Source organism: Mercenaria mercenaria, chromosome 4 (assembly GCF_021730395.1).
Source record: "Mercenaria mercenaria strain notata chromosome 4, MADL_Memer_1, whole genome shotgun sequence".
Classification (NCBI taxonomy): domain Eukaryota; kingdom Metazoa; phylum Mollusca; class Bivalvia; order Venerida; family Veneridae; genus Mercenaria; species Mercenaria mercenaria.
The window spans coordinates 19541788-19830145 of record NC_069364.1 but is presented as its reverse complement, the minus strand read 5'-3'; the positions used below and the strand labels follow the sequence as shown (position 1 = coordinate 19830145).

At 35.4% G+C, this 288358-nt stretch overlaps 2 protein-coding genes and 1 non-coding gene across 41 annotated transcripts in view; 1 reads left to right on the top strand and 2 right to left on the bottom strand.

Moving 5' to 3' along the window:
• The window catches only part of LOC128556235 (androglobin-like), a 156811-nt gene extending 60244 nt beyond the window's left edge, over window positions 1-96567 (bottom strand). For 17 of the 37 annotated variants that reach the window (XM_053540619.1, XM_053540628.1, XM_053540618.1 and 14 more), the window contains exons 1-13: window positions 31041-31381; window positions 24756-24849; window positions 20109-20123; window positions 18668-18814; window positions 18048-18125; window positions 16839-17063; window positions 15975-16114; window positions 15286-15375; window positions 12981-13172; window positions 8741-8870; window positions 7879-8008; window positions 7381-7440; window positions 6286-6369 (exon numbers count right to left, since the gene is read on the bottom strand). In XM_053540619.1, coding sequence (XP_053396594.1) covers window positions 6286-6369; window positions 7381-7440; window positions 7879-8008; window positions 8741-8870; window positions 12981-13172; window positions 15286-15375; window positions 15975-16114; window positions 16839-17063; window positions 18048-18125; window positions 18668-18814; window positions 20109-20123; window positions 24756-24849; window positions 31041-31366 — 1711 coding nt within the window. In that variant the 5' untranslated portion in view covers window positions 31367-31381. Of the gene's footprint in view, window positions 1-2996; window positions 3060-5015; window positions 5079-6285; window positions 6370-7380; window positions 7441-7878; window positions 8009-8740; window positions 8871-12980; window positions 13173-15285; window positions 15376-15974; window positions 16115-16838; window positions 17064-18047; window positions 18126-18667; window positions 18815-20108; window positions 20124-24755; window positions 24850-29086; window positions 29256-31040; window positions 31382-41917; window positions 42282-48967; window positions 49404-54296; window positions 54421-85295; window positions 85492-87752; window positions 87852-88068; window positions 88096-93348; window positions 93417-94640; window positions 94757-96513 lie in introns of those variants that run through there. The other 20 variants (XM_053540620.1, XM_053540653.1, XM_053540638.1 and 17 more) reach the window with 19 other exon arrangements.
• Window positions 44889-44961, top strand: Trnav-cac (transfer RNA valine (anticodon CAC)). The gene has a single exon. It is a non-coding gene; the product is annotated as a tRNA-Val (tRNA).
• A 19824-nt stretch (window positions 96568-116391) lies between the features above and the next one.
• Window positions 116392-287113, bottom strand: LOC128556234 (cGMP-inhibited 3',5'-cyclic phosphodiesterase 3A-like). Of its 3 annotated transcripts, none has more exons than XM_053540615.1 (14): window positions 286226-287113; window positions 147582-147842; window positions 146129-146731; window positions 144502-144579; window positions 142875-143204; window positions 138839-138950; window positions 133580-133708; window positions 127289-127476; window positions 123182-123385; window positions 121320-121481; window positions 120821-120998; window positions 120120-120191; window positions 118630-118781; window positions 116392-116834 (listed from the first exon to the last, which is right to left on the bottom strand). In XM_053540615.1, the coding sequence occupies exons 1-14, from the start codon at window positions 287054-287056 to the stop codon at window positions 116640-116642; spliced, it is 3495 nt and encodes a 1164-aa protein (XP_053396590.1). In that variant the 5' UTR covers window positions 287057-287113; the 3' UTR covers window positions 116392-116639. The 3 variants fall into 3 exon arrangements, with proteins under 3 accessions (XP_053396590.1, XP_053396592.1, XP_053396591.1); XM_053540617.1 differs by lacking the exon at window positions 286226-287113 and adding an exon at window positions 173837-174378; XM_053540616.1 differs by lacking the exon at window positions 144502-144579.
• Window positions 287114-288358: the final 1245 nt, after the last annotated feature.

Genomic DNA, 288358 nt, shown 5'->3' with positions numbered 1-288358 from the left:
TATATTAACCATTATCTTTGTGAAGCAAAATTCTCAAGAATATTTCAGTACGGCTACTGACAACTATGTAACCCAAATATATAATGGCAAAATTAATTAACCAATGATAACTATGATCCTTAGCATACCTGTAGCAAAAGTTCATTAATTAACAAAATGGATTTTTCATTCAATATTTCTTTATAACACACTGGTCAGACAAAACAAATGGTACCCAGTTCCTGTTACAATAACATGCCTGGTTCAGCTAGATCAACAGCAAGTTCAACAACAACAAAATATTCTGTATCATTATAGAAGTATCTTTCACATTATTAAACTGATAAACACTTTCTATTCATGTCTATGTTACTGTTAAAATACACTACTGTTTTAACTGAAGCAAAGTATCATACAGTTTGCCCAGTAAGCAGTGTGTAAACAGAGAAGAGCTTAACTGTAAGTCTGTAAATTACAGATGTCACATTACAGATGTCACAACCTAAAACTACTGAAGTTATTACAAATTTGTGTCATGAAAACCTTTCTATCAGATCGTTTGTTTATAATGATAATGGTGTTTTTTTAAAATGTTTTTAGTATTTTCTACTTGGGGAAGTAATGAATTTATGATTGGAAGTCCGAGAAATCAGCAGTTGTTGTTTGAAAATTGGACCAGATTCGGTTTATTACGTGCTGACCGTATCGCCAGTGTAATACTTTAATAAGTGTCTGTTGATTTTATCACGAGTGATCAAGTCACCAAACACTTCAATAACATAATGCGGTGACACTAGCTTAGTGAGATTATCTCCTGTTGCCATTCTGCATATTTCATACTATTACAGCAGCTTCAAGCTGTGATCGTATCTTGTTATACATATATATGAACTGTTCTAAACATTTCCATTGTGAAACAAAACACCACTATGAAGCCAAAGGTGAATTAATGACCAGAAAGCAAGTTATGTAGAGATAAGATAACAATTTACTAAAGCTCTGATACAAACTGAAAGTAAGCAGTCAGAAAACACACAGAGAAACTGACACAACCACAACTAATATATCACCTAAAGACAAGTGAAACAAATTTCTGTACCAAAGAAAATAAGTCGCACCATGAGAAAACAAACATAGTGCAATTTCAACCAGCATGGATCCAGACCAGCCTGCACATCCGCACAGTCTGGTTAGGATCCATACTGTTCGCTAATCGTTTCTCTAATTGCAATAGGCTTTGAAAACAAACAGAATGGATCCTGACCAGACTGCGCAGATGACCAGGCTGGTCTGGATATATGCTGGTCGCAAATGCACTACGTTGGTTTTCTCATGGTGTGGCTCATTTAATTCTCATACATAGCATGATTATTACTATAAATAGCCACCAAGATGAAAAGGACCATAACGCATCTGGCTGAATTTTATGAAAAAGAAAAATTTATTGGTAATTTAAAAACTACTGCAATAAAAGAATAATGTAATCCTGACCTACCAGATCATTATTTTTGTGACTCTGTAATGTCATGAAGTAGGTATATGCATACATGAAACGTTTCATTCTTTATTCAAATAAGCATCGGAGGTGTCAAAGTTCATGATTTTCACTCAATTAAGCTTTCAAAATTTATTTGTACGTCTAAGTTTGTAGTAATTAACACCAAGATGCTAAGAATTTTGTATAGAAATTAAGTACAGATATGTGCACACAAACTACTGAAATCATAACCCGTTTATTATTTTTGAATGCCTGTTCTAAATAAAGCATCAGTCTGCAAGTTGATCCTTTTCAAAGTGACAAGACACATAATATTGTAGTCTTTGTTATTTGTTAAAAGTTATCACTTGCTGTTCAACAAAAAACATAAAAAAATAATCAAAATAAAATCATAAACTAATAATCACTATTTCAACATTCTAAAATATACTAAAACTAGAGCTGTCACAGAAGTGACGAATTATACCTCCACAATATGGCCTTGTCACAGAGCTAAGCCAATGTCAAAGCCGAACTTGCTTTACCTTTGACCTACTGCCCTCAAAATCATTAGGGGTCCTCTGCTGGTCATAATCATCCTCCCTATGAAGTTTCATGATTCTCGGTCCAAGCTACTCAAGTTATTGTCTGGAAAAAGTTTAAATGTTCTGGGTCACCCTGACCTTTGACCTTTGAACTTAAAATCAACAGGGTCATCTGCTGGTCATGAGCAACCTCCCTATTAAGTTTTATGATCCTTAGTCTAAGGCCCAAGCATTCTGAAGTTATTGTCCAAAAACTGTTTAAATGTTCCGGGTCAATGTAACCTTGACCTGTACCTTACTGACCTCAAAATCATTAGGGGTCATCTACTGATCATGACCAAACTTCCTATCAATTTTCATGATCCTAGGCCCAAGCGTTCTCAAGTTATCATCCGGAAACGGTTTGTTTCGTGTCATTGTGACCTTGACCTTTGACCTAGTGACCTCAAAGTCGAACTTGACCTGTATTTTATCATGTTACACCTGTGTACAAAGATTTTATTATCCTAGGCTCAAGCATTCTCAAGTTATAAACTGGAAACCATGTAACTGTTCAGGGTCACTGTGACCTTGACTTTTGACCTACTGACCTCAAAGTTGAATTTGACCTGTATTTTTCTGATGTTACACCTGCGTACCAAAGATTATTTAAATAGGTCAAGCCTTTCATGAGTTATTGTCCAGAAACCATGAAAACCAACAGACCAACAGACAGACAGACCAACAAGTTCACCCCTATATAGCCCCCCCCCCCCCACCCAAACATTGTTTTGTGGGGATATAAATATGCTAGATAATAAAAAAATGTAAATTTTCATCAGAATGAACATATAATTTGTCAATATCAGATTCTGATTAAATTCAGTTCAATAAAATGGAAAACAAAAATTCTATAGTAGTAAAATAAAAAACTATATAAAATTTCTGCAGGGTAAAATGAAGGCAAAGGAATCTGTTTGTAATAAAATCCATATCCCACTCTACACAAACGATACCTCCGTACAAATCACTCCTACTTTGTATAGACATACGACTTGAACCCCGGGTTCTAGATTCTTCTGAAAACATAACCATGCTAGTCAGTAAACTATCTTAAAACAACAATTGCTGGTTCCTGTTCCATGTTCTGGCCTACCACACGGACCGGTTACCACACCACCATGCTGACCCTGCTGCTTAAACTATAAGTATGCCAGTCACTTGATGAGTCATTCAAATCCTGTTGAGAAAATTTGTATCAGTTTTTACATAAACAATCAAATGTCTGAAAGAACTGAAAATTAGCATGTAAGCATAATCTGATATAGACATCAAGCACAATGCAAACATTTACCCCTCTATTTATAACTCACAAAAGTTACTGACTTTATGACACATCAGTTTTAAAATAATTCCTTTGGACAGTTTTGGGATCAATTAACACATTAGAGTATAAAACCCTTCTAACAACATAATTACTCACAGCACTGAAGTGACACACATCTCAAAATGTGCATGTTATAACAGACCTAACTCCGAGGTTATAAATTTGAATTTCGTGACCAGTCTCCAAACAGAATGTAACATTATCATTCTCAATAACAACTGATCAGATGTTGAATTTTTATAGACTGGTTTCTCAACAACCAATCAGATGCTGGATTTTTATAGACTGGTTTCTCAACAACCAATCAAGTTTTGGATTTTTATAGACTAGTTTCTCAATAACCTATCAGACGCTGGATTTTTATAGACTGGTGTCTCAACAACCAATCAGATGATGGATTTTATAGACTGGTTTCTCAACAACCAATCAGATTTTGGATTTTTATAGACTGGTTTCTCAACAACCAATCAGATTTTGGATTTTTTATAGACTGGTTTCCAAACTCAGCTTTATAACCTCTGACTAATTTTATCTTGTAACCAAAAATAATATGAGAAGAAAAAATTCCATACATGAATAAAATAATAGTAACAAACAAAATTACAGGAGCAGTATATAGGTGCATACAAAATACATTTTGATACATGTCACGCCTATTTGCAATGCATTCATAAATACAGCTAGGAAATTCACTCTATTCATATGTAGGGGTGTATGCTTATTCATGTAACATAAATAAAAGTATGTCTGCATGCATTTCTTGGTAAAATGTTGTATAATAAATAGATGAATGTAAAATCAGCAATAAGAAATGAGCTGCGCCATGAGAAAACCAACATAGTGCATTTGCAACCAGCATGGATCCAGACCAGCCTGCGCATTCATGCAATCTGGTCAGGATCCATGCTGTTTGCTTTTCAAGCCTATTGCAATTAGAGAAACTGTTACTGAACAGCATGGATCCTGACCAGACTGGCGGATACGCAGGCTGGTCTGGATCCATGCTGGTCGCAAAGCCACTATGTTGAGTTTCTCATGATGCGGCTCAAATTATCTCTGTCGATATGTCTTTTTTTTTCTAACAATTTTCTAACAATTTTCTAACCATAACTTTTGTAGTATTTCACATGTTGGCTTTTTCATACAAAAATAAGCAAGATATTGTGTGTTTGCCTTCACAGTAACAGACAAATTTACTACAAGACACTTACCATTACAACAGAACACCAATATACATAATCATCTATTTCACTTTCTATTTTATAAACTTTTTTTCCTAATTAACTTCACCTAATCCATTCCCCAAAGAAAAAAGAAATCATGTATGCCCTCTTTAAAGCTATGCTTCTCTAAACTCCTTAATGTTATGCCTAACCTATAAAAATAAAAAATTATCTGCTACATCGTACGCTTACAACCTTAAGCAAATGATTTTTTTTTTTTAAATTGTTTGTTGTTTTAGTTGGAAGAAACGGATTTAAGTGAACTTTAGAAGAATTTCATTCTTTATTCTAGTTTACTAAATAACCCAAAGAATTGTGAAGAATCTAAGGAAAGATAATAGCATAAAAGTGAAGAGAATATATGAATATATATCATATGATAAATAACTGTTCAGCGCAAACCTCTCTACATGTATTTTACATACCAAAAGTATCGGTTGACGCAAATGTACGATTGCTTAACCGACTACTGGCACCGCGCTTGTCTCCTGCAAAATTAGTTCAGCAACAAATAACTAACTTCTTAAACTTTATCCTGCTATATTTCTAAAATAGACTGGTCCATCATTCAATTTGGGCAATACTATTTATGATTCGAAGGGGTGTTCACTGAAAATTTACTGACTAAAAAGCGACAGTGCAGACCACGGATATGCAGGCTGATCTTGGTCTGCACTGGTCACAAAGGCAGAATCACTTGCCACCAGCAGGCTGAAGGTTAAGGATGAATTCATTACTGGAGTATTTGTTCTTTAATCATTTCACATGTCTTTATAACAAACAGCTCCAAAGACCATTTCCTTCCAAACAGCACGAGTAAGGTTAAAGTGAAACACTGGACAATAGTTTTGTACGATAAAATGTTATTTCTGGACAAGTACCCATTCTAAAAAGTATACTGGACAAGCCGGAATCATTTTTCAGATGGGTACAAGCTCAAAAATGCCTAGTATTACCAAGCAAATTCTACTTATTCTACAGTTAAAAACGAATTCATATAAATGGACACACAATTTCATCTATAAAATGTTTACAGAAACATCATAACAAACATGTACACATGTTGAATTTCATGCAGATACTTTCATTGGGAAATGATTTTTATTAAGATAACATGGGAATTCAATCCAGGTCACTGCATCATCCAATATGCAATATATTGTAGCAAATACATAAATATATTTGATGGTCTTGAGGTACATATGTGAATCGCTGATTGGAGGAGAAAAATAGGTTTATAGAGTATATTATGATAACTTGAACATCTGCGGCTATGCACAAACTCTGCTATTATTTATAGGTCTAGTAGTAAAACAATTCTATATTATAATTTAGTATAGCATTCGTACAATAGCAATTATTACTTGGTATATCAAGGTTCGGCTATTTATGTGGCTAAACATACAGTTATATGTACACATCATTACATTGACCCATTTATTATTCAAAGTATTCTTTATTTACAAATAATAAATTTTTACACAGAATTCCTTTCATTTTGTTTTCATTTCAGCAGAAAAGCCTTGCATTATGTATCAATTAAGGATAAATACTTGGTGACAATCTAACATCGAAAATCTAAGACTGGTTTAAAAACATTTTGCTAAAAAGCAGGATTTGCATTTCTCCGCCATAAAGCGCATGACATGCACAAGAAGCACAACGCATTACTATACTGTGTTTTCATTTCCTTACCAAAATCGACATCAAGTCGACTGCTCATGGTTTTACGACTAGAGCCGAGACGGCTCTGTCCTCGCTTAGAGCCAAATTCTATGTCTGCAACAACATTAGGTAAATGAAGCATAACTTAAAGAGGAAGTTGAAGGGTATTTATGTTGATATTTACGTAGATCTTTTAAAACGTTTTCACGGACAGGGAAAAATAACTTTAGATGCAAGAAACTTTAAAGAAGAAGCAACACTGCTGTATCAGGGTTTGTCAAAGAATAAAATTTTAGCCGCGCCATGAGAAAACCAACGTAGTGCATTTGCGACCAGCATGGATCCAGACCAGCCTGCGCATCCGCACAGTCTGGTCAGGATCCATGCTGTTCGCTTTCAAAGCCTATTGGTATTAGAGAAACTGTTAGTGAACAGCATGGATTCTGGCCAGAATGCGCGGATGCGCAGGCTGGTCTGGATCCATGCTGGTCGCAAATGTACTATGTTGGTTTTCTCATGGCGCAGCTCAAATGTTTTTCAAAAATTATAAATAATTGAAATAAGGTACAAAGGAATTACAACAGAGCTTGGGGGTGACAAGTTTCAACTTTTCAACTTAAAATTCTGTTGAAATTAAGTGTAAAACAATCTACATGTAAAGCAATTGAAGGCATTTAATAAACTTGTGATATTGTAATGGTGCATTTTTGGTATCAAAAAATGACTTCTAGTGTTGTGAAAACACCAGATCTCACCCATGTCAAGAAACACCAATGATGGTGATTTCTCCAATTTACTGTCGCTTTCTACAGTTAGGCAAAAAACACTGAACAATCCTTTTCTACTGATAGGCAAAATTTACTGGATTCAGCAGTTAAATTATATTAAGATATACTGAAACGGCAATGAAAAGTCCTAAAATTAAAAGACTGCTTCTCCTTAGAAAACTGAACTTTACTCTCAATATAATGCTATGAACTAGATTTCAACTTTCACTATCCTTTTATCCCAAGAAAAGAGCTATCAAGAGCATACCTGTTTAGTAATTAAACAAAATCCATTTAGTAGCACTGCAAACAAATTTCTGCCTTTTCTATTGTAAAGAATCAAGAGAAGACAACTTACTTTCTCCTTTTTTGTCCTTGTCCTTATCTCCCTTCTTATCTTTACCATCTTTTCCCTTTTCTGTAAGAGAAGTGTAACCAAATGAAAGCTAAATATAACCGGTAAATAAGGACCGAAAAATGTACAAAACAAGAGATGTTACAAGTAATCTACACAGTGACACGCATACTAATCATGCTTAACATTTGTGTAAAGTTCCCTTGAAAAATTTGAAAGATACAGTTGAGGCACGATGTGTTTTGACTGGACAAGCTTACAATAATTACAGACTGATTATGAAAATATTAAAATATTTCTTCCTTCTTGGGAATAAAATGAAGTTACCGAACTTTAATCTTTCGTTTCTCAATTAAACACAAGATGATTCTTTTTGACTTAGCATAAAAAATGAAAATAATTCACCACTATTACTTGAAACAAATTGTAGATTCCTTATTTACACTTTGAATAGTTTGAAATATATAGAAAAAGTCTATGCCCTACTAAAAAGCATTTTACCTTTTTCCTTTGCATCTTTGGCCCCCTTTTCCTTTCCACCATCTTTTCCAGCTGGCTTTCCATCTGGTTTATCTACCTTTCCATCCTTACTTGCAGAATCTTTATCGGATTTCTCTTCCTTTGTTCCATCCTGTACAGTAAGAAGATAAAAGAAAGACTTGTAAAGTTTGGTTAACTTTAATGCTATTTTCAACAGTATTTCTGTCATGATTGTCAACCTTACCACTGTTCCTGCATTCTGTAATTGACAACTTTCCCACATGAATCAGAGGTGGAGGACAATTGACTTTATACACAATGCCCTCTCACAAATTGTCCCATAGACCATATGATTCACCCAACATGCCTGCTTCATAGTCTTGCACTCTACCTATAGAGCTAATAAGTGGACAATATGTAACAAAGTTTTTTGTTTTTATTTTTTGGTTTAATGCATTTTTTTCAGAAGTATTTCAGTAACGTAACAATTGGCAGTTAATCTAAGCAGTGTTCCTGGATTCTGTACCAGTACAAACCTGTTCCGTTCAAGTAAATGCCAACTTCCCCACATGAATCAGACTGGTTGAGAACGTATGATTTTAGACACAATGTCTTCTATCAAATTGTAACGGAGAACATATGCCTCGACTGAGGACCGAACACACTACCCCTTGATCCATAGATCTGCAATCTACCTATCGAGTTAAGCCGGAAGGCATTTTTTTACATGAAACTACTAATATACCGATATATTTTTTTCAACTGGAGGGGATTTAGTTTAAGAAATTCACAACAATTTTCTTAGAATAATTGTTCTGTGTACTGCAATACATTTCAAGTATAATCATGACATTGCAGGAAGTATGTTAATTATTTGACTTACCACTGATGCCGTTTCATCTTTTTTGGCTTTCTCTTCTTCCATCAACGCTTTCTGCCATTCCTGCAGGGGTAGTCTAAACTCTGGCAATACTCCTTTCAACAACTCCCATACCTCACTGATATGACCATACCTACAGTAAAACTATTGTGTTACATCCTTCCCCAACCAAATACAAAATATAAACTAAGTTTTTTCCTAAACTTTGCATTATAAGAAACTTGTAGCTGTAGGAAGAGATTTAAAAATAGCAGTCATGTGTGTATGCAGTTCTCATTACCACCAGGTAAGAAGAAAGAAAATAGGGGCATGCAGACAATATAAAATGCCCAGCTAACCAAAGAATTGCATCAACTCTTCAAACAGAAGGTAAAGAAAAAAAATTGAAACTTTTTATATTAATAATAACAGCTTCATAAGCACAATGCGAAATAAAATTTAAAGATCCATCACCATGCAAAAAACAAAGCATCTAACATATATACAGTCTAACAACATTCAATTGAACTCCTGTGGCTCATGGGAATTTGTTTGAGCAATTAGTAGAATGACTGAATAGGGAAAAGTGCAGATCATGGTCAGATTGCACGGATGTGTAGGCTGATCATGATCTACACTGGTCGCAAAGGCAGAACCAATTTCTTTCCAGCATGATAAGGGTAAAAGGATGCAGTTTAAGCATAATTCATACATTTCTGAAATTGAAGGTAAACAATTTGTGCATACGCAATAATATTTTCATAGACGTTCTCAATAGTATACTATTTATTAATAATCGTTCATCTGTGTTTTTAGTAATAAATTAAAGATTGATTTATTTATTTGGGTTTTACTGTGCACCAACACAGTATAGGTTATATGGCACTGAACAGGACTACAAATTTTGGTTTCACATCTCATTTACATCAAAATAACAAGAGGACCATGATGGTCCTGAAACGCTCACCTGTCCCAACATGACCCAGTTTTGAACTGAGTATGACGTCGTTTTTTTTCTATTATTTGACATAGTGACCTAGTTTTTGAGCTCATGTGACCCAGTTTTGAATCTGACCTAGATATCATCAAGATAAACATTCAGACCAACTTTCATACAGATCCCATGAAAAATATGGCCTCTAGAGAGGTCACAAGGTTTTTTCATTATTTGACCTACTGACCTAGTTATTGATGGCACGTGACCCAGTTTCAAACTTGACCTAGATATCATCAAGATGAACATTCTGACCAATTTTCATGAAGATCCACTCAAAAGTATGGCCTCTAGAGAGGTCACAAGCTTTTTCTATTTTTATACCTAATGACCTAGTTTTTGACCGCAGCTGACCCAGTTTCGAAATTGATCTAGATATCATCAAGATGAACATTCAGACCAACTTTCATACAGATCCCATGAAAATATGGCCTCTAGAGAGGTCACAATGTTTTTTCATTATTTGACCTACTGACCTAGTTATTGATGGCACATGACCCAGTTTCGAACCTGACCTAGACATCATCAAGATGAACATTCTGACCAATTTTCATGAAGATCCATTCAAAAGTATGGCCTCTAGAGAGGTCACAAGGTTTTTCTATTATTTGACCTACTGACCTAGTTTTTGAAAGCACGTGACCCAGTTTCAAACTTGACCTAGATATCACCAAGATGAACATTCTGACCAATTTTCACGAAGATCATGTGAAAAATATGGCCTCTAGAGAGGTCACAAGGTTTTTCTATTTTTAGATCTACTGACCTAGTTTTTGACCGCACGTGACCCAGTTTCAAACTTGGCCTAGATATCATCAAGATGAACATTCTGACCAACTTTCATAAAGATCCCATGAAAAATATGGCTTCTAGAGAGGTCACAAGGTTTTTTTATTATTTGACCTACTGACCTAGTTATTGATGGCACGTGACCCAGTTTCAAACTTGACCTAGATATCATCAAGGTGAACATTCTGACCAATTTTCATGAAGATCCATTCAAAAGTATGACCTCTACAGAGGTCACAAGGTTTTTCTATTTTTAGACCTAATGACCTAGTTTTTGCCCGCAGCTGACCCAGTTTCGAACTTGACCTAGATATCATCAAGATGAATATTCAGACCAACTTTCATACAGATCCCATGAAAAATATGGCCTCTAGAGAGGTCACAAGGTTTTTCTATTATTTGACCTACTGACTTAGTTTTTGAAGGCACGTGACCCAGTTTCGAACTTGACCTAGATATCATCAAGATGAACATTCTGACTAATTTTCATGAAGATCATGTAAAAAATATGGCCTCTAGAGAGGTCACAAGGTTTTTCTATTTTTAGACCTACTGACCTAGTTTTTGACCGCACGTGACCCAGTTTCGAACTTGACCTAGATATCATCAAGATGAACATTCTGACCAACTTTCATAAAGATCCCATGAAAAATGTGACCTCTAGAGAGGTCACAAGCAAAAGTTTACGCACGGACGGACGCACAGACGCACGGACGGACGACGGACGACGGACACTGCACGATCACAAAAGCTCACACTGTCACTTTGTGACATGTGAGCTAAAAACATGAGGTATGGAATAAAAATTTGCATACCTGCTGGAATCACAGAGTTACAGCAAAACCAAGTGTTAAGACCCTATTAGTCGCCTCTTACGATCATGCAAGGGTAAGGCAGTGGTTCCAATTCTTTTCATACATAGATCATCCCAGAACCACATGGGGAATAAATTAAAGAAGTTGAGAAGAAAAACACCAGTATGGTAAGAGAATATACCCAAATTAAAGATACTTTAATCTTCTCTTAATCACCGCTAATTCCACAAAATGTAAAAGGTTTGCACAATTGAAATGTGCAAACTGACTGTCAATAATGGAGATTCAACGTATGAGCGAAAAAGAATTCCAGCCACCAGTGTTCGAGCTATCCAAGGTCAAACAATATGTATCATACAGTGGTTTTGCCAAGACTGGTTCTGGAGTTCAAGCAACTTTACAGAGGTATTAGCATGATCATTGTTTAAGTTGGACTGTACATACATCAAAGAAAATTTACACCATACAAATGTTTAGTAAATGAACTTCAAGCTTTAATTCAAGACAAATCTCGATAGTGAATCATAAAAGCAAGAAAATATTCTACACTGCAGTTTACCCAACACCAAATATCATGGGAAACTGAAAGAACTAGCAGCTAAAGCATCTGCTTTTTAGTGCTTATTTATGCGACTTCAAAAAAATGAAGCAACAAACTGAAGAAAAGTAAAGCAACACTTCTGAAAACATAATTTTAAAACTTAGCAGTGAAAAAGCGGCAATGCATAAACAAGATATTAGCAAAAGCATGCTCCTTTCAAATACAGTAAAACAAAGACTGTTTAGTCACAAAGGGGTGTGCCAAATGCTAGATTTATCTAGGATTTCAAGCAATTCAAGTCTAGAAGATAGCAGGAGTACAGCTGGGGACCTTGCAAACTGCTTGAGTGAGCCTGTGTGCTTGAGCCATAGAAGCTCGAGTGAGCAGTGTTTTTCTGTATATGAATATCTCAGACAAAGCATGACTGTTACCATCTAATTAGCCCATTACTGTCAATCACAAGCAAGTTTCTGGGTACAGAATTGTTGCAAAGTGTCAGATTATTTCAAGCTTTAATTTTTTTAAGCAAACTTTTCTCTAAAAACAAAGAATAAAATCAAATCAAGTACAGACCAAAGTTGTTTGTCATGCGGTCAGAATGCTTTTAAGTTAAAAGAATAGTGTTACTACAGTAGCTGCAAAGCACTGAACAAAAACAACACTGCAAAAAACAAAAAAAAAGCACTAGTAAACTAAAAATACAGCCCATAACCAAAGCAACAGAAACCATTCTCTTTAATGTCTGTCATACATGCAATTAAAGTTGAAGTGCTGTTAACAACTGACAAATCCTACCTCTATAGTTAAACCTGTACTTAAAACCATCTAAGATCAGAGACCACCTGACTTCAAAATCCAAAGAACATTGGTTTCAGTTCTGATTTAAATATCTACACAGTATTTTAACCACTTAAGGGCACATTCTCACTAGACCAAGTGGTCCTTTTTTACCATATAGAATTGGCTAATTTTATTTCAACTTTTTTCAGTGATATTCAGTCTTATAGACAACCAAAGTAGAAAAACATTTTTTTATGTTCAGTTGTTAACAACACTCGGTATTTGTTGAATCTCTCTATTCAAACATAAAACATAAACAAAAACAGTCACAGCAGTTCTCCTTGCCTGACGTCGTCATTAACTCCAATCTTTTTATGTGGTTTCATGGCCGAGTTCTCACGACTTGGCTGATTGCTCATTGAGATGAACTTATCAAGAACTTGGCCTGCAGAGACCAACGGGGAGGCCCGCCCAGAGTTGGGCTTCTTCAGCTGTGATTTTGATTGGTTAGTACCCTGATCTTCAAGGAGAAAACCCCTGCACAAATGTCAATACAGTAATGTGATATTCAAAAAAGATGTTAGTGAGAGGAATATTATAATAAATACAGATACTTTGATCTAGGATAAATACTGGATTAATCAAAAAGAAGTTTTGTTTATTTTTACTCTATAAACAGGTTTTTCTTTTTAACAACTGACCACGCAAAATTCAATTTTTGTTGAAATTTTTCAAGCAAAGTACAAATTTTCTTAAGAAACGAAAGCAAAATATTCTGTGCTCTTTGTAACTTCTTTTTGATGCCAACAAGTTAGCAGTAATTTGAAGAAATGAGTATGGTTAGATATCAGGTGTTTTGATAACAAAATTTGGTGTGAATTAGTCGCATAGACTTAGCAAATCAATAGTGACTCTCAAGCCATAAAAAAACAGGGTTTTTGATAAATATATCAAAAATTAAAGAATAGTATCAAAATAATCAAAAGCATTCTTTACAATAAAGGTTAAACAAGAGCACCGCCTTGCGGGTGCTGACGCTCATCTGATTTTTTTTGTATAATAGAAATATTGTCCTACCCATGATTTTCTAAGTCTAAAAAGGGCCATCACTCTTGCAAAAAGCAGGACAGAGTTATGTTTCTTGATGTACAGTGTCCACTTATGATGGTGAAAAACTGTTGCAAGTTTTAAAGCAATAGCTTTGATAGTTTATGAGAAAAGTTGACTTAAACATAATATTCAACCAAGAAAATGATTTTTCTAAGTCCAAAAAGGGCAATAATTATTGCAAAAAGCAGGATGGAGTTATGTTGCTTGCTGTACAGGGTCAGCTTATGATGGTGAACAAGAGTTGCAAGTTTTAAAGCAATAGCTTCGATAGTTTAAGAGAAAAAGTTGACCTAAACATAAAACTTAACCAAGAAATCTGATATTTTCTAAGTCCAAAAGGGGCCATAAATCTTGCAAAAAGCAGGATGGAGTTATGTTTCTTGCTGTACAGGGTCAGCTTATGATGGTGAACAAGTGTTGCAAGTTTTAAAGCAATAGCTTTGATAGTTTAGGATAAAAGCTGACCTAAACATAAAACTTAACCAAGAAAACTGATTTTCTAAGTCCAAAAGGGGCAATAATTCTTGCAAAAAGCAAGATGGAGTTATGTTTCTTGATGTACAGGGTCAGCTTATGATGGTGAACAAGTATTCCAAGTTTCAAAGCAATAGCTTTGATAGTTTAGGAGAAAAGTTGACCTAAACATAAAACTTAACCAAGAAATCTGATATTTTCTAAGTACAAAAGGGGCCATAAATCTTGCAAAAAGCAAGATGGAGTTATGTTTCTTGCTATACAGGGTCAGCTTATGATAGTGAACAAGTATTCCAAGTTTCAAAGCAATAGCTTTGATAGTTTAGGAGAAAAGCTGACCTAAACATAAAACTTAACCAGGCAACGCCGACGCCGACGCCGACAACCGCTCAAGTGATGACAATAACTCATCATTTTTTTTCAAAAAATCAGATGAGCTAAAAAATAGACAACATCTACATGCCATGCATACATAAGAGTATAAATTCAATTCTACTGAGATCTGGATTGATGTCTCTGGAATTTCAGTACAAGTTGTGGATCTTGAAATCTCACAATATCATACAAGAAATTTGGGTTTAAAGTGATATTTCAGCAGTATTTCAATTAATACAAATAGCCATTCAACCTAAAGTGTTCCGTGATTTCTGTACTAGAATTTATATCGCCATGGAGATAATTCATCTTGACTGAGGATCTAATACAATATTTTCTAACGACTGGTGAACCAAAACTGGCAAGTTTATGTTATTTTGTAGCACTTTCTTTTAGGTATTAACCATTATAACTTTGAAAAATACTTACTTCAAATTTCCGAGATACTGTTATATACCAGCTAAAAATGCATACATGCAGGTCTATGGGGAAACTTGTGCAATGAACTTCAATGTGGAATGTTAAACTGCATATTGCTGAAGTCATCAATTATTCAGTGTTTTATACATCTATCATACTAATTGCTGAAATACACCCCTAGCTAGAGCACTGCTAGCCAGAATGTTCCAATGTACAAAGGAATGATTACTTTATAGCCAGCTAATGTACAAACTGAAACTCTGTCACTTACTGTAGCGGTATTGCTTCAGGTAACCAGCCAGTCAGGCAGCTAACGATGCTCACATCCCCAAACTCACAGTTAGGGTTACCACCAGTGTAACTGAAACAAACAAGATTAGTTGTTCATAACAAACATTTTCACCATTTTACAGCAGTATTTCAGTAAGATAACAGTTGTCACTCAGCATGCCTCCTAGAGTTCCTGTATTCCTTAACAGTACTAAACAGGTCCCTTGCATACCGGTATATATGACAACTTCTAACTATTATTCAGAAAGGCTGCAGAACTGAACAGGCATATTAACTGTTTCAGTCATATTTTCCTTGCCAAAAAAATAACTAAGATCATAAAGTATAATATTCTTATGCTTTGTTAGCAGGCAGTCTGAAAACAGGCATATCATTCCTATCATTATACATTTTCTGTACTGACTAGTAATATACAGCAAAATAGAGTACAAGTAAAGCCTGTTTTAAAATACCTTGAGAATGAAATAACACTGATTGAAATTCATAGTACTGCTCTAGTGTGAACAATCTCAAGATTGTTTGTTTTAATTAGTACATGCCACAGCAACACAATTTAAGTAATACATGTGTATATCTAGTATCAAGCTTTAATGAGGGAAACACATAGGTCCCCATGCAACTGTGTAATACCTGTTGTTTTGTAACACATCAAGTAAGGTATATACATACTCAAGAGAAGCCACTTTGATGAGTGCTTTAGTAAGCAACATTGGCCAGACCTCATGTTGCATCGTGGTACATGGCAGCATTAGACGATCATTCTCATCAAATGGTAATGTGTCATCCACAATCACCTTTCTCCAACAGCCCTGAAAACCAAGCAATTCATTATTCTACACTTAAAATATATTTTCTAATAGCTGTAGAAAGGAACTGGACGTGACCTTAGCCTTGATGATACTAAGCCAAACATGGATCAAGACAGTCGCCATCAAATAACGAGTAATAAATCCGTGTAGACCAGAGTAGATTCATCAAAGGTCTATGAAAAATTGTTACACTCTGAAACATGTTTTAAAGTTTATATAAAAATATCAGCATTCCAACTGATAAACATCCCTAGTTTATACGACAATCTTGTAAACAAATTGAGCAAAGAAAGTAAAAAGACCCATTATTTGCATTAAAATCAGCACCCAATCCCCTCCCCCCCCCCCCCCCCAAAAAAAAACCACTAGTTGTTTTGCTTTTTTGTCTTAATGTCAATTCACACATTTGCTTTCAATGTAGGAAATGTACTCTAATAGCACAGTTTACAACAAAAAATTTAAGCTAGCTATTTCGACTGGTTCCATACATGGCTTATGCATACATCTTTGCTAGGCTTCAAGCAAGGTGAAGTCGGAGACCTAAAACCCACGGCCACTGAGATCCCTAATGAATATCTACTTGGAGCTTGAGGAAGGTAAATTGGCCAAGAAACTTTCTTTTACAACTTGACACTTAGCTATATTAGGGTTTGGTGTTAACTACTGTAACTTATCAATGTGACAACAGAAAGTTACAACAGTTCTGAACAAAAAAGTTGTTTACCATCCAGTATAATCTGACAGCATATTTTCCATATGGGTTGTAAGGTGGAATGTGAGGCCCCTTCTGGACCTTGTTCATTGTGTAGATATGTTCCCATGGCTTCCAGGTATGTGACACCTCCTCATACGGAACTCCAGGATCTGCCGGCATCTGATCCTGAGGTGGATTCTTCACGGCACAGATTTCCCACAATGCCATGATCTGACTGATAATATAGCGCATCAGCTGAAAAAAAAATGAACAAAGACTGACCTTTTGAATTTTCCATGCTGAAAAAGTACATACTTGTGCTTAAAATACCAAAAATCATTTTAGTGCTTTTTCAAAAATAACAAAAGCAATGCGTATATTTTAAAGAATATCAGTTCAGGTCAGTGTCTCTGACTGTTATACATTTTAAGTCGAAGTTTATTTAAATAAGGAAATAAGTAATTGCAATAATGAAGGAATAGTTTTAAATGTTACATGACTGTACATATACTAAAACCAACGCTTTGGAAATTTCAAGTGTCTCCATTTTAGACTAGTTCTTAACATTTCAAACAGGTCAATGTTCGGATTAACACTCTGGTAATTGGTCCACAAAAAGCATGTGTTGCAACCGTGTTTACACTGTATATCCTTTGATGCTTGCAGCTAGCTGACTTCAATGTTTTAACTGTATTTGATTGGAAATAACTGCTTTGGATTTCGCTCTTTAGCCAACTTTTGAGTCAATGAATGTCTTTATTACTTGACTTTGTACAACTGTGTCATGCAATGGCAATCTGTTAATGTTTTAAAAATCTGAAAGGCCAATTAATTAGAGGAACCATCTGTATAAATTTGATCTGTTTAACTTTACTTACAAATTATATAATGGATAAAATTTCAATTATTTGTCTGAAACACAACACAATAAAAACGAAATAATGTACAAGATCACTTTCTTCTACCATTGCCCACCGTGATTTCTTATATTTTTCTCTTTGCTTAAACATGTGACAAGGTTCTAGGGAAAAATGCGCCTCAGCAATTTTTGCTTTGCCAGAATTTCTCAGAATATCAGCAAAGTTTGAACAATGTATCAATCAGATATAACACGCACTGACTTTAATCACTGTTTGATTATTAATGCATAAAACATTCATGTCTTTATTTTATTGTTGGGGGTGGGGTAATGCCGACTGAAGTGGAGTAATTTCATCAAAGCTGACGATGTTAACATACCTCACTTTCATGTAGATGTTCATTGTTTGTGATCAGATCATATGATGTCATTCCATCTGGATCAATTATAACTGGTGTCTGCAAGAACAAAATCAAACACATTCTCATCTCAAATCTTGTTTTTTTCTCAGGCAGCTGGAAAATTTTCTAGTTTTACTGGCACAGAAATATCCTACAAACTTAAGGCTCCAGTTTTCAGCAAGCCAATCAGATGCCCTTCCCACATGCGTGAATGTTAGTGTCTGTGCTAATGCTGATATATTCCAGAAGAAGATATCACTTTCAAAGTTCTCGAACACTTTAGCAATTAAAATTTTATACTATGTGAAACTTAACTACAAACCTAAATACCAGCTTATGCTTCTAAATAACCTAGACATCATGTCATGAAATACATGATGATATATGAAAACAAAATTCATTTTCCTTTTGACTCAAAGCAACTGTCATACTTATTTCAATCTTCTCAAAAAATGTTAGAATTAATTAAACAGCACAAAGATGGAGATCTTGGTTACAAATAAATTATTCCTAGTTAGTAGTTACATATATAGCGAGATAACTGACTGCAAAAACAGTATAAATGTCATCTTTTTTTGTGAAGTTCTCTGCCAACCTACCTTTTCTGTGATGTAATCTTGTGGTCTTTTCCAGTGGTCCACTCTCATTCCTGGTGGCATTTCAATCTTCCCTTCCGGATCGTCAAACGAATGTGAGACGACCGGAGATTTTCCTTTGTCTTTTTCTTTGCCTTTATGGGCCATGTCCTACAACAGAGAAGGGAAACAGTTGACTATATTTCTGTTCATGCAAACTGGACAACACTACATTTAATTATATATGTCACAGCTGCAAAAAGTTTTGTATTTTGAAGTGAATGATTTTCTCAAAACATAAAAATAGTAAAACACTGTGATACTGTAAAACTTGTTAAAAACTTGAGATGTTAATTGCCAAGTTATAATGGGATAACCTTACCTGCATATTTAAGACTGTCCATCTTCAATTGGACATCCCATATTATTCAAAGGGTTTCACGAAATACTGACTGAATAGCGGACATGCGACCTGACAACTGCAGGTTGCAGGCTGACTGGTACTGCACGGGTCGAAAGCAATCACTGCGCACAGCTAAGTAAATTCATGGAACTGACTCATAAAAAAATCCACAAAATTTAGTCCTCTATGAGTACTGGTTATTTTGCAACGTAGTTTACTCTACCAAGTTTCATCTTACTCTAAAAAGCTCACACTCTAAATAACACCAAGACAGTTCTTTGAAAATGTGTACATAACAAACCTTCCTGTGACAATTCAATAAATATTCTTCAAACTTGCAGGTAGCAATATTCTGGAAACTCTTTGAACCAGAACCCCTTAAAAATGGATTCTGGATTGTGACCGTCTTCAATAAGTTTATTCTATTGAATTTAACACCCACACCCCACCCCCAAACTGAACTTTTCCTTTGGTCCCGAGGCTGCTCCATTTCTTGGGATTCTGGTTCCAGTATACTGGGATATGTAACATGTTATGTAAACAGTTTCTCTACGGCTTTTGACAACCAAAATTACCCTACTGTCTTAAGTAACAAGGTGCTTACCCATTCAACAAGACAGTGAACAGAATCCAAAACAAAAATAGAACATTTTGAAAAGAAAATAAAAAAAACATTCCCACAAAGACTAACTGTCAGACCCCAATGATTAAACTGCAAGACAGTGCATAATTCAGAAATTTTCCCAATCCAATTAGACTAGCTCCTAGACTATGATATATGTCATTTTTCTTTAATTTTTATTTTTAAAATTGTAATTGTATCGAAACTATATACTTTGTCCACTAGCACAATCTTAGAATCAGTTCTTCGAGAAAATCTCTATAATATTCTGGAACTTGTCACTATTACATGAAATAAAAGAAAAAACATCTGAAATTCCAAGACAACTTATTTAACATCAGTCTAGTAGCCAGTCTATCAATGCATAGCTCCAAAACTGGAAAAGTGATTTTTCCCCACTGCACGCCTATAAATAACATATAAATGTGAGTTTATCATACCTGTTGACTGACTCCCTAAATGATTAACATTTTAACAATCTTTTATAAAACAAAAAGTCTGATAGGCTATCCACCTGATTATTTATATTTTATTAAAAAAAAAAAACTGTTTGTAAATTTCAAAAAAAACAAGGCTGCATTCATAAACCTTGATGCCTGGTGGCATCTTGTGACACAAAACCTAAGTCAAACAGGTCAGGCAACTGAGTCAGTGTGTTTGAGATGAGGAATGGTCACAGGTTACATCTGATTTTATCAATACTTCTTGTAAGCGGTATTGATGCTAGACGAAACGGTCCATTTGTTAACCAAGAATGGCCCATATAAGCACCGTAGTCCAAATGAGGTCAAGGTCAAGTCAAACTGAGGTCAGGTGATGTCTGAAGATGAGGAATGGTCACAGGTTACATCTGCATTATTATCAAGTCATTCTAGTAAGGGGTATTGATGCTAGACGAAACGGTCCCATTTGGTTAACCTCGTACGGACGAACAAACGGACGGACGGACAGGACAATCACTATATGCCTCTCGCATCAGTAGATGCCGGGGGCATAAAAACCCTTGAAAATCAATAACCTGCAAGTAACAAAACATTACACCCACATTTCACTGTTGTTTTTTTCAGGCATTCAACTAAAGAGGCCTCTAGATGGATCGGAACAAAAAACACAACATCATAAAGTAACATTAAAACTATTTTAACAACATTACTCCCTTACCGCTGGTGTCACCTGAAGTTTTAAAGTAGTTCTGTATATACTATAGAGCTATATAATCATCCTGTATTAATATATCTGATTTAGTTTTAAATTTTGAAATAACTCGCAATTCTTTCCAAAAAATCTAAATATGAATATAATGTATCTTTATTTCTTGAAGAGATGTACATATATAAGACTCTTGCTTTTCAATCAAACATTTCTTTCTAATTAAATAAATTTTTTCTATGGAAGAACACGAGCTGTCACTATTAGTGACAAATGCCCCCGGAGTGTGCCTATGAATGCTACAGTTGTCTGCACAAAATGTGCCAGAATAGTTTAGGTATGAATCATTTTGTGACCTTGACCCTGACCCAAGAAACCCGGCTCATAAACATGACACACCTACTCAATATGGTTAACATTTGTGTCAAATTATTTTCAAATCCCTTGATAAATGGCAGAGTTATGGACCAGACAAGAAACAGACCATGATAACCTTTGACTTCTAAGTGTGACCTTGACCTTGGAGCTTAGGTGTCTGGGTACTGCGCATGACACGTCATCTCATTATAGGGAACATTTAAGCAAAGTAATTTTAAAACCCCTTCATCGATGGCAGAGTATAATATGGACCGGAAACGAAACAGTTCCTGTTAACCTTTGACTTCTAAGTGTGACCTTGACCTTAGAGCTAGGGGTCTGGGTCTCGCACATAACGCATCATCTCATTATGGTAAACATTTGTGCCAAGTTAATTCAAAATCCCCTCATGGATGGCAGAGTTATGGACACGAAACAGACCCTGTTAACCTTTGACCTCAAAGTGTGACCTTGACCTGGGAGCTAGGGATCAGGGTCTTAAGCATGACATGTCACCTCGTTATGGTGCACATTTATGCCAAGTTATTTCAAAATCCCTTCATGGACAGCAGAGTCACAGCCCAGACAAGAATTTACACGGACCCACGCACACATTATGTAAGTGATTTTAATATGCAGGCATAAAAGGAATAAGTTTATGTGTACCAACAAAAAAGGAGCCATTTTTCATTATAGTCAAAAAATATTGAAGACCTTTTTTCACAACACCTATTCGGACATCTATTCAGGAGGGAGTCGATAGTGTGATAGTGTTATAATCGGAAAGACAACTCTCAGTCCAGATCCATTCATATAATCCTTGTGTTATTGATTTCTTTGAAAATGTTGCATTATTATCGAAATCTGATACAAGCTAATGAGGTAATTAGCTCACACTGTCTAATTAATCAAGCTGGAAGAAATTCAAATCTGTAATGTTAGGGATACATCATTAGAGTGTCTAAATTATTCCGCAGAAGAATTTCATCAATTTTCAATTAGTGCAATTTTAAAAAAACTTAGTCTAAGACATGATTAATTTCATTTATTGACAGATTGCATATCTGACAACAACAGCAAATAACCATTTTTATTTATTACTTTGCACCAATGATTAAAAGAAAAAAGTTTAACAAAATGAGATTCATTTCCTGCAAAAATTTTCCATGCAGCATTTTCAACTAAGTACTGTGAAATCAGTATTATTCATGGGGATACTGTAAAATCATTTAATTTCGTGGACATGAAATTTCGTGGTTTTGGTCAAAACAGCAATTTCGTGGGGATATGAATTCATGGATTTCAACCTTTGAACATAAAATGAATGGGAATTTTACTTGTTCATTGAGATTAAATTTCGTGGATTCACTCAATCATGAAAATCAGTTCCCCACAAATATTAATGATTTCACAGTAAATTAAATCCTAATTAACACACAAACTTCCTACTCCTTTTATCTTGAATAATTTTAAATTTCACCAAATTTTCAAGTCCCAAAGAAATAGCAATAACATATAAAACTACAAAATCTCAAGCCCATAAATTTTAATGTTTACTGAATGGTTCATGGAGCAGGAGACTACCCCATCTTGAATAACCTGTGCTTTTGTTGTTATCCCTTTTCTCATGTACAAAAAATTTGGAGCAAGGGCATCAAATTTCTCACTTTCTGGTATACAGAAAAAATATATTCAAAAATACAAAACAAAAACAAGAGGGTCATGGTGACCCTAATTTGCTCACCTGTTAAAGGTGGTCAATCACTTCTGAGCAACATTTTCCAACATTTTTCAGTTTTCATATATTCTGTTAGAGATTAATTTAAGGAACAAAATGACCCATTACATAGAATTAGATTTCGAACAAATCCATTAGTTGACAAAAATCTGATTAACCACCTTTAATCTTGGCCTTGGAATCATCAAGATAAACATACTGACCAAGTTTCATGAAGATATGGTCATAAATGTGGCCTCTACAGTGTTAACAAGCTTTTCCTTTGATTTGAGTGGTGGCCTAGTTTTTGACCCCACATGACCCAGTTTTGAACCTGGCATAGGAATCATCAAGATAAATATTCTGACCAAGTTTCAAAAAGATAGGGTCGTAAGTGTGGCCTCTACAGCGTTAACAAGTTTTTCCTTTGATTTGACCAGATGACCTAGATTTTGACCCCAACCCTATGACACAGTTTTAAACTTGGCAAAGGAATCATTAAGATAAACATTCTGACCAAGATAGGGTCATAAATGTGGCCTCTAGGGTGTTAACAAGTTTTTCCTTCTGTTTGAGTGGGTGACCTAGTTTTTGATGCCACATGACCCAGTTTCTAACCTGGCCTAGAGATCATCCAGACAAACATTCTGTGCAAGTTTGTGTCATATCAATGCATAAATGAAACCTCTGTATGACTGAAATGGCCAAAATAGAAAATTTTGACCCTTTCAGGGGCAGTAACTGTAGAACCCATGATGGAGTCTAGCCGGTTTTCGAAAGGAACCGAGATCTAATTGTGTGTGTATGTGGTTAAAATTGAATGTAAAATGTCACTTCTATCATGTTCACAAGGTAAAAATTAACAAATTTTGACTCTTTCTGGGATCAATCCGGGGCCTTAACTCCAGAACTTATGATTGGATCTGACGGATTAAGCATGGAATCCAATATCTATTGTTAAAGATATTTTGCAAGTCTGTATCAAATCAAACCCTAAATGAAGTCTCTATATGGCTGCAAAAGCCAAAATAGCAAACGTTGGCCCTTTAAGCGGCCAAAACCCTGGAACCCATGATGGCATCTGGCCAGTTTTAGAAAGGAACCGTGATATTATGCCAAAACAAGTTGTGTGCGAGTTTGATTAAAACTGATTGCAAAATGGGGTCTCTATCATGTCCACAAGCCAAAATAGCAAATTTTGGACCTTTAAGGAATCATAACTGTTGAACACATGATGGGATCTGGCCAATTTTTGAAAGGAACTGAGATATACCAATACAAGTTGCATACAAGTTTGATTAAAATCTATTGCGAAATGTGGTCTCTATCGTGTTCACAAGAAATTGTGGACGAATGGATGACAGACGAAGGGCGATCACAAAATCTCACCTTGTCACTATGTGACAAGTGAGCTAAAAACGCTTCCTCTTTTGCTACAGCACTAAACTCATGAAACAATCCATTAACAAGTATGGAAAGACAATTTTCCACAACTTTTCCTCTTTGGCAGATTATATATTTCTATCACAGCTGGTGTAGGTATGACTTCAAACTTTTCCTATGGCCAAAAATGTTCATCTCTCTTAGCACATTAATTTTGCACTAACAAAACATGGCAGGCAAAAAGACAAAATTAGTTCATCGACTATACTTCCAAAAAAAGCTTTGTATCTGATGTTCTAGAGCATTGTTATTTTTAAATAATTTATAAAGTACCAAGGTTCAATTTTTCATGTAATAAAATAATCATATCATCATAGTCTCTATTTACAGCAGACTTCAGCGTTACAATTTTCCAGACTTGCAACATTAGAAAACTAAAAACTGCTCAAGTCAGATAAATTTCAAAATACTTAAAAATTACCCATTTTTCTGCATTAACATCGGCATCGTTCCACTCTGGCCAGATCACAAGTTTTGGTCTTTTATCTGTGGCACTCTGGGCTATAGACGCAGCTCTGGAAATAGAAGAAAACTTTTGGTTTAAAAGTGAAATTTTCAAGCTGTAATGTACAACCATACTATATATATAATTATGTATAACAACACAATCCTCCTCACCCAGCTTGCAGTGTAGGTTATAGCCATTCCTGTGATCACAGTACTGTGAAATCATTAATATTCGTGGGGGATTAATTTTTGTGGATTTTGTGGTTGAGTCAATCCACGAAACTTAATCCCAACGAACGTGTAAAATTCCCATTCATTTTATGTTCAAAATTTGAAATCCATGAATTCATATCCCCATGAAATTGCTGTCTTGACAAAAACCACGAAATTTCATGCCCACGAAATTAAATGATTTTACAGTATACCCAAAGGATAACACCGGCATCTTCAGCAATCAAATGTAAAATATTATGGGAGTGTCCAGGAAGGTTTAGTCTAATGGGAAAACTGGACAATAATCGCTTATAATATCTGTTTAATACTGTTACTTTTTTGGTCATAAGAACAGCGTACTGATCACTTTATTTCGTACTTTTTTCTTTATGCTTTTGATTTTTTAGTTTCATAAACAAATGCCAAGTTGCCGTCTTCAAACTATAACTTAAAAATAATTAAATATAATTATTTACAATATCCAATACAATGTTCCATTAAATTTTAATATTTTTATCCTAAAGAAATGTTGTGTTTTTTTCTTCTAAAAACAAACTGCTTACCTAGCTGCTGTTGTAAGAGTTATAAATTTCATACTCCCAGAACAAAGTTCTTTTTAGCTTTAAATGCATTTGTGTTTCATTCTATTTGTATGATTTGCCAACGGCCAATGGAAGGCCTTCGATTTAACTATCGATTTTAACACCATCACTTAAGCATCATACAAGACAGATACACAAATAAAGAAAATAAATTGGTCCTTGAAAATTTATCACCCAACAGCATCAATTCTCTTCAAGCACAAATGACCGCAATTGCTTATTATTTTCTCTGCTAATGGTGCATCTCATATTGATTTTACATAGTAACTGTAATCATTCTGTGATATTTATGTATTGGTTATACATGATGTACAAGTTACTGAAACAACTGTTTATAGAGATTTTTTTTTAATTATTGTGTGAACTACTCAATCATGAGCATCTTAGATCTATTCAATTTTATTATCAATATTTTTTTTTGTTCAAAAGCCATCAAAACTGGTACATTGTTACAGATCAGAAATAATATATGAGCCGTGCCATGAGAAAACCAACATAGTGGGTTTGCGACCAGCATGGATCCAGACCAGACTGCACATCCGCGCAGTCTGGTCAGGATCCATGCTGTTCGCTTTCAAAGTCTATTGAAATTAGAGAAACTGTTACCGAACAGCATGGATCCTGACCAGACTGCGCGGATGCGCAGGCTGGTCTGGATCCATGCTGGTCGCAAACCCACTATGTTGGTTTTTTCATGGCACAGCTCATATACTGATTCATGTTTTGCTAGACAAGAGAAATTAAAATGTCAACATATGAAACATAAAATTATATTCTAAGGTGTTTTTTTACACTATTGTGGGAATGGGACCAGGGCTTTTACAATTGGGAAAAATGCACTGTAAAACATCCATATTGGGACTTTTTTTAATTTCATGATTACTTAACAAACAATACTTTTTAAGCAAGTTTTATGATAAAATATAATGAAATTATCAATATTTATTCATTGAAAACAAAAAGAAATTCTACAAGCAAACATGTATCTTTTGAGCTTGATATTTCAACATAATTTTATAGACATGACTTGTGTTGTGCGTTTCATTATCACTTAGATCATCAATGTCTGAATCTGTCATGTATACAGATTCCAGCCACTGACGTTGTTACTGTTAATTTTTCTATATTTGTACTTTCGGTTTCACTTTGGCAAGATGAAGCTGTTGAAGGTGTGGTAATTTGACTTGCAGACGAATCTTTAGTTTTAAAGTCTGTATATCGAACAAAACATCGATTTTTGGCATATATTTCACGTCTTTTTAATTGATTTTCATAGCGTAATACTTACTTTTTTAGATGGCATGTTTACCATCAATAGACACTTACATTATCATGCCTTTCAATGATGCGGTTTATGGGGAAGTATTTACAATTTAATGTAATACCATAATATCAGCACTGACATAACGAATTTTTGACCCCAATAATTTTATTGTCATATCATGCATAATTGAAAACTTTCAGGCCTTTTTTTTTGCCAACTTTCAGAAAATTGGGAATTTTAGAGATAAAACTGGGAAAAACACATACTATTTTTCATTGGGACTGGGACCAAACTTTAGCCGCAAATCGACTAAAAACAAGAGCTGTCACTATTAGTGACAAATGCCCTCGAAGCGTGCCCAAGAATGCTATAGTTGTCTGTGCAAAATATGCCAGCATAGTTTTGGTATTAATCATTTTGTGACCTTGACCTCGACCTGAGAGACCTGGGTCATAAGCGCGGCACACTTTCTTAATATGGTTAACATTTGTGTCAAATTATTTTCGAATCCCTTGATAAATGGCAGAGTTATGGACCAGACAAGAAACAAGATAGCAATACCATCTACTATAATAACCAGTATTCAAATCTTTGACAAAATTATGAGGAAGGAATTATGGAAGCAAGAGCTCCCAAAAGCAGGGCAATATATGCCCAAAGTTCTAGATCTGTGGAGGCAGCAACAGAAAAAAAATGTGTGTGGAAATGGGGATGTAATGTGGCAGTGGGTTAGAGATTGGAGTTTTATGTGGCAGCAGTACTAGTGATGGAAAACTAAGGCACAAGAAACTGACAGTGATTCTTTTTTTCCCTTTTGTTGAAAGGGGGAGGGGAACAAATGGAACAAGAACTGTCTTACTACAGCACACTACTACTTGGAAGCTTTTCCACCTAATACTACCTTACATCCAAAAGCTCTAGAAAAAATTTCTAAGTCAAAAAGTGATATATAAAATGTAATTAAAAGCCAGATCGTGATATGAAACTTGCCACGTGACCTCAGCCCTTGATGCCAAAGACAAATAAAGAACCTGTAAAAAAATCTTAGTTAAAAGGGGCATAATTATGACAAAATAAAAACTAGAGTTATGTAACTTGCCAAGTGAGGTCAGCTCACAATGCCAAAGACAAGTGTGAAGATAGAAAGCATCAGGCCAAGTAGTTTTTGAAAAACCTGCTTACATACAAAACTAAATTTTTATACAAAATTCAAAGTTAAAATGGGGCATAATTTTGACAAAATAAATAATAAGAGTTATGAAATTCTTCCTGTGAGGTCATGTCATGATGCATTAAATATATGTATGAAGTTTGATAGCAAAAAGGCCAAATAGTTTTAGAGAAACCTGCAGCATGCTTGTATGCAGAACTTCTGTAATGTATAATAGTTTGTCTAGTATTTATTTGGGTTTTACGGTGCACCAACACAGTATAGCTTATATGGCGCCAAACACGACTACAAATTTTGATTTCACATCTCATTTACATCAAAATAAAAACATGAGGTATGGAATCAAAATTTGCATACCTGCTGGAATCACAGAGTTACAGCAAAACCAAGTGTTAAGACCCTATTATTCGCCTCTTATGATCATGCAAGGGTAAGGAAGTGGTTCCAATTCTTTTCATACACAGATCGTCCCAGAACCACATGGGGCTAGTTTGTATAGATATAAGTTCAGTTTTTTAAAATATTTTGCCCTCTATTCCATCTGGAATCCACCTAAATCTTTATACTGACTCACACAAAAAGTATAGATTGATTCCATGTTAAAAATCCTCTGGATTTTACAGAAAATCAGGGCAGATCTTTTCCTACACGAAGTACGAGAAGTTTCAATCCAGGCTCGCATTTTTTTTGTCTGAGTATTAAAAAAATACAAACTGACTGAATTTTTCTGTTATTCCCCGACATTGAAATATTCAATATATAATGTCACCAGGCCTTGATACTTGCTGCATGCACCTGGTTCGAAATATATTTGGTACGAAATGGATTTTATTCATGCTCCGTATTCGTACCTACTGCGAAGATATCAGATATTGTAAAGGATGTATTCATACCAAGTTTTTGTTCAGAAGTCATTTACATCAGGAGCTTTATTACCAATATGGTATGAAACGTTAGAATATCATAATCGAAACAAAAATAAAACCAGCGGCCATGTTGTTTCTAATGACACTTTGCCATTTCCGTCTTCAGGTAATATTTGACGATGAACTTACTCTCTTGGGGTGGCTGAACTGACTCTATTTGTTGACGCATTTTTCTTGGTTCCCTTGGAAGCCATTGTCTAAGCTTAAACTTCCAAAACAACCAGAAAATAGATTAAACTTCAACGCTATTTACACTATATGGTTGCCACGCGGGGTCGGATAGGTTCAGTACGCATGCGAATTGTTCTCGTTCCGGTCATTTGACAGAACGCGGGGAAACAATGCGCAATTATTTAAAAATCGTAATTGAGAATGAACACTCTTTTCCAAGTTTCTTAATATCCAAAGAAACCTTCTAACGACATAGTTAAACATATCATAGTTTATAAATCCCGTTATCAAGCATTACACTATTTACATAATACCTGGCTGGCGGATTATTTTCTATGTAAAGACGGCAATTCAATAATTTTTCACATTGTACACTTGATCGATAGATTAGCTTGGTATAAAAGATTAAGTTTAAGGACATGTAGTACTTTTTATTATTTTGACAATTTAGACATAATTTTGATGGGAGGGGGTATTACATTTCAAACATTAAAATAACAAAACTACTCCAGCCAAAATCCAGACATATTCCAAAATTAACACCCGGGCTTTGAATTAAGGCCCCCTTTTAATTATATAATATGAATCTAATTCTTTGGAATCAATCCAGGCAACGACCTGTAACTGGCAACGGGTCTCAAAATTCAAATTTCGCTGGGCCTACGATTGATTAAGCAGCGCAGCGTAAACAAATAAAAATGAATAAAACAAAACAAAACAAAACATGTAGTACTTTAATACATCATGATCGTAAAATGAAAATGTGCGTCCATTTCAGAAGAAAAAATATATTCTAATAGTTTACTTTACATATAACATGATCTGTAGAGCTGTCGGTCGGGGACCCCGTCGCACCTGTTACGGGGAATTCCAAATACAGGCAATTTTCATATAGTTTGATATACAATTGTGCAACTACAATCAATCTAAAATGCGGGTCTCTTTAAACATTTTGCAGCTGATGAAAAAATAATACTATGGCAAAACATAGAAAACAGTTAATTTGTATTATATTTCTGGATATCAAAATTAGCCGTAGACGAGTAGGTCTACTCCCCCCAAATAATAAAAGAATATATATAAGATAGAACATTCTATATTGACTCTACTTTTTTTTTTGCTCCGTAAATAATACACGTAGGCCTAGTATAATATTTGTGATAAAAACAATTTATATTAAGCAAAAAGAATTAGATAGGGGATACTCCGAACCAAATTAGGCCTACTTTTGGCTGTGTTGATCTATTTTTACCAGGGAATTGTTGTCTCCATGTAGATACCAAATATTGACTTATTCATAACATCTCAATTCTTCTTTAACACTCTTAATTATTAACAAATTCTTTTCCATTCATTTGAAAATGTCTTTGTCTCGACTATAAAGTCGCATTTTATAACATTACTATGTTAAAACAATGATCATGACCTAATCATGTATCCTGTTTACATATACATAGTGCAGCGTAGCATTACACTGTACTGTACTGTACTGCACAGCGCCTACAGCCAACAGTACAGTGTAGTACACGACTACTTTATCCACTGCACTGCACTGTATGGTATTGCATAGAGCATATAGCCACTGAATTGCACTGCGCTGCACTGTACTGTATAGCGCCTATAGCAAATCAAAGAAGTATAAAATACATATATAGCTCTTTGAGCAACTGTACGACTTTAAAGTACTAAACAATGACACTGAAAAGAATTCCGTCACTTCTGTCTCACCTTGCATATGAATATAGCGTGTATTTGGTGGGAAATAATAATACAACAGTTTCAGCTGATGTTCAGTAATGGTTCCAACGGGGTTCGAACACGGCGAAAAACCCGTGTCTCTTCGGCCAACAACATCACATTTGCCGAATAAGCATAAAACTAACAGTAAATATAACATCTTATAATTATTCACCTGTCTCGATCGTAGCCGGGATTAATTTCTGACGGAGTAGCGGTGTCATCACGGTTGATACTGATAATAGACCCGGTGCGAGTCTCGCGTGGCCACTTGGCCAGGGTGATAAAGATATCCTCCGGATGATCGGGAATTGACGGGTATATCTTTTCTGTCTTATAATACACGTCGCCCTCTTTAAGCTCTGTTAGTGCCGCCAGGCGGCTATTTCCCAAGTTACCCAGTGTTCCATCCTTTAACGACACTCGTTTTGCTTTACTTTGATCAGCGAGCGAACCTCGCCTAAGTCCTGTGACACTTGCATGCGATGGACGCCGGTTCATTATTTTTTAATGTTTTTAAATTGTGTTTATTTCCAGTTTATATATTTTTTTAAAAATCAGTGCACGGTTACACATTTGTAAATCACCAAATCTGATGTCCTTTGATACGTATTAAACTGTCAGTAACTCTCAGTTTGCGATAATGAACTTGTTTTCATTTTGTATACAACTGTATTAATTAAACAGTTATTCTCATTCAAAAGAAGAACTTACAAGGAGTATACATCTAAATGCAAATGCCTTGTTATCCATGTACTATAAAATTTCTGTGAATGCCGTATTAAACACTAAACACCAGGTTCTATTTCAACTTTTGATACGGAAATTGACTATGCAAATATTAAACAATGTAAATAATTTTTTGTAAATAACATGAACAATCAGAGATACAAATCAATCGATGCGTCCACATTATAAATTCTTATTTCTTTCATGAACGCAATATATAATGCAAAAGTAAGTCAACATGATTCCGAACTGTATCGCCAGGACGTGAAACTTTCGATTTCTGAATGTTTGTCAAGCAGCGGGAAACAAACAGCCGTCCAATCTGAGTGTTCTGAAAAACCAGTCTAAAATGTTTGAGTCTAAGCTCAGTCTAAGCTGACCAAGGGGATTGATGTATTCGGAGACTGCCGTCGCACAACTACCAACATTTGGTCCTACAAATCCGGAATATAACCAGTGTTGTATGACCCTTATAAGTATGTTTAGAATTTCAGGTTAGTGTATTTTCCCTAATCATCAAAAAGTACATCTGAATCGCCAACTCTTTTAATCCAAAATTAATCCCTTATCTGAAAGTTAGTCCCCTTTTTTTTCATGCATTTACTGGTACAGCAACTCCACAATACTCAGTTACGTTTAAGAACACTATATAGTGCAACTAAAATTGTCTGTAAACACTGTTTCAACATTATCACTTTCGGTGTCCGAATTTACAAGTTTTATCTTTGATTATCCACAATTTTCATAATATTTCCATAAATCTTTAGATCAATAAGTCAATCCTTAAGATAGGAGAAGCCCAATGTCCGAAATTGGATGAAAGTTGTTTAGATATACAAGTATTCAAGTTTTCAAGAGCTTATTAAATAAAACATGGGTGACAGATAGAACCCCGCGAACGTCTTAAGTTAACTAGTGCCATTTAATAACTTTCAAAATCAGACGTAGGTCTTTACATTCTGTAATAATTGTCTAAATAAACGCCCTTAAAGACAGTGATTGTAGGGATTTACAGATATATACAGAATAAGCAGTAGAGTATAACTCAACTGATCAAATACATATCAAAACAACTAAGGAATATGAGCCGCGCCATGAGAAAACCAACATAGTGGGTCTGCGACCAGCATGGATCCAGACCAGCTTGCGCATCCACGCAGTCTGGTCAGGATCCATGCTGTTCGCTTTCAAAGCCTATTGCAATTAGAAAAACTGTTAGCGAACAGCATGGATCCTGACCAGACTGCGCGGATGCGTAGTCTGGTCTGGATCCATGCTGGTCGCAACGCACTATGTTGGTTTTCTCATGGCGCGGCTGAATTATGAAAACAACTATAAGGAATATTATGCTGGGTTTAGAGTCAAGGCCATATTGCGACTTTCTCAGGGGGGTTTTATGACGGAAGAAGAGTCCAGGTCTCAGGCTTCTCCAGGCATTATTTCAGGCATGTGCGGGCACCTGAGCAGGGCTACTAGACCTTCCAAGCCATAAAAGAAATTGAGTTGCAAGAAAACTAGTAAATGTAGGGCCTACATATATTTGCATTTTCCATTATATAAAAGACGAGAACGTAAAAATCATGCTAAACATTGTCTATCGGAAGTATGTTCAGTTACTTGGTTCAAATACGAGACAACCTTCTCGCGGTGACACTGCCTCTCTTCAGAAACGATTTTTATAACAACTTTACTATCGCTTTCCATACGTAGTCAGCTTAAAAACGAATATATCTAAAATAGTTGGAAGATATAATTATGTTTCCGTATATAGAGAAAAATACCTTCACAGAATACGCAAAACCTGATGGTTCCTTACACTACGACACGCATTTGTTTAAAATACATATGCTTTTTTGTAAAAAATATGTAGATATTAGGCCTACATGCTAGCAAACTGAATGGGGGAGACAGAGCGTGCTTACACGAGTATATACGGTACAGGTAAAAGCAGTATCAATACCTGCCATGAGGGAACGTTAGTTTTTTATTTGTGACAAGAGGTCAGCTTTATATTAAAACATTCACATAATGATACTTTATATAAAGTTCTATTAAGTACAAGTCCTTGTATATTTCAATAGTTTAATTTAAATGAATAACTGAAAGCCCGAAAATTCATTCTATAGAGAAAATGAAATGTTTAGAAATATATTAAAGAAAGTAATATATATTGACGTATTTTGTTACATTAGAAATAAAGATGTCTTTGTATTTAGACTTGATTACACGAAATAACGAAAACAAGCTTTACATTTGAAGATGTGTACGTGTACGTGTGCGTGTGCGCTTACATGAAGACTACCACCCAACACAAACCCGCCCCTTCTCATAGTAAGTGTGAAAGATTACCTGTTAACCTCATTATATAACAATATGTGATATGGTTTTACAGTGCTTTTAATAGAATAAGTTCACAATCAAGGTAAACAAACTGGATGTGTCTTTAAACTTCGCGTTATTATTATACTCTACATGCATGGTATAGCGCAGTTCTAGGCCTCTTATGGGAGAAAACTGATACTGAATCAATCGCGAGATTTTAGTAGATTATCTCCCTTCCCTGGTGTATATAGAAAGAAAAGATTGGTTACCTTGATTGGCACCTCTGCATTCCTGATACCGGCCGCGAGCTCGATCTCTCGGAACCACCACTTCCGATTCGAACTTTCGTGTTACTCCTGCTTAGTGGTCGTTTTGACCCCGCCGGTGACACAGAACTTAACATTTTTAAGCGTAAATATGTTATACTGTTGATAAGTCAGTACAGTAAATAATTAACGCCGCTAAGCTGTTTCCATTATCCTAAGGAATGTCCTAAAATTTCCATTAAAAGAATCACCAGAGAAAAATCAGTAAAAAACAACACTGGATTGAAATAAAACCACTTTCTAGAGATATATAAACCGAAGCATTTGTATTTCTGGATCAAAACGATAATTTTTTCGACCTTAAAATCAATTTTCCCACCCAGCAGAACGCTATAAAATCCATGTTAAAAGCAAAACAAACCAGTTATTTAATGGTTAGAAAACTCGTTTTCCTCTTAACCCAGACCATAAACCGCCCAGCTTCCGACAATACTTGTTTTTCAATGGTAAATTTATGTAAAATGTTGTCACCACATGCCGTGCATGGCTTCCTTTATCGACTGTCACAATTTCCTCGCCATAATGAATCAATGAAAACTAAAATACATGTAGGCACGTGTTGCGTAATGCACACTTGACTCGAGCTTTTGAATATTATTCTCCTTTATCAGAGGACCAACCCAGTTCTGACGCTTTCCACCGGGGATTGTAAATCACGGAAGACGTCAAATCTGCTGTTATATGTGACAGGCTCGATACCTGTTCAAAACAGCTTCACATATCTATTCTTAAAAAGTTCTGATTTTTGTTTTTACACTGGTTGCACAGGCAATTTATATGTGTTAATTGTTATTCCAATGCGTGTACGACAAAACTGCAGCATGAATATCACAGACAAATTATTCCTTTAAAATTTATCATATCATTCTCTTGAAATGTTTACGGAAAACAGCAACAACAATAATAACAACAACCACTAAACTACGACATTCTGGGGATACCCGGGCACTTGATATCGTAGATTCAATCCGAAAATCACAATTATTCGTTCAGCAAACACTTAACAATTGTAACTGAAGTGTTATCAAGGGCTAGCTAATATTTGATGGTTTTATTAAAAATGCAAACATGACAACAATGCGAATGGGGACATAAAAAGTTTAACGCCGCTACAATATAAGCAATAGAGGCTAGGTTTAACTCATTGTCATTCATAATCAAACACAAATACCCCCACTCTATTCAATATAAAGCAACTTCTTAATGTCCATTTTCTGGTTAATATCCCGTTCTTTGAACTAAATGGCCATCGTCAAAGTGGCGATAAAAGCTGCAATTAATCTTTATCTCATTTTCTTTTGAAGTAAGTTTTCAAGGAAAATTTAATGTGAATCACAAAAAAAAAATTTTTTTTTCAATTTTTTTCAGCAAAAACCGTTATGAATACATATCTTTGCACTTTTCTTGTCGTTGGATTAGATTCGGGTGTATACCGATACCTACTGATACAGTTTAAAGACACCCTACGGCTCGTTTCCAACATGCATACTTTTTCTGTTCTCAAGTACAGCTGTATACAGTACACTGTTGGACACCTTAAAAGTAAAGCTCTTTTGAAACTCATTAAGCCTTTCTTTTCTAAACTGTATGTAAGAACGATATTTCTGACACTTCAAAAAAATAATAATACACTGAAAGTATTTTGAAAGACAATGATGAAATCCTTCAAAAATAACCGTTAATTCAAATCAAAGATATTTTTTTTAAAAGTCACGGATAGGACCTCCCAAATATCTATGTAAAATTGTAACTGTCCCCTTAAAGAAGCTCCTTCATCACTTTTCTCCAACATTTAAGAGAAATTACCACCATAGAAATATAATACACATGCCTATCACCTTTCGTCCGCGTCGGTCCTCTTTAGAACGTAACATAACAGGACATATGTCTTTACCAAAATGGCACAAATCAGCCACCATACATATAAAATTCTTTCTTACATTCTTTTGCAGAGGAAGAAGATAACAGTGAAGTATTCTAGTATCTGAGGGGGTTATGACTGTGTTCATGAGAAGCCCTCTGGATTTTATTTTTATTTGTTTATAGTATATTACAAGTGGAAATCTGAGATTTCAAAAGCCCTAATGCCTTTGTTTATAACGTTGCTGCCACAATTGTTTTTTGTTGTAAACATGAAAATCTATATCAATTTCTTGTTAAATCTTTTTTTCTGTTTTCCTCATACAAATGTATATGCAAAGGTTTGAATATTGATTAACAGAGTAGAAAGTATTATTCAGCCCATTTTTAATTACCTCCCTTTATGATCAAAATGCATAAGTCCATGAGCGATATTGAAAGCATCACTTTTACAACCATGTAAATATGATAAGTTGCTTTATCTGTTTTGACATAAGATTAAAAGCCTTATGGAACTTCAAAATATCGACAGTGATAGTCAAATCAAGATGCAGCCTGAGAATCCAAGATGGCCGCCAAATTTCTCCAAATATTTGCCAATGCCTTTTTATCACATTTCATAAAATGTCCCTTTCTAAACAGATTTTATCCTGTAACAGGTTTGAAATACTATCTATAAAATTGAGGTGGACAAGAGAGGATGCGAAAGGTCCCACCGGATATCGCTAATTTGGCATGGCGCATGCTTAATTTGCTGAATCTTGTCTGAATTGCATGCTCTTACCGAGAGTCAGACACAGAAGAAAAATTGGGTCCATGAACGACATTCATGTCTCGGCTCAACTAAACATATATCGAATTCACTTTAAAGATTTGCAAATATCGGACTCGCTACGTAACGATGCAAATATCGGATATGTAACGGTTTCCTAGCAATATGCATATATCTGCAACGATATATAACCATCAGTCTACTAAGTTAACGAAGACTGATATCGGACTCACTACTGATACATAAGTACCTGTTCAACAACGATGTGCATATACCGGACTCATTACCGATATCAAAGTATCGGGTTCACTAACGATATACTAAATATACTAAAATATATGGATGCACTTGCCTTAAACTGTCCATGGTGTTCAAACTTTTTCTGCGGCTCTTACTTGAAGGACTCCGGATCTTAAAGTCCTCCGCCGACGTGATACTTACACGTGGCGTACATGACAAACGTCGTGCCCTACTCGACATTTTTTTGGTATCTTGTTACCCTAAAGTAAACTTTTCCACATTCTAAGTATCCGATTATATTATTTTAATTGTCAGCAAAATTAAATTGTCTATCACATGTTCACATATCATACTTAAATGGAAAAAAACACACAAAAAAAACAACATTACAATAAAAAGTGATTCAACACGCCAATAGGAACCATTTTGTGAAAACGACGTTTTGTTTAGAAAAGATAGTAGAATGTTGTGAGTATGGTCAATTATAATTATGTTTACAGGTCCTTATTTCGATTTTACTAAAGCATATTCAAATGCATTAATGTAAACTAACGCAGTTTTCTGAAACGGAAAATATATATCCAATGATTCTGCATAATCCCACACACCAAGAAAGTCTATTAGATGGTCACTTTAACATATGTTTCAATTTACATCACACATATATTATACAAAATATCCATCCCAACGACCGAAAAGGCAAAACAACCATTTCAGTTATTCTTACTTTGAGACTAACCGACTTGATTAACGGATTAAAATTTAATCGTTTCTTAAATCTCCTTGATATTAATATAATATCATGTAGGACCATTTTAGGAGGAATTATGTTATTAGATTGCCTTTAAGCCTTTGATAAGAATAACTCAAAGAGAAAAGTCAAATGCTCCTTTAAGTCGTAATTGAAATTTCATTGAAAGTCATGTAGCATTAGGTTTGATAGGGTCACTTTATTATACTGTATATGTACTAAAATTAATTACATGTATATACCTTTTACCCGGTAACAGACTTTTTGTAAAACGTGTTCAATATTGTCTGTGATTACCTCCCTTTTAGAGTAAATTTATTGGGCTCGTAAAGTCATAAAATATAATTTAAGTATTAAGAATATTACAACGTCTGTACATGTGCAAAATTTATTTATTAAAAAGATTAGAGTCATAACCTGTTTAAAGTTATGTAGTGTTTACTCAGTATATACAAATTATTCCACATTTTATAGACAAGAAAGATTGTGTCATATAAATTACCCGAATAAGCCCCATTTTACAACAAAATCCGCTAAACTACTTTGCAGATTGCTCATTGTCCCAGACAGTTCAAATTCCACCGGGTCCGCATCACTTGGAGGTTCAAAACAAAGACCCCCTTTTGGACACACTCTAAAACTTGGTTAAAAGACGTACTATCAGAGAATCTTCCAGAAAGACCCTGGGTAGCCACAACACATTCATATATCAAGTAAGGGCTGTGTTTAGTTTCGCACCCACCACCTCAAACCCATTTCTTCCAAACTTTGGAAGATTTAAGTGGAACTTCACTCTAAACAACCCGTCTAAGCGGATTATATCAGTATAGAAATTAATAAATGATAAAGAATGATAAGTTTCAAGATCGATACTGTTTATTGAAGGTATTAATTCAAAATTTGACAATCAGACCGCGAGTGATTTAAGATGTTAGTTCATACTGACACATTTCCGAAAGAAACTATGTGATCAATACCCGAGTCTCTTTTTATGTTTGTGTCCAGTTCAACTTTCTGTTTTGAGGTGTGTTTTTAGGGGTGTGTGGGGGGGGGGGGGGGGGGGGGGGTTGCGGGGTTGTGTGTGTACAGGCTTTGTGTTACAACTGTTAAACTATTAATTTTTTAATACGCCCATTCTAAAGAGAAGCGGGACTTGTTACGTTAGAGCGCAGTGTGTCCGTGCGTCAACTTTTCCAGTTTACACAATGACTAAGTATCACCTGTGGGATATTCCTACAGGATGTACAGTAGTAAATAAATGTGCTATATGTCCTATATAAAATTAACAATCTTCTGAGAGATGTAACACATAGCCAGGTCCATTTAAAAAAAGAATTACTAGCCTTGTGTTCTTAAATGACCTATAAACCACCACAAAACACCAAGAAAAGTAGGGGTCATGTATCTTCTAAGACAGATTTTATTTTTGGTCTGGCATGTCAACACTATGGAATATCTTCCAAACTGACAGCTAAAATTTGGGTATGAACAAATGAGTAATACGGTTTGTTTACATTTCTACAAATGCAAAACTTTTCATTGAAAATACTACCAAAATGTCAAGTATAGGTCCATAATGAAATAAGAACAGGAACTGGCTTACATAAAGTATGAAAAATGCCATTTTAACTGGGAAAAAATGAGGATTTTTTTCTTCTCGCCATTAGCCCGGAAGTGCTGCATGATTACCTATTTAGTACTATCTGACCTACAGTTTCTGGCACCGTCGCTCAAACATGGGTAAACAGGATAAAGGTCACAAGGACCATAGTTAACTTCTGTTCTTTTGGGTTTCGGGACTATCAGTCAGGAAGTATAACAGCTACAGCTTTCAAACTTGATATAATGACTTGAGCACCACTACAAGACAGTCCCTACACCGTAATTACTTCCGACAGTCCCTACACCGTAATTACTTCCGACAGTCCCTACACCGTAATTACTTCCGACAGTCCCTACACCGTAATTACTTCCCTTTCATTATTTTTTATATGCATTTTCAAACTTATATTATCTTTATTAAAGATAAGTGTTACATTTACTTCCCCTTCACATCTCATGAACTTGATATTCACATAACAGAACCGTGTATCTTCCAAAAATGACGCCCTTTTACTTTTTATTTTATAGAGGGCCCGGGGTCATTTTCTGAATACATATGGTTCTATTGAATGATTATGGTCCAGTGTTCACGTGAAAAAACAACAACATTTTTTTCTCTCTTTTTGCTATCTTAAAAAAAATAAAATTGTATTAAAACGGAACACTACATAATAATACAATTTCAAATCCATACAGTAATCATTTTCAATACTTATTGGATAAATACATGAGAGGTTCATCATAGGAAACAGTGACTGAATTCGAGATACGTCGATAACAACAGATTAGATATAGCCTTCTTGCATTTTAGTATGGGCGATAAAAGGAAATAACTACGTTATCCAGGATACTAATGAATTTCAAGTTTTATCCCCCTTTAATCGACACTACATTCCTCGGTGTAATGGCATTTTACCAATTTATATAAAGTTTTATGACTTGGACACAGATTTATGCCACACCAAACACATGTCAATGCGTTCCCAGGAAAAATGAACTTGGCTTTTACCCTTTTATCTATCAAAAGTGCACCGTCATGCACTTTTCACTTATCGATGCAGTACAAACAGAAATCAAAGTCCTGAAAGGATTGACAGCCAGTGCTTATTGAGTGACACCTGAAGAATCAACATTTCATTGTGCATAGACCGGTCATGATTTGAACAATGTTGGTAGAGTTCCACCAAACACTGATACATGCTCTGTGCATTTTGGTTCAAGACAAGAAGATTTTTAAAGATTTTTTCCCTATACAACTCCATGTAAAACTAATTTTGCCCCAGGGTGGGGCCAATTTCAACACTAACTAACCCTAACCATAACCCAAACCCTAAAGCGGAGTGATTCCGAATATTTCGAGTGTGAATATAAAGTTCATAATTATTCTAGAATCCGTTGCTGCTTGTTTTTGTTGTTTAAAACAGTAGTTCTAATTTGCACACACACTCACACAATACCAATGAAAATACATATGAAAAAATATATGGGACTATTTTTTTACATGTCCAGAATATTTGTGTGATGCGGTCACATAGAAAACTCAAACGATTGGTAGTTGATTTAGAGCTATAGCCAGTTGCTAAAGCACTGGCTAAAAACGTCTTTGGATTAGTTTGACAGCTTCTGTATTGGAAAAATAAAATGTTCTGTTAAACTGTTAAATGCATCATGTGTATTTCAACTTCGTTTTTAGCTCGACTATTCGAAGAATAGTCTAGCTATCCTACTCGCACTGGCGTCGGCGTCGACGTCGGCGTCACACTTTGGTTAAAGTTTTGCATGCAAGTACCTATGGCTTTTAAAGGCATTTAGCTTTGAAACTTATTTTTTCTTTTTCTATGTCAATTACCAACTCTTTTGGACTTAGAAAATCCTGGTTAAAGTTTTACATGCAAGTTAATATCTCCAAACCTAATGCAGATATTGAATTGAAACTTCACATGTGTCTTCGGGGTTATAAAACTAGTTGACAGCATCAAGTCCCATAACTCTGACCTGCACTTTGGCCACATTATGCCCCCTTTTGGACTTAGAAAATCCTGGTTAAAGTTTTACGTGCAAGTACATACAACTATTACTTAAAGGCATATAGATTTGAAACTTATTTTTTTCTTTTTCTAGATCAATTACCAACCTCACTGGGTCAAGTCCCATAACTCTGACATGTATTTTGGGCAAATTATGCCCCCTTTTGGACTTAGAAAATTCGGGTTAAAGTTTTGCATGCAAGTTACTATCTCCAAAACTAATGCAGACACTGGATTGAAACTCTATAAATATTTTAACATTTAGGGTAATATTTTCCTGCTTCTGGGACAATAATTCGAATAGTCGAGCATTGGCTGTCTTACGGACAGCTCTTGTTTTAATTACTGCAATTGAGAAATCCCCATTAAGGCATGTGCTTCCTTTTACATAAACCTATTTATACAGCTGATTTTTAAACATACCTTTTTCCCTGACTGCTTACCGACAGTGTTGACATTGGTCGGTCTTCCGGTATTTTACCGACCCGACGGTTGACCATAACTTTGCTGCTCATTGTGAAAACACAACTTACTCCGAACACAAAATAATTCCACTTGAGAACTCACAAACACGATATTCTCAATTAAAACACTGTGAACAATTTTTAGCTATACATTTATAATTGATTTATACATGTTCTAATAAAAATATCAATAATGAGTTGACACGTTTTTATCTAAACTTCATAAATCCTTTTTCGCATAATAAATCCAAATAAAATTTGTTAGAATGCAACTTTTTTAACTGTTCTGTTGCTACAGTTCATTTCACGAAGTCAATAAACTTGTAAGAGATCATAAAACCTATTTTATTGTAAAAAATCCCAATTCACAAAACAAGATCTGACAAATCTGACATAATAGTTCACACCTTATATGTATACAATAATTGTTAGTTTCTATGTTATTACCTAATAACAGCATTGAAAACTGAAGATTTTTATAACCAACGTATAGAAATCCGTCAAAACTAATCCACTAATCTTCTTAACCAAAACTTACATTATTAAGATATAGTGATAAAAATTCTCTGTCATTGAAGAATTATACCTATTATATATGTATGTAAAGAAATATACAGCTTATAAGACCAAGGTCATCTACTGAACTTCGATTGTATACAGGATTAATATAATTGCCCCCGTTAAAATATTTAGTGCTAAAATTATAATGTCCTCTTCTAAAATTTCACTTAATTTATTTCATGTCAACCTATCACTTCCTTATTCAATGTAATTTATCAACAACAACAACAACAACATTACCTTTATTAAACTCAAATCACAAAGTGACACAAGAGTATACAGTAAAACAATACATTATATGTGAAAAATGTGACATGGTGTAGAAGCTACAGAAAAGACAAAATTTACATTGACTTGAGATATAAGATACAATATATTATAGAAAAATAGAAAAAAAAAACTGAAAAAGAACTAAAAAGCGGATTTTATTCAAGGAAATGAGGGGGAATGTATACTTTGACCTATTTTTTTAAAACATATTTGATGCACACGCGATCTAGAGAAACAGACTATAATTTTGGATTTTCCAAACAATTCTATTTAAATAATCTATTTTGATTGGTCGTTATGTCACGTGCAGTCAGAAACAATGAGTATTCATACTAGTACAAGTCGAACATCATTTAATTCATTAACACCTGAATTATAAGAGTCAAATGAGCCGTGCCATGAGAAAACCAACATAGTGGGTTTGCGACCAGCATGGATCCAGACCAGGCTGCGCATCCGCGCAGTCTGGTCAGGATCCATGCTGTTCGCTTTCAAAGACTATTGCAATTAGAGAAACTGTTAGCGAACAGCATGGATCCTAACCAGACTGCGCGGATGCACAGGCTGGTCTGGATCCATGCTGGTCGCAAACCCACTATGTTGGTTTTCTCATGGCGCGGCTCAAATCAAACATTAATTCATCTTAAGTTAAAATGTCCGCGTATACATACGCCCTACTCATAATTTGTTTACAAAAGAGATAAAAAAACAGTGTCAATTATGAATGTTAAAGTTGACTTTGCTGCATTGCGCTTGTAAGAATTGTAGAAAAATAATATATATAATTTTAATAGCATTTTGAAATGTAAATAATCAAAGAATTACATTAACATTAAGTCCATTCATAATTTTTCCGCTCCCTGTTGGCCGAGCGGTTACGCGCTCGGTTCCGGACTTTTTTGGCCCCGAGTTCGATTCCAAGGCCTGTAGTGTTTTTATTTGTTTCCTTTTCTACTTCATTTTATCACTTTTCAACTGCTTATAACTCATAAAATATATCAATTGATATCCATTTTGTTCACAAATGAAAATGTGTCATTTTAAATTTTAATGAAAATAATAAACAGTTATGTTTAGCTACTCCTTTTCTTTATATCTATTGTAGGCCCCTATTATATGTATACATTTTTATACATGTTGCTCTCGGACTCCTGTGAAAATTTAAAGTACGACCTGATGAGTTCGTTCGTTTTATAAACTTTATGGCAATTGCCAAAGAAAAAAAACTAAGTTAAAGGAACTGCCAAGTTTATACCAAAGTAAACACAAAATAATAATTTAGAGATTTCCAAAACTGACAAAATAATAAAGAGAAGTGAAGATGTTTTCGATGGATGCATGATTCGTTCGCTGCAAAATGATATCACCCATTTGCCCTTTGCCAACAAACAACCTTTTAATGTAACTTATTTTGTTTGATACTATGCCCCAACGATAACTTGATATTTACAAACATGACTAAATAATAAATGGAATAGGAAATTTAAATTTCTAACTGCTACAATCTAAATATTCTTATTTTGTACAATGACAATTAGTCAGGGTAAGCTATGTCCAGTTAACGATCTTTTGCGTTGAGTTGAAATCAACTCGCAGTCAATTTTATTTAATCATTCAAATTGTGACAAACGACAGAGAGTATCTAAGGGACATTAGATCAGAATAGTTTGTTATATAAAGATGAGTGATTAAATGCATGTACTAGCCATGCACTGAGATACTAATGTGATATAAAATATATACAAAACAAACCATAAAGAAAGAACAAATTAGGAAGCAAATGAAAACGATAGGAAAAAGCAAAATAAAACTATAGAAAACAAACAAACATCTGAAAAAACCTCATCAGGATTCAACCCAACACGTTCGCTAATCATTCTAGCTGCATTTACCACTGAGCTATGTTGCCACATACTGTGGAATTTAATGGAAAATACTAATATTTGCTTCAAGTATGTGCTGCATTATGATGTATTTCTAGTTATCATGAATTAGACTCGTCTGTTTGGGAATCACGTATCATGGGGATTATTTGCTAATTAAATACTAAATAGATACATAAAAGACAGCTATGACACTTTATTATAATGCTGCAAAGTGGTTCCGTAGTGTAGTGGTTATCACGCTCGCTTCACACGCGAGAGGTCCTGGGTTCGAGCCCCAGCGGAACCATTTATTCTTTTTTTTTTTAAATTTTCATTTAATTAGAAAGTACTTGAATACCGGTTAAGGTGCATTTAAAGCCAAGGTCACGGATATCATCGGTGAGTGTAGAAGGGCAAATGACATTTAAATAAATCAATATGATAGATGTCAAGCTAGCCAAAATGTAGGAAATTCAGTTAAACAGATTTAGAACAGTAAACCAAGAGTAGGAGTCCAGAAGACCAAAATGCGGCTTGATGTAAACTAGATCTAAGAGTTCCAGAAACCATTGTGGACCAGTAACAAGACGCATGACTTCAAGTAAACCAAAATGTAGGAGTTATAGTAATCCAAGATGCAGGTCTTCAAGTGAACCAAGATGCAGGAATTCCAGTAAACCAAGATGTAGGAGTTTAGTAACCAGAACATGACTTAAGTAACCAAAATGTAGGAGTTCAGTAACGGTGTTGGAGTTTCATATAGTAGAGGAGTTCAGTAAATAAGTGTAGGAGTTCAGTAAACCTAGATTAGATCCAGTGAACCTAGATTAGACTTAAGTAAACCAGATTTGACTTCTAGTAGATCAGTGCAGGATTCAAGTAGACCAAGATTAGGAGTTCAGTAACAATATGTAGGACTTCAGTGTAACAAGATTCAGGGGGGAGGTTGATGAATGGGTATTAGCTGATACACATGGTTCCAGTCACAAAGATTACAGGAGTTCAAATCGACCAAGATAAGGAGTCTGGTCAAAATGTACGTAGTTCAGTAAACCAAATACTGTAGTTCTAGTTAAACCAAGGTACAGTAGTCCCAGTAAACCAAATTACATTGTTCTAGTAAACCAGTACGAGTTACAGTAAACCAAGTTACAGAGTTCAGCAACAATGTAGGGGAGGGAGGGGATGGGGGGCGGTAGTTTTTATGACTATAATGGTTACCAGTACCAAAGATGCAGATCTCAGTAACCAAAGGTCACTAGAACAGATTGATGAGTGAATAAAAAAAGAGCCGAGGGTTCAGTAAACTGATACATAATGTTGATAAACAGAATGCTGTCGTTATATCATATTGCAAATGTGCTAATGAACTAGGGTATTCAGAAAGCCAGATGTAACGGCCTAAGACACAATGAAGCCAATGTCATGTTAGGAGATGAAGAAAGCTTAGTTAACACTCTTAATTACTATAAAGTTTTCCAAATTATAAGTATTTGGTAAAAACCACCCATAATATATGATGTATTCCGCCAGAAACTGCATTTTCAACAAAAGTACGAAAAGGTAAAAAGTCTGCTAAAGATCTTTGATTGATCTCGCCGCTTGGATCGATAGTATATTTTGTATTTGGCATTATTATATAATTACGATTGCTGATATGATATAGTTTATTTATAGGCAAGCATGCGCTTTTGTCTGTCTGCATATCTGCACTGTTAAGGAGTAAATATTTTCCATATAACTTATAGACTTTTGTTCCAATCACTCTTCGCGAGGACTTTTCTGTTTTCAAATCCCTACTGTCTCATACAATCTAAAAAGTACATACAATATATACATGGGTTTTCCGTGGTGAGATGGTAAGAGGAACGGACTTTGTATCACTCTCCCTTGACCGCTGTAGGGTCGGGGGAAAAATGAGAATACAGAAGAACCAAATACCATCAACTGATTTTGTAGAATGTCGGTGGTTTTGCCGAGAGGCCTGCGCTGTCGGAGGGACATCTGGGATTTTCTCGACTTTTAACAGCTGGACAGCCGCCATATGATTTCTTTTTCGATATAAATAACAAAACAAAAATGTCATTAACGTGTAATTTTTTAGAACATTAGAAAATAATTTGTATAAGGCACCCAGTAAGAGCCATAAGAGCATGCATCGAGTCTGTTTTCTTAGGTCCCGGGCAACCTCGTCCTTAATGCACTTTTTCTTCTCTTTCTCTCACACTTCGCTAAAGTTCTACGAGCCATATTTAGGAGAACTCGCGTCATAGCATCTTTCAATTATACGCGCAATTAGATGATAAATAAGATAATTGCCAACGTTAATTGACGATTCATTGATCTTTTGTTTTCATTTGATCAACGACTTGTAAAGATGCTAGATTGCAAGCCAATGGACCAATTTATCAAAATTGGATAGTTACGTGTTGTCAGTTTTTCTACAAAATTCAATATAATATTGTTCACAGTGACGCTCTAAACAAAGAAATTGTTCTTTTTTCTATTAATATCACGAAAGTAATTTTGCTTGTGAACAGTGTTTTCTCTTTTTGAGGTTTACTACTGCGTATCAGCTGTGTTAAGCTACAGAAGCAGTCAATATCATCACCAAAATCATTAAGTCCATAGGATTAATAAGTTACTGTTACCTTGGTACTAGTCTGTGTTCAGACCTAATGTTTTGTTCATAGGAGAGAACTCTTGAGACTATTCAAATTCTGTATAATTATGTCCCTTTTCTTCTCAAAACATTAGATAATCAGAGCCAGGACTGATGAAGTCAGAATTATTTACAGATTTTTTTTTCTAAAAAAAAAAAGACTATCTAGTCGGTAGCCAGACTATTACCTTGGATATAAAGCATGACAAACCTTGACCTAATCATGATACTTCTATTGTGTTATGTGCAAACTCGTCATTACGCGACTCGGTAAGTTACAACGTGACAGAAAACAAGAAAATGTGAGGTATTTGAATTTTGACCCGAGACTAACCTTGACATTGACCTATGAAAGTCTGATATTAAGTATGGCAACTGATATCGTGGATATTTAAACACGTTTTATCGAAACTGTCTGAAACATTTTGTTAAGTACACAAGGGTGAGATCATCTTCTAACGTTATATACTAACATTTTCTGTCTAATACTATTCCCTACAAGAGATAAATATATCATACATACTATGGACGCCCCGTGACTTAGACATATTTGAGCCGTGCCATGGGAAAACCAACATAGTGGCTTTGCGACCAGCATGGATCCAGACCAGCCTGCGCATCCGCGCAGTCTGGTCAGGATCCATGCTGTTCGCTAACAGTTTCTCCAATCCCAATAGGCTTTAAAAGCGAACAGCATGGATCCTGACCAGACTGCGCGGATGCGGTCGCAAAGCCACTATGTTGGTTTTCTCATGGCAGGGCTCATATTTGGTTTCACACCTTACAGAAAAGTCAGCGAAAATGAGCTTTTTAGCGGCCCGTGTAACCTTATATCCATCTGGGAAACATTTTGGCAAAGCACTTTAACATTACCACTCAAAATTCGCTTTTTTTTTCATAACTACCGTAAAATACTAGAATGACTGTTAACATAAAGTTTTGCATTAATTTGATATAAAACATTAAAAGATAAAAGTAAAAAAGGAAGGCCTATTTTTCCAGTTTCATGCGTATCCATGATATTTAGTCACTAGGAACCAGGAATTCTGTTTTATTATGTAACTTCATGAGCTGGCTTAAACTACACATCATTGTAAATAGTTCCATCTTCCATTTTAATCTATTTATAATGGATCAAAATGTTTGATGAACTATTTAGTTCGGAATTACTTAGAAATTTAACGGTTACGTAAAATTTTATGCACTGTTTTGAAATTTAAAGTCATTTTCTTTACAACGCTTTGGCTAGCATACTGTTTAGAGTATTTGAGGATTAAAACGGTTTATTCATAATTTATCTATATTTATTAACAACATCTACATAATTTTTGTGACATATCAAACTATACAATGATCATTAAGCTTTACCAAGATTTACGTACCTTTCTCAAAACATGCTACTAACGTAGCCTGCTGGCGGCCAGTGATTCTGCCTTTGCGAACAGTGCAGACCAAGATCAGCCTGCACATCCGTGCGGGATGTACAGGCTGATCTTGGTCTGCACTGTTCGCTATTCAGTCAGTATATTTTCATTGAACACCCCTTCAAATAATAAGTAGTACTACCCAAATTGAATGATGGACCAGTCCATTTTAGAAATTTAGCAAGGTAAAGGTTAAATCAAGATATATTTCTATGATCCATACTTACTTCATGATAGCGTTTTGTAGTTTGAACTTTGACTTGGACACACGTTTCCCGTCCGTTGAGTCATCTGACATATGTGCAAGATGGGCCAACTGCACAATTTTTCCAAACATATTCGAATCTCTCAGTATATATACTTTTCAAATGGATTAAACATTAATATAGTGCCTTAGTCAACAATGCTCATTTTGGTAAATGATTCCGTATTCAGTTTGTATTCCAACCAACGTAATTAAATTCATATTGCAAAGTCGGAAATTCATTCACGCAAAAATCATAATAATCTAAACCATAGCAAACTAAAGTTTATCCAAGCCCGGAGAAGCTCGAAAGCACCAATTATTAAATGTCCAACAAAAAATCTCAAATCCACGGCGCAAAGAACGTATCTGAGTCCAGGAAAGCACACAATGTTAATTTTTGAATGTCAAACAATTTTTTTCAAAACTCCAGTTAAATTCAAAATATCCGAATTGAAGAAACTCACAGCGCACGTCGCGTCAACAAGTCACTCCACATCATATACTGTATTGAATGAGACAGTTTCCGGTACATCAAATATCAACAGAGTTAACCAACTGTACTCAGATCATTCACGGGTATCATTGAGAAATTTCCATTTCAAGTCTTTGAACGCAATATTTATATACAGCCTTTTCAAATTTCAGTTCATTTTTTTTTACTTTTTCAAATAGATTTGTGTTGTTTCGTTTATACACCGGCTTAAAATCTGCTACACTCGGTAAACACCGTGATCTATGAAATATGAATTTCAATTAATGCCAAAATAGTTATTAATTTTTATAAGTAACACATACTTAATACCGACGAAATGTACAAACTTCAGTAACAAAAGAAGTCTTGATTTAGACTAGAACTAAATGACACAAAGGTTATAGAATTGAGATGCCTATAAAACATTATTATTAAAAGATCATTTACAAATTAAGTAGTTGTGAATATTAAATAGTTGCCCTTTCTTAATACAGTGTTAGTGCTTCTAAGGGCGAAACAATTTGCCCATTTTAGATACAATTATTTTTCTTCTTAATAAATAATTGAAATAATGATGGTATAGCATTTTGCCAGCGCCTTAATTACTTTTTATGGCGCTATTCAATAAATGTAAGGTGAATGACATGCATTGATATTTGTATTATGTTGTGTCACGTCTGACTAAACGACGTACTTATGGAGAAAATACAAAATAAAGTCACATTTGTTATTTAATCAATTTGCTCCCCCTACCTACAAAGAGGCTGTCCGTGCGTCCGTCTCGGATGTCCGTCTGCCTGCTGTCCGAATTCGTGTCGTGCCTAACTCAAAAAATATTCGATTGTTGTTCAGCATGATATAAAGTTGTGCAACTGGGGTTTTGCTTCGGACTTGACTAAGGCAGACCCGAGTTATGGCCCTTGACCAAGTCAAAATTATCCATAGACGGCCTTGTTTGTTTCGCAATTATCTCGAAAAGCACCTGAGGTTTCATTTTGGTTTTCATACAGCCATACAAGAGTCATAGCCCCTGACTTAGAAAAGGTTTAAAAGTTTGTGTCGCATGCATCTAAAAATGCATTAGAATTAGACCTAAAGCACCTTATAGGAATATTATTCAGCATGTGAAATTGTGCAGCTGTGGTTTTGTTTTGGATTTCACTCAGCTAGCCCAGACTTATGACCATTGACTTAGTAAAGAGTAATAGCCATTGACATAGGCAAATATTTATATATAATGGATTAAAAGTTTATGTAGCTCCCATTTCAAAAAATATCACAAATCACCGACCCTCCGCACCCAGTTAAATCATTTATTCACAATATCAAAACAAGTTACCGATTCAATACACCAAATCGAATCACCGATCCTCTGTACCTTCACAAATCAATAACTCTCGGAATCAAAGCAAACAACCGACCCACGACACCCAAAATACTGACTCTCTGCATCCAAACAAATCAATTACATTCCGAACCTAAATTAATCATTGACCTACTGGATCCAAACAAATTCCTGACCCTTCGAACTAATGCACATCACTGACCCAAAACATCAAAACATCCACACCAAAACAACTGACACCACTGACTTTAATCGAAAAGTAAATCGAAAAGTATATTATCCTATAGGTGTCAGATGCGATCGATACCTAGCTGAAGCAATGAAGATGGCAAATTGAAACATCGGTAGTGCGATGGCCGAAAAGTCGAAATGACGATAGCGAAAAGTTGAAACAACAAAAAGTTTTGTCAAAAAAACTCGGCGATGAAGAAATCGAACAACATCATCGTCGTAGTTTCCACTTTTCATTATCGTAGTGTCACTGTTTCTACTTGACCACAACGTATAACTACCTTTTTTTTTTCGGGTGTATTACCTGCAGCGAAGGGGTCTAACTGAACACACTAGTCCATTAATACTTCTATCAAGATCAAAATGTAAGATATAAAACACTTTAACAACTAAATGTGTGTCCACTGAACCCTTGTTACCCCACTTACTGACAATGTCACAATTTACTTGTTGAAAACGTAAGACTACGTAAACTTAGAGGAGGTAAGGGTGGAATGCGTAAATCCAAGATAAAACTTCATATACAGAAGAACATTCCTATAAAGTGTCATGACTCAAGGTCAAATACTTTTTGAGATACGTGTGACACTATCCTTTAGGTCTTTTATGTACATTTTTTCACAAATTCACGGACCATAACTCTGGTTTTACTGAGAAAAATCACATGCAAAATAACAATCCTATAATGTTTTATAGCTCTAGGTCAAATACGTTTTGATATATATGCGACACAAACTCAGCCTTTTTTTCTTACTTTTGATTGTCAAAAGCCATTATTCTGGCCCTTAACAAAACTTCATTTGCTGCATAACAATCATGTGATGTTTGATGACTGTAGGTCAAATACTTTTTGATATATATACGACGCAAATCTGGATGGACGGACGGACGGCCAAGGGTAAATCTAAATGCCCCCCCCCCCCCCCCCCCCCCCTTCAAAAACAACTAGAGAGAGCAAAAAATTTATTGTCTTGTCTATAAGTAACGTATTAACATCATCAAGTACACAATATTCAATCCAGGGCCGTTATTAAAATTTTTGGAAAAGTTGTATTCGCGATAAAAATGGTTTTCGCGTTATCGTATGAAGTGGACAAACAATGGGCAATCTATAGCGATGTGTGATGTCGTATATAATGGTTATGACATTATCAGACATACGAATATTAATATTTGCCACGGGCTCTTATACTGTGGCCAGGCAACAGCAGGTAACATCGGTCTCAAGTTCTACTGTAATCAAAAGTGAAATTAATCTCAGAATATTGTTTTTCTGGGGTTACACATTAAAGGAACTTTTAAAGGCTATGAAGAACAGTTTGAGCAACGCTTATGGGGTTTTCTTATATATAAATCTGAACAGATAAAAACTCTTTTAAAGTATACATTATGTTTTTACGAATAAAATTTGAGATGCTTTCATTTTTTTCCAAAAACTTTCCAAAGTTAGTCACGAATAAAAAGTTCTACAAAAGAAGATTATTTACAAGATATTGTTAAATAACTTTTATATACAGGAAGAAAGTAAGAAATGATCCACTGACAAATAAACAGGCAGGTCAGGCTGACGCGCGTCCTGCCTAAATAAGCTCTTATCAATGAACTCTGTATATCATTTAAACTTTTAAAGTATCTGAAAGAAATACATTTATCAATTAAAAAGGTCGCTTTAATAATGACAAAAACTTTTTGATATAGATCTAGTGTGGATTTATTATAATATATATCAAAGGAATTTTTAATTTTTTGGATACAACATATATATATTCAAATTCCTGTAATTTTACGCTTGAACCTCAGAACGCTATTAAAGAAATCGATGTACTAAATGATTAAGTTTTCAAAGAAGGCGTCGAAAAGGAATAAAGATAACTTGAAATGTATCGATAAACATTAAATCACTCCAGACCACGTAGAAGAGGTAATCAATATAGTATAAGCAGGCCTGTGGATATTTTAACATTTATTGGAGAGAGAGAGAGAGAGAGAGAGAGAGAGAGAGAGAGAGAGAGAGAGAGAGAGAGAGAGAGAGAGAGAGAGAGAGAGAGGGGTGTGTGTGGAAGAGAAGAGAGGGTTGGGATTACGGCTACAAGTTCTAAATGAGCTTTTAACCGACTACAGATTTTCTGTGTCTGTATTACATGTATGATATTGAACTGATATCGACACTGATACGTGTCAAAACGTGATATAGATGAGTAGAACCTTGAATAAAAACAAACACCTGGAAAAAACTCAACGAAGTCAATATTACTCTTAAACACTCTAAGTCTTACGCTTTTGTGTTATTAAGGTCTATATCAGCCGCGCCATGAGAAAATCAACATAGTGGGTTTGCGACCAGCATGGATCCAGATGCTGTTCGCTAACAGTTTCTCCAATTTCAATAGGTTTAAAAGCGAACAGCATGGATCCTGACCAGACATGCGCAGGCTGGTCTGGATCCATGCTGGTCGCAAACCCACTATGTTGGTTTTCTCATGGCACGGCTCATATATATATTTATTTCTTCCAAACTAAAGAGCACTTAAATGGAAATACAATATCATTAAGCAAATTATGAACACCCCCTCGAAACTGTCACCGAGAAATCGACCCGTTTATGACATACCAACCTCATGAGAACATACTTTTGTTCAATGTGAACATACATTTGTACAGTGCGAACATACTTTTTTTTTCAGTGTGAACATAACCATGATACCCAGTATGAACATACCCTTGCACAGTGTAAATAAAACGATATTCAGTCAGGTTTCTGTTATAAACTCAAACAGATCAGAAGTTAGAGAAACATGCGTATAACTTCGGGCTCGAAAAAAAAAACGAATTCAAGAACAATGGTACTCTTTGTCCATTCCAAGTGCATGTACACAATTTGGAATTACCATTGAGTCTTACACTTTTATAGTCAACACCACCGAAGGTCAATTATTGACGCAAAGAGACTGAAATACGCATTGGTCCTCATTCCTCAAAATCTGTTTTTTACACTATAGGGCTACCAGTTTCACATTAAAACATATCATATGATGTTTCCTTATGTGACTTATTCAAATGCTGTGGCAGAAAAATTGAAAGGGAGGCACAGGGGTGCGGGAGAAGAGCGTCGTGGATTCCACTTCCTGCAAGAACAGATCCTATAAAAGCCTCCAAACCCTTTACCCGTTACCATGGCTCCAGGAAGCACTTTTAGCGTATGTTGTTTGGCTACAACCGATATATGTAAAAACAAAAAAGGTGGAAAAAACGTATGCAAACCTTTTTCTCTGTGGTAAAAGAGGATGCAGACGATGGTGATCCGGAAGTGGTATTACCGTCATACGGCGCATGCTCGCGCGACTTTCAACGCGCATTGCACTCATTCCTTAATCCTGTTTATGCGAATACTTTCTCAGAAAAAAACTGTTTGTAGTCTATGATGAAACGGAAATTTCAGTAGTTTTACACATTTCCAAGTTTTCTTTTATACTATTAAACGTTTTGGTATTAGTTTATAAGTTAAAATGGAATTTGAACTAAAGAAAGATATAAAATCGAAAGGGATATATTATGTTAAATCATGGGTATATGTTTACATTGTCTTTACTTAAAGTCAATCTAGGATGAAATCATAACCAAAATTTTGTACTTCAGTCGCATTAAAATAGTTCACGGTTTGATCAGTAGTCAACGAAACATTACAAAAGCCAGGCTTCCTTTAAGATATTAAATAAACATTCAAAACTGATTAATACGTATAGATCTTTGTTTGTTTTAATAACCACTTTTAAAGATTTTGACCGAAAAACTCAGAAATCTGTGTCACCCCTGTGTGTTTTATTTTCATTTCAGATACTAAATGATGTCTTTATAGACTATGCATTTTTTGATCAGACACATATTGAATTATACGTATATAGGGAAATAAAACAAACCTTACAACTCTGTTTTATGTAAGCTTATTTATAATCGCCAGCGACTCTTCCAGAAGACTGTTCGGAGGATAGTGCAAGATACAGAAGACGCTCCAATTCTAGAAGCTTCCCTGGTTCTTTAGCGTGCCAGATGTAAAGTACCCATACACGGGACTCTTATCCCAGTGTTAGTAATTTTTAGTTGGAGGGACGGGGCCTCGAGTCTGCAGAAAGTGGATAATGTAACCATCAAATTTATAAAGAAAACCTTAGTAATCGTATGGATTTCTCACGGCCTTCCCCGAGAGCCTGTACAAAAAATGGCACGAAGTTCGTATATAATGTGAACACATACGCCGTAGCCCGTAGCCACCCATACGATGACCCCCAAAAAACGCAAGGAAAATCGTAGACTAATTTATCGCACGGCGCCCCGGTCAAATGTGAATTAGGCATAAAAGCACAATAAGTACCGTTTGGCGAAAGAAAGCATTCAATTTATCATTTTCGACTAACCAAATGCAGATTTTTGAGTTTGGATCTTTTTTACATATCATTTAGTCACTGATTTTAGTCAACCAAAGACTACCACCCTTTAAACACGGAAATTTTACTTTTTGGGAACTCTTCTTTATCAGCCAATGATAATAACTTTAAAATATTTTCAGAAGACTAGTATACTGTATTCAAAAGCTTATTAAGGGTACAAAGCGTTTTGATATATAATTGAAATATTAGAATACCTTTTGTGTCCAGATTTATCCAGATTTCAACAAACAACAAAAAAATCAACAAAGCAACGACCAACGTATTAGTGCTACATGAGTCCATTTTTTGCTATTATTATTTTGAGTATTGTTGGCAAACATACCCAACTTTTACCCAGACATTGTAAAATGTCAAGCATTACAATATATTGCTGCGAACACGACTTCTTATTATTGACTATTTAAATACTTCTTTTCAGTAAAACTGTTTTACCATGAGCAAAAATAAACATTTTATTAAAACAGTATTTGTTAACAAATAACAGAAAATCACCCAAAAGGTTCTCCAGAACAGAATTTTTATTTAAACCATCTACTTTGAGGGAAGGGAGAATAATATCGCTTTTCATTTGATATGGAACTTCCGCTTATTTCCCTTGTAACAAGAAAATTTAATTATATAAATTAACTGACATAATAGCGAATGCATACTTTTTACTGCTATGAAAACCCTTACGTTGTATGAATGCTTCCCTTCCGTTTCACGTGCGGTTGTGGTGGGTGAGCCTCTATGTGTTCTTTCGGGTCGACAGGCAATCCAGGTAAGTGGTTCGAAAACGATACCCGACGACCTTCCCGCCGGCGTGGCATGTCAGGTGTCAAGCAGGATTGAACACTATGTAATGACGAACTTGAATCTGACGGAGACGTATTCCGGCGGCGCGAAGCGTCGTAATGCAGAACATCGCGCTTTTTCGTCGGCGGCGTGAGCGAAGCTCTTCCATTCGATTGTAACTCCATATTTTTGTATTCATATAAGCACTTGTGACTATAAAGTAATGACTGATTTCAACATTGGTTACATGTTTAGAGATTTTTACAGTTTCTGTACGTAATGAAATGTTTTTGTCACCCGATAACAATTTTTATTGGAGAACATCGCTGTGAGTGTGAAACACTAATGTTACGGGTAGATAACTCTGCATTCACTTCTGAAAATTGGAATAATTCGATAATGTCCCGTTGTAACTTATAGCACATTTATATTATTGGACTCGACAATCTTCAGACTTAAACCTATTAGTATAATTCTCGTCTAAAATACATGTAAAATATTTCGAAAGGTTCCCGAAGTCGTGTTAGTCACAGACGATAAAAAGTTCAAAATGTGAAACGGAGAAGGGCCCCAAACACAAAAATCGTGTTCCTGACTAAAATGCAAGATAATTAAGTGCTATTTAATGAGTTGGTTACACAGTAAAACGGGGAGTAATTTAATTTCTAATTCATAAAATATTAACTTAAAGATACTGATTTGTTACTCTTAAAGATACTGATTTGTTACTCTTAAAGATACTGATTTATAACACAGATTTTACGAACGTTTTCAAATTTAAATATTGTGATATAAACCAATTCAAGGTGATCGAATACGCGTGACCGTATTCTAGTCGAAACCCATACTGTGGCATAAACTTTCATAAATGTAAGATTTTTCCTATTTTAAGAATATGCTATTGCGTTTTTTCGCATAAAAGAAAGCATGGAAAATATGCTCTATAAACTTTATTGGCAAACGTGAATTCACATATTTCATACTCAAATAATTCATTAAGTCTGACGATCAGCTTTTGTATATGTTTAACAACGGTAACCGTTACAATGGTGATCATTCAAGCGAAGTTTCGAATAATTAAACGCTCAGCATAACCAATGACTGCCATAGTGAATGACACGACATTATGTTACCTATAATAATTATTGCATTTACGTAATTTAGTCACCGAATAGAATTCCAAAATTAACAGTCATGAGGCCTACACAGTTTCTCTTCAGAAATAAGACTCCTTTGTCTTTCTGGCGTCAACAAGCTAAATAGCTGTAGTTCTTCCTATTTGATATATTAAGGAAACTAACCCGTAATAACATGTGAAGTTTCAATTAGTTGTAATGAGTAATAACACGGATATGAGCTTGCTGAGAATCGTTGACCAGGTATCTACAACCGACACCGACGCCGACGCCGACGCGGACGCCGGGTGTATAGCAACATACAATAAACTGTCGTCATGGTGAGCTTAAAAAAGGAGGGATTTAGTTGCATACCTGGCCGCTTAAAGCAAAACCTTTCTTTTAAAAGAACCTATTGGAAGCACGCTGCATAGCAAAAAAATGATCTCACGGGTGATAAAATGCGGAAGAAGTACTGTGAAAAAATGATTTATTTTCGCTATACTGGAGAACTGAACTTTTTCGTGAACTGGCCTTTTTTTTTCGAAAATAAATACTCATGAAAAAAAACTATTTCTTATTGTAACAATAAGTACAATATGCACAAACTTTGGCCATTTATCGCGAACATTTCTGTTTAAGAACAGATTGTTGGAAAGAGCAAACTTTTAGCCTCGGGTAACTACCTGATTTTACAGTAAGACCGTAGTTCAAGTAGAAAACAATTCTTAAGATTTTTCGGGCCTTATTTTAGAGAATGTGCTTGAATTAATAAAATCAACAAATCTTAACATTAGGAAAGCTTGTCTGAACACGAAAAAGACGTACTGGGTTATCATCTACATGTATTTTGCTTAATCCAGTGGGGTAACATTTCAATGTCAATCCAAAAAATAAATATTTGGTATTTCAACTAAAGTGTTGGGCAATAAAAAGTAGTTTCTTGATTAAATGAATGCAAATATTGATATTACGCCTTAACTACTGAACTGGCTTACATGCACTTATTTTTGAACGTTAAATGTCTTCGTTGTTGGATACTATTATATCACCAACATTTACGGAGATTACCGATTATACAAGAACCAAACAACAGTTTGGGTGTTTAAGACAGAATAGATAAACATTGCCAAATTTAGAGTGTTTTCAAATATTCAAGTTCAATTGAAAAATAAAAAAAAAAACGATTATGACATCACTCAGCTGATAACAATTACGATGTTTATATTTGACTAACAAATATGTGTTATTTTTCATAGCAATTAATGTTAAATGTCAAACAATGGAATATACATACAGGGACAATACACTTGCTTTATAGTAATATTGTATAACTATATAATAAAGTTAGCTTTTATATATGTATGGATGTGTTGTGTTATGAAAATGCAACAGAAGAATGAGGGACGGGAGACAGCAAGCAGGGAGTGAGAGGAGAGTGAGGAAGACGGGAAGCAGGGAGTGAGAGGAGAGGGGGGAGACGGGAAGCAGGGAGTGAGAGGAGTGGGGGGGGGAATCACGGGAGGTTGGGGGCGGGAGGGGGGGGAGGGGAGACGGCAAGCAGGGAGTGAGAGGAAATGGGGGAGATGGGAAGCAGGGAATGAGAGGAGGTGGGGAAGACGGGAAGCAGGGAGTGAGAGGAGAGTGGGGAAGACGGGAAGCAGGGAGTGAGAGGAGAGTGGGGAGACGGGGAAGAGAGTGAGAGGAGGGGAGGGGAGACGGGAAGCAGGGAGTGAGAGGAGGTGGGGAAGACGGGAAGCAGGGAGTGAGAGGAGGGGGAGGGGAGACGGGAAGTACGAGAGGTGGGGGGAGAGTACGAGAGGTGGGGGGGGGGAGACGGGAAGCAGGAAGTGAGAGGAGGAGGGAAAGAAGACGGAATCAGGGAATGAGAGGAGGTGGGGTGGGGGAGATCAAAAGAGACAACACTTCCGTCTATCAAAAACACGTACTGATGACATCTTATTCCGTTTTCACCATAGTGAAACATAAATGAGCCGCGTCATGGGAAAAACCAACACTGTGGCTTTGCGACCAGCATGGATCCAGACCAGCCTGATGCGCAGGCTGGTCTGGATCCATGCTGGTCGCAAAGCCATTATGTTGATTTTCTCATGGCACGGCTCAAATACTGATAACCTGTGCTATTATGGAACTACCGCAGCACCTTTGCTTATATACTAACAATAACAGATAAACACAAAGAGTAGTGTTTAAAGAGCAAATATACTGACACAGTGGATCTCAAAACTCTTAATGACATACTCAATTTTTTTTTTCATAATAACGTTAAAACGAAATGTTAATTCGTTAAATAAAATCTTATCGCTGCTACAGGACATGGAAGTCTGAAGAAATCAGTAAAAACTTTAATGAACACTTGCTTTTCAAACTGTCTGAATATTTTTTGGGAAAAAAATACATGTATATAATTAGCGTTGTCTTTATATTTCAAGTACATGAAAAGACATTGCCAGTCCCTACGGAAGGGGTTATACGCCAGTACAGGCACATTGCTTAACGATATAAGCATTTACATCCGTCTATAAATCCCGATCTTGACGTACCTAGACCATACCAAACGTTAGTCTTCTCTACCATAAGGACAATGTTTAAATCCCGTAACAGGCATTATTCATATATAAGTTTTGTAAAACGTCTACCGCAGTACAATATGCGGTGCTCTGATAGGTCCAGCGAACTGTCGTACTGTCGACCTTTGCGTGCAACAGCACGATAACACGACGCGACAGCTCGACAATCCAATATGACGGCAAGATATCAATATTGAGTTATCGCATCGTATTGTCGTGTTGGTACATTGTGTTGTTGTGCTATCGTATCGTGTTGTCGTGGTGTTGCAGTCTACAGTACGACCTAAATATCGCACAGTAACATCATATTCTTGTACTGTCGATGCACGACGACACGATGCGACAGCACGACATCATGATGCAACGCGACAGCATGACATCATGATGCGACAGAACGACAACACGATGCGACATCACGATGTTATACTAATCGACAGCACGACATTATGATGCGAAAGCACGACAACACGATGTTATACTATTTGGCAAAACGACATTATGATACTGTCGACCTTTGCGTGCGACCGCACGATAACATGATGCGACAGCTCGACGATCCAATATGACGCAAGATCCTTTATAAATTTATAAATCTGATATAATAATAATAATAATAATACCCCAGCACAACAGCACGATGCGACAGCACGATAATATACGAATCGACTGCACGACATCATGATGCGACAACACGATGCAAAAACTCGTTATTAATATTGTGTTGTCGCATCTTGTTATCGTATCCACAGGGCTCGACAGTACGACTATACCGCGGCCTTGACACGTGTTTACACTTGAATTGATTTTAAGTTAAATTGAACCCCTTCTTTCCTTAAGGCCACACACTTTCCACATTGTAGGTCTTTCATGAAACGCATAGAGATAACTCAATTATTTTTTAAAACCTAAACGATGGCAAATACCTGAATGTTGTCTTATCTAGAGAATCAACGTATAATCATTAATTTAATTCGAAGTTGTGGGTGGTTCAAAGTCCTTAATCCGCATGCTACAAGAAATCTTTTATGTATGCCTATTTCGTAAAACATATTCTTTGAATATACTCTCTCGGAAATATCAACATTTCCATCATATCTTATTTGTTAGCAACAACTTTCGAGTTTGTCCCCACGTTGGTAAATTCGCATTCATACAGAGAAACATTCTTCGAAGAGATATAAAGGAACTTACGACAGAATTGATGCAAGACCAAACTGTGCCTTTCCAAGCTTTTTGAACGCTAGCGACATCTTACGGTTCGCCCTTTCTAAGGTCTTATCCGAGTTGCCGTCCTGACTCTGTTGTAAGGCGTTCCTGGCAATATCCAGGATCCCGTTGCCTACCGACCCATCACTAGGCCTCCGGTCTGAATTCCTACTGTCCACCGATAGTGACATTCTTTTAATAGACTTCCAAGTCCCTTCTGCACTTTTCTCAGAGTTGTCCGTATTTCCCGCTTTCACGCCGGACAATCTTTTAAACATATTTTTCGCACTTGAAATACTTCCGGCGCTGCTTACGTTACTATCCCGACGAGATGTCGTCGACGGCGGCGTATCCGTTAAATCTTTATCTGGCAATGTCGTCGAACGGCTATTAGCTGCTAGTTTTGCCCAGGACATGTTTTTATGTTAACGATTACGTATCAATTTCTAGCAATCAAAGTTTAGAATTACCGTTGTTATGTGTCCGTCACTCAAACAGAAATTATATGGCCATCATGCAACTTCCTAGGCTTTCAATCAATTCCAATCTATCCTTATAATAATTTTACTCTTAGCTGCTTAAAATAATCAAATATCAATTGATGAAGAAACAAACTAACGTACAAAGCTGATAATTCCACCGCGCCATACAAAAGTATACTTTAATACACTTTCAATCAGTTCAAATCTATTGTTATAACATTATTACTCTTACATTAAAAGAAGTAATATACAATTTATGAAGAAATGCTAAGCCCTTGTGTTGAAAAATGCCTCCCTGTCCGCGCCGTACAAAAGTATACTTTGATATACTACTAATGATGATACCGCAATGCTAGAGAAACTTTTACAATTTCCGGAAATATATCATTTTCTATCAAATAATGTGAAACATTTTTCTGGTTTTGCCGGATATGGAAGGATACAATGTATGTTCACAAAAGTCACATGAATTGTACCTTAAAATGTTGCAGATGGGCATCGGTGTGCAATAAATCCATATCCCACTGCATAAAACAATATACTACGAAACATCACAACACCACACTATTATGTCCAAGTTTAGTGAAGGGAATACACGTCCATGGCGATTCCTTTGAAACCTAAAATCAGTATTCTAATTGAAAACTACATAGAAACACTTTAAAGCCACACATTTAGTTTTCGAGCCTACAAAAATCATTAGAGAAAAAGGCTCAAGTGTTTGTATCTTTACTCTAACAAAAGCCACAAGATTTGCTATTTTCAACTTATTGAAACTCAAGTGTTTCACCTCTTTCCGATTTTCAACCACTTAAATAAAGCACTGCCGAAGCTTAATGATATTTTCATTAGAACGTGCCCTTGCGATACCATTAAATGATTCCCCAGCTGTTTACATTGACCATTGACCACGAACATTTTAATTGTCGCTGTCATAAGCCGTATTGAGACATCATTTATACAAAAGGTGTCAATATTTTCGCTAGAATTGAAATATGTACGCCTTGTGTACACAGTACAAAACGTGGAAACAAATTAAGATAGATTTAACATCAAGGAAAAACAATTAATCCGTTTTTAAAGCACATTTTCAAATCAATGTTAAAATTTCACATCAATTAAGATCCCCGTATCAATGAATAGGGTCTGTATTAATGAATAGAATCAAAAGAATGCTTTTCATTTCAATATTTAAGCGCAAATGATTAAAGACAGAGAAAGGACTTGGTGCCATACCGTTGAAAAATTTCGTTTTCGTATCTTAAAAATTCCAACCTATTGAATTTAAAGTTTTTGAACACATGAAAGTAAAAAAAAATCAAAGGTCAAATCCCTTTCATTTTTTTTTTCAATAATTAAAATAGATATTGATCTTCAACCAAAACAAGAAAACCTTCAGCCCTATTCTGTTGATCCTAATTCGGACATTTTCAAAACTAATTGGCCAGCGACTAATCAATTGCTCTTAACGTAAATTGGACACACACAATAGATTGACGGCATCCAATTTATTGACACATGGGAGATTATATGACATTTAATAACTCATCTAGGGATATTTTGTTAACAGGGAAAGTGTTTCGTCGATAACAGACTTTAGAATCAATATTAGCTGGATAAATTGATGATTTTGAAAGTCAAGAATATTGTCTGTTTTTCATGCACAGAAAGATATAATAAGCAAAATAAACAAGAAATCATGCCGTTGAATGTACTGCGCATGATTATCGTTGAAATCATATTTAAAAGCGTTTAAGCAAATATTTCGAATTGACGAATTATCAGTTGTTCTCTATCACGTACATTTGTAGATATATGTACGTCAAATGGCGGTAGTATAGAACATACGTAAACTGCTATAATGTTCTTACAGACACTGAATATTGAATACTATTCTTTGACATGTTTAACTTTCATTGTTGTGACAGTACAAGATCCGCACCATGATTGAAATCACGTATTTAGTAAACCTGCTGGTACCCAGTACATAGTATGTATAATGACAGAAACAACAGTGAATACTACATAAAATGAAGGAGGACTGTATCCGGCAACATACATATTTATGCGTGACATAAAAAGTCTGCGATAAGGACATTATAATATGAAATAAGGCACTGCCTCAATCGGTATTCGATCCGACTCAAACTCATCCCATAAGATTTGAAAAGAACTGTCTAATGACAGCATCGATTCCGTATCATTTTAAAGGTAGATTTTGGAAAAAACATCACTGTCCATATTTGTACTGATGTGCAAGACATTGCGGTTCGGACAAGTTATGTGGACGCTTATTAACAACAAGGAAAAAGCGTATTCTTCCATAGGAAAAATTCGAAGTCAGACGCTCTGTGCAAGTGCCGGAAGAACACATTTTTTAATTCGATAGTATATATCTCATTCGGTATATCGCATGTTACCGTAGAGGGATCGATCCCGATTTTCGCCGCTTCGCGACGAAATCGGTAGGATCGATTCCCTATAACACAATATGTTAAAATGATCGGCGGAAATAAACGTTCTAAACAAACGTTACGGCGCTTTACATGTTTTGAGGCACCGTCAACGTATCGTCGGAAATTGAACACGGACGATGCGCTCCACATAGCTATACTGAACCACCATCAATTTAATTAATCTAAATATGAACATCGTGCTTCACATGTCTGTATTGAAGCACCGTCAACGTGATGTATTCAAACATGGACGATGCGCTTCGCATGTATGGTCTCGATAAAGGAATTTCGTAAAGAAATCTTAGTTTGCTAACATAAACCTTAAAACACAGTATATATCTACTTGATAAAAGCATGAAAAACCATAGTTTTCTTTGAATAAAGATTTATGCGTAAATATGGTAGCAAAACATAACAAGCGAATAAGCATCAAGGATCCAAAGAGGTCATTCACTGAGAGAAAACTAACAAGAGCATACCTATCAAAACGGCCTCTAAACACGTGATTTATATGCCGCATTATTACTAAATATCATATAAAGATAAAGGAAACTGTATGTACAAGATAAAATGCTCTTTTATCGTTGTCTTTTGTATCTTGTATTATGGTCTTCTAAAAGAAAAAGACCTCTGAAAGTCAACAACGACCTCTATATTACACAAAATTACGAATAGCAAGATCGAAGCAGACGACAAATCACCATGTCAATCTGAAATGCTATTTTGATAATTTTTCATCTGGCGTTGTCAAGAGATTTAATAAAGGCAAGCTTAACATCACTTTTTTGTAATCAGGAAGTCGATGTTATTGCTGTAAAGGCGGCTTGTAAAGGAGGAATAAATCACCGTGATGGTAGAAAATGATTGTAAAAAGGCTCAATTTGTCATGTCAAAAAAAATCTGAGTCCTTTTGAAACTGTTACTTTAGGAGTTCTGGAATTTCAAAATAGATGGTTACAATAAAGAAGACCCCTATCACGTGAATCTTACACTCAAGTTTATCTTAACAAAACGGATTTTAATATAGATACGGCTGGAACGCAACTTACTGAAAAGAGTTTCTTATAAAATTATATTTTGATGTCTTTAATGATACATCTTTTAATAACCGAAGACGTAGTAATGAACATAAAATTGAAGCAGTTTCAAAAGAATTTCTAAGTCAAGAGAAACGATATTTTCAGATTCTCGTCTGCTGTTATATGTACATGTCTTTTACAGACATTATTAAAGCATTTTACTTTAAATCTTATAAACATATATATCCTTAGTATGTCCCAAAAATCTGACAATTTCGAAATTATATATAATACATTCCGCCAATCTAGTATCTATTAAAACACTTACATAACCGACGATCTCCGGCGTCCCCGTGTCGGCGGCAACGGCAGATTATCCACTTGTAGGTGAATTTCACCGAAAGATCCTCTTTTTGATGAGACACTGCCCCGTCGGCTCGACGAATTCGGCACGGCTAAAGTATCACTCTCCGACGACCCACGTCGGCTACCCGGCATTTTTGTCTCACAAAAATCGCCTCATTACATAGGTTTTTATAAGTGTAAGTTTTAGTTCTATCTTATTACATGTATTCACAAAATAAACATTACATTTCAAAAAAAGATAGATCGCTTCCTCTGTCAATCGCATATAATATTTGTCTAAAACTTCATAAAGCTGAAGAGCAAAATCTTGTCTGGCAAACGGCAAACAGCCTGAATAAGCGGGGCTTACTTAGGCAAATCGTATCAAAAAAGATGTGACGAAAAGTGACAAGTTGATGCGATCAGAAACATTTTTTCTGGACAATGTGAGAAGGAAGTAAAGAGGTGTATATACGCGCGACATCTTATTTTTGAATAGGCCCGAGCATGCACACTTTTATAGCATATTGTCCATAACAAATCATTTCAAATGTTCCAGGCTTTACTCTTCGGGTTCGAGCCGAGATAAGAGCCTAGTACCCGTAAACCAAAGTTTGCTGATCCGAGTTCCGACGGGAGATCAGTACCATTGGAAATGTAGGAAACAAACATTTCGCGTGGTTAGTGTCTTTTGTGCACTTGTTCTAAAAGAACATTATTTAATCAAACAGTTTATCAACAGATCAATGACAGCTATACATTTTATAAAGTAATACTGAATTGTGTCCATGCAAATATCTTAATTAGAAACAACGTAATGTCAAATCTACGCATTGGTTAAAAAATGAAATTACTTTGGATTTAGAAAAACAATACATATAAGAAGATTATGTGCTGGTCAAAACGCAACATTTTACCATTGAGCAAAAGCTGACATGAAGTCTGAGATAACCAAAACGCAACATTTTACCATTGAGCAAAAGCTGACATGAAGTCTGAGATAACCAAAACGCAACATTTTACCATTGAGCAAAAGCTGACATGAAGTCTGAGATAACCAAAACGCAACATTTTACCATTGAGCAAAAGCTGACATGAAGTCTGAGATAACCAAAACGCAACATTTTACCATTGAGCAAAAGCTGACACTAGTGAAGTCTGAGATAACCAAAACGCAACATTTTACCATTGAGCATAGGCTGACATGAAGTCTGAGATAACCAAAACGCAACATTTTACCATTGAGCAAAAGCTGGCATGAAGTCTGAGATAACCAAAACGCAACATTTTACCATTGAGCAAAAGCTGACATGAAGTCTGAGATAACCAAAACGCAACATTTTACCATTGAGCATAGGCTGACATGAAGTCTGAGATAACCAAAACGCAACATTTTACCATTGAGCAAAAGCTGGCATGAAGTCTGAGATAACCAAAACGCAACATTTTACCATTGAGCAAAAGCTGACATGAAGTCTGAGATAACCAAAACGCAACATTTTACCATTGAGCAAAAGCTGACACTAGTGAAGTCTGAGATAACCAAAACGCAACATTTTACCATTGAGCAAAAGCTGACATGAAGTCTGAGATAACCAAAACGCAACATTTTACCATTGAGCAAAAGCTGACATGAAGTCTGAGATAACCAAAACGCAACATTTTGCCACTGAGCAAAAGCTGACATGAAGTTGGACTGGCCAAAACGCAACATTTTACCATTGAGCAAAAGCTGACACTAGTGAAGTCTGAGATAACCAAAACGCAACATTTTACCATTGAGCATAGGCTGACATGAAGTCTGAGATAACCAAAACGCAACATTTTACCATTGAGCAAAAGCTGGCATGAAGTCTGAGATAACCAAAACGCAACATTTTACCATTGAGCAAAAGCTGACATGAAGTCTGAGATAACCAAAACGCAACATTTTACCATTGAGCAAAAGCTGACTAGTGAAGTCTGAGATAACCAAAACGCAACATTTTACCATTGAGCATAGGCTGACATGAAGTCTGAGATAACCAAAACGCAACATTTTACCATTGAGCAAAAGCTGGCATGAAGTCTGAGATAACCAAAACGCAACATTTTACCATTGAGCAAAAGCTGACATGAAGTCTGAGATAACCAAAACGCAACATTTTACCATTGAGCAAAAGCTGACACTAGTGAAGTCTGAGATAACCAAAACGCAACATTTTACCATTGAGCAAAAGCTGACATGAAGTCTGAGATAACCAAAACGCAACATTTTACCATTGAGCAAAAGCTGACATGAAGTCTGAGATAACCAAAACGCAACATTTTGCCACTGAGCAAAAGCTGACATGAAGTTGGACTGGCCAAAACGCAACATTTTACCATTGAGCATAAGCTGACATTAAGTCTGAGATAACCAAAACGCAACATTTTGCCATTGAGCAAAAGCTGACATGAAGTTGGACTGGCCAAAACGCAACATTTTACCATTGAGCATAAGCTGACATTAAGTCTGAGATAACCAAAACGCAACATTTTGCCTCTGAGCAAAAGCTGACATGAAGTTGGACTGGCCAAAACGCAACATTTTACCATTGAGCATAAGCTGACATGAAGTCAGTGATGGCCGTAATACAACTAATCACCACTAAGCATATGCGAACACAAACGAAGAGATGGTCATGACAAAAATCTTACCATCCCTCATAAACTGACACAAAAAAAGGGATGGTCATAATGCAACATATATTAATATCCTACAAGAAGTTAATGACCATAATTTAATATTTTGCCTTTCTGGGGAAACTTACACGATCAATGACAATGAGATTAACTTAACATTCTGCATAAATTCTATATGTCAACATGTTGCTACCTTGCACAATCTTACATCATTTTATTGTATAGTGATATTTCAAATCTCACTTGTACTATTTGCTCATATCCTTGAAGCAGCCAACTTCAGCGACAATGACAGATCATTTGTCAACACCTAGACATATACATTCCTGGTTAGTTCCTGGTGGTTTTTTTCTTTTACTACTGTACACTCGCTCATATTTATGATCGTTTTATTTTCGCTAATATTCGCGAACAATGCCACTCGAAAATTCATTGTGTGTGTTGAGTTTATTTATAGTCGCCACCGGTTAATACCATATGGGCGACTGTTGCTGCAATTATTCCCTCCTCCTTCGTCACATCGTCTTTTCTTCACTCCCGTTATAGAACATCAATTATATTACATCGTAGTTATATGTCTTCATAGTTATGTGTCATCTATTATGTATGTCGTCGTGTTTCTGTGTCATCTGTTGTGTGATTCTTCTTAAGTGTTGTTGACAATGTTGTTATTAGGTCTACATTTTAAACGGTCTGATCTCCAGTCTAAAGGATCTCGCCACCACGTTGTACGTCGCCTCCACCAATTGGCTTGTCCGAAGTGCCGCATCCGGAAGCCTGGTTCAGATATCCCACCTTGTCGATGAACCAGCTGGAGTAAAACAATCAAACATCCCAGAGATGGTAATCCGGCATCGAGTCGGGGGCTCCGAGCCTCGTCGATGATCCAGCTGAGGTATCGGGATGGCGATCCCTCAGAGATGGTAATCCGGCATCGAGTTGGCCGGGATCAACCAGACCCGGCACCCCGGCTGCAGAAGAGAGGTCCAACACGATGGTAAGCAGACTAGACGATCCCCCTTTTAAGGCCACACTCCCTGGTTTTAGTCATGTGACGCTAACTAGATCAAGCGTTGACCTAGTTAGGGCGCTGACCCAGTTAGCGCCATATGTGCCCTCTCCGCGACGTGCACGCACCAAGGAGGTCGGAGAAGTCGAAAATTCATCATATTCTTGAATATTATATACCCTTCTCAAATGCGGTCATTTGATTGGTCAAAAGGGATGCACGCGCGGGTCCGCGAAAAGCGGCATTGACCTGCAAAAGTGATAATGACTTGTGATATCACTCTTTCTTATATGTATGAAATGTGGGCCAGTCAAATCAGTGCATTTGAGATGGACATAATATAACAATTATAGACTTACGTTTCGGTCAATATGTGTTTTTACGGACCTGCGTCCTCGGTCAATATCATTTTTACAGGTCCGCAAAAACATATACTGACCACAACATAAGTCAATAACTGTATAAAGATATATGATGGAATCAACTTTGCACCAAGATAGACCACGAAGAGGGCGAACACGAGAGGGTGGACACGTTTCTAAACACGGACAATAATATCTATAATAGAATCTAATTCTATTGGTAAATTACATCAACGGAATGAACAGATACATAAACAGGTTTTATGCAAATTATAGATATATAAAATTGATAAATTATGCAATAGTGATATTCACCAGCCATATCCGGATATTCTGAAAGGATATTGAAACAATAATTGCATAACAGATGTTGACAATCTCACTATGAAATCGGAATTTTATCAGATGTCAAATATAAAGAAGTACATAAATCGCTTCAAAGCTCAAATTAAGGGTTTTATAAAAAAAAAAAGTTGCTTTAAATAAACGCGTATTTGACACTTTAACATATTTTATATAGAAAATAGAAATAGAGGAAAAAGACGAAAAGATAGCTTTATTCTCGTCACATAAGCCTGACAAAGTAAAAATAAAATTCATTTTAAAAAAGCAATGCTGCATGTGGTGAATCGAAAGTTGAAATTGATAAACTGTTTGCACTTAAGGATTCCTATTTTTAGTGCTTTTGTTAACAAGCAAAATGTGTACATGCCCTTCTTATTTCTATTTAGAAAACCTGACCGCTATCGATTATCGACTGGGTGAATATTCTTCGATTTCTCTGATAATTGCCAAACAAAATATTTTTATTTAATACCATTTAATTTACTGCTCAAGTTCTAAAAGTTCATTGAATTGTCATATAGAAATCTTTATCTTATATTTTAAACGCAACAATGTATTACATAGACGAAGGAAATCATAAAACGCAACTCGGAGGTACACGAAGGCTACTGTAGAAGAGCGAAAAAAATCCCGTGTTGTCCAGATAATTCATCAGGATAACACATAAGCCCTCACAAAACAATAAAAGCGAGACAAGAAAGATGATCTCTAATGTTACTACAATTATTCATATGAAATCTGATGATATTTATAGATCGTACGGACGTTAAACCACTGCCCCAGATGAAAAATGGCTATTTATGGTGTTACTAATAGAAACAAAATTCTAAATTAATTCAAGCCACGACAACAACAAGTGTTATGACGTCATTTCATGTATTAACAGTAATACAAGACATGGTCAGTACAAAGGAAAAGCACAATATAAACATGAATTTAACACAAAATCAAAATCCAGGAACACATAGATAGATCATATTAGATATTACTAGCTCAATAGTGAATAAACAATGTCTGAAGAGTTAAGGATACTGCCCTATCATCTCAATGGATGATATAGAACCTTTCAATATACAATGTGATTTTATGTAACTGTAAAATATACTAAACGCATTGACAGACACATATACAAATAATAAAAATAAAAAATATTTAAAACAGAACGAAAAAAGCAGGGGCTGATCCAACAATGATGATGGGATTAAAGAATCTGGGTAAATTAATTCATACAACATGACGGGAATTGTGACTGAGATAGTTGGGAAAAGGGTAGAAGCAAAAGAAAAAAGTGAAAAACAAACCCAAAATGATGCCAGAGTGATGATAAGCAAAACGTATTGAGGGCAACCAATTAAGAAATGAATGATGACAAATCAAGGAACAAAGTCCGTAAGGCTGATTGATAAGTGACGTGATATAGCATCAACAATTGTTTAAATTGTAAAGAAAGGGCTTTCAGAAAGGGGATAGACAAGTAACTTCAAAGACCATACGGTGTTAATGGCATGTCTCTGGAGTGACGAAAAGGGAACAGACTCTAGCGTTGCTACAGAATAAAGACAATAACATGAATATTTCACCACTATGTTATTTATTGTAACGCTACCATTTTCATTATTTAGAGAATCTAAACTATGGAATTTATGTTGAAAAGCAAAATGTACCACATGGAAAATTGTAACAAAAATAACTGAAACACTTACAATTGTGAAGAGCGACGACGCCCTCTGTTATCCAACGGCAGTTGAAGACTACCGTCGAATGATCCCCTCATTAAACTATCACGACGGCTTAACGTCGAGGACACGTTAAGCGTATCAGCTTGTATCGATTCCCGACGACCAGCCATTTTCAAAAGAAATAACAAAAATATCTCCCAACTTCGAGTAAGTAGCGGCCTATGAACTGATGCAACTTAAAATTCCTTTTACTGATATTCTGATATTGTTCGAATAAAAACTATAATTGAATGAAATAATGAAGTTTTACTTTTTTGAATTTCAAATAATCATCAAAAACAATTTCATCTAGTTTGTCATTATTTCCCTTTCACGTCATCCATATTTGAAAAAAAAAAAATGGCATTATGTATGTCTCAATTTTCTGATATGGGAGTCAAATGAGTATCCACACAAAAGGATTCCAGACTTATCGCATTGTATATCCTATTGGTTAAAAGGTAAGTTCAGAACCATTAAGTATATATTTCAAACATGACTGAAACCCGATACATTTCCAAGTCTTATGTATGCATAAAATTATCCTGTGTTAGAAGAACACGTTAATTATTCATACATGAACAGAATTCACTTTTATATGGTTGTATAGAACCACTTTCAGTTTAAATTAATAATTGATCCCATGATAAATTGTTCTGTTATTTTCAGTTCTTTACATGATCACTAAACCATCTTCCCATAAACAATTTCCTTGCGATTTCCAGGTAACAAAACAATGGAAGAAGCATAAACTCATCACAGAAAATGACACAATATGAAACTAAAGCTTGATAGTACCCGTTTATGGGTTTTCAAGCTTACCATCAAATCTTATAATTGAGCCGTGCCATGAGAAAACCAACATAGTGGGTTTGCGACCAGCATGGATCCAGACCAGCCTGCGCATCCGCGCAGTCTGGTCAGACTCCATGCTGTTCGCTTTTTAAGCCTACTGCAATTAGAGGAACCGTTAGCGAACAGCATGGATCCTGACCAGACTACGCGGATGCGCAGGCTGGTCTGGATCCATGCTGGTCGCAAACCCACTATGTTGGTTTTCTCATGGCACGGCTCATATCTATACTGTAACAGAGGGAAATGTTATCAATGAATTAATCTAAGTATATTATCAAAACATAGAGACATTGAATGAGAAAATAAATACAAAACGTAGTGATATAAAATTAGACATATAAATCACATTACAAAATGTGACAGTGGTCTTGAGAAGTTAGTGTTGACAAACAATTTGCTATAAGTTATAGCAAAGGAGACAAAAAGAGTATATAGGAGGATTGAAAAGTTCACGATGGAATACGAACGTTTTAGCAATAGAAGATTTGTCAAAATGACAAACAGTACATATGATATAGCTTTCGAAGACTCATTTTGGTTTGATGTGTTCTTGAAAGCACATAATAACGATGACACTTATTGTCTTTAAATGTTCTTGGTAAAAGGTTTAAACCACATAATTAAAAGTAAAAATATAAGATGTACACCAGTCGCCCACTTCATACAAAGTGAACCGGTCGGTATCCAGTATACCGCACTATTTCCTTTTCTAATTAACACATTACTATACTTAACTTGAAACTTTCAGGAACCCTTTACCGCTGGGAAATGATTACATGAGGAATAAGTAAAACCCGCAAAAGGTATCTAATTTTTCCGACAGGTTACTCCTTTACTACGAACAAAATGCATTAGTTAGGGGGCGTCCCCAGAAAAAAATACCAAAAAAATGGATAGCAGCGTCAACACTCAGAGCCAATCAGAGGAGACGTAATCAATCCAAATAAGGAAGCTGTGCTGTATCAAGGAGTACCGTCAAAAAGATACTTTACAAATAACTAAAGAGTGTGCAAGCCCAACTTTTACCTTTCTCAATGTTATCTTGTGTTAATCTAAAAAGAATTCGACGAGTTTCATATAGCAAAGGAATAATATATATAAATTAAGAATAATAAGATAGAAGCCAGACGACAAATCAACGTGTCAATTTGAAATGTTATGTTGATAATTTTTCAACTAACGTTATCAAGATCTTAATAAAAAGAAATCTTTACACCTCTATTTGTAATCATACAAACGCTATTATTGCCATAAATGTGGGTTGTAAGAAACAGAATATAGCACAAATATAAGGTTCTGTGTTGTCTGATGTTCGGATGCATTATTTGCAACACGTTTTTCAGTAGATATCTTTAAATGATCTCATGTAAGGCAAAGCAAAATGCCTTGTTTAACAAAGGTTACTGGTTTCATCAATATATCAATATATCTTGCATATCTTATAAAAAATGTCAATTGCAACGGAGCTGGCTGATCATTTGTTTACCTTGTCAATTAAAAACTTCGGCCATTGATCTGGTAACAGAATGAATATTAAGTTTAGAAATAGAAAATATAACACCATGAAGTCAGTCTCTTGAAAATACCCCTAACTACTAGACCTTCACGTCAACCTCTTTAGAATATATTTCCTCTAAACATACATAAATATTTAGTTTAAACATATCTATTTCATAATTTACATTCATGCAAGACAACTGACATGTATACATACAATAAGAAAAGGATTAAAATGTTTAAAACATTCATAGCAAAACATTAATGCATTTTGTCTATTAGCAATAAATACTCTAAAAGTTTCTGCATAGTTTAACAAAAGCATAACGTTGCGATATGTAACAATCATTTCATGGCAGAACTACTTTTTGCACCAGGATAACGCTTACGAGTGAAAACATTTCTGCATTACTGTGCTCTTGTTTGCATGAATGTGCATGCATATGATAAATTATGCAATAATGGGTGCAACAGCACGTGCGGATAGTATTTTAACTGAAAGGATATTGAAACTATCTGTAATTGCATAACAGATGTTGGTAAAATCCCTAAGAAATCGGAATATTATCAGATGTCAAATAAAAAGAAGTACATCAAATATTTTGATAAATCTCTCTGGTTCAGTAAGTATAATACGGTATAATTTCCCCAATAATTGCCGAACGCACGATATTTTGATTTAATACCAAATAATGGCATCGCTCAAGTTTTAAAAGTCCATAAAGTTATTGATTAACTTTAAATAGCAAAGGATATAATACCTAAGTTTAAAAAAGTCACAAAGACTGGAGAGGCTACTTTTGTGCGAGTAAAAAGAAACAGAGACACATTAAGAATGTCATAGCAGAAGCGGTACCTTTCTCCTTAAAACCGAGTTAGGTAGAAGAGCATTTCTTGCTGGCTTCCTTCACAAACACTACACTGTCATGCAACAGGATGGTTTTAAATAATCGCACATTGTACTGATTTAACCGAATGTAATAAAGAATTTGATTCGATTAGTTTTAACTAATGTCTCGAATTTTTAAAGTCACTGATTTTAAATTACTAAACACTCACGTTATTACCTTGGTCAATAAAATTGAACAAATATTTTCACATATAAGAATCAGAATTTTCAACCCATGGGTTATATAGCCTGCTCAGCTGTGAGTGCAATTCAGGATGCATTCTTTTTAAAGTACATGTTGGTTGATTTAAGTTTTCAGACCGACGTTAATATCACAGCAATTTCAAAAGTAACTTTGCAAACACGAATCTTTATAAAAAAACAATCAACGCAAGATTTGTGAAGAAAGTATAATATTTTCAATGCACATAAATGAATCTACACCATTTTACCAGATGAGAAAAAGAATTACAGGAGGTGATAGTTATTTATTTTAAAAAGGTTAGGGTAGAAGCCCGGACACTGCAAGGCAGGAAAGGACAAATGGATGGTACAGTGTTATCAAGCCATGACAACAGTGTGTGATACCAGATCACTTCTACCGCTAAGCTCAACATAAATGGCCAGCAATTTTAAATTCCTTTCCAGTCATATAGTTACAGCTATCTATAAAAGTAATTGCACATACATGTATGTAAACTGGAAAGAATCTTTTTCAAATAAACACAAAGCATAACAATTACTCCTATTACTTTGTCAAATTTCCCTTTCACGATATTTGAACAGATTATCATTTCAGATGTCTCAGTTTTTAACATGGGAATCAAACAAATGTTCACATGAAAAATCAAGCAACAAACGGATCACACACTAATCACATTTTAATGTTAACGCTTAATTCAAGACCAAAGAATCCATCAAATATATTTTTCAGACATGACTGAAACTAGATACATTGTCCAAGTTAAATAACTAAAGTTGCCCTGAGTATTGTACGAGAAAAACTAATTCATTAATTACATGAGCAGAGTTGCCTTGAATTTTATATCGTATTACAGTAACACTTTCTGTTTTGATCTCTACATTTCAACAAATTTTAGTTCTTTACATGATCACTCAAATATCTTCTCCTCATGAACCATTTCCTCATAATTTACGAGCAACATAACAGTGGGAAAAAGCTAAAGAAATTGAAACAATATGAAATTAAAGTAGTATGATAACATTTTATGGGCTTTCGTGATTGCCAGTTAGTCTCAAATCTATACTGCAAAACAGAGAAATGTTATCAAAGGATTAATCTAAGTATATTGTCAAAACATAGATAATTGAATGAGAAAATAAGTAAGTAATACTGATACTAAATAAGACATAAATTGCGTAATAATATTACAGTAACTATATGTGCGCATAAGACGCACAAGAATCAAATAATTGTAAGATAGACAAGAGGGCAGATATTGGATACAAAGGGTGGCAACAGACTTTAAAAAGGTTCAAATTCAATGTGAACTAAGCTCTAGCAACTTGAACGTAACACGTAAATCAATAACAAACTTAAAACACGCAAGTCATTTTTGCAAGAAGACTTATTTTGCATTTTGCTTAGAATATTACACGGGGAAAGACCTCTATAGACTTCTTGAAACTGTATAATGATGATGGACCTTAATGTCATTAGATCCTCTTGGTGAACATTTCATTTATAAGACGAAGCAAATCAATTGTTATGATCATTCCAAAAAGGTTCAGGTATACAATGTAATTGCTCATGATAAGTAAACACCTATATGGTTTGAAAAGGTATAAAATAATAACAACACATTGAATATGAGGCCACAATAATTTTAATACATTTTTATACCAACATATTTGTAAATCGTGTCACACCTCTTATAATGTAATTATTCAGACAGAACCGCAAGCAAGTGATATTTTATAGATGCAAGGTCTGGTTTTGAAATTAAGGCTAGACATATCTCAAATGGATTAAAAATGTACGAACAATATTACCATTGGGTTTCGTGATATATAACAGGACATTAACAGCATGAGATCCTGATAGTTATATTTTTTTCTCTTGAACATCTAGGTCTTATGGTATTAGACACAGTGGTAACATCAAACGTAAATCAGGTTTGACTTTAGTCTGATGTATTTATGTAAGCCGTTTTCGAAAGCCCATCTTGGCAACTTTTGCGGAATATTGTAAGTAATTTTAATGAGAGGCTTTCATGTGTAAAACACCCATACAGGGGACTCTTCTCTTATCATAAATTCGACACCTGGTTTCGTAGTAAGACAATGTTACCAGTGGATACTACCATTTAATACCCTCTCAGTCTTGAAGACACTATTCTATCTCGTCTCTCCGGATTAAGTCAGACCAATTGTCGAGAGAAGCCCTTGAGCTCATCCTATTCTACAACAGCTTTGCTCATTCAATTTATCCGGCATATTTCAAGACGAACGTGTTTTTGTTTCCTTCCCATTTTTTTAAACAATTCTGAAACTCCGACGATTTGTTACAAATATAAACTCTTATAAGATATGACACTTTAATTGTAATGAAATGTTTTCGGACTTTGATTTACTGTGGAATTGCTAGATTGCAATAACTTCTGAAGTTGGTCATACCGTCCTTTGTAATTCTGATATTGTTAAAAATATAAGTGTTTACAATTTATTTCTAAACGTCCCAAGTATAGAACACCTTTAGGTATAGATATCGTTGTCTATTGTGGTCTGATTTTTGAATCGTTAAAATCCTGTTATGGCAAATGGTGCCGTGGAGTAAAGGTAGATTCTAATGTTCGTGACATTGGCTGCTAGAAAATGAGCCGTTTTCAAGGTCATTTGTACTCGTATGCCACTCAACAAACTTATTACTTTCATAAAAAGCGACCTCCTTGATTGTGAGATAATGGGACATGCTGGACACCCCATGATTATTACCTTTTAAATCCCTCAAGTGACGAATTGGTTTGATAACACTCCACTGCCATGCTTCGTCGTGCCCTTAATGGTGTTCCTGCAGTTACCCTATATTCTGCAAAGCCACTGAGTACATAAGTCCACGGTTCTTTGGGTTTTAATCCATATATTTGTACATACGCATTTTTGTGTTTCACAATGTTACGGAGTAATACTAGTTATACTGTAATATAGATACATAGCAGGGGTAAACAAGTGCCCCTTGGTGCCAGCGAACTAGTTTAAACTCCCTAGTGGTGGTTTTGCCACTGACCGTTCCGAGACTGTGCAAACTTGCTGTGACCTTTCTCATGTATGTTTTTGTATGGTCGTTCGTATGTTTATACGTAAACCAATTGCTCAGTTTGTGTGCACGTGTATACATTTACACGTTCCCATATTTCCATGTGGAGTGACGCGGGTGGCTGTGTTCTTTAGTGCTACCAAAAGTATTTCTTAACGTTCTAAGTAGAAAATAAACGTACGTATTTTTTCGCGTCATCTGATTTTGAAGCATACACACCTGCGCTCCACGAACCTCAGTCAACAAGCCCGTTCAAAATATACTGTGTTTTACCGTTCTAATCGATCCTTAACTTGAAGCGTACCGTCAAGAAATGTTATGATGTTTGATACACACTTACGACGTGGAGACAAGAGTGAAACTTAAACAGTTTATACTAGATTTAATAAAGCATTTAACCAGTCGATCAATTATAGCAATGCAATTATAATCGCACTACATGAGACAGCTGAAAATGTTTTATTCCAATACAAAACATACGATCAAACATACGTACTTTGTGAAAATATTTTTAAACATAAACTGCTTTAGATGTAGAAAAAGAACTAGTACAAGACGACTAAATGCTCAGAAGTCCTAGGTCCATTTAGGTTAAATCTGCAGTCTAACAGTGATGGTACAATTGTGCTACGATAGACGAATATAATAATGTCTTTTCACCTTACATAAGCTGTAATTTAAAGGTTGACCACAACGCGACATCAAGCAACAAAACATATGAGCCGCACCATGAGAAAACCAACATAGTGCATTTGCGACCAGCATAGATCCAGACCAGACTGCGCATCCAGGATCCACACTGTTCGCTAACGGTTTCTCTAATTGCAATAGGCTTTGAAAGCGAACAACATGGATCCTGACCAGACTGCGCGGATGCAAATGCACTATGTTAGTTTTCTCATTGTGCGGCTCAAATACTTTGTAGAAAAAGTAGAAAGAAAGAAATTTACGTTCCTGTGTTAGTTTACGAACATGACACAAAATCTTGCAAAATTGATAAAAAAAGAACTTACATGATGGCGATTTTTTTTTTTGCTTCATTTTTATTGGGTTTAACGTCACACCAACACAAGTATAAGTCATTTGGTGACATTCTCGTTTTTCATTACGGAAAAAGACCCCATAAGCCCTTTCATGCATTATATCGGGTACGAGCGGGTAAAATCACCAACCTTTCGTAAGCCATCTGGATAGCTTCCTCACATTTAAGAATTCTACACCTCAAGCGGGTTCTGGAACATGAAGCCAAGAGGGGCACGTGTTTCGAAGTAATTGACCTTAACCATACGTCAACAGAGGAGAGAATCTCTTATTATATTGCATTTAGACATAACCTTAACGCAACAAATCTTACAAAAAAAGGCAACCATAACTCACCGTCCGTCATAATTGAGCCGCGCCATGAGAAAACCAACATAGTGGCTTTGCGACCAGCATGGATCCAGACCAGCCTTCGCAGTCTGGTCAGGATCCATACTGTTCACTATCGGTTTCTCTAATTGCAATTGGCTTTGAAAGCGAACACCAGATGCGCAGCCTGGTCTGGATCCATGCTGGTCGCAAAGCCACTATGTTGGTTTTCACATGGCGCGGCTCATATAAAATTACACGCTGACGATATTACATTACAAAACTTACCTTACACCTCTCCGTTTTGTCTTGAATTTAAGACCTTCACGTCAACACATTTAGTGTAGATTTCCTCAGTTGTACAACAATGTTTAAAACATTAATAGCAAAAACATAAATGTTGGTATACTTCTTATTACAATAAACAATAATACGTCACTACACATATGATATACTTCATGAAAACATTACAAGAAATAACATATATGACAGAATTAGATTTGCAACAGGATAGCGCTTATCAGAGACAGGATTCTGAACATGGACGAAGATATCATATACACAGCGGAAAACCTCTTTGATGGACATATACAGCAAAAATTCTGGATTTCATCATGATAAAAGGCGTGTCAAAATTCTGATTGCCTTTAATTCCTTTTTTCGATTTTCACGATTAATGTTTTGTTAATAAAAAAGAGTTCGGTCTGGAAAGAAATTTCTGTTTCCGGAATAGAGGGGTTCCGGGTTAAAGGGATATTTTCCTTATGAAACAAGAAGGCCAAATTTAGGGACCTCAAAATTCTGTCAGTTCGGAGGGGTTTCCGGAATTCAGGGGTTCCGGTATAGAGGGGTTTCACTTCTAATGGTATAATACCCCAGTCACACATACGGCGCAGATAGCTACGTCTAGCTACGGATAGAAACGTAGTTATCCGGATCGATCGATTACTACTTTAAGGTACCGTGCTCAGGTACGGATCAATACGGATTACTACGTTGCCGTGGTTATCCGTGCCGTAGGTGTGACTGTGGTATAACACACCCTATTACCTGATGTCCACCACGCCGAGGGATGCGGCTGCCACAGAGGTCAGAAATCAATAACGATGAGTAGTGGTGCTAGTCTTTTGAGCCGTATTTTTTCATTTCGACTTTCCATTAAATATTCTGGAGCAAGCATACGTGTAAATGCCTTAACATATTATATAATTAATCCTGGTCGCCAACTATACGAAATAAAGAAGTATTCAGCTGTTTAAATTGGACGTTTATTAAAATTGATGCGAAAATCATATTCAAAGGCCCAATTCGAAGTGTTTACAAAATATTTTGATCGAATTTACCTCACACGTCAAACGACCAATCATCTGGGGATAATCCTGGCAAGTTTCAAGTCTGTCAGTACGTCTACACCGACGTTATGACCCTCCAATGGGACACGGGTACAGTCACATATGATAAACTTTACCGCAGAGGGCATTTTTAAGTGATGCCCATCCCACCGAGGAGTCAAAATGTAGGATACCGTTTACGGCAGAGGGGAATTTGGTATAAAAACGTCTATTTTGGCTGTTTGTTTCGCTTTTAAGTCTTGGGAGGTCATGGAATTATTTGCAGTATGCATTGTTTATATACTGATGTTTAATAAATGGGCGATTTTCAATGGCGGACACCGCTGTAACGCAGTGTTAATCAGTCTAGATTGTATTTCTATCTATCTCCGACATTGCATACTATCTGCTACATGTATAGATTGGTTCTGCTGCTGTAAATGTTCATTTTGTAAATTCATTTTTGCTTCAATTTCTTTTATGAGAATTGTTTTAAAAAAGCTAAGACACTGATTTGCAGCTTACGCTAGAGTGATTGACCATTTAAGTACATGGAACTGGAATAAGATGAAAACATTTGGAATGCTGGATATAGGACAGAAAATATATACCGACGTGATTCCAAATGAAGGTGAAATATTCATTTCTAGTGACCAGCGTGTGGGCATGTATCGAAGTTACAGGGCAAAATATCAAAATTGAATACATCTTTAAAGTTTTCAAGAGAGATCGATCAGAATGAAATCTTCATTTCAGATAGTAACTCGGTAATAACAGATGGTTTAGTTATTTCTATTGCATTGTGATAGATCTCTCTTGACGTGACAATTAACTAAATGGTCAATCACTCCAGTGTTAACTTCAAAATCATTGTTACAGTAATAACACGTGTATGCCTTCATCTTTGGTTCTGAAAATGAATACAAAATAAATTGTTTAGAACATTTCTGTAAACGATTCATGAATAACAGCTTTATTTAGAACCGATCACTTGACTTATGCCACTGACAACAAATATATTCAAATTTTCTAGCCTAACGGATCTTTTTTGTAGAACTATGTTACTATCAGTGGCCTCTTAGTATGAAAGCTTGATAATGCAAAACAATTTGATATTTAATATTAACATATATTCAACACTGAAACCAGCAAGAACGTAAGTACCAGGACTTAGGATTTCATTGCTGGCAGCAAATATCTGTATATTATGATAAAAAAGAAACAAAAATGATTTGATATTTAATATTAACATATATTCAACACTGAAACCAGCAGGAACGCAAGTACCAGGACTTAGGCTTTCATTGCTGGCAGCAAATATCTGTATATTATGATAAAAAAAGAAACAAAAATGATTTTACAAAACGAAGACTTTCAGTGGTAAAACAACTCTATACATGTACAGTATCAGATTGTATGCAATGTATATACAATCTAGACTGATTGCAAAACGATTTATCATTTAATATAAATCGTAAATTCAACACTGAATCCAGCAAGAACGCAATTACCGATACCATCAGGACTTACGATATCATTATTTCTGTATATTTCATTATAAAAGAAATTGAAACAAAATTGAGTTTACAAAACGAAGACTTATAGTAGCAAAACAACGTCGGAGATAGATAGACGTTCAATCTAGACTGATAAACACCGTGTTACAGCGGTGTCCGCCATTGAAAATCGCCCATTATTAAACATAAGTATAAACAATGCATACTGCAAATAATTCCATGACCTCCCAGGTATCAAAAGCAAAACAAACCGCCAAAATTGACATTTTTACACAAAATTTCCCTCTGTCGTAAACGATATCCTATATTTTGACTCCTCGGTGGGATGGGCATCATTTAAAAATGCCCTCTGCGGTAAAGTTTATCATACGTAAATGTACCCGAGTCCCTTTGGAGGGTCATAACGTCGGTGTAGACGTAATGACAGACTTGAAACTTGCCAGGATTATCCTCAGATGTTTGTTCGTTTGACGTGTGAGGTAAACCCGATCAAAATATTTTGTAAACACTTCGAATTGGGCCGTTGAATATGATTTTCGCATCAATTTTAATAAACGTCCAATTTAAACAGCTGAAGACTTCTTTATTTCGCAAAGTTGGCGACCAGGATTAATCATATAATATGTTTAGGCATTTACACATATGCCTGCACCAGAATATTTTCATGGAAAGTCGAAATGAAAAAATACAGCGCAAAAAACTAACACCACTATTCACCGTTATTGATTTCCTACCTCTGTGGCAGCCGCATCCCTCGGCGTGGTGGACATCAGGTAATAGGGTGTGTATAAAAGATACACTTTTGCGCTAATGTTTGCCTGATCATGCATACATATGATAAATTACGCAATAATGTGCGCATTACACATCTGCGAAATGTCTTTTAGCTGACAGATATTGACACTATCTGTAGTTTATAGGAAATCGGGACTTTTACCAGATGACACATTGAATATTTTGATAAATCACTTTGGTTCAGTTGATATAAGACGGTGTGATTTCACCGGTAATTGGCAAACACAGAATATTTGAGCTGTGCCATGAGAAAACCAACATAGTGGGTTTGCGACCAGCATGGATCCAGACCACCCTGCGCATCCGCGCAGTCTGGTCAGGATCCATGCTGTTCGCTTTCAAACCTAATCGAATTAGAGAAACTAATAGCGAACAGCATGGATCCTGACCAGACTGCGCGGATGCGTAGGCTGGTCTGGATCCATGCTGGTCGCAAACCCACTATGTTGGTTTTCCCATGGCAGGGCTCATTTTGATTTGATACCAAATAATGACATCGCTCAAGATTTGAAAGAGTCATTTAATGATTAATTGATTTTTAAACGCCACAATATATAATAGAGACGTTAAAGGGAAATACAAAAGGCAGGAGGGGTGGTGGGGGTGGGGGCTGGGGGTAAAAAAAAGGCTTCTTTTCCGCACGAAACTAACTATTGAAATAAAACTCTCTACTTTTCAATGTCAAAAAATCAAGTGCGAAAGAATCATTCACTTTGAGTATTAAGTTGAACTTAAGAATGCCATTGTAGAAAGTGTGTTGTTTTAAATATCGAATTCGTATACACAGGTGCAGTCAGCAATCACAATTTCTGTCAGCTACTCCATATTATACTGGGTCAATTCTAAATACCTTCCTACACTAAGAGTAATTTGATTTGATCTTATTTGATTTGATTTTTCTCTAGGGTTTGAATGGTCAAAGCCTCCGTTTTGATATTGCTCGTCCCTTATAAATTTACTAAGTATTGATCGAATTCTTCACAGGAAGAGGATTTCATATAAAAATACCATTTTCACATTAGTTAACAAAATGAGCTACATATGGTGATATTCCAAGCATAATTCAAACCATATCAGTATTGTGGGTTACAACATCACTTCCACAACTAAACGTCATTGCCAGAAGGATCAGGGGGTTAACAATAAAATCTGTCTAAAGATTAAATGACAGCATCATTACAAATAAAATCGAAATGGAGAACAATCATAAAACCACGGAGGTTTTTTAGAGCTACTACTTCTTCTTATAACCAGAGAGATACTTCCAAGGTACTACTGCCAGATAAACCACTGATGTAGTTCCGAGGTACTACTTCCGCATAAAAGCACGGATGTTGGTTCGAGGTACTACTTTCACATAAAACTGCGGAGTTAGTTCAGAGTTACTATTTCCACATAAAACCACAGTGGTAATATCGATGTACATCTTCCACATAAAACTACGTACCGACTTACCGTGGTTTCCCAGACCAAAGCAGTTTTCTCCGATAAAACCAATCTGATCACCTCGGCCTTTATTTACCGGAGAATACGGAAATGCCCGATGTTGCGATAAAACGAGAAAAGACGACCGTCTTAACAACAACGGCTGTACCATAAAGTCGGAAACGAGTAAATATTACTATAGAACAGACTCAAAACATCAACATTATGCACATAAAAAACAAGGTCAAGACAGAGCGAAAACCAGTAGAACACATCAACATGAGATGATGCCCGAAACAGAAGAAAGTGTTGTCAATGATATCAACAGAGGCAAGAAGAACGCTGGCGGAATATGCTTATGAGAGACGAAATTTTGAAAAACGATAGGTATTATCCATGGGGGTATGAGGACAGAGTAAAAACTTTATATTAGAAAAAGGCAGTTCTTAACAGACACAACGAATAGAGCTAAAAATGATAGCGACAAGAGAGAAGGCAGTAAAACATATTACGAGATGAGGTCAGAGTGAAGCGTCAAAGCCCATGGCAGATTTACTAAAACAGGAATGATATAGGTTAGTGACAAGAAGACAACTTCATAATATTGAGGTACTAATGAAGACATGACGTCGCTAGAGTGACAACAGGGGAAGATACTCTAACATTACTTAGAAATAAAAATTGGGCAGGACACTAAAGGAAAATTGATAGAATGTAAATGGAGGTCATAAATGTTGAAAATGCAAATGTTACTGAATGGCAAATTAAAACAAAATCTAACTAAAGAACTTACAGTTGTGAAGAGCGGCGACGACCTCTGTTATCCACCGGCAGTTGAAGACTACCGTCGAATGATCCTCTCATTACACTACCTCGACGGCTTACCGTCGGAGAAACATTAAGAGTATCGACTTGTATCGATTCCCGACGACCCGCCATTTTCAAAATATCAAATTAAACAAAAATAATGAAAATACTTCCAAGCTATTTTAAGAACCGTGAAGTCTTATTTTCTCCAATTTAATTGTTGCACATCACTATAATGGGCCCCATATGATTTTTACCTTCTTTCTTTAAGATATCCTTCCTTACACAGATGCAATAATTTTTCACAGTAATAAACGTATATAAAAAGTAACTTAAGCAAAACAGAGAACTTTAACTTTCTTTCTAAATTTCAAATTATAGCCAAGTACAACAATTCCTTCTGCTTCTTTGTCATATTTCACTTTCATATCTTCACTAAATTTAAAACGATTATCATTTAAGATGTCTCAATTTTCTAATATAGGAGTCAAATAAATGTCCACTTGAAATCCAACCACAAAAGGATTTCGCACTAATCACATTTTAATGGATAAAAGGTTAGTTCAAGATTGAAGAATCCTTCATCAAATATATTTTTCAAACATGACTGAAACTCGATACTTTGTCCAAGTCTTATTTATGCATATAAGCTAAAGTTGTCCTGAATATCGTATGAGAAAATCACGTTAAGTATTCATTAATACATGAATAGAATCGGCGTGAATTTCATATCATATTACAGTAACACTTTCAGTTTTAATTAATAATTGATCCCAGCACTTCAATCTATTTTTAGTGTTTTATATGATCACCTAACCATCTTCCCATGAACCATTTCCTTGCAATTTCCGGGCAACAAAACAACGAAAGAGGCGTAAAGCCCTCAAAGAAAATGACACAATATGAAACCAAAGCTAAATGATACCAATTTATGTGTTTTCCTCATTGCCATTAAATCTCAAATCTAGACTGCAGCACAGGGTATTTGTTATCAACGGATGAAATATTGAATGAGAAGATAAATTAGAAACGTATTGATACAACGTTAGACATATGAATTACATGTCAACATAGGACAGTTGCTGCAAGATAAGTGTTGGTATAAAAATGGTAACAGAGGCAATAGGATACGAATTGGAATACCAAGAATATATTTTTTTGAAAATCACTATTTTCCGACGAGACCGCTTAGATCTATATAAGTTCATAGATAAATTCAAACTTAGTCGCTAGTAGGTATGTCCAAATGGGAAAAACTTGCAAAGTACATGCAGCATGGACTAGACTTTATTGAGAGTAACATATGGGGACGAGCTTCTAAAGCCGTAATGCATCTCTTTAAATGTCTTGCTGAAAGTTTGTTTTTGCACAAGTATATTCACTTTCATTTTTATTCATTATATCTAAACGTTCGGTATGATAAGTAAATAATTCAGCAAATACACAGACTACGTATCATTAAAAGATAAATTATTCAGCACTACCTCAAACAATGGTTCTTATTGAAGATTATTTGATAATGCAGTTTTAATGTTTGGTAAGGTTTACTCTAAGTCAATAAACCACTTCTTTTATATCATGATTGACAACGAATGAATCAAAGTCTTCTCCTACTTGCTTATTACAAAGGAAGAAAAAGGAAACCTTTGATCAATTTCTTTTCATTTTAACGACTCGTAGTATATAATCATGTACCATAAGTGTATTATATTCTCAACTCTCTAGTCCTGACACTGTCATGAGATTATCATTATGCTATTGTGTATTTCTTATTAATTTTCTAACACGAAGACAGTAGTGAACATTATTTAAATATTTTGTATTTTTATACATTTTTCTAACTTTTGTAAGACCAATATTAAAGTTTTCCCCCACTCCCTAATAAACCGACAAAGTAACCGGACTGTTTTCCAAGTTTCACCATCAAAAGAAAAACAGGACCAAACGAAGGGCATACCATGTCCAAAGTCGGTACAGTTTGACCTTGAGGGAAAATCCAAAAGGTAAAATATCTAAAACATGGATCTTCAAATTGCTGATGGGTCTGACCGAATTTTGGACTAGACACCGCAGCTTGAGTCGTTGATAACCTCTTCTATTATACAGGTGTTTGATCTTGAATTCGCACGGTGGTCAGCGTTTCAGGTTACATCTGAGGTAAGAGGTCCGAGCTCGTATTCCTAAACTGTTCCAGCCTAAACATCAGATTTGGACTTTAAATGTTTTTTTTTTTTTTCTTTTTGCTATGACTGTGCTTGAATGTGCAATTTCCAGCAACATTAAGCTCAGCAAAAATCAGTGGTATAAAATGAAAATATAAAAAAGTTCTTGCAAATTGAATATTTTGCGTTACTAGGTGTTGATGAATACGGATCAAGCCTCTGATCGGTTTCTTATGATTCTTCTCAACCGTTGCGATTATAATGTAAGAAATAAAACTTACATTTTTGACTTCGTGGTCATCATCACCATCATTTTGGAGAATTTATCTCCCTTTGTTTCCGAAGCAGCGCTTGATGCTCGTCCGTGGTCGTCATCGTTACTGAAATATATACCAATATACTGCGTCAATGTAAGGTGAAGCTCTTTGACTGCAATATTTTACCATACTGAGATAAATGGAAGATAACCCATATGGGTATTGGTAAATTCATTTACAGATTTAATTTTCTTTTAGTCAGAGGTTATGGATTACTAAGTCAAGGTATCTGATAAAAAGACACAATAAGAAATTTGTAAAATGCATTTATTTGACTTACTCTTGCTGTTTAGAAGCAGCCGTTTGTCTGAAATAGAAAAGTAGAGAAAATATATACCATTATGTTTCAATGAATTTAAAATGCCTGAGTCAAATCAAATAATGTCATAATTTATATTGGCTTATATGCTAACGCTCCAAAATAAGCATGGCGCACCGGCCTTCCATAGTCATTTACCGAGCTATCAAGTTTTTAATTGTCCCTCCCTTACAACAGACAGTCATTAAAACTGTCCTTATTTCAAGTTGCGCATGTCGCCAATTCTCACTGTTTCAAGATAATGCTAGTCATTTGATGCTAAAGTAATTATTGATTTATGGAAATGCTTTACTTTAATGTGTGCAGTGGCTGTTTAGCAAATAGCATCGGAACAATTAAGTCCACTTGTGTAGCTATTTGTCACTTTTGCATGATAGACCTTGTATAACAGATTCGTGATGTTATTTTTTTTCACAGCTCTGCTATACCTAAACAAAACTATGGAAGCGTCCTGGTGCCAGCAGAGAGATTTAAATTTGTCATACGTGCGACTTAATATCTCCTACGTAGGAGTTAGTATCTCCTACGTAGGAGTTAGTATCTTCTACGTAGGACTTAATATCTCCTACGTAGGACATAGTATCTCCTACGTAGGACTTAGTATCTCCTACGTAGGACATAGTATCTCCTACGTAGTACTTAATATCTCCTACGTAGTACTTAATATCTCCTACGTAGGACATAGTATCTCCTACGTAGTACTTAATATCTCCTACGTAGTACTTAATATCTCCTACGTAGGACATAGTATCTCCTACGTAGTACTTAATATCTCCTACGTAGTACTTAATATCTCCTACGTAGGACATAGTATCTCCTACGTAGTACTTAATATCTCCTACGTAGGACATAGTATCTCCTACGTAGTACTTAATATCTCCTACGTAGGACATAGTATCTCCTACGTAGGACTTAGTATCTGCTACGTAGGAGTTAGCAACTCGTACGTATGTCACTGACTAAAAGACTCAAGCATGCGCAGTGGAACAATATACTCGTGTGTACTATTATTTAGTAAGGATTATCTGATTATCTGATACCTGTAGATTACATATTTGTAAATATTTAAACATCTCCCTTCTTTCAATGTCTCACACAAACTTCGTAAGTATGAATTAAAGACACATTTGACCAAGTTCTGAATTTGTCAGATGAAGTAGTCAATAAATTTGTTTTAATAGATATTTTTGAACATTTTATTTTGTTGTTGTTGTTTCTTATTGTTTTTCTTTGTTGTTGTTTTTTTTTTGTATTTTTGGGGGGACTATGTAGTTTGGGTATAGTCACACTGCGCTACCCACAAGGTGCACTTCTAGGCATTGCTCCAGGCATGGGCAGACATCAGGTTACAGCCGCCGACATTCCATAAGCCAACCGGGCAGTATATGTGCATGAAGAATTGAAACATGTCATGTGAGGTTTCGAACCTTTACCATTCGGCTATGGAGGCCTCTCTTGAAATTATGTAGAGAGTTCAAAAGTATGATTAAAGTATATCATGAAAGTTACTAAATATAATTACCGCAAGTTATTGTTTTGACCGATTGTGTGATTTGATTGATAAACTTTCTCTCAATAAAGGCACTGACCTACAAATTTTGGCTAAAAATGGTCTTTCTTTAAAATTGAAGTTCGGTCATACATACTATGGACATTAAAATTCGAGTTTTTATTTCTAAACTATCCTTAATCTACTCAATCAAGGAAAAAGATGCCAGGGGCCGGGAATCGAACCCGGGCCGCCACGGCAATGAAATTTTCCTGCTGTCTTTAACAATATACACCACGGATGAAATATGTATACACTGACCCTTGAATGTAGATATTTAATAATTAGGCAGTTTACCTCAGTAAAACGTTACAAACGCTTTTCAATTTCCAGTGTAAAAGGTAGCTAAGACAGCTAGTTCTCATGTGTTTCAATAACATATAATCTGTCAGTAATTAATTCAAAGCTTTCTTAAGCAGTATAAGCATTAATTTCTTGATACTGGTACCTAAAATTTCTCCTTTTTCTGTTGTCGTATGATCGCAAGGACAGTGCCTTTAATAATCAATATTTATTAGGTGTTATCATCATTTGAGCTGCGCCATGAGAAAACCAACATAGTGGCTTTGCGACCAGCGTGGATCCAGACCAGCCTGAGCATCCGCGCAGTCTTGTCAGGATCCACGCCGTTCGATTTTAAAGCCTATTGCAATTAGAGAGACCATTAGTGAACAGCATGGATCCTGACCAGACTGTGCGGATGCACTGGCTGGTCTGGATCTATGTTGGTCACAAAGCCACTAAGTTGGTTTTCTCATGGCACGGCTCAATTTTTTTTTCTACATTCAGGTCAAGCATTAACTAGTTAAAGGAAATTACTGTAACTGCATCTAAAGCATGATTTAACATGATAATAAACTATTGATACTTTTTTGTTTCAAACACTCATTTCTACTTTATTTGCATATTAAAGATGATACATTTATGAAGTTTATTAAGGTATAAAGTTCATTAACACCTCTCCCATTCATCTGGTAATAAAAGGTACTCATTGGCAAGCACTTCATTATACAGACTGTGAAGGTCATAAAGGATATTCTATGATCCAGGGCACTGGAGTAAATCAAGGGTTATGTTACATCATGAACACATTTGCAATGATCTCTAATGAGATGGTGATTATTATAGCTGGGATGAAAACTGCCTAGCTCAGATCGCATTTGTCCAGTCGTTGGAGTCAGAGGTAAGAGGTATTAATTTTATTTTCAGAAAGTGGTATCAGAGAGGAAAGTGATTTACATTTAATGACTCTAACGACTGATGCGAGTCTATAGTGTTCCGAAAAGCTAATGTCAAATCAACTTGTGGTCCGACGGTTTTGCTTTCTTTTACATGGTGTGTGTATCTTCTATATAATGTATATGTTGTGAAAAAGGGGAAGAATAGAATAGTATTTAAATAAAGTGAAGCATTTTTTGACAGTAAAATCTTTTAATTACCGAATATCACGGAATTTGTAGGTTTCAGTCTTTAAATCTGGTTATCCTTTGTTTTGTTAAGTGTATGCCTAGAGAGAAGAAATTAAGGACGAGTAACTTGGTAAACATGATTTATTCCCCTTTATCGCTCTTCACAGTAGAGGCTATTTTTTTTAATATAAGAGCTAATTTCATGCGAAATAACATTTACAATTTTGTTTGATCAGAGTGACTAGATAAAAGAATAATTGACTAGTTGAAACTAACGAAATGTTATAGAACATTGATAATCATGTCAAGCAATCAGGTCTATATGAATTCATTCTTTGTTATTGGTTAGAAACAGTGGTTAAGAGATAATTTCACTGATTGCAATGAAAAGTTATTTATTTAAGCACCTTCTCGAGACAACACATAAAATACAAGAATGTAAATAGTTTAGAAAATAAATCAAATATTGCAATAAATGCCTTTTATCAGCAAGGAATTAAAAAGTCAACCAGCAATGTTCAATTAACACATGTACCGGAAACAGAACGCTGTAGCGCCCCAAAATAGGAACCCTTTCGTATGAGTTACTAAGTCCTACGTAGGAGATACTATGTCCTACGTAGGAGATACTAAGTCCTACGTAGGAGATAATAACTCCTACGTAGTACTTAATATCTCCTACGTAGGAGATACTAAGTCCTACGTAGGAGATACTAAGTACTACGTAGGAGATATTAAGCCCTACGTAGGAGATACTAAGTCCTACGTAGGAGATACTATGTCCTACGTAGGAGATATTAAGTACTACGTAGGAGATACTATGTCCTACGTAGGAGATACTAAGTCCTACGTAGGAGATACTATGTCCTACGTAGGAGATACTAACTCCTACGTAGGAGATAGTAAGTCGTACGTAAGATAAATTTAAATCTCTCTGCTGGCACCAGGACGCTTCCATACAAAACCAAGCCTCATGTCAAACAAAAAGATTATATGTCATAAAATCCTACGAAATACGAGTATAAATGTTGTGAAAATGTCAATTTTGCAGTGGGATATGTTTTAGTCCTGCTGCCATTTTGTTTTCCCGTTGGAGGTATTGCGTTGATTCATCTACCATTTTGCTACTTTCAGCGGTTAAACTATATGGGACTGTTATCGAATTTAAACTAATTAATTTTATTTGATTTAACTGTTCTCAGATCATATTTAATGGTTCCCATTCAATCTGAATACCACATTTTTCAAAATTTCCCACGGTAGTTTTATCCATTTTAGATGTTCTCAGTTTGTCCTTTAGAAATTTTCTGCCGTGGGAATTTACTTCTGTTTTGACCCCTCTGAAGAAGCAAGGCGTGGCCGCAGTGCCTATATTTAATAAAATATTATCCTTATAATTCAGAATAAGGTAGACCCTCTTTATCACCTCAATTTTAACAGAATTTGTTGATATATACTAAACCGATGTTAAACGCAACCCTTACATAGCTCTAAATAACTTCTGTTTTAGGCTTAGGTTTTGATTCAGAATTTCTAAAAAATGTTGCAAGATATATAGTCTCAAAAATTTGACAATGATTACATTATAAAGAAACATTTAATTTACTTCATAAGACACACACTTAAAAAATGAAAGTCACAAAATGACATAAAATTCGTCAAAATAAGAACTGATCAAAATAGCGAATATGTTTTATAAAACTGATTTTATTGTATTCTCCATTGCCTATTGAAACTTTTTTTGAGATCAAAACAGCTTATACGCGTGTTAGTTAACATTGAGTTTCGGGCTTAACCCAAAAAGCTCTCCTTCACGTTGTTTCGTTATCATTTTCGGAAACAAGCCACATATTTTGACCAAAATAACATGTTTTTTTATGTTAAACTCAAATCAAACTTAAGAACCTGTTTACTTTGAAAATTCTATTATTGTTTTCTTTTTCGTAATATCACCCCTCAGTATGTGCCTTGAGATAAAAAAAAAAGTCGGCATCACCAATGTACAAGTCTAACGTTTTAAGAATCGACAGATTTTCATCATTTTTGACCTCATGTATCATATACAAATTTTCGCACACAGAAATTCCTGATTAATCTACTCCGTTCTCAAACATGAATGATTTCAAAAATAAACACCAGAAATAATAAGTAACATGTTAATGTTTATTGTTATATCAAAAATATACGTTCAAATATTCACATCACATTCTTAGTTGAACGTCAGAAAGTTCAGTATTTAAGGAGATAAGGTCAATGAGAATAATCGCAAAAAAAAAAACTTACTTTTTCATTACATTTCCTAGAAGTTTCTTGAAAGCGGCCATCTTCACACATAAAGTCTATTCTCTATTCTGTAAGGAAAAAAAAGCAAATATCTAGAAACTTTCTACTGAAAAATAGCCAATGGTCATCTTTCACAACATACACCTGGATCAGGACTCCCCCCCCCCCACTCCCCTCCCACGCCACCCCCACCCTACCATCTACCGCTCCTGCCAACTGTTAGCCGGTGTTATGAAAACGTTTTTACTTAATTCTGATATTTTCTACTCAAAACGGTTACACAAAATCGAAGAAACACTGAATTACTGAATCCCCCTAAGTTGGGACTTGTGGACGGTGCAAATCGCTAGCATTGTGTTCCCGAATAGACTATGATAATGTTTCTAGATCTCAGTTTAGCTTAGCTGGATATAGCAGTTCATAGTATTATCTATTACCTTGCTCATTCTTGCATGATTTATTTTAATATCTGTGCACACACCCCGGTTAGGGGTCATGTTCCTATGAATAGACTTGAAACTTGAAACTTGTACTAAGCGTAGGTTACTATCATAAACCGGGTTTTACAATTTAAGCATGTTTTTAAAATGTACCTTTTTTTTATATAATCAATTCTCTTTAAAAGTGAAAATTGGCATCAGTGAATTTCTAAAGGAAATACATTATGTATATATAAACATCATTAAGATTTTCTGGCTTAATAATAGTTGAGATATCGTCGGATATGAGCCGCGACATATATCAACCTTGGTAGCATCAAAGTATAATTTGTAATACCATTTGTGATTTTGTTGAATGCGGGTTATGGCCTTTGCCGTTTCCGTCGAATAACAGTCGAATGTGGCTTTTAACGTCGAATTCGGTGATATTGGTGCTTTTGATAAAAATTGAAATTTGAGTTTTCATTGAATATACATGTAATTTGTAACGTCGACTTCGGTGGAATTTGTTTTTGCTGCATTTGATGTATGCATTCAACTTCAACGTCATTAGTGTTTTCATCCAAGATGAAGTCTGCTTCTATAGCATTTCGATTTGATCAAGTATGATTTATGTCTGGAACTTCAGCGGTACCGATATAACTTGTCATGTCGGCTTCGATTGGGTTTCGTCGAATTTGATTTATGTCTTCAGTTTATGCGGATTCAGTGAGTTTTCGTCAAATTTTTTTTTGTAACGTCGGCTTCGATTTGTTGATAATGTTTTAGGTCTTCAGCTTTGTTGGCATTGACGCTTCCGTCGAGTACGATTTTTATGATATCAAAGAATTCACAAACGTGACTTCGTCTTACCTGATGAGTTATTTGCCGTCAGCGTCATCAATGTATCGGATTATTGTTCCGGTGATTTTCGACAGAGCATCCGTTCTTCTCATAGGCAGTTGAATAAAATCCACACATTGAAAAATTAAATTTTTAAGAAAACTAAATCCATCATCTCTAGAACACCTTTTTTTTTCAAACGATCAGATTGTTCATGTTGAATATAAAGGATGTTACGCTAACTAGTTTATTGAATTCCTAATAATTATAAACGTCTAAAGAAGTCGTGCAGACCTTAGATATCAAAATAATAAATTCTATTGATCTGTAAAAGAGTTTATCAGAATCATTGACTATGTGGGCTATATAATTACATGCTTTAAAGGACTACTTGTTAAATAAACATTAAACTTTTCAAATGAGCGATGGCCCCTTTTCTGAACTTGAAAGAAACTTGCTATAAAATCAATTTGCTCATACAAATTATTCGACAATGATGATTTATGAACACGTACATCCAACGAAATACCATTTTATGACATAAAAGAACAACGTAAAAATAAATAGAAATAGACATGCCATAGACATTTGTGTCACTAACAAATGACGCCAGTTCCATTATCTCCGCAGCGAAAAGTGAAGTTAGCTTTTTAAAAAGATTCAAATCTAATGTCACTACAGAAAAACCCATGCATATCGTCATTCCCTCTCTCTCCTCTCAATTGTTATACCTCTTCCCATTATTTTCTTTACGTAAAACGTGAACTGTGAACAAAATAGAACAACATTCTTTTAAATCTTATTGAAATACTGTTTACTTAGTCTAATTATTCATATTTAATAGTAATTATTTGGTGTTTAGTTAGAGTTTATGTTAAAATGAGCGGTAGTGGGGACGGGATATTGTACGAATACCGTTTTAAGAATTTGAAAAAAATGTAGCCAGGTTGTGAGTTCGAGTTGTGAAGCGTTTTTTTTTTTCGAGATGATTTCCATAAAGAAATGTCATTTTCCCTTACGTTAGGAAGTTGAAATGTCCTTGAAGAGATTATTTTGATACTGGTAAAAACTTAATGTGCATTTAATGGCTCGATATTCATGAAATACTGCTGAAAAACTGCATAAGACACCACAAAAACATGGGTAACATTGCACCTTCCAAAAATTCCTATAAAAGGGTGAGGTTATACCCTTTAAAATGTCAGTGGAAATGTAACATTGTGTTAGTCACCGGTCTATCAATCAATAAATCATTAATTACGAATTGTTTATTAATAGCCTCTTATACGGCAGTAAATGAACAATTGACAATGTAATGAAATTAATACGCAGTTATTTTTCAAGTTTAATCAAGCAAAATTTGTGTGGATAGATAATAATCTTTTATCAGCTGGAGATAAATAGATACTGTCACATAATTTGAACATTAATAAAGACACCGTTGATATATGTGGAATAAATTGCTTTATCCATCATTGTCGTCTTCGTTCGTCTATCAACAACAGAACTGTAAACACTCTAATTTTTTAAAGCAAAATTGTTTAGTAACAAGAGATATGCTTCCCCTCACCCTCCTTCAAACCTCCCGTGTATCATGATACATAAAATGTTATATTTCTTGAACAAACTTCATCAAATTTGCAAAAAAATGCAAAAATACGCGGGTAATACTAACAATTAACACTAAAAGTATGACTCTTAAATTAGTCAAAACTGCAGTATTTCATATTATTTAAACTTTAACGGCCACGTTTCTTGAGCAAATAAAATTTAATAGAGAAAGTATTGAAATAAAACATTTTTATCCCAAATCTGCCTGTCTCAAACTTTGAAAACAATGGCATCTAATTCCCTGTTAAATTTTTAACATTCACCATTTAATGAATAATAATCCAAACAATACCTTTGTGAACTTTTCTCTTGATAATCCTGTTTTTTTCTCAAACAGATATTCATAAAATTCTGTTTTTATCAATATTTGCGTATTGCGGCATTTTATATATCAAATTTGCAACATTAATACGCTAATCACGCATAAATTTCGGGTTATATACATATATCCAAGGCTAGGAACAATTTATTCATAATGAACTATTTATTGGGACTTATGAAATTAATACCCTTTGATAATCCCCCTAAGATGGTCAATGGATTAACGTTATGTTATAGGAATAAATATATTTTATAGTCCGCATAGTTCATATCAAAACAGTCAAACGTTAATGCTTGTTGACCACTATTTTGGGCTTAAATTACTAAATATTGTAAAACTAAGTTAATGCGTATTGTTACCCGCATCTGGCATGATTATACCCATGGTCATATATAACTGAACGTGGCGGGCCACACGTGGTTATTGTTTAACAAAGATCTAGTTCGTGACGCTAAAGGGGCCCAATACATGTATAATATATTCATACCAGTTGTCTGTCTAAAAAAAGCGTGTATTTCACTAATGAACGCGAAATCTGGATTCCACTCCCACCAGATACGGAAAAATATTCAGTCAGAAATGTACGGAATCCTGTTGGGGCTATTTATAATGTCGCCGTCGCGTTTGTGGGGTCGACACACGACAACGCGAAGTGGGATAGCGACATTACGAAGTGACACCCGACAATCGCAAACGACGGCGACAATCCCAAACGACAATGCTGCGATATCCGCTTTGAAATGTCGCCTTTCAAAAGCACGATATATCGCGATGTCACTTCGCGTTGTCGAGCGTCATATCGCAATGTCGCTATGTCACTTCGTAATGTTGCGATGTCTCTTCGGGTCAAAATCTAACAAAGTGTCATTATCAACTGAAATTCAGTATAAATTACAATAACAATAATTTAATAAATAGGACAGGTATCAGAAAATGATCAAACTTGTTATATGCGGTAGGGTGCTAGCCAAGACTAAGCTGACCCGACCCGGGGAGCCGTGAGAATTGCTTTAACGGTGTCATTGGACTCAGTGAAGGTAGTGCTTGGGTTTTCAGGACCGTCTTGACTGCTCTAACAAGCTCATATTTTGAGAATATTATCGGAATTTGACCTATGACCTTGACCCCTAGCCGACCGGGTTCGAACCTGACGTGGCCTCTTTTCTCTAGGTACTGACTTGTCCTTTGCAACAAGGTATAATTTATTAAAATCGGACATCAGGTTATGAAGATATGACTTCTCAGACAAGGACCACTCCTCTTTTTAATATATGTACATAGAATGCATATTTTCACGAAAACTGATACATTTTGAGACGGTCCTCCGACGAAACCGTTGTCGGTAAAAATATACAAGTTACATGTCCGTTTAGACAATGTTTGAATTTAATTTATAAAAGGTTATTTCCTTAAAATATCTTGTGTTTGGAACATTCTACAATTATTTGAAGTTAATGAAAAACACGGACATTTTCCGTACGGAAAAGTACGGAAATACAGCTTTTATCTTTATTTACGTACAAACAGATGTTGTCGTTTTTGTCATAGGCACCCGATTTTTTGGGCTACGCTCCTGCACCGCAGAGCGCGCGCGCGCCGACATATATCGTACCATGTCATGCACTGTAATTCAACCTACCATGTCATGCACTGTAATTCAACCTACCTATATAAAAGGTGAAAAGTCCACAAATCTCCCGTTTAAGAAATGGCATATTTTCTCCTGTTGGATCTACTTATGGTTTTTGTCACAAACATACAGGTTTTGTCATTTTCTATCAAAACAAGTTTTTATTTGCAGTTATTTAGATCTACCCACAATAAATATTTTATAAGCACTTTTTCTTTATTTTACTGCTAATATTTTATGCCAAAAATGACAAAGTTCAGCATATGTTCCCGACGGCGTGCCCGTTGGGGAAGAACATTGTTTTTAATATTCGATTAGGCAATACTACTTTCTTAAAAAATTTCTCATTGATACCTTACTTTTAACGCTTTTAATAATTTATAAAATGAAATTGATGAAATTCTTGAAAAAATGCGACCAAGATTAGCCGGTATTTATTCAAGTGAACACCGGTCGACGCACGGCAATGCGATATGACATCATGAAAATGTCGCTTCATATTGTCGAGTGTCACTTCGCGTGTCGTGTATCGTTTGGAATTGTCACGCGTCGACCCTCACCCAAATCCGCGACACGCGACATACGATATGACATTAGGAAAATGTCGCGCCGTGTTGTCGAGCGTCGTTTGAGATTATCGCATGTCGTTTGATAATGTTGCGGTCGCGTGTGCAGGGTCGACACACGACAACGCAAAGTGACATCGCGACATTACAAAGTGACATAGCGACAATGAGATATGACACTCGACAACGCGAAGTGACATCGCGATATATCATGCTTTTGAAAGGCGACATTTCAAAGTGGATATCGCGACATTGTCGTTTGGGATTGTCGCCGCCGTTTGCGATTGTCTGGTGTCACTTCGTAATGTCACTATGTCACGTCGCGTTGTCGTGTGTCGACACCACAAATGCGACGGCAACATTATAAATGGCCCCAACAGGATTCCGTAGAAATGCCGTAATAATGGCGTCTTGGCGATCAATGCGTCGGACAGGCCGCCGTTTCAGACGAGTTATTTATCTAAAATATGGTCAGTGCTATCAGCTTGTTTTCCAATCCATGTATTGACCTGTAAAAAATTGTTGTACATGTTATGTTTATGTTGCTTCAAAATAAAATATTGTTTAAACTAATGGTCAGTGTTGGCTAATACATAATAAAAGGGTCATTGAAAAAGCACCTTGATCTGTAGTGATGCATTCGGCTCTCGTGGATTCCTCCCGCTTGGTGAGACTCGGCGCATGCGCCTCGTGGGTTTTACCGATGCGTGTTCGAAACCTCACTTGGAGTGTAGAATTGTTCATGCAAGGAAACCATCCAGACGGTTTACAGAAGGATGTTGGCTTTACCCGGGTGCCCGCCAGTGCCTGAAATAATGCCCGGAGGGGCCCATTGGCCCTATGTTTACCATCAAAAGCTGGACAGTCGACACATGACCTGTAAATATGTCGGTGTGTCACTATTCTAACAAATACAAAAGCTGTTGGTGGTTCTTTTTCGTGGACGCATTGGTTAAGAGGGCTAAGACGCTTTCCTATGGAGAAGGCCCTTGGTTCGAATCCTGGCTACTCCCAATGCGATGTGTCCTTGGGCAAGGCACTTTATCATGATTGCCTCAGTCATCCCAGCTGTAAATGGGTACCAGCAAATTGCTGGGGGTAAGGTATAAATGGTTTCAACTGTAAAATAGGGTCACTCAAAAGCTCTACAGAGCTTATGTTAATTGTTTCACAAAGCGACGGTAAATAAAATTTGACTTTACTTTTACCTTTTTTACCTTTCTTCTGTGTTCTGGCCGCTATGACCTTGACTTTTAAATGGAGTGATCCAAAAACCAATGGGGACCATCTACTCTGCATGTCCAATCATCCTATGAAGTTTCAAGATTCTGGGTCAAGTGGTCCTCAAGTTATTGATCGGACCTTGACCTTTAACAAAGTGACCCCAAAATCAATAGGAGTCATCTACTCTGCATGTCCAATAACCCAATGAAGTTTCAACATTCTGGGTCGAGTGGTTCTCCAGTTATTGATCGGAAATGGTTTTCCATGTTCAAGCCCCTATGACCTTGGCCTTCGATGGAGTGACCCTAAAAACAATAGGTGTCGTCTACTCCATAAGATCTGCCATCCTATGAAGTTTGAAGGTTCTAGGTCAAATGGTTCTCCTGTTATTGATCAAAATGTAGTGTGACGGATGGATGGATGGACGGACAGACGAACGTACATGGCAAAAACATAAATATCTGATTTGGTCTGTAACTTGTAAATGGATGTACAGATTTTCAAATATTTTGTCACAAATGTTCACCATAACTAGACGATGAGTAGTGTGCAAGACACAGACGTGTCCCTTAAAAGTCAAGATCACAAGTTTAAACAGTTTGCTCCATATTGTCAGGTAAATAACTTTTGATTGGCAATCATTAACCATAACTAGATAAGTCTTACAACGCTAGGTCAAAGTTCATAGGTAGGAAATTTAACTTCTGGATGTATATTGGAGTACAAATTACTTGGCACAAACTTCACTATAACAAGACTATGTGTCTTGTACAAAACCCAGCTCCCTTGTCAAATTTCTTCTATATGATCAAATAACTTATCTAAGGTGTCAGGTGCAAATGTCTGACCCTTTGCTCAAGTGTCATGGTCAAACAGTTTAAATATTTTTGCGCTATTTGCCTTTTCCATACAGTGATGGGCGTCCAAGTAACTTGACATTCTCATACACTTTACTAAAGTTTAGCAAGGCTGATTTCTGAGCTAGGTGTCCCAGTTTTGTAGGTTAATTACAAATCATCTTGATGTGGTGAATGTGTGTGCCATTCTTAACACCAATACATGCATGATACTTTTTTCTATGGGAAGTTGTCAAACATTTTGAGATAAAAAGGAAGTCATATCTGACAAGAATTTTTAAACTTTACACTAAATACACAAAAGTATTGTTGACCAGATCTTCTGATGGCTGTGTATTTTACACACTCATTCCTTGTGGAGACACAGTGCCCAAACGGTACATCCAGGAAGTCTCTTTTAAAAGCCTTTTCCAAGGATTAGTTACTTTATCAATGGGCATAAAAGAGAAATCCTGGATTGGTGGAACTAGAAAATGAATTATCTTCATTAATATTTAAGCATTTTAAGCAGATAATTCATTTTCTAGTTCCACCAATTCATCTTGTTATAATGTTAGACATGATCTGTCAGGCAATTCAACTGATGTTATTTACTTAATAACATGTAATAAATGTTTTAAACAGTATGTTGGACAAACGCACCAGCAATGTTCACAAAGAATGAATAGTCATAGATTTGATATCAATCATTATCCAGAAACTACTACTAATGTTTCTGAACATTTTAATTCTCAAGGACATACTATCCAGGATTTCTCTTTTATGCCCATTGATAAAGTAACTAATCCTTGGAAAAGGCTTTTAAAAGAGACTTCCTGGATGTACCGTTTGGGCACTGTGTCTCCACAAGGAATGAATTCAAAAATTCTGTATGAATGCCTTTCTGAAATACTTGTTATATATGTATATTTTATTACTTGTATGTATTCCATAATCAGTTTTTACTGGTGCCTTTCCTTAATCATTGCACTTATACTGCATTTTTTCACCAGTTTTTATGTATCATACTATGATCCTGTTTATGATTTTTACGCCAAACTCTTTGTTTAATTTTGACGTTGTCGTCATCGACGTCGTTTGACGTTGACGTCACTTCCTTTGTTATGTTTATTTTGAACCCTGAAGAAGGCTGATGTAGCCGAAACGTTGGTTAAAAATAAAGTGACTTGTTTTTAAAAAGTTTTTGTAGTTTTGACTACTTTTAATACTTATATTTTACACACTGGAATACAGGAAAATACTTCCGTTGGTGGCGAAGTAGACGGGTGGCACAAACAACTCATTGCTGCCCGGCAGTTTTCTTTTGGACCATTTGAAACCCTGGATAACTATTTTCTTACGATTTCACACGAACAATGTTCTTCTGTACATCTATAATTTACCAACTTAGAGAGTCACTTAAGGATCACTTCAAGATCGGACTTGGAGGGGTTTCAGTTCAAGGTTTCAACAATAAGTGGTGGCCAGGCATTCAAAGTTGACAGACTGAAATCATATGAATTGAATACTCTTGGTAGAGGGTCACCCAAAGAACAGGAGAGTGAACTCAATCAAAATTGCACATGCAGATTTTTAAAGCTTTTCATTTCTGTTGCCAGGACAGTGAGCGTTGAGCACATGTAACTGGCTTCTTTAAAAGAATCACCCAATGAACTTTAAATCAAAACTGGCCGAGTGGTTGGCCAGTGGTAAAAGAAGACACGTCATAAGAAGCAACGGACTGACTGGATGGACTGGGTGTCAAATTCTAAACAAAAAATATTCACGAAAACGAAATATGGCCAAACTTTTATAAACAATATAGAACAAATCTGGAAACATTCATAATAATTTATTTTTTAACAGCAGTCTTCAATCAGTGAATGACTCTGTACTAGTACAATTGAGTAAAATCTAATATAACAGTATGAGAAATAAGAAAAAAAAACAAGCATCAACAGACAGAGAATTACATAAATCTGGACACACAAAATAGCTACATGTCATGGAGTAGAGAATATAATACATGTAAATCAAATACCAGTGTATCCGTCTGTTGTATAAAATAATATGTGGGTATATTTGACAGATATCCCTTTTTCCCTTATAAAAAATCTCTGGAATAGATGCAATTTGTGGCAGTAGTTTACCCATTATAAACAAAATTAAATATGGGTTAGCAAAAAGGTCATAACTGTATAAATGCTGTAAACTGCAATAGGCTTTGTTTCACCAAAATTAATGCTACATTTTCGGTTAAAAAACAATTTTAACAATTGCACATTACCAGAAATTTCTCAATCCCATGTCGATGTTTGAATTCTTTTAAAAACCGTTTTCTTTTGGCTGTAATATCAGTCTTGTTTTCAGAAAATTATGGGAATATTCATACATGTCAAATGTCACTTTATCAAGAACCAGTTGGCAAAGTGATGGTTTTTTTTTTTTGTGAAATGGTAATAGAATGAACTCAATTACTTCTCATAATTACCCAGAAATTATTGTAACCTATACATTTTCTTACTAGGTTTTGGCCAAGGACATAGACTGATGTCCTAGTTGTGGCTTAAGGCAGTTCTGCAATCTGACTAAAGTACTTGATCTTCTAAACGAAGATCTGAGAACGACCCATTCACATTCGTCTTCTGTATATTTTGGATTCCCAAGATTGCTATTTTTATTTTCGCAAATCTATTTTTGTTTGAACCAATCAGACAACTTGTTTGAATGTTAAAGAGTAAGAAAAATTTGCAGTTAATCCAGGGCTCGAACCCGGGACCTCTCGCATACAGAGCAAGTGCGCTACCGACTGAGCTAAACGGCTATCTGACATTTTTCTACATAAAGTTATTAATATCAAATACCAAGGCATTTTAAAGCTTGCAGAATGTTGTAAGAAAACTTTTGATTGGCTAGCGGAAGGGTTGTCAGAACGAGGCCATCAATAGGTCGCTGTCAGATCCTATGCGTAGCGTAATAGGAGATGTACTTTAGTCAGATTGGGCAGTTCTGCACCTTTATTGTACTAGAAGTTATTACTCGACAACCTAGACTGAAAACTGAAAACGACTTCATGAATGATTCTCCCCTCAAAACGTGCTTTAGATCCACTTTTTTCTTCAAAATCAAAAAAGTCAAGCAAATGACCTATCTGCTTATCGGCTGAAAATTCTAAAACACATCATCATACTTTGAAAAATCTGGGTTAAATTAAAAGCAACATAGTAGAACTTTTATCCAGACATGTCGAACTACCTTAAATCACACTGGTATTTGCTTTCCATAACATTGTACATATATAATGTCATTTTAACTGCAATATAAACCTTATCATATTACATATTATTAAGAAACAAGTAAAGGGACACAACTCCATTTCCAAAAACATAAAAAAGTACTTTCTTTAAAACATTGAGACCTACTGTAAATAAAAGTAATTAATTAAGGTGATGTATTCAGTCATAAATAGTATTTATAGATATCAACTTTAAATCAGACAGATTTCGGATTTTGCAGTACTGAAGGCATGCCCCTTTAAACATTTCATACAACAACCAATGAAATATGAGGTTTGGCAAAAACAAAAATACTGTTTTATAATTATGACCCTTAAAAACCTTAAATATCCAGACATTTACAGAATGTCTGAGCTAACTAGTAAAAGTGGTAATAACTTCAATATGATGGATGACAAAAATTCCACAAATAGCTCCACAGCCACAAAATAGGCTACTTTAATGCTTACTATTTACTTTAAGAAAATATACAGAAATTGTAGATTAAATTTTTTTAGGCCAAACAGTTGAAATACTTGTTGATTTCTACACTGAGATAACTAGATATTTTACCCTGTGATCTTTTGAATATATTTTTTTTTACCACAGTACAAAAAAGTGGCCAACTCCTAATTAAGGTCATTGCAGTTGGCCCCGGTTTTTGCTGTGAGGTGACAAACTGTTATGACAATTATAGTACTTGCTATACAGACTATGTCAGGTACAGATGTTATCAACATGATGTTATTCAAAATACCATGTAGCACAGAGATAAACTTCAGGCTAATCGTAACAGGCCACAAATGATATAATCAGTTTAAATCCTACAACTGCGCAGCTAAGCAAATACTCATTCAGTAGGAATTCACAAAGTCTAGCAATAAAATTACCTAGTAACACCTAGTAATGTTTTACTATAGATATACCTGATAACAGCACTATGTTATAAATAATGTATGACAAAGCCTGGCTATCTGACAATACAGTGTTATTACTATTTCAGACAAACCCTACTTATAGCACTATCCGACAAAGTATTACTATCACAAAACCTGACAAAACATATCTAATAACTTCCTGACAAAGCATTGTCATACCTGACAAAAAAACGTCTACCAAATTACTTGACAAAGTACTGTTTTTGTCATAAATGACAAAGCCTGGCAACAGTTCCTACTGATAAAGCATTGTTCTTGCCAAACATTACATAGCCTGGATACAACACTCTAAAACACATTGCCATTGTTATACATGTATTTCGCACAAGCTAACAAAGCATTTTTGTTACTGTTTCTGACAAAAAGCCTACTTATAGCATTCTCAGTTCTCTGACAAAATATTGTGTCACTAAACATGACAAAGCCTGGCTACAGCATTATCTGAAGAAGCAATGTTTTCATTTTACCTGACAAACCATATCAACAACATTACTGACATACTTGAAAAAGCATACCTACAGCACGTTCTGACAAAGCCTATCTACAGCACTATCTGACAAAGCATCTGACAAAGTCTGGCTACAGCACTATCTGCCAAAGCCTGTCTACAGCACATTCCAACAAAGCCTGTCTTAAACACTATCTGACAAGGCATAGTTACCACTATACCTGACAAAGTCTGGCTACAGCACTATTTGACAAAACCCTGTGAAGAATTAAAAGCACCATCTGATTAAGTCTGTTACAGTAGTTTTACCTGACAAAGGTGTTTTCACAAACTATATCTGACAAAGCACTGACAAAAGCCTGTCTAGAACAAAATCGTTCAGTTGTTAAATTTAACCAAGTGTTATTATTACAACAACTAATCTATTAAAGCACCATCTGACAAATATACCATATTGATGTCAACATCGGACAAGAGTCTTATAAAGCACTACATGTACCTGACAAATATACTTTATTAATGTCAATACCTGACAAGAATCTATTAAAACACTAGCTGACAAATATACATTGTTGATGCCTACACCTGACAAAGCCCAAACAGCTGTTCTACTGCCATCTAACTAACACTTTCAACATCACCTGACACAGTGTTGTATAGAAATTACTATCAAATAAGAAATATCTTTTCAAAACTCATTACACATACTGACTGTGTAATCAAAATGCGAGCTGTAAGAGAAATTACAGAATATGACTGCAGTTAAAAAAAATATGTCACAATTTCATAAAGATCTTTTCAAGTTTATAATCACAGTAACAAAAAGTATATAGTTGCTAATGCCCTTTGATACAATAATCACTGAAATACAGCACTATTAACTTGTTAATTGTTTGGAGATCTTAATAAAACAGCAACACTCTGCATTATTATTACAGTTTTTAATAAGTATAAGCAAAAAGTGTTTTTGTGATTTCCCCTTCAGAGTTTCTATTAATATAGCAAGAAGCAAAAATGATCATAGATAGAATTTAGCATCAGTAGTACTTTGTAACAAAGCATAGTATGGTATAGATTGTTATCACAAAACAGTAGGGTATAGTATTCTAAAGTTTTAAATCATACTGTAACAGGGGAACACATTCCTAAACTTGAGTCAGTTATTTCTGGTAAGACAGTATGGAGAAGCAGAATGATCTGATTTTATATTATGAAAAACAGTAAGGGGTAGCATTTTAGTACGAGTATCAATTCAGCAAAAAACACTATTGTAAAATGTTTAACCATTAACAAAATTTGTAAAAAACACTACAGTATATCATTTTATCATTAACAGATTCAGCAGAACATTGGTATAGCATTTTACCATTCATGAATATAAGCACACATGTTATGGTATGGTATGGCATTTTGATATTAAGAAACTCAAGATAACATTATCGGTAAAGAATTTTAATTTTATTCAATTCAGAAAAAAAAACACTATAATGGTATAGCATTTTATCATTAATCAATTCAGCAAAAACGCTTTGACACCAATTCAGCATTCAAAAATGTTCAGCATATCCCACAAACGTTGATAAACACTACAACAACAAGCAGCCACCTTTAACATTGATTCATAAACAAAAGGAACAATAGTTCATAAGAAGGAAAATTTGGTAATTAAAAGTACAAGGAATTCTAGATATTACCACTATCTACTTAAAGGTCCATTACTAAGGGAAAGTGAGTTGGCAATTTTTTTCATAGCCAGTGCATAGACTTCTGCAAGACACTAAATAATGAAGATTGGCAGGTCAAAATTTACAGAAGGTCTTTGAAACTCAAAGAAATGTATGTGTATTATGTTAAAATTTCAATGAATCGACAGAATGACCCCCCAGGTCTTTTTAACTTTCTTCATACTTCATAGAAAAATAATTGTACATATATTGCGATTTATTTCAAATTTCTACATACCAACTTTCATTTTCCAATAAAATGAAATAGTTTTTGTGCTTTTTAAAAGAAATTAAAATGTTCACTTTCCTTAGTATTGGACCTTTAACTTTTCTTAATAATGACTTCATTTATGTACAAACAGAAAACTTATGATCATTTATTTCAAGTCCAGTTATGGTAGAAGAAAATGAAAACATGATCTGCACATCTGTTTCTAATCAAATTTTAACCCTTACCGTGCAAAATTTCTAAAATGGACTGGTCCATCATTCAATTTGGGCAATACCATTTATTATTCAAAGGGGTATTCACTTTCACTGAAAATTTACTGACTGAACAGGGAACAGTGCAGACCATGATCAGCCTGCATGGATGATCTTGGTCTGCACTGATCACAAAGGCAGAATCACTTGCCGCCAGCAGGTTAAGGGTTAAAGAACTAGGCCAAGCAAAAAATCAACACCACAGATATTTTGTTCTAATCACTGAAATCTAAACTTTTTAAAAAACTTTATTCTATTTTCATTAAATCGTTATCACAATAAGAAGATAAACAAGTCCTCAAAAAAGTGAGCCTATTATAAATATACACTACTTCAATAGTATATAATTATATTCTCATTTTTTTGTATTACCCACATTTAGTGTAAATATTTATGTCATATCAGGTTACCTGTACACATTTTGGGTGAAAATTTGAGATAATCATCATTTTCCCAGAATTTGGCACAAGATATATATAGACAAACAAACAAAGAATTAAAAACCTGTACTTATGCTGAAAGTTCATGAAATTATTATTTTTTCATCAAGCGTCATGGATGCTGTCACACCATTCAAATCATTGATTTTTATATTAAAGATACCAATCCACCTATCTAAATTGTACCTTCTAACTATATATATTCTCTCGTGACTTTAGTGCATAAACTCAAGGGATGAATACTGTGAACAGTTTCAAGGCTCTGCACGACATCTGTTATTTTTGTTATAATTTTATGTTACTGCAATGTTTTGCAATCTTCTGCAAATAAACATCAAGGGTCAAGACAATGCATATCACCTCAGTTTTATGTTTATTTTATACTGACTGAAACAAATTCATACTTTATGGCAACAAACATTTATCACTATGTGAGCCTAAAAAAACCCTGATTTTCCACCAGTACCATTAACAGCTGAAAACTGTGTCTTACTATACATTCAGTAAAATGCCATGATTTTTTCAGTGGTATGATATTTATGAAGCATGGTAGCCTGACGTCTTTAATACTGCTACTTTGCAGAAATTATTTTGTCAGTTTACACAAACAGCCACTTTTATAAAATAGTGTTTTAAGTAAATTTTATGAGTGTTTTGTATTTGTCTCCCAAAATGTGTACAAGTACTTTAAAATAAACACCAACTGCAAAACTATGCAGCAAGAACTGTGTCACTGTTTAACCCTTAGCCTGCTGCAGGCGAATTTAACAGCCTTTGCAAACAGCTTGGAACCAGATCAGACGCCGATTAAATCGGCGTCTGATCAGGTTCCAAGCTGTTTGCTACTCTGACAATATTTCTTCCAATTTTGGAGCAAATTGAATGAACTTTACAATTTTAGCAGACGACATTTCCAGCAGACGACAATTTATCTAGCATGCTAAGGGTTAAAGAACTATTTTCTCTACAGTGGAATTGTAGGCCATACTGAAAATATACAAATAAATTCTATGCCATTTTTATTTGTATCACATTTATAAGAAAAAAGGGAGAAAAATAACTGTAACAAATACAATTTTATAATGAAGAGTTTCAGAAAGAATTCAGCCTGTGAAATTTTCAGATTTATGGTTAAAGGGAGATAACTCATTTCTCACTAAGATAGTGTTTATGTACAATTTCTGTTATTTTGCACTATAAATGTCAGCATAAAATGATATTTGGAAATGTCTTTAGAATAAAATACTTATTCATCTTCATCTTCTTCTTTTTCATAAAATATGCCTTGACCTCCCTTTAAAAAACATCAAAAATATAAAATCAGTGAAATAGGTAAAAAAAAAACAAGGCAGTCAGATATTTACTTCAAAAATATAGTATCAGATCCCTAAACTGGAGAAAATAAAGATCTTTACTTCAGAGATACAAATTCATTTCTCTTTTTTTTTAGAGGATACCGATACAGAATCAGACTCTAATTTTTACAGAGTTTCAAGATCTTTACTTCAGAAATACAAAATCAGACTCTAATTTTCAGAGTTTCAAGATCTTTACTTCAGAAATGTACAATCAAACTTTAATTTACAGAGTTTCAAGATCTTTACTTTAGAAATGCAGAATCAATCTCCAATTTACAAAGTTTCAAGACCTTTACTTCTGTGCACTTAACTTCAGAAATATAGAATCAGACTAATTTACAGAGTTTCGAGACCTTTACTTCAGAAATACAAGTTTCGAGATCTTTACTTCAGAAATATAGAATCAGCCTCTAATTTTTACAGAGTTCAAGACCTTTACTTCAGAAATATAGAATCAGCCTCTAATTTTTACAGTTTTGAGACCTTTACTTCAGAAATACGAAATCAGACTCTAATTTACAGAGTTTCGAGATCTTTACTTCAGAAATACGAAATCAGACTCTAATTTACAGAGTTTCGAGAGCTTTACTTCAGAAATACAGAATCAGTCTCTAATTTTTACAGAGTTTCGAGATCTTTACTTCAGAAATGCAGAATCAAACTTTAATTTACAAAGTTTCGACATCTTTACTTCAGAAATACAGAATGATGACTCTAATCTGCAAACTTCAAGATCTTTACTTCAGAAATACCAAATCACGAAATCAGCCACTTAATTATAAAGTCAATGACATGAACAAAAGTTATATAACCCTCTGAGAATGTTCCAGTAAGTTTAGAGTCTTCCAGCAAAAAAAAGAACCATCTGGTTAAAATGTTTCATAATTCTAGTTTTTTACCTTGCATTTTTAGTTAAGTAACGCATATATAAATATCATATATATTTTGTATTCATTTTGAAATAAATTTGATATGATGATCCATAAAAATGTATGGAAAAAAAAGAAAGTTAATAAATTTCAAATGTTATTCCGTCAGATGGTACTTTTAAAAGCAGCACTAAAAATTTAGATACAAGATTTAAATTTCTGTGTTACATTTTAAAACTTTTCCTGAATAAGTTAACATGGAAAAAGATATCATGAACAAAATAATACAAACACAAATACCATTTCAAGCCCAGCTTGATTAAGAAAACCATAAATATTGAAACAGACTATATTCACTCAGGGGAGGTAAAGACTTAGAGCAGAGGAATTTTAGTAAAATATTACCTCCCTTTACATTAGATTAAATAATTATTAAGAAAATAGTCTGTACATGTAATACATTTATATACAAATTGTTGAAATTCTAATGATACTAATTACAGTAAGAAATCGTTACAACAGGATGAAGTTATCAAAAATCTAAACAGTATAGACCATTAATTTTGTACATTTTAAAATATTTGAGCCATGCCATGAGAAAACCAACATAGTGGGTTTGTGACCAGCATGGATTCAGACCAGCCTGCGCATCTGCGCAGTCTGGTCAGGATCCATGCTGTTCGCTAACAGTTTCTCCAATTCCAATAGGCTTTAAAAGCGAACAGCATGGAGCCTGACCAGACTGCGCGGATGCGCAGGCTGGTCTGGATCCATGCTGGTCGCAAACCCACTATGTTGGTTTTCTCATGGCATGGCTCATTTAATCATTTCTTGAATGTAAGTTGTCTTCCCTATAAAAGAATATAGAGAAAAAACCCATGATTTGCAAAAACAACACAAAACAATTATATGGCAATGAAATAAATATCCAGCAATGTAGCATATACCACGTATTAAATGTCAGTGACATAATTTGTCATTTATTTGCTTTAACATGCAATAAACCAAATTATGTAAAGTTAAATATGGCACACAGTGTTTCTGGAAAACCAAAGAATTGTCTCTTCTTCAAGAAATAAGCCATACTTTATTTATACAAGTAATTTAAAATCTCAACAGATGACTGTCAAACACTTTTTATGTAACAATACAGTTTGGTTCATCCGAGAGGGGACTTAAAAAGAGGCATACCACAGAACCATAAACCTAGAGTTGTGCCCCTTTAAAAGTAACTGCAAGGAACTGTTATATGCGCTATAGGATCTATAAATCTGGTATTTCTCAATGTGGAGTACACTTATCAATGTTTTTCCCCTTGATAGTTTGAAAGACTCTGTTGGCCAACCAAAGAACACTGAAGACTTGTGATTTCAAACCTGTATCATTTTTATAAAATAATTTTAACCACTGCCTCTGATGTAACAATGCAAAGCAGAACAATTCGGCCTAAAAAAAGTCTTTGTTTCCGGTAACATGCTCAAAAAAGTTAAGGAAGGTAGGTCGGAATTTTTTTCTTTTTTTGGAACTTTTTTTATTAATCGAGACTTTTTGGAAATTATTTTTATGTCAAAAAATGAATACAAATAAGGGGGTTTAGAGCATCAGTAAGTTGATTTCTAACATCACTGACTATGTTTAAAGCATAAAAAGTGAAGTTTTGCATTTTTTGTTAAAAAGTTGAAAACAATATTCTCCAAAGCCATAAAAACATTTAGGGTCGGGCCAAAAATTTAGGGTAGGACGGGATACCGTACACAAACAATTTTTTTTTTATGCCTTATAAGCAAACCAAGACCTACATGTTCAAGAAACACCTGTAAACGTAATTTAGCCTTTCAATATGTACTGAGATATTCCATTATTTCATCAGACAGTTTGTAGCAGATGTTTATAACAATATACAGTCGAGTCCACTTAATACGAACTCGCTTGATACGAAGTTTCGGATTAAACGAATAAAGTCCGAATTCCCCGGCCAAGTCCTTCTATTTTCTTTGTAAAATTATTTCGGTAATAGCGAACTCGCTTCATACAAATAATCGGAAGAAACGAACACATTTTGGAAGTCCCAATAAGCTTAAATATTATACTTTCCATCTTTTGATACGAATTAATTTTAGAAGTCGGGGCCGTTATAAAATGTGTTGAAAATAATAATATGGTCAAGCATGTGTCGCGTGGTAATTAGACAATGAAGTAGTTCACACTTATTCACAAACAAACACTCGGTCTTTTGTGTAGCATGTCAATATAAAATAATTTAATCAATTAACAGGTCAAGATTTAAAGAGGTGTAAATAATTTTAAACACATTATTGACGTTCTAGTGTCGATACAGGTAGGCTGTGTCTTACAAAATATACAAACTTTTGTACCTCTTAGAATGCTTGTTATATAGTACAAGCTTCAATATTGGTGGTGGATATAATTTGGCGCTCTTGACCTCGACCGCACATTAAAATTTAAATTAATACAGTTTTACATGTTTAAGTATGACTTTTCTTGAGTAATTTCAATGTTATCTGAAAAACTATTAACTATTTTCATGTATCATAATATTGGAATCTATTCACCGATGATACCGGTGATACTGCTCAAATTGCTCGGACAAATTATCTGGTCATACATTCATTAATACGAATTTCTTTTGATACGAACATATTTCTTAGGTCCGGATGAGTTCGTATAAAGCGAGTTTGACTGTACAAAGATTAATCATACGCAGGCATTCAAAAACATGTACCACAATCTCAGTCTTTCTTCTGCTGGACCAGAGATACTGACCAATTAAGACACTCAACTCATTATTCCAAAAGATAACTTTCTTTAATGGAGCTCTAAAAGGATTATTTAGATCAAAGTTTTTGAACCAAAACAAAACAAAACTACGTGTCCCCATTCAAACCTCGCACACTAAGGTTTCAAATCATTCCGCACTACTAGTAAAGTAAACAATAAATTCAAATGTTGAAAGAATTTCGAAATTACTACACAGACTTTGCTGTAATGGACAATTAAAAACACTACTGAAGCTTGGGGCCCCAATTACAACACTTTTGCAGTCGCAGAGAAACACATTTATAACCGCATATCAAAATGGGTATTTTATTCGTAAGTAGCGATGTTCAAAATCAATTTATCTATGGATGGATTGTAACAGATAATGCCCCGAGAGTGTGCATTAATCCAAATAAGATGCTAAATATAACAGTTTCTATCAATATTTTTCAAAGGTCAACCTAACACTGGATTTGCTAAAACAAAAGGTAAAAAAAAAACAACACAAGGTAGACCCCATTCTGTTCATTCTTTCCAAGTACTGTCCAGTGGAGTGTAAAATTAACTACATTGTATATGCTGTATTATCATTTGTATTGCAATATTTTTTTTTTCTGCAACAGCAATAATATTACAAGAGCCTTTTCTACAATACCAATAGTATTGTAAGAGTTCCTTCAGTAATACCAATTGTTTTGCAAGATACATTCCACAATATCAATAATATAGCAGGAGTTCATCTTCAATATCAATAACGTTGCAAGAGTTCATCTGCAATATCAATAACGTTGCAAGAGTTCATCTGCAACATTAATAACGATGCAAGAGTTCATCTGCAACATCAATAACGATGCAAGAGTTCATCTGCAACATCAAATACGATGCAAGAGTTTATCCGCAGTATCAATACTGTTGCAAGAGTTCATCTGCAGCATCAATAATGTTGCAAGACTTTACCTGCAGTATCAATGATGTTGCAAGAGTTCATCTGCAATATCAATAATGTTTCAAGAATTCATTTGCAACATCAGTAACGATGCAAGACTTTACCTGCAATATCAATAATGTTGCAAGAGTTCATCTGCAATACCAATAATATTGCAAGAGTCGTCCAGCAGTATCAACAATATTGCTAGAGTCCTTTTGCAATTTAAGTAGCATTCCAACAGTCTTTCATGCAAAATCAATTACTCTGCAAGAGTCCTTTCTACAATATCAATAATATAGCAGTATCAGGCCTCAATACCGTAAAAGCATATATTTTCGCTGGGTCAAAATTTCGCAAATTTGATATCTAAAGCATGTTCGCGAGATTTAATATTCGCAAAATTGTTAAAATGGTATCCTACTCTACTTTGAATTTTATACATTGTAAACACTTACACGAGGATTAATTTTCCTTAATGCTCTACATCTTGCGAATTAAGAGAAAATTAATCCCTCGCGAAAGTTTCTGCTTTTACAGTAGTCACCTCTATATCAGCAGTCTTAACTTTAATATTGAACCTAAATATGCTTAACCTTTACCCTGCTAAATTTCTAAAATGGACTGGCCCATCATTTAATTTGGGCAGTACCACTTATTATTCAAAGGGATGTTCAATGAAAATTGCATGGATGTGCAGGCTGATCTTGGTCTGCACTGGTCGCAAAGATAGAATCACTTGCCACCAGCAGGCTAAAGGTTAAAAACTATTGATCTGCATGAAAACATGATGAAAAGTATGCAATTGCGATATGAAATTACCACTAAACAACTTACCCTATAATTCCACATGAATTCAAACAGCATTTCTGTTGCGATTTCAGTATGACATTTTGATGAAAAGAACTTTGCCATACAAAAAATTCAAACAATTTTAAAGCACAAAACAAGTGGCATAATTAAAGAATGTAGGTTGTGTATAAGCATCATAAAAAATGGTCTATATTTGGTATAATCAGCGAGCTAAGTTTTCAAAGACATTCTATACAACCACTGTACATAACAAAATATCACCATTATACATGTTTTTATCAATACAGGGTTGTGTAAAACAGCCACGCCCTGTCACGATTATTTTGAGCAAAAAATGAAACGGTAAAAAAAAGAGAAAAAAGTATTAAGAAATTGTAAAATGTAAAAAAAGAAATAACAGAAAAATTATTTGGCAATGCGAGCATTGTTATTTTCTATTTTCAGTCAGATCACTGTGCAGAAAAGCAGATATTTATAAAAAGTAAACTCAAATAAAAAACATTTTGTGAATAAAAATAAGTCCATTCTTATGAACTATGTGCCAATATATTAACATTATTTGTCAAATTTATACATTTTACCCCCTTTCACCATTATAATTCATTAATGCACACTTCTAACTTAGAAATGTCAAATGCATATAGATCTATGTCTATTCATGATTTCTTACTATTACAAAATTGTAAACTAACAAAAAGATCAACTAAATTTTATCAATTAGGCCTCTTGTTTCAATTAAAAAACACTTTCTAAAACCCTGAACTTTAACATTCAATACTTCAATACTGAACAAATAAAATCAACCAATAACATATAGGGTATGCAATTAAACTTCAGACTTTAAAATTGCTGGCTAATTTCTACTGTTCTTTTTTTCTTTCTAGAAATATTTTGTTTGATCACTGACCATTATTTTTTGTTTAAAATTTCATGCGTATAAGAATAACTGCATTCACAAAAGTGACTTATGAAAATCTGACAGTTATTGCAGCTATTCCGAAGTCATCATTTTGGCATGCTCTGAACAAAACTTGATTAAAAGTTACCACACCAATCTTGGTTCAAGTGAGTATATGATAATAACTTGTAATGTAAAAAAATACTGGCGTAAGAAATAATTCTATGATTATTACATTATTGCAGCAATAAGAGGTAATCTGTTCTGTCATTTTCCCTTGCTTCATGTAAAAAACAAAAGATCTATGTCAAAAAAAAAAAGGTTTTTAACAATACTCAATTACTGAACGATAATTATTTCCCTTTATTCACTTTTCTACCATGAATACATGTAAACTCTTGAAGACTTCTTGAATAGAAGACAGCTGTCGTTTGCTTTCCAATCCCAAGTTGGTATCTGCTTTCCAATCCTCACTTTAACATCTGCTGTCGACAGCAACTTTCAAAACGAAAAGCTGACGTCTGCTTTCAGTTCAGGGATGCATACACAACATCAGTCTTTAGCACAGAGAAGTACAAAAACTCTTCTTGCTGGAGGAATGGGTATATTTCTACCTTTAATCAGAAGAGTTTATTTTGTTTATTTTGTATCTTCATTTAGAAGAGTCCATTCCTGATTCCACTCTGGAATAAGGGAGTATTATCACATTCGTGGATTTTGTTAAGATTTGTCCTTTTTGTCAATAGTTTAACAGAATATATATGTACATGTATGAACACTCATGTCCATCTTTAACAAGAATATAAATAACTACTACCTACTAATGCTACAGAAAGATTGAAATCAACAGTTTTTAGCACTTTCGCACATTCCCTAATTACATCGAACTATTCACGTTTTATCCCCTGGCTGACTTTCAATGTCGTCTGCTGGTTCTGTCTTTACCTCAGTGGAGGATTCTGGGATACCAGATCTAGAATCTTCTGCCGAGGATTCTGGGATACGAGATGTTGGAGACATGGAATTAGGAGACTCTGATTCTTCCTTAATTGGTTCCATCTCAGATTTTTCATGGCACACCGACTCCTAAAATGCATATAAATATAGTGTTTGACATAGCTAAATAGGTCACTCATTTTACTTCTTTAAAAGAAATCTACTTGAAATGTCCAATGGACTAAAGTATGCACTAAAATGGAAATATTTCACACTTACCCTCTAAAGCAAAGCATATCTTTCAACTGAAGGGAGGTAATCAAAATACAAAATTTAAAAGATCAATTCCTAAAAATATCAATAATTGAATAGCCTAATACATGATCTTTTCTTTGCACAGTCCATCCATAAAATAGAACCAGTCTATCTATTTCAAGTGACCTTAACTATTGAATATATGAGCCGTGCCACGAGAAAATCAACATAGTGGCTTTGCGACCAGCATGGATCCAGACCAGCCTGCGCATCCGCACAGACTGGTCAGGATCCATGCTGTTTGCTAACAGTTTCTCTAATTGCAGTAGGCTTTGAAAGCGAACAGCATGGATCCTGACCAGACTGCGTGGATGCGCAGGCTGGTCTGGATCCAAACCGGTCGCAAAGCCACTATACTGGTTTTCTCATGGCACGGCTCAAATATATTTAGCCTTTTTGACAGAGCTTTTTGTTGGTCTTCTTCCTCAGATTTTTAAAGAGACTGTCCTTCAGAATTGACCAATAATATGACTGGTCTTCAAACTCAGTTTTATCATTTTCCACAGGCCATAAGTTTTGTATATTTTTCAGTTTTTCTGACAAAACTTTTTATTTTTCATCCCTTATTTTGGACAAATAACCTTGTAACCTTCCGCTATTTCTTCAAGTTTAAAAAATGAGCTGAGAGAACAGTCCCATAATGCAACAATGAAACAAAATGCCCCAAAAAAGGGTTTGGCTCAGAAACAACCATTCAGGTGCTGCATGGAGTTTTCTTATTTATTTATTTTGTTGGGTTTAACGTCACACCAAGACAATTATATGTCATATTGCGTCTTTCCAGCTTTGATGGTGAAGGAAGAACCCAGGTGCCAATTTGTGCATTACTTCATCACGAGCGGGCACCTGGGTAGAACCACCGACCTTCCAGAAGCCAGATGGATGGCTTCCTCACATGATGAACCCAATGCCCCGAATGAGGCTCGAACCAACATCGATGAGGGGCAAGTTATTTGAAGTAGAGATAGACCCTAAAATTTTCAATAATAGTAATACATTAAATTAAATCTAGGAATTGATTTCCAAGTCCTTGAAATAACCAAAAATGATTTCACAAATGTGAAGTTTATGATAGTTTTGTTAATATCAATAACAGAAGTTTTAATTTTTAATTTAAAGTTGTGATCCACAAAGAATGACAACTCTTGCCTTGGGCTAGTACTTATAAGCAGAGATATCTACTAGTTTACTTCCTTTGCAATTACACAATTGAATGGGAAATGAAAACTGTTTTAGACACAATATCATACTTTTTTGCACAACAAAAACATTAAGGATTTATTCATTTGTGTTTGATTTACCCCTCAAAACATGGTTCCTATGATTCTGTCAACTTGCACATGGTAAAAAATTAACTTTTAACAAGCCAATAATAAAATGAAGTACCAGTAAGTAACTAATAGTGCAGATAATACAGTTTTGCTTGTATCAAAATGTCACAACAGAAGCACTTTTGTAATACAGAACACCTGGTAGGATTACTAAAGGTGCAATAACATTGATCTCTATTTCCTATGCCTATTTGAAGTCAGCAACCTTAACCACTCGACCACAGAGGTCCCCATGGAGTTTTCAGACTGCAATTTATTACATACCTGAGAACTTAACAATTATTTTCAATTGGCCTTACCTGCTGTATAGTCTCTAGTTTTTCTGACAGAGCTTTCTGCTGTTCCTCCTCTTGTATTTTGGCCACCCACATTTCATGATTATCTTTCATATTCTTTGTCAATAAACAATTTATCGTTCTCGCTTTTTTCACTGGTTTGTTCATTAAGGTTCCTGTAAAATACACAGCAAAAAATCAAAAGTAGGCCAAGCAGATGCTAGGTAAATACATGCAACAAATTCATTTACAGTATGTCAACTACATCAAAATTGTTCTTTATACCATTTCTCATCATTAAGATTTTGTACGAGATATAGTTCTCACTGCAGTATGCAATACAGACAGGTTTTCTTTAAAGAAAACATCTATCCATGATAAAAGATTGAAATCTGTCGCTTTTCTAATGCTGACTAGACAGACAAAAGACAATACTCATAGCAGAAGAATGTAAGCATCCTCATTGGATATGGAGAAAGTGCTTATCAACATTCAGTGTTCTGAATTTGTGTGCAGTTCTGTTTGCAGTTAAAAAACTGATATGTTCTATATTTTCACACCACAGAGGCTTATTGAAATACATAATAAAACCCCTATATAAAGGCTATCCATATATAAATTTTCAACCTCTTACATGAGTATACATAATCATTGCTATCATAAATCAACACTTTATTCAATTATTCCCACTGGTTTCAGATTCTGCTCTTACTGCAAAACCTACAACATTCTCCAAACTAACGACAGAACACAGGATGTCCATTGATTATGGACAAGATACCAGATAAATAAAACAGAACTAATGACTGTTTGATATCTTCTTTACATGATTCATTTTTTAAGTCTAGCATAAGGCTTTAAACATCCACAACGTGGTGATAATAATTCACAATCAGAAGGCTAAGAACTCGGTATGGTTAACCAATCAGAGTTTTATGACTAGTTTAACAACTAGAATTAGAAGTAGTTTACCAACCAGTCATAACTAGTTTACCAACTGGTTTGATTACTAGTATATGAACTAGTCATTAACTGATCACCAACTGAAATCAATACAAGTTTACAAACCAGTCATAACTGGATCACCAACTGCAGTAATAACTAGTTTACCAACTGCAGTCATTACTTGTTTACCAACTGAAGTCAATTGTTTACCAACCAGTAATTTCTAGTTTTCCAGCTGGGTTCATAACTAGTTTACCAACTACGTTCATTACTAGTTTACCAACATGAGTCACAACTTGTTTGCCAAATGGACTCATAACTTGTTCACCAACTTGAGTGTTTACTTGTTTACCAACCAGTAAGTACTAATGTACCAACCAGTCTTTTCACATTTTCCAACTGGATTCATTACTAATTTACCAACAGCATTTCTCACTAATTTACCAACTAGGGTAACTGCTAGTTTACCAACCATAGTCTTAACCAGTTTACCAACTATCAGCATTTACCTATTTACTAAATATAGTAATCACTAGATAACCAAATGAAGTCATTACTGGTTAACTTACCACATTCAGTATCTGTCTCTGCTTCATCTTCAGTGTCTTTAATATTTTCACCTTTTTCTGTGTCCGAATCACCTGCAATTCAACATATTCACTTGATTTTTCAACAGAAGTAAGATAATTGAACTACTACTCAGATATATTCTATAACATCTAAAATCTTCATATCAAAACCAGTTTGAAAGGAGGTAAAACAATTTTCTAAAATTTTATATTCCAGTCTTTTTCTTCAAGTAAGTTTTGTACAGACAAACCTGGGTAAGCAGACCATGATTTGTCATATTTATTTGCAGTATCTCTTTATCAAAAGAATAAAACAATCTGCAAAATTTTAAATGGGAAATGAAGTTACAGGTCTGAAGTGTTAAGTGGTATAGTACATAGGTCGTGTTTAAAACAGCTCTGACTGATCAGGTAAGATTACAGAGCATTTTACTAGAGCTACTCAATAACTGTCAACTGTATTTCTATTCATTTTGCTGTGTTTCATAGACTTTTCCCAAGTACTTCAGTAATGTTCAGTGATCAGTTTACTACAGGTTCCTGGAATTTTTTTGTAAGTAAGTTGCTCTCCATAAAGTATAAATCTGGACAAAGAGAGTATGGATGTAAAACATTAAAAATATTCATGAAGAGAACACAAAGCCTCTGGCTTAGATGGGCAGTACCATTGAAAGGGAAAGTGAACAAAGCCAATAACAAACCTTCATTGTCACTGTCCTCGTCGACCCAGGTTCCTGGCAGTAGACCAGCAGTAACCAGTGAGTTACACAGTGGCGCCACCAGGTGGTTGATGAACGTTTCCTGTAGTTTGGGTAACTGTGGATTTCTTCTATCCATATAAGGAGATATTGGCATTCCTAATCTAGACTCTTCATCACCCTGTAATGAAACCATGTGTAAATAAATACTTTGTCAGTTTTATTACTTTTTTTTTTTTAAATTAATGTTGTTTTTTTTTTGCTTTAAGCTTATACGGCATATATCATGCTTAAATTCTCACAATGCTGGTGTAGTGCTCACAAGAATAACTCAGGGTTTTAATACAGTGTGTTAACTATGCAAAAACACATTCACAAATACCATATCTAGATATCGGCCTGAAAACTGATATCAGATATTAGTTATACCAAGGTACTTTGGCAACAATATCAATATTATATTTTCCCTTTGTTGGTTTTTGGCCTGATTATATCAAGTTACCTGTTCGTAGAATTCTTCTGCTATTCTGTAAGTCCAAGATGTATGTAGATCTTTAATTTTAGCTGGACCATTTATATCAGCGAGTTTGATCACCATCTGTGCGACCTGGAGTCTATCGGTTTCCACCGTCCAGTCTATACCTACAGCATGATCATCATTAACCTGGAAGTACACAGTCAGACACTGATTACCTGAGGCCGTAACAAGTGAGAAGAATGCTCTTGTTATTCAGGGCTTCTAGCAATCCAAACATTGAAATTAAATAAAGAAAATGGCCTTAGACTACAATCAAAGGCCTGAAGGGCCTGAGTCGGCTAATGATTGATGTACTGACAGTATAGTCTACCAGTTTCAGTTTGTTTTTAGTTTTTTTCTTAAAATTTCATAACACAGCTCGATATTTACCCAAAATATTATATCCGGATACGATTACACTTTTCTCCAGTTTCAACAATATATTTTACAAATTGTGATGATACGAAGACATTTAGCAGCAATTGGCAGTATCTGACATTGAAGTTTATGGTTAAATTACCTCTAATTTAAATCTTTTCATAAAAAAGTTGTTTCGTTTCGTGAAAGCAGCCAAACATAGACGATCTACATTTTCGATTTCAAAAACTACAAGAAAATACAATTTAATGTTTCGCCATTTGTTTTTTTCTCGAAAAATAAGAATTAAAATCATTTTTAATATCAGCAGTAACTAAACAAACCAGTAAGAGCTTCTTCTTCCGATAATTTATCCGTTTACTGACTGCAAAATTCAACCCACGCAAAGTTTATAGAAATCATACGATGCGTGTTTACGTTCAATGTGGGAGAATTAAGGCTGATAGGCTATGTTACCTAACGCATCCAGACGATTCAGATTTTGTTTTTAAAAAAGCATTGTGTGCTTTCCGTAATTTAATACACGTTTTTATACGCTTAGAAATTATTAGACATGCGTATTTGCATTATTTCTATACGTAATTTACGCTAATACGCATCTTATCTGGAGCCCTGTGGAACTATTTTTTGTCTTTCACTGGATGTTACCCAAGCTTTGTAAGCCTGTGCAATTCTTAAAATGCACATTTATGCTTAATGAGTTACATTCTAGTATTGCACAATTACAAGTCATAAATATGACAGATTACATCGTATATTGGTCATAGCAAAGGGAATTGACACAACTTAACTTCATTCATGCAGTGAACTGTTTGAAGTTTGAGAAATCTAATGGAACTACATCCCTTCTCGTGTTATTCGGTCCATTTAGAGAATCGCTGAACAGCAAGGACTCGTCAAAAGGCTTTCAGCCTTTAGCCGACTCAAAAAAGTTGCTCAAGTGAGCTTGCATGAGACATCATTGCTGGAACAAGTGGTATTAACATTAAATGATTACTGGAAATGACAGATCTATTCAAGGCATTATTTTTTGTTTACAATCTATGAGACCTTTGCAATAGAAAGGGCATCCTACATAAAACTTTTATTAGTGTTTATTCTTCTAATCACTTCTTTGTCCATTGGTACATCTTTACTTAATGTGAGATTCTTCCTTTTAAGAAGTGGCACATATAATGAGATTTTAATGTTTTATCACTGGCACTATAATTTCAATAGGTGATTTTATTTTACCAATTCAGACACTGATATCTGTTATTATAAAGGATGATAACCTATCATTACGAAAGAACAAACTGGTAGTTTCCAATAGACACTAAATAATTTTTTCCATTTTAACATTAAATTGTTTAACAAACATTTCAAAAAGATTCTCTTTAAAATTAATCAGAAGTCTTGAAATTTACTTCTACTGGTTTGTTTTCTTCCATTCTCACAGAAGTAAACCATTTATATGCACTCTGACTTACTTTGGCATTAAATTCTGCTAATATTTCAAAATGGCGTTTCAGATCGGTGGCGAGGATAGCTTCAATAACAAGGTAACGAAACCTCTTAAACTCGGCCTGATCGAGACCGGACAGGAAGTTAAAGTCGGTGCTAGACAGGAAAAGGTTCCAGGCTGCAGCGGCATGATGGTTCTCCAGAACTGAGCGATCATTGTATAATACAGCCTACAATATGAAAACATATATAACAGATTAACATTAAAAATAAGAATAAGATTGGGATCAAGTTTCAGTCACCAAAAGCAAAACGCAAATAACACAAGAAAACTCAGATATTAAGTACAGAAAGTGAAACCTAGCACTTTAAGTAAACATGTAAACAATGACTAAGTGCTAATTAAAACAAATATCAACAAGCAAATTCGATGAATTGGAATCCCCCGCCGAAAGGGTCAGAGTTGAGGAACGGCAAAAAAATATATCCAGCAAAAAGTTAAGAATGTTACCAAGAAGCAAATAATTTCATTAGTCAAAATCAAATTAAAAGAAAATGAATGGTTTGTTTGGGTGGGGGGTGGGGGTGGGGTGAGGATACAACAGTTTACATGTTGATTATAAATATTGATAGAAAACGAAAAATGAAAAAAAAAAAAAAAAAAAAAAAAATTGGGGGGGGGGGGGGGGGGGGGGGGGTGACCAGGTGTAGGTACACAACATCACATGTTTATAATAAATGTTCATGGAAAAGAATGAAAGAAGTTTAATGAAATTCTTCCAATTGGTTGGTTTGTTATGTACAGATCTGTGGATTTTTAAACAATTAAAGGGCAATGACTATATGGAAAATTGACCAATTGAAAAAAAACTTGAAGGGCATCATCGCAGTATCTTGGTTCATGTCTATTTCAAGTTTGATGAAATTCTTCCTGCTAGTTACTGAGAAATGGCTGCAGACGGACACTTTTTCATTAAATCAAGGGCAATAACTCTGAGGGAAATTGACCTATCAAAAAAAAAAAACTTGACGGGCATCAGCGCAGTATCTTGGTTCATGTCTATTTCAAATATGATGAAATTCTACCTGTTAGTTACTGAGAAATGGCTGCAGACGGACATTTTTTTATTAAATCAAGGGCATTAACTCTGAGGGAAATTGACCAATCAAAAAAAAACTTGACGGGCATCATCGCAGTATGTTGGTTCATGTTTATTTCAAGTTTCATGAAATTCTACCAAGTAGTTACTGAGAAATGGCTGCGGACGGACTGACTGACGGACGGACAACGCCATTTCAATACCCCCCTCCCGATTTCATCGGCGGGGGATAACAAATATAACTTGCATCTGATCTTTGTCTTTCTGTTTTTGTTGGGTTTTAGGAGTCGCAACGACACAATTTAGGTCATATAGCAACCTTTCCAGCTTTTATTGATGGAGGAAGACCCCAGGTGTCAATCTAGGCACTATTTAATCACAAGTGGGCACCCCTGGATAGAACCACCGACCTTCTATCAGCAAGCTGGATGACTTCCTCAAATTAAGAATTCTACATCCAAGCAAGATTTTGAGCCCATATAGGTGAGGGGCAAGTGGTTCGAAGCCAGCGACCTTAACCACTCAGCCCCAGTGGCCCTTTCTTTCATCTGAAGTCAACTAAGAAGAAAGTTTCATAATTTAGTAAGCTCGTTGGTAAATAAAAGCAAGTGCTTTCTACTTGTACTTTTTCAACCAGGGACTATTTTAAACAAGTTTTTTATTAATTGACCTCACTTGCCACCCATACAGAGAGACAAATAGAACATACAAAAACTAGAGTTGTCACAGGAGTGACGAATTATACCCCCACAATATGGCCTTGTCATAGAACTAAGCCAATGTCAAAGCTAAATTTGCTTGATCTTTGACCTACTGACCTCAAAATCAATAGAGGTCATCTGCTGGTCATGATCAACCTCCCTATGAAGTTTCATGATCCTTGGCCCAGGCGTTCTCAAGTTATTGTCCGGAAAAGGTTTAAATGACCTTTGACCTTTGGAACCCAAAATAATTACGGGTCATGACCAACCTCACTATTAAGTTTCGTGATCCTAGTCATAAGCATTGTGAAGTTATTGCTCGAAAACCGTTTAAGTGTTCCGGGTCATTGTGACCTTGACCTGTGACCTCAAAATCATTTGGGGTCATCTGCTGGTCATAACCAACCTCGCTATCAATTTTCATGATCCTAGGCCCAAACGTTCTCAAGTTATCATCCGGAAACCGTTTAACTGTTTCGTGTTATTGTGACCTTGACCTTTGACCTACTAACCTCAAAGTTGAACATGACCTGTATTTAGTAATGTTACACCAGTGTACAAAAATTTAAGATCCTAGGTCAAAGCGTTCTCAAGTTATCATCTGGAAACTGTTTAACTGTTCCGAGTCACTGTGACCTTGAACATTGACCTACAGACCTCAAAGTCGAACTTGACCTGTATTTCATTATGTTACACCTGTGTACCAAATTATGATCCTAGGCCCAAGTGTTCTCAAGTTATCATCTGGAAACCATTTAACTGTTCCAATTCACTGTGACCTTGACCTTTGACCTACAGACCCCCAAGTTGAACTTGACCTGTATTTCATAATGTTACACCTATGTACCATAATATATGATCATAGGCTCAAGCATTCTCAAGTTATCATCCGGAAACTGTTTAACTGTTCAGAGTCACTGTGACCTTGACCTTTGATCTATTGACCCAAAATTCAAACTTGACCTGTATTTTCTGATGTTACACCTGTGTACCAAAAATTATTCAAATCGGTCAATCCTTTCAAGAGTTATCATCTGGAAACCACAAAAACCAACAGACGGACCGACCGCCAAGCTTACTCCTATATACCCCCCAAAACTTAGTTTTGTGGGGATATAATTACATTAAGTATAGTTTACTGTAAAATACAATGGCAAATACTGAAAAAGCAAAAAGTAAAAGCACAAGGTGTTTGGTGAAAAGTCAAAAACCAGAACACGCCAAACTAAAAAAAAATTCAAAATGAATGCGCAGAAGTGACCTAGCAGCATTTAACCCCACAACATTTATAAAGCTTAACTGTTTTAATAATCTCTTGACTCCAGTTTTAAATTTCTTAAGAACCTTTGACCATATTTGGAAATAGTAGCAATTATGCCATATTCAGTGTAACTCTCTGATTTATTTTACTAGATTTTTTTTTCAATTTATTCTCAATTATTGTCAATATTTCAACCTTGTCCTTTTAAAGCTTTGCAGATCCAAATGGCAAAGGTTGCCTTAAATATCACTGACATTAACTTTATGGAAGCAAAATGCATCTGTATCAATGTTCACAAGTCTAACAACAAAACATAAATATTCGCATCTCTGGAACCATTCATCTGCAGCACCAGTAGCCCATTTAGCTAAATATGGTGGACGTAGTAACAGGACAAAATTTTAGCTATATGTTATGACAAAGGCCAGTAACTATGGAATAAAATGGTAGCATCAAAGATTCCATCCACCGCAAAAATCTACATGTACCTATTATAATTATTATGTGATCATCTGGACAAATTTTACCAACCAATGAATGAAATGAAGAGTAAACACTCCTTTAAAAGCTAATTTCTTTAATGTCTGTAATTATAGTTAGATTTTTGACTTACTTTTGCCTTATAATGTTTAATGAGACAGACATACAATATTCTGAGGTTGTAGCTATATAGACAAGCATTTTTGAGGTAACCATACGACTTAAATATATTCACAACTGACTGTGTGTTGAGCATGGTATTCATTTTGTTTGTAGCCATAATGCACTACTAAATTGCATAATTAATAACGTGTCCAAAACATACCTCAAGCTGTCCCAAAAGAGACTGATTTAATGTTTATACTAAAGTGCACAGTGAAATATTTCCAATGTGTAGAATTTCTGTAAACAAGTCACAAACTACAAATTTCCAGCTTCCATGTTGGAGAAAAACTATCGATGCACCTATGAAGATCGTTAGGCAGGTTTGGGTACCTGGGTAGAACCACCAGCCTCTATCAAGCCCGCTTCTTAACACGACAAGATTCATCATATCAAGTGGGTTTCCATCTCAAAGTAGTTAGTTATTACCTGAGGTGCGTGTGTGGCAACTAGGAATGCATTTGTACGACCTGGATGATCATAGTCATGCATGGCGGCAGCAGTAAACATCGCCATCAATTCTAGTGGTGGGAAGTTCCCACCCATAATACCGTAACTGTCGTCTGCTGCAAAACTGTTTGCTCTGTAAGATGGTGGTGACCTTTCACTGTCTCCTTCTATAATAAGATTAAAATATATCATTAGGGTATACACACTTAAATACTGTACCTAAATATTAAAGGATCTTCTTATAGATTTCACTTTACATCACATGTACTGTGAAATCATTAATATTTGTGGGGGACTAATTTTCGTGGATTTTGTGGTTGAGTCAATCCACGAAATATAATCCCAACAAATCGCCATGAAATTGCCATTTTGACCAAAACCACGAAATTTCATGCCAACGAAATTAAATGATTTTACAGTATTCACACGTTTCATTTCTATATTTTTACTCAGCTAATTACATTTACGAAATTATAAGAAACAGAAAAATATTCTTTAAATGTTCAAAAAAGAAACACTTCTATTACATCACAATGTTTGATGATGCTTAAATATGCAAAAAATCTTTGTGATGAAAACAACTGACCATCAAAAAAACAATCACCGTATTTAGTTGACAGCTAAATTAAAAAGTATTCAAAACTTAGACTTATACAGCATATTTCGTATAATTTCTATGTAAAACCTGAACAATAACTTTTCAGGTTTAGTTAACAAAAATCATGAAAATAATGTCTGCAGGCCATCTAAATTTTAAATAGTAGGTGTTTTCAAAAAAGGTTGGTGGAAAAAAAAGTTTCAGGCAGTAAATTATTTAGATCTACCATAATATTATGCCATTCAGTCTTAACTTTAGACATGGACAAAAACCCATACTGGAGGATATGTCCAGTTCTTATTTGAGGTAGTTAAAAGTTTATCTTCCTCAATCTTTTTTTTTCACTTCAGTTAGGAACATTTTATAAATATTTTCATTCACTTCTGATTCATACAGTTTAGTTTTTTACCGAGGAATGTTATAAGTTTACCCCTATTTACAAATTTTGCACTTACATATCACCTTTTGAACACCTGTTACATATTCAATTTTCATCATCATAAGATTTAAACTGATTCACCTGTAAATTCCTAGTGGGTTCAAAGACAAATTAACCGAATTACTGAAATATTTATTACTCAATACTCTTCATCGCAAATACACTTTGGTTAAAACACAAACATCTGACTTACATCTTATTGGCCTCTTTTTAAGTTCATATTGATAAAATTTTCTTTTTCTTTCCAAATTTGATAGTATAAGAGCTTTTTATAAAACACATATCGTGGCCACAACGCGAAACTAGTCTATCTGCTTCTACTTCTATATACACATAGACTAGTTTTGCGTTGAGGCCACGATATGCGCTAAATGATGCCCTGCTGAAGGGAACTGCGACTTAACTATGCTGTGAAATTGACAGGGGTATTCTACTAACATAAAGCAATCAAACTTTTGACATTTGATAGAAATATGACCAAGGCATTCTCCAGTTAAAGATCCTAAACAGTTTTTTGCTCAAAGTCACTTCTTGACATCAAAATTACAAGAGGGCCAAGATGGCCTTAGGTTGCTCACCTGAGAAACACACCATAACAGTGTAAACATGTCTGACCTAGTGATTTCATGGAAAAAATATTCTGACCAATTATCATTAAAATTGGAGCAAAAATCTTGAGCATAAATAAGTATTTTCTTTGATTTGACCTAGTGACCTAGCTTTTGATCCCAGATGATCCATATTCGAACTTGACCTAGATTTTATCAAGGCTATCATTCTGACTTAATTTCATGAAGATCAATTGAAAAATACAGCCTCTATCGCATACACAAGGTTTTTCTTTGATTTGACTTAGTGACCTAGTTTTTGACCCCAGACTACCCATATTCGAACTTGACTAGATTCCATCAAGGCTATCATTCTGACCAAATACTATGAAATCCAGTGTAAAATGCAGCCCTTATTGCATACACAAGTTTTTTCCATTATCTGACCTAGTGACCTAGTTTTAAAACCCAGCTGACCCATATTCGAACTTGACCCAGATTTCATCAAGGCTACATTTTGACAAAATTTCATGAAGATCAGTTGAAAAATACAGCCTCTATCGCATACACAAGGTTTTTCTTTGATTTAACCTAGTGACCTTTTTTCTGACCCCAGATGACCCATAATCAAATTCAATGTAGATTTTATCAAGGCAATCATTTTGACCAAATTTCATGAAGATCAGTTGAAAAATACAGCCTCTATCGCATACACAAGTTTTTTCTTTGATCTGACCTAGTGACCTACTTTTTGACCCCAGATGACCCATATTCAAACTTGACCTAGATTTCATCAAGGCTATTATTCTGACTTAATTTCATGAAGATTAATTGAAAAATACAGCCTCTATTGCATACACAAAGTTTTTCTTTGATTTGACCTAGTGACCTAATTTTTGACCCCAGTGACCCATATTCAAACTTGACCAATATTTTATCAATGCAATCATTCTGACCAAATTTCATGAAGATCAATTGAAAAATACAGTATCTATCGCATACACAAGGTTTTTCTTTGATTTGACCTAGTGACCTACTTTTTGACCCAAGATGACCCATTTTCAATCTCTGCCTAGATTTCATTAAGGTTTTTATTTTGACTTAATTTCAGGAAGATCAATCGAAAAATACAGCCTCTATCGCATATACAAGCTTTTCCTTTGATTTGATCTAGTGACCTAGTTTTTGACCCCAGATGACCCATTTTGCGAACTCGGCCTAGATTTCATCAAGGTAATCATTCTGACCAAAATTCATGAAGATTAATTGAAAAATACAGCCTCTATCGCATACACAAGGTTTTTCTTTGATTTGACCTAGTGACCTAGTTTTTGACCCCAGATGACCCATTTTCAATCTCTGCCTAGATTTCATTAAGGTTTTTATTTTGACTTAATTTCAGGAAGATCAATCGAAAAATACAGCCTCTATCGCATATACAAGCTTTTCCTTTGATTTGATCTAGTGACCTAGTTTTTGACCCCAGATGACCCATTTTGCGAACTCGGCCTAGATTTCATCAAGGTAATCATTCTGACCAAAATTCATGAAGATTAGTTGAAAAATACAGCCTCTATCGCATACACAAGGTTTTTCTTTGATTTGACCTAGTGACCTAGTTTTTGACCCCAGATGACCCATTTTCAAACTCGGCCTAGATTTCATCAAGGTAATCATTCTGACCAAAATTCATGAAGATTAATTGAAAAATACAGCCTCTTTCGCATACACAAGGTTTTTCTTTGATTTGACCTAGTGACCTAGTTTTTGATCCCAGATGACCCATTTTCAAACTCGGGATTTCATCAAGGTAATCATTCTGACCAAATATCATGAAGATCAGTTGAAAAATACAGCCTCTATCGCATACACAAGCCAAATGTTGACAGACGACAGACGCCGGACATCGAGCGATCAGAAAAACTCACCTGAGCATTGCTCAAGTGAGCTAAAAAGGGGTCATCTATTGACCGTAGACACTGTATGAGGTTTGTTTACTGTAGGCCCAAGCATTCTGCAACTGATTAGAAACATTTTTTAGTCTCAAGGACGGTGACCTTGACCTCTGACCTAAAGATCCCTAAAACTGTTGGACAAACATAAGTGAAAAGTCTCCTGTTATAGATCTGAAACGGTCCTTTAACCTCCTCACCACAAAAACAAAAGGTGTTATCTACTGACCATCGACAATGCTTTTAAATGTGATGGATATAGGCTAATGCTATTGATATGAGTTTTGACCTTGATCTTTGACCTTCTAACCCCCCAAAACAATAGCAGTCCTCTACAGATCACTGGCAATCATCCCATGAGGCTTGACCACTTCAGGCCCTAGCCTTCTTAAGTTGTTGGTAAAAACATTTTTTCAGTCTATTAAAAGGTCCCTGTGACCTTGATTTTTGACCTACCGACCACCAAAATTACAGAGGTCATCTACTCACCACAGGCAATCAGCAGAAGAAGTTGGCAACTTTAGGTGAAAGTGTTCTGCAGTTTTCAATTGATTAGAAACCTAGCAGTCTATTGACCAAATGACATGCCAAAATGAGCACAACAATATATCCCCACTTTTTCCACAAAGTTCTAAGGGACAATAAAAATATTTTTTTACTTCAATTGAAAGATGATATTAATGACCTTTAACCCTTAACCTGCTATATTTCTATAATGGACTGGTCCATCTTTCAATTTGGACAGTACCACTTATTACTCAAAGGGGTTTTCACTGAAAATTTACTGACTGAATAGCGAACAGTGCAGACCATGATCAGACTGCACGGATGTGCAGGCTGATCTTGGTCTGAACTGGTCGCAAAGGCAGAATCATCTGCCGCCAGCAGGCTAAGGGTTAATACCATAATTATGCAATAAATATAACAGATCAATAAGACTTATTTTAATATATTTTCAAAATTTCTATTAAATAAACACTTTTTATATAAATTAAAATTGCAAAATTTTCTGCTTTGACTGATCATTATATTTCTCAAGACCGTATTATAAATTAAATGTTTGCGGTAACGCGACCAAGTTTTTTGTGTGGGTGGCTAGGTAGGGAATATTTTTTGCATATAATGATACTGAGAGAAAACAAAGTCCAGAAAAAAATTTGGGTCGCAGCTTTTCATGAGCAGGTCATGTTACTGCAGAAAAATGTTTTTTTTAATGACAGCCCTACTATAACATTAAAAATACAGTCGCAGTCTACAATGTTTCAAATATCATGAATTATTTGGCTGTCCAAAAATCTAAACAATAGGAATTCATGAACCTAATTTCGACCAATCAAATACAAGAACTGGGAGCTATCAAACACCATCTATATACAATGATCAAAGGACAGATATATGACAGAATCAAAGACAAATAATTTAACTTGGTTGAGTAATTTCAATGTCAACAATATAATCCTGCCAATTTTTTTGTATACAACAATATGAGATGATGTAAGAATTACAGATTGAAAGACTGGGTTTTACAGGTGGAATCCAGTTTATACCAGTAAACCAAATTCCTGAAATTTCATGAATAAAGACTTAAAACTGACTTCTTAAATAAGAAAATATATTGGGGATATTGATAGTTTTTTTGGTAAAAAAAATTGTATTCCCAAAAACATCCCTATTAAATAAACAGATACTTATTTTTCAATTTCTGCTTCCCTTGTGCGTAACATGGGGCAAAATAAAATAGGGATATTATAATAGTAGCTCGATCTGGCTAGAGTGGATTTTTGCCAGATCGGATCTCACAAGGTGCGCAAGCGCAGAGTGTGATCTGACCTTGGAAAATCCACGAGAGCCAAATACAAAATCCCAGATCTAGCTACTGTTATAATGACCCTTTTATTATATACCACCATCTTTGTGTTTGGTGTTTTGTTATTGAACGAAATCTTTAATGTTTATCGATGTTAAAATGGAACTTAGTGAAGTTTTTATGTGCGCTATTTATAGAACTGTGTCAGGTCATGAATATTAATGAAAGTAGTCTGGTAACATACATTACAAAAGGTACAATACAGATTTTTTTCTGCCTGTTCATATTTACTTGTGAAATACACACCAATTTTTTTACAGAATTTATATAGATACATAATAAACAAATAAATTTTACATAAACGAAGACACATTTTACGCTTATACATGTACTTGCTTTTTTTTATTTTTAAGTTGTGCACATGATTTTATTCTGCAAACTGTGATATGAACTGTGGTACTACCTGGACAAATGACTACAGATGACATAAAAGATTCAACCCCTCTGTATTTCCATTAGCAGATATAATAATGATGAATCTCAAGATAAAGGTCCGAGTGAAAATCCAGAATGTAAACTGAGACTGCGCTGAAAAGGCTGATCTGTATATGAGCCGTGCCATGAGAAAACCAACATAGTGGGTGTGCGACCAGCATGGATCCAGACCAGCCTGCGCATCCGCGCAGTCTGGTCAGGCTCCATGCTGTTCGCTAACAGTTTCTTCAATTCCAACAGGCTTTAAAAGCGAACAGCATGGAGCCTGACCAGACTGCGCGGATGCGCAGGCTGGTCTGGATCCATGCTGGTCGCAAACCCACTATGTTGATTTTCTCATGGCACGGCTCAATTATGAATCATGTGCCTTAAAAATCCATACAAATTTTTTTTCTGGATTTTTCTTCTTCTGAAAACTGTACAATCAGTACCTGAATCACTTGACGAGCCCTGCCTCGGAAATATGTCTGTAGTGGTGACCTGCGTAAAGCCAGGAATTGGCTGGGTGGTTATATAATACACGCCATGTAACACATCTGTCGCATGTACCCGATTGTGATCTGTAATTTGATGAAAGAAGACTTTGTAAATGTCACGAATGTCCTTCAGAATGTTATACATAAAAGCACGCGAATGTCGTTTCAAGAGATCAATGAAAGAGTAGCTGAACATGCAAGAGAAGAAACAGGAATCAGTATGGCAAATATATCATAAAGTCCATGAAATACATAATAATGGATTGTAATCTGGGACTAAGTTCTATCTGATTAAAAAAATTGTTTTGTGAATGATTTTGACACTGTACACATGCATCCTCCAATTGCAAGTGTTTATAACTGAAAAACAGAATGTTTTGATATAGTCATACCTCTAAAGTCACTCAAAAACAGAATGTTTTGATATAGTCATACCTCTAAAGTCACTCGAAAAACTTAGCTAAGTCAGGACTTTCCAGGCTTCCCTTAATAAAATGATTTCAGGCAGGCAGCCGCTGAACCTGCCTTTATGCTTACTGGATGGGTACCAAGAATGTCATTTATAAAACGTATCAAAAATAATATTATACAAATACTCTGTTTTTACAAATTATTGATATAAAAATCATTCAAAACTGCTTCTAGAAATAATTTCCCATGTCTGCCTCCATTCCCTATGACCCTTAATTAAATACTATACAAGGCAGTCTGAAAGACAGCTATATCCCCAGCCACTGTTATGGATAGTGAAAGGGTTGACGGTATTGGGTGGAAGCATTAACATTCGAGTTGTGACCTTGACCTTAAGCTGGCAGGGGTGCATTTTGAATTCTGCACATTGTCTTCATAAGGGGAATATTACAGCCAAGTCATATTAAATCCTTTAAGGGCTTTAGGTGATACAGAGCAGACATAAAATGGAAGTCTCAAACCTTTGACCTTAAGTTGTGACCATGACCTTGAGCCAACATGGCTGACTCATGAGTTCTGCACATCTTGTTGAGGTGATCAATTGACCTAAGTTTCATGAAAATCCTTAAAGGGGTTTAGGAGATACAGAGCGGACCCAAAATGGAAGGCTCAAACTTCTGACCCGGAGTTGTGACCTTGACCTTAAGCTGACATGGCTGTCTCATAAGTTCTGCACATCGTCTTAATGAGGTGATCATTTGACCAAAGTTTCATGAAAATCCTTCAAGGGGTTTAGGAGATACAGAGTGGACACAAAATTGAAGGCTCAAACCTTTGACCTCGAATTGTGACCTTGACCTTAAACCAACAAGGCTGACTAGAGTTCTGCAAATCATCTTGATGAGGTGATCATTTGACCCAAGTTTCATGATTATCCTTCAAGGGGTTTAGGAGATACAGAGCGGACACGAAATGGAAGGCTCAAACCTTTGACCGTGAGATGTGACCTTGACCTTGAGCCAACATGGCTGATTCATGGGTTCTGCACATTGTCTTGATGAGGTGATCATTTGACCCGAGTTTCATGATTATCCTTCTAGGGGTTTAGGAGACACAGAGCGGACACGAAATGGAAGGCTGAAACCTTTGACCTTGAGTTGTGACCTTGACCTTGAGCTGAAATGACTGACTCATGGGTTCTGCATATCGTCTTGATTAGGTTATCATTAGACCCAAATTTCATGAAAATCCTTCAAGGGGTTTAGGAGATATAGAGTGGACACGAAATGTTACGGATGGACAGATGGTAATCATTCCTATAACCCCCCACCACTCATGGCAGGGGATTAACAAGAGCTGTCCGTAAGACAGCGCGCTCCACTATTCGGGGATTTGACAGTAAAATGAATATCGTCGCCTCAACGCGAAACTAGTCTATGTGTATATAGAAATAGAAGCAGATAGACTAGTTTTGCATTGAGGCCACGATATATGTCTGAATAAGAGACCTCTACTTTAAAAAAGGAAGATACACAAAGGGGCAAAATTCCATCAAATACACAAACTTAAGTTATAAGGATTGTTACAACACATGCAGATGATGATGATAAAGATATATTTTGAGTTTCAAGTTATTTTCTTATAAAGTACAAAAGTTATGTCCAGAAAACGAAGTTTGTAAAAAATTTAAGTATAAAAGGGGAATAATTCGGTCAAAAATACAAATCAGAGTTATGGGGATTGTTACCACACATGCAGATGATGATGATGATAAAGATAAATTTTAAGTTTCAAGTTTTTATCTTATATTGCATTAAAGTAGTATCCAGAAAGCAAAGATTGCAAAAAGTTTAAGTACAAAAGGGGCATAATTCTGTCAAAAACACAATTAGAGTTAAGGGGTATGTAGCCACACATGCGGATGATTATAAACAAATACTTTTAATTTCAAGTCATTATCTTTAAAAGAACCTTTTAATTTCAAGTCATTATCTTTTAAAGAACCAAAGATATGTCTATAAATGAAGCTTTCAAAAAATTTAACATGAAAATAATTCGAAGTATAACTCCTTGGTGACCTTGACCTTGGGTATAATGGGCTCAGCCCCTATACATACTTTGTTTGCATGCTGGACAATGTTTATGTGAACTTACAGTATGATATAAGCAAAAGTAACAAAGATATGACAGAAAAACAAAGGTTGCCAAAAAAATTTAACCTTAAAAATAACTCAAGTATAAGACCTTGACCTTGGGTATAATGGGCCCAATCCCTATACATATTTTGTTTGTATGCTGGACAATGTTTATGTAAAGTTACAGTAAGATATAAGCAATAGTAACAAAGATATGACAAAAACATGGTTGCCAAAAAACTTTAACCTTAAAAATAACCCAAGTGTAACACCTTGGTGACCTTGACCTTGGGTATAATTGGTTCATCCCCTATACATACTTTGTTTGTATGCTGGACAATGTTTATGTGAACTTACAGTATGATAAAAGCAAAAGTAACAAAGATATGACAGAAAAACAAAGGTTGCCGAAAAACTTTAACCTTAAAAATGACCCAAGTGTAACACCGTGGTGACCTTGACCTTGGGTATAATTGGTTCATCCCCTATACATACTTTGTTTGTATGCTGGACAATGTTTATGTAAAGTTACAGTAAGATATAAGCTATAGTAACAAAGATATGACTGAAAAACAAAGGTTGCCGAAAAACTTTAACCTTAAAAATAACCTAAGTATAACAGCTTGGTGACCTTGACCTTGGGTATAATGAAAAACAAAGGTTGCCGAAAAACTTTAACATTAAAAATAACCTAAGTATAAGATCTTGGTGACCTTGACCTTGGGTATAATGGGCCCAGTGTCTATACATACCTTGTTTATATGCTGGACAATGTTTATGTAAAGTTACAGTAAGATATAAGCTATAGTAACAAAGATGTGACAGAAAAACAAAGGTTGCCGAAAAAACTTTAACCAAGAAGGGTCACGCTGACGCCGGCGCCGGGGAAAAAGTAGTATAGCCCCTCTATTCTCCGAATAGTGGAGCTAAAAATCATAAATATCTGTGGGGTACTTTCATGGACTTCAGAGTTGTGCCAATCTGCAAAACTAAATCTTAACACAGAATGTTTTATAATAACATGTTTATGACTTTTAAGTCCTCCACAAAATAGCTATTTTGGCCAAACCCATAAAATTTTATGCCAGCTAAATAAAATGATTTCACAGTATGGTATAGAGCAAAATAGGCTTTCAGCCTGCTGACGGCAAGTGATTTTGCCTTTGCGACCAGTGCAGTGCAAGATCATGGTGTGCACTGTTCGCTATTCAGTCAGTAAATTTTCAGTGAACATCCCTTGGAATAAGAAGTAGTACTGCCATAATTGAATGATGAAACAGTCCATTTTAGAAATTTAGCGGGTAATCTTAAGGTTTTTTTTTTCTTCTTTTCCCGTGTTTTCCTACAATAGCCATCCTGTTTTATTTGTCAAGTGGCACGACTGCCACCGACAGTAAAAATGCTTTTAGCTTTTACCAGCATGTTTTGAATGCATTCCTCTGGGTCCCTGATTGAGGAAATCATTCATCAAACATCAAAATACAACTACCGGAAATGTGTACTTTTATGCTGCCTTCATTCTTGTTCAATGCTCATGTTAGCCTTTTATCAGGTTTAAGGAAGACATGATCGAATCAATATTTGTAATTTCTATCATCACCGATTTCTCTTTCACACCTACATTTTCTTTGAAAGTCTCATAATCTGGACGAAAACATTAACGATAATTACTTCCTTTTCAGACTAGAATGTATCAATTATTTGTAAGGTTTGTTGGATTTTAGACACTTTTCAACAGCTTTTTTTTTCATCCATGAAAAATAGTTTGATTTAATATACCTCCAGTATTTCTGGATTGACGTAACATTACATTCAAACCCCACAACGGCCTGTTGGAGGAAACTGGTAAGCTAACAGTTTTCAGTCTTAAAATCACTGTGACCTTGACTTGACTTGACTTGACATATACATGTATGCACAAAAAACAACAACAATATAAGTCATCCATTGACCACAGGTCTGGTAGGCGTCTGAATTTGACTGTTGTAAATGTTCTTTAACAAGCAGAAATCTAATTTCATTCAGTTAAGTAATGGTTAAGTTAAGTAAACCGCGATTTCAGCTGCCAAACGAAGTGATAAAAACCAGGAACACGTCCGCTATCCAGAATGAAATCGCTGAGGATAACTGAAATACTTCGCTCGTAGAGACTTGTACTGTGTATTTTAAAGCAATTTATGGGGTCAGTTTAGTATTTATGGAAGGCTTTAAATGTTTCGAAGGTGCGATCATGCAGGTAGCATCTGCAAATGTATAAACTCTGATTTTGGAATGTTCTACAAGTTTGCCGACTAGCTTCCCATAGCGTTACGCTCGCATAGTTCACCTTTTCAATGTATATGATACTGTGACCAGATTTTTGGTCATCGATTTTGTTTTCATTTGACTAACATATAAGAAGTATATTTATGTGAAAAAAAGGGATTCTTTTATATTAAACAAAAAATATACACTGGACCCGTGCCTGTGTTTGAGATAGGTAAGTGAGAGGTATTGAGTTTCACTTGTAGATCCTTATCATTTAACTGCTGATATTCTAGGACACCTAACTTATGCAATATGGAATATATTGTGTCAGCATGACTATATGATTTTTCTTGACCAACAGAAATTCGAGAAACAAGTAAGAGGGGAAATACAATTTTTATACGAGTTGTATCAGACTTACATGGCTTGTCTCTATATCCAAGTTCTAATGCGTGGAAGTAGTTCATGAAAGCAGCCACTGGTATCCGGAATGTTTCAAACAACCCTACCTCCATAAATAACTTATATGCAACCTGAAAATGTACAGCATAATTAGTAAGTGGGTTTAACAGGACAGATATATTTAAAATATGATAATCTAAGGATATGAACTCCTAATTACCCCCCTTTCATATTCATTATAATGACAGACTGACATTGATGAAGTCAACCCTTTTTTCATGTATTTTGATGTATAGCGATAACAACATTTTTGTCCACTCACATCTACTTGAGCCGCGCCATGAGAAAACCAACACAGTGGGTTTGCGACCAGCATGGATCCAGACCAGCCTGTCAGGATCCATGCTGTTCCTTTTTAAAGCCTATTGCAATTAGAGAAACTGTTAGCAAACAGCATGGATCCTGACCAGACTGCGCGGATGAGCAGGCTGGTCTGGATCCATGCTGGTCGCAAACCCACTATGTTGTTTTCTCATGGCATGGCTCATTTCATTCTTATTTCAAAATATGTATAACTTCATAATCATTTCCTTTGACAAGACTGTAACTGCTTATTTTTCCTCTCCAGGAACCAGCTACATCATTTGTTGAGATTTCATACTTTACCGACATGTTATGTATCTTAAGGACGTATGCTAGAATTTGGTGCGAAAATTTTCCCAATAACAGAAATTCTTCAAACTTTGGATATTGAAGGACAATCATCCAAGAAACAAAAAAATGCAATAAAAATCATAGGTCACCGGTATCAAAAAAGAGTTATCTGTCCTTGAAAATGGCATTTCCCCCAAAAATGACGTTTTCAGGGGCAGATAACTCTTTTTCAATACCGGTGACCTATGATTTTTATTGCATATTTTTGTTTCTTAGATGATTGTGCTTCAATATCCAAAGTTTAAAGAAATTCTGTTATTGGGAAAATTTTCGCCCATCTCATATACAGGGAATTCTAGCGCACGCCTTTAACTGGATTTCAAGGATTTGAAATTCAGAACCTTGAAATATCTAACCCTTGAAATTTCCATTGGCATGTATATAGATGTACAGGTACGTAGCATCCTTGCAAAACCGTTTCTGAAGCACTGAAAACTTGATTGACATTTTCCTCAATTTCAAGCAAATTCTGGATAACCGCAGCTTTTTGCATTCTGCACAAGGACTAATTAACGTATTAGTCTGTTCCATAAATATCTCACGCTTTCAGCAATTTTGATCAGGGAATAGAAACGATCAGTACTGACCAGTCCTTATACAACTCAATTACTTCCCTCCAATTTTCCATGCCATTCAATAATAATCCTCTGTGCAAGACAATATTGATTTCCTGGACAACAATTTTCTTATTTTATCTGAAGATCTTGAAAAAAGGACAAATATCCTGTCATATAACATTTATAATTGTCCAGCATCATAACAAGTTAAGCTTAAATATGACTTCTCGGTTTACAGCCACACAAATTTTTACAGCTCTATTTTAACCTGATTATTAATAAACTATTTTGCAAGTTGTCCCTTATTTATAAACTAGAAAACACTTGAATATTCTTCAAAATTTTAATCCCTAGAAAAAACTCTGCAAATATATATTCAATTAGATTTGAAACCATATTAAATTTGCAGTTTATCTCTTACCATAGACACACATATACAATGCGCATTCGTAAATTATAAGGCGCACTATTGATTCAGGCTAAAATCTTTTTCGGTCAATTCAGAAAGAAAACCAGAACTGAAAACAAGGAGATATGTTAACATCCAGTTATCAAATTCACCTGCAAGACCGAGACTTATAAGGGTTTACAAAGAATAATATATCATTATTACTCACCTTACCCATGACAGAACCTCAAGACTTTTAATTAAATTGCATATGTATTGTGAAAATAAACAATGTTGACATTGCTCTGGATGACTAGGGGTCAAAAATATGTATTAATGTTTTTTTTTGCAATGCCAATATCAAAATTTTGCAAAATAAATTGTATTACATACCATGTATGAAGGGGGATTTTCTATTTCAAGGCCACTGCATCGTATCTAAGAATTGCAAACAATTTTTCCATTTTTCTAATGTGCACATTCTTAGCCAAAGGTCTTCAAAACTTAACCGATCCAGAACAAAGTGCTAGCTTAATGAAGTGAACTACTTTGACATAATGAAACTCAATTCATATACAGATAAATGTATTTTTTATATAATATAATCGAGCATTTTCTCCCAAGAAAATGGCCTAAAAATTTTTTGTAATGCTCTGTATATATTTACAATCTTAACTGTACTTCTATATTCCCTTTTGTCTGCTCAGGATTTAGCTAAGATTCACACGTACTACAAACTGTTGCATGCTGACTGTGCAAGACATTTAAGGTTTGGTAAACAGACCGATATGTCATCTACAGTGCTAAAGTAGACAAGTTATTCGGACAGGATAATCGCTCAATTCCTTTGCATGCAACCTGTCCCAACGGAGACAAAACTGACATGTGTATGACTGTTCAATAGTTCAGAGACTTGGTAACCTCATTTTTCTTGTATGCCAACTTAATTGATTAAACATCAAATCTTACTCCTACAATTCCATTTTACACTTATTATCATAAATGATCTGGAGATGTCAAAGCTTAGAAGCACTTTACAAGTACCTTAACTCTTAAACCCTCGTGGGACACGACTATCCTAGTTCCAAGTAGCAATTAATTTGCATTGTATTAATTCTGGACTAAATTAGACTACCTTCCCAAAGGTTTTCTATCATGCGTAAAATGGCGATACAACCATAAATGCACTTATTATGCATGACTTTGTTAGTAAATGTAAAAAAGATGTCTACAAACTGATTACTGTTCTATACGACTGCCTTCGTAAAAAGACATCAAGATTTAATAATATATCAATCAGTTATCCATGCACAACTTTACAGATTCTTATTACATTTTGCAATTGATATTTTCCTTCTTTGATATGGGTATAATGCCATCTTTCCCCAGAGAATTTTAGAAGTTACGTAACAGCGATCAGTGAACCAAACCTATGTTTCTGGATTGGACTAAAATGTGAGTCAATTAGGCCTACACAACTTCCACACAGGGGTGTGAGGCCTAGTGTTTACCGTAGTTCCCTCCGCGCCACTGAACCCTACCAACCTCCTACAACTGTAACAAGGATTCCAACACAGCCACTTTTTATTACTTGTGCCATCTGTAATTACCATGAACTGAAGACCAGTACATGTACCTATAATGGTAGAAAGTGCGGAATCACAGAGGCCTTTCAATATTAATTCATAACAAAATTATGCTTAAGCCAGTGCTAGGGTGTATGTGTAATGTTGCACATTTCAAAACCTTTCATCCACACATTCAGTCAAACCAAGTCTGCCGTTTTTGTGCTTTGTTGTTGCATTGTGCAAGCCTTAATGATCCTCATATAGATTTAACTGTTCCTCCTAAACAATACTGCCATATCATTAAGGTTCCATTCCTAGCCCTAACATAAACTCAATTCAACATAGATAGTTACCTTTCTGAGGCTTGATTTGACTTCTAGTCGAGACTTTCGACTCCATTTTGGTGTCTTCCTAAAGACTGTGATGTCACGTGACAATGGTGTGACATGCAGCATGTATTCTCGTTCAGATCGGAAGACTCCGAGATGGAGTCAAAAGTCTCAACTAGAAGTCAAATCAAGACTTAGAAAGGTAACTACGTTGAATCAGCATGGCTGAGGCAGGATTCAACCTGGCATTAAACATAAACTCAACTGTTCATAATCAAGTACAGCATAATAGCTCTGAACGAAAACATCCTCCATTCAAAGGAAACTATTCATTTTTATACCGTTTGAAACTTACAATATAAGGAACTTATTTTGGTCCAAGACACACTATGTTCCAGTTTGAATGGCCTTCAACATTTCAGGGATTTCCAATTTAGACGGGTTCCACCATTACATTTATATATAGTGCATTGAAGTAAGTATTACTCAAATTACTCACCTTGCTGAGTATACAATTACTGTGCAAGCTGGACGCTTCAAATATAGGATAATCCCAGTCATTTAGAGTTGCTATTTGAAGATATTTACAACTATCTATATCCGAAATATCCACAACAAGTTTATCCGAGGAATCTTCAGCCACTACTGAGTCACTAGGCTCCGTTAGTTTTTGAGACAAAATTTTATTAGAATATCTATCAGTTTGTGATGACGAAAGCTGCGCGGGAAGTTGTGACGTTGATTTGTCGTCATCGTCGTCGCCATCATCCTCATCATCAGCAGCGCCTTCTCGACTCTCGTCGTCGGTTTGATGAACACGAAAATCATGCTGAAACGGAGCAAATGAAAAATATTAAATAAAATGATTTACACCTGATGTTAAATGGAATTATAAATACAGTAGAGCCTCTGTTAAAATGCTGTTTCATTTTTCAAAGTATGACTTCTTCATCAAAACATTAACATAATTAACGAAATTGTAAAAAGCCTCAACATAATCAAGACAATCATTATCAAGCTTAAAGTTTTGAAAATCATTATTTCCAAGCATAAGCCTAACCTAATGCTTGAAATATTAACACCAAATTTAGTCTGTTCAGAAAAAGTTACAAAATACTGGTAAATTATCAATATTTAAAAACTCTTTTTCACAAATTACTCCAGAGATACAGGTCAGTAACATTTTTTAAATTAACTTTGGCCAGTAATATTACAACCTTAAATGAAGAACCATAATTATCATTTAACCCTTAGCCTGCTGGTGGCAAGTGATTTTGCCTCTGCGACCAGTGCAGGCTGATCAGGGTCTGCACTGTTCCCTATTCAGTCAGTAAATTTTCAGTAAACACCCCTTTATATAATAAGTGGTTCTGTCTAAACTGAATGATGGAACAGTCCATTTTAGATATTTAGCAGGGTAAAGGTTAAAATACATCTACTGAGCTAACATACAGCAGCTTTTACCAACCTACTGGATTAATATGTCTTCTACATGATATATCTCTTTTATCTATAATAAGATTGCACAATTTAAGCAAAGTTAATAAGCAAAAAGAATTTAGCAAGTTTTGTAAGACTAACTTCATGGCAAATGAACACTGAAAGTATTCATTTCATTATCGTTTTCCTTCAAGAAAATATGCATACTCAGAAACAATAGTTAAGTCTGATTAAAATTATACAATAAATTAATTAAAGGTCTAGCTACAAGTAAATCTACACAGTACATGTGTATGCCTAAATTGTTTTAAACAAACTGAATTATAGAGCTATCACAGAAGGGGATTATTATCCTTAAACCATGGTTTTGATACTGGGAACATTTTAGCACTCATGTCTTGATGCAAATAATTGAAGCTAGTTTTATGGAAATCCTTCTTCCTGTTGAGAAATGAACTGGAAATAAAATTATTTGACATGTGACCTCTGCGTGACCTTGACCATGGACTTAGTGACCTGGTTCATGTGTGTGCCTCAACATATTCCAACTGTGTAGTTATTTGGAACAATTTTGCAGGGATGGATATGACAGATGGATAAACGGATGAACATGACTTCAATAAAATTTCAACCTCCCTATATATAACAACAGGTGTTTCCATGACAACAAAGAGAAATTTACTCACAACAGGATGTAAATCATCAACATCACAGGGGGAAGAAGGAGGATCACTTATTGGCACAAAATCTCGTGCAGCAGCACTCTACAAGGAAATACAACAACAATAGGTATACAAGATACGTCAGACATTTCACAAGATACCTCAAACGCTTTACAAGATATGTCTGACATTTTACAAGATACTGTGAAATCATTGCAATACGACAATAAAATATTCTGTGATTGTAAAGAAAACTTAGTGACAATTTCCTGCTAAAGATAATAATTTATGATTTTTTCTTTTCTGTTTCTCTTTAAATTGATTAAAAAAAGTGTCTACAGAATGATCAAGGTTACAACATTTACTATCGTCACCGCTGGCCTAGTAAAGTTGTTGCCTCATCATTCAATTGTTCAATTATTGTACTGAAATTGTTTCTTTTTACCATTTCAGGTTAATTTAATAGTTGTCCAAACAGTCCTTGAAAATTTGTCAAACAAGAATGGCAATGATTTCAAAGTAAGAATAAAACAGGAGCTGTATTGTATGTAATACAATGCATGTCCCCCTATGATAGACTGATTATTGTCTTGAGAATTATTACCGCAAAATGCATTTTGTTGCCTCGGTAACAAACTATTGTCTCTTTATACAGTTATTTAGGCATCAATATTTCAAATTTAAAACACAACATTTTTTTTGTGTTTTTAAAACCCTGCCAGATAAATGAACATCCAGGGTCATAAAATGTATGTTCAAAAGATTCGAAATGTGTGACACACTTTTGCGGAACAGATCAAAAAACTAAATAACTGTACATTTTTTTTTATCTACATTCTAATCCATTCAATAATTAGCATGAAATGAAGACATTTTATTGGCAAGAAAAATAGTTACACAAGAAGCAATGAAAAGCCATATCTTCCCAGACAGATGGAGTAAAATCTACAGCAAGAGAATTCCTGGATAGAAGGTTTAACCCTTTACCATGCTGGACAGGATTCGTTCTGCCTTTTCGACCAGTGTAGATCATGATCAGCCTGCACTTCCATGCAGTCTGATCATGATCTACAGTTTGCTATTCAGCCAGTATCTTTTTGGTGAGCACCCCTTTAAACAGTGAAAGGGTACTGTCCAAATTGGAAGATGGACAAGTTCATTATAGAGATTTAGCAGGGTAAGGATTAAGAAAGCAAGGAAGAAAATAATAATTAGCAGTTTGAAGAATAAGGATACTTGGAAATCTCCGGAAATGACTGACTCATGGACCAAACAACATGTGCAAAGCCAATATGCCCTTACTTTGAACAAGCAGGGGCATACATATAGCGTTCTGGTAATATGTCAAAAAATACAACACAAGTATAATTATACATAAGGATTAAAATAAAACAACACAGACAAGAAAGATCTTGAGTACATCACAAAAATTAACAGATATAAGCCAAAATGGCCGCAAAACTGCCTGCACAAGATATAATTATAAAAAGGTGAGTAAATATGAGAAAATTTACAGAACATGTTCAGACTCGGTAGCAGCTTAACGTAACAACAGTGGCAAGGGATTACAGAAGAATCTACACGTTTAAAATGTAAAAACATCAATAAAGTATGGAGGGAAAAAATTTGGGAAACAAACATTGATACATACCACCCGGGCTATTTGTGCGGAACTGTCTACTATTCTAGTCGATACTTTCTTTGGAGGAGATGCTGAAAATTCGTCAACTGTAGGTATATTATCACTATGATCGCTCGAACTGGGCGATTCATTACAACTTTCATAGTCTGACGTAATATTTTTACGAATGGAAGTTAAATGCTCTTTATTGTGAGCAGTTATTCTCATGCGCTCTTCATTAGAGTCTTGTATTTCTGATTTAACGAGTGGACTTATTTTACTGTTCAATGACGTAGCGCCATCTGTATTTGATAACGGAGTAACACTTTTTCTCGTCAGTCTTTTGAGGTGTGAGTTTGCGGAGGAAGTGGAAGGTTGTGAAGCTGCCAATGAAAAAGAACGTGATTTTGGTATGGTAAGAACAACTGTCGGAGAACTCGGTGAAGGGCTATTGCTCCGGCTCTCAACAGGACTGGAACCAGGTGTTGTATCTCGGGAATGCCTGAAACTTGAACTTCTTACACGACATGGCTCCAGTTCTAATGTCGGCATTCCCGTTGCCGATGTGGTGGTTGTCCAAGTACTTGTAGACATTCTCCGGAGTAAACTTGGAGGTAAACTACGACGTAATCTCTGCAATGAGAAAATATATAGATATTACAGATTATAGTTGCTGTTGTCAAAAGTACTTATGACAATATAGTTTCTGCATGGAATTGTATATAAAGAACAATCATTATATGAAAGCTACCTTATCCATTTATTCTCAAATTCCTACAAATAAGCATAATGTCCATATCTTTTTTCCAGTATGATTAGATATATTATGATATAATGTCAGTTCTCCTGGACAGCACCATTATTCCTGAAACACTGACCTTATATTACGCAAATTCCATTCACCTTACAATGCAAACAGTCACTAAATTTGACAATAGAGAAATCAGTCACTCTCAATCTGAAAATTTTCTCCTTTTTTTGAATATTCTCATCATTATACAAGACAAACAGTAAATCTGTTGAAATTCTGGCGAAAGTAAATACTTGACAGTCCAACTGGCTTCAATTTACGCAAATTTTTCGTTTAAAGCAGCGTATTTACAAGTGGGGCAATAATTAGCATATTATCAAGGTAGGTCTTCTGTAAATATAACCTATTATGAAATGTAAATTTTGAAGGAGATCTGAGCAAAAAATTTTAGGGTGAAGATATTTGTGTCGAATTGAGGTGCTGAATTGGTAGAAAATTTGGACTGGAGTCCCTGATGGCAAGTGACCTAATGTACCAAGGTATAAATCTGGATCAAATCGTTACTGACATGATACCATCACTGTACCTTCCCCTCTTCTGCGCACCCCACTCCCCACCCCTCTCTAAAAAAACAATTCTACTTAAACAAATCTTTTACATTATACATCCAGCCTCATCTCCAACAGGGCCTGCAAGTACAAGGTTACCGGTCCAAGTCCTTTTTAAACATACCTTTGGTAGTGATGAGGGACGCTCCCCGGTGTAGGGATTTTCCTCAGAGTCCGAGCCGTATGATGTAGACTCTGTGAGCGAGACAAGGGGGCTAACTCTGGTTTTGTGCATGGAAGAATGGTGTTCAGCAGGTTTGAGTAAATTACTGACAGCTCTTAGACCACTGACAACATGTGGCGGAAGGTTCGCGTCAGCCAACATGTCGGTTATGAGCCCATGGGCCTCTCCGATTATCGCGGTGTCATAACTGGATGAGGAACTCTGAAATGATAAAAAAAATTATATTTAGATCTACATACATATGGAAATGATACCTTTCTACCGAATGAAATATGAGTTACCATCATTTTAAAAGTGAAATACTTTCTTAATATCCATCTGTTCTTTTGTTAACTTTTAGCCTTTCAGGCCAGTGAAGTCATGAGGCTTGAATAAAATGTCAACATACACAAAACTTTAAAGTATGAAAGACAATATTAATTTTGCACGGTCAGATATTGTCACAATTTTTTGTTTAGTATAGGAAGCTTACAACCATCATGGATTCCTGTAAACATCAGGGCTGAATGGAAAAATTGTCATAACTCACTAAAGATAAATAAGTTATGACAGTTTTCTGTTAAATTTGTAAGATGTCAGCCATCATAAAAAGGATCCTGTTGTTGAAAAAATGTTCGCCTTTGTAAAACAGTTTGAGTGACTTTGGAAGAGGACTGTTCTGTCTCTTTATACATGCGCTTTATCGAATCAGGGCTCAATAAACATTCTTGTCAAATTTCAACAGCTTCAACCAAATAGTTTTGGATCTGATACTGTTTCAAGAGAATAGTTGACGAGACACTCAAGTGAAAGACTCCTATGAATGCCAGACAGTGAGTGATCACAGCATCTCACCCTTGAATGTAGGAGAACTTCATGCAAGAACAATGACAAATGACAATGTTCGAATAAACTTTCTCCTCGCAACAGTGCAATTTCATTGACTTTGCTATTAGTGTATAACATGTTCATTATAATGATTTTCATTACGCAGTTACGGTGATTATTCTGCAATAAGTCTCAGATTTTTCTGATATCGTTTTCTTGGGAACGGCCACCATTAGTATTCCTAATACGTAAGATCTATTAGTACAAGATGATACCATCTTAATATGAGCCGCGCCATGGGAAAACCAACATAGTGGCTTTGCGACCAGCATGGATCCAGACCAGCCTGCGCGTCCGCGCAGTCTGGTCAGGCTCCATGCTGTTCGCTTTTAAAGCCTATTGGAATTGGAGAAACTGTTAGCGAACAGCATGGAGCCTGACCAGACTGCGCGGATGCGCAGGCTGGTCTGGATCCATGCTGGTCGCAAACCCACTATGATGGTTTTCCAATGGCGCGGCTCATATAGTAATGATGATTTACATAATTATAGGATGCTATTTGTGTTGTCGCGTTTTAACGCAATTTTGAGCAGTAATCTGGTTATCTAGTTACAGTGGACACCTGATCTAACATTCCTGGATTCTTTATTCCAGCAATGTGATATATCCTGACAATCATCAAGGACCTCACAGGTAAAAAGAGTCGCATTTTCAAAACAAAGTCATGCCCCTGGGTGTAGGACCAAAGATGTTGTTTTCTGAGGTTTTAAGTTTAAGATGAAGATTATATGAAGGTCAAGGTCATCTGTATGTAGGCTGATTTAATGAGTGTGAGTATTAACTTAATTGGGTATTTATGCACCTGCTGTATGACCAAAAAGTTTGTTTTTTAAGGTTTTAAGCTGGAAGGTGAAGGTCATATGAGTTTTAAGGTCATCTATATATATGTCAAGTTGTAGGTCTTGCCAAAAGAACTGTCAAGTGTGAGTATGAACTAAATCGAGTCATTGATGTTGGCTGTAGGCGAAACAGTATCATCTGGTTTGTACAGAAGGTGGGTACATAATTCACTTGCAGAATGCCTTGAGGAATAAACAAAATAATGCCTACCTGTTATTCTAACATACGTCGTTCTGAATGAAGTCTAGTGTTCTACCCATTAAGGTAACCAAGAAGGCATCTGTCTATTTATTAACCATGCCCTTGAATTACGTACATTAGCCAAGAGAATTTGCATATGACCAAAATATAACATTTCAGGCTGACAACAGTTACTACATTTATCAGAATATAACAACAAGTTCAGGGACAATTCTAAGGAATTACTTTCAACTAATTCTTCATTTAGTAATGAATTGATGGACACAAATCCGCCTTTGCTATAGAATTCTTTTGTATGTTACAGCCTTTCTCCCATTGGCAAATTTATCGATTATAAAAATCTACCTAATTAGCTTATACGCATTGCTTTTTTTATTGTCATGAAAAGTCTTTAACCATTGGCACTATTACAATCAAACGTTGTTTTCTGTCAGAAGAATGAGATATCTTTAAAGAGGGCTTAAAGCACATATCCACGGATAGCATTTGTTTTAAGTCACACTAACCCGAACCTTTAGTCAGTATATTTTAGTGGCGACATCACTGTACCTATACTCTATGGAATGTTTCGTACGGAAAAAAAAAGTTTTTACCGTATAGAAAACCAATGAAACTGAAAACCGAATTACACTTCAAAATCTGTATCAAATGTTAACATTTACACAAATATTTTAGACAAATAAACATTAGCTTACCAATTAACATATTCCTAAGTCCTGAGTCCCTTGCTAAAGCTTATCGGTAAATTGAAATAGACAAACAAAATAGTTTGAAAATCTTTCAAATTATTTGAGGTAAATATTAACAGAGTATAAAATTTCTCATAGAATTATAAAGGCACTCAAATGCTATATAACATTGATGTACCAAGATTTCTGATAGTTCCATCGCAATAAACACAAGGGCACGATCCTTCTACAGCAGGGGTAACAATCAGTCATGATAAAAGAAATTGCACATATATTGCCAAATAAGGTATATGCCCATATTTATCCTAATACTCAATTTTCTAATATCAAATTACATTGACCAAGAACATCAAAATTGTTAAAGCCACTGTCATTTTTTTTTTTCATGGTCATATCTGAGGTTATATCATTTAAAAGCTTTAAAAAAATCTTTTCCACTACTTAAGAATCACACATTCAGTAAACACATACTTTAAAACGAGGCCAGCCGCTTTAAATTGATTGAAATCATTGCACTCGTAAACTCCATAGACCTATTGACACGATTAAACAAATCAAGCTCCAGTATGACGTCAATGCGACAATGGAGCTCGTAATATTACAACAAATCATGCATTGTGTTCTCAGCTATAGTCATTAAAAATGGGATACCGGAGAAGTACTTCATTTTAATGACCGAGTTGTGAAAATCAATTTGTAACAATAAACTGCTGCACCGTCTTCAATGTGTGCATCGCTAAAAACATATAAATGGTTTAACAAATTGTGATGGAAGCAGGTGTACATTACGTTACTGCAACCTTTATTTTGTGTCATTATATTACAGAAAACAATGTATTAGTTGTACTTATAATAGTAAATTTCACATCCTTTTCATTTACAGATCTGTCTTATTTCTTTCCTTGTGAAGTGTTCCGAATTCTTGATAATTTTGCAATATTTGTAGACACTGTTCAGGCCATAATGGCGACTACACTTCTTAATGGTGCAGGAAGAATATGGTAAGAAAATGATCACTATATATGCTTCTATATTCTACATGTATATAACTGAAGACGCATTAAAGGGATACTAAAATTGCCGCCATTGCTAGGCAAACTTTAACCAAATATTTAGCAGCAGAGAGTCTGCCTTTTTTCTGTTTTGTTTTGTTGTATTTTTTAAAAATTAAAGTTCATTTATACTAAAATTCCATTTCCATATCAAAAAATTTCTTTCTAAATAGATATATTGCAACCTGCAAGTCTTATAGTCATTGTCAAAAAAATTGGATTAAGTGGAGTGAAAAAGGACGGATTCCTTAGTGACTGGTTGGTATAATCAGGTAGATTACACTAAGAAGTAACAAAAAACAATTAAAAGGTCATAGTGTTCATTACTGAAGAGATTTAATCTAAAGCACTAAAGCACTGTTTATTGAAAAAACAATCAAATATGACCTTCATAACTGACTGATTTCTGGGCTTTTGTTGTAGACAAAACAATGGTTATTATGGGAGACAGCTGCCAAAAGTTCATTATTTATAACACACCTGAAATCACAACAAATTTTAATCAATTTCCTAAACCTGTAAAAGTAGTCCTATTCAACCAATAGGCCTAATTTGTGCCACAGGTTTAACACCCAAGACGTAACAGTATGCAATTTGCTATTCAAGACTATAATACACAAATATTTCAAAAGTTTAAAAGTGATATTTATCATCTTCAAAATGGCTGCCCCCATGACTGGCCATACCCTGCAAACTTCTGGCTAAGAATAACTACTGTGGCATCGAACTGCCTCTTTCTAATGGATATTATGTGTGTTTTTTTCAAGCATTATTAGTTCCTCTGGTTTCAAAATGGCAGAAAAAGGTTAAAAACTGTTGACAAGGGCTGTGCAAATTACAGCATTTAAGTGTTTTCTTTGAATTTATTGTTCTTTATTGCTATCGGACATAAAGACTGTAGAAGCCTGTGTCTAGATGGTAATGTGACCTGTTCAAGTGTCAAAAGTGTAACAGGAAGTTTCTACCAGCGCTGAGTCAGCTGACCAATTTGTATAATAAACTACGAAATCTACTTCTTCACCTTCCGTAATGCAGAGCAGTACACTGTACTATAGTAAAAACTAACGTCAATTTGATAATGTGCATGTGCAGAAACACTTCCTGTTTCTTACTAATATAATACTATACAATAGTAGGTGACCAAATTAGGCCTCAATCAGTCATTACTTGTTTTAAAAATGACCTGCTTTTAAAGCTTCTTTCATTGTTCTAAAAGACAGAGAGAGCTTCAAATGACATCTACTTGCAATTTTTTCTAAAACTTTTCAAAGACCAACACATGACAGGCATCACCTGCAGGTACCAAGGGGAAGTAAATCAGTAAATGTTTTGCAGACGTGCTTGCCTCAGTGTAACTTGATTTATCTCAATATTCAATACTTGAAAACAAACATAAAACAAGTGTAGACAACTCCGCGTACCTAAATAATATACTACATCCTGAAAAATAGTCAAAAAAGAGTTCTTCAATTCCTGAACAGTATTCAAATTAGATTCGACTTTCGTGCTATACTCTGATGTATATTTTACTTGGCCTAGTACATGGATCATCAGTCTTAATTAATGAGGACTAGATTTTTCCGAACAATGATTGTGTGCGGTTTTTGTGTCAGGGTGCGTAGGAGTGCTGATGGTCTGCAAATGGAAGAACGGTTATTGATGATGATGATGAAACTCAACAGGGCGTATGCTGTGAGCCTTTATTGGAACATCCATAGTTGCCCGAAGCTACACTGGAATTGTAAGCATATTATATACCAGCCTGAAGTCATGCTGTAACCATCTTCTATACAGATGTCAGATAAAATACAAAAATCCATCTATAAAATGTATATAAATTCAGAGTTTATAAGCAATGCCACAATTCCTGTGAGTGAGCTATAAACTGCTGTCAGTCAAATGGTTCAGCTAGGAGCTGGTAGTCATGGTGGCAGCTAGCAGCTGTCGAGTCATGACGAATGCAGGCACTGAATTTGTACATACAGCTGTCAATCATGATGTACGCATTCAAACTGTACAGTTAGTCATGATAAAGGCATTCAAACTGTACAGTCAGTCACAATAAAGGCATTCAAACTGTACAGTCAGTCACGATAAAGGCATTCAAACTGTACAGTCAGTCATGATAAAGGCATTCAAGCTGTACAGTCAGTTACATAAAGGCATTCAAACTGTACTATCAGTTATGATATCAGTAACAACCAAGGAATTCAAGCTGTACAGTCAGTCATGATAAAGGCATTCAAGCTGTACAGTCAGTTATGATAAAGGCATTCAAACTGTACAGTCAGTCATGATAAAGGCATTCAAACTGTACAGTCAGTCATGATAAAGGCATTCAAGCTGTACAGTCAGTTATGATAAAGGCATTCAAACTGTACAGTCAGTAATGATAAAGGCATTCTGGCTGTACAGTCAATCGGGGCAAAGGAATTCAAACTGTACAGTCAGTCACGATAAAGGCATTCAAGCTGTACAATCAGTAATAAGCTGTACAGTCAGTCACGTAAAGGCATTCAAAACTGTACAGTCAGTCACAATAAAAGCACTGAAGCTGTACAGTCAGTCATGATAAAGGCATTCAAAACTGTACAGTTAGTCATGATAAAGTCATTCAAGCTGTACAGTCAGTCATGATAAAGGCATTCAAACTGTACAGTCAGTTATGATAAAGGCATTCAAGCTATACAATCCGTTATGATAAAGGCATTCAAACTGTACAGTCAGTTACAATAAAGGCATTCAAGCTGTACAGTCAGTCATGATAAAGTAATCAAAGCTGTACAGTCAGTTATGATAAAGGCATTCAAACTGTACAGTCAGTCATGATAAAGGCATTCAAGCTGTACAGTCAATCACTGTGAAGGCATTCAAAATGACAGTCAGTCAAGATAAAGGCATTCAAGCTGTATAGTCCCTCATAAGCTGTACAGTCAGTCACGTAAAGGCATTAAAACTGTAGAGTCAGTCACAATAAAGGCATTCAAGCTGTACAGTCAATCATGATAAAGGCATTCAAACTGTACAGTCAGTTACGATAAAGGGCATTCAAGCTGTACAGTCAGTCATGATAAAGGCATTCAAGCTGTACAGTCAGTCATGATGAAGGCATTCAAGCTGAACAGTCAGTCACTATAAAGGCATTCAAGCTGTACAGTCAGTTATGATAATGGCATTCAAACTGTACAGTCAGTCATGATGAAGGCATTTAAGCCGAACAGTCACTTATGATAAAGGCATTCAAACTGTACAGCCAGTCAGGCTAAAGGCATTCAAGCTGTAAAGTCAGTCACAACTAGAAAATGCTTTTGTAAAAAAGCGCATGTCTCCCCCAATGCAAAGTCCTATAGGCAAGAAGTCAATAGGGGTCAGGAGCAAAAGTCAAAGAGACACTGATGGTTGGTTGCAATAGGGATCATCTACTTGGCATGTCCAATCATCCCCGCTAAATTTCAACACTCTTGGCCTAGTGGTTCTCAAGTCACTGTTCAGGCTTCTGTGACCTTGACCTTTGATCAAATGATCTCAAAATAAATAGGGGTCATCTACTATGCAAGTCCATTCATCCTATTAAGTTTCAAAATTGTAGGTTAAGTGGTTCTCAAGTTATTTCCAAACAAGAGGACCATGATGGTCCTGAATCGCTCACCTCTTCCCACATGACCCAGTTTTGAGTATGACGTCGTTTTTTCTATTATTTGACATAGTGACCTAGTTTTGAACTTGACCTAGGTATTATCAAGATAAAAATTCTGACCAATTTTCATGAAGATCCATTGAAAAATATGGTCTCTAGAGAGGTAACAAGGTTTTTCTATTATTTGACCTACTGACCTGTTTTGAACTTTACCTAGATATCATCAAGGTGAACATTCTCACTAATTTTCATGAAGATCTCATGAAAAATATGGCCTCTAGAGAGGTCACAAGGTTTTTCTATTTTTATACCTACTGGCCTAGTTTTTGACCGCACGTGACCCGGTTTCGAAACTGACCTAGATATCATCAAGGTGAACATTCAGATCAATTTTCATGAAGATCCATTGAAAAATATGGCCTCTAGAGAGGTCAAAAGATTTTAATAATTTTAGACCTACTGACCTAGTTTTTTATCGCAGTTGACCCAGTTTCAAACTTGACCTAGATATCATCAAGATGAACATTCAGACCAACTTTCATACAGATCCCATGAAAAGTATGGCCTCTAGAGAGGTCACAAGGTTTTTTTATTATTTGACCTACTGACCTAGTTTTTTAAGGCACGTGACCCAGTTTCAAACTTGACCTAGATATCATCAAGGTGAACATTCTGACCAATTTTCATGAAGATCCATTCACAAGTATGGCCTCTAAAGAGGTCACAAGGTTTTTCTATTTTTAGACCTACTGACCTAGTTTTTGACCGCAGTTGACCCAGTTTCGAATGTTACCTAGATATCATCAAGATGAACATTCAGACCAATTTTCATACAGATCCCATGAAAAATATGGCCTTTAGAGAGGTCACAAGGTTTTTCTATTATTTGACCTACTGACCTAGTTTTTGAAGGCACGTGACCCACTTTCGAATTTGAACTAGATATCATCAAGATGAATATTCAGACCAACTTTCATACAGATCCCATGAAAAATATGGCCTCTAGAGAGGTCACAAGGTTTTTCTATTATTTGACCTACTGACCTAGTTTTTGATGGCGCGTGACCCACTTTCGAACTTGATCTAGATATCATCAAGGTGAACATTCTGACCAATTTTCATGAAGATCTCATGAAATATATGGCCTCTAGAGAGGTCACAAGGTTTTTCTATTTTTAGACCTACTGACCTAGTTTTTGACCGCACGTTACCCAGTTTCGAACTTGACCTAGATATCATCAAGATGAACATTCAGACCAACTTTCATACAGATCCCATGAAAAATATGGCCTTTAGAGAGGTCACAAGGTTTTTCTACTATTTGACCTACTGACCTAGTTTTTGATGGCACGTGACCCAGTTTCAAACTTGACCTAGATATCATCAAGGTGAAGGTTCTGACCAATTTTCATGAAGATCTTGTGAAATATATGGCCTCTAGAGAGGTCACAAGGTTTTTCTATTTTTAGACCTACTGACCTAGTTTTTGAAGGCACGTGACCCAGTTTCAAACTTGACCTAGATATCATCAAGGTGAACATTCTGACCAGTTTTCATGAAGATCTTGTGAAATATAAGGCCTCTAGAGAGGTCACAAGGTTTTTCTATTTTTAGACCTACTGACCTAGTTTTTGATGGTACGTGACCCAGTTTCGAACTTGACCTAGATATCATCAAGATGAACATTCTGACCAATTTTCATAAAGATCCCATGAAAAATGTGACCTCTAGAGTGGTCACAAGCAAAAGTTTACGGACGCACTGACGCACGGACGACGGACGACGGACACCGCGCGATCACAAAAGCTCACCTTGTCACTTTGTGACAGGTGAGCTAAAAATGATTTTACATGAACAGGCCACTGTGGCCTTGACCTTTAACAGACTGATCCCAAAATCAATAGGGGTCATCTACTCTGCATGTTCAATCATCCTATGAAGTTTCAACATTCTGGGTCAAGTGGTTCTCAAGTTATTGATCGGAACTGGTTATCAATGTTCAGGCCCCTGTGACCTTGACCTTTAACGGAGTGACCCCAAAAACAATAGGGGTCATTTACTCTGCATGAACAATCATCATATGAAGTTTCAACATTCTGGGTCGAGAGGTTCTCAAGTCAATTAGAAATGGTTTTCCATGTTCAGGCCCCTGTGGCCTTGACCTTTAACAGAGTGACCCTAAAATCATTAGGGGTCATCTACTCTGTATGACCAATCATCCTTTGAAATTTCATCATTCTGGGTCAAGTGGTTCTCAAGTTACTGACCAGAAATGGTTTTCAATGTTCAGGTCCCTTTGACCTTGACCTTTCACAGAGTGACCCCAAAATCAATAGGGGTCATCTACTCTGCATGACCAATCATCCTATTAAGTTTCAACATTCTGGGTCAAGTGGTTCTCAAGTTACTGACCGGAAATGGTTTTCCATGTTCAGGCCCCTGTGACCTTGACCTTTAATGGAGTGACCCCAAAATCGATAGGGGTCATCTACTTTGCATGTACAATCATCCTATGAAGTTGTAACATTCTGGGTAAAGTGGTTCTCTAGTTATTGATCGGAAATGGTTTTCCATGTTCAGGCCCCTGTGACCTTGACCTTTCACAGAGTGACCCCAAAATCAATAGGGGTCATCTACTCTTCATGACCAATCATCCTATGAAGTTTCAACATTCTGGGTCAAGTGGTTCTCAAGTTACTGACCGGAAATGGTTTTCAATGTTCGGGCCCCTGTGACCTTGACCTTTAATGGAGTGACCCCAAAATCGTTAGGGGTCATCTACTTTGCATGTACAATCATCCTATGAAGTTTCAACATTCTGGGTCAAGTGGTTCTCTAGTTATTGATCAAAAATGGTTTTCCATGTTCAGGCCCCTGTGACCTTGACCTTTGACAGAATGACCCCAAAATCGATAGGGGTCATCTACTTTGCATGTACAATCATCCTATGAAGTTTCAACATTCTGGGTCAAGTGGTTCTCTAGTTATTGATAGGAAATGGTTTTCAATGTTCGGGCGCCTGTGACCTTGACCTTTGACGGAGTGACCCCAAAAACAATATGGGTCGTCTACTCCAGCAGCCCTACAACCCTATGAAGTTTGAAGGTTCTAGGTCAAATGGTTCTCCAGTTATTGCTCGGAAATGAAGTGTGACGTACGGACGGACGGACGAACGGACGGAAGGACGGACAGGGCAAAAACAATATGTCTCCTGGGGGAGACATAATAATGGTATTCCAACTGTACAGTCAGTTACAATAAAGGCATTCAAAATGTACAGTCAGTCATGACATAGGCATTCAGGCTGTACAGTCAGTCATGATAAAGGCATTCAGGCTGTTGTCAGTCATGATAAAAGCATTCAAGCTGTACAGTTAGTCATGATAAAGGCATTCAAGCTGTACAGTCAGTAACGATAAAGGCATTCAAGCTGTACAGTTAGTCATGATAAAGGCATTCAAGCTGTACAGTCAGTCTAGATAAAGGCATTCAAGCTGTACAGTTAGTCATGATAAAGGCATTCAAGCTGTACAGTCAGTCACAATAAAGACATTCAAGTGGAAAAGTCAGTCACGCTAAAGGCATTCAAGCTATACATGCCAAAGGCATTCAAGCTGTACAGTCAGTCACGATAAAGGCATTCAAGTTGTACAGTCAGTCACGCTAAAGGCATTCAAGCTGTACAGTCAGTCATGATAAAGGCATTCAAGCTGTACAAACAGTCATGATAAAGGCATTCAAGCTGTAGTTAGTTATGATAAAGGCATTCGTACAGTCAGTTGATGTTAATCAAGATGCAGATATTAAAATACAAAGAGCTGTCACCTATTACCTGTACTAGTAAAACTGCCACTCATGATACAGGTATTAAAGTAGTACCAACTGCTCTAAATAATGACAATAAATTATATGCATTAAAACTTGACTTAAATTTTCAGCCTCCATCAGGTATCATTACTTCTGAATATACAGCTATCAGTTTTAATGCAGACATTAAAGTTGTAAATAAAACTGTCAGTCATAATGCAGGCATTAAAACTATACACCTGTCAGTCATGGTGATATATACATTAAAAACTATACAAAAATGTTCAGTCCTGATGATACAGCCTGCAGACTATACTAAGGCATTAAAATTGTAAATAAACTGTCAGTCAAATTGAAGGCATTAAAATCCAGCTATAGCTATTACTTATCACAAGATTCGAAATAACTGTCAGTCATAATATGGGTATCATAAATTTAGATTGCCCACTGAGACTACCACATTTTATCCAAAATTGTAAGACTACAGTGATATTCTCTTTCCTGGTGCTGTATAATTGTCTATCTCCAGGGGCAAGGAAATTGCCAAATAATGCTAAAATCTTCCATCAGACAAAACTCCTTCAGGCATTAGCACATGTCTCTTCCAATAGAATATTTCTATCTTAGAGGCATTACTGTATGTCTAAACCAATAGAATATTCAACATCTTGTTATGAGATGGCCATATTTGGATCAATGATGCACATATCAAGCTTAATTTAAATGATCTTTTTTTTTTTATTTTATTGCATCTTTGGGCTAATATAACAGGGTTACAAAATAAAGGTGTTTGATTCATTTCAAAACATCCATTTACTGTTTTCTCCCCTTTTAGAGCATTAGAAGCAATGAAACAATGTAAGTAGCAAACTGTTCAAATTTAACAAAAATAACTTAAAAGTTACAATATCACAATTTAAACTCATAATTATGATATCATATCATATAATGATATATAGGTAACTTGTAATCTGGTCACTACCTGTGACCATACTACAATGGTATTTTTCAGATTGAAGTCTACAGAACCTTTTCTTACTTCAAGAGATTGTTATCAGGTTTACACATTATATGAATAAATCATTTATTTTATAAAGAAAGTGTTGTTCAACTGGATTTAATCTATAGAAAATTTAATAGTTTTCAATACCATACTTATAGTCTTAGAATTGTGAAATCCGTACAATTTGCATGAAATAATGAGCTCTGAAACTGTAAAATAAGTTTTTCCTTAATTTAATCATTTCTAACTCGACTTTTCGAAGAAAAAATAGAGCTATTGCACTCGCCCCAGCATTGGCGTTGGTTTAAGTTTTTTATTATGTCAAATATCACCATTACTATCAAAGTTACTGACTTGAAACTTAAACAGTTATTTACTATCAAAGTCTACACCAGGAGAAACAATCCCCATAACTCTGATTTGAATTTCGACAGAGTTATGCCCTTTTTTAACTTACAATTTTTTGGTTTTAAAGTTTTATAAAGTTTTTACTGGCAATTAAGCTCTAATTCAGAGTCAAGCTCTGAGAAAAGTCAAGCGTGCTGTCTTACGCACAGCTCTTGCTATATACAGTTCACCAGATGTAACTTTTGACAGGTAGGCCATTTGCAAACAAATACAAGAGAAACAGCTGCTATTGTAAAGAAATGAATATTATAATGACTTTTAAAGACCAGCTCCAGTCCTTCCTTTTAACCTTAAATTGTCACTGAAAAAGCATGAAAATCCTGACTATTAACAGTGACACCTGTCAAAATAGAGTCTATTTTATATAAAATTCTATATAAAATACCTGTGGTTTTCGTGCTGAAGTGTGGCACATGGCCATTCACTGTTACCTATTGTAATCATGGGTTGCAAACACACAAAAGAATTTTAATAGCTGCGGAGCAGGGCTTTAAGAAATCAACAAGATCCATCCATCTACACATACAAAACTGTTGAGAATGCAAATCTTAAAATGAACTTCTTTCACATCTGTTGGTATTTAATGAACAACATTTTGATAAAACAATTTACCAGTCTTATTCATATTTTACCAATTACTCCCTCTCCAGTACTTTTCAAAACTACTGGATATTTAAAATATTCTCAAAAACTTGTCCCCCTTTAAAAAATTGCAATTTATAAAAAATGTAATAGTCTAGAAAACTTTCAAAATTGCTGAAAAACAATGTTAGCCCTTGTTATGAGAACTTTCTGCCATGCGACTTTATTCTGAATGTATCCAAACAAAGAAATTAGTAACAGTTCTTTGAAAATGATGTGGGTTTAAGGGTTTTGGACAGTCCAGAAGTGCTTTGGCCCTAAAATGCAATTCTTTTCCCAATTTCAGATAAGAATATCAATAAATTGACAACTGTATTGTAGATTTATATGCTTGTAAATTTTTTAATAAAACAAAATTCTGTTTTATTTTATGATTTGAAGATGTTTGAATTTCTTGTAAACAAATGTCCATCTCATCATTAACGAGAATACAAAATATTCATTTTAAAGTTTTCTGGAATACAGTAACAGCAAAATATAGATCTCACTGCCTCAATAGTTTGTTTTATGGAACATATTGCAATCAACTTAGTAACTACACCAGAGAATACTGTGCATATCTATTCTAACCTACTCGAAGGCTGAATGGAAAACAGTGAGTCGCAACTCTTTCAGGGTTCTGCCGAGGATCAAAAATAGTGGGGACACATGTCCCCTTGGTATGAAAAATGTGGGGACATTTTCAAAATCTTGGGGACAACAACTTTTGACCATATGTCATTAAAATAAGACAGTAACACCATTAAAACTGAAGTCTTTATTTTAAGAGATTGATCCTCTTTTAATAAACTCTCCTGAAATTTGGAGTCACTTTCCTTTTTGGCTTCATTCGAACTTCCTGCACCCTTTGTGGTTTGATTTTGTGACGCATTTTCAATTTTGGAGACAATTAGTGTGGAATGGTAGACAGATTTTAAGCAGCCAACGGACACACTTTCAATTTCACCTGCTGAGACAGTGGGTGGAGAACGATTAACAACACCAGGTTTGTGTGGTCTATGAGGCTTTTTATGAAGCTGCATGAAGGACTAGGCCGTTAATCATTAGACTGAATGCTTTTCTTGTCTGCAGATACAGAAATGTAGCTTAAAATTGTAAATTGTTGATCAAAATGACGTTTTTGCAAGAAACTCTTCTATTCTGATAGGGTACAATTCATACTCAGTTCCGGTCATCCCATACGCACATTTGTCCCCAAAATTTTCCTAACGCGACAACTGACGCTTCTAGACCAATTTTAGTGTGACATTCATATTTCTTACGTGAGATTATAAATCTCACAATATCGCTGCATCGGCAGAACCCTGCTCCTTCTTTACTTAAGTTGACAATTTTCCCTTCAATCCTCAAATTATAGAGCAGACAAGGAATTTGGGAAGCATAAGCATTAGAGATCCTTAAAGCCGAGAGTGATTGACTTAAGACACAATTATTATCTCTCGTCACGGAGATTTAGGGTCTCACCTCTGAAAATGAATAGGTGACCACCTTATTCATAGTACTGTGCTCTACCTACTCAGAAATTTTATACATAAAAAAATACAGTTAAAATTAAGATGTCATTTTTCGGGTAACAAATAAAGTGACCGTATCTAGAAATTCAGGTACCTTAAACAACAGGTCTATATAACAGCTGCGCTTCATAGAAGAAATCCAATAAATTTTCTGGTTTTTTTCCTTCAATAACTTATAAAATATAAATTATACATATATGAAAATTTGATGAGACAAAAATATAATTTAAACTTATTACCTAATTTTTTATAATTATAACAAAATATAAAATAATAGTGTCAAAAATGAACCTCTAATTTCTATAGAGAAGTTTTAATTGATGATCACATAAGACTATATTATGTTTAAATTACTCAAAAAGAGACACAGAATGATGTCTTTTACCTTAAACCCAAATTTTTGTGAGCAATTTTTGTTTAACACGTACCTCGCTTAAACTCCTTCTCATGCTTGTGTAGCGGCTGTGGTTATTGTGTTTAGAAACAGCAAGACATTTATCCAAATCACAACTATCTTGTGCACATTTTCGTGCACTACATTTCGTTTGTTCTGCAGGATCAGGATGCCTAAATTCGTCAGATTTACTGTACTTCATCCTGGATTTAGACAATCAATCCTTCATGCAAATTCCATGCATGTAATCTTTTCTATTTCATTAAAATGCATAGAAATTCTCAGGCACATTTACATACATCGTTACGATCAAACACCCCATAAAAAACGTATGACTGAACATGTCGGAAGAAATGAACATTCCCACAGAACACTTATAAATTACACGCACAAAAAAAACCCCAACAACAACAAAAATATCAATAATTAGTCAGGTCAGCTTTAATATTGATGTCACATATACTACAGATAACTCGGTATCATTTGCGCAAATGGTGATTCTTTATTTTATATCCTCGATTACTATGTCACACATACACAAACTTGTCATTGAGAGAGTACGATCTTTATTGCATGAAGAAATCAGAAACTCGATAGAAACCACAAGTGATGCAGAAGTAACATAACAGAACCAACATTGGACATATTGACCACAAAACCAATACTGTCACATATAAACATGACAGCTGATATTAATTGTTGCAAGATCAGTACTCTTGTACATTTCATTAATTGACATCTCCATCTATACTTCCCATGTGACATTCACAATATGTATAAAGTACGAAACAATAACGGACAGCATTGGAATTTTCTTTTGAAGAAAGTCATGGCATTTTTAATTACCAGATGTAAAAAAGAACTTGACTGTTGAAGCCCAAAGGACAGGAACAACAAAAAGAAGAAATTCCAAAAAAAAATTGTAAGTCCACAAAAAAAACCTTCTTACCAGGTAAAGTTATGTCAAAATACATCTAAAAATTGGATGTACCATCCATCTTGTACCACAGAAAAGTGTTCTCTGTTTTTCCCTATGGCCAATAATAAAAAAGTTTCAAAATAAGCTATTTATAGTAAGGGAAGTAATACAAAAAAAAATATTGTAAGAGAACAAAAAAGGGATCTGCCAAATAAAAACAAGAGCACTGCAATGCAGAGCAATATACACAAAGCAAAGACATATATGACCTTTGACCCCTAAGTGTGATCTTGAGCTTGAAGCAAGTCATTCAAAACATGCGCTCTGCATGTTGCCTCAGTGTGGTGAACATTTGTGCAAAGTTTCATTGAAATCTTTCAAGTAGTTCAAGAGTTACAGAGCGGACACAGCAAAGTCATATATGACCTTTCACTCCTAAGTGTGACCTTGACCTTGAAGCTAGTCATCCGAAACAAGCGCTCTTCAAGTCGTCTCATTGTGGTAAACATTTGTACCAAGTTTGTTTGAAATCCTTCAAGCAATTCAAGAGTTACAGAGCAGACATGAAACACACTCATATGACCTTTAACTCCTAAGTGTGACCTTGACCTTGAAATTAGTCACCTGAAACAAGTGCTCTGCACGTCGTCTCTGTGTGGTGAACATTTGTGTAAAGTTTCTTTGAAATCCTTCAAGGGGTTCAAGAGTTACAGAGCTGACACGAAATTGCTAACGTACGTACGGATGGATGGACGGACGGACACCGGCGTCATAACATAATACGTCCCTTCGGGCGTATAAAAACGTTAGTTATGAAGAAATACCCTATATTCCCATGAATAATGAATATTTCTTTCACCTTGCATGTCATCTTGATGATGTTAACAACTGATCCTACTTATATGGAGTTAAGAATTTAAGCTATTTGATCTTTGACCTTTTAAGTGTGACCCTGGACTTTAAGTGATCCAGGTCATGTGTTTTGTAAGTGGTCTTGATAAGAATTAAAATTGATGCCAGTTTAACAAGTCCTCAGTGCAGTTTAGAAGATACAGAGCTAAAACTAAATTCAGCTGTTTGACCTTTGACCTTGCATGGAGCTAGTGACTGGGTTGTGTGCTCGATGATCAGGTAAAAAACTGATACTGATTTCATAAAAAATTTCCCAGGTTTTTTAACACAACGTGGACACAATGTTCAGCTATTTGACCTTTGACTTCAAAATGACCTTTACCTTGGATGGAAGTGACCTGGGCTGTGCACTCTACAAGAGATCCTGATGGGTTTAGATAATACATATGGTATGGATGTTTCAAGAAGCTAATTTAATGAAAATCTTCCAAATCGGTTAGAAGATACGGAGCAGAAACAAAATTAAGCCATCAGACCTCTGACATCCATATGTGACCTTGACCTTGGACCTAGTGACCTGGAATGTACACTCTTCACATTGTCTTGATGAGGTTAGGAATTGACACAAGTTTTATGAAAATCTTCACAGCAGTTAAGAAGATATGGAGCGGACATGACAGACAGAGGGAAGGACAAACATTAAAGACATATGCAACTCCAGTAAACCCCAATGTACTTTGTATTTGGAGGTTTTCAAATGAAGTTTACCCAAACTTTTCAAACTTGGTACCAAAGTCTCTCTTTTGTTTTGTCTAAAACTCACTGTATCTTATTTTGCGATGTTTTCGAAACACTTGCGTAAATCTAGAGGCATAGTGCTACAATATCGGATTTATGACATTATACAAAGGATATATACTTCAGTTAAATGACAAATTATGTGACAGTTGGTGTCTCTTGGGTGAACCTGAAATTCTAATTCTTTTACAGAATATCTATGATATGGAATATTCACCAGGAACTGATTCTAGTTGTGATCTAAAGATTAAAGAAGTGGCAAAATGGCAGAAATTTTACTATGAGCTAAAAAATTTTGATATCTTTGTTAGCAATCACAAAATTGTCTGTTATATACCATCTTGAATGTGTTTTAAATTTTTAATACACTAATAATTGGATGAAAAACATATAATTTTCTTTCCCCAGACACTGCAACTCAATAACATGATTCAAGATATGCAACTCTATTAGCAGAAATATCATGCTAAATACAGTTATTTCCCTTGCATCCTTCTTGGCTTCAATTATCAGTATGACTTCATCGCCTCAATTTCACTGTGTCAATGATCCAACTAGTATTTTGACAAAAATGGAGTTGTATCCAAATGATAACATTTACAACATTTTACATGATTTCATTTTGTTCCAGCTGTTGAACAGATAAGATTATAACTGGAAACTTTAACGCTGATTTTCTCAAAATGAGCTTTGACCAGTAACAGAACCCTCCGGAATTGAGGCGTCAACTTGTTCCCTCAATAAACTGACAACTTCTGGTGGAGACTGAATGACCTCTGATACACTGCCTTCTGTCATATGATCACAGAGTACAGTTAATGCCACCCCTGGGGTTAGAACTCGGGTAACTTTTAGATTTATAGTCTTGAAGGGATCCTGGAAAACCAGGGATAGGCTCATGGGATGGGCTCAAGGACATAGGATCATGGGCCCAAAGTAAAAAAAAAAATACAGATATTAACATGAATTAGAAGTTCAACTGAGCAAAAAGAGGTCAGCTAGGGATGGCTGGGACACAACCTAGTGGCTTAACCCGAATTGCCTTCTGCTTTGATATTTTAAAGGTGGTCAATCACACTCTGAATCAACATTTTATGACATTTTTCACTTTTCAAATATTCTTTAGAGATTTATTTAAAGAACGAAAATACATGTAGATCACTATACAAATATATAATGTCTCATTGACTTTTTGTACAATTTTGTAAACACCTCCCTTTACATAACATTATTTTAACACATCTACATTTCATTTTTCTTTTTTCAATATAATTTCTAGTTTATTCCATAAACTTAAATCTAGCTTCTGAATTATTTATTTCCAATCAAGATATGCAAAGGGAGGTAATCACAATTTTTCATTTTGAATTTTTCAAGAATTCCAAGTATGTTAATGAAAATCTTTAACAAGTCCTATCTTCAGAACATTTTTTTGGAAAAGAAAATTTCATCAAATTAATATCAATGCTAAAATTACTATTTCTTGGTTGGACCAGGACACAAAAATCATATTTTAAAAATACCACCTGTGACTATCCAACTTTATTCATGCACTAAGTGAACACCAAGAAGTGCATGCAATCACATGTTGAAAATTTTGAACAAATCCATTATATTCATCCAAAATCTGATTCAACCATCTTTTAAACTAATTATTACACATCAACAAAAATATGAGTTGTTCAATTTAAAAAAAAAAAAAAAAAAAAAAAAAAAAAAAAAAGCTGTTACATTCTTCTATCAAAATCTTTTTATTTATTTACTTGGGTTTTACGGCGCACCAACACAGTATAGGTTATATGGCGCCAAACAGGACTACAAATTTTGGTTTCACATCTCATTTACATCGAAATAAAAACATGTGGTATGGAATCAAAATTTGCTTACCTGCTGGAATCAAAGAGTTACTGCAAAACCAAGTGTTAAGACCCTATTAGTCGCCTCTTACGACCATGCAAGGGTAAGGCAGTGGTTCCAATTCTTTTCATACACAGATCGTCCCAGAACCACATGGGGCTCAAAATCTTTTTAACCCTTAGCCTGCTGGCGGCAAGTGATTCTGCCTTTGCCACCAGTGCAGACCAAGATCAGCCTGCACATCCGTGCAGTCTGATCAATGTCTGCACTGTTCGCTATTCAGTCAGTAAATTTTCAGTGAAAACCCCTTCAAATAATAAATGGTATCGCCCAAAATGGGTGATGGACTAGTCCATTTTAGAAATTTAGCAGGGTAAAGGTTAAAATGATGTAACATTTTACCACTGGAACACCTTCAGCCTAATCAAAAATAGTACTACCGGTATTGCTACTCTTAAATCTACAGTATTAGCAAAATAAAAACCAACTTACAACACTGACAAAATAGAATTTCTATCGCTCATTAACACTTCAAAATATGATAATGTTATCATAAATCCGAACAACAACAACAACAACAAAATCCACCTTTGTTAAGTTAGTGAAATTTAATTTAAATTCCTCATCATCTAAGAATTTTTTTTGAGAATTTTAAACCAAATTGAAAATCACAGAAAATCGTTTATGAAGGATTGATTGACAGCACCTCTTACAATGACTGACAAAAGTAAATCACAAACAAAAATCTAGCTGAAAGGCTGCCACTCATCCACTGTCCTTTTAAATGCATTTTGTGCTGTCCTTTTTAATGCATTTTGTGTCTTTAAGGCCAAAACAGAATTATGGTTGGGCATGTAAACTGGGCCACTAGACCGATAATACAGAAATTTAAACAAAAATGTCATTTGAACACCTGGGTCATAAGTCCATTGCAGTCTATTCTGGAAATATTTTTGGACTAATGGTGGTATGATTCTGTGGACAGTTTGGACTGGCTTCATGTTGAAATGTAAAAGAAACAAACTACAATAACCCTCTCCAGATGACCTACCAGAGGTTACATCTAATGGGTGTTATTTTCAGTGATGGATCATCAACTGATCATGGGCAATTATATTATATATTATATATATTGCTGTTTTAAATTTCACTTTGTCATTCCCCTTTGACCTACATACAAAAACACAGACCAAAAGCAATCATCCTCTAACGTTTGACAGTCTTAGGGCAAAGTATTCTCCAATAAATGTATTGGAAACTTATCAGCCTCAATGCCACTATGACCTTGACCTCTGTCCTCCTAATGCCAAAAATACAAGGGGTCATCACCTGATCACAAACAAATGATGGCTTTTTGCCCCAAGTGTTCTCCAGCTACTCAAGGCCACTGTAATTGTAACCTTGACCTTTGACCTACTGACCTCCAAAACCATAGGGAACCTTTATGCAGGCAATCACCACATCTTTCTTTACTATTTTTGGGGTGCTCCATGGATGTTTTTACACATGCGTTGTACGAAATGCTTATATTCACCTTATTTTTATTCCGTTGATGTCAACATGTTAGAAGACCATACTCATAATCTATGGTCAGAATCAAAGCATAGCTTAAAGCCCTGCTCCGCGGCTATTCAAAATCTATTGTGTGTATGCAACCCATGATTACAATAGGTAACAGTTAACGCCACAGCCACACTTTTATAGGAAAACCACAGGTATTTTATATAGAATTTTATATAAAATAGACTCTATTTTGACAGGTGTCACTGTTCATAGTCAGGATTTTCATGCTTTTTCAGTGACAATTCAAGGTTAAAAGGTAGGACTGGAGCAGGTCTTTAAGATGGTTTAAATCATGGCCCTACATCTATGTAAACTACGAAAATTCATACTTTCATTAAGCGTTATTAGTTTTGGCAGTTTAAGTATTATGGATGAATTTATATTCTACCTAACATTTTTTTACTCCGGCCTTTAATAAATTATATTGATGAGACAACTCTTTTATTGAAGGTGTTTTTTGAGACTGTTCATTATTCTGTATTCATAATCATTTTTACCTTAACCTATAATTTACTTCAAAGTTTCCAAAAAGAATCAAAGCAAATCGAAATGAAAACCATAAAGTTTAAGTCAATACGAAAGTTGACGTTAATATCACCTGACTTAGCTTTTCATAAAATTTCACCTTTATTATTCATTTTTTCAGGACATCGTATTAATATGCGGTTCATGATGTTGCATGGCTACTTAGAAAATAAACAAATGATTTCTATTGGTTAGCTGCTTCATGTCAAACAATAGACATTGAATTTAAATTAATATTTATTTACTTTCTTTATCTATTTTAAGTTCTGTAATGAATTGAAAATGACAGAAATAATAAAATGGGTTACAACAAACTTCCATAATTAAATAGAATCTAGAAACGTGTAGGATTTTATGATTTCAAAATCATAATTTAAATCAATTAAAGTCAAAATTTAGAACTAAGACGAGTCTTTTTTTTTTTTATATATGAACCTAGCTATTTAATTGTTCATGTGAATGGGCATGCCTGATGCAGAGATAATTATTAATAAGCACTCCAATATCAAAATATATTCAGAATTAAAATAGTTTATTAATTCTTTCACTTTCAAATTACAACTAATCTTGTCTGTAAATATAATCACACTTAAAAGGCTCACAACACCTTTGTTGGTAACGTGGCTTCCATGATTTTTGTTATGAACAGTTAATATATTAATTACTTGTTAAATTCTATTTTTAAAGTTGTTTTTTCCAATATATGTCGTATGTTTGAATATTTATTAACATGGTAGAAAATTTTATTGAACCTTTTGTTTTTGATTATCTCCCTTCCAGGCTCTTACGCCATTTGTTCATATGCAGTAGTATGTGTAAGTAGTGCTTTTCTAATCATGTAATTAAACCTTAGCCTGCTGGCGGCAAATGATTCTGCCTTTGCGACCAGTGCAGACCAAGATCAGCCTGCACATCCGTGATATTAGATATTTAGCAAGGTAAGGGTTAAGCATATCATCTATGTAGATGTTTCAACATGAAATTAAAAGCATTATGGAACTTTAAGCAATGAAAAAAAGTGGTCTTTGTTGACAGGCTGTCTCTAAACACAGTTACAATTTACAATGGAAAAAAGATGACCTTTATAGTCTTTAATATATGATCTGTATACCAATGAATTTATGAAATTCTTGTTTTTAGTTTCCGTGCATGCCTTGTAAATTTGTATTGCCATGTGAAGAAAGCAATAATATATGATTAAATAAACAAGAGATCACAGAGTGATCTTGGCGCCCACCAATGTGCCATTTTTGAGTGTTCCAAATTTCTAGACTTGACCAGCTCAAGGTCAAATTTCATTTCCGTACACAACACTGTGCATGTGGTCCAAATTCAAAAGCTGTAGCTTGAGAAATGTGAAAGTAGGTCACTAGGTCAATGTCAAGGTCAAAGTTTGTTTCGGTACATAATCCTATGTATGTGGTCTAAATTTGAAGCCTGTAGCTACAGAAATGTGAAAGTAGGTCACTAGGTCAATCTTAAGGTCAAAGTTTGTTTCGGTACACAAAACTATGCAAGTGGTCTAAATTTGAAGGCTGTAGCTTGAGAAATGTAAAAGTAGGTCACGAGGTCAAAATCAAGGTCAAATTTTATTTTGGAATAAAAACTATGCATGTGGTCCAAATTTGAAGCCTGTACCTTCAAAAATGTGAAAGTAGGTCACTAGGTCAATGTAAAGGTCAAAGTTTGTTTTGGTATACAAAACTATGCATGTGGTCCAAATTTGAAGGCTGTAGCTTGAAAAATGTAAAAGTAGGTCACTAGGTCAAAATCAAGGTCAATTTTTTTTTTTGGAATACAAAACTATGTAAAGGTCAAAGTTCATTTCAGTACACAAAACTACGCAAGTGGTCCAAATTTGAAGGCTGTAGCTTGAGAAATGTGAAAGTAGGTCACTAGGCCAAAATCAAGGTAAAATTACACTTCAGAACACAAATCTATGCATGTGGTCCAAATTCAAAGCCTGTACCTTCAAAAATGTGAAAGTAGGTCACTAGGTCAATGTGAAGGTCAAAGTTTTTTTCAGTTCACAAAACTATGCATGTGGTCCAAATTTGAAGGCTGTAGCTTGAGAAATGTAAAAGTAGGTCACTAGGTCAAAATCAATGTCAAATTTAATTTTGAAACACGGAACTATGCATATGGTCCAAATTTGATGCCTGTACCTTCAAAAATGTGAAAGTAGGTCACTAGGTCAAAATCAAGGTCAAAGTTTTTTCCAGTGCACAAAACTATGCATGTGGTCCAAATTTGAAGGCTGTAGCTACAGAAATGTGAAAGTAGGTCACTAGGTCAAAATCAAGGTCAACTCATGTCAAGGTTCATCTTGCCACTCAAAAATATACATGTGGTCCAAATTTGAAGGCTGTAGCTACAGAAATGTGAAAGTAGGTCACTAGGTCAAAATCAAGGTCAACTCATGTCAAGGTTCATCTTGCCACTTAAAAATTTACATGTGGTCCAAATTTGAATGTTGTAGTTATTGACAAGAACATTTTAAAAGCTTTTCCCTATACAAGTCTATATGAACCATGTGACCCCCGTGGCGGAGCCATTTTTGACCCTAGGGGCATAATTTGAACAAACTTGGTAGAGAACCACTAGATGATGCTACATTACAAGTATCAAAGCCCTAGGCTTTGTGGTTTGGACAAGAAGATTTTCAAGGTTTTTCCCTATATAAGTCTATGTAAACCATATGACCCCCAGGGCGGGGCCATATTTGACCCTAGGGGTATAATTTGCACAATCTTAGTTGAAGACCACTAGATGATGTCACATACAAAATATCAAAGCCCTAGGCCCTGTGGTTTTGGACAAGAGGTTATTCAAAGTTTTTCCCTATATAAGTCTATATAAACGATGTGACCCCCAGGGCGGGGCGATATTTGACCCCAGAGAAATAATTTGAATACTTTTGGTAGAGGACCACTAGATGATGCTTCAAACCAAATATCAAAGCCCTAGGCTCTGTGGTTTTGGACAAGAAGGTTTTCAAAGTTTTTCCCTATATAAATCTATGTAAAATATAGAAATAAAAAAAGGGCCATAACTCACTCATAAATTGTTAAACCAGTCTGATTTTCAGGGGGACACAACTAGGGTACCAATACATCATTCTGACAAAGTTTGGTCAAAATCCCCCCAGTAGTTTCTGAGGAGATGCGATAACGAGAAATTGTTAACGGAAGGACGGAAGGACGGACGTCGGACCACGGACGCAGAGTGATTTGAATAGCCCACCATCTGATGATGGTGGGCTAACAAGAAAATGATCTACAAAAATTAAGCACTTAAAGGCGTACGCTAGAATTTCCTGTATATGAGATGGGCGAAACTTTTCCAAATAATAGAATTTCTTCAAACTTTGGATATTGAAGGACAATCATCTAAGAAACAAAACTATGCAATCAAAATTATACGACACCGGTACTGAAAAAGAGTTAACTGCCCTTGAAAACGGCAGTCTTCGCCGACGATACCCGATTTGAAAAACACGTGATTGCTAAGTTTCGCGTGACTTTACCACAATTTTTGACCAATGGAAAAAAATGTTGACACCTACAAGAACATGCTAACTTTGTGGCCGTTGAAGAAGTTAATTACTAATTGATGTTAAATGATCAATTAATTACAGATTTAAACTGTTTGTAGAAAAGATGCGAAATTGGCTGCACTGATTATCGTTAGTACGTTTTTTTTTCCAAACAAAAGATTAAAACTACCTCTTGCTTCGCACATTATAAGTATTGTAAACTATGCTAACTGAGATTTTGTTACCATTATTTAGTTAATTGACTTAATTAAAGTCAATTTTTGTTGTTTGATTATTAACTGGGCCGAAAATGACTAAGAACAAAATAAATATTGTGTCAGAGTCTCAGACATTATTATGCAAGTACATGTGCAAAGCATCCCAAACAGAGGCAAGGGAAACAAGTAGCTGCATTCAATAAACGCTTGATCCCCCCGGTGGCATCCTTGTCGATACAAAGCAACCTAAGTCCAAAACTAGGTCGAGTTCAAGGTCAAGGTCAAACTGAGGTCAGGTGATGTCTGAAGATGAGGAATGGTCACAGGTTACATCTGCATTAGTATCAAGTCATTCTAGTTAGGGGTATTGATGCTAGACGAAACGGTCCCATTTGGTTAACCTCATACGGACGGACGAACAAACGAACGGACGGACAGGACAATCACTATATGCCTCCTGCATCAGTAGATGCTGGGGGCATAAAAAGCACTCTCACATACTGAATCTGTTTTTGCAAGCCAAAGAAAATGACAATTTTTGTTGTAAAACAAACGTCGGAGTTGTTGATTGCTAAGAACACCATTATATATTATATAAGTATTGCAAAGATAAATGCATGTCAATGTATCCTGGTAAAATGATAAGAGTAAAATGAAAAAGAAATGGGCCTAAATTCATGACTGAACACTGGTCAGAAGTCTGAAATATATGTACAGTAATATACTAGCTGCCCCTCCAATCAGCAGTCACCTGGCTTAAGCAGTCAAACTGTCTGTTTCCCCTGGCTGGCTACTTAAGACAGGTTAGACTGTATAAGAATAGCTATTAAAGTACTAAACCCAAAGATACTTTAAGTAACAAAGCGGTACTTACTTCAAGAACTATAATTGGTATCGTGTCTAAATCAAACTCGTCACACTGGGTACTTATATCCCTTTGCAACATCATCTTTCTACATTTATATTATCCTTTTTCCTGGTGTGCCGTTACTTCAAACATAATCCACAGTTAACAAGTTACATTTCCACTACACATATTACAAAAGTTTCAGAATCACTTTTTTGAAGAATATTCAGACAGTTCAGATATCCAGGGAATAGCTACTTTGACGTGTTGATAAACAGATTTGTTTCAAGTTCACAAATCATCCTTTAAACTGAAAACAGCTCGTCAAGGTACTTTTTTTCGTTTCACATTTTCATTTTTTAACACATTTTTTTTCTTTTACCCGATTCATTCAATGTTTGCCTCTTTTCACAACTTTACTGTAATTTTCATTTTAAAAAAATCATCTTATAACTTATAATCATCCTATCGGGCTCGGGCACCAACCGTTCCCTCGGGATTCTGCAGATGTTATAACACAAAAAAACATGCATTATCCTTTCATTCAGAAAGTTTTTTACTTGTAAATATAACTACTTTTACAGTAATATTAAATCTAGTGTACTTTAAGAAATCTGTGCCCTTTTTTTTATATGTTTCTGTATCAATTCCCTCATGTTGCAGACATCATCAACAGGGTATTGATTTTTGAATCTAAGATTTCAAACCTAAAATTCTTAACTTAATTTAGAGCTGGTTAGAATTTCAAGTAAGAGGAAATAAAGTTATTTCTTAGAAAAGAGAACTAAAAATGATTAAAAACTCATGAGATCTAAGGCATTTGAATGACCTTCCCACTTGTGGCCTTTTAAAGATTTCATTTCAATAATTCCGTTTCATTCCATTTCATTTCATTTCATTTCAACATTTCACTGCACCCTTTTATCTACTGTTTTTCATGTTTTAGTGCACTTCTGAAACTGGTATAAATGGTTGAAACCTACAAAAAACTTGAACTTCTCAGGAGAAGCATATTAAATCTTCCTTAAAGTAATGCACAAAAAGTCTAAATAGAAACTGTAGCTTTGTTTCATTGGTTTCCTATTCCAGCTAGAATATAAGAGATGCCAAACTTACAGCTTTGTTGGCATGTTTTTTACACATTAAAATCAAATGCATTTTCCGAGGGTAGGTGAACACAAGAATTAAAGACAGATACACAGAAGTGCCTAAAACACGCGAACGTAAGACCTATGATACTGATTCACTATGCCAAGTTTTGTTAAAATCTGTTATAATTTAGTAAGTTTTAAAGAAGTCTTCACATGATCGAGATTCTAAACTCCACCACATTTTCAAGCAAAAATCTTGCAGAATGTTTCTTTTAAGTTTCATTCAAATCCCACAACAGTTACAGGTGTCAAGTCCAATCAGACTTCATTCAAAAAAGACCTTGAAAGGTGCACCCAATAACTCTAGCAAGTCATTCAACACGAATGGAGTAACACTCAATCAAATCTTCCTAAAATGTTAGGCTGAAATCTAACAAGTAGTTTACCTAAAAAGAATCGAGCACAAGTCAAAAGAAGTATTGGCAACATTTTCAAAGGCCTGCAACTCTGCCTAAAATTCTGCCTAAAATCATTCAACTGTGAAACTAGTAGTAAATGCCCAACTAGGCACTATGCATGTAAGTAATGATCATTTCCTATAATGTTTCAGTCAAAATCCCACCAGAAACTGTCCAGATAAATGTCATTCAAAAATGAACTTTAAGGGGCCATAATTCCACTAAACCCATTAAACAACATCCAACAACATGGGAAGTTAAAAGTACAATCTAATTCCTTTTAGTCTGCAGTAATTCCCTACATGGTAATTTTCCCAAGCATCCAGTTTTCTACACAACCATAAACTTTAAAAGAACTGTCAAATATTTAGAGGAAATGAGCAGCATTTCTTCTCTCATGGTATTAAATGAACGAAGAACACTTTTTATGAGACTTGTTGACACTACAGCAAAGGAGAAACAGTGAAATATGTGTCTACATTTATTGCAAGTCTGAAAGATAATAGCAATATCCCAGAGAAATTGCTTACATACTCTGATCACATAAGCCTGAAATTCTATCCAAAAGCCACCAAAAGTCTATATAAAAGACCCCGCTTCTAGGTGTTTTTTATATAGTAGGGGGATCTTTTTCATATACAGACTTTTGGTGGCTTTTGGATAGAATTTCAGGCTCCTCAGTGCTCTGATCTCCGAGTTTGCTCTGTAAAACCCTGAATATTGTCCATTCCCCTGTAAAAAATGTTCTAGAACTAGTATTAAGTTCTTGAACATTCAAAAACTTCTGAAGAACTGTTCTTGAACCTGCAAAACAGTTCGTAGACTGTGGTTCTAGAACAATGATGGTTCTTGAACATTGGTTCAAAAACTGCAAAAGTTCAAGAACTTATAGAACTTTACCTGAGTTCTTGAACAGCTGGTCTAGAACAAAAATTGTTCATGAACACAGGTTCATTAAAAGTACTATAAAATTCAAAACCTTTTTCTAGTTCTGAGTACCAGTTCTTGAACCCAATTGTGTTTCTGAACTGTTCATTCATTATACAAAAAAAACTTAGGTCTATTACCTTTTACAATAATGAATAAGTTCTTGAACTGTTCTTGAACATTAAATTTATAATGCCTCATGATCAGTTTCCATTTTTTTGTTGCATGCTGGGAAATTTTTTGCACATGTGATTCAGCAATTTTTGAGAAGTTTGTGCAGCAAATAAGGAAATATTTATCCTACTACAGTAAGTAATGGTTTAAAAAGGAACACGAGTATAATGAATATCAGATAAGTAATTATGGTGTTGTCAATAATTGTTTATTTTAAAAAATATAAAATCCTTTGAAAATGTCACAAGTTTTCACGATCCTGAAGCAAAGCTAGTATCTGAATTTCAATCCTGAGATTAAATTAAATTATGAATTGTTTAAATTTTGTATTTTATGCAGCAATTGTTTACTTCTTATTATGCTCCCAATTCCACTCTAGTTTACTGTTTTACTCATGTCATTTGTTGAGGGTGTAAAATGTCATTTCACAGTGACTGAGACTAAAAACAAAAACAGTCTCTGGCCACTGACTGAACATCACTTTGACCTATAGGTGACAGATTTCATAGGATGTGCCATTGGCTTAGATGGTCAGCCTGCTAAACAATAGTAATGTAGTTTCAAAACAAGAGCACCACCTTGCAGGTGCTGACGCTCATCTGATTTTTTTTGTGTAATAGAAATATTGTCCTACCCATGATTTTCTAAGTCTAAAAAGGGCCATCATTCTTGCAAAAAGCGGGATAGATTTATGTTTCTTGATGTACAGTGTCCACTTATGATGGTGAAAAACTGTTGCAAGTTTTAAGCAATAGCTTTGATAGTTTATGAGAAAAGTTGACTTAAACATAATACTCAACCAAGAAAATGATTTTCTAAGTCCAAAAGGGGCAATAATTATTGCAAAAAGCAGGATGGAGTTATGTTTCTTGCTGTACAGGGTCAGCTTATGATGGTGAACAAGTGTTGCAAGTTTCAAAGCAATAGCTTTGATAGTTTAAGAGAAAAAGTTGACCTAAACATAAAACTTAACCAAGAAATCTGATATTTTCTAAGTGCAAAAGGGGCCATAAATCTTGCAAAAAGCAGGATGGAGTTATGTTTCTTGCTGTACAGGGTCAACTTATGATGGTGAACAAGTATTCCAAGTTTCAAAGCAATAGCTTTGATAGTTTAGGAGAAAAGTTGACCTAAACATAAAACTTAACCAAGAAATCTGATATTTTCTAAGTACAAAAGGGGCCATAAATCTTGCAAAAAGCAAGATGGAGTTATGTTTTTTGCTATACAGGGTCAGCTTATGATGGTGAACAAGTATTCCAAGTTTCAAAGCAATAGCATTGATAGTTTAGGAGAAAAGCTGACCTAAACATAAAACTTAACCAGGCAATGCCGACGCAGACGCCAACGCCAACAACCGCTCAAGTGATGACAATAACTCATTTTTTTCAAAAAATCAGATGAGCTAAAAATGTTGTTTGTTGCCCCTGCCAAGATCAGTTCATGAAATTTTCGACAGGGTTCTTAAATTTGTTCTTGAATAGTCAAAGGAATGGACACAATTATATTGAACTTCTGTAATCATATCTAGAAGTTCTTGAATTGTTCAAGATCATTGCAGAATTAATACTTGAACTATCATGTGTCGGTGCAACGTTAAATCCAACAACAACAAAAAAATACTTGAACTAGTTCTTGGATAGTTCAAGAACATTAAATTGCCATTCTAGAACAAGGAGTTCAAGAATTTGTTCTAGAATGGCCATTCAATGTTTATGAACTATTCTAGAACTAGATTCAACAACTATTTCTTGAATTCCTCGCAGGGGTTCAGGCCTACAAGTATCTGAGTTTGTTTGTTTTGTTGGGTTTAACACCCATCTTTTCCAACAGCATTTCAGTTACATACAACTGTTAGATTATCTTGAAGTTAACACTATCAACCTGTTCTCCAAAAGACAACTTGAACTTAAATGTGTTGTCTTCAGCCAATATTTTGAAACCTCATATTTTTCCTACCACCTCTTGACAGTAGTCTTGCACTCGTTAAAGTGTTGTACCAACAATGTGCACTTTATCATGTTTATGCTAAGTGACTGTAGTACAAACTATAAAAATACATAATATGCATTAAGCTATATCAGCCCAAGTACCAACTGCATATAAACTGTTTTTGCATAAAGTTGAGTTTATAGACCACATCTTATCTTATGTACCTGTATTGCATTTATCAATGCTGTCGCATCAAGAGTAAAAGTACCTGTGTTGCATTATTTTATTGGGTTTAACCTCACACCGACACAATTATAGGTGATAATGGCGACATTCCAGCTTTTATGCTGGAGGAAGACCCCAGGTGCCCCTCTATGCATTATTACCATCACAAGCCAGCACCTGGGTAGAACCACCAACCTTCTGTAAACCAGTTGGATGGCTTCCTCACATGAAGAATTCAACGCCCCGGGTGAGGCTCCAACCCACATCAATGAGGGGCTAGTAATTTGAAGTCAGCGACCTTAACCACTCGGCAACGGAGGCCCCCGTGTTGCATTAATCTGATCTGTTGCATCAAACAGCACTTGTGTTGCATAAATCTGAGCTGTTGCGTCAACAGTACATGCAACTGTGTTGCATTAATCTGATCTGTTGCATCGATAGCATATGCACTTATGTTGCATTAATCTGAGCTGTTGCATCAATAGCATATGCACTTATGTTGCATTAATCTGATCTGTTGCATCAATAGCATATGCACTTATGTTGCATTAATCTGATCTGTTGCATCAATAGCATATGCACTTATGTTGCATTAATCTGAGCTGTTGCTTCAACACTAGATGCACCTGTGTTGCATATATGCACTTATGCTGCATTAATCTGAGCTGTTGCATTAACAGTACATGAACCTGCGATGCATTTATCTGAGCTGTTCCTTCAACAGTATATGCACCCGTGTTGCATTAAATATGAGCTGTTCTATCAACAATAATATGCACCCGTGTTGCATCAAAACTGAGGTGTTTCATCAACAGTTTATATGCACCTGTGTTGCATTAACTGTGAGCTGTTCCATCAACATATGTGCACCTCTGCTGCATTAAACTGAGCTGTTGCATCAACAGTACATGCACAGGTCAGTGTTGCAATAAATCTGAGCTGTTCCATCAACAGTATATGCACCTGTGTTGCATTAAATATGAGCTGTTCCATCAACAATAATATGCACTATCGTGTTGCATCAAAGCTGAGCTGTTTCATCAACAGTATGTGCACCTCTGCTGCATTAAACTGAGCTGTTGCATCAACAGATGTGCACCTCTGCTGCATTAAACTGAGCTGTTGCATCAACAGTACATGCACAGGTCAGTGTTGCAATAAATCTGAGCTGTTCCATCAACAGTATATGCACCTGTGTTGCATTAAATATGAGCTGTTCCATCAACAATAATATGCACCCGTGTTGCATCAAAGCTGAGCTGTTTCATCAACAGTATGTGCACCTCTGCTGCATTAAACTGAGCTGTTCCATCAACAGAGGTGCACCTCTGCTGCATTAAACTGAGCTGTTGCATCAACAGTACATGCACAGGTCAGTGTTGCATTAATCTGAGAAGTTTCATCAACAGCATAAGCACCTGTGTTGCATCTAATTTGATGTATAAACAGCATATGCACCTGTGTTGCATAAATCTGAGCTGTTTCATCAATCTTCACTATAATAACTATACAAAAACAAGTTGCTCTGAGCAGAACTGATGTATCATGTGCTGCATAAAACAAAAGTTGCTGCACTATCTTTGTATAACAAAGTTGTATTGAGCTAAGTCAGTGTACCAAATGCATGCATTCTAACATTGCATCAGCTGCTTTTGTACCAACTGTATTGTATTCTTGTATTGCACTACTAAGCTTTGCTTTTGTATTAATTGTATGCATTCTTTTATTGCATACAGCTCAACATTTGTACCAACTGTATGCACTATTGTGTTGCATTAAAATCAACTTTTGCACCAACTGAATGCATGCTTGTGCTGCATAAAGCGGAGGTTTTGTACCAATGTTAAAGCATGCTTTTGTTCAATTATGCTGCAGAGTTCCACCCACTGTGAATATTGTAACTGATGTGCTTCTGACATATAAGCTAGGAAACAAGTTAGCTAGGAAAAGAATATCTTTTGGGAAAAATGACAGCTTTACAGAGTTTTGACAATAAGTAGACAATTGGGAATTGACAATAATGATAAGGCAAGCATATGACATCACTGATTTAAGGCTCGATTCAGACTTAGGTTTTTCAGCAATCATGTTCTTTGTCTATAGGGTGATTCTCAAAATATGTATACCATCTATGGAACAGTGACACGGCCTACATCAAATCAATTTCCATTACATTATTACCCATAACTCTCTTTTATTACCCATAACTCTATATTATAACAACCATGTGGCCACATCATAGAGCATGAGGGAATAATTTTTGCATATTACTAATTGCTAATATCATATATTGTATGATGATAATGGCAATACCATGAACAAGAAGATCTGACTGCACCTCTAGTATCTGAATATGACCTTTCATACTCTGTATGATTATAACCAATGCGCCCAATTTAAAGGTTGATACGGTAATGCATTGTTTACTGTACTTACAGAAATAGACCCTTAGAAAGAAACAAACTGCAACACCTATTAATGCACGTAATTATTATATCTCTGGAAAATGACAAATTCAAACAATATAATATACTGCAAATTTTCAAACACTGTCATAATCGCACATTCCTTTTTAGAAGTCTACACTGCAAGTTGAACAAACTACCATTATACTTGTTACAATGTCTTAATATTTAAACTGCATTTTAAAACCTTTTTTGTTAATTTTTGTAATATTAAATATCCTGCATCTTCCAACTAAAACATTAATTGTAACTTCTCTTTATAAGTTACGCTACATTATTGTTAATTATTTTATAAATTTTTTATTATTATTATTACAGTAACACTCCAATTTAATTTATAACTTTTTTAACATTTACACAGCAAATGAGAAATATTACATTAGTTATATTTATCATTCCAACTATCATTATATTGTAGCTTTTTCCACATTTACTGCATATTCATATTATAATACGTAATAATATATATTTTACACATTAAGAGCTTTTATACTTTATCTTTTTTTAACAACTACGTATTCTGCGCATTTAAACAACTGTATTTGCAATTTTTTAAAGCTGTTTTATAATTTTAACATTTTCCTGTCAAAGTATCCATTTTCCTTCTGCTTTAGTCCGAATTTCAATCAACACAAACAATGTCATATCCGGCAAATTCATTACATCCTTGCAACGTGCATTTTAATCTGTCACTCAAGTCTGCAATACACGAACCACTTCTCCGACTTAAGACAAAATAATTCATTTAACAATTTTATCCATTCTTTTTCCTTTGTTACCGTAATTTACTTAACACATGTGATGCATCATGCTGTAATGAGGCCGATATGCAAAAGATGTGCTTTTTTGGTAATTTAAAAGTAAACAAAGTGCAGTCTGAGAGATAGCTGTATTTTAAAATGTGAAAGGGGAGATAAACCAGTAATTTGAGAATTCAATTAAATTCAATTAACCACTAATTCCATTTCAGCTTGACTGTAAATCCAGAACATTGGTTCAAGCAACACCGCCCCACACCCCTAACCCCAGCTTCTTATAGCATCATGAACACAAGTGTCAAAGATTAAACAGTCAAATGATTTAGGAGACCAGTCTTGGGACGCAGTTTCCAGGCATTGGTTAAAATCAAGACTGAGCTCAAAATCAACCAATCAAATACTAAAGTTATGAGACTGGTCTACAGATTTTTTTTGTAACTTTGAATCCAGTACTGTTATCATCTGGAAGCAGACTATGAAGTGATTCAAATCAGTTTATAATCAGTAGTGAATTAAATTAACCTTTAGCCAACTAAATTTCTAAAATGGACTGGTCCATCATTAAATTTGGGCAATACCATTTATCATTCCAAGGGGTATTCACTAAAGATTTACTGACTGAGTTAAGCGAGCAGTCTGCACTCAGGTCTCATTGACAGAATCATTTAAGCTGTCAGCAGGCTTAAGGTTAAGAAAGTTTTAAGCTTATATCTGTGTGTATCATTCTTGAGCCACGCTTGAAGTTTATATTAAATGAATCACTCTTGAGCTAAGCTTGAAGCTAACGAATATAACTGTTTCACTCTTGAGCCAATATTAAGCTTGAAGCTTAGTAATATATTTGAATCACTCTTGAGCATAATCACTCTTCAGTCGTTACCTCAAAGCTATTTGAATTGCTCTTGAGCTCTAATTCTTGAATCATTTGTTTATTGTAAGTACATTAGGTACAAATTTTAAGCAGCCTACAGCTTTGTTAATTAAGTTTAATAATTATATATTATGCATTGTTATATTTGGCATTTCTGCATGAATATCTAAATTAGATTCTTTTCTTTAATAAATACTGGCCCATGCAGAGAGCAGAATGCAGGCTTGATGGCTGGCAACTTCATTTTACATACAGTGTCTTAAGGGGCCCCTCCATGGATGCATACTCTTTTAACTTAAGAGGAAATAACTAATCATAATTTCTTAAAATGATTTCTTTTTGTGACATGATGACCCAGTTTGTTTTAAAACTGACAGCCTTACATTTTACAAGCTATACTGACCATGAAGTATTTTGACCCAGAAACTTAGATTTATATCAAACAATAGTTCAGATTTAATCTACTTCAAGAAGAAATCATTTTACTCCACTTTTGAGTCACTGTTATGATACTGGTCATACAGTCTTCAAGATTCAGGATGGGTTATCAAATTGCATAGTAAAAAAACCTTGTATGAAACATGCTTTGATGATTACAGATGGTTATTAATTCACAGGTGAAAATACACAACAAATGATGAAACCGGAAATGATAATCTAGCAGTCTTCAAGGGCTTATGTTCTTTAGTGCATAACTGATTGTAATGCAGAAGAAATAAAATGGTACTATATCTATAATGACTTTATTTGAACTTTCATAAAAGTTCTTTCAATGGAACAAACATTAAATTTCGTAGGTGATACTATCTGGTCAAATACGGTACAAACTTAATTCCGCATCATTTTTCACTGTCTCTCAATGTCTGACGCACCTGAAAAATAACTTCTAGCACAAAACTAAACATAAACAATTAGTATTATAATTATATAAACACTTCTTTTTTTCATCAGCTGAATTTCTAAAAAAATAATAAAAAAAATTGATTTATCAGACAGGTAAGATCTTATCGAATTATAAAATTTCTCCTGTATTAAATTTTTTTTTTTTTTAAATATTTTAACATTTTTTATAGAATCCATCGGAGATTTAAACAAACTTTTTCTTATAGCACTATAACAACAAGTAATTAATAGCACAAAAATTCCGCTCTTTTTCAAAAAAATCATTTTTATTTTTGTGTCTTACATATTTTTTAAACTTTAAAATTTCTGTACAGCCAATATTAATGATTTTGTTGTTACATTACATTTTTATACACTTTTAAAATCCATAGCTATAGGGCACAGCACAAATATTTCGCAAAGAAATGGTATTCCATTATTAAGCTACTTTATAGAAGCAGAAGAATGGCTCCACATTCTTACAGATTTGATTCATGTGATGAACCCGTCCCAAGTATAGTATGCCATTCAATAACAGCTAGCAAAGCAATTTTCAAATTTCCAATCTCGCTTTATACGTAACAAACAATAAACTGAAGTACTTTAAGTTAATTTTTTCTTAAAGCTTGTATTTTAATAAAAAAAATTCCAATCTTGTATTAAATAACACTCTCTCCACTTACAATCCTCATTACAAGTTAATCCTGGAATTTCAGACTTTTTAAAAATATCAACAAATCCAAACTGGAGAACATTTTCAAATTCCAATCTCGCTAACACATAAATATAAAGCTCAAATGTTTAGCGTTAATTTCAGTCGAGACTGCAACAATCTCTGCAACAAAAACAACATCTCAGTAACACCTTTCTCCACAGAAAAATCCTTCGTACTAGTCATTTCTGGAATTTTCAGACTTTTACAATCAACTTATCCAAACACAAGCAATTCATATCAGTGGCAACAAGACCTCTGTTTAAATTGCACTTTTTTTTCCCTCCACAGATATCCTCCTTGTTATGAACGTCATTTTATTGAGTTACGGCACTTACATTAATTAAACTCATCTTGTCTATAGATGTAAGATGATAATTTGGCAATTAAATGTGTAATTGAAAGCCTTTGTTTTGGTTAATGACATAGGTACATATTGGATTTTTGCAGTTTTACGCCCCCAACACACTCACACACCCTTCCCCCCACTACACACACACTTTCAAAACATACAAACAGGATAGAACAGTACCTTATCTTTAAACTTATTTTTTTTAAAAACCATTTGTCAACTATGCCCTACTCATATCTCGATAACAGACTGAAGAGATCAAGGTCAATTTAAGGCTATGCAACTGGCAATGGAACCAGGGGCCTCCAGACCAGGAACAAGATTAGTTCTTTAAAAGGAACTAAATTTTGCTAAAAAAAATGTTTTATGACAATGTATAAAGTCCTATATCTTCTCACCATACATTTATTGTTTTTTTTTTAATAAAGTCAGTCGTAAAATGAATAAAATATGATTCTGTCGCAACTTGGGCCACAAAAACAACGAACACATGATTAATCTAGTACAAGTTAAAGTGAATTTTTTTGTCAAAAAAAAGATAAAATAATGTTTCTTTTAAAATCTGACTTATCTTCATCCAATATTTGGCATATTTCTGATTTCTGAAAAGTTCCTTGTGGTCAAGTTATCATCTTGGATCTATTGTATGAATATAAAATATAATAAACATTAATCATAATCATACCAACTGGATAGTGAAGAATATGTGAAGAATAGCTTATGAAATTTATAGCCTACTTATTATACAAAAGAAACTCTGCAAAGTTTGGCACCAGTGTTTTATATATTGTTGTTTAATGAGGGAAGAAAAGTTCAATCTATTTAGGTCTTGGAATAGAAAGTAATATATTTATCTTGTACTGAATGCTGTCAGAATAACCAAAATTGAAAGAAATCTGATGCCAAGTAAAGCAAAGGCCTAAAGAAGTTTTGCAAAAGTCAAGTCCTTTTTCAACTTCCATTGTGTATTCTTCTATCAAGTACAGTTAATTTCTGCATGTGCAACTTAAACCTAAAATTAAAACAGAACGGAACTGTGGGTATATATACAGCCATATAAAAGATGATTAAACATAAATTACCTCCCATGATGATACTGACCACCATTTGCAGGAGTGAAACTACCAAAGTTACTTCCCTTGGCAAATTTAACATCATTTGCAGATTGTAAAGAAAATAGGAAATTACTTCCCTTGGAACTATTTACATCATTTGCAAGAGTTTAAAAAGAGCAAATAAAGTTTTTGAAAGAGGAAGGTCCATGATTTTTCAATATAGAAAAGAAAACCGTATCTTACAAAAATCTTATCTTATGAATCAGCAGCATGACCCTACAAATGGTAATTTCTCAAGATGCTTGAGACACCCAACTTTATAATCTAGCACCATGATCACTAGGCCTCAGGTGAGCTAATGAAACCATACCTTTCGCCTTTAAAGACAGCTTTCTGCTACAGCTGAAAAAAAAATGCTATTGATCTGCATAAATAATTAGATGAATAACATTACAGCCAAATATCTATAACAGTCAAACATAGCAGCTGTTTACACCCATATATCAAGGACTGAATAAAGAAGCCATTGACACCTATCATATTAAGGGACAAATATCAATTTACTGTTATTCAGAGGAATGTACATTATGCCTCCAAATTGATGGATTTTTAATATGCTGAGCATGATAATCAGGCAAAAACTTCCCCTTTTTCATCAGTTTGTAAGAAGTAAGTTGAGACTTTGATTACATGGTATATTAAGTAACTTGAACCAATATTTCAGGCCTATATGCCTTTTACAAATTATCATATTTTATTAACTACTTTACATAACGATTCTGCAAAAAAGTCTTTACTTCTATAATACCAATTCATAAAATTAAACTAAAAATTTGAGACTACATTTTGTTACATAACACAATGTTTTAAAATGCAACTGAAAAATGCAAATTTCAAACAAAAGCACACCATGGGCCATCCCCATATATCACTAGAGCAAATTAAAATAGTTGACACTAATGGCAATTTGTTCTAATGTCAAAGAAAATCCTTTCATATTTATTTGGATTTTTCTTAATATTATCTATTTGTTTGATAGAATGAATAGAATGGGTCTATTTTTGTACAGCATCCAAGTGAGGGAAGATGGTTGTGGAGTGAGATACACATTCAAGTAAACAAGACCACACATTTAACAAAATGTCATATAAAAAAATCATAGTTATTTACGAAAAAGCAAGCAAAAATAACATTTTTGGAAGCAAATACAAATTATCTCAGTACTTTGCTCCAAATCTGATTTGTACCAAAATCCATACCTACGTCAGTATCAACTTTTTTTCAAGTACTTATTTTGACATAAAACTGCTACAAAGATGTGCAATCCTTATATTCTTTGACATAAATTTCTCAACAAGATCTGTAAGCATTTTTTTCTTGGGCACAATTTGTCTGCTTGCTATGATTTTAGACAGAAGCTGACAACAGTCTTTCCAGAATTTAATGAAAGTGCTTTAAGCTTGCTCCATACTATTTTACTATAATTATGTCAGATGAAAAATCTATACATTCTGTTATAAAACGACTAGCAATGAAAGTGCAAAAAGGCAAACTGAACTATCAAACAAACTGCAACTGAAGAAACAGAACAGTAGACAAGAAGAATCAGGTGTGACGTCATTTGACGGCTGGATTTGATAGTTTATGTTGGCGATATTGCTGGCCATATCAAGCTGGCAATCAGACAAATGGAATAGGAGAAACTGATAGATTCCTAAATGACAGTCAGCAATCATATGTATTGTTATTGCCTAATTCATTTAGACATGGGCTGTATTGGTAAGGACTGATAAGCATCTGTATGTCTAATAATGCTGCATGATGGCACTGGGGACGACAGTGACATACATAATAATTGACTGCGTACCCTGTCGTATATATCAACTATACTCTGCTTAATGGGGACCTCTATAGCTGAGTGGTTAAGGTCGGTGACTTCAAATCACTTGCCCCTCACCGATGTGGCATTCCAGCCTCAGTCTGGGCTTTGAAGAAGCTATCCAGCTGGCTCATGGAAGGTCAGTGGTTCTACTCAGGTATCTGCCTGTGATGAAATAAAGCAAGGAGGGGCACCTCCACCATCAAAGCTGGGAAGTTGCCACATGACCTACAATTGTGTTCGTGCGATGTTAACCCCCCTGCTCTCCAAACTCCACTCCCCAACCAAGAAAAACTAGATGCCCATGGGCAACATGTCGAGCCCGCCCTTTGACCCATAACTGTGACCTTGACCTTTGAGATAGTCAGTCTCACTGAGTTAAACATTCATGCAAAATATAAACAAGATTCCTCAATGCATGTCAAAGTTATGGGCCGGACAAGATCTGACATAATCTTTGACCTCCAACTGTGACCTTGACCTTTGAGATAGGAACCTGGGGTTTGCGCATGACACACTCTCTAACTGAGGTTAACATTCATGCCAAATATAAACAAGATTGCTCCATGCATGTCAAAGTTATGGTCCGGACAAACAAATCCGGACGGACACATGCACGCACGGACACATATACACCAAACAGCCATTTGGACAACTATGTCTTCCAGGGCACTCGTTTGGCAGTTTTTGGGGCCTTTCCCCTTTCTCAGAGAAAATTCCCCTGATTATAGGTTATTTGACACAACTAGGTATGAACTCTCTTTCAAGATATATTATAGTGCCTCAAAGGAAGCTTACTGCTGCAATATAGTTACCTTAGCTAGAAATGATTGTATTAATAAGGGTGAAAAGTAGTTACATATTTATGGCTAAAAAAAAGCCCCTTTTTGTCTTAAAACGACGAAAAATTCCCCTTCCTGAGGGTATGGGTATCTGTCCCAAGAAGATGTCTAGTGCCCTCAGGTCTTCGCATCCGCAAATGGGCTCGACAAAAATACTCTGATTACATCCTTTACAACAAACTCAAGTTTTAGAATTTCAGTACGGATTTATAGTTTCAAAAAGAAAATGAAATATACGTGTGTAAAGGCTGAAATACTCTTTTTTTTCTACAATATTGTAATCTAAATACCTGCATATACAGGCTGTCCCATCCAGTACTGCAGCAAACTTGAAGCCTTAAATCAAAGTGTTTACTTAGTTACAGCTGTGACGACGACAAAATTCTTCCTAAATCTTTAGAGATTATTTTATTACTTATTCAACACTGTCATCATTACAAAGCCATTTGTTTTTCCCGATATTGTGAATTCCACCTATTTCTCATACCTGACATGCCTTACGCACCATGCTATGTTTGCCATATTCCTGTCAGTCGTGCTGAACTTTTTATCAAACCAATTTTTGCATGTATTATACAAGTGCCAACAACGTAATCGGGATCATCAAAACTAATCAGCCTTTGTTGGCTTATCTGTATAAAAGCTTTGGCAATTTCCTATTGTCATCCTCGTTACATTTAATGATATGACATTTTCGCATAATCAACTGCTTGTTCATGACACTTGCATAAATACACACTGTCATATCCATTTTTTTTATGTAAAATTGTGGAAAAAAATGTTTCAAAGTATTTGTTTCGAATGAGACATGAAATTTATTCAAATGGGGCTCTTTGCATTGTGCAGTATCAATAATTATAATCGCATAATTTAGTCATCTCACTTTCGAACATCCGTGCCTATTGTTTTCACGACCGAGCTGAAGTTACAAATGAGTTCTAGGCCAACTAATACTTTGTTACTCAAATTTGATACCAATATGACGTAGCTTACCAGGAATTGCGCAGGTAACATTTCTTATAACTGACTTTTTAGCACTAAGCACTATTACAGCAACATATTCACCAAACTTCTCTATTCCCAATAATTACTGTTTGATCTATCCAATCTTTAACAGGGATTTTCATGACTTGCAGCTTCACTTTGCCAGATCCAGAATAAACAACGTCATTTTATTCTAAATACTCCAGACTGGTAGTAGGAATTTTTTTTATTCTTAAAATATTTTTTATGTCAATTTCATGGAAAATAGTGTAAAATTCTGGAAAAATCAAAATTCTGAAAAATATTTTTTTGCATAGAAAATGCAAAGTTAATGCTAACTAAGTTTTATTAACGTTCATTTGCAAATATGGCCATTAAATTTTCACATATACATTAAACCAGAACCGGGACCCAACCAACCATTGCCTTTTCTTTTTTTATGGAATCTGCTAGGTCTTTCACAAGTACACTGAATTTGGATCCTATTGTCTATGCAAAACCATGTAGAAGTAATTAGCATAATAACAAGAAACTTACATGAAATAACCTCTATATGTACATGTTACAAATTATACGCACTATATAAAGTGGACGGAGGAAAATGAAATGGGTGCATGTGAACCATAAATAGAGAGACAAAGTGGACGGAGGAGAATGAAATAGGTGCATGTGAACCATAAATAGAGAGACAAAGTGGACGGATGGGAGAATGAAATGGGTGCATGTGAACCATAAATAGAGAGACAAAGTGGACGGAGGAGATGAAGGATGTAAATGGGGTGGACAGATGGAACCATAAATAGAGAGACAAAGTGGACGGAGGAGAATGAAATAGGTGCATGTGAACCATAAATAGAGAGACAAAGTGGACGGAGGAGAATGAAATAGGTGCATGTGAACCATAAATAGAGAGACAAAGTGGACGGAGGAGAATGAAATGGGTGCATGTGAACCATAAATAGAGAGACAAAGTGGACGGAGGAGAATGAAATGGGTGCATGTGAAACATAAATAGAGAGACAAAGTGGACGTAGGAGAATGAAATGGGTGCATGTGAACCATAAATAGAGAGACAAAGTGGACGGAGGAAAATGAAATAGGTGCATGTGAACCATAAATAGAGAGACAAAGTGGACGGAGGAGAATGAAATAGGTGCATGTGAACCATAAATAGAGAGACAAAGTGGACGGAGGAGAATGAAATAGGTGCATGTGAACCATAAATAGAGAGACAAAGTGGACGGAGGAGAATGAAATAGGTGCATGTGAACCATAAATAGAGAGACAAAGTGGACGGAGGAGAATGAAATAGGTGCATGTGGTCCATAAATAGAGAGACAAAGTGGACGGAGGAGAATGAAATAGGTGCATGTGAACCATAAATAGAGAGACAAAGTGGACGGAGGAGAATGAAATAGGTGCATGTGAACCATAAATAGAGAGACAAAGTGGACGGAGGAGAATGAAATAGGTGCATGTGAACCATAAATAGAGAGACAAAGTGGACGGAGGAGAATGAAATAGGTGCATGTGAACCATAAATAGAGAGACAAAGTGGACGGAGGAGAATGAAATAGGTGCATGTGAACCATAAATAGAGAGACAAATTTGGGCGCTATATAAATTATAATAATGTAATATAAACTTAATCATACCAGCCTGAGCCTTGCCTAAATACTCAATGAACATACAAGTCTGTATTATTGACACATTTAAATATCCTTAAAAGTTACTTCTGCATTATTCTATTTTGGTGCTGAACTATTAAAACAGAAAACATTTCCATTTAATTCTGATCAAAAAATAACTTGATATAAATGTATTGATTACTTGCAGATTGAGGTTTTAAAATAAGTCATATGGAGAATTTTAGTGTTAGTGAATGTTCAGATATGTTTAAGCATATAAGTTTCAGAAATTTCCAGAACTATTCATAAAGTTTCAGAAATATTCAGAAGTTTTCAGTAAATATTCAGAAAAAAATCATAAGGTTGCTTACATCACCGATTAAAAAACATAATCTGAAAAAGAAATATTAAAGTTATCGGACTGTTTGTATTGACAAACAATTTTCCGTAATATAATAATTATCTATGGGGATTACAATAAAACGGCATGGTATTTGTTATATTTAGAGTATTATGTAAGTACCGATTAATCACATTGTCCATGTTGTAAGCTGCAGCAAATTTCCCGCTCTTTTTTTCTCAAAAATGGCCGCCTGAGTTTCAAGACAGATTTGTTTCAATCTGACTTAAGTACCTGATCTTCTAAACGAAGATCTGAGAACGACCCATTCACATACATCTTCTGTTTATTTTGGATTTCCAGTATTGTTATTTTTAAGTTAACCAATCAGACGACTTGTTCGAATGTCAAAGAGTAAGAAAAATGTAGAGATATTCGAACCCGGGACCCCTCGCTTACAAAGCAAGTGGCCTACCGACTGAGCTAACCGGCTATATGACATATTAAGACATAAGAATTGTAAATATAATAAGTCAAACCTACAGGTAGATTTGCAAAATGTTGTAAGTTAAGCTCTGATTGGCTAGCGAAATGGTCGTCAGAACGAGGCTATGAATAGGTCGTTTTCAGATCCTATGCGTAGCGTAATAGGAGATGTACTTTAGTCAGATTGGATTTGTTTCAGTGTTCAATGCTGATAGTAGCACAATTTATAAAGTCAACCTTGGATGCAAACAGCTCTATGATGCAGTCATATTTGCGAAACTTGGAAGTACAAGAGTTGGCAGTGGTAGTTGCATTTTCATTTGTTAGTTTTAACAAATGTTTAGGCAGGTCAAATTCAAAGATAAAAATGAAACCAAGAATTAAGCTAATCAATGAACATTAACAATTAACGGTACCTGCTGGCTATGAGCCAGTCCAAATTGGTTCAAAACTGAGCCGATTTAATATGAATAATTTTCTGAATATTTCTGATTTGATGTCTTAGCTTTTCTGAATATTTCTGAATTTTGGCTTTATTAAATTGAACAGTCAAGGTTTCTTGTCACCCTTTCATCAGTGTGGGCATCTGCATATACAAACTTTTTCAAGTAAGGTTTCTCTAAAACTTTTCAAATTTCCACACATATTCGGCATCATGAGATGACCTCACACCATGGACAAGTTACATAATGTGAAACACCATTCGCTCAAGCACAGATGGCCCAATCACCAAGGCTTGCTTGACAATTCACTAGCTTTTGTTTTCAAACTTATGCCCATAATTTTTAAGTTAGTTTTGGGTACGTTTTGCATATAAGCAGATTTCTCAGACACTACCAAGCAGAATGCTTTTAAACACATGTCTTAGACATCATGACGGGTCAAGTCTTAGATTGTGTTTAATTTTGCTTCCATATATTTCTGTAAATTTCTGAACATCTTTCCGATTATTTCTGAATGATTTGCTGAATGGCTAAATATTTCTGTATTGATGCCTAAGATTTTTTAAATGTGATTGAACTGATGTCTGATTACATCTGAATATTTCTGATTATGTCTGAACATTTCTGGATTGATCTGAATATTTCTGAATTATGTCTGAATATTTCTGAATTAATATCTGAACATTTCTGAATTTATCCGAATATTTCTGAATTATGCCTGAACATTTCTGAATTTATTTCTGAATATTAATTCTGAATTGATGTATGAACATTACTAATTTTTTTCTGAATTGTGCCAATTTAAGTAAGCAAGTATTCAGAAATTAGCAAAGAATGTATTTTCGGACAAATTCAGCAATTATTCAGATTACAGTTCAGAAATATTGAGAATTTCTTTTTAATGATGACTCTTCAAATGCTGCCCTACCAAACTTACACACTTTTCATGCCAGTAAGATCACAGTTTTCAGCTTATATATAATCAATAAAATATAAAAATAATCAATTTCTAATGTAATTACGCAACAATATAAAACTTACAAAATTCTTCAGTCAGTCACCATCAAGTACTAGAATTTTATGTCTCGCCAAACAGCATACAGTAAAGATTCCTATATTGTTGAGTTTTTTCACCATGAAAAGCAGTTTCATTTAAATTTTATTCCAACATTTCCAAAACTAAACTTCTTGAAAAGTAGATCTTCTATTGCTAACAAATATAGCATAAGTCCATTCTGTCATGTTTCAAACTGACCCATTCTTATAGAAGATAAGGTATTTTCCACACTGCACCATGCTAGACATGATCAGAAAAAAGCCAAAATACAACTGAGTATTATGGGTGAAAAAACACTTTCTGAATGTTTTTACCATCCACAGTTCATTGAAAGGTTAATATACAGAAAAATTACTGGGTAACTGCTGGTAATCCTCTGTGAAAATAATCAGTGATAATTGGACAAACATTTTTGTTATTTTGTTATTCCTTGGCGAAAACATAAAATTTTCTATAGCAGCTGGGATATGGCAAGCTTACAATATTATAAGCTCTGAAATGGACATCAAACATGCAGTCCAGTGCGCAATATACTGTTTAACAATTGTAATAAAATCTGTCCTTTATTCCCAACGCCTAACCACCCCCACCCCTCCATCCTCCTACTATATATATGTAGAGAAGCTGCCAATCAAGTTTTTGTTCATGCAAATTACCATATACTGTTTTATTGCAAATTATTTAAATTTACCAAATTCATGTAAACAATTTTTGCATTGTCTTTTTAATTTTGAAGATTTTATTTATCAAAACCATAGGGATTGTAAGGTGGGGAACCAATTTTGTCTGCAATGTTTAAGTTGGGCAGGAAAGTTTCATATAGAGGAAATTTTGTCCTATATTTTCAAAATATTTATTTTTTTACGCACAAAGAATTCGTGACATACCTGCACTCTTCTATATTATTGCTTATGTAACTTCTATAAGCACTTACAAAAAAAAAATGCAACATGTTAATGACTCTAAGTGAATATAAACTTAAGTCTGCGAAGTTGTCTGTAAACTATGACAGCCTGAAATCAAGATTACATAAACTGATAGAGTTCCAGTTTTATTTTTTAGAAGACTATTACATAAACATTTAGGAAAGACTGGATTAGTACCATGCAGCATTCTATTATGATCATTCAAAATTGTAACTGCACATCTCACCAGTATCTATTATAACATGAGCTACGCCATGAGAAAACCAACATAGTGGGTATGCGACCAGCAAGGATCCAGACCAGCCTGCACATCCGCGCAGTCTGGTCAGGATCCATGCTGTTTGCTTTCAATGCCTATTACAATTAGAGAACCCGTTAGCGAACAGCATGGATCCTGACCAGACTGCGCGGATGTGCAGGCTGGTCTGGATCCTTGCTGGTCGCATACCACTATGTTGGTTTTCTCATGGCACGGCTCACATGATTACAGTAAGTAGGTCCTATTATATTCTTCGATGTTGATTTATTATTTATATAAGAAATGTAAGTGTCTTTGACTCTGCATGTCTCATCAGCATCTATAGTATAGGTTGAACACTACTAAATCCAATGTAGGCCTATGCAGGCCTAGTGACAAGTAGTTCAAATTCCTAATTAATATAAAGAGTCCCAATCTTTCTTCTTTTCCTCATGCCCTTTCTCAAAAGCAATGTGCTACTTTATTTTAGTATGTATTTATAGCATTCTATTCTTATTGCATGCTAGATAAAAATGGCAGCATTGGGTACTTAAGGACTTCAGGTCCCAGAAAGTAAACAAGAGGGTCATGAAGGCCCTGTATCGCTCACCTGACCTACTGACCTAAAGATCATCAAGATTAACATTCTGACCATGTTTCATTAAGATATGGTCATAAATGTGGCCTCTAAAGTGTTAACTAGCTTTTCCTTTGATTTGACCCCGTGACTTAGTTTTCGACCCCACCTGACCCAGATTTGAACTTGACCTACAGATCATCAAGATTAACATTTTGACCAAGTTTCAATAAGATATGGTCATAAATGTGGCCTCTACAGTGTTAACAAGCTTTTCCTTTGATTTGACCTGGTGACCTAGTTTTTGATCCCAGATGAACCAATATCAAACTCGTCCAAGACTTTATTGAGGATAACAATCTGACTAAGTTTCATTAAGATTGGGCCAAAAACGTGACCTCTAGTGTTAACAAGCTTTTCCTTTGATTTGACCCGGTGACCTAGTTTTTGACCCCAGATGACCCAATATCAAACTTGTCCAAGACTTTATTAAGGGTAACATTCTGACCAAGTTTCATTAAGATCAGGCCAAAAATGTGACCTCTAGAGTGTTAACAATCTTTTCCTTTGATTTGACCTGGTGACCTAGTTTTTGACCCCAGGTGACCCAATATCGACCTCATCCAAGATAATAGATTTTATTAAGGGTAACATTCTGACCAAGTTTCATTAAGATTGGGCCAAACATGTGACCTCTAGAGTGTTAACAGTCAAATTGCTGACGACGGACGGATGACTGATGACGGACAGACGATGGACACAGGGCGATCACAAAAACTCACCTTTGAGCACTTTGTGCTCAGGTGAGCTAAAAAAGGAGTTAATTTATGGGGTTGTAGTTAACGAAATGCAACTTTCTTACATAAAAACCAACACCCCATTTTCTTTTAATTCTTGATGGGAATATAGGTCTCTGAAAATCTTTTCTAGAAATGTTGAAATAAAATGATCAAACAAGTGGATTCAATATTAAATAAAGAATAGACTGGCCTAGTCATGCTAGTGGTATTGGACCTTTTAACATGATAATGGTAAGTGATGTGGCCCTATTATATTCTTCCTTGCCAAATTATATTATTTACATAGACACATAAATGTCTTTGACAGTACATGTCTCATCAGTACATAGTATAACAACAGGATTATGGTGAACAGGTCCTATTATATTCTTCTTTCCAAATTATTATTCATATAGACATTTAAATGTCTTTGACTGGTACCTGTTATACACAGTTACAATAAACTGGTCCTAATATGAAATTAGGTGCTACCTAAAAAGCAGGGCTCCCATGAAAAATCACCAGTGCCCGTTAAAAATTAAAGGAGTGGTGCTGGAATTATCAGGAATTATGGATTCGTTTAGGAAGTTTATGTTCTTTAGATCTATTAAAATTATTAATGATAATTCATGAATTCTGAATGCATGTTTTAGACTGCATCAAGATTAATTCTCGACATGTGAAAACTCCACAAATATTCTGTATATAATCAAAAGAAAGTTCAGTATAGATTAACATCTGCACCAAGATAAAGAAAAAAACGTATTTGAATTATTTCTGTTATTCTTATTACAACGTACTGCATCAACAATTTTACATAACTTATTATCATACTGGAAACCAGTCACAAAATGATAACTGCTTCAAACTGAAAAGCTTGAACTTTGAAAATTTCAAACCTAACAGAATCTCATTACGCCAATAGCCAAAGGAATTCTGTGTGTTGGGCAATGAGGACTTAATGTAAAAAGTTAATGTTCCAATTCCAAAGTTAATAGAAATTATTTACGTAATCCTGGAAATGACTATTGTAATTCTTTCAAATGTCATTATTGTCAAATTTTGGTTCTTTTTGGAAGGAAGAATGTGTCCAACTTTCAGTCAAAAATACTGCTATAACAGACGCCTGGTATGAGAAAATTACAATCATTTCCATGACTGTACAAAGCTTGTTTTAAACCCAAAAGTGGTTAATCTTTTAGCACTATAGAATAGGGATGGTAGTAAGAACCTTTTTGATGTTCGCCAATTTTTTAATTTTTTTTTGGATAAACTTTGGTCAGTGATTTTAAAGCTAATGGATGAAATATATGTGAACGGGGAGAAGAGCATTATTTGCTTTTCACAGTTTAATGCCTGTATAGTTTGATCCTAAAGCTTTTCTTTTTTAAGTTATGTCTACTGACTTCTACACAGGTACTACAGTGGAACCTGACATCAAAACTAAACACATGTTGAATTTCACATGAATGACTTTAGTTATACAATATTTTCAAAACTCACAATAATACAAAAAAAAAAACCTGGTCCAGATGAGGTTCGAACTCACGACCTCTGGATTACAACACGAACTCGCTAACCACTACACCATTGTGGAGTTATGACGTCATAAGACAAACATAAGTATATATTATAATAAAGTTCAGTAATGGCAGCGTGACAAAAGTCGTTTTGAAATGAAATACTGTGTTTTATTTCTTTTTTTCTTCGTAGAAAATGTATTTAGCACTTATTTCTTATTATCAAACGCTCATTTGCATTTTTATTCAATATTCAAAGCAGTAAGCGAGACGCTTTTGTCAACCGTAAACAGTAAGCGTCTACTGACGTGTTTACTGATTAATTACTACGCGCATAGTGTACTTGAAAAAATCCGAACAACACCGATTCCAAGAAGTATCACGAATTTTCAACTCGATAGTATACACAGTTAGATCTCTCTGTTCATTTTCTTTTTCATACGTCTAACCGTAATGCGGCGCCGGTAGCTCTGCTATTAGGGTCATTCCAGCCCCTGCATTAATACACCTGCTTGCACAGTATTTGACACGGCATTATAAACCAGAGAATCGCCCCAACTTAACCCATAATTGCCCAGTCTATATAATACAGCTTTTTTTCTCATGATGTGGAATGCTGAAAAATTTATTCCAGTATAATTTGAATGCAAATGCTGAGTATAATGATACCAGGAAAGTGAGAATATGTTACAGACATATCTTATATTTAATGTAGTGGACTCTTGACTTGGCATTTTCTGTCCCATTTTGTATTCCCCATATGAGATATTGGCATTTTCTGGTTGTTTCTTAAAAAAGAAACAATTTTCTAATATGGCCAAAGAATACCGAAACGACACAGGAAGATTTCGTAAACTTACTAAAATTGTAGAGTTGCATTATGGGTCCACTACTTTAAGGTATCGGTGTAAAAATATTTTCCATAAACATGTTTTCACATTTCAAATGTTCTGAATTTTGACACCATAGGCAATTTTTGAAATGTATAATCTAACTTGTACAGTTAACCATACAAGTAACCGGAATCTCAACCTCTTTATTTTCTAGTTCAAGATTATATACAATTCTGAAGGCTGAATTTACCTGAGAAAAGATTTCCTACATACCTAAACAATCAACAGAAAACTCATTTACTCTCAATCCATTCATACAGAAGGCAGCAGACATAATTCTGGGGATCAATTTCATTACAGAGAAAATTTATCGCTTATTTTTGCCATATATCAGAAATAAATGAATGAAAGCAGCTTAACATTCCTCTAAAACAAGAAAATAATAGGCAGAGAATGGATACTCTTCAATATGAAGGTGAAACTCTTCCTCCTGGAGGTGGGCGTTCTTGGAAATAATAATGAAGCAGGTGTTTCTTGCCAGAATTAATTTGGAAGATTTCGCAAAATTAATAAAATAAAAAAGATTTTCATTATATAAAAAGATTATTAATTTTTTTTTTTGCTGAAATGAAAAACGTCAATAAACATTTCACTGAAGTGGAAGATGAGCAGACTAGACTTCCATACTTAAACAGTATGTGAGCAGTCAATTGGTACAGAATGTAAGGGAGAAAACCTATCACAATAACAATCAACAGAAGTTTTCAAAGTGATGTCCCTTGCTTTATGTGACTCTATGCACTTGCTATTCCTAGTGAGAGCTGTATGTTACCTGATTTGTATATTACTGACATGCTGCCTGTTTTAAACATTAACATGACTGCTGAATATCACTGCTAAGTAATGAGACATTTACCTCTGCCTATCTGGATGGTGGCTCCAGTAAATGTGTACCTCAGCATCAGAACAAAACGTCAACTTACAGTGAAGGTTCACCTGAATCACATCAAGAAGAAACACCCATCTTGCTCACAACAGCTTGCAAATGTCACTTGGCCGATGGAAAAAAATACCTTTGGACATGCACTCAACTCATGAAAACATCCAAGAAAACATTTACCTACTGAAAGAGGAATGTCATCTCAAAGAAACATTTACTTCTAGAAATCTGAGTGACATTTATTAACTGACAGCTGAGTGTCACCCCGACGGAACATCTACTGTTAACCATCTAAGTCACATCCGGTTCAGCATTTACCTTCAAACATCTGAATGTCACCTCAGTCAAATATGTACTTCTAAATACATATCTGATTGTCACCTCAAAGAAACAATAACAAGAATGATAACTGAATATCACCTTTAAGAAATATTTACTTTTACACATCCGAGTGTCACCTGCTACAGCAGTTTAACTCTGGACATCTGTCACCTCAATGAAACATATTTCTAGACGTGGGTGTGTCACCTACTTTAGCATTTACCTATATGGACATGTGTTACCTCAAAGAAAATTAACTTCAGAATCTATACATCTGAGTGTCACCTTATTTATCAGTTACCTCTGGATGCCAGTTTGGTCTTATTTTGATTTCACCTCTTGATATCTGAGTGTCTCCTGGTTTAGCATTTACCTTTACACAACTGAGTCTCCTCTGGTTTAGCATTTACCTTTACACAACTGAGTCTCCTCTGGTTTAGCATTAACCTCTAGACATCTGTGACCTAGTGTAACTTTTCCTCATTACATCTGCGTGTCTCCTACGTTTAGTTTTTAAGTCTAGACATCGAGTGTCTCTTGGATTTGTATTTTCCTCTGAAGATCTTGAGTGTCCCCTGGTATAGCATTTACCTCTTCATATCAGAGTATTGATCACCTCTCTTAGCATTAGCTTCTAGACATCTGTGTGTCACCTGGCATAGCATTAGCTTCTAGACATCTGTGTGTCACCTGGCATAGCATTCATCTCTAGACATCTGTGTGTCACCTGGCACAGCATTCGTCTCTAGACAACAGAGACATTGTCACCTAGTTTAGCATTTACCTCTTGACATCAGATTGTCACCTGGTCTAGCATTTACCTGTAGATATTTATGTGTCACCTGGCTTAGCATTCACCGACATTTGAGTGTCACCTACCCTACACATCTGTGTGTCACCTTGTTTAGCATTTACCTCTACATGATAAATTATCTGAGTTTCAGTTAGTTTAACAATTACCTTCTGTCAGCTGTTGAAGCTGTTGAAACCAACTACTTTGTTGCAACCCAACATCACATGTGAGACTATCTTTATAACTTTATATTCAAAAATTTTCTGCACAAAAATACATCAATCAACTACCTATCTGAGACAACGTGGATTATACTTCTTACACAAACCCCTGTCAATATTCAAACTCTATTTAAGCTTCAATTCCTAGTATACAATTTTGTTCCCATTAGACACTTGCAGTTTATCAAGGTATAATATCTCAAGAATTCTCCACATAGGCAGCAAAAACTCTAGTGCCAAGAAATTTTCCCCATCAAAACAATGTCTACACCTTTATAATTACTTTGTGAGATGACATAAAACTTCAGTTTCCTATGCAATTACAGGTGGAAGAATTTTCTAGATATTTGGTGTGAAAGAAAAAAGTTCCTGCTGCTTGACCTAGAAATAAATTAATCTACAATATACAGGAATAGCACACTTTCATTAATCATTGCTTAACCAGCATTTCACATACATTTTAATAAAGAATAAAGAAATTGTTGCCAGTTTTATTTTCAGAAAAACCTTGTGCTAAGATTGGTATTACAGATAGGACACTTTTTGAGGTTTCAAAACTTTAAAGCTGAACAAAATGCGACTTTTCTAAGAAAAAAATGTAATGTACCAAACTGATGTCAAAACAACTACCACCGCTTTTGTGAGTTGACAACTCAGGTGAGTGTAGAAATTAAAGCAAATAATAATATAACTATAATGTACTTCAAGAATCTATGAATAAAATTGTCCAGAATTTATCCATCAATGATCTACTCTGCAGCTCTATCTAGTCTTCCACAGCCCACACATTTTGTTATCATCATCTGCTGCAGATCTAAATTGCATGTAAATATCTGCAACAGTCCATCAATATAAATTAATAGATCAATCAACCTTGTTTTATAGACATTATTAAACAGTATTTGTTCCTACCTGATTATGTGTATATACCGTTAGCAGGGGCCGCTGAGAAAGAATTTTGAGAAAGCTGGAGCTGCTTTTCTAAATCGGTCAAGGCAGTGTCTCAATGTGGTGGACATTTGTGCCAAGTTTCTTTAAAATCCTTCAAGCAGCTCAAGTGTTACAGAGCGGACACGATACAAAGTCATATGACGTGACAACTAAATGTGACCTTGATCTTGAAGTGAGCCATCCAAAACATGTGCTCTGCATGCCATCTCCATGTGGTGAACATTTGTGTCAAATTTCTTTGAAATCCTTCTTGGGGTTTAAAAGTTACAGAGCGGACACAAAACTGCTAATGGACAGACTGATGGACGGACACCGGTGCCAAATCATAATACGTCCCTTCTGGCATATAAAAAGGCACCTGTAAAGATAACCGATTTGTGGGAAACAACTCTAGCGGCATGTATAAATATTAAGGGCCTGTTACAGTGTACATTATTAAATGAGCTGCCTTAATAACTAACAAGAGGGCCACGAAGACCCTGTATCACTCACCTGACCTATTGACCTAAAGATCATCAAGATTAACATTCTGACCTAGTTTCATTAACATATGGTCATAAATGTGGTAGTGTTAACTAGTTTTTCCTTCAATTTGACCTAGTGACCTAGTTTTTGACCCCACATGACCCAGATTTAAAAATGACCTAAAGATCATCAAGGTTAACATTCTGACCAAGTTTCATGAAGATGCATCATAAATGTGGCTTTTAGACTGTTAACAAGCTTTACATTGATTTGACCTGGTGACCTAGTTTTTGACCCAAGTCTGACCCAAGATCATTATGTTTAACATCATGACCAAGTTTCATAAAGATATGGTCACAAATGTTGTCTCTAGAGTGCAGGGCTTTTTCAGCCTGTCTCACGGGACCGATATTCGGTCCCATTCCCAATGCCAAATATGCTCCATTTTTCCCAATCTGGAGCAAAAAATTCCCAATCCAAAGAAAGATTTCTCAACTGAAATCAATTATTTTTTGTTATTCAAAGATAATTCTTGCATAGTAAGTTTTGTTTGCCAAGAAAATCAAACAAAATGTTGGAAAAACCAACTTGTTTCTATTTTTAGTAACATGACGTCTGCAACCTCGGCAAAAATTGAATACAAGATTTTGCTTAATAAAAGTATGATTTGTATGCAAAATACTCTCAAAATGCAAGAGATGATCAATATTAATTGAATAAAGTACCTAAAACATGTTGACAGATAGTTCTTATACCATTAAAATCAATTGTCACATATTTTGGCGACCCAGTTTTCTTTCACTCGAACATACACCCACTTTGCCACTCTACTTTTTGGAAAATTCAGTTATGATTGTGGTGAAAACAAACTGTAAACAAAAGTTTTCAAGATGACAAATGAAGAGTTACTGTATTTTTTTTTTGGCAATATTGGAAAACAATCCTAAAAAAATAATATCTCAAAATTTCTCAAGGGCCCGAAGGGGACACTTTATATTTGTAATTCATTTGAATGTAAAACTCGATAATTATATGTTAGGAATCATTTGATTTTTTTCGATACATATTCCCAATTTTGACAATTTACCGTGTTAAAAATTCCCAATTTGACCAGGGGCCTTTTCCCCCAAAACCCACTGAAAAAGCCCTGGAGAGTTAACAAGCTTTTCCTTTGATTTGACCTGGTGACCTAGTTTTTGACCCCACCTGATCCAGATTTAAACTTGACCTAAAAATCATCAAGGTTAACATTCTGACCAAGTTTCATTAAGATATAGTCATAAATGTGGCCTCTAGAGTGTTAACAAGCTTTACATTTGATTTGACCTGGTGACCTTGTTTCTTATTCCACTTGACCTAGATTTAAACTTGACCTAAAGATCATCAAGATTAACATTCTGACCAAGTTTCATTATGGTATGGTCATAAATGTTGCCTCTAGAGTGTTAACAAGCTTTTCCTTTGATTTAACCTGGTGACCTAGTTTTTGATTCCATTTGACCTAGATTTAAACTTGACCTAAAGATCATCAAGATTAACATTCTGACCAAGTTTCATTATGGTATGGTCATTAATGTTGCCTCTAAGAGTGTTAACAAGCTTTTCCTTTGATTTAACGTGGTGACCTAGTTTTTGATTCCACTTGACCTAGATTTGAATTTGACCTAAAGATCATCAAGATTAACATTCTGGCCAAGTTTCATTAAGATTGGGCTAAAATAGTGACCTCTAGTGTTAACAGTCCAATTGTTGATGATGACGGACGGACGGACGACAGACACAGGGAGATCACAAAAGCTCGCCTTGAGCACTTCCTGCTCAGGTGAGCTGAAAAGCATGAGCTATAATGCTAAGATAATTGTATAAAAGTCAGCTGAGAATGAACCATATACCGTAAACAAGAGCTGTCCATAAGACAGCGCGCTCCACTATTTGGCGATTTGACAGTAAAATTTTATCAAAAAATTTAAGTATGAAAGGGGCTCTCAAGTCATTATCTTATACTGAACTAAAGTTATATCCAGAAAGTGAAGATTGCCAAAAAACTGTAAGTATGAAAGGGGCATAATTCTGTCAAAAATACAATTAGAGTTATGGGGATTGTAACCACACATGCAGATGATGATTATAAAGAATTTTTTAAAATTTCAATATCTTTTAAAGTACCAAAGATATGTCTGTAAACGAAGCTTTTGAAAAAAATTAGCATGAATATAATTCCTCCAAGTACAACAACCTGGTGACCTTGACCTTGGGTATAATGGGCCCAGCCCTAGCACATACTTTGTTTGTATGCTGGACCATGTTTATGTGAAGTCACAGTAAGATATAAGCAATAGTAACAAAGATATGACAGAAAAACAAAGGTTGTCAAAAAACATTAACCTTAAAAATAACCTAAGTATAACACCTTGGTGACCCTGACATTGGGTATAATGGGCCCAGCCCCTACACATACCTTGTATGCTGGACAATGTTTATGTGAAGTTACAGTAACATAATAAGCAATAGTAATAAAGATACGACAGAAAAACAAAGGTTGCCGAAAAACTTTAACCAAGAAAACTCCCTCTGCGCCAATGCCGGGGCGAGTAGATACAAAGCACCCCATTCTCTGAATAGTGGAGCTAAAAATTAATATGTCAAAATTGATTTTATATGCAACAAAATAGTGTATACTACCGTATTTTCCTGAATAAATGCCCCCGGGGGCGTTACATTTTCCAAAGAGGGGCGTTCATTTGAGGTAAAAAAATAAAAAATAAAATTTTTTACAAAACTTAAAAACATCGTTCAAACCAACTGTAAAGTGTTTCTGTGTTGCTTAATTCCCCCAAAACGTAATTATTTGGCATCCAATTTAATGCAGCGTGTCTTAAAATTATGCATTTAAATACGGTACCTCATGTATTCCGTGACACGCTCGCGACATTACACATTACGTCATCATACCCAAACAGCTGTGTACTCCGATAATATTTTCCTTAGTACATGCGGGTAGCAATACACAATGTCAGTGGTCTGACACGCTGCTTATGTGCCAGCTTTTAAATTAAAAGTAATTAAAACTGCCGAAGAAAAGGTTAACATTTTGCCGCAAATTTGTTTAAAGTCGACAGGAAACTTGTGCGCGAATGGTGCAAAAACAAATCAAAAATGGATTTACCGTTTAATTTTCTATTTGAAGATTGGATACGTATCGTACTTAGTATAAACGTTTTGGATTTACGGTACATGTACTGTTTAAAAGTGTGTTTAATTCTTAATACATTGGATACTTACTGAAAATTACTTATTATGTGGACTTATAAAAATGAGGTAGGTGATTTTTTTTCGTTCTTGTTGACTTTTTTTCCCCTCCAAAACGGGTGGGGGGCGTTAATTAGAGGGGGGGGCTTAATTCGGGAAAATACGGTATTATTAAATGGGTTTATTTTTTTTTTTAATTTTCTTTCATCCTCAGTTTTGATTTTTCACCTGATTGCCAACCTTGAGGGCAAAGAACTGCAAGGGCACATGCTCCCTATAGTTGTGCACAAAGATAATTTAAGCCTCACAAATTACTCATTGAAGTAAACTTACAAATTTTCAAACAGAAATCTACTATATTATGAGCTGTCTCTATCCTAAAAATAAGAATAACATTTTTGAGAGTAGCCAACCTTACAATGTCCTATAAAGGTGACTTAACGATCCGAACCACATGGAATGTTTGTGCACGTCAGTCTGATGTAGAAGCCTTCCAAGATTTAACTGCCTTAACAGCAAACAGGTTTTTCCATTTTTAGATATCAAATTATATTTACTTTTTTCATGGCCTAATTTTCAAAATCTTCAAAGGTTTCTTCATAATTTCGATGTTTTAAAATTCAATTGTATACATAATGGGACAAATTTGATATTGTAAAGCAAAGTTGAAAGCAGTTGACAAGACTGAGTTTGAAGGGCTTTTGTTTAATTAAACCATACTGGCCTTTCAGCCTTGTTAATATTAACCCTTCTCTGACCACAGTGTAATATTTACAATATAGACAATGTACTTTATAATCCTTCCCCTTATGAAAAACCTTCCCTATTGTCAGTGTGTGGTCAGTTTATGTCCAGTGTGTTTCCAGTCAATAATACTCTAAAATCCAGTTACTTGCCAGCCTATTTCCAGAGCTGACAATAAACTGATCCAGTGTGTTGCCACTTAATAACCATCATGTGTCCATGTGCTTGTCAGCTGATTTCCAGACCTGAAAACCAGCTGTAAAATTTAACTTCCAGTCTGCTGTCAGTTTATATACAGTTTGTTTTCAGTGATGTTTGTAATGACATTTTAACAAAATTTCATTGATTTTTCATATAAAACTATTTGAAGAAGCTAAATTATACAGAGGTATCTGGAAATAAACACTGACAACAATCTGGCAACAAACTGGTATGCAATGTCAATCTGGCAACACACTGGATACACAACTGACAACAAGCGGCTTTTTGGACTTTCCAGTCTGTTGTCCTTGTATTGTCAGTGCACAGCCAGTCAACTGGAAATATTTTTCTGACAACACACTGGCATATTGCCAGTGTGTTGTCATTGTATTGTCAGTGTATAGTCAGTCACAACATGCCAGGCTCTCTTACATGGACAAGAGAAACACTTTAGCAAACTGGAATCATTATTTAAAGTTTTAACTAAATTCCTTTATGCAGTACAAAGTTATGAGCACTTATACATGAGTGTTTTTTTGTTTTGGGTTTTAACGCCGTTTTCAACAGTATTTCAGTCATGTAACAGTGGGTATACATTAGTGTGGCAGATGGACTAGTTTTGTTTGTTTGTTTTGGGTTTAATGCTGTTTTTCAACAGTATTTCAGTCATGTAACAGGGGGCAGTTAACCTAACCAGTGTTCCTAAATTTTGTACCAGTATAAACCTGTTCTCTGTAAGTAACTGCCAACTTCCCCACATGAATCAGAGGTGGATGACTAATGATTTCAGACACAATGTCATTTATCAAAAAGTCACGGAGAACATAAGCCCTGTCCTAAGATCGAACTCGTGACCCCATGTTCCGTAGATCGACGCTCTACCTACTGAGCTAAAGATGGACTAGTATCCCAATATATCGCTTACTACTCAGTGTTACTAATTTTTTTTATTTCCCCCTAGGAAAATTGTCTTTATTACCATTGTATTGTCATAGCATTGTCAGTGTATGGGAAGTTTGTTTCCAGTTTAGTGTCAGTATATATTTTTTTCTATTTATCCTTATTAATGTTTAAAATATGAATTTTAATGTGACTTAAAACCTTCATTTGCTTGTGACTCAATTTTAATACAAATTCAGATTTGCAATATTTCAGTTATCAATAATATAATATTGAAACCAAAGGAAATTTGACAAAGATTATGGTAAATCTGCAAGTTTAATTTTACAGGGTAGCGAAAATACATGACTTTTAAAATTTCTGTATCTGTTTAGCAAAAATACTTGTTGCGGACAGAATCTGTGTTACAATGAAAACAAGTAAGTGTAAAATGATGAAAAAGTACCTTTACAATGTGCCCATCAGTGCTGGAAAACTATTGAAAACTGAAAATAGTTTTGGAGGGAAAAATGCAACACTTGGCCATTTTGATAAGGTGTCTTGTAATATTTGTTCTGCTGTGAAAATTGCTAAGATGGGTATATTGCCAGTGTATTGCCATTGTGTAGCCAGTGCATTGTCAGAATCTGCTCTGAGTAAATTTATATCCAATGTACTGTCAGACAGACAGCCAATCCATACAATATTGTCACTTATGTAATTTTTATCTCGATTATTCAAAGAATAGAAGTTATTGGACATGCCCCTATGTTGTTTTTTTTTTTACAAAATTATAGATTGAAACTAATTACACACTTGTTCAATGTCATGACCTGACATGTACTAAGCAGGTCCCATAACTATACTTTTTTCCAAAATTAAGCCCCTTTTTCCACATAGCATTTTTTGCTTAAGTTTTTGTATGCAAGCTGGTATCTCAGTACTCATTCAATTCGATTATAGAAATTATGTTTTTTATTTCCAGTTTCTTGCCATTTTCCTGCCAGATTTCTTCCAGACACTGGAAACAAGCTGACAATATTGTCAGTGTGTTTACATGCTGATTGTTATGAGCCAGTTTGTTGTCATATAGTTTTCAGATTATTCCCAGAAACTGGAAATAATATGGAAATAGTGTCCATATTATTTTCAGCTAAACTTTTTTTCTTGGAAGTTTGTTCCCATATAGGAGTCAGATTATTTCCAGTTACCTTTTTGTTTTGACAGACTGTTGCCAGACTATTGACAGTTACCTTGCAGCTTAATGCCAGCTTGTTTCCATATTTCATTTTCGTAAGGGTCACAATAACCTGCCAGGTTAACAGATCGAAATTAACAGGTTTATAGTTCAATAAAATTAAAGAAATAATGTATCTATAGAAAACCCGTGTTTTAACGTTATTAATACACTAAACGAGATTATACGTCCGTGGAATAATTTGCCCTTAATCTAAAACAGTACATATATTATAAAATATAGAAGCGCTCTTTTTTTGTTGCAACAAAAACATTGACATCATTGCACGTTAATGTGACATCATTTTAGCGTTAGCGTGTTTTAACAGAAACAAGCATATCAGAATATTATTTCAATTACTGATTGACCATTAAGTTTCAGAATGACAGCCAACAGCTTCATTCACCCACGTATCAAAATTGATATAAAACTACGAGAGTGATAATATTGCTCAGCTGAGCTGGCTTATTATCCGAACTGATTTCTACCTGGTACTGCTGGGTTTTGATTTTATTCATTTTAATTTAAAAACACATCTTTTTCCCTTATACAGATTTTTTTCCTAAAGTGTTAACTTAAGCATTTTCATCATTACAAACATGTAAAAACAAGAGCTGTCTGTTGACAGCGCACTCGACTATTCGAAGAATTGATGGAAGTATGGGGTCAAAATATTACCAGATATTTTCAGACAAAAGAAAAATAATAGATAAGACAATGTACCTGTATTTGTGGATTTGGATAAGTCTTGCACTATATGGCAATGTGTAACCATGATGGTAAGCTAGTGTTCAAAGTTTCAAAGCCATATATCAAACAGTTTAGACAAAATATGGAATGGTATGCGAAACTTAACTAATTTCTATGTCAAAAAAGGGCCATAACTGAGCTATTGTCCTAGTTATGTAGTCTTCCCTAAATGTATGTAGACTATGATGGTAAACAAGTGGTCAAAGTTTCAAAGCCATATGAGGAACAGGTTAGACAAAATATTGACAGGTATGAAAAATTTAACTGATTTCTAAAGTCCAAAAAAGGCCATAATTCAGCCAAAGTGTTCAAAGTTTCAAAGCCACATGTCTATAATAAATAGTTTTGACAACCAATTTCCAAGTCCAAAAAGGGCCATAATTCAGCCAAAACAGCTGACAGAGTTATGAACTCTTGCTTACAGATAGAGACTGTTATAATAAACAAGTGATAAAAGTTTCAAAGCCATATGTCAAACACTTTACACAATATATGAACTGGTACGAAAAACTTAATCTAGATTTTTAAGTTAAAAAGGGCCATAATTCAGCCAAAATCCTTGATGGAGTTATGTACTCTTGCCTAAAACTGGACATGGTGATGGTAAACAAGTGTTGAAAGTTTCAAAGCTTTAACTCAAAAGACTTTGTCAAAATGTGGACTGGTACAAAAAACTTAACCAAGGTGTGATGCCGATGCGGACACCGACACCAATGCTGAAACCATGGTGAGTAGGATAGCTCTACTTTTTCTTCGAATAGTCGAGCTAAAAAATCTTGAAAAAAAAAACAACAACAGTGTAATCAAGTTATCCAGCAGTCATTTTCATAGCATTAGTGACAAATTAAAAGACTAACATTATGCAGTTTTAGTTTTGGGTATAACTCACAATAAACTAGAAATTACAGCCAATCATTCAATGCAAAAAGGGAGATAATTCAAATCAGTTTTTGACTTGAAGGCATTCAGATCTTATCCAAATACAGGGCATAACATACAGGAAATTATATCCAATTTGGCATTATTTGACCCTGTCATCAAAATTAACTGTAATTTTCATCATTTTAACAGCCAGTAACTACATGCTACCATAGTTCAACAGTTCAACTAAAATTGGTTCAATTTTCCCTGGCACCAAATCTACTTTATACTGGCTATATTGGGATATTGCTGGGCACATTATGGAGATTAAGTGTCATTTTAAGGAAGCTAAAGTCTATAAGTTGACTGATACTGATTAATTTCAACATGAGCAAACTGCCTAAAATAAAAGAAATGCCCTTTAGTTAATCAACTTTGAATGTCATGATTGCACATTTAAGGTCATGCGCTCAACAAATGGGTCAATCAATTATACCTAAATCTGTCAGGAAACTCACAGTACATCTTCTAATCAGGCCGAGAACATTTTTGCCTTAAGACAATTGTCAAGAAATTATGTTCTATTTCTTAGTTTATTCTAATTTATTTTAGCTCGGTTGTGACGAAAGCTTCAAGCTTATTTAAACCACTCTCGAGTCTGCTTCCTGGAAAAACCAGTACTGCTGTCATATGAGAAGTCATGGAGCTTGAACCCACGGCCCCAGGGTTGAGCAGCCAACACCTTAACCATTAAACCACCGCTCCTCTTTCAAGTTGGTCATCTCTATCTGTAAGGATCCCCATGAAAATAAATTCCAAATGAAATATGGGTCATGGACACTGGACAGTACTGACAAATTAGAGCTTTAAAAAAATGGATTTCATACAAGGGTCATGAAACTGTATACTTGAAACATGGGTCATGAACTTGTTTGCTTGTAATTTGACACTGGCTAATAAACTGGTCATGAAATTCTGTTCTATTCCAACAAATGGGTCACCTGAAATTGATCATGAATCTGTACACATGAAACTTCACACAGGTTTTAAATAGGTCATTAAATTCTGTTCTATGTGAATGGGTTCATGAAATTTTGTACACATGATATACTGGTACAAACGTGTTTGCCTGAAAAACGCTTGATACTCAGATCATGAAATTAATAGGTCGTGGAAACACTGGTCTTATAAACAGGTAACAATAACAACCCGCAGTTCATGATTTTTCTGAAACCTAAATCCTCAATGATGGATGTTTTCTTCCAGGGAGTGTTTCATGAATAAAAAAAAAAGTTATACAAAAACTGCATATTCCATACATAAAAGCCTTATTGTTTACATGATGAAGAATACAGGAACGCATTCTTTAACATCAAAATTTTTATAACACTTTCTGCCAATATTTATTAATAGAATGTACAAATGCACCGAAAAAGATGGGAAGACAGTCTTTCAGTTTGATTGGTGCAACAATTAATTTTCAATTTTGACTGTTCCTGGATTTTGTACAAAAACCAACTTGTTCCCTCATACAAGTATACACTTGTTCCCTAAAGGTATCTATATTTCCCCTGCAAATACTCATCTCCCCCCACAAGTACCTATTTCCCCCACAAGTATATATATCTACTTTCTCTCATTAGCACTTATATGTTCCACAATTAAGTACCCTTTTCACCCAAAGTACTTATATCCCCCACGTAGTACTTTCTGCCACTGATATCTACTTGTTCCACAAACTCCCCTCCAATCCCTGGTTAAGTCTCATTCCCCAAACAAGCATGCATTCCCACCCCCACCCCCGCACACAAGTACAGGAAGAACAACATCTAGTTTATAAAAAAGCTTATAATAATAATGCGCTCCTTGCTTTGCTATAATCATTATGACCAGACAGCAATAAAATAACAACATACAAAGATTGTCTCCCTGTTACATTTCCATTTAAGACAGCAAATACTGTGATCACCTCCCCTTTACAATTTCATTGTTTGAGGCAGTGTTGGAAATTTGCCAACCTTTCATAATGTTTTCACTGCAAAAAACCTTTATGATTAAACTGAAGCTCACCTTTATAATGTCAGTTACAAATTCAATGTAGGAAACATAATTATTATGGTAATTGTCTCCCCTTTTGTATTTTATATGAACGAAGCACAAAATGGTAATTGTTTCCCTTTTAACTCCCACTGAATAAAGCACAAATGGAAATTGTCTGCTTTTTTACAATTTCCTTGTAGGAAAAAATCTTACTTTCCAAAGATACTGTAGTACTAGGCAATACATTACCTCCCTTTAACTGGGACACAAATTGTAAAATTCTACCAATTCATCCATGTGAGTACTCACCTGAAAATAGACAAACAGAATTTTGTATATTATGCATTAATTATAGTTAATACTAAATATAAATTTTACATCATTATAAATTTAACACAACAGGCAGCATTATATATCTTTGCCTTGAACTTAATATCCAGGATGGGATAGGTCTGTCCTTTGGAATAAAATTTATCTGGTATACGTATTTATACACCAAATCTGTTGCACCTGCGAGCCATTGTTTAAATATATGAAATACTGACAAAATTTTAATGAAAGAGAAAAGCTGCTGTTGTTCTTATTTTGACAAATCTTGTAATACATGTACAAAACAGTTAACTATTTTAACTGTTTTAACTATTTTAACTATTTTTATCTGATGATGGTGGGCTAAAAAGAGTTGTAAATGCATGACTGTATTGGGATAGAGCTTGATAGTTAACTGCACACATTCAAAACAAGTCAAACAAGAGTGCCAGACTGTCACAAAATAATGCCCATCATCGAATTTGCCCTAATTCAAGGGCCATAATCCAAGAGTGCCTTGGGCGATTTGGGTGGTCGAGATAATATGCCCACAAACATTGTCAGCAAGTTTAAACTTGGCGAAGATCAGATGAAAACTGTTCAACTTAGAGAGCAGACAAGGCTAAATTTGCAGTTTGGCAGGTCTAATGACTGCAGGAAGAACTGTGTAAAAGTTTCAGTCAAAAAAATGCAACGGTTATGGGAATATGACCTTGCATGCAAACTTCAGTGATACCAACGCTGACACTGTCACCTGGGTGAGTAGTCTCAACAGCTCACCTATTCCTTGAATATATAATTATATATAGTCATGCTATAAACAAATGTTTCTGTTGTCACATTCTGAATTAGTTATACAGTGTATATATGTATATAATGCCCGCCCGCTTAGCTCAGTAGGTAAGAGCGTTGGTCTACGGATGGCGGGGTCGCGAGTTCGATCCTCGGGCGGGGCGTATGTTCTCCGTGACTATTTGATAAACGACACTGTGTCTGAAATCATTAGTCCTCCACCTCTGATTCATGTGGGGAAGTTGGCAGTTACTTGCGGAGAACAGGTTTGTACTGGTACAGAATCCAGGAACACTGGTTAGGTTAACTGCCCGCCGTTATATGACTGCAATACTGTTGAAAAACGGCATTAAACCCAAAACAAACAAACAAACAAAATATATGTATATATATATACACACTCTGGAGACACTGTTTCAGCTACTGATACTGTGTGGGGGTAGGGGGATGCAGTGTCATGTGGGAGGGGAGGTTAACAATATCTGGAATATATCATTATTGATGACCTGTGGTAAATAGGAGCTCTTTGAATTCTTTTGGTGTACTATCATTCACTGTAACAAAGTTGTTATAATAATATCAAAAACAGCTGTCACTGAATTTGTTTCACTGTCTTTTAATCATTCTCATCAACAAGAAATCACAGTGGAGTTGTTTTTTTCAATTAGTCTCATAGAGATAACAACTAAGTCTTATTGATCAACTTGTAGAAATGCAGTTGGATTTAAAGATCTCTGTTCTACATCATTGTCACTTTAAATCACTCTGCCACCAGAAAACCACAGTCTGGGTGAAGTTTCAAATCAAAAGACAAACATCTCAAGATCACACTCTCTCACTTTAGTAGATTTACTAAATACTGGGGTTAATCTATTTTGGTCTTAAGTAATATATTTCTAAGATAAACAAAGTAACATGTCAGTTTACTACAGAAAGCAATACTCATAATAACTAAGATTTCACTGTTTTAACAAAACCAAGTTAAGTTAGAATGTAATTCTGGCATTTTGTAATTTTTTCAGTGTGACATTTGTTATAAGTAGACTAACAGATAAACGAAATGATCACCACATTTTCTATACTTTCAAGTTTCCTTCACAGCATGCAGTTTTGCTCTCAGGGTCCTATAAAATAGGGTTTTGACCTGGGATGCTGTATTGACTCATTTCACTTGCCTCTCTCTCTCTCTCTCTTTCTTCTCTCTCTCTCTCCTTCTTCTCTCTCCCCTTCTCTCTCTTTTCTTTTCTCTCTTTAAGGCTCTAAAATCATAATGCCTTAGTTTATAATATGGCTGCCATATTTGTTTAGTTATTTAATTTATTGTTAAATCCTATTTTCAACAATTGTTTTCCAAAACATTAATTTTTTTGTCAAGAAATTTTACTTATACTATAATGTGTATTATCTCCCTTCATGGCTCAAACTTTATAAGTTCATGTGCAGTAATGAAGTAATATAATACTTTTCTAACTATGTAATTAATACATAACAATTAACATCTACTGGTTAGATAGCTGTTTTAATTATCTGTTTTTAACTTTACCAAGTCTGCTATTATTTTGGATGGCTGTGCTCTATGCTTCCAAAGGATCTTTTAACCCTAAGCCTGCTAAATTTCTATAATGGACTGGTCCATCATTCAATATGGGCAGTATCACTTGTTTATAAAAGGGGTGTTTACTGAAAATTTACTGACTGAATAGTGAACAGAGCAGACCATGATCAGCCTGCAGGCTGATCTTGGTCTGCACTGGTCATAAAGGCAGAATCACTTGCCGCCAGCAGGCTGATCTTGGTCTGCACTGGTCGTAAAGGCAGAATCACTTGCCGCCAGCAGGCTAAAGGTTAATATTAAAATTTAAAACCATAAGGAACTTAAATGGTACAAACAACAGATTTGAGGTCAACAAAATTTGGGATCAACAAAACACTGAAATAAACAGATGGATCAGTCATATTGTCTACAGAATGTCATTTCTCTTCTAATCAAACAGCAAAGCTTGCCAACAGCAGAATTCACCTCTAAATATCTGTCGACAGCAACTTTCTTCCCAATCTCATCAAATATCATCCATTGTCACATGAAAATGAAGGGGATAATGAAAACTCCCAGAGTTTTATCAAGAAGACAACTCTCCTGCAATGTTTTATTTTTTCAATTAAGATTACAAAGTGAATGACACAAATTCTTGTTGAGTGTTTGCAGGCTGTTTATGGTATTGATCAACTTGGATTTAAAGACCAGTCTCCTGTTTTCTCCATTCTCAGAGAATCTACGATTAATTTGCCATTTTCAATCACTAACGCCCAGTAAGTCACTATAGAGACTTTCGGAATTAATTGCTTCATATTCTTGTCCAACATCCCCGAAATTAACATCAAATCTCCTGACCTGAACATATGAATATAAGTTTTCCATGACTGTATTTGTATGAACATAGAAATGAGCATGAACATCCCTTAGAATCAGGGTGAGCATTCCTTTATCAGCTTGAACATAAGGCATAAAAAAAAAGTTGTTTGTTTCTGCTATTCCGACCTACCCTAAATTTTTGGCCTGACCTAAATGTTTTTATGTCCTTAGAGATCAAATACTTTTTCAATTTTTTAACAAAAAGTTGCAAAACTGCACTTTCTATGCTTTAAACATGGCCAGTGATGTTAGAAATCAACTTACTGATGCTCTAAAGGCATATTCCCTTTATCTGAATTCAGTTTTTGACACAAAAATAATTTTCGGAAAGTCTCCCTTAATAAAAAAAAATTCCAAAAAAAAAGAATATTTCCGACCTACCCTAATTTTTTTGAGCATGTTACCGGAAACAAAGAATTTTTTTTTAGGCCTAATATATAACACTGAGAAAAAGACTGAATATGACTGAATATCAACAAAACAAGATGAACATTGGAAGTCCTCTGATTTGGACACTTTCACATTGCTAGATTACTACTAGCAAGAAGTCCATGTGCTGCAGTGAGTGCTCTATAATTTCTATACTATATACTTAATTAAATACGATTTTCAACATTTGATAGGATCATCTGTGTAAAAACTCATTCCAGTATTATTACCAAATTACCTCAGTAAATGTATAAGGAAATTGGACAGAATCTTATACAATATGCTGGAAAAAATAGCTCTTAAAATCAAACTGCAGTGACTAAAGGCGACAGTTGATATTATCACATCAGATTTCCCATTTTCAATAGTGAGTTTCGGGACAAAAGTAAACAGATATATTTGATGGATGAATCCTAGGGGGCATAGAATATAACAGATCAATACGTACAAAAGCTTTTTACATGCATTCATTAATTCTTCCAAGATGTGTCAATATTTATACTTTATCTACTTACGAGGCGAGGCGTATGAAACAGGGAGGCCTAACAAATTCTGTTCTTGCATTACTGTCATTAAACAGATGAGTGTCTAGTCTGAATCCCATTTTCGATTTCAATAAAAAAATAATAGAACCTCTGTGTCATAATAAACAGAATTTTGGTCAAGAAAGACTTAACATTGTTTTTATGCTGTTTTTAATATACAGTTGAGGATCGTTACTGTAAATAAATATAGTAACCCTCGATATCAGTTAGCTGGATACTCCGGTTAGCACGATGTGTTTTGATCGGTCCCGATTTTTCTCTATATATTTTAATGGTATTATTTATCATTACCTCAATATTATTAGCACCATAAATTTTTGTCTAGCTTGATGGGATTTTTCAGTCTTGTCAACTTACCTGTACTGTTTTTACACCTGTTTTCGTGGTTATCACAGTTTGTCATAAAATATCCATGGTATCTGTAAGGTGTGAAAAACAACCTATTGTTGTCTGGCACTGTATTTACCCTTAGCGTGCTGGACACAATTGATTCTGTCTTTGCGACAAGTGAGGATCATGATCAGCCTGCACATCCATGCTGTCTGATCAAGATCTGCACTGTTCGCCATTTGGTCAGTACCTTTTGGGTAAGCAGCCCTTTTAACAGTTAATGGTTCTGTCCAAATTGAAATATGGACAAGTTCATTATAGAAATTTAACAGGGTAAGGGCTAGTATAAACAGATTAGTTTGCATGTTTAATTTGTTAGTCATTTAGTCTTTATGCCAAATGAAATGTTTGCAAGTTTGCATTTAATTCCCAGTATATACTGAGCATGTTGTTCACGGAGGACCTGGTAACCAACATGAATGCTCCCTTTCCATTTCAATTATAGTGAATAAACTGTAGCTTAAATCTTGAATGCTCCTCCTATGGGGTCAAAAATATTCTGTATTCAATCACAGGAGATATTAAACTCCTGAGGGTGTTCAAATTTTGTATAATTCTTACAAACTTACTGAGATAGAGTAAAAGTGAAAATGCATATATTCAGAAAAATGTTGTTAAAAAATAATAAAGATTACTTTGTCAAGAGTCAAACTAAGTCGAAAGATTCAACAGTATGCAATGGCTAAATTAAAGTTTCGATCATCTTGGCACTGCAAGTGATGAAGCAGAAGTATTGAATATCCTAGAGCAGAAACTTTTTATAATGATATATAGGATATGCTTCTTGCAGACGGTCACAGGAAACTAGGGGAGTATATCAGTCATATACTGCAATCATTTTGTATCTCCATGCTGTTGCTTACTATAGATTTTATCCTGACTTCGCTGATATATGATGATGAAGTAAAACTTGTCCTGAAGCATTATAAACTTTCTGTGGCATATGTCAGCGTAGATATTAACTGTAGACTCAAGGCTCCTCCTATGTCATTTCATACTAAAATGAAGTCAGAAGCAATAACTCCAGAATAACGCTTTGTATGTTCCATCATGAGCAATTGAAATATGAAAAAGTCTTAGACTCAAAAAGTACCCATGTGTGAAAGTTATCCTGAGCTAGCTTGTGGAAAGTCGGAGTTAAAAAAAACCCTGGCACCCTATAGTGTCTTCATGTATGGAAAGTATGACTGAAAAACTGTTGAAAAAGACGTTAAACCCTAACACACACACGCACCTTGCATCTGTCTCAAAAACTGAAAACTGTAAAATTAAAGCAGCTATACTACAGTGTCTCTTAAACCAGGAAAGAAAGAAAGGTCATTAAAACCACTGCCAATTTAGTAGCACATTTTCTGTGCATTACTATAAATACTATAAATACATATTTGCAAGCCAATACGACAAATTGTCAGTTCCTGACTGATAAACGCCGGTGACTGTAGTCAAATAAATTAATAAATTATGCAACAATGGAAAATCGGGATTAATAACTCATATAAATAATTCTTTTATTACCGTTTTCTTGATGATGTGATTATAAATGTCTTAACCAGTCATGGATGTATTTCTTTACATGACATGCACATGTAACTTTTCCCAGAACATGGCAGCAATGACACAGCCAATCAGAGAATTGATGTTTACGTACAGCCAGCCAGTGCCAAAACCTAAGCTCACTTGCCATTATTAATGTATACAAACAAAATTCCATGATCAAGGTCTACCCTGAACTCGCTAAAAACCCAGAAAACACAAGCATACACAAACGTTCCTACTGCTCTACAGATAAACAAATATATAGATCTGTTTTCTTATGATGGAATGTTAATAAATTTTAAGAAAAAGAAACAGTCTGTCTTAGAGGTTTTTTTAGGTGAGAAAGTTACCATTTCTTTCAAGAAGATTGGAGAACTTGTATGGTTAAAACTGTATTAGGCAGCCAACCAAAGGAGCAATACAAGATCTGGCTGCTTTAAGGAAAGGTGGCTACTTAAGTTAATTTGAAATTTGAAACAAAAAGTCAATGTGGGAAGTCAGCTGACAGCTATAGTGTATGTCCATTATTTGTTGGCATCATAAATCTGTAAGGAAACAAGTAAAGACTGTTACCAGTTCACCTAAGCAACCACCTCCAGTTCAACACTGAAATTATATTCTTACTCTTGGTGTTGTCTTTGGCAGCTATATATACCTTACCTTGAGGGGCTAATCAAACTTTGTAACATTGCTAGTTTTGTGCTCTCTGAATTAAAGACCTAAGCCACAGAATATCAGTTAGTGTATTCTTTTGTATTTCCATGATGGTAAGTATCACACATATTTTGTTGACATATATTAGGCCAAGACAATGTGTTTTAAGTCTAAACATTTTACTGAATGAACATAGCAGTATAATGCTCAGTATTTTGATGTATTGAGTTTAGACCACACTTCCTTTCTACAGGGTAAGATTAGTTATTTATCTATATTTTTAAAACAATCCTGAAAAGAGATTGACTAAGTTTGCAGATGAAGTTGAGAAAACACATTAATTCAAGGTGGGCCTAACTGTATTATATAATACCAGTATTATAGGAATGATTTTTCACAAAGTTCACTGGTAGGAAACAGTAGGTCACTAGGTTGCAGTGGATCTTTTAAGTTAATTAACCAGACTGTGACATTTTGTCAATAGTAAAATGGAGACATTTTATTAGATCCAATTAAATTATGACACTACAGATCTAGCCAGTTCATCAATTTAACAGAAAGGCGTCATTTGTAAAATTCATTCTAAGTGGTTAGTTTTGTTGTTTTGAGATTTTCCATTCTTTTTCATTTATATAAGTAAAGGATCAGATCAGTATTTAAATCTGACCTAGATTTCATACAGGAAGAAATGGTTATTCTATAATTTGACCTAGTGACCTTTTTTGGAGTAGTGTAAACAAGGTTTTCATATTAATTGACCTACTGACCTAGTTTTTGACCCAAGATAACCCATTAACAAACTTATTCAACATTTTATTGAGGTAAAGTTCTGACAAAGTTTCATTAAAACAAGAAGGCCATGATGGCCCTGTAGGCTATCGCTCACAATAGTTGATCTGGCCTACTATCCTAGTTTTTGACCCCACATAAGCCAGTTTCGAATTTAACTTGGGGATCATCAAGACAAACATTCTAACCAAGTTTCATAAAGATTGAGTCACATCTGTGGTCTATAGAGTGTCCAAAAGCTTTTCCTTTGATCTGGCCTACTGACCTAGTTTTTGTCCCCACCTGACCCAGTTTCAAAAGTTACCTAGAGATCATCAAGCTAAACATTCCGACAAAGTTTCATAAATATTGGGCCACAACTGTGACCTTCAGAGTGTTCACAAACTTTTCCTTTGATCTGACCTACTGACCTAGTTTTTGACCCCACATGACCCAGATTCGAACCTGACCTACATATTATCAAGACAAACATTGTGACCAAATTTCATAAAGATTGAGTCACAACTGTAGTCTATAGGGTGTTCAAAAGCTTTTCCTTTGATCTGGCCTACTGACCTAGTTTTTGACCCCACATGACCCAGTTTCAAAAGTTACCTAGAGATCATCAAGCTAAACATTCTGACAAAGTTTCATAAATATTGGGCCACAACTGCGACCTAGGTTTTGACCCCAAATGACCTAGATTAAAACTTGATCTAGACATCATCAAGACAAACATTCTGACCAAGTTTCATAAAGACTGAGTCACAACTGTGGTCTATAGAGTGTCCAAAAGTGTTTCCTTTGATCTGGCCCACTGACCTAGTTTTTGACCCCACATGACCCAGTTTCATAAGTTACCTAGAGATCATCAAGCTAAATATTCTGACAAAGTTTCATAAATATTGGGCCACAACTGTGACCTAGTTTTTGACCCCAAATGACCTAGATTAAAACTTGATCTAGAGATCATCAAGACAAACATTCTGACCAAGTTTCATAAAGATTGAGTCACAACTTTCGTCTATAGAGTGTCCAAAAGCTTTTCCTTTGATCTGGCCTACTGAGCTAGTTTTTGACCCCACATGACCCAGTTTCAAAAGTTACCTAGATACCATCAAGCTAAACATTCTGACAAAGTTTCATAAATATTGGGCCACAACTGTGACCTTCAGAGTGTTCACAAGCTTTTCCTTTGATCTGGCCTACTGACCTAGTTTTTGACCCTACATAACCCAGATTCAAACTCGACCTAGAGATCATCAAGACAAACATTCTAATCGAAAACTATAAAGATTGGATCACAACTGTGACCTCTATAGTGTTCGCAAGCTTTTTCTTTTATTTGACCACGTGACCTAGTTTTTGACCCAACATGACCCAGATTAAAACTTGACTTAGAGATCATCAAGACCAAACATGACCCATTTTGGAACTTGACCTAGAGATCATCAAGACAAACATCCTGACCAAGTTTCATAAAGATTGGGTCAAAAATGTGGCCTCTTGAGTGTTCACAAGCTTTTCCTTTGATCTGGCCTACTGACCTAGTTTTTGACCCCACATAACCCAGATTCAAACTCGACCTAGAGACCATCAAGACAAACATTCTGACCGAAAATTGTAAAGATTGGATCACAACTGTGACCTCTAGAGTGTTCACAGCTTTTTCTTTTATCTGATCCCGTGACTTAGTTTTTTACCCTACATGAGCCAGATTAAAACTTGACTTAGAGATCATCAAGACAAACATTCTGACCAAAAATTATAAAGAGTGAAGCACAATTGTGACCTATAGAGTGTTCACAAGCTTTTCCTTTGATTTGACCCTGTGACCTTGTTTTTGACCCCACATGACCCAGATTCAAAATTGACCTATAGATTATCAAGATAAACTTTCCGACTAATTCTTAAATTGTGGTCTCTAGAGTGTTGACAAGATTTTCCTTTGATCAGGCCTAGTGACCTAGTTTTTGACCCAACATGACCCAGTTTGGAACTTGACCTAGAGATCATCAAGACTAGCATTCTGACCAAGTTTCATAAAGATTGGGTCAAAAATGTGGCCTCTAGAGTGTTCACAAGCTTTTCCTTTGATCTGGCCTACTGACCTAGTTTTTGGGCCTACTGACCTAGTTTTTGACCCCACATGACCCAGTTTGGAACTTCACCTAGAGATCACCGAGACTAACATTCCAACCAAGTTTCATAAAGATTGGATCACAAATGTGGCCTCTAGAGTGTTCACAAGGCAAATGTTGACGGACGCCGCAGGACAGACACCAAGAGACGCCAGACAATGACCGGTCACAATAGCTCACCTTGAGCGCTTTGTTCTCTGGTGAGCTAAAAAGGCCAAAACTGTGATCTCTAGAATATTAACAATCATACTGTTGATGAATCAGGATGATGCACAATGGACAATGATGTCACATGACGATGGACAAAGGACAAAAGGTGACAAGTCACTGACAACAATAGCTAACCTTGTTCACTTTGTGCTCAGGTGAGCTAACTTAAGCATTTAGGCCAAATCTGTTTTTTTCCTTCAATGTTGTACTAACAACCAGAAAGTAACTGGTAACTGCTTCATGGTAACTCATCAGCAAGTATCTCGTAATAACCGCAGTTAACTATAGTTATTTGAAGTTATAATAAAACAATAACGCAGCCTGTCTTAGCTTCCGTAGTTCTTTTCACCATTTGAAGCATTCATAAATACCAGTACACAGAATTTCACACTACAACATTTCTGATTAAATTGAAAATCGTTTAAAAAATATTTATTTGCGATTTTAAGCTTGAATTAAACATTGCATTTATCACAGCTAGAAATAATGGTTATGTTATAAATTTACATTTTCATACATAAAAATGTTCCGTTACATAGCACAGCCAATGAGACAGTGTGGTCAAGTGAATCCAAATTTTCCTCCTAATTTACACTCAATGAAATAATTTACATATATATTTTCAAAATCTATACCTAATAATAATTAAGACCATAGTATAGAAAACTTTCTTTTCTTGTAACTTAAAGTAGCAAGTAATTTATTCAATGATGTCAAAATATGAACTTTTCATCCTTCTTTCACATTAGAAATCATGCATATACAAGCATGACTACCCATACATTATTAATGTACATTGCAATATTTATTAAAAAAATAAAAACTCGGGCATCAAAATTTTTTCAGACTGTGACCCTCCTGCCTGCTGTTACTTATTCCCTTCAATTGCATCTTAATGTGATTGAACACATTTTTGTCGAGGACATTTCAGATTAGTATTTTTGTATTTATTGTACACTTTTTGCATTTAAGTTCCACCACAGATAGGTACAACTTTCCACATGAATTAGAGGTCTGTCAAAAACTGTCATCCAGCTGGAACATTATTGCACCAGGGGCACTGCTTAAACACAATTTAAGCATTGGCTCTATTATACAAAGCATCGGCACATGGATATATAATCACACTTTAACGATAAACAATTAGGCTCAGGTACTTTTATACTAAAAAAAAATTTTGTGACTTTTTGATCATTGAAAAATTATATTCCAGTTAAATACAGGAGAACAAAGAAACTGTGACTGTACATTAAAATACCTATAGTACGTGACATAGTATTTTTTAAAATCACAGGTGATCCTGTTGATTTCATAAACACAAGCATTCTGACCATACTACATGAGGATCAGATAGATGTGGCCAGATTTGAGGGAGTGACCTAGTTTTTGACCCCAGATGACCCAATTTCAAACAGATCCTAGATTTCAATAAACCCAGCCATATACATGTTACCACATTCTTCCATGACCTCTATAGTGTTAACAAGGATTTTATGATTTGTGACACAATTTAGGAACTAAAATCATCCAAGATGTTATTAAAGTAAATATTCTGTCAAAGTTTCACAAAGATTAAGCCAAAATTGTGACCTCTAGAGCATCACACGTAAGTCAAACTGTTGACGCAACACCTGAAGGAGGGTCAATGGACACAGCGCTATCACAAACAAGCAGCTTGATCTATTATCTAGAAAATTAACTGACTAAAGATCTGAATGTTTTGAGAAGGAGGACTAAGCAGTAACTGTTGTGTTTAACCTAAAAAGATAAAACATGTCTATCAGTGTTCTCTCAGAAGTTTGTTTTTAATGTTATTTTTCCTGCAGCAGCAGGATCCTTGGAGTTATGTACTGACTGAGTGATCCATCCCTCACAGAAAGCTGTTGTCTACCAAATACAGGAAACCTATTTCAGCAGGTCATTTATTCACACCTATCTTCTACTGTACACACTTTCCTGATTTCCCTTCAGGATGGAACACTTCCTCTGCTTTCAGAAACCGCTGCCAATCTTTTTATTGCTTTAAATATATATCCTTAATAATTGATCCATCCATTTGGATTTACTCAAGCAAATATCTTGCTGTCACAATCATTTTCACTTGTTGGTCAATAGCATTTCAGTTACATATTATGGCAGACAGTTGCTGATTCCTTAGATCTGCTATCTACTAAACAATGGTCTCTACTTCGCATCAATATCAAGGTGGAGAACAAATGATCTTAGACATATCAAACAACACATACACCTCATCCAAAGCTTGAACTTATTACATCCTAATAGGAAGTACTGTACTCTGCTTAATGAACAAAACACAGTTCATGCTTTTACAACCAGTACTGCAGCTTTTACAACCAGTACTGCAGCTTTAACAACCAGTACTGCAGATTTAACAACCAGTACTGCAGATTTAACAACCAGTACTGCAGCTTTTACAACCAGTACTGCAGCTTTAACAACCAGTACTGCAGCTTTAACAACCAGTACTGCAGCTTTTACAACCAGTACTGCAGCTTTAACAACCAGTACTGCAAAACCAGTACTGCAGATTTAACAACCAGTACTGCAGCTTTAACAACCAGTACTGCAGCTTTAACAACCAGTACTGCAGCTTTTACAACCAGTACTGCAGCTTTAACAACCAGTACTGCAGCTTTTACAACCAGTACTGCAAATTCCATTCCAAGGACACAACACTGCCTCTGTAAGTAGCTGACAACTTCTCTACACAAATCATGTGTATGTTTGGTTTAACATCTTCTTCGACAATTTTTCAGTCATATAAACGACGGTTGTAGCAGTGAACACAATGCCCAACTTTATAGTGCTGCCTCACTGGAATATCAGGCCATAGACACGTGCATGATACCCCACCCAGTCACATTATACTGACACCGGGCTGACCAGTCCTAGCACTATCCTCTTAATGCTGAGCGCCAAGCGAGAACGCTACTAGTACCATTTTTAACGACTTTGGTATGACGCGGCCGGGGATCAAACCCATGACCTTCCGCACTCGAAGCAGACGCTCTACCACTAGACAACCGAGGCAGTTCTACACAAATCATAGATCATGGAGAACAATTAACAACCAAAGTCATTATGGCCTTTTTCATAGTTAGCGGAAGTTTAAGCAAAATCGCCCAATTCATCCAGGATCGAATCAACAAATATAACATCGTCATGGATTACACACTTTTTTCAATTTACAACACAGACACTTCCAAGTTTGATCCTAACTGGGTCAAATATTACAGAACATAATTTGACCTACTTTATTTTAATTCAGTCATTCAGATTATAGTATCAAGAAAAACAAAAGACTTTTAAGATAGCTAGATGCTCACGGGCAACCTTATAATCCTTCAAGTAGTTCAAGAATAACAGAGTTTGCACGAAACAAAGTCATATGACCTTTGACCTCTAAGTGTGACCTTTACCTTGAAGTGAGCCATCCAAAACGTGCGCTCTGCAAGTTGTCTCAATGTGGTGAACATTTGTGTCAAGTTTCTTCGAAATCCTTCAAGGGGTTCAGAAATTACAGAGTGGACACGAAATTGATAACGGACGACGGACAGACACCGGGGTCATAACATTATACGTCACTTTGGTCGTATAAAAATTACACGGAATAAGTTAAAGGAAACCTCATCTAGCATACCAAAAACTTCTGTCTCAACACAACCATCACCATAATATTACATGATCCTCAAACATTATGCCAGGCAATATGTTCTCCTCCCATAGTCATACAGACTGCAAAAAATTGTTGCAATTGAATCTGACAGGGAACAATTTGAGAAATGTCAGAATTTTGTGAACGAACAGGTAAATAGTACATAAAATGTGTTAAATCCATCAACCTGATGAAGGAAAATGAGTTAAGGAAGGCAGTTATAATAAAAAGTTATTTCCACCTTGAAGGAAACACACATATAGCAGTGTTGGGTCTTCTGTGGTGATTATATACCAAAGGTGACTTCAATCTGGTTTCTGAAACTATCAAAAGTTGTGTCCATCTATTATAAAGTACTTAATAAATGCAGCAGGTTCACTTTACTGTCATGTAATAGAAAGCAATGGTAAAAATTGGATCATTAAGGTTTAGCAGCTAGTAATTATCATCAAATCAAAGAAATGTCTGGTAAAGGAACAACATTTTTACCAACAATCTACCTGTCTAATACATGTTTTACCTTACTGTTCTGTACCACCGGATACTTAAAATATTCTCAAAAGTTGACCCCCTTTATAAAAGAATGCCATTTGTAAAGAAATAAAAGTAAACAATTGTTCAAATCAATATGTTTAACCTAGTTATGTTAAGTTTAAGCACTGGGACATTTAATTTACTGCAATTGCATCAAAACAAAGACATGTAACAGTTCTTTAAAAATGGCGAGTGTTTAAAGGCGCTGAACTGTCCAGAAGTATGGCCCCTTCATGCAGTCCCTTTCCAGAATTCAATACATATATGTGAGCAAACTGATGATGCTTTAATTTTGTAGACTTATATATTAACATGTTTTCTATGCTGTTTAATTTTCATGTAAAACAACTCTTTCTTTCTATGCATGATTTGGTGATGTTCGATTTTTTTCCCAAAACCTGGACCTAACTCTAAATGCAGAAATTCCAATGTAATTCTGGAAACATGCGATATATTTTCATTTTCAATTATGCAAATCATGGAAAAAAAGAATGTCCACGCTGATCTCAAAAACACACTGACCTTGATTACTAAGATTAAACACTTTATGAACTTATAGGTATACACAGTAAATTTGCCAAAATCTTGTTTACATTAACCTTGTTTTGATGACTATCTCTGTGATATCTGATATTAAATATAATTACACAGGGAAGTTGTTACTGAGTCTGGTCTAACACAGACATAAATACAATTTTGAGACAAGACTAACACTTCAGTCATGAAGGGAGTGGTCAAGTCATGAAGCATGTCTTACAAGAACTGTAAGTCCCCCCCCCCCCCCCCCCCCCCACTCCCCACCCACAAGCATAACTGAACCAAACTAGAATTATAATGACAACCAAATGAAGGTCGACTTCCCAGATAAACACATAGCAATTACTATAGCCAGAAAATACCTGCTATCAAAATAAGTTGAGTAAATCTGTGTTTCCATACATACCTAGAATAACCTAAATCTATGTTTGCCGACATGAGACGAAAGTTCTTGCTTTAATTAAATTACCCTTAAGTCTGCTTTCTTGTAACTTAATGCTTCTTTTTTTGCTTGGTTGCATTCTCTGCTTCCAACAGATCTTCTAACAGCAATGACCTCATGCTGCAGAGCTGACATCCTAAACCACCAGGACCATTCTTGGATTTTCAGAATATGCTTGAGTTGCTTGCACAGTGTGGCACCTATAGCCTTGTGTGCCCTAGCAAAGCTAAAATTGCCCATCTAGGCACTGTAGCCTTGTTTGCCTTGGCATAGTTACATCATTTCCCATCCAGGCACTGACTAACCTGTGTTTGCCTTGGCATAGCTTACACCATTGCCTATCAAAGCACTGTAGCCTTGTGTGCCTTGGCATAGCTAATGTCATTGTCCATCCACACACTGTAGCCTTGTGTGCCTTGGCATAGCAATTTTCATTGCCCCTCCTGGCACACAGCCTTTGTGCCTTGGCATAGCTAACATCATTGCTGATCCAGGCACTGTAGCCTTGTGTGCCTTGGCATAGCTAACATCATTGCCGATCCAGGTACTGTAGCCTTGTACTGTGCCTTGGCACAGCATTCATCACTGCCGATCTAGGCACTGTAGCCTTGTGTGCCTTGGCGCAGCATTAATCACTGTCGATCCAGGCACTGTAGCCTTGTGTGCTTTGGCACAGCATTCATCATTGTCTATCCAGGCACTGTAGCCTTGTGTGCCTTGGCACAGCATTCATCATTACCTATCCTGCCACTGTAGCCTTGTGTGCCTTGGCACAGCATTCATCATTGTTGATCCAGGCACTGTAGCCTTGTGTGCCTTGGCACAGCATTCATCATTGTTGATCCAGGCACTGTAGCCTTGTGTGCCTTGGCACAGCATTCATCATTGCCCCTCCTGGCACTGTAGCCTTGTGTGCCTTGGCACAGTATTTATCATTGCCGATCCTGGCACTGTAGCCTTGTGTGCCTTGGCACAGCATTCATCATTGCCGATCTAGGCACTGCAGCCTTGTGTGCCTTGGCACAGTAGTCATCATTGCCGATCCTGGCACTGTAGCCTTGGCACAGCATTCATCATTGCCGATCCAGGCACTGTAGCCTTGTGTGCCTTGGCACAGCATTCATCATTGCCGATCTAGGCACTGCAGCTTTGTGTGCCTTGGTACAGTAGTCATCATTGCTGATCCTGGCATTGTAGCCTTGAGACAGCATTCATCATTGCCGATCCAGGCACTGTAGCCTAATGGTTGTCTTGCGTAGCATAGCTAACATCATTGCCGATCCAGGCACTGTAGCCTTCTTATGATTCATTTGAATTTCCAATCCAGGCACTGTAATTTTTGGCCATATTTGGATTTTCCCATCATTTAATGAGAGAATTCAACACTGAAGACAGCAAAATTAGTGCTTTCTTTGCAAAAAGTGTTTGCCATCACTTCTCACTATTTTTCTCAAAATATTTGCCCAACTGCTTTTTCGTGGAAAAACTGTTAGATAACAGTTGGGCATAGACAGAACAAACACTTAATGTTAAAACTAATTACGAAGATTAAATTTTAACATTGCAAACAAGAGCACTGCCAAGCAGGGCAATATATGTCCAAAGGGTTACATCAGAGGATGGGAGCAAAATTTAAAAGAACTTGACTGTTGAAGCCCAAAGGACAGGAACAACAAAAAGAAGAAATTCCAAAAAAAAAATCCACAAAAAAATTCTTACCATGTAAAGTTATGTCAAAATACATCTAAAAATTGGATGTAATATCCATGTTGTACCACAGAAAAGTGGTCTCGGTATTTCCCTACTGCCAATAATAAAAAAAGTTTCAAAATAAGCTATTTATAGTAGCAAAAAAGGGAAGTAATTTAAAAAAAAAAAAATTGTAAGAGAACAAAAAGAGATCTGCCAAATAAAAACAAGAGCACTGCAATGCAGAGCAATATACACAAAGCAAAGTCATAAATGACCTTTGACCCCTAAGTGTGACCTTGACCTTGAAGCTAATCATCCGAAACAAGCAATCTGCATGTCGTCTCAGTGTGGTGAACATTTCTTTGAAATCCTTCAAGCAGTTCAAGAGTTAAAGAGCGGACACGAAACACACTCATATGACCTTTGACCCCTAAGTGTGACCTTGACCTTGAAATGAGACATCCAAAACATGCGCTCTGCACGTCGTCTCGGTGTGGTGAACATTTGTATCAAGTTTCTTTGAAATCCTTCAAGGGGTTCAAGAGTTATAGAGTGGACACGAAATTGTTAACGGACGGACGGACACCGGGACCATAACATAATACGTGCCTTTGGACGTATAAAAGTTAGACTGCATTCAAAATATGCTAATTTTAACTGAGCCATCATCCAAAGTGGTATGAAAAGTTGAGAAAGAAAAAATTGCTAATGGGACATTTACAACACATGAATCTTTCCTGGACATCCTTTTTACACTTCATTTACTCAAGCTATAACCATTCAAACGGAAATGTGATAAGTTTGCCATAAAATGTAATAAATGAAGCATAGGCTATGTTAAATGATGCATACAATGTGACAACTCAAACATGTAGTCCAACAAGAACATCTTGTCACCAGTGAATTCCCAGTAGAGTTTTAATTTACCTCACACCATTGGAGCAATATCACAAAATTACTGACAGGAGACAGACTTTACTCCCCAAAGAGGTGTTCATTTTCCTCATACCACAAGTATTATCATCTTCTATTTCTGTATCCAACACCAAACAAATAGGATTAGGTAAAAGCCACCTTGAGATGATGTTCATAAACTGCCAGGCACTGAGATGTTCACGCACAGTACGTACAGTACACTGAACTGCTCTTGATTAAATTGGCAACAAGTTGTTCATAAAACAAGTTCATGAACCTTAAATTCATTAAGTGTTCATTAATTTGGTTTGAATAAGTAAAATTCAATTTGAAATTTATGAATGATTCATGATCTGTTTGTGAATTTTTAACATACATGAAATGTCTACAGCGTGTTCATAAAAAGGTTTGTGCACCTTACGTTTGAGAACAATTGTTCATGAAAGTTGTCAATATGCGAAAATATGTAATTAATGGCCCAATATATTGAGATGGTGTTCATGAACTGGCAAATGTCCATTAACAGTACATGAACTGTTCTGTATGAACAACTTACCACAGTAACTGTTGGAAATAATGTTCTATGACAAATACTGTTCATTACAAAATGAACACTATTAACAGAAACAAACAAGAGCTGTCTCCATAGGATGACACATGCCCCCGATGGCACTTTGAATGAATAGTTATGGCCGATGTTAGAGTTTAGGACCTTTGACCTACGGAGCTGGGTCTTGCGCGCGACACGTCGTCTTACTGTGTCACACATTCATGCGTAGTTATTTTAAAATCCATGCATGAATGACAAAGATATGGACCGGACACGCCCATCAATGCACTATCATGAAAAATGACCTTTAACGTCTAAGTGTGACCTTGACCTTTGAGCTACGGACCTGGGTCTTGCACGCGACACGTCGTCTTACTGTGGTACACATTCATGCCAAGTTATTTGAAAATCCATCCATCGATGACAAAGATATGGACCAGACACGCCCATCAATGCACTATCCTTTAATGTCTAAGTGTGACCTTGACCTTTGAGCTACGGACCTTGGTCTTGCGCGCGACACGTCGTCTTACTGTGGTACAAATTCATGCCAAGTTATTTGAAAATCCATCCATCGATGACAAAGATATGGACCGGACACGAAAAATTGCGGACAGACTGACAGACCGACGGACCGACAGACCGACGGACCGACAGACGGACAGACAGTTCAAAAACTATATGCCTCCCTTCGGGGGCATAAAAAGAATGAAATTTTATTTTTAGAACTGTTCAAAAATTGTTAATGAACATTCTTGATACACTACATTAACTGTAGGTAATAACATTAGAAAGTAAGCATTTGACAGTGTGGATGACTTACTACAAAACCAAAATTTTACTTTCTTTACTAGATAACTTAGAGATGCTTTTGAGAAAAGCGCACGTCTCCCACAACTGCAACATTGAAAAATGTCTAGTTTCTCTCGATGGCTTTGATGAATGGACCCCATTGAAAAATGTCTAGTTTCTCTCGATGGCTGTGATGAATGGATCCAATCAATAATTCAAGGGCCATAATTCAAAAGTGCCTGGGCGGATTTGGCTAGTTATCGAACCTGGCCGAGGTCTCATGGTCAAACACATTTTGTTCAAGTTTGGTGAAGATCAGGTGAGAAATGTTCGACTTAGAGTGCGGACAAGCTTTGTGACAGACAGACACAGACACACACAGACTGGAGTAAATCAATATGTCTCCCACACACATAAAAGGTATAATACAGCTCAGAATATGCTTTGCTTGCATTAGCATGCCGAGTTTGGAAACATACATACTATAGAATATGTATAAAATTTATGATTGACCTAGATATTATTGAAGCCAATTCTTAAAACTTTAGCCAAACCTGAACAAAATTTTTCTTTTTGAATTCAACTGGTTTTCTTTTTAATTCAACCGGTTTACAAGTAAAAGGTAAGTTACAACAGAAGTATGTTTTTCTTTGTTTTAGATAACATTCCCAATTAATTCAGAAAAAACTGGTCATGGTTTGCCCCAAGGTCAAATCGGAAAGCAAGTGAAGTTACTTCCAGTAATCTGACTTTTCCACACTCCAATATACCAAGAAAATAATTGTGTTTGCCAGAATCCAACTGTTACATTTATCTTATATCTTACATAAGCTCAACAATCATACTTAATCAAGAAAATGCCATCAGCCTAGATATTCCATAGATCAATCTATCCCTGCAGGAAAGTTTAAGCTCCGAACAAATAAATTCCTGTCAGTAGCAGGACTGCTAAACCTCAGCAATAAAATTCCTTTCATTTCAATTTCTTGTAAGTACCAATCAATACCAGATTCTAGTTGATACTCTTTTTCATTAATACTCAGCTTAGGTACAAGTTAAAGCAGATTTATTGCTATGGGTAACAATTGAAAACTTGCCTGACTGAAATATATTAAATTCAATGTTTTGAGTTTTAATGTGTTCTTTTCTGGTGGAAGTCTGATGAAATTCTGTCAATGTCATATTCACCACATTTTACTGATTGTGACTCACATCATAACTGCAAATGGAGAGTGACTGGGCGAGCCATCTGATTTAGGAACGGAAGGTTTTGTAGGTGGTATATATAACGTTTGTTACATTTCTGGAGGGCTAGTTTGAACCTCAAAACACATAACCATCACTCAGAAAAGCCCATTATGTAACAACACTTAAAAACAAAAAGGACTCTTTTTTATTTTTAGAAGTTTCATTTCTTTTATGCTCACTGCTTTCTTGCTTTTAAGGTAGCAAGGTACACTTAGATGCAAATTTTGGGCACGGACGGTCTTACATGTAGCGCGTCGCAATATTGCACTTCCCCTGTGAGCAAAATTTGGGTGGCTATTTTATAAATTGCGTGCATGTTTTGTGCTTTTAATTAATGGCAAGATCGGGATTCTCATACAAGAATAAAGAAAGTTATCAAAGCGAAAGGTTTACATCATCCATGAAAAATAGCGTGCCAAAATCATCAATTTTGCACCTTTTGAACAGTCTACAATGATCCCGCTGCAAGAACACTGTCCAATTTTCGTCCAATTTTATTGCATTTCTTAATTTAATAGTCCTTACTGAAAGTCAGGACATAAACGGAATGGGGGTCTATCCAGCTCGTTTTTTCGGAAAATAACGAAAATGTTCCCGAGTATCAATCAACAAGCACAGAACCCTTCCGTGAATTGAATCTTTCCGCGAAATGGTGTCTCATTGATCATACAAAGCTACCAGCAGTTAGTTTTCCAACTGACATCAGAATTTTACATGTATCGGCTGTATAAATTTTCTAAAGAATTAATAATCATTATCTCTCACCTTAATTTACAGACATCCAAAGTCACGATGTTCTCTTTATAACAAATATTGACGGGGGCCAAAATTCGAAAGTGTACCCTGCTACCTTTAGTATCTTCTACTTTGAAGCATAAATAAAGTTTATCTCATGCAAAGATACAATGAGTCTGGGAAACAATTATTGAATATTTCCTGCTTAAAACATTGAGATATTCAGCAACAGACTCTGGCAGATGAGACATGAGTGACAGCAAGCCTTATCCATTTCATACCCATCTTTGCAATCATGTCTAGGAAACAATCCATATTTGGCTGACAATTACTCGGGTAATGGACGGCTTTGCCTTCATGAATCTTTGACATTTAAGTTTATACTTCTATCTATTCTGGGTCAATAAAACATGTCATCCCGTCTGAAAATGTTCGTAAATAACAGTCATTCTGTGGCGTAAATCCTTTTGTCTTGCAGTACTTATTCCATTCATGAAGTAGATAGCGCTCCCTGGAAACTCCCGAGCCTTCATTATTTATTGATCTGATGCAGAAATGTTTGTCCGAAGAACAAAATGCAAATCACACTAAACATGCAAACAAGACACTTCTCTGTTCTAGAAAAGATGCTTCTTTCGTAACATTTCCAACATCATGTTGCAAGAAACAATACAAGAGGAATAAATCCATGGGCCCAAGTCGCTCACCTAAGACCGACTTTGACCTAATTAGATCTTGCTTGTGACAAAGTATTAAATTTAAAAAAGAATTAAACTTTTTTTTTAACTTTAAATTAAAAAAAGACTTTAAGAAGTATTTCTATTTTTAGCTCTAGCGGCCCCTAAAAGGAGCCAAATGCCCCAATTTGAAACAAACTTGGGAGAGCACCATATAATTATATATATAATATCATACCGAGTTTGATAAAGATCTATCAAGCAGTCTATGATAAGAAGTTGTTAAAAAGGCATTTCTATTTTTAGCTCAGTGGCCCCTAAAAGGGGTCAAGTGCCCCGATTTGAACAAATTTGGGAGTACTACTATAGCCAAGGTGCTACGGTTTTGACACTTTTTTATTGACGCCGACTTTCCTTATTGAATATTTCAGTTTCATTAAAGTTTTGCAAATTAGTGGTCGTATAGTGAGATAACCCGGTCGTTAATTGGCACATGATCATGCACTCGCTAATCTCCTGCGGCGTAGATTGCGAATTCGGTAACCATGGTAACATACTTGAAACTTGAAAACTTGGTTTGACATTGTGTTGGTTTCACATGTAAAAACAAAATGATATACTAGATTATTCTAGTCCTGTGGATTTTTTTTTTTTTTTTCAAAAATCTGAAATCCATGAATTTACATCCCAACTAAACAGCCGTTTTGGCCAAAACCACAAAATTTCGTGCCGACAAAATTAAATGATTTCACAGCAGATAGATGTACTTTAAAGAGATTTATATTCAACTGGTCATTTATTATGTTTATAGAACTAAGGATTCCCACGTACGAGTAATTATTGTGTAAAATAAATATGTGCTTGAATCGATTTTCATAAGCTCCATGTAGACGGCCTTGTCTAAAATCTTACCAGAGGTAACAGAAGTCAGACGAAATGGAAACGGTCATCCATCCATCCAGATTCAGCTCAAATTTGCAGAAAAAGTAAATGGTTATGAGACACTTTTCTTCCCACCATCATTTTCGTCTGGTCACATGCTTTAAAAATATACATGTGTTTTAGGTCAGTCATTTGCAGACAATGCGGTACAGGTCGCGCAAGGTGTGCAGTTTGGGCCATTTTTGCCTCAAAATTTAGTGTCCTGAAACCAACAACAGAATCGCCAGACTGAAAATGTTACATAATGAAGTGCTAAGTCATAATATGCAATACATCCGCTCAACTTCCCTGGAATTTCTCAAAATTGGATTTTTTTCACACTGGTATCAGTGCATATTTTCAAATCTAGTCCTTTGCCCCCATAAGTTTGTTATTTCTTAATGGCAAGCCAGCAAAGTCATGTTATCATCCATTACAATTTACCTAGAACTGGCCATTGTTTGTAGAAGAAATGAAAATCAATTATTTGCCTAGCAGCCCAATAGCAGAGTTTGTTTACTTTCATCCAATGAGCAGGTAAACAATGGTGGATGGAATGTATTTGCTATAAGCTACATCTATCAGCACAGTTTAATTAGGTCATAGAATATTTTTTTCCTATGCAAATGACTTATCACTTCTAACGGGATGGCCCTAGATCACTCCCCTGAGTTTCTTTTGGTAACAGGTCAACCTGGCAGCCATATTCTTTTATAAATCAATATAACTTGAAAGAATTCGGTAGAGGGAAAACCAAGGAACATTGCTGTGAAATTATTCTGAAATCCGGTCAGCAGTTTCAGAACAGATTTTTTTCAAAATATTCCATATATAGCCATAATAAGGAAAATTTGTCCTGCTGCATGGCGGCCATGGTGTCTTATTGTGATGTGAGGCTTGGTCCCTATAAATATAAGCTGAATAAACTTTATGCATCTCTTTTCAAACATGTGAACATATCTGCTAAATGCCTAGCACCTAGCTACCTTAATTACTGACACAACTACCCTTCAACACAGGTATGGGAGCTGGGTTGAGGGCCCGAATATCTGGTAAGAAGGTCCAAAGTTTAATTTCCCAGGCGATATGAAGGACTACCATGGTAGTTCATGGTCATATGACCATGGTCGACCACGTTTTGTTAAATGGCACCTCGGTTTTTGATAGTCAATTATCATCATGGTCGACCGTGGTTGGGGACCATGGTCCATGACCATGGTCGAACTTGGTGATTATTGACTATAAAAAACTGCTTTCATTTGACACATACGATTGGTCTGATGTCAAAAGTGACATGTGTCCTACCATGAATACCTAAGTCATAAAAGGGCATCATCTTGCAGAACGTGGATAAGATCCAAAAGCTAATCTTGGTGTACTAGTCCTCCAGCTTAAATGGCAGAATGAAAAATGTTATGCAAATTTAATATCATGCATTTATTTGTATGAGTAAAGTTGTTTAAAACAAATATTACCAACACAGAAAATTATGTTCTAAATCTGAAAAGGTGAAAATTATTTCAACAGCATATTAGTTTTGTTGCAAGTACAGGTCATTTATTTGTATAAAATTGTAGATGCAATTATCAAGCAATACTTTGAAATGTTTAAATGCAGAAAATAGTTACTAACTAGAAACTTTAGACCAAGATATCGATATTTTACGTCCAAAAAGGGCCATAATCTTGCAAAAACACAGGACGAGAGTTAAGTTACCTGCTATACAGGGTCAACTTATGATGGTGACATGTTTGCAAGTTTTAAAGCAATAGCTTGATAGTTTAGATAAAAGCTGACCTAACCATAAATTACCAAGAAAACTGATTTTCTAAGTCCAAAAGGGGCAATAAATCTTGAAAAAAGCAAGATGGAGTTATGTTTCTTGCTATACAGGGTCAGCTTATGATGGTGAACAAGTATTCCAGGTTTCAAAGCAATAGCTTTGATAGTTTAGGAGAAAAGTTGACCTAAACATAAAACTTAACCAAGAAATCTGATATTTTCTAAGTACAAAAGGGGCCATAAATCTTGCAAAAAGCAAGATGGAGTTATGTTTCTTGCTATACAGGGTCAGCTTATGATGGTGAACAAGTATTCCAGGTTTCAAAGCAATAGCTTTGATAGTTTAGGAGAAAAGCTGACCTAAACATAAAACTTAACCAGGCAACGCCGACGCAGACGCCGACGCCGACGCTGACAACCGCTCAAGTGATGACAATAACTCATCATTTTTTTTCAAAAAATCAGATGAGCTAAAAACTGGTGCCATTTAACAAAACATGGTCGACCATGGTCAAAACGTGGTCGACCATGGTCATGACCATGAACTACCATGGTAGTCCATATACACAGGGATCAGTCTTGACAGATACCTGATGGACAACTAGCAAACACAAAAGCTCAAATGCTCATGGTGAGAACTAGTCCTCCCATGAGGTTAAAAATGGACAGAAATAAAATCAAGTGTATATTTGATTACTAAAATTTAATTCCTTTTTCATTTATTGATGTATCGGTATAAGGTTTGTTTAAAATATATCAAAATATTTCACCAACACAGATAAGCAATTAAATGTATAAATATAAATTTGAAAGAGTCGTGAAAATATATGACAATTTCAGTCTATATCTATTTTTGCAAGTCAGTCATTTATTTGTCATAAAATTGCTAAGATGACAACAATTATAGTCAGACTATGAAAGTTTACCTTTGAATCTGTCTATAAATGCAGGAAAACTATTCTATATCTAGGAAAACTTTTGGAGCAAAAATGCAGTCAGGCATCTTCGGTGCATTGTAAAACTTGATAATTGTGAAAATTACGAACATGACCATGGTAGTCCATGGTTGAAAAAAGTTGACCACGGTAGACCATGGTCAAACTGTTGATTGTCTTTTCATACCATTGTTGACCATGACCAATCTAATATCACCATGGTTGACCATGGCCGACCGTGGACCTGACCATGTTTTCACCATTGTATTTGATGGTTGACCACGTTAGTTCATGGTCAACCATCAAAAACCGTGGTGACCATGGTCAACATTTCGTCTGGGTAATGCCATTGACCAACCAGCTGCCTTTCAGCTTGTTCCTATGCCCATGTTAACCCTTAGCCTGCTGCAGGCGAATTTAACAGCCTTTGCAAACAGCTTGGAACCAGATCAGACGCCGATTAAATCGGTGTCTGATCAGGTTCCAAGCTGTTTGCTACTCTGACAATATTTCTTCCAATTTTGGAGCAAATTGAATGAACTTAACAATTTTAGCAGACGACATTTCCAGCAGACGACAATTTATCTAGCATGCTAAAGGCTAATATAGAGAGAATGCAGATGAATAATTAGTTTCAACATATCAGAAAATGTCCAATAAAGAACTGTTACCATTCTTATTCAACAATGTGCTTCAAGCACAAAAAGAGAACTAAGACAAAGTAATGAAAATTCTCTCATTCTCAAACTTTATTATTAAGAAATGTCCCCCTAAGCAAATGTGTGAAACATCTGCTGAAATTCACTGTAAATTGAATTATCAAATTTTACATCTACATACAAAACATTTGAAGTAAAAATTGAAGAAAACTCACACTGAGCTGAGTAAACAAATATCAGTGTAGATTTATACTGAAGGGAACTAAGAAATCATATAAATTAAGTTCTTTGGAATAAAAAGAAATATGTAGCTAAACATGTAAAATTTTAAAGGGAGGTAATTCAAATCAACAATCTGTTGTTTTTTTTATACAGGCCTTTCATACCTTAGAACTACACAAATGTTTGTTTGTCAATAACATAGACTTCTGAGGCAAACATGTAAAAATTTCTTTCAATATAATGTCAAACAATGTTGCTGAATCAAAATTTGGCTACTTACTAAAATGTATTATTTGCGTTGGCAGGAGTATACTACAATGCATTGTATTACCAAAACTGCTTTTTAATTGCAGTGCTTAGAAATCTGCTGCATCAATTTAAAACCCAGCCTATTTGTTACAGTAATATGTCTAGGTGTGCTAGAAATGCAAGATATGTTCTGCACCTAGAAAAAACCAAACCATAATGACATGCATAATTGATAATACATTCACCATTAATGCACCATATGTGCCTCTGAAAGTTGCAGCGTGCCTTTTTTCCCTCCTATATGTTACTTTCTCTGCGCAGGGGAAATTTCAACTTTCTGTATTGATTTGTTGGCAAATTCTAACTCCAATACAAACACTAATAACTATAATTACATAAGCAGGAAATGACTAAATGGACATTTGACATGATCATGTCACGCCAACAGATACTTTTTCCTATTTCTCTTTTGTCTTCACTAAAAGGCTCATCACAAGCCAAGCTCGAGGCATCTAAATAAGTAACATATATCAAAGCAGGAAAGTTATTCATGCAAAAAGGGCTGCCATAAAAAATTTGGAAAAACCTGTCTGGATTGTTGTAACAACAGGGTATGTCATACTCAGACATCTGAAGTCAAATCACTTGCAACTTCGCCACACTTTGAGGGCAGAAAATGTACCTGGTGTAGGAAGCAGTGTTTCAGAAGCGGTTGGCTCCCGAGGTTGAGCTTTTGACCAGATTGAATTGCTTTTCAATGATGGACTCAGTGTGGTATATACAATTTTATTACACAAACAAGAGATCACAGAGTGATCTTGGCGCCCACCAATGTGCCATTTTTGAGTGTTCAAAATTTCAAGACTTATTGACTAGCTCAATATCAAATTTCATTTCCGTACACAACACTGTGCATGTGGTCCAAATTCGAAAGCTGTAGCTTGAGAAATGTGAAAGTAGGTCACTTTTTAAGATCAATTTCAAGGACAAAATTCTTTGTACACAAAACTATGCAATGCCATGTGCATCAAGATTGAAGGTAGTTTGAGAAATCTGAAAGTCGGTAACTAGGTCAATCTTAAGGTCAAAGTTTATTTCAGTACGCAAAACTATGCAAGTGGTCCAAATTTGAAGGCTGTAGCTTGAGAAATGTGAAAGTAGGTCACTAGGTCAAAATCAAGGTCAAATTACACTTCAGAACACAAATCTATGCATGTGGTCCAAATTTAAAGCCTGTACCTTCAGAAATGTGAAAGTAGGTCACTAGGTCAATGTCAAGGTCAAAGTTTGTTTCGGTACACAATCCTATGCATGTGGTCTAAATTTGAAGCCTGTAGCTACAGAAATGTGAAAGTAAGTCACTAGGTCAATCTTAAGGTCAAAGTTCATTTCGGTACACAAAACTATGCAAGTGGTCCAAATTTGAAGGCTGTAGCTCGAGAAATGTGAAAGTAGGTCACTAGGTCAAAATCAAGGTCAAATTTTATTTTGGAACACAGAACTTTGCATCAAATTCAAATTTGAAGCCTGTACATTCAAAAATGTGAAAGTAGGTCACTAGGTCAATGTCAAGGTCAAAATTTTTTTCAGTGCACAAAACTATGCATGTGGTCCAAATTTGAAGGCTGTAGCTACAGAAATGTGAAAGTAGGTCACTAGGTCAAAATCAAGGTCAACTCATGTCAAGGTTTATCTTGCCACTCAAAACCATACATGTGGTCCAAATTTGAATGTTGTAGGTTATTGACAAGAAGATTTTAAAAGCTTTTCCCTATATAAGTCTATATGAACAATGTGACCCCCAGGGCGGGGCCATATTTGACCCTAGGGGGATAATTTGAACAAACTTGGTAGAGAACCACTAGATGATGCTACATTACAAATGCCAAAGCCTTAGGCTTTGTGGTTTGGACAAGAAGATTTTCAAAGTTTTCCCTTTATAAGTCTATGTAAACCATGTGAACCCTGGGGCGGGGCCATATTTGACCCTAGGGGGATAATTTGAACAATCTTAGTAGAAGACCACTAGATGATGTCACATACAAAATATCAAAGCCCTAGGCCTTGTGGTTTTGAACAAGAGGTTTTTCAAATTTTTTCCCTATATAAGTCTATATAAACTATGTGACCCCTGGGGCAGGGCCATATTAGACCCCAGGGAAATAATTTGAATCATCTTGGTAGAGGACCACTAGATGATGCTTCATACCAAATATCAAAGCCCTATATATAGGCTCTGTGGTTTTAGACAAGAAGATTTTCGATGTTTTTCCCTACATAAATCTATGTAAATTATAGAAATAAACAAAGGGCCATAACTTACTAAACAATTGTTGAATCAGTCTGATTTTCAGGGGGACACAACTAGGGTACCAATACATCATTCTGACAAAGATTGGTCAAAATCCCCCTGATAGTTTCTGAGGAGATGCGATAACGAGAAATTGTTAATGGACGGAAGGACGGACTGACAGACGGACGGACGGAAGGACGACGGACCACGGACGCAGAATGATTTGAATAGCCCACCATCTGATGATGGTGGGCTAATAAACAAGAACACCAAAATGTTACATTAAAAGATTTTTTTTTCTAAACAGTTACCAGAAAGCTGCGCCAAATAAGAAAGTGACAGAATCTTTCTCTTGCAATTACCATAGTCAACAAATATTTGTAAAAATGGCATCATACAAAATTAATGACTTTCTTATAGTACTTTTTCCAGTGACATTTTAACAAAGCTAGGGAAAATTACATCCGTAAACAGGAAGTATATCAAGCTACTAAAAGCGCACCAACTGCAAGAATTATTGTTTTGGTTTATCATCTGTTCTGTAGCGAAATGTTTCTTAAATAACAATTCTGTAAAATAACTTTTTTTGAACAGAGAAATATACCACATGGAACTTTCAAGTGATTCCATTTTTAACCTGTGTTTCCATAAAAATAACAACTAATACAAGAATTTACTATTGTACTATTTTATTGAACTGTAAAATGCATACTGATTATATGGGCAGTGCACAGAATATTTTAATCTTCGGTTGATTTTCGGTACGTTCCATATAGTATACGGAAAGTAACCAGCAATTAAAGTGATTTATATTTAAAGCGTCCATACGGATGTACGCAAGTCACGATAGCTCAGTGGTCATCGTCGATAGCTTGAAACCTGGAGGTCTTAAGATCGAAACCGTTCAGAGTCTGTGCGTTTTTTTTTGTTTTTCACAAATTTCAAGAAACACTTTATACATGTACATTTTTATGCAATGTTCCCTTCATTGTATTTTCACAAGTACTTTTTTTATATTTTTATCTCATTTTAATTTTTTAATTTCTCATTTTAAATTATATGTTTATGTTATTTTATTCACAGTTCATTTCACTACCATTACAAATTTCATACATATAAATTATAACTAGCTAAATTCATCATTCAGTTTATTCGCGGTGTCGTTACTGCTGTCATCGGAGTCATATAAATCATATAAACAATTAAAAATGAAAAATAAAATGCTCTCCCTAATGGGCTCGAACCAGCGATTTCCAGCATTTGAGTCATGTGCTGTAACCACTGAGCCACAGATACGAAAGACAAATACGTGTTCCACTTACAATAATAATAATGAAATTTGGACACTTAACCAAAATTTCTTTCCGTAAAACATACAGATAGCACCGAAGTTGGGCCGAATATTATAATATCGAATGCACATGTATGCAATTTTGACAGGTTAAAAAAATAGCACAATACAAAGATGTAATTAATATCATTTACAGCATTTTAGTCATATGTAAATACAACTGACAGGGATGCAAGAAAATATAATGCCCTTCGGAGAGTCGTTTTATTTATTTAAGGGTATTAATTATTATTATCTCAACATGAAAAGACCCTCATCGATGTGGGTTGGAGCCTCACTCGGGGCGTTGAATTCTTCATTATGAGGAAGCCATCCTGCTGGCTTATGGTAGGTCAGTGGTTCTACCCAGGTGCCTGCTCGTGATGAAATAATGCATGAAGGGGCACCTGGGGTCCTCCTCCATCATCAAAGCTGGAAAGTAGCCATATGACCTGTAATTGTGTCAGTGCAACGTTAAATCCAACAAAATAAAAATTTTAATAAATAAATCAACATGAAAAGAATTTCATTGATCCAAAAACATAGAATCTTACATTGTAGTGTATTAACTAAGTTTTTGACAAGCCTATGAGGATTGAGAGCAATGCTTTCATTAAGTCAAGGGCTACAACTCTCAGATCATAGAGTTCTGAAACCAGCTGGTTATGGAACTTGAACTAGAGATAACTGTGTATGTTTAGTTAAGTTTGAATTTAAATCACTGCAAACAACCATACTGTCAATTTCTGAAAAGTTGACTTATATGAGGGTCGTAACTCCTAGAACACTTATTCAAACTGGCCTATTGCCAAATTTTACCATACAAACATTCTTACTTTGGGCATTGTCCTATTTTTCTGCTCATTTTTAAGGCCACAGGCGGGTACTGATTTCACCTTTACTGCCTGTAATTATAAATATCTGGGGTGAAGGTCATTTAACACCAGATTAAATTTGTACATTTTCATTGGTGGGTGAATAATTCCACAGGTTTTCAAATGGAATAGATAATATTTTTTAAGTGGTGTACAGGTGCTCTGAGTGGTATCGTTAGACAGTATAACGAATTGCAAGATGTCATAAACCTGAATCACCTCAGAAGTGAAACTGTGGCAGAGTTTGACAAACCTGCCAACTCTGCCACTCTGATACGGAGTGATCTCCTGTTTAACGATTTACAGTCAACTCGTCCCCATTTTGGTCATTTCGTTCCCATTTTCGTCATTTCATATCCCTTGACGATTTCAAAAATGGTCATTTCTTCCCCCACTTTTTGGACCCTCCTTTTTAGTCTTATTTTTTTCGTCAAAGTTTCCTTATGATTAAATATAATTATGATGTAAAATATGTGTTCTGTAAAATGTGTTCTACATAAAAAACATGAAAATTTTACTTTAAAAACTACATTTTGTTTTGCTTTACAAATACCCGATCGTACGTAAAAGTGCAGAGTGCATGCACGTTTCGTAGCTTAAAGTGTGCATTATCTAATGCGGCCGTGTATCTTTTTTAAAGATACTTCTTGTTTCCAGTAATATGTTTCCATTATGTGACAGCTTTCTGAAAAGCACACTGAATTACTAGTCAATTGGGTATCATATAAATTCCAATTTACAGCTCTAATACAACACTATATTGATATGCTGTTTTGAAATTGTTACAGCACGCAAATTTCTAAGCGATTAACTTATTTCATAAAGAATATTGATCTCATCAGGAACCTGTTTATGTACTATTCAAGCAGCATTTGTTTCTCGAACATATTTACTTTTTCACAGATTAAAGAAAAAATGTTTAACCTTAGACTGTATAACATCCTGGATCCAGTCAATCTTTAATCAGTACTCTCAAAGTACACTCACTCTGAGAACTGCCGAAAGATCACTGTCCTGTTCCAATGTTGTATGCACTTGAACCCGCAACCTTTGAGACAGAAATGAGATGCTCTGTAGATCTAGCAGGTTATGATTTATTTTGTATCTACAGACAATTTTGCAATTCCTGTCCGACTGGCAGTTCCAATATTGTTTGTACTTAAACCCACAATCTTGGAGATAGAAGCGAGATGCCCAATAGATCTAGCAGTGCAAGGAAATTATGATTTACTGTGTAAATCTACAGACAATTTTGCAATTCCTTTCAATTTTTTCAAGGTCAGTGCCGCAGCTGACACTCCTTAGCATTATTTCAAGGCCATACAAGCTTGTAGCTAGGTAGAAACTACCAACAATATTCAGTCGAGCTGGGTATCACATGAAAGAAGACAAACTACATCCTCACTTGGGTGCCAAAACCACAGTAACTGTTGGGATTGGCAAATGATTTTTTTTAGAAGTTAGCAGCAGACATTACTATCAATGGGGACAGAGGCCTTCTTCACATTTTCTAAAAGAATTATCTCAAATGATGGTAGCTATTATGTGGTAAAGTAGTTACAGCCTTTGTGGTCATATTGTTAAGGCACCATCAATGACTTTGAATCTAATACTCCTCATTGCTTTGCACTCAGGGTGGGGGTTGGTGCAGTATAATTTCATCAAGCTGGATTGGTAGCGCTAGTTCTACCCAACTTTTCAGTCTGTGCCTGAAAATACCAAGAGGGGCACAAGGGACCTTACTTCATCATAATTATGACAAAAGCAAAACAGTTCCATGTGACCTATAATTTTGTTGTTGTGACACTAATAAAACCCATCAATGACAAAATTTCATCTTCAAAGTTTTCCTTATGAAGTACTGACAGCTAAGTTTAGAAACATTTAACTTAAATTCTGGTATTATAATCTTAATTCACAGACAATTAGATAATGTTCATTGAAAACCCATCAGAAAGTCATTACTGAAATATTCACAGTTAGTCAACCTTTTTTATGTGGTAGAAATTATAATTTCAACAAATGAAAACTATAAAACCCCAACTAAGATTCAGAAGCGATTTTCAGTATCACTACATTGCCTGACTCTTGCAATAAATGAGAAAATGTTTCTGACAAATTATTATTGATCATTCTCGGATATTACAAAAAAATTGGTACATATCGCTTTTAGCGCAGTTTTGACACGCCACTCACATGTATACATATCATTTTCCCAGAAAATTAAATGAAACCTTAGAAAATGTTATAGATTTTACGCCACGAAAATGGATTTAATGACGTCAACTGCCTAGAATTTTTGTATCAAGTTCTTTTTTTGTTATATTGTGCTAATTTATAATACGCAGAAACAATCTCTGAGAATTATGTACTGAAAATATTTATATCTATCGGCAATATAACACACTAAGTTCAGAGGAGTAATGTGGCCTGGACTGGTGGGGGAGGGGGAAATGATGACAATGGTACTTCGAGGATATGAAGAAAAGTTTTTAAAAAAAAATAAAAATTTGTTGCACTTGTGTAGGCAGGATGGGTTAATGCGGATTGGAGTTTGAACGAAATTGGTGAAGGATGTCCAAAGGAACATTTAGAGAAAACTAGCTCCACAGCATTTTAACAAAGCAGACCAATTTGAAGGATTTTTTGGCAGAGAATCACCTAACGAATATTGCTGTGAAAACATTTAAATTTGGGCCTACAGTTTGAGACTTTAAAACTTTTCCATATGAACTGGGAAAACTTAGGGCCTGCATGCCCTCTGATTTAAGGCCATGTTTTTTTTTATGATGAAAGAGAATTATTTGAAAACAAATTTGATAGATCACAAAATATAAGGACTTTTCAGTGAAATTATTTTGAAATGTAGCCAGGGGATTTAGAAAGAAAACTTTCTCACATTTTTTCATACAGCCATAAAGAGAAAACTAGCCCTGCCCCCTTTTTCGTTTTTTAACGGAACAAAATGATCTGAAGGAACTAATGGTAGAGAGTAATACAAATAACATTTCTGAAATAATTTCAGATATGGCCAGCAGTTATTGAAGATGTTTTTAAAGTTTCTCCTTTTGGTTGTTCTTAAAGAGATTGTGCTCAACAGATGAATGAAAAGACAGATATCAAACAGAATGACCGTTAAAACTGTGCTCCGGTGAGCTAAGTATCTGCTCGTATTATGTTACAATAAAGTCAGTATGATGAAACTTCATACTTTAATTCATTCATAAATAATTCATGAAACTTTTGACAGGATAGGTACATCAACATTCTACAAGCACCTTGGACAATTTCTATAAAGCAAACTGCTAATTGTTTAACCTTTACCCTTCTAAATTTCTAAAATGGACTGGCCCATCATTCAATTATGGCAGTATCATTTATTATTTAAAGGCGTGTTCACTGAAAATCAACTGACTGAATAGCGAACAGTGCAGACCATGATCAGCCTGCACAGATGTGCAGGCTGATCTTGGTCTACACTGGGCGCAAAGGCAAAATCAATTGCCGCCAGCAGGCCGGAAGTTAATTCATAAATAATTCATGGAACTTTTGACAGAATAGGCACATCAGCATGCTACAAGCACCTTGGACAATTTTTATAAGCCCAAGACATGTGCTTGTTTAATCCATCCATTTCTGGATTACTAATACCATACAAAATGCATGCAAAAAAAAGCATACACAAAATTAACAGTAGCAAGACCTCCATTCAATTATTCAAACTTCTCACACATAAGTTTAAATATTTCTTCCAAATTTTCTATCAAAATAAATATAAAGTGTCTTAACTTTTAAGTCTGTTTCAATCAGACTAAATAAACAAAAATGACTACATAGCCATTGTTTCTGTTTATAAATATAGTTTTCAAAATTAAAATTTTTCGTGATTTGATTATTATAATACATTATATACAAATTCTAAAATAACATTTGCATGATACTTTTTCATGGAAAACTATTATCGATCACAAGAAAATGGAATCACGGAATGCGTTAATAAGAAGCAGCGGGGGAAAACAGGACCTTGTGATTAAATTCATCCGAATACCAAGTGACCAGCAGGACATAGGAACACAGTCTGGATATCATTATTTTTACTACAAGCTAGCTCTGTATTATGTCAAACGCAGAACAATATGTCACTCAAGGAAATTGTTACACAGTTTGAGAAAATTAGTTTCCTTCTTTTTTGCATTAGCGCCCTGTGGAGTCATATTTCTTATTCCGACAAATCTACAAGTTTTATATTTTGTCACTAAAGGTTAATTGGTAAATGTCAACAGATTACCAATTATTGTACCAATTGCTTAGTATCATTGGTGTGCCAGTACAATATATAGGTATACTATGCCGCTGGACATACTGCTGCTGTTTTGACTACCCGTGATTTGATCGGTATTTCTGCATGCTATTTGAAATTCTTTAAAGTTACAGTCACCAGACAACTCACAAATTTCGATTTAAATGCTTCTTTCAAATATTCAGAATTTGCCTATGGTAATTAAAAAATATCCCCAAGCAGTTGTCACACCATATTTTTCAACAAAATTAATGGAAGTGTATTGAATCTAGCTTGGCAATGAAAATGCCTGCACATGCCGGGGACCTCACTCTTTCTACCTGTATCGCGGATTTTGTCATTTTCACTTACAAGCCGGATTCAATCCACTTTAGTTAGTTTAAAAAATGGCATGAAAACTATCTTGTCTTTTTTTATTATCATCAGCAAATTCTGAATATCTTAAAGAAGCATTCAGATCAAAAGTTGCGGATAATTTGGCGACTATATAAGTAAAGAATTTCAAATTAGAGAAATAACAGTCAAATCACAGTGGGTAGTCAACATGGCGGCTATATGTCCAGCCGCAGAGGACCTGTGGTACAATATATTATGACAAAGTTAGCCATCCATACAAACAATTCAAAATTTCAAAAATGAAAACAAACAAGAGGGCCATGATGGCGCTATATCGCTCACCAGAGTTGATCTGGCCTACTATCCTAGTTTTTGACCCCACATAAGCCAGTTTCGAATTTAACCTAGAGATCATCAAGACAAATATTCTGACCAAGTTTCAAAAAGATTGAGTCACAAAAGTTACCTTTAGAGTGTTCACAAACTTTTCATTTGATCTGACCATATGACCTAGTTTTTTACCCTAAATGACCCAGACTCAAACCTGACCTAGAGATCATCAAGACAAACATTCTGACCAAGTTTCATAAAGATTGAGTCCCAGCTGTGGCCTATAAAGTGTTCACAAGCTTTTTTATTGATCTGGCCTACCGACCTACTTTTTGACCCCACAAAACCCAGTTTCAAAACTGACCTCGAGATCATCAAGACAAACATTCTGACCAAGTTTCATAAATATTGGGTCACAACTGTGGCCTCTAGTGTTCACAAGCTTTCCCTTTGATATGGCCTACTGACCTAGTTTTTGACCCCACAGTACCTAGATTCGAATTTGACCTAATAATCATCAAGACAAACATTCTGACTAAATTACATAAAGACTGAGTCACAACATTGGCCTCTACAGTGTTCACAAGCTTTTCCTTTGATCTGACCTCCCCTGCGAGGAGTTCAAGAAATAGTTCTTGAATCTAGTTCTAGAATAGTTCATGAACATTAAATGGCCGTTATAGAACTTCCAAGTTCTAGAACTTTTTCTAGAACTTATTCTAGAACTAAACCTAGAACAAATTCTTGAACTCCTAGTTCTAGAATGACAATTTAATGTTCTTGAACTATTCAAGAACTAGTTCAAGTATTAATTCTGCAATGATCTTGAACAGTTCAAGAACTTCTAGATATGATTACAGAAGTTCGATATAACTGAGTCCCTTCCTTTGACTATTCAAGAATAAATTCAAGAACAAATTCAAGAACTAATTTAAGAACCCTGTCGAAAATTTCATGAACTGATCTTGGCAGGGGCAACAAACAACATTTTTTTTGAAACTACATTACTGTTATTTAGCAGACTGACTATCCTATGAAATCTGTCAACTATAGGTCAAAGTGATGTTCAGTTAGTGGCCAGAGACTGTGGTCAGTTTTTAGTCTCAGTCACTGTGAAATGACATTTTACACCCTCAACAAATGACATGAGTAAAACAGTAAACTAGAGTGGGATTGGGGGCATAATAAGAAGTAAACAATTGCTGCATAAAATACAAAACATTAAGTTAAACAATGTATAATTTAATTTAATCTCAAGATTGAAATTAAGAAACTTAGCTTTGCTTCAGGGTCGTGAAAACTTGGGACATTTTAAAAGGATTTTATATTTTTTAAAATGAACAATTAATGACAACACCATAATTACTTATCTGATATTCATTATACTCGTGTTCCTTTTTAACCATTACTTACTGTAGTTGATAAATATTTCCTGCTTATTTGCTGCACAAACTTCTCAAAAATTGCTGAATCATATGTGCAAAACATTTCCCAGCATGCAACAAAATAATGGAAACTGATCATGTGACATTATGAATTTTAATGTTCAAGAACAGTTCAAGAACTTATTCATGATTGTAAAAGGTAATAAACCTAAGTTTTTTGTATAATGAATGAACAGTTCAGAAACTCACAACTGGGTTCAAGAACTGGTACTGAACTAGAAAAAGGTTTTGAATTTTAGTACTTTTAATGAACCTGTGTTCAAGAACAATTTTTGTTCTAGACCAGCAGTAACTGTTCAAGAACTCTGGTAAAGTTCTATAAGTTCTTGAACTTTTGCAGTTTTTGAACCAATGTTCAAGAACCATCATTGTTCTAGAATCACAGTCTAAGAACTATTTTGCTGGTTCAAGAACAGTTCTTTAAGTTCTTCAGAAGTTCTTGAATGTTCAAGAACTTAATACTAGTTCTAGAACATTTTTTACAGGGGCTACTGACTAGTTTTTGACCCCACCAGACCCAGGTTCAAACCTGGCCTTGAGATCATCAAGACAAACATTCTGATCATATTTCATAAAGATTGGATCAAAACTGTGGCCTCTAGAGTGTTCACAAGCTTTTCCTTTAATTTTCCCTACTGACCTAGTTTTTGGCCCCACATGACCCAGATTCAAACTTGACCTATAGATAATCAAGACAAATATTCTGACTAATTCTAATGAGTTTCAAACTTAAATTGTGGTCTCTAGAGTGTTGACAAGATTTTCCTTTGATCTCGCCTAGTGACCTCGTTTTTGACCCCACATGACCCAGTTTCAAACCTGACCTAGAAATCATTAAGACAAATATTCTGACCCAGTTTCATAAAGATTGAGTCACAACTGTGGCCTCTAAAGTGTTCACAAGGTTTTCCTTCGATTTGACCGTGTGACCTAGTTTTTGACCCGCATGACTCAGATTCAAATCTGACCTAGAAATCATCAAGACAAACATTCTTACCAAGTTTCATAAATATTGGGCCACAACTGTGGCCTCTAGAGTGTCCACAAGCTTTTCCTTTGATCTGGCCTACTGACCTAGTTTTTGACCCAACATGACCCAGATTCAAACTTGACGTAGAGATCATCAAGATTACCATTCTGATCAAGTTTCATAAAGCTTGGTCACAAATGCGGCCTCTAGAGTGTTCACAAGCTTTTCCTTTGATCTGGCCTACTGACCTAGTTTTTGACCCCAGATGACCCAGTTTCAATCTTGACCTCATCAATACTAATATTCTGACCAAGTTTCATAAAGACTGGGTCACAAATGTGGCCTCTAGAGTGTTCACAAGGCAAATGACGACTGGTGAGCTAAAAATGATCCTCAGATATCATATATTGAATTTTACATGATCTTTTATTAATTTTTTTCACTTAATTGGCAGTTTGCAAACATCATGGAAAAACAAACAAATCATTAGCAAGTTGTCAATATCTTCAAAGTTATACATCCAAATAGAAACCACTCAAAAGTTTAATCTGTACAAACATAAAAGGTGCTCTGTGTTTGATGATTTCAAACAGGCTTCAATCAAAGAAATACAGTAATTTTATTGTATGTGTGTAGACATTAAAACAGCTTGCTTGTGATTTTTATTAATTAGGTATGTTTCTAAGATTCTGATATTCGACCTGACTGTCTCTTGACATAACTTAAACAAGCCTATGAAAAAGACAGTGAAATTGCGTAAAATCTACATTAACTTACATTAAATTATCTTTATTATCTGTCATTTTTTTGTCCACTCTCCCCAAAATTTTGTGGGAGGCACTTAGAGTTGCCTTTGTCCACCCTCTTTCAGTTTGTTTGTCCATTTGAATTTGTGTCGAAAGTATTTGACCCAGATTAAACAACACATGATTGTCATTTGGCATGTGAAGCTTTGCACCTATAGTTTTAATGTTTGATTACACAAAGTTAGACAAGTTATGGTTCATGAGATGATGTTTTAAGTCTTTTTTTATTTTTAAACTATAATGGCCCCTAAAAGGTGCCTGAAGTGCCCACATTTGAAAAAATCTTGGAGAGGACGAACAATAATGCAGTTATATAGAGAAGTTATGTAAAGGGTCTCTATAGTGTACAGAGATTTGAATAAAACTGAGAGAAGACCTTACAATGAAGCTACAGACCAGCATCAAGTGGTTCATAACAAGAAGTTTTTTTAGAGATCTTTCTGATAATTAGTTAGGCCCCAATTTGAAAACACTTTTGAGAGGACCAAACAAGTTTAATGAAATTCCATCAAGCAGTTCATGAGAAGAAGTTTGAAGGTTTTTCTATTTTCAGCTCTAGTGGCCCCTTAAAGGCGCCATGCAAGCACCCTCATTTGAACAAACTTGAGAGAGGACTTGCCAGGGTATATCAGTGACAAGTGATTTCAGAGAAGAAGTTTATGTAAATTATGGATGACAATGTCCACCAAGGTACCTTCTTTTCAGGTAAGCTAACAAAAAACAAATCGGACAAAAAATTAAGAAATTTCTCCTGAATCTGAGCCGCACTATTCTATAATCAACACTGTTTGCAGAGCTACACAAAGGGTTACTTACAAAATTCCACCAAATCTTACTGATCGACAGCAAGCACCTGTTAATCTGTTTCAATCTTTACAACTGTTTCTCAATTTCTAATTTTTTCACTTTAAACATCTCTTATTATGTTAAGAAGAAAAGAAATATAATTACATTAATTTGAATTAGCTTCAATTAAGAGTCAACTCCTGTTTGAATATCTTCATGAGTTACCTCCTATTTCAATGCCTCCTGTCTGAATAGTGAATACCTTCATGAGTTACCTCCTATTTCAATGCCTCCTGTCTGAATAGTGAATACCTTCATGAGTTACCTCCTATTTCAATGCCTCCTGTCTGAATACCTTCATGAGTTACCTCCTATTTCAATGCCTCCTGTCTGAATACCTTCATGAGTTACCTCCTATTTCAATGCCTCCTGTCTGAATACCTTTAAGAGTTAGCAGTCCTACCTGAATTAATTTCAAGAGTTACCTCCAATTTGAATTAGCTTGAAGAGTAATACTAGCAGTCTTATTTAAGCTTCAAGAGTTACCCCCTGTCTGAATAAGCTCTGTCTGAATAAGCTTAAAGAGTTACCTCCTTTCTGAATAAGCTTCAAGAGTTACCTCCTATTTGAATTTGCTTCAAGAGTTACCTCCTATTTGAATACCTTCAAGAGTAACCTCCTATTATAATATCTTCAAGAGTTACCTCCTATTTAAATACCTTCAAGAGTTACCTCCTATTTAAATATATTCAAGAGTTACCTCCTATGAAAGCAGACACAATGTGTTTTACCCTGCCCTCTGCATTTGCATCGAATTGTGAAGAGGTATTTGCATAAAAGTTGATACAATTCTGTCAAAGGGGCTATGATATTAAAAATCAGTAGATTAAACTGTGTCTGGTTTCCTGTAAGTCATTTAGAGATTTTCATACGTTACGGTTACCCTATAAATACAAGAGGGCCATGATGGCCCTATATCGCTCACCAGAGTTGATCTGGCCTACTGACCTAGTTTTTGACCCCAAATGACCCAGTTTCGAAATTAACCTAAAGATCACCAAGACAAACATTCAGACCAAGTTTCATATAGATTGAGTCACAACTGTTGCCTTCAGAGTGTTAACAAACTTTTCCTTTGATTTGACTATGTGACCTAGTTTTTGACCTCAAATGACCCACATTAAAACTGGACCTAGAAATCACCAAGACAAACATTCTGGCCAAGTTTCATAAAGATTGGTCACAACAGTGGCCTCTAGAGTGTTCACAAGCTTTCCCTTTGATTTGACCGGGTGACCTAGTTTTTGACCCCACATGACCCAGATTCGAACATGACCTATAGATTATCAAGACAAACATTCTGATTAATTCTCATGAGTTTCAAACTTAAATTGTGGTCTCTCGAGTGTTGACAATATTTTCCTTTGATCTGGCATAGTGACCTAGTTTATGATCCCACATGACCCAGTTTCGAACCTGACCTAGAAATCATCAAGACAAACATTCTGACCAAGTTTCATAAATACAGAGTCAAAATTGTGGCCTCTAAAGTGTTCACAAGCTTTTCCTTTGATTTGACGGGTGATCTACATGTAGTTTTTGACCCCACATGACCCAGATTCGAACTTGACCAAGAAATCATCAAGACAATCATTCTGACCAAGGTTCATAAATATTGGGTCACAACTGTGGCCTCTAGAGTGTTCACAAGCTTTTCATTTGATTTGACCGGGTGACCTAGTTTTTGACCCCACATGACCCAGATACAAACTTGACCTAGAAAATCAAGACAATCATTCTGACCAAGGTTTATAAATATTGTCACAACTGTGGCCTCTAGAGTGTTCACAAGCTTTTCATTTGATTTGACCGGGTGACCTAGTTTTTGATCCCACATGACCCAGATTCGAACTTGACCTAGAAATCATCAAGACAATCATTCTGACCAAGTTTCATAAATATTGGGTGACAACTGTGGCCTCCAGAGTGTTCACAAGCTTTCCCTTTTATCTGGCCTACTGACCTAGTTTTTGACCCCACATGACCCAGTTTCGAACTTGACCTAGAAATTATCAAGACTAACATTCTGACAAAGTTTCATAAAGATTGGGTCACAACTGTGGCCTCCAGAGTGTTCACAAAGGCAAATGTTGACGGACGGCACACGACGGACGCCGACGGACTCCGGACAATGACCGGTCACAATAGCTCACCTTGAGCACTTTGTGCTCTGATGAGCTAAAAAGTCAGTGGAATACCAGCGGTTCCCAGTGGTTTCTAGTGGAATTCCACTGGAAAAGTGACTACTGGAATTACAGTGGTATTATCACTGGCATTCCACTGATAGTGGAGTTCTAGCGGAGTCCACTGGAATTCCCATGGAGTCCACTGGAATTGAATTTCACTGGAACCAATACCACTGGATTTCAACTGACCAGTGGCATTGAATTTCCTTTGAAATTTCTCTGTAATGTAAAATAATAATACTTAGATTATATATACATTCTTTCCGATATAAGTAAGTAACACACTGAAAAAATTAATTTTTTCACAGAAACTGCTTTCACTTTTTTTAATATCACTGGGAGAAAATGATGGAAGAATTATAATTCAATCATAATTCTATCTTTTCATTACATATATTAGATTCAAGACACAGATTTGCTTCATTTACCAAAGAGTGCCCGCTTTCCTCAATAGGGAGAGCACAGATCTACGAATCTCGGGGATGTGTGTTCGATCCCCGGGTGGGGCGTATGTTCTCCGTGATGATTTGATAAATGACAGTGTGTCTGATACCATTCGTCCTCCACCTCAGATTCATGTGGGGAAGTTGGCAGTTACTTGTGGAGAACAGGTTTGTACCAGTACAGAATCCTGGAACACTGCCTGCAGTTACATAACTGAAATACTGTTGAAAAATGGCATTAAACCCAAACGATTTTTTTTTAACAAACAAACAAACAATCATTTAACAAAGAAAGTATCTCTAAATGCAATTAAAATGGTAGTCTAGGAATTATGTCTACATTTTAGCTTAATGTAAGTAGTTTTTTCTTTTCCCTTAGAAATAGAAAAGCCATTCAAGAATCTCTCAAGTCTCTGATGAGAAAGATATCCCACTAATTAAAGTCCTGTTTTCCCCATTTAGTGTCCCATCTTCTGAGAGAAAACCATAGAAACTTAAGAATGTTGCTTTGTTGTAAAATTGGAAGCCATATTTTACCTCCTCTGTCATCATTAAAACATGGCTGAGGAAGCACAGTGGAAATGTTATTGATCAGTGATTAACACCATCTCAGCATTTTGCAAAAGAATTGTGCCGAGCTGGAATGTCTCAACAATTAATAACATGCATGCAAAACATCATACTGGAAGCAATAGGGACACCCAAACAAACAAATCTGTATAAATTTTTAAATCTTAATTAATACAAAATTAATGAAAATAAAATACTCAAAACCCATTGGCTGCCAGGTCTCAAGTCTTTAACTGATTTACTTAAGTTTCAGCAAAATCCCTTGAAAACTGCAGGAAGATCTGAGTTATCAGGATGGACAGACTGTCACAGACAGACAGTAGCAAATGTTGACCCTTCCCTGTGACCCCTAATTTTCAATAACTGACATTTATGCCTAGATATAAATAGTGTGTCAGGAATGTTTACCTTTTAATTAAAACATTTTCTGACATCAGTGACAACTCCATGAAAGAAAATCCCTATGATCAACTAAAATTCCAATTTATTTTATCTTTTCAATAATTTAAAATCTAAAAATTCATGTCCCCCAGGGTAAAAACTGTTTGTGCCAAAACCATTAAAATTCTTTGTACACACAATCAAATTATTTCGCAATAATATTTTTGACAAAAAAAAGCTTAGCTGAAATACAGAATATTCCTTAGCAGTATGGTTACATTAAGTCACTCTAAATTCCCAAAGAAGTGACATCTATTGACAATTTAATCCTTAAAACTGCCATGCATTATGAAATTTACTTGAAAGAGTTTTTATCAGTGCAGTTATTAAGAGAATGGAACTTAATTTTCTCAATTTTACAAGTTTGCAAACTGTTAGAAAAAAAGTGAGTGGCATCATACAGGGACACCTATTTTCTTAACTTAAGAGGTATCACTAAAGGTATCACATATACCCCAGTCACACATACGGCGCGGATAGCTACGTCTAGCCACGGACAGAAACGTAGTAACCCGTATCGTTCGGATGATGATAACTGAGCCGTATGGACTGGTACAGATTGATACGGATTAATACTTTAAGGTACGGCACAGGTACTGATCAATACGGATAACTACGTTTCTTTCTGTGGCTAGACGTAGCTATCCACACCGTATGTGTGACTGCGGTATAAAGGTGATTAATACCCCAAGAGGCCACTTATATATAGGGAAAGTAAAATGTTGTGACCATGACATTGAATCTAATGACCTTACTTGTGCAATATGTATTTTGTCTTGATAAGGTTAAGTCAAACAATGCTTGTTTTTGAAAAATCCTTCCAGTGGTTAACAAGATATTCTAACACGACCAGCAAATAACCTACATACATGTAGAGCAAAATCTATCTCTGGTTATTCTGCAATAAACCACTCGCGTGCAATGACATTATCCAATCCAGGCGCGTAGCACGGTCGTAAAAAGTAGTTACCATTTTTTGTAACACTTCTGATACTAGTTTGTAGTGTTAGGATCGAAATAATAAGTTCCCAAGTGCGATTTATTGTAGAATAACCCGAGTTTTTCGTTCTCATGTGAAACAATATATCATTCAGGCCTACAGCCTTTGTGATACAATGTATATTCTTACACATAAGAACTCAAAACTTGGTTTATTCTACGATAAACCACGTTTGGGAACTTATTATTTCTTAATTAAGCAGACACAAAGTTGAGTAATTTGATCTATAACATACAAATGTAACATTGACATTGGACTTGGTAACCTGGTTTGTGCTCTTGTTAGTTTTATAAAATATCTTCTAACCTGTTTATAAGATATGGGCCGGATAAAAAGTCAAGCCATTTGATCTTTGACCTCAGTGCGACCTTGAACTTGGACCTAGTGATCTAGGTAGTAAGCTCTGTATGTTGTCATGATAAAGTAAATTTTTTGATGCTAGTTTTATGAAAATCTTCCAAGCAGTTTAGAAGATACTGATTAAGCTGACACAAAGTTTAGCACAACAAAGTATGACCCTAACCCGGGACTGAGTGACTTGTGTTGTGCACTCTGCAAATTCTTGATGAGGAAAACAACTGATGCTAGTATTATGAAAACCTTCCGTGTGGTTCAGACAATATTGAGCTGACAAGAAGTTAAGCTATTTGACCTTTGACCTCCAAGTGTGTACTTGACCTTGAACCCAGTAATCTGAGTTGTGTGCCCTGCATGTCATCTTCATGAGGATAATAATTGATGCAAGTTTTATGAAAATTTTCTCAGCAGTTACGAACATCTGAAGTTGACATGAAAACTGACGGACAGATGCACATGCTAGACTCCAATATAAAAACACATATATACTTTGTATCTGGGGGTATAATAACTGCAACAGTATACAGTGCAATGAAAACCTAAAATGCAGCTTGCTTTCTTCTTGGTGTGAGCCATTAAACACTTTTTGTTCATGACTACCGTAGAATGCGTTTTGTCACCCAGGTTTTGTATCTGTAATGGAGCGGAATGTACTCCATAGTTGGAAATATTCGGTGTTTTAGCTGTTTTTTTTCCCTATTGTAGTACTAATACAGTCTCACTGAAAGCGTTTAGATGAGAACTCGAAGGCAGGGTAGGCCGTCACTTGTTCAATGGTTTTTCTATTTCTAGCTCTGGCAGCACCTAAAATGGACCAAGGTGAACCATATCAACAAACTTGATAAGAGGTCTATGCCAGGATGCTACTGACCAAGTTTGGTGTAAAGATAACCTGGTGAGGTAGTTTCAGAGTAGAAAATGTTTAAGTAAAAATGCTGACGCAGAACAACAGAAGACGAACAACAGACGCTGGACGCTGGATGCCAGAACATTCTACCTATACTAATTAATAGCTCTCAGTTCAGGTGAGGCAAAAACTGCTTTTGTTCAGCTCATTCTGCAAGACCATTACATGCCAGGAACCAGTCAACCCTGGAAGAGGTCAGCTCTTCTGTGAAGAAGGTATGATTTATAGTTACTGAGTCAAGTGTGTGCGGTGAACTGTCGCTCACTGGTTACTGAGTCAAGTGTGTGCGGTGAACTGTCGCTGACTGGTTACTGAGTTAAGGTAAGTGAGTGCGGTGAACTGTCGCTCACTGGTTACTGAGTTAAGGTAAGTGTGTGCGGTGAACTGTCGCTCACTGGTTACTGAGTTAAGGTAAGTGTGTGCGGTGAACTGTCGCTCACTGGTTACTGAGTTAAGGTAAGTGTGTGCGGTGAACTGTCGCTGACTGGTTGCTCACTGGTTACTGAGTTAAGGTAAGTGAGTGCGGTGAACTGTCGCTCACTGGTTACTGAGTTAAGGTAAGTGTGTGCGGTGAACTGTCGCTGACTGGTTACTGAGTTAAGGTAAGTGTGTGCGGTGAACTGTCGCTGACTGGTTACTGAGTTAAGGTAAGTGTGTGCGGTGAACTGTCGCTGACTGGTTACTGAGTTAAGGTAAGTGTGTGCGGTGAACTGTCGCTGACTGGTTACTGAGTTCAGGTAAGTGTGTGCGGTGAACTGTCGCTCACTGGTTACTGAGTTAAGGTAAGTGTGTGCGGTGAACTGTCGCTCACTGGTTACTGAGTTAAGGTAAGTGTGTGCGGTGAACTGTCGCTCACTGGTTACTGAGTTAAGGTAAGTGTGTGTGCGGTGAACTGTCGCTCACTGGTTACTGAGTTAAGGTAAGTGTGTGTGCGGTGAACTTGTCGCTCACTGGTTACTGAGTTAAGGTAAATGTGTGCAGTGAACTGTCGCTCACTGGTTACTGAGTTAAGGTAAGTGAGTGCAGTGAACTGTCGCTCACTGGTTACTGAGTTAAGGTAAGTGTGTGCGGTGAACTGTCGCTCACTGGTTACTGAGTTAAGGTAAGTGTGTGCGGTGAACTGTCGCTCACTGAAGATTTGATTACATCAGCTGGAGCAAGAACTGAGAGTCAAACCTGTACTGGCCTGGGAGATAGTTCCTTAGCTAAAACAACTGTTACAGTTGCTTTCCTAGAAATACATCAAAATAGATCCAAAAAAACTGTTTGCCAAAACAAATATTTGTATAACCTAGCTCTATTGTAATAAGGGAAGAAGAAGAATACAGAATCTGTTCAACAAATCATACAATTTTGTTTAGTCTAGCACATAGATCTTAGTTTGAACGAATGCCTATAGGAATGATTTAAATGACTGACTAAAACATCATTACTATTTGTGGTGGATTTGGTAGTTGAGCCAATCCGCAAAATTTAATCCAAACAAATATATATCATTTCCCATTTATTATGGTCAACAGTAGATGTCAGTCTAGGTCAACAGTAGAAATCAACAAATTCATATCCTTCTGGCTAAAACCAGATAAAATTTTGTGCCAACTAAAATTAACCTTTACCCTGCTAAATTTCTGAAATGGACTGATCCATCATTCAGTTTGGGTATTACCACTTATTACTTTAATAAAGAGGTGTTCACTGAAAATTTACTGACTGAACAGCGAACAGGGCAGACCATAAATGTGCACTGGCCGCAAAGGCAAAATCACTTGCCTTCTGGCGGCTAAAGGTTAAAAGACTTTACAGTATATGAAAACTGACGAATAATCCATTCTTATAAAAATAATTATCTATAATGGCTTGAAACACCCAACCAAGACATTAGGGCTTTTTTATGCCCTCCTTTGAAGAAGGAGGGGTATATTGTTTTGCAGATGTTGGTCGGTCAGTCGGTCGGTATGTAGACCAATAACTCAAGAACGTTTGGGCCTAGGATCATGAAAGTTGATAGGGAGGTTTGTCATGACCAGCACATGACCCCTATTGATTTTGAGATCAGTAAGTCAAACGTCAAGGTCACATTGACCTGGAAGAGTTAAATGGATTCCGGATGATAACTCAAGAATACTTGAGCCTAGGATCATTAAAGTTGATAGGGAGGTTGGTCACGACCAGCAGATGACCCCTATTGATTTTAAGGCCAGTAGGTCAAAGGTCAAGGTCACAGTCACCCGGAACAGTTAAACGATTTTCGGACTATAAAAGAGCGCTCCGGCCTAGGATCATGAATGTTGATAGAGAGGTTAATCATGACCAGCAGATGATCCCTATTGATTTTAAGGTCAGTAGATGAAAGGTCAAGGTCACAGTGACCAAGAATTGTTAAACCGTTTCCGGATGGTAACTTGAGAATGCTTGGGCCTAGGATCATGAAACTTGATAGGGAGGTTGATTATGATCAGCAGATGAACCCTGTTGATTTTGAGGTCAGTATGCTGAAGGTCAAGGTCACAGTGACCCGGAACAGCTAAGCAGTATTTTGGATGATAACTGAAGAACAATTGGGCCTAGGATCATAAAAGTTGATCCGGAGGTTAATCATGACCAGCAGATGACCCATATAGATGTTGAGGTCAGTAGGTCAAAGATCTTGAGGTCACAGTGACCCGGAACAGTTAAACTGTTTCCGGATGATAACTTGAGAACGCTTGGGCCTAGTATCACTGAACTTGCTAGGGAGGTTGATTATGATCATTAAATGACACCTATTGATTTTGAGGTCAGTAGGTCAAAGTCAAAGTCATTAGAACTTTTGAACAGTGACCAAATAATTTCTGTTTCTTGTGTGTTGAATTACTGAATGCAACAAGGGGGGTATTTTGTGTTCTACGAGCTCTTGTTTTTACAAGAGGGCCATGAAGGCCCTGTATCGCTAACCTGACCTATTGACCTAATGATCATCAAGATTAACATTCTGACCAAGTTTCTTTAAGATATGCTCATAAATGTCACGTCTAAAGTGTTAACTAGCTTTTCATTTGATTTGACCCATTGACGTAGTTTTTGAACCCACATGACCCAGATTTTGAACTTGACCTAAAGATCATCAAGATTAACATTCTGACTAAGTTTAATGAAGATACAGTCACAAATGTGGCCTCTGGAGTGTTAACAAGCTTTTCCTTTGATTTGACCTAGTGACCTAGTTTTTGACCACACCTGACCCAGATTTAAATGTGACCTATAGATCAGCAAGATTAACATTCTGACCAAGTTTAATTAAGATATGGTCATATATGTGGCCTCTACAGTGTTAACTAGCTTTTCCTTTGATTTGACCTGGTGACCTAGTTCTTGATCCTACATGACCAAGATTCAAAACGGATCTTGAGATCATCCAGATTTACATTCTGACCAAGTTTCATGAAGATATAGTCAAAAATGTGGCCTCTACAGTGTTAACAAGCTTTTTGACCTGGTGACCTAGTTTTTGACCCCAGATGACCCAATATCAAACTCGTCAAAGATTTTATTGAGGGTAACATTCTGACCAAGATTTTATTGAGGGTAACATTCTTACTAAGTTTCATTAAGATTGGGCCAAAACTGTGACCTCTAGAGTGTTAACAAGGTTTTCCTTTGATCTGACCTGGTGACATAGTTTTTGACCCCAGATGACCCAATATCGAACTCGTCCAAGATTTTATTGAGTGTAACATTCTGACCAAGCTTCATTAAGATTGGGCCAAAATTGTGACCTCTAGAGTGTTAACAAGCTTCTCCTTTGATTTGACCTGGTGACCTAGTTTTTGACCCCTGATGACCCAATATCGAATTTGTCCAAGATTTTATTGAGGGTAACATTCTGACCAAGTTTCATTAAGATTGGGCCAAAATAATGTCACCTCTAGACTGTTAACAAGTTTTTCTTTTGATTTGGCCTGGTGACCTAGTTTTTGACCCCAGATGACCCAATATCGAACTCATCCAAGATTTTATTGAGGGTAACATTCTGACCAAGTTTCATTCAGATTGGGCCAAAATAGTGTCACCTCTAGAGTATTAACAAGCTTTTCCTTTGATTTGACCTGGTGACCTAGCTTTTGACCCCAGATGACCCAATATCGAACTCATCCAAGATTTTATTCAGAGTAACATTCTGACCAAGTTTCATTAAGACTGGGCCAAAATTGTGACCTCTAGAGTGTTAACAGTCAAATTGTTGACGACGGATGACTGACGACAGGCGACTGACCGACAACGGACACAGGGCGATCATAAAAGCTCACCTTTGAGCACTTCGTGCTCAGATGAGCTAAAATTGGGAAGAACCGGTGCCTGTACCTGTCCATTATGGGAATATTTAGCACAGATTTTTACCAAAATTGGCACTATGACACTTTAATTAAGCTAATGCGGTGGTGTATCTTTTTTTAAAGATACTTCTTATTCCAACTCTTTTTCATCTCTATTCACAAGTTAGTGCAAATAACTGATTATCTCTCAAGATTAAAATGCCTTTAAAAGCTTGCGACAGATTTTTTTCCAAGGAGAAATTACATTGTTTGATAATAACCTGCTCTCCGCTCTTTAAACAAACAATACAAATTGACCAACCAATATCATTTACATTTTCCTATATTACAATATTGTGTGTACAGTCAATAACGCTTCTGGCATAAAACTCTGTCTACTGCTTGAAAAGTCTGTATTGTGTGATAACACATATTGTAAAACAATATTGGTTATAGTTTCATTGATCAATATTCTTATTTTATTATATGGAAAAAACTATCATTTATATGTTATATTACAAATGTCACACTCTCAATTTGACACTACAATTAAACCTGCATTTGAAGCCACCTGCATTAAGAGGACACTTATCTTATTAATAAGCAGCCTGCATTTGTCCTAATTTCAACTTACCTTAAAGGTCCAATACTAAGGAAAGTGAACATTTTAATTTCTTTTAAAAAGCACAGAAACTATTTCATTTTATTGGAAAATGAAAGTTGGTATGTAGAAATTCGAAATAAATCGCAGTATATGTACAATTATTTTTCTATGAAGTATGAAGAAAGTTAAAAAGACCTGGGGGGCCATTCTGTCGATTCATTGAAATTTCAACATAATACACATACATTTCTTTGAGTTCCAAAGACCTTCTGTAAATTTTGACCTGCCAATCTTCATTATTTAGTGTCTTGCAAAAGTCTATGCACTGGCTATGAAAAAAATTGCCAACTCACTTCCCCTTAGTAATGGACCTTTAAGCCTGCATTTGTCCTAATTTCAACTTATCTTAAGCAGCCTGCATTTGTCCTAATTTCAACTTATCTTAAGCAGCCTGCATTTGTCCTAATTTCAACTTGTCTTAAGCAGACCACCTGCCTTAAGCAAATAAAATGTACTGACTGCTTCCATGACTGGCTGTTTAGTACAGGTCTGATTAAGAAAAAGTTTCATGTTTGATTTGGCCAAAATAGGAAGGACATAATAACTGCTGAAGATAACACAGATGAACATTTAATTTGTTCTCAGAGGAGCTAAAAGCTGACATAAATTGTCACCTACACACACAAAGTGGATAACTGCCTTGATATTATTAGCCCTTTTCATGCTGGACACGATTGTTTCTGCCTTTGCGACCAGTGTAGATCAGGATCTGAGCCATGCAGTCTGATCATGATCTGCACTGTTCGCCAATCAGTCTGTATCTTTTTGGTAATCACCCCTTTTAACAGTTAATGGTTCTGTCTAAATTGAAAGATGAACAAGTTCATTATAGAAATTTAGCAGGGTAAGGGTTAGAAATAGATAATCCACTTTGAAGCAACTGCAGCTACTCCAAGACAAGCTAGATATAGATTCTGCGCACTCATCAAAATGTTTGTAATTTGCTATGTTTCAAGTCAAGAAAAGCATAAGGAAAAAATAACAAAATTTCGTCTGGAAAACAAAAGCAGATATCCAAAATAATTCAATGGCAATTACTCTAAAACTTGTCAACAATTTCAACTTTCCACTGCATTTTCTGTACCCAGTCATCTTCAGTGATGTGACCTTATTCTAGAAGATTTTTCTTCCCATTTAAGCAACTAAATAACTCATGTACAAGTTCCTGTCAAATTTAGTATTTTGGACTTACACATGGATTTCGTTATTCTAACAGACTTTTGCAAAAAGCATAGCAATTCTCTTAACTTTCATTTCCATTTGATTAAACAACTGATTGCCGTTGGTAAACAGACATATTGATAAATGGTGTTTACCTAGTACTTGTAAATCGTTTATCACCACAGTGCTACCAATACCGATTGTACCAATCTTACTTAAATGTCTGTACGGTTTGCCATATCTATTTCAAAACTGCACCGAATATACTCGGGTAGATCTTTTCAAACCTGACCCGTGAGTTCCTGAAAATTTACGAAAGAGTGTAATAGGGTTATCTAAAATGTAAAATCTTTAACGGTTATACAGACTAAATTTTATTATATTGAAACACTGCAGGCTGTCAAATAGGTTCTCATTAGTACAGTTCTTTTTAACTATACTACATACTTATACAACCTGTTAACCCTACTTTAACAGAAATTGATTAATCTCTTAACATATACCTTTATCTTAAATTCTTAATATTCTTTTTTGTACAATATCTTGCATGTCACCATTCATATCACAAACAAAACCTCATAGCTTCTATTGTTCTACCTTTCATGATAATTCATGGCTAATTAACTACTGACAAGATAGTTGTATCTATTTCGTTTTAAAGACCCGTTTTTTTTAATTCATGTTTTTACATAACTGTCTATCAAAAGAGATTAAAAAGAAATCATTAATTTAAAGTATGAAAATTAAAATGAAACAAAGAGCTCGTAGAACACTAAGTGCCCCCCTTGATGCATTCAGTAACTGCACAAGGAACAGAAATTATTTGGTCACTGTGCACTGGACGTTTCATGTACTGACCTCAAATCAATAATTATGGGTCATTTACCAGTCATAAGTGACCTCTGTATCAAATGTGATCTTAGAACAAAGCATTCTCTAGTTTTTTTGGCAAAACAAAGTTCTAGTGTTCTGGGTCAATGTGACCTTGACCTTTGACCTCAAAATCAATAGGGGTCATCTGCTGGTCTTGATCAACCTCCCCATTAAGTTTCGTGATCCTAGGCCCAAACAATATTAAGTTACCATCCGGAAATGGTTTAACTGTTCTGGGTCACTGTGATGTTGATCTTTGACCTACTGATCTCAAAATCAATCCGAGTCATCTGCTGGTCATGATCAATGTCCCTATTAAGTTTCGATATCCTAGGCCCAAGCATTCTCAAGTTATCACCCGGAAACAGTTTAACTGTTCGGGGTCACTGTGACCTTGATCTTTGACCTACTGACCTCAAATGGGCATGCATAAAATTATACGTCCACGTATATACTGACGCTTACACTGGTAAATATATAGGTGAACATGTATATATAAGTGCGGCTACAATGTGCGTGTACACATAACCATATACGTCCATGTGTGAACGTATAAGTTTATATGTGCACGCGTAATTACACTGGTGCACATATATATATGTGGGCACATCCATATAAGTGTGCACCTACATATTTCCGCATGCTTGTGTAAATGACTTTAGACACAAAGTCTTTTATCAAATTGGCAAAGAGAACATACCTTCACCCAGGAATCAAACTCATTATACCCCACGATACAGAACTGTGCTCTCCCTATTGAGCTACTGTAAGTGGCCAACATCTTTACAGAAATAACAAATCACAATATAAGTAATTATTGTGTCATAAAGCAATTCAAGTCACTTTCTTATCAGATATTAGTATATTAAAACAAAGGATAAAGTTACAAAACAATAAGACTACAAATTATCCTACAATGTCATGACTGACATGACCACACTATCAATCTTCATCTCGGCACAAAATGTGGCCAAGTGCTTCTATCTTTCAATGCATGCAGTTATCCTTTTTTTGTGTTCAGGTGAAGATTTAGCCTGATTAGGTGATGAGTTTGTGTATATATGTCGTAGTCCAAACTGGAATCTAGGCAGATCCGGAATCTGCCTAGACCAAACTAGAATTCTAGTTTGGTTTAGATTGATTCCAGATCTGCCTAGACCAAACTAGAATTCTAGTTTGGCTAGACCGATTCCGGATCTGCCTAGGCAAAACTGAAATCTTCTTGAAGATAGATAATTATCCATACGTTCACTGAATTTTTCTTTTTGTTTTGACATTTTGTAGTCAGTAAGACTCTCAAACTTGTATTACATCATAAACTGAACATAAAATTTATGCAATGATATGAGCTTGAAAGTATACATAGGCAATATATAATGGTTACGTCTTTGTCTATTTTTAACGCCTTAATTGGTAATTATATATTTTACTTGACAAATTAAGGCATTTATACCGTATAACCCCGTTTAAACGCCCCCGGGGGCGATGCATTTTACAAAAAATTTGATCCAAACGATGTCAGTAACTCGTATAAACACCCCCCTATTCATCCCAATTCATGCACTGACATAACCCGATACGTAATCGTACTGGGAATCTGTGTAAAGTCGCGCGCTGAGTGACATGATCCGAGTTAAATTCGATCAATACTGTAGCGTCATTAACTTTATGTGGATTTACCTGCACGTGGCATTATTCGGTACTTACACACAGTAGATTTATTTGTGCCATGCCTGTTCAGGATGTTGACGTGTTTAAAAGTTTGCGTATAACCCCGTATCAAGTGTGTTTTTTTTAAATTCATTTGTATTGTAACGGAATTGTTATTATCTGGATATTACTCTGTTGGATCTAGGACCAATTTTTGAAGTTAGATTTTTTTATTTTCCCCCAAAAAATGTGGGGGGCGTTAATTAGAGGGGGGGCGTTAATATGGAGTTATACAGTATTTATCTTTTGTTCTTAACGGGATTCTTCAATGCTTTAATGCAAAAAAAATAAACCAGAATATCGATTTTCATCTATTACAAATAATTTTTATAAGTTCTTAACAAATATTCCACTTTGGCCTAGGCAGATCCAGAATCATCTAGCCAAACTATTTGTGTAAGATTATTTTAAAATTGGGCTAGCAGTTTCACACAAAAAGATTTCTAAATTTGCCACTATATACATACAGGGAAAACTGACCATACTCTCTGTCGGCCATGTTTTTTGACCGATCAAAAAAAAATTGAAATACCTTGGTAGATCAAGGGTCACACAAGGACCATTTGTTTAAAATTATTTTAAAATAGGGCTAGCAGTTTCATACAATAAGATTTTTAAACTATATACATATAGGGAAAAGTGACCACGCCCTCTGGCAGCCATGTTTTTTGATGAATAAAAGTAATTTGAACAATCTTGGTAGACCTGGGTCAAACAAGGACCATTTGTGTAAAATTATTTTAAAATCGGGTCAGCTGAGTTTCCTACAAGAAGATTTTTTAAATTTCCACTATATACATATAGGGAAAAGTGACCACACCCCCTGGTGGCCGTATTTTTTGAAGAATCTGTATAATTTGAACAATCTTGGTAGAGAGCGACATTAGGACCATTTGTGTGAAACTATTTCAAAATCGGACCATCGGTTTAGGAGGAGATGTTGTTTGAAGTTTTTTCTATTTTTAGCTCTGGCAGCCCAGTTCATGTAGGTGCAACCAAGCAGAACTGTTTGAACAACTTAAATTTGGTAGACTGGACCACTCAAGGAACATCTAGGCCAAGTTTCATCAAAATCCACATTCAGTGGTTTTGAAGGAGGATGCCGTTTAAACACAATTATTGACAACAGACGCCTTGACGGACGGACGGACGCATGCACAGACGACGGACACACTTTGTGCTCAGGTGAGATAAAAATCTATGTGTTTGATTAAACTGCTGAATTAATGTAAGAGTATCATGCCCCGATGAAACTTTATCATATATATAATATTAATATTGAATCTTACCCAAGATTTCTTATCCTGAAGGGTTACGGTATCAATTTTTAAATTTTTTAAATTAACATTTTATCTTATGCCACTCTATACACCGCAGGCATCCAAATGATGTATATGCGAGGTAATTAAATTTACAACACACTCTGAATTGAATATCTATAATCCACAAATACGAGTGGACCTCAGATTTTAATTTTTTGGCTGTGCCTTCTACAACTTTTTCAAGAGTTTACGATTATTAAGATATTTAAAATTTTCACTTATCAGTCAAAACAGTCTGTAAGACATAATTGCATTTACCTGGAACCAGGGCTCCGGAAATTTTGATAACTCAATCGGTCCGAAACGAAAATCCTGACATCGGCGCTACCCCACCAACTGCATTCCCAATATTACATATTTTGTAAAACGTGATAGAGTAAAGATATAATCAAGTCATGCATTAAAACTGAGTTACCGGTCACCGCGTGTTTCCATACAATGAAGACAGTTATTCAGTGTTATGTGTGATTGTTACTTTGTTTAAATTTCGATTTTTTTCCGAGAAAATACTTGTAAGGATAAAATTACCGAGGCATTGACACCGTGTGCGTAACTAGTCTATAAGCAAACGCACGTGACCGGTACCGTATACACGGCAGATACTTTGTGATGTTTCCTCATTCTTTGACGGAATTCTATAAAATACAATTACACGACACATATTCTCTGCTAAACAGTCTCGGTATTTTAAGAATACTCTGCCGCGGACCGAATGTGTACGTTATATGAACGCTGAGATCGAATTTCCTGCATGTATAGTACCAAAAGGCCACGCTTGTTGGCCACGGATATTTCATTTCACTTATGTTGTACTTCAATAAGCAGCTACATTTTAAAAGTTATATGTTCTCTTCTGATGTAAACAAAATTTCATTTTGAAACGTTTTTTAAAAGACCGATTTGATAAACAGCACCACTCCGGTTTTCTTTATCATTCATGTTTGCCAGTCCTTTTTTTTTTTCTTTTTCTTTTTTGCACCATCGGGTTGCAAAGACGATTTTCTGCACTTGTTTCAACTGGAGCCCCAACAAATGAATCTTGTATTTTTTTCAAATCAAGTAATTATAAAAAATATTTTGATTGGTTTTCCGTGTGATGTCTCATTAAATCAAAGACCTATAATGTACAATTATAGCTCTTTGATTAAATGCAGTGACCATTTGTTTTTTACCATGATGAAACATAGCCTTTTGAAATAAACCATCCGTCGGATTTTAAATAAAAGAAGTGGATCCCAGTCGAAATGATTTGGATCCAGTCAGACATATTTGGAAACCAGTCAAAAATGTTTAATACATTGCAGTCAGCTGTCTGCAAACATTAAAGGATGTGCCACGCTAGTACTGATTGCGTCACGTGCTAGTTACGGACCGATTATCAAAGTGACAGTCAGACTGTTTGACACGTTTATTGATTATCTGAGGGTGCGACCAACAATTTCCTGCTTGGCAGTAGATGGTGTATTGAGATATCAGACAGAAATTTATACTTTTCTCCATTTTTACGGGACCGATTTTTTTTGTTTTTTCACTTTATGAATCGGTCTGAAAAGTAAAAAATCGGTCCAAAACCGACAAACCGGCAAATTTCCGAAGCCCTGCCTGGAACCCATTATACTAGAATAAACAATTCCATAGTGTTTGGTCAATACGTCAGAACATTATATATATCAGCAGGCCAGCCTAATCTTTTTGAAGATATAACAAATGAGAACACAGCAAAACTTTTGGTGGTCAGTATATAATTATATCGCAATCTGAGATACAAAAAATAATATACAATGTTAAGGTGCATTTTATGTATTTTTAGAAACAGCAATACAAAAATAACTATTTTGTATAGTCAAGCTGTCCAGTGAAACGAGGGTCAGTATACGTGGGTCAGTATATGCTAAAAAGTACTTGCTGTAGTTTTTGACAACAGTGTAATTAATTTGATCGTTAATACTTTTGTTTTCCAAATAGATTTAACAAAAGGTTCGCTAGGCCATATCCACATGATTATGATACATGATATGAAAAGTTGCAATGTCAGCTATGTCACACTGATAAATATACCTTTTTCCACATTTTATGGTGGGTGTTTTTTTGTTTTGTAACTCGATACTCAAACAGAAGCTACATGAAGGACACTGACCTTTCATTACTGCCAGGTGACAATTACATGACTGAACTTTGAAATATAATTTTTACAGCTTTATGTATATATAATTATAAATTACTTTGACCAGTTTACCTCTTTGTTTATAACATATCAGAAATTCTATAAACCCGAAACAAACAAGTTCGATATTATATCTCCTTCAATGAATTTTAAGTTACTGTAAAACGGTCCTAGGTTGCTCACCTGAGGAACAAAAAATGCAGCTCAAAGTTTTTCTTTGAATTGACTGGGTGACCTTGTTTTTGACCCCAGATGAATGTAACTAATCAAACCTGACCTAGATTTCATCAAAACAATCATTCTGATCAAATTTCATAAATATCAAGTGAAAAATGCACCCCCTATTGCAACTTGCACAAAGTTTTTCTTTTATGTGACTGGGTGACCTAGTTTTTGAACCCGGATGACCTATATTCAAACTTGATCTAGAATTCATCAGAACAATCTGATCAAATTTCATGAATATCTGAAGTAAAATGCAGCCCTATTGCATACATAAGGTTTTTCTTTGATTTGATGTAGTGACCTAGTTTTTTACCCCAGCTTATCCATAATCAACTTCAACTAGACTTCTCCATGGCAATTATCCAGATTAAATTTCATGAATATCCAGTGAAAACTGCAGCCCCTAAAACACACACCAAGTTTTTCTTTGATATAACTGAATGACCTAGTTTTTGATCCCAGATGACCTATATTCAAATCTGACCTAGATTTGATCAAGACAAACAATCTGATCAAATTCCACGAATATCCTGTGAAAAATGCAGCCCCTATTGCATAAATAAGGTTTTTCTTTGATTTGACCAGGTGGCCTAGTTTTTGACCCCAGATGACCCATATTTGATCTTGACCTAGTTTCAACAAGAAGATCATTCTCATCAAAATTCGCGAATATCCAAGGAAAAATGCAGCCCCTATTGCACACACACAATTTTTCTTTGATTTGATCGGGTGACCTAGTTTTTGACCACAGATGCTTCATATTCAAACTTGACCTAGATTTCAACAAGACAAACATTCTTATTAAATTCCATGAATATTCAGTGAAAAATGCAGCCCCTAATATTGCATACACAAGGTTTTTCTTTTATTCAACCAGGTGACCTCGTTTTTGATCCCGGACGATCCATATTCGAACTTGACCTAGATTTTATGAAGACAAACGTTCTGTTCAAATTTCATGAAGATCCAGTGCAAAATGCAGCCCCTATTACATACACAAGGTTTTGACATGTCTTTGATTTGACCGGGTGACCAAGTTTTTGACCCAAGATGACCCATATTCGAACTTAACCTAGATTTCATCAAGACAAACAGTCCGATCAAATTTTATGGAAATCCAGTGTAAAATGCAGTCCCTATTGCATACACAAGGTTTTTGTTTAATTTGACCTAGTTTTTTACCTCAGATGACCAATATTTGAACTTCACCTAGATTTCATCAATTTATTTTGTTGGGTTTAACGTCGCACCTACACAATTATAGGTCACATGGCGACTTTAGATTTCATGAAGGCAATCATTCTGATCAAATTTGATGAAAAGCAAGTAAAAGATGTAGCCTCTATTGCATACACAAGCTAAGTGTGAAGAGAACAGAGACAACGGATGACAGACATCAAGCGATCATAATAGCTCACTTGAGCATTAAAAATTAAAATTAACTTAAAAAGGGGGATAATTCTAATTTACTCAAGATGCTTCTTGGGCTGAACATGTTTCCAATTATTGTTATCAACTTCTGACCAAATTAGGTGAACATCCATCAAACAGTACATTTTAAAGGTTTTTCTATCATTTGCTTTTGAGGCCATTCAGTAGAGTAAAGCAGTATCATTTGAACAAACCTGAGAAAGGTTCAACAAAGAATGATACAGATTGCATGTATAAGTTTGGTGAAGATCCATCAAGTGGTTCATGAAAAGATGCTGTTTTAAAATTTCTTCTATTTAGAACTCTGGTGGCCCCTAAATGAAGTCAGTGGAACCAAACGAAAACCAAATGACAGAAGTCAGCCGTGTTGATGTACTTATAAAATAGACTTGCCCGGTTTATAGGTTGGTCAGGGCTACGGATATGTATTGTATTTTGCCATCGGAATATTTCTATAAAATGCTTCTTCCCCTTCCGTTTGGATCCGTCCATGTTTACAAACACGTTTGTTTATTTTATGGACTGTAGATGGTTCTGTTTATTTAAACCCTGTACAATATATCCACTTACAAAACATTTCTAAACCAACAGGTCAAATATACACCTATAATGTGCACACTACCTGTAATTGTTGGATGACCATCCCCCTACTACTTGCGAAATCATGATGCATGTGTACCCATCAATTACTGTGAAATCATTAATATTCATGGGGGACTAATTTTCGTGGATTTCGTGGTCGAGTCGATCCACGAAATTTAATCCAAACGACCAAGGAAAATTCCCATTCATTTTGTGTTCAAAAGTAGAAATCCACGAATTCATATCCCCATGAAGTTGCCGTTTTGACCAAAACCACGAAATTTCATGCCCACGAAATTAAATGATTTTACAGTACCTCAAATTCAACTGATTTATCGTCTACAGGTTTTACTACCCAGTCACAGGTAGTCTGTGTTCAGACCCTGTGATTTCACAGGAGATAACTCCTGAGGCTATTCGAATTTTGTATAATTATGTCCCTTGTCTTCTCAAAACACACGATAATCAGAACCAAGACTGAAGAAGTCAGAATATATAACAGAATTATTCTTTCTAAAAAAAAAAGATTATTTAGTCGGTAGCCAGACTAAGTTGAGAGATGTCATTACTAAATATGTCATTACTAAATATTCAGGACTGAGTCATGCATCATAACAATCTCACTTTCTGAGATATTCGTTTACATTGTAAACCTTGTACATTTTCTGTTTTTTTTTCATTGCCTGAAAAGACTATATTATCATCTTTTCTCCCCCTGCTTTGTCAAAGTGAGTTTCAAATCTTTAGGCACATTATTTCAGATTTGGTCCAAGTAAATCAACTAACCGGTGATCCTACACGGTCATATGATTATTTTAACCCTTATCATGCAGGACACAATTGATTCTGCCTTTGTGACCAGTGTAGATAATGATCAGCTTGCACATCCATGCAGTCTGATCAAGATCTGCACTGTTCGCCATTCAGTCAGTATCTCTTTAGTAAGCATCTCTTTTAACAGTTAATGGTACTATCCAAATTGAAAGATGGACAAGTTCATTATAGAAATTTAGCAGGGTTACAGGTTAATAACAGTTTATGCAAGCCTAGGTATTAATTACAATTTCTGAGACTGAAATACCGCAACATTAAATTCTTTCCAAAATCCGAGGTTTAATGGCAACAACATACATTAAACTGAAATAATTATGGTAATTTTAAGCTACAAAATTTACATTTTTATATATTTCAATTTCCTTTCATTATGTATACAGAACAAACGATTTACATAAAAGAGGTGGGCCCAACTGGATATTTCAGTGCTAATGTCAATGTTTTACAGGTTGGCCATGACATATAATTTCTGTTTCTTTGATATGATTTACAATTTTCAGAGCTTCATTATTATCTAATCCTTGATAAACAGCAGCACAAAAAGTGGATAACTTTATTTCTGTGCAGTTACAAATGTATCCACCTTTGGTGACGTGGTGATGTCAGACACAATTTAAAACAAGAGCTCGTGGAACACAAAATGCCCCCCGCCCCCTTGATGCATTCAGACTAACTGCACAAGGAATAGAAATTATTTGGACACTGTGTACTGGATGTTTGACGTACTGGCCTCAAACAATAATTATGGGTCATGTACCATTCATAAGTAAACTCTGTATCAAATGTGATCTTAGACCAAAGCATTCTCCAGTTATAAATTGGCAAAAAAAAGTTCTACTGTTCTGGGTCAATGTGATCTTGACATTTGACCTACTGACCTAAAAAACAATAGAGGTTATCTGTTGGTCATGACCAACCTCCCCATCAATTTTCATGATCCTAGGCCCAAGTGTTCTCGAGTTATCATCCAGAAACCTTTTAACTGTTCCGGGTTATTGTGACCTTGACCTCTGACCTAAGTACTGACTTCAAAATCAATAGAGTTCATCTGCTGGTCATGATCAACATCCCTCTTAAGTTTCTTGATCCTAGGCCCAAACATTCTCAAGATACAGTCCAGAAACTGTTTAACTGTTCGAGTCACTGTGTCCTTGACGTTTGACCTACTGACCTCAAAATCAATAGGGGTCATCTGCTGGTCATGACCATCCTCCTATTAATTTTCATGATTATAGGTCCAAGCGTTCTTGACTTATCATCTGGAAACCGTTTAACTGTTCCTGGTCACTGTGTCCTTGACCTATGATCTACTGACCTCAAAATCGATTGGGGTCATCTGCTGGTCATGACCAACCTCCCTATCAATTTTCATGATCTTAGGCTCAAGCGTTCATGAGTTATCATCCATTAACCGTTTAACTGTTCCGGGTCACTGTGACCTTGACCTTTGAGCTACTGACTTCAAAATCAATAGGGGTCATCTGCTGGTCATGACCAACCCCGCTTTCATGATCCTAGGCCCAAGCATTCTTGAGTTATCATCCGGAAACCAATTGGTCTACCGGCCGACCAACATACCGACCGACTGACATCTGCAAAACAATATACCCCACCTTCTTCGAAGGGGGGCATACATGTCATGAAGAGTAGCTTAATCAGTTCTAAAAACTCATTTTTGGTCTCATATCCCCCCATTATACATTATTTCATCACTGAGATTTAAATCACAGAAGTAGTATTGGGATAGCTGCTGAGTCAGGCACAATATATGACCCTGATCAGAATTTAGGACTGCTGATTTTTGCTGATTCAGGACCAGTTAGGTAAAACTACTTTCTTACTATGAACATCAGACTATTATCTATTTAGGTACAGAAAGCACATATTATATGACAGTTCTGAAACAAGAGCTGTTTGCAAACCCCACATGTCAGGCTGTCCCATTTCCCATCCTGAGATCACTATATATAATATTATGGCCTTGCCCTTTGACCTAATGATCCCAACACAACAATGGCTACCTGCTGACTGCAGGTAGTCACCATATATGAAGTTTGTGGACTATAAAACCAAAGCATAGCTGAAACTATTTTGTGCCTCAAGGTCATGTTGAACTTGACCTTTGACCTACTGACACCAAAGACAAAACGGGTCATACTGACCAAAGGCAATCATCCTGTGAAGTCTGAAGGTAGTAAGTCATAGGATTCTTAAGTTACTGATTTGAACCCATTTTCAGTCTCGATGTCACTGTGACCTGAAGTCTTGACCTAAAAAGCCCAAAACAATAAGTGTCATCTACTGACCACAGGCAATCATACCAAGACCAAGCATAATTCTCTTTACTGTAGAAACCCAATGATCTTACCAAGCTACAAACTGACAGACAGTCTAGACAGAAAGACAGACAAGCAAAACAATATACCCCCTCCTCTTTAACCCATAACAAAATGGGTGTATACCAAATTATCTCTTTTAAACATATTCAGAAAACTAAACATGCAAACACAGATTTTCATAAGTTCACTATTATACCGTGTTCAGACTACGTTTTTAATCCTACATTAACTTGGGTTTATTTTTTAAACTCGTTTGCGTCCACACTATATGTGGTGTAAAACGTAAATTTTGTAAAGGTCAAGTGGTTTCTGTAATGTAGCATTAAAACTACCTCGGGAGGTGGTTTTAATACTACATTAAAAAGTAATGCTATATTATTTTACAAATGTGAACGCAAATGTGGGTTATAACTGGTTTTACAATCCCAAATCCACAGATCTTACCTTTTGGAGGAAGAATACCATGTGTTTCTCTTTTGTATCAAACAATTGATGCCATGGCCGGCAAAAGTAATTGGACTGTTGTTGAAACAAAGACATTAAATTGCGATATGGAGTCATGCTGACGCTCAAAATGGACAATAAATGAAATGAAAAGAAATTCTTAGATGAACACGTAAGTTTAAATATTGATGACCCCTTCTTGTTTCTGTTAGCCTCAATTCTTTGTAACCGTGTTTGCTTATTGCAAGATATTTGTTAACTTCCAACATTGCATTATATATTTAAACCACATTTCTTTGCCTAGTGTGGAGCAAACTGGATTATATTTTGATGGGTTTTGAATGTCAAATACCAATTATAGCCAATTAGTGCCTAATAAAAATAAAACCGTTCTGCTAGTGTGAACACGGTATTATAGTTGTTTTGCCAATCTTGCACATCATTTTTGACAGGAAGGCAAATGCCAATCAGCTAATTTAGAAAATTTAATTTATTTAATTGTAAATTTTTCAGATGAGAAAGAATTTTCTTTTTGCTTTATTTAAAAGCAAACTTTAATATTTACACATGTATAATGTCTTATTAAAGGCAAAAATATATGAAGGAGCTTTTATCAAAGAACAGCAGCAGATTATGTCTTTTCTTTAACACAAGTACCTTTCACTGAAGCAGTTCTGCCACCTGTTTTAGGTACATATCAATGTTCCTACACCCCCCACCCTGAATCTACCTATAATTTGCAAATTGCAAATCTAACTATAAAAAAAAAAAAAAAAAAAAAAAAAAAAAAAAAAGTCCGGAAGGATTAAATTCAGAACTGCTATTTACAATAGATTAAATTCATGAATATTATGCATGTGCAGTTGTGCATTTACACATATACTCTGGGTACTATTCGGTTTTTTCCTATCGCCGCTTTTTTATATAATCTTACTATAGGAAATTTTTGGTATTTTCATATCCGGGATAGTACCTTGTACTAATTATATGTATATAATTATATGTATTTGCATTTTGATATTTTGATTAACGTTTTCCCGCCATTTGACGTTACGTTATCAGTTTTACGTCACGTCCGTTGTTTATATTTGTATGTGTATTATCCTGATGAAGGCGTTAGCCGAAACGTTGATGAGATAAAAAAAACTATACATAATATGTGTTGTTGTTGAAATACCTATCGCAAATCTAACTATCACGTTTTTCTCTCATACCAAAGGTATCGATGATTGAAAATGTATTTAAAGCTGATAAATAGCTATAATTATGGTGTTCTATCAAGTAGTAGCTGTATTATATAAGGTGGAATCTTAAAGCTTAGTCATTTTCCACAAAACAATTCAATTTTGTTACAGAAAAATAAGTTGTTCTACTCCTACTTGGTCAAATAATTTTGTTTTCAATATTCATAAAGCAGTGAAAATCTGGCCGGGTACTTTCAAAGATTTCGATGGGAAACACCACAAAACCATTAACTGTCGAGTTGGACGACACTTGGCAATTACACAAATAACACAGTTAATGGTCAAAATATCTTACAGAAACCTTGGAACTACTGCTGGCAGTTGCCATTTTTGGCTGATTACATCTGGGGACTTTTTTATGTATGGGAAAACTAACGAAAATAATACACTTTCAATTTCACATTCTAAAACTGGGTGTTCAAGTACTGCATGAAAAATAAATGATTACAAAGTAACAAAATGGAATCTGAATATAACAACTGCTATTTGCATAGTCTGAAACTATAAATAAAAGACATAAATGCTTGCAATTCCATCAAAGGTTAAACTTTAAATACTTCTGAAAAACTGGTTTTATTCAAGAAAGTGCTTATTAGAAGAAATACTGTATGTCCAGTAGTAACTATATGCTACAGATGACAAAGATCTCCTATTTCAGTAGAACCAGTCCTGTTTTTAACTTAATACCATTGTCATTTTAGGAGCCTGGCTTAAAGCTGCTTTTTCACAGCTTTGGTGAAAAACATTAGATACTATAAAATGTATACAATACATTGAGCACATTATTGATATAATGTATATATAATTAAATAATTTGATAATGGCCTTGTATATATTGCATATATTGTGCCAAGGACAATCTTGCTGGCCCAAGGCCAAAGGCTGAAGGCCAAAAATGGCAATGGGAGTCAGAAATACAATTTCGCAATCACATCAATGACGATTTTGTTTATTTGTTTGTGTTGGTCAGTTGTGACTGGTATCACTTGCACATTACAAGTCATGTTTCACCTAATATTATATACGCAGTTAATTAATAGAGATTTTAATAAACAAGAGGACCATGATGGTCCTGAATCGCTCACCTATCCCCACATGACCCAGTGTTCAACTGAGTATGACGTCGTTATTTCTATTATTTGACATAGTGACCTAGTTTTTGAGCACATGTGACCTAGATATCATCAAGATAAAAAATTCTGACCAATTTTCATGAAGATCCATTGAAAAATATGGCCTCTAGAGAGGTCACAAGGTTTTTCTATTATTTGACCTAATGACCTAGTTTTTGAAGGCACGTGACCCACTTTTAAACTTGACCTAGATATCATCAAGGTGAACATTCTCACCAATTTTCTTGAAGATCTCGTGAAAAATATGGCCTCTAGAGAGGTCACAAGGGTTTTCTATTTTTCGACCTACTGACCTAGTTTTTGACCGCACATGACCCAGTTACGAACCTGACCTAGATATCATCAAGTTGAACATTCTCACCAATTTTCATGAAGATCCATTGAGAAATATGGCCTCTAGAGAGGTCACAAGGTTTTTTCTATTTTTAGACCTACTGACCTAGTTTTTGACCCCACGTGACCCAGTTTCAAATCTGACCTAGATATCATCAAGATGAACATTCTGACCAATATTCATGAAGATCTCATGAAAAATTTGGCCTCTAGAGAGGTCACAAGGTTTTTCTATTTTTAGATCTACTGACCTAGTTTTTAACCCCACGTGACCCAGTTTCGAACTTGACCTAGATATCTTCAAGGTAAACATTCTGACCAATTTTCATGAAGATCCATTGAAAAATATCGCCTCTAGAGAGGTCACAAGGTTTTCCTATTTTTAGACCTACTGACCTAGTTTTTGACTGCACGTGACCCAGTTTCAAACATAACCTAGATATCATCAAGGTGAACATTCTGACCAATTTTCATGAAGATCCATTGAGAAATATGGCCTCTAGAGAGGTCACAAGGTTTTTCTATTTTTAGATCTACTGACCTAGATTTTGACCCCACATGACCCAGTTTCGAACTTGACCTAGATAACATCAAGGTGAACATTCTGACCAATATTCATGAAGATCTCATGAAAAATATGGCCTCTACAGAGGTCACAAGGTTTTTCTATTTTTAGATCTACTGACCTAGTTTTTAACCCCATGTGACCCAGTTTCGAACTTGACCTAGATATCATCAAGATGAACATTCTGACCAATTTTCATGAAGATCCATTGAGAAATATGGCCTCTAGAGAGGTCACAAGGTTTTTCTATTTTTAGACCTAATGACCTAGTTTTTGACCCTACGTGACCCAGTTTCGAACTTGACCTAGATATCATCAAGATAAACATTCTGACCAATATTCATGAAGATCTCATGAAAAATATGGCCTCTAGAGAGGTCACAAGGTTTTTCTATTTTTAGATCTACTGACCTAGTTTTTAACCCAACGTGACCCAGTTTCGAACTTGACCTAGATATCATCAAGATGAACATTCTGACCAATTTTCATGAAGATCCATTGAGAAATATGGCCTCTAGAGAGGTCACAAGGTTTTTCTATTTTTAGACCTACTGACCTAGTTTTTGACCCCACGTGACCCAGTTTCGAACTTGACCTAGATATCATCAAAGTGAACATTCTAACCAATTTTCATGAAGATTTTATGAAAAATATGGCCTCTAGAGAGGTCACAAGGTTTTTCTATTTTTAGACCTACTGACCTAGATTTTGACGGCACGTGACCCCGTTTCGAACTTGACCTAGATATCATCAAGATGAACATTCTGACCAACTTTCATAAAGATCCCATGAAAAATGTGACCTCTAGAGTGGTCACAAGCAAAAGTTTACGGACGCACGCACACACGCACGGACGGACGGACGACGGACACCGCGCGATCACAAAAGCTCACCTTGTCACTTTGTGACAGGTGAGTTAAAAACAAGTACACGTCTGACAGTTTCCATGGACTAGTGCTCTAAACAATTTATAAAAGTGGTGAATACCTGATACTACTCTTTGATTAATCTTTTCTATCGATGACAAGGTTCAGGTCCCTAATTTCTAACTTTGGTCATGTAATGGATACAAATTTGTTGGAAACATACCGGTATCCATCTAATCATTTACACGTACTTATTTTAACAAAATATTAATTGATTTTGACCGTTACAGGTAATACATAAAATTTAATTTCCCTATTCTTGTAGCAGACTTATTTTAGCATAAGTATAAATTTGACAGACATTTTCCAGTGGAACTTTATAATATTAAATTATCATTATCTCCCTTTGTTTATCTTGGCTGCACAACCAAGACAGACTGGAAATGAATACCGAATTTGCTTCAGATTATCAAAATATCCTGATTCTATCTCATGCAAATATAAACTAAATATTATATCAAAATTAAAATTAATACTCAGCTTTTTAAATACTGCATCAATATTTTTTAGCTTATATATCTGGCATGAAATTATGACCTTTACTAGGCAAGGGACACCATAATACTAATATGGTCTACATTTTCGTGGACAAACTAGGGCTAATGATTTTAACAATCATATGTCTTTGATATGATACTTCACACTGTGTTTCACCCGATAATTACCCAATTCTATGATTTCATGTCAATCAGAAAAAGTAGAATTTACAAAGTAAAATTTTTACAAATGTTGCAAAGGCAGTATCACAAGAATGTGAAAGAGCTGCTTTAAAGTTAAAAGTATACACAGCTAATTTATTCAGAAAACTGTCATTTTATCATAAATTTCGTGACATTTTTGCTGGTAAAAAGGTAAGGGTTAATTTTGTAACTAAATATTCTAATTTTCCTATCTATGTTTCCGGTTTAAAACTATAATGAAAAAAAAACACACAACCTTTTGCCATTTTTCAGCTTTGTATTTCATTACATTTTAAGATGAAATTACTGCAAAATACTTTTTCATCAATCTTTTTCTATAAAACGTATAAAATATGGTAATTTAAACAACTGACCGAAGCAGGACTGAGGTGCACTTGTGATTTGTTGCAAAAGTGTGGGATTGCACATTTAACATGTTTAAGTCTTGTTCAACCAATATCAAACTTCTTTCAGAAATTATAAAGAATAACATATTAGAAAATAAAAATACAGATTTTTTTTTTCAGATTTATAATTTGATGTTTGTATAAGCATTTTTAGAGTAGAGTAAATAAAGCACTGCCTTATGTTTCACATTCAGAGATGACCCTGACCTTGAGCTTCACGTACAGACTGTAGCACAAGCAGAACACAGGTCAGGCATTTCTTCTTGATAAGACCAACATTCAACAAAAGTTTCATACTGCCATTCGATGCTTTTCCAGATATAGACTGGACCCCAAAGCTGGGACTTAAACTTTGGCACAATCTGAAAAAGGGTTTTGCATATCATCTTGATCAGTGGAACACTGTTTATACTCCTTTCGAAAAATCCTTTTGATGTTTAGAATACATAATAAGACCAGACAGGAATCTTAAGACTCAATTTTTTGGCCTAAAAATGTGACCTTGACTTCTGGCAGTCACAACTGAAACATGTGTTTTGCATGCTGTTTTGATAAATGGAACTTGCAACCAAAATTTCTTAAACACCCTTCACAGAATGCAGAAGAAATGCAGCAGACAGATATTGCTTTGACTCAAACATCTGACCTTCAACTACCACCTTGACCTTTGACATGTGTAATCAGATTTGACTTCTACAAGTTGCCTCGAACAGACGAGTGTGTATTTAAGATTCAAAGAGGTTATGTACATTGTACAAAACAATACTAGACATGAAATTAAAGACTAAAATTCAGCGTTCTCTTCTTGAACATATGGGTGATGAATATTCCAACCAAGTTTCATAATTATCCCACAATGCCTTGAAAAGTCGCATGGACTTGAAATGAAACTGGAAGGAAAGACAATGTGAGATCCTTGACGGATAGTAAAACATCGTAAGAAAGAAATTCAATTCTCTTTTCAGAAACAAAATAGCATGTATGACAATAAAGTTTGTAACATTTCCGGCAAACTCTTTCTAGCAAAATTTGTCACTTTTAATGCCATTTAACATAACATGCACAATTATCAATATTTAAAAGTAAACTTTCAAAGACGAAAATGCCAGTCCACAATATAGCGTTTTCATCCTCTACTTAATTTATAATTATAATATAAAAAAAAACCTCGATAAAGTCATATTCGTTTCTGCACAGGCCTTAATTACCAACGAATGTTATTTATAACACCGCAGAATAAATATTTACAAATGTCAAACCTGCAACAACTCTTATGTTATTTCTTTTTTGTTGGATGGTTAAACTCTAATACAAGAATCCATTGTTCATGAAGTTTTGTTTGATATGTTTAACCATGTGTTTCTTCACATGTAAGTCATTCAGTCTTTGAACCAGTTTTCCTGCTTTCTGTACTTCTTTGCTTTTTGTCTGAGGACAATCAGCAAATTTGTTTTCTCTGTATGTGATTTCTCTGTATTTCAAGGAAAGCCGTTTTGAGTTTCATTTACATCCCAAGTATGCCAAATTGCCTGACTAGAATACATAAACCTGCCCACTTAGCTCAGTAGGTAAGAGCGTTGGTCTATGGATCGCGGGGTCGCGAGTTTGATCCTCGGGCGGGGTGTATGTTCTCCGTGACTATTTGATAAACGACATTGTGTCTGAAATCATAAGTCCTCCACCTCTGATTCATGTCGGGAAGTTGGCAGTTACTTGCGACCCCGCGATCCGTAGACCAACGCTCTTACCTACTGAGCTAAGTGGGCAGGTTTATATATTCTAGTCAGGCAATTTGGCATACTTGGGATGTGGTTGAACAACCCATCATTCTGCAAGAAACCTTGAAATCTTCCTTCAATAATAAAAAAAAATCCATGTACAGGGTATGCAAGTTTGCAAACTGAAGATGATACTGCACGTATTGTGGTTCCGAGTCAACAACTTTGAGCACGCTCAGCCTCAAGGCCCCTAACTGTAATAAAGTATTGGTGTGTGGACCTACTATATTTATGGTACATGTATCCGATCCACAAATAGATTACATTTTGATGCCTGGTGACCCCATGTTTTTTTTGGTATCATTTGACATAGTTGTGTCTGCTGAACAAAAATTATGAGAATTAGTTGTTTTTACTATTTTTTACATTTATATGTAATGCTTTACGTGTGGTAAATTGCCTCGATAATAAATATCTATATTTAACGCACATTGAACACTAGATCCTCTATAGTGGTATTGGTATCAAGAGCGGAAAATTTCTTTTTGCCACAGCGGTCCGGGTTCAATTCCCGATACAGTCATCTTTTTTTCTTGATTTGGCATTTTTGAAATAGTTTAGAAAAAAAAAATTCATATTCTAATGTTCATAAAATGACCAAACTTCAATTTGAAAGAAAGATCATATTTTAGCCCAAATCTGGAGGTCAGTGCCTTTAATAGCGCTGTTAGAACTTGCTTATAAATTTGTGGACCGGATACCTTAAGCAATTAATTTTCGACATAAAAACAATAATCCATAGAACACTGACATTGATGCAAATTAATTTACACAAAGAAATACAATATAGACCTACCCAGAACCAGAATAATTAGAAATCTTTAAATCTTTAAAACACAAAAAAAAAACATTTAACAAAACACAATTTCAATATGCATATTATCATTTTCTCAGATTTATGGCTTTGCATATCATGCAATTTAGGAAGTCTAAATCAAATCAGATTTTAAATCAAATCAGACTTTCATTTAGCTCCCAGTAAACATTAATGTTATCAGGCATCAGACAAATTTTCTGCTTAGAATTTGCATTTAAATTCACATCCACAAGTTTCTTGCCTGTCTTTATATCAGTACAAATGTACGTCTTTCTCAAAAATTTACTTAGCTAACAGTAACTAGTAATAGTTAAGTCTTAAAGAAGGGTCGAGCTGGCTGCTAAGGAAAAATGGTTAGTGGAAACCCAGGGTTCAATTTTCTGTCCACATCATTGAGCAATGTACAATATGTAACATGTAAGACACGTCTATCTCACCCTGAGGTACTATGAAAATTGCTTATCACTTCCTTTAAAACAGTTGAAGGGTAAATAACAAGTAAAACTACAAACACAAAAATTTCTTTAATTGATATATCTAGTCTATTGCCAGGGCGTTTGGTAGGCTCTGAAACATTTCAGCAGGTCAAGCCGATGCATGGGGCATTTTTGTGCTAGTAAATTATGAGTTTCTCAATTTTCGCGGGTCAAAATCCGGAACCTTGGGTCTACCGAATGCCCTGTGTTGCAGTGACTTCTGCAATATAAAGAAGGATGCCTATTTTGCTATCCATCAAATATATACAGGTGGAAAATTCATGAATATTTTCGTAAAAGGGAGATAATAAGGTTTTAACACATATTGCAAATACTGCATATACATAACTCTGCAGGGTGTTTTACTGTCTCTTTTGATAGATCTTGTGTTCAGCTAGTTACACATTAATCAAGAAAGATATTTGTCTACTAAAAATTAAAATACATTAAAAAAAGTGTCTATTTTTTTTAATTTGGCCCTAAAATAAAAGTATTCAACCTGTGTATATTTATCTGAATGTAAAAACAGAATTCCTTTATCCTGTATATGATGTCGTTATTTTCTTGGTCTTAATTTGCTCAGATATTATATTGAGCACTACTCAACACAACAAAAATAAGCACAGATTTTCATGCTTTGATGGAAAATCTGTGTATATTTTTTAATTTTTCATGCGGATTATCTCCCTTGAAGGTTGTTATGTAAATATTTTGCACCAGAACTAAAGTTTAATAAATACCAAACCAAAGCGTTAATAACTACACAGTATAGTGCTTAGTCTAACGTAGTCATGTGACAGTAGTGAAGAAGTTATCAAGGTGACGCAAGTGGGCGTAAGTTTTAAATTAGAGTAATTTAACCTAATAAGAACTGGTTATTATCAGATTATCACATGCTAAGCAAACTTTAAGAAAACATTCATCTGATGTCTAACTGGTATGTCTTTGTAGCAATCAGTTTTTATATCATGTTTTTATTTTGAAGTCATTGAAAAATTAAGGAATCCAAATTTGAATTGGCAACAAAAAACAGCTGAGTCCATTTCGGCTATTTTGTTTTAACAAAAAACAAACTTTTCAGCGTAACAGCAGTATCATCATAAATATTGAACCAGGCATTCATTAAACACAAAAACCTAACAACTATTATTTAACTTGTTTAAAATATGCACCTACCCTCCTCTTCTAAATCTTGGTTTAATGAGACCTTAATTGCACTCAGCAGACAACCTGTGTCAGTTGTCACTTGCTAAATGAGAGATCTGCTATTCAATTCAAAGTATTTACCAATTCTTTTAATGCTGGAAAAACCATCATTTTAACAGTTGACATTTCATGATTTGACACTAATAATTTAACAATTCAGAGAAATAATAAAAAGACAGTTATAATGAACTTTTGGACCGTACAATTAAACTGTAAAAAGGGGTGCTGACCAAAAACTAATGACTGAATGGTGAACAGTGCAGATCATGATCAAACTACACAGATGTGTAGGCTGATTATGGTCTACACTGGTCACAATGGCTGCGAATCAATCGTGTCCAGCATGATAAGGGTTAATAGTAAAAAAGCAACATATGCCTTCCATGTTATAAATTATTATTGGCAAAAGCCAAATTTAAAAATAATTTGGGTGCAAACACTTTTAAAAGTTAAAGTTGTAAATGTCTCGAAACTTATTATTTTCAGCTAACTGAGGGTTGATGGTTACAATATAAATGTTATATACATTCACAAACCTGATTCTTTGGTATTAATGCTGGTAATGATGTTCGTCTTGTGGATCTATGTGCAGAAAACGCATGGGTGGTCGACGAACTGGACCGACGCCGTTTAATAACAGGGATCTTGCCGTCATGTGTCATGAAGTTGTTGATTGCAGGTTTCAGGACCATTTCCATATATTTTGAGACAATATATCCCACTAGACCACAGATATATGCTATATATGGTCTTAATCCAAAAGGAATTATACCAACTGAGGAACACATTAAAAAACGCGAAAAGCTAACTAAAGAAATCACAATTGCGCTGTTTGTTGTTTCTAAAGAAGAAAATATGCTCGCTGTACAAACTGATAGTAAAACACTAAATAATATCGCGGGACGGCTGAGGTAGCCTCCATCTTGGTCAGTGCTCGGATCATTCCGCCACTGTCCAAATGTAAGCTGAGCGAAAGTCTCACCCACCATGCATGCACAAAATAAAAGATAAACACTAGTGGTACTCCACGTTTTTCTGAGGTACAGTGATACCCAGTAAAATGCACACACAACAGTAAACATAGGTACGAATATTGAACACAGCCGCTGGAAAAACAGCCCCATGTCACATAACTGATAAATAACGAAACTTAGTCCGAGGAAAGCCATTCCATAGAAAACACCAACATTTTCTGACACATTGGAATCATTCAATCCGATCCAGTTAGCGATTAAACTGCACAAATTACCCCTTTCTAGCGGTTTTACTAACACTTGTATATAACCGTTATTATCTATTTCTTCTTCGTCTTTGGAAGAATCGTTCTTCGAGCCTCTACGGGATAAAGAAGTTCTTTGGAGGGCCATTTCTGCTACCCTTTTTCCCCTCACTCCATACAATCACCACACACACAACTGACTGACAGTTGAATACACACTTAGAATCTTGGGAAATTATCGATTTGCGTATTGCAGAGCGCCCTCTAGTGGGAATCTCCGTCATAACGCGGAAGTAAACAAAAGCACGTGGCTCAACGTAAACAGAAATTTGCGGTGTGGTGCAAAGTGCTAAAATTTTGACCGAGAGTGAAACCACACTTATCTGAAATTCGGCATTTAATAAGCCAACACATAACGACGATAAGTCGCAAGGTATAACATATAAAATTGGTATTATATAGAAATATTAATTATGCCCTTCAGATTTGTTTAAAGGCCTAGATTCACTACTATATAAGTGTCCCCCACCCCCCAATCCAATATACAACTCCCATCTTATCTGCTGCTTATCAGCGATTATGTAACAGTAACTGATTAGAGGGCAATTAGCACAGCAGGGACCCCAACTAGACCATGAAGATGTGTGCAGTGGAGTTGAAAGAAATTATTTTTTCTTCAGTGAATGTGAAATGATAATAATAATAATAATTATTATTATTTTGATATTATATAGATAATAATAACTACTACTTTAATGTTATAATAATAATAATAAAAATAATCATAATCATTATTATTAATTATCATTATTATTATTATTATTATATTACATATAGGATGATAAAAGAAACAGTATTAATATTGAAAATAATAATGATAATAAAACACAAGTATAGTGAAAACTTCATGAGTTCTTTGTGTTGACAAACAATTTTTTTCGAATTGGAAATTGATTTTATTGTATTCATGTAATTAACATTATTTGAATACAAAATTATTGTGTTCCATCTATACTCGATTTTCCTTTTCAGTATGTTGCCAAAAGTGACTTTTTTCATGCTTTGCTTTGTAACTTTGAAATGCAAATTCTGTTTTCAGTTCTAGACAAATGTTATTTGCAGTATTCTGCAAGCTTTAGATGAGTGAAAGTCGCATTTTTCTAAAATATCACAATTCTCCAGACAGAATTTGAAAAAATAAAAACTTGCATATTTCTTTTAATAAGTTTCTCATTATTTCATTATTGTGAAAATAAGTTTCTGATTATTTTATTATTGTGTTTGATCAAAAAATATTTTTCTTTACATAGAAATGCCAAAAATAACTAGTATAACTTTAAAAGTTATCAATTATTCATTAATTTAAAATAAATTACATAATTTCCCCTTCTCACTAATAGATACACTTGTAAGGTAGACTGGCTCTCCAATAAACAATGACCCTTGTTTA

Coding starts and splice junctions, on each gene's coding strand:
- LOC128556234 (XM_053540615.1), bottom strand. CDS start 287,056: ATGGCCCTCCAAAGAACTTCTTTATCCCGTAGAGGCTCGAAGAACGAT. Junction 133,709..138,838: donor TGGATATAGAGACAAGCCAT/GTAAGTCTGATA, acceptor ATCAAATTACAG/ATCACAATCGGGTACATGCG. Junction 123,386..127,288: donor TTGCCACACACGCACCTCAG/GTAATAACTAAC, acceptor TTCATATTGTAG/GCTGTATTATACAATGATCG.